The sequence below is a fragment of the Eretmochelys imbricata genome, chromosome 10 (genome assembly GCF_965152235.1).
Source record: "Eretmochelys imbricata isolate rEreImb1 chromosome 10, rEreImb1.hap1, whole genome shotgun sequence".
Lineage (NCBI taxonomy): Eukaryota > Metazoa > Chordata > Testudines > Cheloniidae > Eretmochelys > Eretmochelys imbricata.
In genome coordinates this window covers 30,422,656-30,705,701 of record NC_135581.1, presented here as the reverse complement: position 1 = coordinate 30,705,701, position 283,046 = coordinate 30,422,656, and the positions used below count along the sequence as shown (strand labels likewise).

The window sequence follows — 283,046 nt, the reverse complement described above, 5'->3', positions numbered from 1 at the left end:
TTAATAATTGGGCCCTACCGTTTGCAGCGCATACACTCAGCTTCACCCTTTTCTCCTGGTTTTGTTTTTTTAAAACTGTTGAATACTCCTTTGTGTTGCGAAACATATTCAGAGAGAGAGTTTCATTTTCTTCCCATTTTAGCATGTCAGATCTTTACACTGTTATCTGCGAACAGCTTGAAATGCGTACATGGTGGGAGTGAGATTCATCAGAGCTTGCATGCGTCCCTGTTTGTTTATTGTGTGTATCTTAATTTAGACTAATACATAGCCTTGCTTCAACAGGAAGCTTTGCATACACACACAGGCTCATGTATTATCATAATCCATATATCTCATGTAATAGATTGTATTTTCCTAATAAAACAAGTTTTTGTCTATATATACTTGAATGATACAAAAGTTGGGTGAAAATTGGGAAAAAAATGAATACTACTTTTTGTAAGCCTGGGATTTTTTTGGTAGAAATCGGTTTAAATTGCAAACGAAGGGGATTAGTAATAGGAGACACAGGCCCTTTCAATAGTCTAGCAGGATTAAACCACTGGCTTCCAGATCAGGAGCTAGCCAAGCTGTGGGGGGCACAGGGAGATCAGAAAAGTAATGAAATTGAAGTAAAGCAGCCTCCCTCCATCACCTCCTCTCTGCAGACCCGCTTTTCCTGGGCGCCTGCTAGCAATCAACCAGTACAGGAAGACCAGGCTGAGGGGATGTCTGGGGAGAGTCACTATATCTATTATGATGTTTATTACAGTAGTGCTTAGAGACCCCAGCCAAGATCAGGGCTCTGTTGGGCTAGGTGCTGCATGTGGACGTAGACCCAAACCATCCATGCCCCCCTGAAGAAGACAAGAGGGACAGAGGGCAGGAGGAAAGCAGGATTATGCCCCTTTGACAGCTGGGGAGATGAAGCGACTCACCCCAAAACCCGTGACAGAGTTGGGAACTGACCCTAGGACTCCCAGGTCCCAGGCAAGCGCCTTGACCACAAGATCAACTAATATAGCCAGTGTATATTAAACAGGTATCCAACTGGCTGGCTCACACCTCTCTCGCCCCACCACCCTTTGAATGTCATTTGGCTTCTGAGACTGCGTCTACTTCTGTGTACTGCAACCGACGTAATGAGCCCTGCGACCGTGCTCAAGGCCTCCAGGTGCTACTTAACTGACACAACCTAAACGTAGCAGTGACATTAAGCCCCAGTGGAATGCAGCCATCATTGGGGTGGCACACACAATCTTTGGCACAGCAGTTTAGGCCAGGAAGAGGAGAGGAGCCCTGCAGCTAGCTGAAACCACAGGGCAGTTTCCTAGGCAGAATGGACTGACCCAAGTTAGCATTTGGCCAGAACCCCCCAATTAACCCCCCAGCACTCACACAAAGTACCAGAGGAGCTCTAATGACTGCAAATGGGCAGGGCCTTGATCCTACTTCTCATGCAAAAAGCTTTCCACTATGCTGCGGTCTGGGCTTTCACACCAACTCAGGGGACAGCACCCCCTAGCAAATCACCATTACCACCCTCCCCGCAGCACAACGCCCCCTAGCACCAGGCAGGGGCCATCTGCTTCTGAACTCTTTCCCCTATACAGCATCACCAATGCTTCCAGCAGCTCTGGCATGTTCCTTGCCTTTCAGATACTGGCAAATCAGCCCGCCAGTCTGGAGCCGGTTTAGAAGGGAAACGGACGAATCTCACAGCATCCCAATGAGCGCCCGTCTGTAGCTGGGCCCCAGCACAGCCAGCTCGATGCACACGGAACCCGAGGAACCCTCATTAGGGTGATCGGTCTCCCCCCACATCAAGCTCAGATGGGCCCTGGCAAAAGCATGTTGCCTGGGGGTGATTCAGTTTCCCTCGGCAGCCCTGCCCCATGCCGTGCGCTCCTGCTGACCCTGCAGAGGCAGAAATAGCTGAGGCAAGAGCAGCACGAGGGAAAAAACAGAGCCAAAGGGAGAAAAGCGGAGAGAAGTCGGGGAGGGAGGGAGCTGGAGGGCTACTCAGAGGAAACAGAGTGATGGGTGGTGAGGAAGAGGGGCAGGAAGCAGAGGGGTAGGGCAGCATGTACCTTTAGCCACAGAAAATTATGTGCAACTGCAAAGGTTTAGTGCTGAGCAACAAAACCACCCCTGCTTACAGCTCCCTGTGACCACAGCCCCATTCAGCAGGACGCTCAAACGGGCTGGACTTTAAGCACAGGTGCAGCCCCACTGGCATCTCTTACACCCTTAAAGCTAAGCTTAAGTACCTAGCTGACTGGGGGCCTCCAGGCCTGCTGAGCCCCCGCCACACCTATTGGCTTCTTCAGCCACTGTATTTATTTTTCAGGTTCCTTCCACATGAGGTTCTTTAAAGAGCTTGCTTCATGTTTAGCCTTAGCATGCCCCTGCTCAGGAAACCGCCCTGCCCCACACACTCCATTGGTAGCCTCTCAAACTCATCTGCTAAGCAGTCTGTGCAGGGTGTGAAGCTGTAGGGACATTCAGGGAAACATTTCCCCTAGGGCATGCACCCCACCCCCTGCCCATCAGCACCCCAGGGGTGGGGGGAGAGTGTGTGGGGTAACCAGAACCAAACCCTGCTCCGCCTCACTGCAGGGTGGGAAGGCAGGCAGAAGGGGTCTGGGCAGCACTGTGGGTTTAATATCCATTGTCTCCGCCCACGGGCTCTCCATGGCTCTGTTTCTGGGTGGTGGCAGAGGCATGGCACACCGAGGCGGATGGTGCACCCTTTCGTCTGCTGGAAGGCCCACATCAGATGAGTTTCCGTTCAGCTGAGCTGGTGGAGCTTGCTGGCTAAAGGCACATGCTCACGGAGCTGGGCTGACAGTCCCCTGCCGGCTGTACCTGCTGAGCTAAGAACTAGGGGGTCATTCCTGAGCACGTTTGCTGCTTCAGTACCAACAGGATGGCTGGATGCCTCTATGAGTTCAGGCGAGCCGCTGTCAGCTTTTCCCACCCAGGCTGATTGAAGTAGCTGGCCTGTTCTCCTAAGACCAGCAGCCCCATGATCTTCCTTGCACCAGCACTGGATGCCGTTACACCAGGCTTAGCCAAATCATGCCATGGCCACTCTGGGAGCGGGGGCCGGATGAAAAGAGCGTGAACAATCCCATTCGTCCTTAGACAGACTGGGTGTCAGTGGGGCTGTACGGGGAGAACACCTGGATTTCATAAACCTTGCAAGAGAACGGTGTGTCTGTCCCATCCCGACACGGCCTGGCACTGCTGCTGGAAGGCAGGGTGTAAGAGCTCTGTTAACAGCGAGCCTCCTCTCTCTCCTGCTGCATTCCCCAGCTCTGGCTGCTGCATTTTTCCTAGGCCTTTGTCATGTGACAGGAGTAAAACAGCCAGCTTTATTCCTGTGGTTTATGGAGTGCAGCAGCTGGCAGATCCTGTGCAAGGATTGCTGTGGCGCAGCGAGATCCTGGGCCAGGGAACCGCCTCAGGCTGCCATGTGGACCCACATCTGCTTGTCAGAAACTAGGGGAGCTGGAAATGCTGAGGTGTGAGGCCTACAGCACTGCCCACAGCTCTCTGATACCCCTAAGATTTCACAGCTGTCACTGTGCTGCACCCCCACAGCCACTCAGAACTTCACAGCTAGCACCGAGGCTACGTTCAGACCCTCCTTCTCCTCCAGTCACTGACAGCTGAGTCAAAGAAGAATCTCCATTTGGCATTAGCAGTGGAGGGCCGATGACACGCAGCTGAGCAGTTCTGATCCTATCCAATAGAGGGCAGTGGTGCACACGCAGTATTCCAAATGACATTGGAAGGCTACTGCCACCGCCGTATCTGAGCACCTCCCCTACGTCAGGGACTTTAAACTCATTTTGTGGTTACAGAAGCAGAGGCTTGGCGACCCTAAGGGACTCACCCAAGGTCACCCAGGCAGTCTGTGGCAGAGCAGGGAACTGACCCAGGTCACTGGAGCCCCAGCCCAGTGCACTAGCCGCTAAACCAGCCCGCCTCCACAGCTGCAGCTCCCACGCTTTCCAACCTGACTTTCTGGAAGGGACTTTAATTGCTCTTCCCATGTATTTCCCACCTCCAGCCTACTGCTCTGCCCAGCCCTGGCTGCTCTGCTCCACAGCGATGGTTGGTGGGGCAGCGCATCACGCCTCACCCTTTTGGCTGGAAGCCCTTCTGGCCCCTGGCATTGCCTCAGGGCATGGCCCTTGCTCCATCAGTCCTGCAGAGCCCACTGAGCGTGCTCTGCTTGCGGGGCCGCAGGGCTGGAAAGGAGGCCTGAGTGGCTGGGCTGAGGAGTAGGCTGGAGGTGGAGCTTGTACCAGCTGTGGCCAGGGCATGTAACTGGAATGGAGGACTGCTTGGGAGGGGGCCAGCAGCCCAGGTGCCCCCAGGGTAAGGGTGCCTCTGGTGCCATCGCAGTGGGAGCTGGGAGGATGTAACGGACTCTTCCCGGAGCTGTATTTGTTCTTGGGGTGGCAGCAGTGATGACAGGAGAGGAGCAGGGCTGCCGTCGGGGGCAGATCTCAGTGTCACCTGCATAACCCGGGCAGTAAGACAGGGGGCGATACACACATCAGCTAGTCCCTCCTATGGTCACACACAGCACACAGCCCAGACCCGCTCCCCCCGGCTGAGTGCATGTGTGACACCGACAGACCCGGGTCCTGCTCAGACGCGATCAAACCTGGGACCTCTGAAACTAAATGCATGAGCCGCTACCGCATGAGCGAATCTCTAAGTCGGGGTGGCCAACCTGCGGCTCCTTGGACAGGCACCGACTCCAGGGCTGGAGCTACAGGTGCCAACTTTCCCATGTGCCGGGGGGTGCTCACTGCTCAACCCCTGGCTCTGCCCCAGGCCCTGCCCCCACTCCACCCTTCCCGCCCCCTCCTGAGCCTGCCGTGTCCGTGCTCCTCCCCAGAGCCTCCTGCACACCAAGAAGCAGCTGATCGGGGAGGGAGGGGGAGGTGCTGATTGGCAGGGCTGCCCGTGGGCAGGAGGCGCTGGGGGGGGGGAGGGCGCTGCTGGTGACGTATTACTGTGGCTCTTTGGCAATGTACATTGGTAAATTCTGGCTCCTTCTCAGGCTCAGGTTGGCCACCCCTGCTCTGAGTGGTCTCAGTGCCACTAGGGGGGACAGAGCACCACACCCAGGAGGTGTGTGGGTTACACATGCACACACTGCAGGCAAACCCCCCCCTTGCTCAGTGCATGCACCCTCCCTCTCCCTGCTGCGCTCATGCACACACTGTACACGAAACCTCAATCCCAGATTGCCCTAATCTCACTGTTTTGCTGGGGAGGGAGGGGGAGGAAGAAGGATTCTCTCAGCTGCTCTGCTGGAAGTCCAGGGGGAAAACACATTGATGGTCAGGTGCCTTGCAATCCCTTCAAGCCCCTTACCGGAGAGAGGGGGAGGCCGCAGTGACCATCTTTCTCATGGCTGTGGATTCCTCCCGTCCAGATTGGACACCCAGAACAGATTCTGGGCAAGGGCTCCTGAAATGTGTCTCCAAGGCCCTAGCCAGGTTTCCAGAGATCAGATCTGAGCACATCATACTGAGTCCCTGGCAGCCCTGTGCTGAACACACACCCTGTCCAAACAGCAGCACACACACAGGACAAAGCCCCAGGGGGCTATAGGGCAAAGTCCCTGCCTCAGGCTGCTCAGACCCCGAGAGCTGAGGAGCAACCAGCCATGACAGCAGATCTGAGGGCTCTGCTGTCGGCACCACGGCAGGCTGCTTCAGCGCCCCTGAGGAAGGAAGATGATCATTCGCGCCTGGCAGCTGTTCCCATGCAGGCAGGTGCTGACCTCTGGGAGGGATGGAAACACACTCCTGGCCAATGCCTGGGCTCTCAGGGCACCAGAGCATCCCAGGACCCTGCCGGCGACACAATGGCCCCGCAAGAACCCAGGCGAGCAGGTGCGGCTCAGGGTCACAGGTACCAGCATGGTGCTTCCTACCCTGGCATCTCTAAGGTAATCCACCAGAGCAGCCGGGCTCTGCAAACCCAGCCCCCCCCCACACCATCTGATCATTCTCCGCATTCAGGAAACTTGGGCTAGCAGGTCTGATGTGCATAGCTCGAGGTGCAGCATCAGATTGAATGGCAGCCATTGGGGGGAAGTCAGCATCTGCCCCATAAACCAGGTGGGGCAAGCCAATTAGCCTCATCTTACACAAGGGGAAACTGAGGCATGGCGAGATTAAATGACTTGCCCAAGATGTCACTGCACATCACTGGTAGAGCTGACTCCCCCCGCCGAGTCCAGTCCTGTGCTGACCACTAGCCCACATTCTCACCAAACTGAGAGCACCCTTTTGACGCCGCATACCAGCTGCAACAGAACTGGCAGTTCCCCTTAATGTACCCACGCCTGATCTTGCCAGGCTTAATTGCTTGCATGGCAGCTGTAAATATTCACATAGTAATTAGCCCTATTGACTGTAAGAAGTGGCCAGCAACGCCAAGGTCAGTCAAGTGTCTGAAGCTGAAGCCAGACTAATTCAAGTGAGAACTAAGGCCTGGGTTTTACAGGGAGGGTGATTAACCCCGGGAACAAACTACCAAGGAGCGAGATGGCTTCAAAGCAGGAGTGGAGGCCTGACTGGGAACCATGCAGCCATGTCCCAGGGCTCAAGACAAAGGTCACTGGGAGAAAGTGAACACCGCAGCTCAGAATAGGGGGATCTCTTTGGCCTTCAGCTCTAGGACTGTTGAACATTGAGCAACACAAACTCATGCGGCACAGTCACGAGCTACCTTGAGACAACCATCCAGTGACAGCCCGCTGTCAAATGGAGTGTGCACGTCACCAGTGGGTCGCACCATTCCTAGTGGGGCTGAATGGTCAATGACATCCCACTGCCTTCTCGACTGACAGCTCCCTCCGGGGAGGCTCCCAGCGCTACTCGCCCACCAGCTGCTTTCTGCGTGCGCTCTCAGCAAGGGAAAGGGATTCTTCTCACTTCATTCCCTCTGTCATCTCGCCCTCTTCAGCATTGCAAGGCCTCCACCCTAACTCACACCCACCGACCCTCTAGATCCTTTCCCCATCCAGATCGCTGCCCTGGTCCGGACACCAAGCGTCCAGCTGAGGGACATATCTGTCACCGTCGCTGTAACATCTGGGCACCTCACAGCCTCTGGTGTATTTATCCTCACAGCGCCCTTGGGGGGCGGGGCAGGGCTGTTATCCCTATTGGACAGATGGGGAAACTGAGGCCCAGAGAGGCAAGTCCTAGAGTTTCAGACCAGAAGGGACCGCTAAGTCATCCAGTCTGAGGCCCTGCATAGCACAGGCCACCCACACCCAGCCCCAGCCTGCCATCCCAGCAACAGAAACGAGATCCACAGGAGACTAGACTATTATAGGCCACAGGCAGAGAACAGCCACTTGCCCAAGGTCACCCAGCAAGGCTCTGGCAGAGCAGGGAACTAACCCCGCTTCTCCAGAGTCCCAGGTTAGCATCCTACCCCCTGGCCCCCGCTTCCTGTCCTCCTTCTCCTCAGTCCAGGGCCCATCCTACTGGGCGTTAGGAACGTAGCAGCATGTCCTCTTTGCAAAGGGTGGCGTGGACCCTGGCTGCACTGACTGCACCCGGGGAAAGAGAACACTGGGGCTAGCTCCTTGAGCAGCACTGTAGACTAGAGGACAAGCGAGGCCCATGTCCCCTGAGAAACGTTGCCTGGTGTGGCAGTCCAGTGGATCCCTATCTAATCCAGGGATGGACTCAACCCAGTAAGGGAACCAAGAGCCAGGAAGAGAGAGAAACCAACAGGCAGAGGAGAGTGGAAGGGGAGAGAGGGGAAAGCCTTAGGGAGACCCAGAGGCTGGAGCTGGGAGGGACAAGGAGTCACTGGATGGGGAAGAGAGGAGACAATCCGAGAAGCCCTGTTACCCTGCACCACGGTGCATGATGGGCCCAGAGCAAGTTGCTGGTAAGTCCATTTCAGGTGCACAGAGCACTACCTGTGAGTCCTGGGGCTGGAAGGTGGCCCTCCATCCCACACCGCCCTGCACAGTCTGGGGTGCTGTTTTTACCCGTTCACCTTCGCTTTGCTCCAATGGATGTGTCAATGGTTCTGCCCTGCGTGAGACTCGGCCCACAAGGGAGCTTGTAAGCAGTGCAGAGCCTGGGGGCATGTTGCAGCGGCAGTGCAAACTTCTGTGCTCTGCTGGCCAGTGCTTGGGGGGCGGGAGAGGGAGACAGAGAGGGAGCAACCCACCTGCAGCAGCATCACGCTGCCCCGGGCTATGACACACCCGTGCCAGCACCCCGAGCCAAGATCCATGCAGGCAGCGAGCCAGCAGGAGAGTTCCGGCTCCGTTTACTCCCCTCTGACTGGCTGAGGAGACACCGCCGATAGCTCAGCACATCATGCAATGGTCTGCCTGGGCCGGGCCTGGAGAGCATCGTCCCATGAGACCAGCTGCCCCAGGAGAGTGTGGCCCAGATACAGCACCTGCCTCCTCCGCCGGGGCAGCCTGCCACAGAGGAGAGAGACGCAATGGGAATGGCAGCGTTTCCCCCTGTGGCCAGCACGTTGAGGTCCAGAGGAAGCGTCCCTTTTCTTCCCCTCTGCAGGCCCTCCCCAAGGCAGCAACCGGAGAGATCGCGAGTGGGGGGGGTGGGGAAGATGCAGGATCCATCTCGATGGAAACGTCCTAGAATAGGAAATGGAATTGAGAGTCAAGACCAAGGGATACTGGCAGAGCTGGAGAGGGAGCCCAGCACTGGAACAGCAGGGGGGCTGGGGCACTGGCAGACCCGTGGGGTGGGGAGCCCAGCACAGGAACAGCAGGGGGGCTGGGGCACGGGCAGGACGGGGGTGGAGCCCAGCTCTGGAACAGCAGGGAACTGCCCATCAGTTTTGACATGTGCAGGACACTTGCCAGGGGCCCCTGTACCCTGGCTCCAGCCACTCAGCAGCCCCTGCCTGGCTTAAGTCCCCTCTGCTCTCTGAAGTGCTCAGATCCGATCAAGCTGTGAGGAAACCCCTGCTCTACAGTCAGCCTCTGCCTGCTCATCCCCCACTCTCATTGTTTATTCCAGAGGCAAAAGCTGTTTTCCATGTTGCAGGCAGCTCCCAGCTACGTTCCCGCAGGGGGCTGGGCCGCCTGATGCTACAAAGAGGCAGGTGCAGATTCCTCCTGAACCTGATCCTTTCCCCCCATCCCCCGCTCTGCGCTATGGTCTCCCCTTGCCTGAGGGATCCCAGCCTCACATGGTGCTGCAAACAGCCAGGCCAATTGGGAGCACATGGGCTAGAATCATCCCCACGCTACAGGCTACCACCCCATGGCATTGGCTGCGTATCAGCCCTAGATCTCAAAGCACTTTGCAACAGAGCCACAATGTCACTATATATCTATGCTCATTTTACAGATGGGGAAACAACTTACCCCAGGTCACACGGCACGGGGATGGCGGAGGCAGGAATGGAACTGAGGAGCCCGGATGCCCAGCCTGTCCCATCTGCCACACTGCTTCACCTGCAGAGAAACCCTTCACACAAAACAGCCACAGCCGTGATCTTAACGGTCTGGCTTCTGCTCTCTCCAAAGCGATTGCTCCTCCTTCACACAGACCTGTCCCGTTCTGTACTCATCGTGTGCTCCTGGGGGTAACCAAGCATCGGCCCCGTTCAGCCTATATCCTGCAAACCCAGAGTGCTCTAGAAAGATCAAACTCCTTCCTTCCTCAGTGGCGCTCCTTTAAGCTCCCCTTCCCACTGTCGCCAACTTCCCTGTTGCTTGGTGTGTTTCCTAATGTGCCAGCTCCTGGAATCATGTGATCGCGAGGGGCTCAGCTTTAGTTTTAAAGTAAGTTTCTAGCTCTCGTGGCTGCAGAGGAAAGCTTGAAAATGTGACCCACTAAACATCCTAACGGCAACCAAAAATAAACAGGTTTCAGAGTAACAGCCGTGTTAGTCTGTATTCGCAAAAAGAAAAGGAGTACTGAAGTGAGCTGTAGCTCACGAAAGCTCATGCTCAAATAAATTGGTTAGTCTCTAAGGTGCCACAAGTACTCCTTTTCTTTTTGCAAAAATAAACAGTGATTTAACATTGGCTACATCACCTCACTTTTACGGCAGTCTCAGGATTTTTAGAGCTTGGGGCTGGACAGCCTGCCTTCCCCTGCCCTCCAGAGATCTGCAGGGCCATGCTAATCCCCTTTACTTTCCAGGCCCTCTGGGGCATAGAATGTTGATCTTGTCCAGCTCTTCCCTGCAGCAGCTGCAGTGACTCAGGTGCAAAGAGGTGTGAACTTTCCTGCTGCCCATTGGCACACACAGTCATGGTGGCTCTTTCTTTCCCCATGCTGCGGTGGTAGCTATTTTCTAAGCTCCCAGCAGCCTCATTCGGTGCCTCAGGCTTGGGTTGAGCAGAGGAGAGGCTGTGTCCAGGAATGGGTGAGATTCCTACCTATGGGATTTGCCACCTTTGCCTTTTCCTCTAACACTGGCTGGGATCTTCCCCCAGCACCTGAAATAACCTTTAGTATTTGCCAAGCTGCTAACATAGGAAAGAAGGGCCCTTTGGCTGGGGAACAGCATGTAACCATATCCCAGACACTTACTACCAAGACACACGACCAGGTACGCTCCTGGCTGATACACCAAGCAGAAGATGAAGGTGGTTTCATCTGCATGAAACACTTCATAGGACGACTCACCCTCTCCCACCCCGCCAATAAGAAAAGCAGACAAGGAATTTGCAGCCAGAAGGTGCATAAAAATGTATTTTTTTTACAGAATTTATCTGATAAAATCATATGGCTTTATAGGATCCGGACTGTCACTGGAACAATGTCAAGAGCAGACAGCCTTCCGGCCTCTGCACTTCATTACAGTGTTTTTCATATAGAAGATGCCACATTTGGGTCTTGGCTGTGACAGCAGGGCACCACAGACTTAACAGACTCAAACCAGGACTGGGGAACAGCCAGTGAAATGGGAAACTTGAAGTGGACCCGGCCCCCCCAGCACAGCCAACATGGCTTCTGGGGGCCCAAAAAATACTTCAGCCAGAAGATTGTGCAGATTCCACTGTATGATGGAATCAACATTACTCCCACCAGCAATGAGAGGTGGGCAAGGGAAAAAGGGGGGGAAAAGACACAGAACTGTGCCCTCCATTTCAACCAGGAGGGCAGCTGTCATGAGAGTGACTCCTAGAGAAAGCTCAATCCCAGGCCACCGGTGGGCTGTCGGCATCTCACACAGACACTCACAAAGAGCCAGCTCCTCTCAGCCACAGCAAGCCCCAAGGACAGAGACAGCTGGGCACTGCTAGCTGAATTCTGCTCCCTGCTGTTGTGGGGCAGCCTGGAGCATGACAGGAGGGCCCTCTGGCAAAGGCTGTGCACCATGTGAACACTCAAAGTTCACTGAAAAAGGGGAATGTGGCTCGGTTAAAAACAGAAATGCTCTGGAGCCCTTTGCCTTGATTTAGCCAATGCCCCATGGCCCGAGGGAGGGCACTCACTGCCAGTCAGCTCTGTGCTGCAGAGCCATGCAAGCATGGCGACTCACTGATCTGTGCAACAGCACCCAGCACAGGTGTGTCTGTCAGCTTCTGGCAGCCGGTAGGTGCTCTTCCTCCACCCCCTGGCGAGGAGACTTAGACCCACAGCCACAGGCTCCACACCGCAAAGCCAATGCCACAAGTTCAAAATCTCGCCACCCCACCCTTCTCTGCCTCAGCTCGGAGAGACAGGCTCCGCAGCGGGAGCCACTCTGACAAGCACACATGTTACCCACCACCAAGAACCAGAGAGGATGAGGGCCCTGCTGAGCTCCTTCAGAAGGCCACTGGAGCAGGCCCAGCCTGAGAAGTCTGAGATGCATTGCCCCCAGACTGGGGAGCCAGCCCAATCCCCACCCCAGCATGCCAGTTAAGGAGGAACACGTTGTACTCAGTCACCAGAGGACCCCCTACACAAAAGGATTTAAACACATGCTCCTGCTACGAGCCCTGCCTTCAGCCCGAAACTAGTTTAAACTATAGACAAGCATACAGGAAACAGGTACATCTTCCATCAGGTCATCCCACAAGGATACTGTACACAAGCCTGCCCTGAGTGTGCGCCAAAGGTGCTCGCGACATTTCCCGAATCAACACTTTGTTTTTCTCCAGCTCTCCAGCAAAAGCCATAAACAGAGCGGAAACTTTATGTAGACGGGAGGTGAGGAAAGCAGAGACAGGCCTGGATTGGCTGGTGGAGAAGACGGTCCTTACTCCTGGGATGGTCTTCAGCTAGTCCCACTGGGGCTTTGTGCTGGGCCAATGAAATGGGAGCTGGTGTCTGTACCAGAGAAGGAGCAGCAAGGGGCTGGCAGCCCCTGCGTCTGCCAGTTAACCACTTTGGATCAGAAAAAGCCAGGGTGTCAGAGAAAGCAAAACTTCCAGTTCAAGGAAATTCTAGGAGACTCAACAGTGAAAGCTACGTATACAAAGTATTGTGTGCCGCTGGAGAGCCCGGCTCAGACCATGGCCATGCAGTACGGACATTGGCTACTTAGCTGCACAATACCCGTCACTGAGCATCCGCATCAACGGCACAAATTCCATCAGGGACTGTGGCTGACACAGGAACATTACAGTATTGGTTTGACACTGTGCAGGTAGTATACCAACCCCACATTTCTAACGGCGAATTCAGGCACATCAGTCCTTTGCTTAAGCAGCCGGTATACCACGCTGCCAAACACGCCATCCTTGCCCAGGTTAACACACCTCCCATGATGCCTATTAATACTGGTGACCCAAGCGAGATGGGGTAGGAAAGGGGGAAACGGTCTTGTGAAGGGCGGCATGGGACAAGCGGATGACGGATCGGGCAGGCAGCAATCCCCCATACCTGTGCATGGTGGGACTGGCTGGAATAGATACAACAAAACCAGCTGCTAGGAAGCTTGGCTGAGCAGGCAGGCGGTGAGCACCTGGAAATCATTTTCTAGTGACTGCCTCTGGCTGACACTGGAGTGATGTCACAATGCAGGGTCTTTTACAGGGACACCGGTAGGTTAGACCCAAATGGAAATTAAAAAAAACATCTGAAAAAGCCCACTATTAAAAAGTCATTTCATGACATTGAATGTAAAAGTCACAGAAAACAGGCAGGCAGAGTCCAATCCAAACCGCTCTACCCCTGCAGTGTTTGCAACCCCAAAATGGCAGCCTTGAGCTAGTGCAGGAAAGCCAGAAAGGGAAAGTAACTAAACAATTTCCATTGCCCAAAGCCAAGTGAAGTATAGGAATATTTAAGTAGTAGATGAGGTTTTCAAAGGCTCCCTTTCACTAATCTAAGGGAGTTGTTGGTGACCATTGTAAAGGCTTCTAATATTAACTTGAACCGGATGGCATCCCTGGACATGTGGAAAGGGCAGAAGGGTCCCTGGAATACCTTGTAAGTCACAATGCTTCCAGAAGTGTAGCTTTGCTAAACTCCGGCAGCTTGGAGAGTCACAATGCCTCTAAGGTAAGGAGGTATTCAGGACAACTGCTCATAGTAGGGTTTGGCCAGCAGTCAACTCAAGGATATGCCAATAAATACCAGGAGACATTAGATGGCTACTAGACAGCAAGGAGCACGATGGGTAAATCCCCCTCTGTGTGGCACCTTTTACAATACATTCTTTTAGGTAGCCTAGGCTTCCTAAGTCCCAGTTTGTCCATTGTTTCCTGATAGACCTTGTGCTATAGGGACAGGGCCGCGAGCTCATAGCACATCTCCACCCCAGAGGAGAGAAAACACAAGTTAGCACCAACTCTGGTGCTTGCAGAGTCCCCGCGGGCTCCAGGAAGTCCCCGTGAACCACACTATGATATAAAATGATACCTTCCCTGGGAATAAAAGACTGGACAGGCGTGATCGCTGCCGCCCCGGTCTGAAAGATATGTACAGCTTTCCCAGGGCACGTCGTTTGTTTCAAGTCTGAGATGGTGTTAAAAACAATATTAAAAGAGACACAGGTGACCCCCTCAATGCTCCCGGGAGACTGGACTCCAGGCTCTGCAGATGCTCAGACATGGCAAGTGGAGACCATGACATTCCCACAGCAGAGTGGACTGAGGGTAACGTTGAGCAATGGGGCGTTCAGAGTCAAACCCCTAGTGATGGGTACGTTAGAAGTGAAGAGAACGACATTCTTGATCATGCTGGTTGGTGTCATTAGGTCTGGAGGATCCTGTTTGTGGGTCTGCTTTGCTGGTGCTGTAATCAGGTTTGGGGGAGGAAGGAATTTCCTTGTGAGGGTCCAGGCAGGGCCAGTTTGATCCTGCCTACCTGGGTGCATTATAGTAGGAGAAGGAAGCTGGTGTCTGTCTTAGGTAAGCATTGGGAAGGGAAGGGGGGGAAAGGTCAGTTCTCTTCTTCCTTATTTGCTCTTTGCCAGTGCTTTGTAAAGTGCAAATCCTACCACAGCCGTGATACTGGCTCCCAAGGCTACCCTGAGCCAGAAGGAAGCAGCTCCCAGGTCGGTGTCGTTCAGGTGACTGCAAAGAAACAGACAAGAAGCCATTCAGCGAACTGCACAGACGAGGTCATACAACCACACAGACACACACAGAGAAACTGTCAGCCCAAGAGGACAGGATGCACTTGGCCATGGGATAGATTCCTGTGGCCAGCTCTCAGCTTACAGAGCAGTAGTGCTGGAATAAGCGCTCTGCACTGGCATGGCAATGCCATACCTGCGAAAAGTGCACGTACAGAGAGCCCCAGACCTAGCTCCTTTCAGTCCGCAGCTGACAACAAAGGGCCAGCACTTCCCCAGAGGACGGTGGAGCTAGCCTCACCCCTTGAGTAGAGCAGAGAACCTGTAAAGCAGCAGCAGAACGGGGGTGGGTGTGGAGGACAATTCCCCCCCCCCCTTTTTTTTTCTTAATTTGGAAAATTCAAAATTTAAAGAAAAAAAATGTGCCCAGCTCTATAGCTGGCTCCAAAAGGGGAACCCGAGAATTGTCTCGAAATTTTGCAATCTGGAAATCTTTCACTGTCTCTAGGGAGAAAAGAGGAGAAGGGATATGGAGGACCAAAGGAGGCATTGTAAGGTTGGTCCTCGCCATCATCTGTGCACTGATCCCTTGGTAGCTCATCAGATCATCCTTTGCCCTTCTGAGTGTAGTTATGAATGGGTGGGATGGAAACAGGCTTTACCAACATGCTTTCTTCTTAGCAAGGGTATAAATAGCACATCATCATCAAAATAACTGGTACAAACCAGGAGTTCTACCTCTTCCTTTCTAGGCCAAGCTGCATTTACACCTTTCAACGCTGAGATCAAAATACATCAAACCCACTAAGGGCTGCTGAGACGTGGCAGTTACTGGCAAGCCCTAGAACAGCGTTTCTCAAACTGGGGGTCCCAACCCAAAAGACAACTGTAGGGGGGTTGTGACATCACAGAAAACATTACAATAATCTTTAGATCCTTTGCATTTCATTCCAAATGCTTAAACAGTTAACCCTTAATTTAGGGTTACTATACATTGGGATTTTCCCATGCATGACCTCTGTTTTGGTCCGAAGGGTGGCATGGTATAGTATTGCTACCTTACTTCTCCTGTGTTGCTCACGGCCTGAGCATGGCAGCTGCTGTACCCGCCTTCCCCGTGGCCTCTATTTGGGAACTTGAAATATGGTAAGCCTATATGTACAGTAATTTGCTAACCCCTTTTAATTTTTTTAGGGGGGGGGGATCCTCTCAGACTGAAATATTTTCAAAGCGGGGGACTCCATGCCCTGGAGGATCAAGGCCAGTAGTTGCCCACAGGACAGGTCGGTGGAGCCTGCCTGTCTGGAGTGCATTACAGTGCAGTTGCGAGGATGTTAAGCAGAACTGGACCAAGCCTCCCCATGCGAGTCAGCTTCCTGAGCAAGCCTGCATCATCCAATTCTATATAATCCAGGCACATCCCCAAGAAGGAGAGAAAAATCCATTATTCATACACTGCTGAATCAAAGAACAGCCAATCCCAGGGCCTCCATGATGCATGTTATTTACTTATACTGAATTTCCTAGATATATTAGGAATATTTAAATTTTAATATTGTGGAGAAAAAAGCAGCAGCGCTAAAAGAAAAAATGTTTACTGAATGGAGACCAACGAAAACATCTCATATCTGCTTATTGTTCTTCTAGTATCAACAATCTAATTTACTCCCAGTATGAGCTTTCTCCCTGCACCTAACTAGACAGGTCAGCTTCATTTTCTAGCTTCCCTCTACTAAAACAATGCTCTTACTGCAGGCAGTGGTCTATCCAGGAACTTTTCTAGTTACTTTCTTTTGCCAAACCTAAATATTGAGCCTAAATCTGCTTGACTGGGCGACCCATTTCTACTCCAGAAAGCAACTCTGTACAAATGGCCTCATGGGGCTCCATTTTACTGATCTCGGTATAAATCTGATCAGTTTAGGGGGAAAAATACAAGACCGATTCGCCTAGGTCTAGAAATTCTCGCTGGGCTCTTTCCAACTCATGCATCAACAATAAAGATCCTGCAATGGGACCATAGTTGACAATTCTGTTGGCGGTGCATGGGCTGGAATGGAATCCAGCTCTCTCCCCCAGAGCTGAGTTGGCTGTGCAGGGCTACACACTTATTTCAGTTTTTAAAAATAAACTTTGCTCCCAGGCCAGTGGGAACGAAGGTGCTGTTTTTACAGACTCGTTCTGCAGACCCTACTCACACTAAAGGACAGGAAGGCTGATCCTATGGCTAAGGCAGATCCGGGATCTTTTCTGGGCTCTGCCACTGACTTCCTGAAAGTGCTCTCAGGCATACCACGCTATGCCTCAGTAAGATGAGGACAGAAATACTTCCTTACCTCCCAGGCATGCTAGGAATGGGTGAGGAGCTCAGATCTGACAGCAATAAGCCATAAAATAAAAATAAACGGATGTATTTAAAGTGCTTTTTGGCTTAAAAGGGATCCTGTTCACCATCATCTAAGTGCCATAACATGGGCCTGAGCTGGTAACATTTGCAGGCTGTGTTAACATACACCCCTCAGTCTCACATGCATTCTGCCTGCCCACGGTCAGGCCATATGCCTAGAAGAGTGCACTCTAGTGGTTCAGAAAGAGTACTGACGGGAAGGCAGCTGCCGTGGCCAGTTTGGTATAGATGGTGGTGCTGGGCAGGCCAGGGCTGTTGCAGGTGAAGTAGAATGGTGGCGGCAGGCGATGCTTGTAACAGAACTCAGCAGGCGAGAGTCCATGCTGCTGAGTTGTTTCTGGCAGGTCTGACTTGGAGGCGACGAAGATGCAGGGAATTTGTCCATCCATGTAGTGTTGCTGTGTAGGAGACACAAAGGTCACGAGAGGGAGATAAAGGGAAGTGGTCATCACCCACTAAACATCGAGGGGAAAGGGAGCAGCAGAATCCAAAGCTGGGATGTGGCAGGGGTGGCCCCTGTGACGGGAAGGTCACCTTGCAGAACAGCAAGTGAGTTCTGTTGTGAGGGGGGCTCACCTGCAGGATCCCTGGTGGAACTGGTAGCTGTCACGGTGCCAGCACTAACAGATGGGACAGAGCAAGCAGGAATCCTCAGTATGGTACAGCCTGCCCCTCCCATTAGGATGCGGATTTCCTTCCAAGGGACTGGGGCTGCTGCTCAGGGGAGGACGTGATGCTTACCTTATAAATACAGGCGCAATAGTTGAAAGATTTGGGATCATTCACGTTGTACATTAAGCAGGCGACATCGCACGCCGCGTCCGAGGCCTTCATGAACTCCGTGTCCACATCAATCTCATACAACTGGAGCAGAGGAAAGAAAAGGAAAGTGGCCCAAGAGAAGATAGCCAAGACACGAAGCCAGAAGATCACATGGCGTCTGGAGACTGTGGCACTTCTCCCACCAACGCACAGGTCATGCCAACCCAAGGCTGTCGCAGGAACAGCATGTCAGGGCAGCCGCTGAAGCAGAAGCCCCAAAGGCTGCTGTGATCTAGTTGCTACAGCAGAGGGCTGGGAGTCAGGACTGCAGCGACCTGCTCTATGACCCATGATGAGTCACTACCTTCTCCATGCCTTTGTAGGTGGTGCATATGCCACTCTCTAGAGAGCACCCAAAAGTGGTTGCCTAGCAGAAAATAATCTTTAACTACAGGACAAAGCAAACAGCACTGGAAACCATGAGGATACTTCAGAATGGACTCTTAAGACCAGGGGTTGCATATTGGAGAGGTCTTAAATGCTGCTTGCATCCTCCTCATGATCATTTCCATTGAGACATCTCTAAGATCCCCATGAAGCCTTTCTGCTCTCCGCATGGCCGAGGAAGTGGCTAGTCCATCCTTGAGAGCTTCCCCAGTCTCCTGCTCCATGGGACTTACTATTAAATACTTTTCCTGGCCACTGACTTGGACAGTGTTGATTGCATAGAAGGACAGCTCTCCCGGGGACTCCCTGTGTGCCTGCAAAGAAGGGGACAACAGCAGTACAGCCATGAGGAAGAGAGAACGTTTACCATGGATTGGTGCCTGTGAACATTGTCCCAAGAGTCCCCAAGTGCTACAGCAACCTGTTACTGGAGGCAAAACTATTACAGGGGAGCGGCTCCAGCGCACTGTGCTTCTGGCACATGAACAAAGCCATTCACAGCAAGCTGCTCTCTGAACCAGAGAGGATACAGACTTATTGAGTAAGCAACTATGAAGACTAGATGCTTCTTCATCCATTCATCCCAGGGAACGGGCGATTCCCCCAAAACCCCAGAGCAAAGAGGGCCTCCTAGTGCGGGAAGCAGTGTGAGGAAGGACCCTGCTGCTTTGCTCCAGGAAACGAAGGAAAACTTAGGCTGAATATCAGGGGAAAACACCGTCAGTGAGATCTACCAGATCTCAGGTGGAACAGTCTGCCCACAAGAACTGGTGGGAGCCTCACTGTTTGGGACATTCAAACTAGTCGGAATAAAGTATGAGGGAACGTGCTGTAGGGAACAATCCTGCACTGGGCCAGAGGGATGAAGTAGATGAATTAATAGGTCTCCTCACTGATACTCCAGACATTGGGCTCCCAGCCCTTAGTCAGTACGTGCCCGGGACTGCTTTACATATGCACAGCGACACAGAAGGAGTTTGAAGGCCTCATCTTTTTAAGCTTCCAGGTGAGAGATAAGGGGTTTTGGGGGCAGGAAAGCATGCATACTCACAGCCAGGTTCCTCCCGAGGAAGGCCTGCAGAAACGCAGATTTGCCCGTGCCCCTGGGGCCAATCACTTTACAGAGGAACACATTCCTCTGGGTCTGACCCTTCTCCAGGTCAATTCTCTTCTCCCGGGTAACTGGAGTAGGGGATGCAGAGAACCCTGTGTTAGCACTAGGAAGGTGGGCACCAAGGGTCCAAGGATAGCAGAGGCAATGCTGGAGACACTGGAGGGATGACGTACCTGTGATTGCCTGTGTCTGAGAGTTGTGCTCAGAGAAGACAGGGTAGCCCAAGTAACCCAAGTACTCTAGGCAGTGATGGACATCCAGATAGGATACCAGCCTGGGGGATCCAAGCAAAGAGAACCCTGCCAGTTACAGAGAACCCTGACGGAGCCAGGGATGTGCTAAGTGAACTGGAGTAAGGGGGATGGAGAGGGACTGCGCTTACGTCCATTGGCAGAGGAATCCATGCAGTGAAAGCAGGCCTTTATCAGTGGTGCATACCGTGTTGTAGAGTTCAGGTCCCCAGGGCACATAGGGGAAGACACTGAAGAAGCTCTGTAGTTCTACAGGTGAGAGGGCTCCATCTCTGTCCTGGGAACACAAAGGGAGAGTTGATGCTTGAAGCGGGAGCCACCTGGAGACCCAGAGCATTATGGATACACTCTTGTGCACAGCTATACATGCCCACATGCTGGCTAATTATGCTGAAGTGATGTATTTATCCGGGCACAGCCAGAGCCCCATAGACTCTGCGATTCGGTAACAGCACACCCGGGTGAAGAAATCACTTGCTGCTGCAGAATTTTGCTCCCGATCAGCTTTCGTTGAAAAAAATATTTCTAATCCTTAGAGCTGCAGAGAGCCCCTCCACAACGGGAGCCACCTGTAAACAATGCAAGGTTGTCTTCTTGAGTCTGCAGAAAGCCTGAATCCGCCTGAAACTGACATCTATCCAGTGTGAAACGGACATCATTCTTCAGGAGAGTGCAAACCCTGAAGCCTAGAGATGGTAACTTCACTGTCAACAGCTGTTTCACTGCTGATTGTTTTAACAGAAACACCCAGCCCATGTGCTTACCCTACAATCCCCAACTTCCTTCCACACTTTCTCAGGGGCCAAAAGCTCTAACTGCCCATCACTCAGCTGCCAGCTTTGCCCCAGACAGCTTCTATGATGCAGTAACACACTGAGAATGGAAAATGCAGGAGCAGTGTAACACAGAATTGAATAACCAAATAAAGGGGGAGACGAGCGACTGGGCTGTTTGCCTTCAGGCTGAACTCAAGAAAACCCTCCTTTTTAAAACACGTAAAGAAAGCTGCCACAGAGTTATCAGTTCGCCACACTGGAGTGCTGCAGATTTGAGGCTTGGCCTGCTTCAGAGCACACAGGGGCTTGGGTATTTATGCAGCGCACATCACTGCGGAACTGAAGCATCACGCCCCAGATGAGTGAGTTGCACAGAGGTGGCACGCTCTTCTCTCACTCTTCAAAGAGCCAGAAAAGAGCAAAAACTGCTTTCTTCCTTCTCCCTTCTTTGGGCCTTGTGCTCTCCCCTGATGGCTGTCTGGTATGTGGTCATTTATAATTGTTCCACTGCTGTGGGCCAGCTGCCAAGGTGGCTTTGTCTCCAATTCCTAGGAGCCTCCCCTTTGTCACTAAGACTTCCACTGTTCGAGGATGGGCACTATCATAGGTTATGGTTGTGTGCTCTCAACAAGCTGTGTTGGTCAGACAGCTGGCTGCCATGCTCTGCACCAGCTGGAGTTTCCAGAGAGTCTGGTTTAACTTCTAGCTACGATGCATTGCAAAATATCCTCTGTATCCAGAGGTCACATGCATGCGACGAAGATGCTTTCTCTGTGCGAAAGAGGACAGCCCTGGGCTGCCTTACCCCAATCCCCCCAAGGAAGGAGAATGCAAGGACAACAGAATAAGCAGATGGGACTGCGTGAAGAGCAACTGCAAAGATGCCCCTGTGAGCAAGAGCGCAGAGTCAGCTAAGCATGTCTGCGAAATTGTGAGGGTACTCGCAGTGGGATTGGACAGCCTGACAGCCACCTGCCTCCCCACTCCCTGCAAAGCCCAGTTCACCTTATCGTGCTTCTCAAACATCCGCTGCAGAAATTGGTATCCAAAGTGATTGAGCTCCGTGGAGCAGCCCTGGGGCACGCGGAACCTGCAGGGAGGGAGAGAGAACAAGTCAGTGCAACCTGTTAACCAGGCACTCAGGGACACACTAACTCCCCCACTGGGGACGTCCACTCAGACTTCTCTTCATTAAACCTGGTGACTAGCACAGGAATCGCTATGGCTGCCCAACGCCATCCAACAGCCCATGGCGGGGGGACAACACAAAACAATTCCACGAGAAGGGAGGATCTGGCCCATGGTCTGGATCCTCTGAACAGAGCCTGTTGCAGTAGTTCTCACTGGCAGCATGTACCCTCAGAGTCAAACAGGCCAACCACCTGCACACAGCTCCAATGGGCAGGCAGAGGAGACCTGGGTCAGTGGAGTCCAAACAGCCAACTTCCCAAACACCAACAACAGGCGAGGCCAGAGTGCATCCCCTGGCGCCCTACTATGGTTTTAAGAGACTAGCTCCCAGCTGACTATGCCTCATCTTGATCCCAGTGGCCTGGCTGCAATCTGCTCCATTTCAAAGCAACTGGGCGCAGTCTGTGGGCAAGTTGCTAATGCAGCCCTCAGCTGGTTACGTTTGGGTGCCCCTGATTTACAGAAAAAAGAACAGGAGTACTTGTGACACCTTAGAGACTAACAAATTTATTTGAGCGTAAGCTTTCGTGGGCTACAATGAGGTGGGCTGTAGCCCATGGAAGCTTATGCTCAAATAAATTTGTTAGTCTCTAAGGTGCCACAAGTACTCCTGTTCTTTTTGCAGATACAGACTAACACAGCAGCTACTCTGAAACCTGACTTACAGGAATACAGGATTCTTCCCTGGGCCTGGGATGCTTATCTAAGTTGGGGGGCGGGGGGAAATGCTGCTGCAGCCCTTTCTGTGTTGATTTTGCTCTGTCATAAGCTCCACGTGCAGTATTCAGCAAGAGACAGAGTGGCCGTGACAGAATACACCCATCTTCACACCCTACACGCTAGTGCAATAATTTTTGTGCAAGGCATGTCTTGTGAGGTATCATTTGAAAACTCAGTTTGCTGGTCAATATTGTCCTGTTAAAAAAAGTGTAGCAACACTATGTGACGTTACAAGAGTTCCCTGTATGAAGTTCTTAACACATGTTCCAAACCCCACAGCCCCACCCAAAATGAGGCTGGTAAACAGGTCTGTCCTCAACAAAGGAATGTGTGCTCTGCTTCATTTGCATTTAAGCAGGGAACAGAGTTATCACGCAGGACGGAAAACGAACAAAGCTCCAACAGGTGAGAAAAAGCCAGTGAGGAACATCCTTCCACACAGACAGTCTCCTAGTGCCCCGCTGGAAATGTTTTTCAAGAGACGGACTGAAACTAGAGAAAGGAGGGACAAACACCCCCACAAGAGACCCTTCTTCTCTCTCCCTGCACCTGGAGCGACAAAGGAAGCATTCGTTGGACTCTGCGGGATGGGTCCTGCCCTACAGGGTTTGGTCAGTAAGACTGCAGAGGGCATGTTGTGAGAAACTTTGCTTGAATCTGGTATCATTTGTTAAATCTGGTATTAAGAAATGTCTTATCTTGATTTTTCTTGTAACCATTTCTGACTTTTATGCCTCATTACCTGTACTCACTTAAATCTCGACCTGTAGTTAATAAACTTGATTTACTGTTTTATCTAATCCAATGTGTTTAAACTGACGTGTCTGAGTAACTATTTGAGACAATCAATCAGCTGGCATATGATACCCTTTAAAAAATAACGGACTGAAAATATTGTGTACTGTCCAGGAGAGGGCTGTACATACATTTCCTGGAGAAATCTGGGACTGGGGGTGTGCTGGGGTCACCCTGCAGTATAACCCAGGCTGGTGAGAGCCGGAGTGTAACCCACGTGTGGCTGGCATGCTGAAGCTATACACAGACACTCAGGGCATGGCTTGCATGCTGGAGACTGTCTGGGAGCAGCCCAGTTGGGAGCTGCTTCAGCAAAACATTGTAAGGCACCAAAAGTTGCAGGGCAGGGATGACACAGTCTCCCACTAGCCTGAATTATACCCTGGTATGTCACAATGGTGCTTAAGTCACAGTAGCTCCCCTTCCAATGGTGAGAGCCCTGTTATACCCCCCACGAGCCCTGCTGCTTTGGCTATAGGATTCTCTAGCTCACAGTACAAACCCTTTCGTTAGTTTGGGGGCATGACAGGGATCAGAGAAGAGGAGGCAGCTGCAAAATCCAGCTGAATACTGAGCTGACAGTTTACTGCTCCAATCAGTTTTGCCGAGAGAGAACAGACTTCAAAATCCCCTTAGTGATTTCACTTGGAAGTCACAGTCCAGGTCCCATTTGTTCCCCTCTGTGGGCACCAGTGGAATCAACAGTGCCACTGGGGTTAGTGGTCTGTCAGCCCCACATCCTGACTTCCTAGACAGGCCAGTGCAGGGGCACTGAGCGTGACTCTGCCCTTGCGAGAGAACTGGACTGGGTGCTGTGCGCTGTCATCCGGTTTGATTTCAGCTCCTGCCGCGCCAGACCCACTGGGAGTAAAGGAGAACCTCACTGCTCAGAGACCACACATCGTTGCAGACGGTCAGTTAGGACAGAAGGGAGACCCCAAGCCTCCTCAGAAAGGAATATGGTGGTTGAAAAGGAAGGCTCATCGAGATGGCTCTGAGCCGTCTCCCTGGGGGACCCCATCCCCAGCCTGCCAATCCCTCCCCAGCATCAGAGACGATGAGCCCTGTACGCACAGTGGGTAGAGATAGTCATCCGTCAGCTCCAGCTCATCAGCATAGCCAAAGCGGCGCAGGATGGTCCAGGTGGTCTCGTGCCGCCCCCTCTGGATGAAGAGGGTATTGAGGAAGAGGAAGCCTGTGAGCAGAGAGGCAGGGTCTCACCATGCAGACAGCGCTATGGTGCAATGGAGCAGCAAGCTCCGCTCAGCCCAGCCAGCAAGGTGCTTCAGCACAAAGTCAGAACAGGACGTTCCCCAAAGAAGCCTTCCTTCCTCTGGGAAAGCGGGGCCTTGAATCAGGCGGCTCTGGGGCTCTAGGCCAAGCACCAGCTCATCCAAGAAGATGCCCAATGAGCTTTTTCATTATGGTGTGTGGGCCGGGGTACAAAACCATGGCCCATGCTCCTGAAGATCTATTGCCGTCCTTCTCTGCCCAGCAAAACGCTTGTCTCCCAGCTGCCAGAGGGGAGAGTGGCCAGGAACGGAGCAAGGAGACAGTGACACCAACACAAAAGCTGCCCGCTTCAGTTACCGTTTAACGTCAGGCCATTGTCCTGCACCCCATCTGTGGTGTTCTTCCATACAACTGTCTTCACGTCTTCCAGGGCCTGGGGGGCCAGGGGATTCCCGAAGCAAGACTTCTACCTCCGAGAGAAACAAGGGCAAGGTCAGGAAAGCCCCTTGCCAGCAGAGAGCCTCCCTGTCTCTTTCCAGCTCTCCAGAAGGAAGGGAAGGAATTGAAACCCACTCCAGAGCCCTCCCCTGTTAATTACTTCACTTCTCTACTCCAACTAGAAGGCCGCTTCCCAAGAGCTGCCAGACTCTTGCTATACCAGTACCTATACACACCCTGGGACTCCAAGCAAAACCTGCCACTGAATCACAGGGAGACAAACTCCACTCACCTCATGGATTGCCAGCTCTGCCTTATTCCTGTTACATGAGTCCCTACTCCTCAGTCAATGCAGCAGAACTCCTTGCTATTCTCTAGGGGTATCCTGCTTCACACATCACAGAGCAATCCCTTCCACAGCTCTGCTTGGCCCTGCTCACAGTGCGTGGGCATGAAACCCTTCTCTAGACAGATGATCAGATACACAGATCTCTGTGTGCCAGAACACTAGCTGCTGGCATTCCCCTTTGGCATCAAGGACCAGGAGTCCAAAAAGGTCTCAATGTGCCATGCAAGGGACTCTCTCTTTACCCTGGAGTTAGAAGAAAGTAGGAATCAGAGAGGCTTTCCAGAGAACAGGCAGGACGGGATGTGTGCAGCTGCTGTAGGTAATACTGCTGGTGAAACAGTAGCAGTGGTCATGGTGATATCACAGCCCAGGGACAGGGACCCCCTGGAAATCCAAGCGCCAAGGAGTCTGTACCTGGAAGTAGTTGAGCTCATCATCACTTAGGATCTGGTTGTTATCCTGGTCTGAGATGTTGAAAATCCGTGTAAGTGCTCGTGCACACGTTGGTCTCAGCTGTGGGTATAATGAGTCATAGTGAAAAGCACACAAAGAGGTTGTCTTCAGCTCAGTGCTCCCTCCCACAAACCCACCTTCCGAGGCTTCCTGTACTGGCTCAGGGCAACGGTCCACCTAAACCAGTACTCTGGCTCTGACAATAGCCAGTACGAGCTGCTGCAGAGGTAGGGGTAAGTTGTGAACAATAGTCAGCCCACATGGGAATTTTCTTCCTCACCCCTGTCAGTCAGAGGCTGCTTGTGCCCTGAACTATGAAGGTATGCCTCCCTTCCGTGTGACCCCTAACATAACCGTGGATGATCTTGTTATCCATGTAAAAGTCCAGTCCTTTTCAGAGTCCTCCTATGCTCATGGCCTCAATGACATCTAGTGGCAGAGAGTTCCACTGGCTAGCCATATGTTGCACAAAAAAGTATTGCCTTTTCTAAACATTAAGATGATTTGCCACCTTTCAGTGTCACTGAACATCCCTTTGTTCTTGTACCATTGGAACCAGGTGGACAGAGGTGGCGGGTTTCCCTTCTCCACACCAGTCATTCGTCTGGATACCTCCATCAAACCCCTCACTATACAGTCCCATGCTTTCCACACACTCTTCCCTGGGGAAGCCTTCTCAGGGCTCCGAATCACTCTGTCCCCTGCTGGGGCTGGTGATGGATCTATTGTATCAGTGCAGCATGGCTCAATGTGTACAAGAGGCACTTCTGGGTGAGAGACTCCCAGGGTATGCTTCAGCTTCCCTACAACAGCTGTCTAGCACCCCATGAACTGCACCTGCGGAGGAGGGCAGAGCGCACACAGCGAGTTTAGCAGAGAGGGGGAAGACTTAATTCTCTAACTCTGCTGAGAGGAGTGGCGCCTGTCGGCTGGCAGAGCACAAGGAGAATCAGGCAGCAGTTAAGAACAAGAGGCTTCACAATTATGCCAGAGGACTGAGGGTGTACAGGCAGGATATGGAAGGTTACTGGGAAGTGCGTGGATGCCTGGGAGGGAGAAGAGCAAGGCTGACTGGGGTTCAGGGATGGCTTCGATTACCTGTTTCTCCTCTGGATCGTACAAGGGGGCTGTCGGGTGCAGAACCGCTTTCTGGGCATAGTAGAACAATTCAGAGATATTCTTTAAGTTCTTGGCCGAACACTAGTGCAACGACAGAGAAAGGGACCATGAGTGGACATGGCTTGGGGCCAGACGGAAGATGGAGCTGAGGGCACAAGAGAGGTGTGAGTCTCAGCTCCAGGCAGGTATCAGATCAAGGCATGGACGGAAGTCAGTGACAGTTACCAGGAAACAAACCAAAAAGGGAAATTCCCCATTTACATGTTGGTTTCACTTGGCCCATTTCATGCTCCCAGAAGCCAATGAGAATTCTGTCGTGTTCCCCCGTGGGCTCAGGAGACTGGGATCCCACCAGGGCTGGGCTAAGGCTCTTTCAGGGATCAGTGTTGAGAAGGCAGATCCAAATCAGGATGGAGAATGTTCCTCCTACTCACTGTGGTGACAGCCCATAGAACCAGGGACAAGGCCTCTCATTAGTAATAAACATTAGAAATTCACAGGGACGGACAACCCCCTTTCACTAATCAAAGTACAGTGCTCTGGTTTCCCACCTCCACGCAGGTCTCTATCTCAGAGAACTGGTTCATGATGGGCAGGATGATCTCCATGGAGCTCCCAGACTGTAGGTCAGACTTGTTTCCCACTAGGATGATTGGGATTCTAGGAGGGAGAAGAGATGAAGTGTCATGGAGTGGAAAGACAGAGGCCAACGCAATTCCCATCTGGGCTCCCACATTGCACATGTGCTCTTAGGGCGGCTGATCAGAAGAGCACTCAAAGGAACAGAACTGCCAGCCCCCTGACTGCTCTTCCACCTCCAGCTGCTGGAACCAGGCACCGGATCAGCCAGAACAACCTAGGCTGATGAATACATCAGCAGGACTAACCAGACTATTGGGCACGTGTGACGACCTTACGTCCAAGCAACCCACGGTTAGCTTAGGCCTCTGTGGTCCTGCGCTGACTCAGCAACTCACTTGCTCCCCTACATCGGGAATCATCTCACCAGCAGATCCTCTTGCCTCGGTGGCAGCAAGACCCTGAGAGGAGGAAAAGCCTCCAGAGTCTCCCCACCTCTATCAGATGTGGGGCCCATGAGCTGGCCGACCGTTCCCTAATACCGTGTACTGCTGTTCGCAGGAAGCTCCCAGGCAGCACCAAGCTATTTTCCCTGCAGGATCCCCCAGTTCCCAAGCCCATGTCAAACAGCCAGCAATCATCAGGCTGTACTCAAGTGCTTGTGTGCCCAGCCAACACACTGAGCTATATGGGAGCAGGACCCAGAGCCGGTCCATTGTGCCACTGGCAGGCCCTCTTCCCTACCGGACTCCAGAAAAGCTGTGTTTGGTACAGTACCTGGAACCCTTTTCAACTCCCCCATTCACCAAGGGAATCCACTTTGTCCGAATCTGAAAGGCAACCAGGAGAAAGCCCTGTTAGAACAGACTAGCCACTGCTGTGAGTGACAGAGAAGGTGGGGATGTGGCGTGTGCACTAATTGGAAGCCAGCGGGGGGCTGAGGCAATACAACAATCTCGTCATCACAGCCCATCTGCTCCACGTAACCCACAGATAATCAGAGTGCACGTGACAATAAACAGGATGCAGGCTGCAGCCCAGAGGGTCCGAGGCCAATTCCTGGGGTGGTGGGCTGGCCGTGATCCAGTGTGGGTTGCACCTGGAGTGGGCAGGAATTGCTCTGTCTGATGTGATGGAGTCCCATCCTGTCTGAAGAAATCCCCAGCACTCCATGCCCTGAATCACTTTAGGAACTGCCTGTGGCTGATAATGACGAGGCGCTAAGTGATGGCTCTGAGCAAAAGTGGCCTGGCTAATGACCAACTCTTGGCAGTACATTCCCTTTGCACACAGAGCTGGGGAGATGGGGCTGGGGTGGCATGTCTTGGAGACTACAACCAGCTAGCAGCTTCAGCAAGAAGCAAGAGCAATCAAATTACCCCCGGAAGCCCCAGCTTGCATCTGAGAAGCGTGTAGTGCTCCATGGAGAACATGGAACAGGGCAGTGTTGGGGGCATGGTCTGTGGCAGATCCCTTGGGGACAGGAGGAGGCAGCAGAGCAGAGCGAGGCCAAACACGACTCTGCAGGTCAGAAGCACACAAGCCTGGAGTCAGCCCATTACCTTCTCAATTGTGGCCTCCACGGTGACATCGTACACCACGCAGACCACGTTGGCCTGCAGAGAGAGCAGCAGGGTGAGCCGTGGGTAGCACTCCAGAATGCCCATCGCTCAGGCATGGCAGAGGTTGTTCTACCCGAAGGCCAGCATGTGCCACAGACAATGCTCCTCTCCCAGTGTGGAGAAGACAGGGCCCGGCCCGGGCATGGTACAGCTCTGTTACCAAGCAGACAGGCCTCCCACAAACAGCCAGGCAGGCTCACCACTGCCCTGGACTTTGTACCAACGCCCGCCTGCCCCTCCCTGCACACCCCGCCACACCCATACCAAGAGAGGCTGCCCCGCAGGCCGTTCGTAAGCTCTTGAGAAGCCAGATGATCTTAACTGAACAGATGCTGCCTGTAATTCCAGCTGCCAAAATCCACCCTCGGCACCAGGCCGGAGCTCCGATTTCATTACGTGTTGATCTTCAGTGAACCGGCTGCTGCTGAAAGGCAACAGCCCAGCAGCCTGACACGGTGTCACTCACAGTCCAGCCCAGAACGTGGCCCTGGCAGCTTCCCCGCCCCCGCATCCTCATAATGGGACTCAATTCCTCTCTGGGAAAAGCTCCTTCGAGGAGGCGGGAGAGGAGATCAGCTGCAATGCTGGGCAGCCGTACGAACCCCTCAGCCAGCCCTCTCTGCTCAGACTGCCAAATCGGCCAGCTAACGCCAATAATGAGGGTGGATTTTACAGCGTGGAAACTTGCTCTCTGGGAACTTCGGTGACACCCTGATCCACAGCCTAGCAAACAGCCGCAGATGGCACTGCCTTGCTTGCCGCTAGCCTGGGTTGGCTCTGAACTGGGGAGAGACTCCATAACCAGCACCTTCCCCACCTGGGGCAGAACCCCTAATCCTCACCACCACCATGTGATATACCCCACATAGCTCCCAGCCACTGCACTGAGCCACTAACAGCTTTTCCACCTACTTGTTATGTTTTGCCTGGGTCCCCGCCCTTCCCCTCCAATCCCACCATGACCCCCGCTTCAGATGGCTTTTAAATGAGCAGATGGGCAGATCATTGCCCCTTTTGGGAGAGAGTTTATTCCTAACCCCAGAAAGACGCAAGGGTTTAAGGCAGGGTTTAATGTAACCCACTTTAAGCCTCTTGTATATACCCTTGCTCTGGTGGGGTTGAGGGAGCAGGTTCACACAGCCACTCCAGCCTAGTTCCTTCCCCATGGGATCTCCGGGCTGGAGAGGGCAGAAGGCTGAGCTCAAACAAGGATTAGAAAAGACGTCCAGCTGTATTAGACATAACAATGGGACTTCCCCCTCCTGCCCTCACTCAATCTGCCAGACCTGCCAAGACCTGCTAACAGCTGGGTCCTGTCCACTCTTCTGGGGATCATCACAGATTGCTCACCAGAAGGTTGCTCTGATGATCAAACCATGCCACCTTGCCCACGCCCGCAATGCTCCGTCTTCTGCCTCTCCTGAGAACCCCCCTCCCTGCCCGGGCAATCACTTCAGAAAGCAAGAGCACTGACCTTGAGCTAGCTCAGTGAGAAGAGAGAAGAGGTTACGCAAACTGTTAACAAAACACTACTCTTGAGATGGCCTATTGCAGAGCTCGGCGAAGCTGATGGACAGGCTGCCCAGGCAAAGAATCAGACACCCTGACTTGCCATCTCAAACCCAGCTGCCCCAACCTCCTTTCCTCACTCACCTTGGCGATCTCCTCCTGCAGCTCATCCTCTGTTTGCTCCGATTCTGAAAGGGAAAAAGGCAGAGTCACCCGGCTGCCGCCACCTGCTTCATGACAGCCCACGTGAACTGGCAGCATGGCACAGCTGGGAAGGGGCTTGTGCACAGTGTGGGTTTTGGTGAGGACGGAAGGAGTAGGAAGAGCTAGAGGTGGAGCAGTGAAGGTGCAATGGCGTGCAGGAGGAAGGGGGCCCTACCTGAGTAGTCCACAATGTGGGTGGGGACTTTCTCAGGTGTGACGTCGGCTGGGATTGTGATCTCCTCTGCACGAGGGGGCACCTTCAAAACAGACAGACACAGTCAGCGGGGCAGCATGAGGAGGAGCAAGCCCCAGGGGCAGAGCATGCAGGGTTTGAGGGAGGAGACAGGCAGATCTATGCTGAATACAACAAAGAGGAGACACACAAGACTTCTGTCACCCTAAAGACGCAAAAGAGGAGGGGTCAGGGACTACATGAGCTTTTGAGGCTCAGCACTATCCCCTCTGAGGCCACAGCATATGCCTCAAAACAGCCACAGCTCAGGAGTGGGAGACACGGGATCAGCCTTGCTCTCCTCCAGGAGGCGCTCCCTCCTGGGCAGATCTGGGCCCATCAGCACAGAGAGGCTCAGGAGGAAGCTAGCCCAGGAGTGAATGGACATGGAGAGTGGGCGTTACTTCCCAGCCTGTTGATCAGCTAGCAGGAGTAATGCCTGACTTCTTACTCAGGGCTACTCCAGTGCTCGCATCTCAGCCCAAGTTCTGCTGTGGCTCCAGGGCAGGGGCCAGTCGATGTTCTGGCACAACTCACTATCAGCCTGCACTGTGCACCCCACTGGCTCTGCCTTAAAATAATCTCCAGCTTTGGTGGTGTAACGTGGAGGGAGAGGCTGAAATGGCATTACACTTAATGCCCAGGGGAGCCCCAAACGGGGCAATTCTACCTTCTCTTGCCCAGGAGACGAGGGGACATGGAAGGGCAAACCTCCCCCTTCCTGGCCTGCAGATAAACCCCTAAGCACTTCCATCACCCCTTAAACCTTACACAAACATTGACTTGAAGCACTGACCTTCCAGCAGCCAGGGAAGAGCATTAAGCCGATTAGCTGGGCTTTGCTGTGGAAATGGGGCAGGCATTTAGATCTATCCCACTGAGCTGCAGCAGTGCAAGTGTCACTGAAGGCCAGCAAGGGGCTGAGGGACTTACACCATCTGTTCCACGACAGGGGGAGACGCTGGCCATTTGGGCTAATTGTGTTTTCCCTTTCTAAAACAGCCCACGCCCTGGAGCTGGAAAGGGCTCTACAGTGCATGAGGGCAGGCTGGCTACTCTGCATTTCACACAGATGGCTGCAGCTCAGGGATCTCTGCATGTAGACAGAAGAGCAGAGAACACTGACCATTTCAAGGGACTTTCCCAGCTGGGCCAGAGACAGCAGCCTGAACTGCCTTGCTAGAGAGGACACATTGCAGCTAGGAGGTGGAGGCGGGGACAGGGACACTGCTTTGTGCTGACTAGGGAAGCATCTTCTAGTGGCCAATGTATGGAACAGAGCAGACAGCTGTTCAGGTGGGCTGCTCATTCCAAAGGCCCAACAGCAGCAGGCTACAGAGAAAGGCCCAGGCACCCTAGAGCACAAGGGCAGGCTGCTCTCCAAAGCAGGACTGCGGTAAGAAAACCAAGTGGAGAAGCCTGCCTTTCAAACGCAGTCACACCCCCAGAAAGGCAATGAAGATTTTGCTGCTCCAAGATCATTCTGCCCTGGATAGTAGAAATGAGCCTGTTAACGCTGGTCTCACATCTAGAGGCTCTGCTGGTCTTTGGCCCATGACAGACAGGCAGACAGACATTCACCCTCCCAGGAAGACCAGGACCCATTAAAAACACAGGAAAGGCAAACCACTCCTCGCTCACCTCCTCAGGGAACTCCTCGCCCACCAGAGCCATAATCAGCGATGTCTTCCCCACCCGGGCTGTGAGAGAAAGAAAGGCAAGAGGTTCAGGCTGGACCTTTGCAGGCCTGGCATTTGGGAATGGAGGTGGCAGAGCCATCAGATACTAGGGACTGAAATCTGTCCAGGTGGCAAAGCAAAGGGGTGGGAGGTTGGGGCAAAGAGATGAAGGCAAATTCATTCCAAGCCCAGAGGCTAAAGGGTGAAATTTCCTACAACCACTGAAGGTCACAGGCTCCCTTTAACATTCATACCCATCCTTAAACCTGAAGTCCTAACTGTTTTGTGAAGCAGAGAGGGAAATCAGTGCCACATTACCACCAGGGCCCCCCACCAGTAAATACCATAGCTTCCTATCAGTAAACGGTTCAGAAGCTAACCTCGCTTTCACACACTCCTAACTTCCCAGAGCATTTGCTCTTTGGGGTGCAATTTTCTCTGCTCAAGCTCAGTCTACGGGGAATCTGTTTGGAAAGCTTGAGGACAATCCCACCAGCTATTTTTTGAGTTCTGAGAGCATGACAAAGGTAGTTCCTTCATCATCATCATCATATTCCTATTACACATCTGGCGGTTAGGGCAGGGATGAAGCTTCTCTACTCCTCACTGTTTCTAGCAAGTCTTTCAATGGTTCCCCAGCTGTGCCCCAGGTTTTTCAGCTCGGCTTCCACAGCTCTTCGCCATGTTGTTTTTGGGCGGCCATTGCCTTCAGATGTCCATCTTATTGCTACTCTGGTGATGGAATCAGTTTCCATTCAAAGCACATGACCAATCCAGCTCCAATGCCTCCTGGCAATGACGGTGCTCAGATCCTCTTGGCTGCACTGTGTCAATAGATCTTGGTTTGAGATTGTTCTGGGCCAAAAGATATAGAGGATTTTTCTGAGGCAGGCTGTATGGAATGAAGACAGTTTGGACATGTCCTACTTTCTCATTCCCCAGCATTCTGCACTATAAAGTAGTGTTGAAAGTACGCAGCTCTGATAAATCTTGAGTTTGGTTTCGGTGGTGTATTTTGATGATTTCCAGACTGTATTTAAGCTCCTGAAGGTGTTCCTGGCTTTACTGATTTTGTTCCAGATGTCCTGGCTTGTTCCACCGTCCTGCCCAAGTATGTGAATGTTTCTACACTGGTGAGAAAATAATAATCCTCTATCTGTACTGGTGATGGTGAGGCAATATTAACGGTCATGATACCTGTCTTATTGCAGTTGATTTTCAGTACAATTTACTGACTGAATGCGTTGAGTCGAGTTGTTTTTTCTTGTATATATGGGGTTGGGTATGTGATAAGAGAGTGACATCATCTGTGAAGTCCAGGTCTTCAAGGAATGAGAAGGGTGTCCATTTAATGCCTCTTGGCATGTCTTCTATTGTATGCCGCATTACCCAGTTGATGGCAATGTTGAAGAGGATTGCAGACATGACATACTCCTGTTTTGACTTCAAAACTGAGCTCACCGTGATAATACACAGATAAAAGTGTGATAACATGCCAGTTATTACAATCACTGAGAATTCCTTTCTTTGGTATCTTCACTATAACCCCATTGGTCCACTTATATGGCACTTTTCCCCTTTCCCAGACTGATGTAAATAGAGGGGCCAGGATAGATGATGCTAATTTAGGATTTACCTTGAACAATTCTGCATTCAAGTTATCCTTGCCAGGAGCTTTCCCATTTTTTAAGGATTTGATGGCTTGAATGATCTCTTCGTTAGGGGTGTCTGTGTTGATATCAAGATCTTCTGCCTCCTGGATGTTTGCTCCCTCTTTAGGTGGCTCCCTGTTCAGCAATTCTTTGAAATGCTCTGTCCAGCACATTTCTTGTTCTTTTTCGGTTGTTCGTACATATCCTTGTTTGTTCCTGATGAGAGTGTTTGTTGGTGTCTGCCGTTTACCACTGATAAGTCGTGTCATTTTGTAGACAGTTCCTAGTTCACCACAAGCAGCTGCATCCTCTGCTTGTGTTGCCAGATTATCAATATAATGCCGTTGGTCCGCTCTCACAAGGCGTTTGACTTCCCAGTGTGCCTTGCTATACTTCTTGTGGTATTTGTCCTTTAGCTTCTGGGATTTTGTGTCTAAAACTTTTTTCTTCAGGGCTCGTCCGGTTTCTATGACATTCCATGTGCTGGGCGTGATCCTCTCCTTCCTTCTCTTCTGCCTGTAGCCTAGCCAGGCTTCACTGCTCTGTTTATAAATTGCTGTTACTTTGTCCCACTTCTTGTTCATCTCCTTAATAAGGAGGGGAATTTATATGGATGGAAAGAACTAGATGGGAGAGAGCTTTACAAAGGTGGGGGATTACAAATGGGGTCACCAAGAAACAAAAAGGTCAAGGGACTTGCCTGACATTACACTGCAAGCTGGGGCAGTCAGGAATCAAACCTAGATTTCCTGATAGTTAGCTTTGTGCCACTAGACCACTAGAACGCAATCGCCTCCTGAACAGGCCGCACTTTTTTAAAAAGAAGCTCCGAACAAACAATAAAAACCGAACCAGAGTGCTGCACCTTGCAAGATTGAAGAGCTAAGTGTGGAAAAAAGGAATAAAGTTATTCATATTGGAAAAAGCTGCATGGAGCCGGAACAGTGAGGAATGTCTACATTGTAATTGCACACGTCCCAGCTGAGATGCCTGTGTGCACACAGCTCTGGGGGCTGGTCCGCATGGGGAATTTACCAGCAGACCTAGAGTTATACTGATTATACTAGAGTTATACCTAGAGTTATCCAGTTATACTGATCTGACTTCCCACGTGGACCCACTTATTCTGAAGAAGACAGTGTCTTTCTCCAGATTAATTTACAACACTTTCAGAGTGACATAAAATAAACTGGAAAAGCACTCTTTCTGGAATAAGAGTCTCCTCATGGGGAGTTAGACGGGTAGAACTACAGCTGACTAGCAGTACAATTGTATTACCAGTACAATTATACCAGGGAATGCCCCCATGTAGACAAGCCCTGAGGCGCATCTCTGAAACCAAGGTTAAAAGACATCTCTTGGCTCGAGCCTTCTCCTGGCCTTCATATCCGGCCAGGCCCTCAAAGCCCTCTTGCCTCCCCACACCTAAGGTCATATTTTTAAAACAAGGGACTTTTGATCATTTTAAGTCTCCTATGTGGTAGGAGTCTACATCCTAGAACACGCTGGCTCAAGGATTATGGGCAAGGATTGAATCCTTCTGCCATTCCTTTCCCTAACCCACTCCCCGGCTGGCACTGGGTCCCATGGCTGAAGCCCTATAAGCAAGAACCATTCTTGTTAATACTGCCTCTGTGAAGAGCACATGTACAAGCAGAATGCTGAGGTGCTGCGATTATTTCCCCTGCTCCCTGCCCCTCTTTCTAAAAAAGGGAAATGCAATGCCAAAACCCAATGGAACCCCACTGACGTACATTTCAAACAGGGAACGTAAGGTTCTTAAAGTCATGTCCATCCACCCCACTTCACACATTAGAGATCTTTCTTTTCTTTGGATCAGTATAACAATAAAAAGGGGGCACCTGTCCAGGGCTCTAAGTGCTGTTGTCCCACATGACAAAAGTAAATACAAACTGCCAGTGGCGCAAAACCTGCCCCGTCCTGGTGGGCAATCTAACAACTCCATCCAAAGCCACCCTCCACAACACCGCATAAAGAAATGTGCCTTGCAGAGCATGTTCTACCACCAACCTCCCATCTTTAAAAGCGTGGGGGGATCCCTGCTCAAGCACCTCTGCTGAACACAAACATGCCACACTTTATGATAGGGAAGGGACATATTAAGTAATCTAAGCATTAATGGAAAATCCAGTGTATGTGGTGTCAGTTACTGTTAAAAGCAAAAACAGGGCCAGATCCCTAGTCAGTGTAAGTCTGTGTCACACCACCAATTTCAATGAAATGAGGCCAGTTTACACTAACTCAGGATCTGGTCCCCCAACTTTTCCGGTTACCAAATTTGTACACTGTAAGTGTTTTCCCACTGAATTCAGCAATGCAGACCAGCACAGCAGCAGCCCCCTCCTTGGGGTTGGTCAATGGGACATCCCAGACACCCTGGCAGTCATGGAGGGAACAGGAGGGACTTTGGATGTTGCTATGTTTCATAACTGGGGCTAATTTTACAGAAAATTCTGCTCCTGGCAGGCTGGGCTCCTCTGCCCTAATTCACAAGGCAATGGTAAGTTAATTTCTATCAGCTAATTCCTTCCAGATATAGGCCAAAGTAGGCAGAATGGTCTAGTGGTTACAACACAGGCCTGGGGTGCAGGAGAGCCAAGCTCCACTCCCAGCTCTGTGGCTGATGAGCAGCATGACCTTGGGTGAGCCCCTCCCCTACCTCTGCCTCAGTTTCCCCAACAGGTCAACAGGGATGACAACTCCCACATCCCACTCTCAGGGGAAGTGTTCATCAGTGTGTGGAGTGTGGTACAGGGGCAGAAGGGCTCGCTAGGAACAGCCCTGAGCCCAATCACTCAATTCCTCCCCCCCGTCCAAGGAGAGAGGGTCTCTTTCCTCCCTGCCAGTCCACCGTTTCTTCAATTCCAGCCTCCTGCCCGGCAGGAAGCAGGAGGAGGGAGAGGAGATTGCCTGCACCCAGTATGACCTGCAGGGATTTGATCTCTCTGCGGGAGGGGGGAAGGGTTCACTCTCCATTACCCAATCTCTCTGCAGGGAGTTCTGCCCCCATTACCCAGAGTGCCCCGGGGGGGGGGGGGGGCTGATCTCTCTGCAGGCAGGGGGTCTGCCCCCATTACCCAGGGTGCCCCGGGGGGGGCTGATCTCTTTGCAGGCAGGGGGTCTGCCCCCATTACCCAGCGTGCCCCGGGGGGGGCTGGGCTCTCTGCAGGCAGGGGGTCTGCCCCCATTACCCAGCGTGCCCCGGGGGGGGGGCTGATCTCTCTGCAGGCAGGGGGTCTGCCCCCATTACCCAGCGTGCCCCGGGGGGGGCTGGGCTCTCTGCAGGCAGGGGGTCTGCCCCCATTACCCAGCGTGCCCCGGGGGGGGCTGATCTCTCTGCAGGCAGGGGGTCTGCCCCCATTACCCAGCGTGCCCCGGGGGGGGCTGAGCTCTCTGCGTGGGGGGGGGGGTCTGCCCCCATTACCCAGCGTGCCCCGGGGGGGCTGATCTCTCTGTGGGGGGTCTGTCCCCCTTACCCAAGCTGACCCTGCAGGGGGAGCCGAGGCCCCTCCCACTCCCCTCAGTTGCCCTCCTTTACCCAGCGTACCCCGGGATCCCCTCCCCCCCGGCCGCCAGGGCCCGGCTCTTACCCTCCCCCACCAGGAGGATGCGCACGTCTCGCTTCATCGCCGCCGCCTCCTCCTCCTCTCCCGCGCCGGGGGTGCCAGGCCGCGGCGCTGCCCCCTCCCCCTCAGCCTGCCGCCCGCCCGAGTCCCGCCCCCACTTCCGGCCTCCCCGCCTCGGCACAGAGCACGCGGGCCGGGGACGTGGGGCACGAGCGTCGCTGGCGGAGCCACGGTGCGGGCTGGGGCCGGCAGCGCCGCCGTGCGGCGAGTCGGGGCACGGCCGCACCTACCCGCCCAGCGCACAGCGAGGGACCGACTTGGGGAGGCTGCCCCGCCCTCCTGGGGTGGGGGCGAGATCGGGGCTTGGCTGTGCTTATATAGCGCCCGACCCCGGCTGCCAGTGACGTTAGCCTGGGCGGTGGGAGAAGGGTACCATGGGGCAGGGCTCCCTGTGCCCCAGCCCTCGCTTCTCGGGGAGGGGGTGACACCCAAGTCAACACCCAGGGGCCCTTGGGGGGAATGGCCCCCTGGTCAATTACAACTAGCCCTAGCCTGGGTTGGTGTATTTAGGGCACAACAGGTCTGGCTGCCCTGCAAGGAAAGGCCAGGTAGGAGAACTCCAGTTGGCAGACCCTGGCTTGAGCGTCTACACAGAACCCCAGGTTAGGAAGTGTTGAACCTGGCTCCCACCCTGGGCCCGATTCCAGCCACCTGATCCCAGACTTCGTAGCACCCCCTCAAAATTTGGGCACTCTAGCCCCTTGTTCAGGATGCACTGTCAGAAAATTTGACTGCCACCTAACTTGGCTGTCCAGAGTACAAAGAAAGTCAGCCTGTGGGATGCTAGGGGTGGATTCCCAGAGCACAAGTCCACTGGGGCTGCATTTACACTACCAAACAGTAGGACCTGAACTTGAACCCTGCGGTTGACTCAGACCCAGACCCTCCACCCTCTGGGACCTTGGGTCTGAGCCCTGGGTTAGCAAGATTTGTGTGGAGATGGAAGGAGGGTTAGGCTTGAGCCTGAGTTCAAACCCTGGGCAATACAACCACCTCTTTCATACACAACCTGGTCCACAATGACGAGAGGGCCAGCATGCTTCTGTCGTAGGCCCTAGATACAGCTCTCAGTAGACAGTGCTCTGTTCTGAACCAAAACACATGGGTGCATATAATAGGAATCTCAGGTTCCTGCATGCAGATAGGGATGGCACATTGCAAGCTAAAACATCCTGATACTGCAGTCAAGCACTCAGTGCATAATGGGACCAATGCAAATTAAGGGCAACTCTCAGAACCCTGGGAAGTTGCCAATGCAATCCTCTCAGTGTTGCACAGTTGCTAAAATTTGAGCTCGTTTTGCAGTCACAATCTGATGAACTTCACCATCCCATACACACCACCCTATTACTACCTACTTGTCCCACCCTATTACTACCTACTTGTCCCACCCTATTACTACCTACTTGTTTTGTAGTGTTTGCAGTCTAACCTAATGGAAAACTGCAGAAAGGAGTACACACCCACAATTTGTTTAACTACTTTAGAATTTCTGCTGTTAAAACATGCAGCACCTACACACATAGACCAGAGTGGTACTCTCTCAAAGAGATAACGCAGGTTTTCCTGGTAGGGCAGCTTGGCCCCTTAGAATAGCTGCTTGATTTTAACACCATATTTCCTTTGCCAGTACACATACTCCTGATCCATCAGCTCATGATGGTGTCAGAAGATTGTCCCTTCTTGTTGCCAGGTTATGGCAAAGCTATGGTTGCCACTTGTTCAGGTACTTAAGGTTTGCCATGCTGCAGCAAACCAGCAGTTCTTCTGTTCGAACATCCCATCTCTGACAGCATCCAGTATTGGGTGCGAACTCCACATTCACCCACTAAATACACTTACCTGTGTACTTACTTAAATCTGGTAGGTGGCAGGGGTGCTCTTGATCACAGCTGTTGATCAACATGTAGCCTGAAACATTAAGCTTGATTGATTAAAATTAGATGCCAAGACATACATGCCATGTTGTGCAGTCAGAAGACAGCCTTCTAGTTTCCACCCCGATATCCCAAAGCCGGACAGTAGCTCCGCCCCGAAACCAAGCAGGTTCATCATATAACTGGAGTTTCAGACAGGCACCATTTGTCTTAGATGTGTTTAAGTGCCAAAGCAGTCCCTTGATGTGCTCATCATGCCACTTTCTACCTCCTAGCTGGTGCTCCCACTGCCTCTCTAAAACTCCCCGTTTCCAGAATTATACTGCAGAAGTTTGAAGCTGGTACTATTTTTTGTCCTGCATGTATGGTTTGTAGCAGCAAGATGATCTCCTCAGACACTGCAAGACCAGTATCACTGATCCAATAATGATCCAGGAGGTCCAATTCTGGAGCTGCATTGCAGAATCTGGCCCAAGTGAGTAAGTGCAGAGAAGAGCACAGTGGACCACTAAAGAGGAACACTTCCAAAGCAGAGTATTACTGTCTAGTGTTCTCAACGCTCCTCAGTCACCACTTGTATGATTTAAAAACAGCTCAGCCAGCTAAACACGCCTTGCACCAAAGCAGGAGACTTTAGGCCAGATTCTGATCTCAGTTACACCAGTGTAAATCCAGAGACAATAAAGTTACTCTCTATTAACTCCAGTGAAACAGAGCAGCATTGTAATGCAAAATTATAGCTCATTCAACTAATTTCTTCAGGTAAGTAACACACTTATGCCTCCTGTCAATACACAGAGCAACAGAATTTAGACTTAATATCCAAGACTGCAGCTGCAAAGGAGCAGCAAGAGAGAATGACAGAGGCTCTACTTCATTAGATTTGAATCTGGGAAAGGGTCCTTCCTATTTCAGTTCCTTGCTGTGGTGTGAAAGACGTATCTGCAGGCAGACTGAATGGGCACCCTTTTTGAAACAAGCTCTACATTGTCACATACAGATCCCACTAGAAATGCTACTGACAATTAAAGAAACTAGGGTGAACCAACCAGACAGAAAATCAACCCAACACCTTTATTTAAGAACTATACAGCTTATAAAAACCAATACAAAACTCTTCCCAATAAAAATCGATGCTATGTTACATACAAAATGACACCCGGAGCCATTGGGTCCTAATAATTTACAAATAAAAATGCCACATGTCTGCATCAGGTGGGCAGGCCAGACTCTTCCCCATGGAGAGCCTAGGAATGAAAACCCTAAAGGAGCATGAAAACAGAAAGAGGTCAAGGTACAGCCATGTCTTTCACGAGCGTGTGGGGTGTTTTCTTTTGCAAGAGATGTTGGTGTGAGTGAAAGACCCTGGCTTGACAGCCCTGGAGATTGTCCTCTGTTTAACCACAGAACACAGCACAGGCAGTGGCAGGAAAAACTTCCCTCCCTGACACTACAGTGTTCCTTAGTCCTGACCTGGTGGACCACTTCTAGTGGGGGAGAGGGGAATCCAGTCTTCTTGCCCCCATTCAATTGTCAGCCTCTGCTTAGACTGCCAAGAAGGTACCAACTGTGGGGGTGCCTTTTCTGATTTGGATACTGCCCACTAAGACCCCAAATTCCTTTCACATCCTGTAAGTCAGGTTGCGTGTTAAACCAGAATTAGATTTATGATTAAATACCGTCCAACCCCAATTTCTGGTTAGTTTGGGCGCTGTGCCCTGTGAACTGGAACACAATGGCTGGTAGAGACTCTGAAAGGAGATTACTACCCAGCAGTGACTGAGGATTGAAAGGGTCTGGATCAGATTTATTCAGTTGCTAACAGCCTGAGACAGATAGAAACGTTTCTCTTCTCACATTATCTTCCTCAATTCATGCTGGAGTAAAACAGCTGTTTAGAAAACCTCTCTCAACTCTGATAGGAGCCAAGCTAGCTCAGTTCATGTGCTCGTTATCTCCCACACCAGGATTTCATTGTAGGAAGCCGTGAAGAGGCGTTTGCCCGAAGGGGTGAATTTGCAGAGGTGAATGGAGTCATCGTGCCCCACAAAGTCTTGTTCTGTTCTTGTCGTGCAGTCAATCAGCCTCAGTATACGCTCTGTGGAGCAAATACAGCCACATACCAGACTCAGAAACCGACCCACTCCTTTTGCCACATAGAAAGGCCAGCACTTCTGGGATGCTACTTGGTATATCAGAGTCCCCTTGCAGCCCTCTCCAGTTTTAGAAGTAAAGTACATTCCATTTTGTGAAGGGCATAACAGCAATGGAGATCAAATATCTCTATCCACAGAACAGGGACAACCTCTCTTACAACAATCCCCTGCTTCTGGTCACGTCTCGTCTAAGAGTGAGAGGGGCCACCTGTAAGGATAATTCAGTCTCCATGTTTATTCATTAGAGACTGGCATCCTCGCTGGCAACTACAGCCAACTCTATAACAAAGATCTGTCCTTGCCTCCGTGGGTCCCGTGTTTCCTGGCAGATTTCGTTAGCCTCAGAGGCTCACTGTGACCCTCCACGTAACCCTTCTTTCTCTAGAGACAAAGGTCACAGTCTACTGAGCCATTTTCATCATAAGCCAGCAAGGGAGGTGAGGAGAAGTTATCCTTCCTTGCACAGTCTCTGTTGTCTCCCAGTCTCAGTGATTAATCAGGGGGCAAAGGTGGGGGGGGGAGCCCAGGCCCACCCTCTACTCCCGGCTCCAGCCCAGGGACCCTAATAGTATCAGCTATGGTAGCTGACCTTTTAGAAACATGACATGTAGAATTCCCTGGGCTACTTCCCCCACAGCAGCCCTCACTTCCTCAAGCTCCACTTCACTCTTACCTCAGGGCCTCCTTCCTTGTGCGTGATATGGTGTGTACTACTCAGCCTCTCCAACAGCGCAACTTCCTCCCACAGCTCCTGACATGCACACCCACCTGACTGACTGGGAGGCATTTAACTAGTTTCAGCCAGCCCCTGATTGGCTTCAGGTATCCCAATCAACCTAGCATTCTCCCTGCCTTCTGGAAAGTTCTTAATTGGCCCCAGGTGTCTTAATTGACCTGGAGCAGCTTCCATTTAACTTATCCTGGTACCAGGGATTTGTTTAGCCTGGAGCTAATATATTTATCTCCCACTACTTTTCTATAGCCATCTGGCCTTTCCCCGTCACACCTCAACTGCAGTTTTTGTGCTGTGTGCTCCTGTCTGAGAGGAACTGACAGGACACAGTTTTTCTCTCCCATAAGCCACCCAGTTCCTTTCACTGGGGTCAAACATACATCAGATGATAACGACTTTAGGTCACTGCTGATCTGGCCAGGATTAGAATCAATCACCTTGATGGGAAAGGGAAAGAGATTCTTTCACAGTTCCGTGGACAAATCTCCCCCCTTGTGATACCCCTGGATATCTGGCTGGTGAATCTTGCCCATATGTGCAGGGTTTGGCTGATCACCATATTTGGGGTCGGGAAGGAATTTTCCTCCAGGGCAGATTGGAAGAGGCCCTGGAGGTTTTTTGCCTTCCTCTGTAGCATGGGGTACGGGTCAATTGCTGGAGGATTCTCTGCTCCTTGAAGTCTTTAAACCACAGTTTGAGGACTTCAATAGCTCAGACATAGGTGAGAGGTTTTTCACAGGAGTGGTGGGTGAAATTCTGTGGCCAGCATTGTGCAGGAGGTCAGACTAGATGATCATAATGGTCCCTTCTGACCTTAGTATCTATGAATCTATGACTCAGGGTTCAAGAACTGCAGAGATGAGTCACTTTCCTTGCACCCATGGACGTGCATAAAGACACACGGGTGCCTCTTGTTCCCTAGCTCTGCACTAGAAACAACAATGCTGGTGGGATGGGGGAGCCAGCGGGATTAAGAGTTGAAGGCAGTTTCTTTGTGCCCGAAGCCCCCTGATAAAGCAAAAGCTCCCACCTTCATCCGTTTTATTCTGTTTAGCTGTTTACTGATAATTACCATCTTGCCCTGAGTTTGTAGGAAACCTTCCCCCACACACTGAAACTGCTCCTTGATTAGCTGAGAGATGTGGAAGAGTTGCTAACAGAAGCAAGCAGGCAATTAGTGGCTGGTAATCAGTATGAGGGGGTGTGACAATGGCAGTGCCATGCTGTGTGTCAGACTGTCATGCCACAGAACATACGCTGCAGAACATGCACGTAGAGATACTGCGTCATTTAGAGCTTTCCTGGCAAACCTATAGACAAGGAGACAATTTAATGAAATGTTCTCAAAAAGGAGGAGGACATAGCTGCATAAATTTTAAAGCCAGAAGGAACCAATATGCTCATCTAGCCCAACTTCCTGCATAATACAGGGCAGAAAACCTCAGCCAGTGATTCCTGCATCTAGCTTATAACTTCTGTTTGTGCTAGAGCAGCCGTTCTCAAACTGTGGGTCGGGACCCCAAAGTGGGTCACGGCCTCATTTTAATGGGGTTGCCAGGACTGGCTTAGACTTGCTTGAGCCCAGGGCTGAAACCCAAGTCCCACCACCAGGTACCAAAGTCGAAGCCTGAGAGCTTCAGCCCTGGGCATCGGGGCTTAGGTTACAGGCTCCCTGGCTGGGGATGGAGCGTTTTGGCTTTGGGCGGTAGGGCTCGTGCTTGGGCTTTGGCCCCCGTCCTGGGGCAATGGGGGTCAGGCTTGGGTCCTGCCTCCTGGGGTCATGTAGTAATTTTTGTTGTCAGAAGGGGGTTGCAGTGCAATGAAGTTTGAGAACCAGAGCTAGAGCATCTGTTTCACAAAGACACCCAGTCTTGATTTAGAGAGATGGAGAATTCACCACATCCCTCGGTAAGTTGTTCCAGTGGTTAATTACCTGCACTGAAAACAAAATTGTGCTTTATTTCTAGTCTGAATTTGTCTAACTTCAGCTTTTAACCATGAGATCTCATGCTTTTTTCTACCTGATTAAAGCACATCCTGCTCATGGAGCTGGAGGAAACTCCCTGCACCCCACAGGCAGTACCTCCACATAAAGAAGGGGTTTTTTTTTGGTTGCTAACAAAGAAAGAAAGACTTGGCTGTTCATGCAGAGATGGGGAATGGAAGACACCCCCAGAATCACAGGTGAACTGTTGTTCCTGGTGCAGCCACCGCTAACAGTATGCCAGGAAGGAGGGGATCCATGTGTGGCAGTGTTTGACTTGAGCATGTCCTCTGGACACTTACCATTGAAGCCTACAGCCAGGAAGTGTGCTGCTGGAGACAGGCTCAAAGATGTGGCAAAGTGTGACAAGGGGATCTTCTCAACTACCTGCATGAAAGCAAGAGAAACCCTGACACCAGCGCCTCAAAATGAATGTGCAGCAGAATAGAGCCGTTAACTGATACTCTGCTGGAGGCCAGCTGACAGACGGTCACCAGCATTGACAGCTGCACATTTATCCTTCAGCCCCTCTGAGCTCAGGAAGTTGCCAAGCTCTTCATTTCCAGAGCAGTCTTAAGGGTTTCAAGCTTGTCTCTTTCACCAACAGAAGCTGGTCCAATAAAAGATGTTACTTCTGAGAATATTAATGTTCATGAAAGCAAAAAGCAGAGCAATGGCAGCAGTTAGGTGCTTTGCAAGCTTCATGCATGCAGCTCTACCTTGAGCCTCAGCACTCCCAGCTATTCACTGGTGGTGACCCATGTCAGACTTAAAGAGGTTTGTGGGAGTGAAAAGCTGTACCATTAGCTGTCTGTTAGCAGAATCTACCATCCCCAACCCCACCACACACATGCACCATGTTTCATTCTATTTCAACTGCTAGACTGCTGGCCCACATCAGTTACACTGGGTGCTGCTCTGTATATTGGGGTGCCACAGAGAATACTGACACTCAAGCATCATGGCTATCTTTCACTGCAGCATTCCCATGCTACATCTGTTTGGCCTTTAGGTTTCCAAAGCCATGGCAGAGGAGCACCACATTATCCTCTATATTATTTTTGTTGTGTGTCACTCGCCATGAGCTAAAGCTGGACTCAGTGACCAGGATGAATGACACAGTTTTCCAATATCAGCACAGAGGAGTTTGTAGCAACTTGTAACTCCTCTCGTGAACTTGCCCCATTGATGATGGCAGATTGGAGAGGGAAGACACAGTGTACCTGTTTCTGGCGCAAGCTGTAAAAGAGGATCTCCTTCTGCATCCCAAAGCCTACGTACACCAAAACACCATTGTCCCATGGACAGAAAGCCGCCAGGCTAGGAGGGAGACTGCTAGGGGCCTAGGAAGGGAAACAAAAAAGGAGCAGAATTAGCACTAACTTCTCCCCACTTATTTCAGCAAGGCCAGGCATGCTGGGAAAAAGAAAGGAGAGTGGTTAGGTGTGTCAGCATTTCCTCTTTGGATCTGTCAGTAGCAGAAGCTTGTGACCCACTACACTATGCAGCTAATATTATGGAGGAACTTTCCCCTGTTCTTATGCTGCACTCCAACACAGATGTGCTCACTGCTAACGAATGAAGAACAAATGTATATCGACCTGGGCACGTAACATGAGTCTCCACTGTATACTGTAGTAGGATCATATGACATAAGCAGGATTTAACATACTAAATACCACTCAGCATCATTTACACTGTTAGGAGAAAATACTAGAGTAAGTCATGGATATTGATGGGGTGGTTAATTTCTCAGGGAGTGAAAATAGTTTCAAAAAGTTCAAATCCCTGGTAGTGGATGCCAATCTAGTTGAAACAGTAAAACTCATTCCAATTCATTGTGGTGAGAACTCAGCTGGACAGCCCATTGCCTGCACAGTGAGTACAACTACCTCTTTAACATTTGAGGACAAACAGAAAAAACTTGAAGTGGCGTCACCAGACTTACTGCTGAATCTGCCAATGCGGTATCTAAGACTGATGAAGCTTAAACTTGATAATCTGATGAGCCGCTGCTTCACATCAGAAGAGTTACCTACCACTTACATTCTTCCACATACCACTCCACTTCCTGTGCAGTAAGGATCCTCCTCTTCCCCCAAACCCACTTCTTTCCCAAAGCCTTCTTACATCAATCTCCTCACTGTCTCATGTCTCAACTGTTGTTCTAGGTCTTGTATCTAATTTGGGGCAGAAGTTCTGGTCAGGGACCCTGCCTAAGTGTTCTGTGAAGTGCCATACACTTAGGATGTTCCGTGCGTAAGACAGATTTGGAATGGATATACCTGGACTGTAGTAACCTATGTAACCATGAGGCTACTCGATCAGAACATTAATGCTATTTCTGAGCAGCCAAGTTAGTTCTCTCTTTGTATACCGACCTTGCTGACTCCTGGTTCATATACTCAGAAAAATCCTGTCCCTGTGTTTTATATAGCACAGAGGTACCAACTATTTGCAAATTTAATGTTTTGACTTGAAATGCTTACAAAGCAAATACCCTCTCAGGAATTATGCAGTGCTGCATTCACATTGAAAATCTACATCTTAAAGGAAGATTCAAAACCCCACACTGTTCTGTTTATATACACACACCTTGATTGTTAACGGTTCCTAGGTAAACCTTTCGCAAGTAGAAACAGGTAATAGTGCACATGTGTTGGATGGATCTGCTCTACTCCTGGCTTTGGCTGTAATGCTGAATGTACATATTATATAGTCAGTAAGGTTTAATCTTACCTCCAGGCTTGCAGGAGCTGGGAAGCTTAGCCAATCGATGAGCTCACATTTATCCTTCAGCCAGGCAGAGACCCAGACACTGACACGTCGATCTGAACTTGCAGCCAACCAGAGTTCACCACCTTCAACGCCAAAGTCATGGTACTACAGAATATAAAAGCACAGTTATAATTGTACAGACATAAAGCAATAACACAGCAGAGCTTTCAAATAAAACTGAACACTAAGGCCTGGTCTACACTGGGGGGCGGGGCGGATCGATCTAAGATATGCAACTTCAGCTACGAGAATAGCGTAGCTGAAGCTGACGTATCTTAGATCGACTTAGAATCACTTACTCCACGTCCTCGCGGCGCGGGATCGACAGCCGCCGCTCCCCCATCGACTCCGCTTCCGCCTCTCGCCCTGGTGGAGTTCCGGAGTCGACAGCAGAGCGATCGGGGATCAATTTATCGAGTCTACACTAGACGCAATAAATCAATCCCCGATAGATCTATCACTACCCACCAATCTGGCGGGTAGTGTAGACGTGGCCTAATAGACTATCACAGGGCAAAAGCTTATCTGCACTAAAATCTTAGAGAGTGGGAGATTAATGACAGAGGATTAATGCGCAAGCTTTTCCCATCTGGAGAATAGTGCTTAAGTCTATTTTATCACAGGTGAAACAGGCTTGGTGCCTCAGACTGGCACTCGGTAGATGTCTGTACACATCAAAACAACTCAGCAGTTTGTGGCATAATTTTCTCTAAGCTCAGGGTTGAAGGAACAGGGTTGCTTCAGACTGTTCACTGGCAGAGAGTATGTGGCAAGAGACTGTAGTGTCTAAATTCACTGTGCTGGCTCTAGCCAGCGCTGTCATGGTCTCCTTTATATAAAAGTCCCAAATTCCCTCTCCCACTCCATCGGCACAGTTAGTGGTGGATACTTCCTTGTCTTGCAGCAGAACTCCTCAAGTTCTTTGGAGCTTCAAGTGCTACTTTTGGTAGCAAGGGAACAGCAGCAGGTGATTAGACGTTTAGCTCCCCTGGGTGCTGGGAAGCTGAGGACCCACCCACTCTGCGTACATCATGCTACTACTGCACCCTGTCATACTTGACTTTACTCTGTTGAAGATACTCCTAAACAAACCAAACAAGATTCAGTGGAGGTGGCATAGGCTAGAGAAGGAAATCATGTAGAGGGACAGTAAACGAAGCAGCTCAGTAATTCATCTGTCCCCGTATCTGCAGCTTTCTATTGCTGTGGAGTAACAGTACAATGGACACCTTGCTCTAGCATAAGAGTGCTACAGCAGCTGGACTCAGGCCTCACCTGTTTCCTTGTGCACTGGATGACAGTGATGGGGGATCCTTTGTGGTCAATGAGCACACGAATGGTCATTCCAGTCCGAGGGCTGCTGACAGCCATTAGCCCATCCTTGCCTCCAGACAAGATGATTTCTCCTGCAGATAGGGGAGAGGAGAGAGCTAATCAACTTCCTGCAGATGGAGAAAAGGCAAAAAGGGGAAGCCTGCAGGAATGCCTGACTCAAGCTTTCTGAGCGCATGCCGGAGCTGGAACAATCTGGTCCTGGGGGTGAGAGAGGAGAAGTGAGATGAAAGGACACAGGAACATTTACTTCAGTTTAAAACACTGCTTCAGAAAAACAGCTAGCATGAGTTTTGAGCAGAAGCAAGCTTCATTATGTGCCAAGTCCCTGAGCTGTACCAAAGCTACTGTACCATGGCATGGTGCCAGATATATAGCTGGTGAGAACTGGCATAGTTTCATTGACTTCTGTTCTCCATCTTAGAATCTGGCCCGGGGTCTTGGGAGGGTCACCAGTATTTGGAGTGGCTGGAGGTTAGAGCTGTCTCCTCCAAGCACAGAGAAACGGAGCTGCAAGGCCAAACTATGCTCCTTGAAGCAGCACCAATGGATTGGTTATGAAAAGCAGCATGTGATCTCACCATCTGCAGAGTAGGCAATTGCAGTCAGCGCAACCGAGTGTGGGTGCATTTTCAGTTCCATCTCTGTCCTTGAAATGCTGAACACACGGATGGTGCCATCGCTGTACCCTGCCACAACATGCTGACCCTCAGCCCCACCACGGGAGATGGGGATAGGGCTCCAGGCCAGACACTGGCAGCTCTGCAAAGGAACAAGATTAGAGACATGGGAAGAAGGAGCAGTATGTTCGAAGGAGGTGCGTGTGGGTTACTTCTCCACTCCCACACAATGAAGACATGAGAATGCTGCTAATCTACATAGATTTCATACCTAAAGCCTTCAGTTACAAATATTTCTCCCAACTCTAGTTCATTCAGTGAAGACAAAGAGATCTCATCCACAACAGGTAGTGGCTGCTATCAAGACAACATAGGACATTGACACACTCTAAATGATTACCTGATTCAGCACTTGAAACTGTACCACCAGCTCCATGCTAGCCAGAGACCAAACCCTCACACTGCCATCCTCCCCACATGTGGCACAGTGAGACTCACCAGGGCTGAAGGTCACTTCATTCACCTGCAGCAACAAAGGGGACTGACACTCCACAAATGCCAAAGCAAGTTGCACATCTGCCCCTATTCCTTACCCATAGCTTCCCCTGCCCCCATCAAGTTCTCCTCTGGTAGGAGACAGCACACAAGAAAGGAAAGGAAGATTTTTTTAAAGGATGCCGGGGGATGGTGGTAATTAAAATTAGTGAGGGCTATAATGGAAATTTAGAACCATAATAGCAAAGTTCTGACTGCTTGTTCCATAATGAAGGTCTCAGAAGGGAAGTCTCCATATCCCGTTACCAATCTAGTTACCCTCTCTTCCAGCCCTTTTTAGTGGCACAAATGTAGTGCAATGTAGCATCAAGACTGACACCTGTCAGACACATTTTCCAGTATTCTGGACAGAAGACCACTTTATCCATTTGAGAAGTCTAGCTAATAAGTAACACTGCACTTCTAGAGTGCCTTTTATCCAAGGTCCCAATGTTGTACATAAATTAAGCCCCAATGGTTCTGTGAGATGCCTCAGGATTTCCCCCTTTTTACTACAAGAGATAGACACAGAGCAGTTAACTGACTTGACCAAGGCCATAAAGGAGGTCTGTGGCAAAACAGAAAAGAGAACCCAGATTTCCTGGCTTTCAAGTCCTCTGCTTTAGCCACAAGACCATCTTTCTCTCTTGGAGGAGATAATATTACCTAGCTCTTCTATAGCACTTTTCATCCATAGATCTCACAGTGCTTTACAAAGGAGGTCAGTATCACCACCCACATTTTACAGATGGGGAAACTGAGGCACAGAAGTGAAGTGACTTGCTCAACAGGCCAGTGGCAGAGCCTGGAATAGTCTCTCAAGTCACAGTGCAGTGCTCTATTCATTAGGCAACACTGCCTAGATTACAGTGACAGCTCTTTCACCAGTGCCCTATCAGTATTAGTCAAGGTTCGAGCAGTGCAATTTCTCTCAGGAGGGCCAACCAGCCCGTCTGCGATGTAAGCATCCTCAAAGTGCGTTGGACCTCAGGCTCAGGTGGCACTTGGAACACGTGCTTCCTTATAGTACAGGAACACCCCTTCCAATCCCTCTCACCTTGTTCTTATGTCCGCTGATTAGTCGGATGCTGGTGCTCTCTGCCCAGTTTATGTACCACAGTGTTCCTGCAGTGGTGCCCACAATTCCCATATCCAGAGAGTCATCAAAGGTTGCACCAACTATTGTCCCATCCAGGGTCATCTCGTGTTCCAAAAGGACTGAGCTAGACCTGGGGGAAAGTGGAGTCCAGAGTGGAATATACAAAATAACTAGCTACATCCTCAAGCTGGTAGAAGACAACCATTATCCCACCTTCATGGGAAAATTGTCTGGGAGTGTCGTAAGGACAATATGGTTATCTTTAACTACATAGATACTACAGTGATGGGCTCATTAGAACTGCAGCTAGTGACTACCTTAACCATACAGTGTAACCATCTTTCTGGGGGAATTAGGAAAGAAGCTCTAAAAGGATTATTTTGATCACGCACTATGCCTCCTTAATTTGATCCAATATATTCCACAGGTAAAAGAAAAAAAAAGTTAGAAAAAGAGAAGAGTTGACATGTACAAAGATATTTATCAAATACTTGTGCTGTAAAAGGCTTAGCTGTCTAAATAGTTTAGTTTAACAAGACAACTAAGGCTGACTTAGCTTTCCAACAAGACAAAAGCACATGCAAGGGTTCTGAATTGTAGAGCAGACACATTACCTCAGTATTGCCTTGTTCAACGTAACATGTAAGTGGAACAGTAAAATAAGCAGCTTTATGTAAGGCTGGGACAAATGACTACATGGCAAAAGACTGACTGAATAGCAGGTCTTCCTGTAGTGAGCTGGAATCATTCTGCAGGAATTACAATTCTTGACAGGAAATCTGGGGAAAGGAATTCGGGGAAGATTTCCTTGTCCTTGGAATTTCAGAGTTAGAGTGGGGCATCAAAGCTTGGCTCAGCTAAGGGATACATTAGCAGTTCACAGTGCATTCGAAGACCACACTTAACTTGAACACAATATAGCATATTGCAAGCTGAGCTTGCCTTTAGGATGCTTAGATACCATGGTGACAGGTGCCTTATAAAAACTTAAGACAAAGCAGAAGTACATCCCAAGGAGACCAGAAGGCTGCTCAGATCAGGATGGCGTATTGCATGCTAAGATCTGTAGTCTCCACAGGCTGAACTCCTGTAGTAAAGATGATGGTGGCCCCACATTGTGCTGGGGTAGACTTTGCTGAGAAGAGAGGGAGTCACAGTTGTTAAAGGGGAAGCAAGGGATGCAATTTTCCAAGACAGAATAAGCAAATTGAGTTCTCTTTCCTGCTAAAAGAGGTTTTACAAATCACCAAGACAGAGATCAGGTGAGGTAAACCCAAATATTTTTAGTACCAAGAATGTCTACCACTAGTGACATGATCAGTAAGGAGATGGAACATTCTTTAAGCCTGCCCAGGATTAAATACCTATCTGGACATGCTAAAATACGCCAATGAAGAAAATGCAAATTGTGTCTGGTTCAAAAAATGTGATACTTGGGCTTGTCACAGACATACACAAAAAGAATTGTAGGTGTTCTAAACCCCAACTCCTTCGGACAAGGATAAGAAAGGAACAGCCAGAAATTTCCACCTTGAATTCCAAGAGAATCCAGACCCAATGAACCAAGAGTCACATGAATTTAGAGGAGGAGCTAAGAATTAAAGGACAAGGGAAACAATTGCATAGGCTAGTCAAAAGCCTACCTCTGCCAATGAAAAGATACCACCTACTGTGTTCAGGGAGTACAAGAGGAAAGAGAAAGTATGTCCAGAGAGTGGACTGAGTAGCTATGTATCTCAGCACAAACCTCTCTCTTCAGGTTTGTGCAAACATGAGTTAGACACTGCATACACAAGCCACCTCACCTGGCATCGGAACCTTTCAGCCTCAGCTCCTGCACCGCTGCCACTGACCACAGTCGAATTCTCTTTGTGTTGCTGCCACTGACCAGCCTGTTGCCACAACACAGAAGCACACCTAGGACAACAGAAAGGAAATGCTTTAATGCAACGTTAATACCCGTACTTGTTGATCATTATAAAGGGATTGATAGACTCTACCAACTAAATTCACTGGTAAATGTTTGGGAGGAGGAGGAGTGGCTATACTAGCAGGGTCTGAACCCAAGGCCTCTGGTTTGCTATCCAGAGGTTTCTAGAATTTGGAGGCTGAACCCAGGCCTCTTAGCAATTGCACAGGAAGTATGCATGCATACTTGCACCAGATATGGCATGAATCTAGCTCCAATCCATTCTAGCATCTGCCAGTGACTTAGCATTAAGCACTGAGAAACAGCTTGAATCAGGGTCCAGCAGGGCCAAGATTCTTCTTTCCTCTCAAGTCTCTGTGGAATTTAAGACGCAATCCCGTCAGAAGCCAGCAGCATCTGTACTTACCAATCTCACCCTCATCAGCCTCCCAAGTCATGAAACAGCGATTGGTCTGTGTGTCCCACACACAGATCTGTCCTGTGTTGGTCCCACTATAAAGAAGGTAGTTGGTGCTGTAGCAGAGAGATGTCAGTTCCACCAGTCCTACCGTGTCAGGGATTGCAGCTCTATGAACCTGCCACATAACAAAAAGCAGCAGGGTCAGAGAGATCATGATAGTTTATTTTTAAAAACCACCCCCAAATTAAGTTAATTCACCCAATACTTTAGCATTAACTGAAAACCAGTCACCGTCAGTAGGTGTTGCATCACTGAGGCTATGTGTACACTACCATGGTAAGTCGACCTAAGTTATGCAACTCCAGCTACGTGAAAAACGTAGCTGGAGTCAACATATCTTAGGTCAACCTACTGCAGTGTCTAACCGCGCTGGATCGACAGGAGACACTCTCCTGTCGACTTACCTTACTCTTCTCATTCTGGGTGGAGTACAGGGGTCAACTGGAGAGTGATCTGCCATCGATAAAGCGGGTCTTCACTCGACCCATTAAATCGACCCCTGGTGCATCGATCGCCAGAGCCTTGATCCCATGGTAGTGTAGACATAGCCTAAGAGAAACCAATCGCCCCCACCCGCTGGCACAGACTAGAAATGGCAGAGCCTTTCATATCAATTACTGTGTGGGCTTTAAAAGGAGACAAGGCAAAGTCTGACAAATAGAAAGGAGAAGTTCAGATGTTCAATCTGCAAACACCTAGAAGATAATAGGGTGATAAGTAACAGTCAGTATGGATTTGTCAAGAACAAATCATGTCAAACCAACCTAATAGCTTTCTTTGACAGGGTAACAAGCCTTGTGGTAATAGCTTTCTTTGACAGGGTAACAAGCCTTGTGGATGGGAGGAAGCAGAAGATGTGGTATATTTTGACTTTAGTAAGGCTTTTGATACTGTCTCGCATGACCCTCTCATAAATAAACTAGGGAAATACAAGCCTAGATGGAGCTACTATAAGGTGGGGGCATAACCGGCTGGAAAACCGTTCCCAGAGAGTAGTTATCAGTGGTTCACAGTCAAAATTGAGGTCCTGCAGGGATCAGTTCTGGCTCCAGTTCTCTTCAATATCTTCATCAATGATTTAGATAATGGCGTAGAGAGTACACTTATAAAGTCTGCGAACGATACCAAGCTGGGAGGGGTTGCAAGTGCTTTGGAGGATAAGATCAAAATTCAAAATGATCTGAACAAACTGGAGAAATGATCTGAAGTAAATAGGATGAAATTCAATAAGGATAAATGCAAAGTACTCCATTTAGGAAGGAACAACCAGTGGTACACATACAAAATGGGAAATGACTACTTAGGAAGGACTACTGGGGGTTACAGTGAGTCACAACCTAAATATGAGTCAACAGCGTAACACTGTTGCAAAAAAAGCAAACATAATTCTTGGATTTATTAGCAGGAGTGTTGTAAGCAAGACACTAGAAGTAATTCTTTCGCTCTACTCTGTGCTAATTAGGCCTCAGCTGGAGTATTGTGTCCTGTTCTGGGGATAAGACAAGAAGCAATGGGATTAAACTGCAGCAAGAGAGTTTTAGGATGGACATTGGGAAAAACTTCCTATCAGGGTGGTTAAGCACTGGAACAAATAGCCTAGGGAGGCTGTGGAATCTCCATCATTGGAGATTTTTAAGAGCAGGTTGGACAAACACCTGTCAGAGATGGTCTAGATAATACTTAGTCCTGCCTTGAGTGCAGGGGACTGGACTAGATGACCTCTTGAGGTCCCTTCCAGTCCTACACTTCTATGATTCTATGTACCTTGAGGCTGATGTCAGCTCCCCGCTGCTCAATTAGCCAGAAAGCCACTGCTCCCCTGCCTACACAGGCAAGTTCACCATCAAAAAGAGGGTTAAAGGCCACCTCGTGAACTGGTTCCAAGAAATGGGTGGACGACATTAGGTCATAAGTATGGGTGTTCCACAGGGCGAGGGTCCGGTCACTGTAGTCCCCTATATATGACATGAAAGACAGTAAGAACTTTAGGATATCACTTTAATTTCATATACATGTTGTACATTTCCATATTAAATTAATCAGAATTCCCCCCAGTTTAACGTAGACACAACTTAAACTTCAACTCCCTTTGCTTAAACATGTACTACCAGCTTCCCTTATGTCAAGTCCTATACCAACCTAGTGATCTTATACAGAAGAGACACCAAAAATGACCCTATCACATCGTGTGTGCATTCTGTAGACATCCAGTGACCCAGGTGACTGTGTAACAGCAACTTGACATCCTAACTCTATGCCCCAAGTGACCTCATTACACCTAAATACCCTGTGGATACCATACCCTCAGTGACCTCTTTATACCAGCTGGCTGTCCTGGAGACATCCTACACAAGCTCATAGCTTACAGGTTCAGATGACTAACCTAGTGTAACAAGGAGCCTATCGTCACGAGAGTATGCCATGGCCTGTACTTGGGTCTCGTGATGGAAAATAACTTTTTGGCAAGTCCCATCCTGTACGTTCCAGATCCGGATCTGACAGCGTGAGTCTCCATTCCCCTGGCCAGAGGCAGAGGCGAGAACCTGGCAAAACAGTAATATATCACCATTGGGAACTCAATAAAAAATGATATGGGTGTTCTAGGAGAGTCAACAAGCCCTACGTATTAAACCAGAAGTGAACTCATACAGATGGCAAGAGGAAAGCTCTACAGATTCATAAGGATGGAGGCACCTGATGAAAAAACACACAAGAGAAGAGTGAAAGCTTCATGGCCACATACACACAGCATTAAGTGCCAGAGCTAGTTGCAGATGTGGCATGAGGATTAGCACATGCATGCTTTAACTCCAAAAACCAGAGTCTCTATGCAGTGGGCTAGAGAAGCAGCTCAGGCAGAAGAGGAAACAGATACACATAGGAGCTCATTCAGCAAAGTCCATCCAGTCAAGGGCAAATAGTACATATAGCCAAACCAAAGCTTCTCCAGGAGGACAGGAGACATTCATACCTGGGCATCATGGCTGACTGCTAAAGTAGAGATCTCTTCAGGGTGGCCAATCCAATGCTGCTGCGATCCTGAGTGCAGGTCTTCAACCACAATCACGCACCCACAGGTATAGGCAAAAAAACCTAGGTGCAGTGTGAAGACGAGAGATATGACATCAGGAGAGGTCTGCACGGAGGCCTTGTGTACAGGCCCATACACTGTTGCATCTAACCTACACAGCATAATTACAGAAGTGAAACTAACTCTTCTGTCTAGAGTGCTTTAGAGTTAACTGCCTTTTCATTACAGGCCATAGGGTGTCCTTCCAATCAGGGAATGGGCAGAGGTAGAAATCTCTGTTCCTCCCACTTTGATAAAGAAAAGCTCTTCTGCATCTTCAGCGCTGACACAAAGAGGTGAGACGGCCTATAAAACAACAAGCTCTCTTCCCTGCCATCATGTGAGATGAACAACTAAAAGCTGGAAATTACTTTGCTAATAGGATTCTCCAACATGCCTGTATCACTGATGTATCGCTCCAACATAAAAAGGGTCCCCTATGGTACAAAATAAACTCACTGCAGCAGAGTGAAGCTCTCATGTGGATGGCAACAAGACTATTTAACTCAGTAGTTCTCAAACTTTTGTACTGGTGACCCCTTTCACATAGCAAGCCTCTGAGTGCGACCCCCTTATATATTAAAAACACTTTTTAATATATGTAACATTATAAATGCCGGAGGCAAAGCGGGGTTTGTGGTGGAGGCTGACAGCTCGCGATCCCCCAGGTAATAACCTTGCGACCCCCTGAGGGGTCCCAACCCCCAGTTTGAGAACCCCTGATTTAACTCGTCTAACTGTGCAACGTTTGCACATTTAATGTACCATTACAGAAGTGCTGGGATACACACACACACACTTCCCTGAAGACTAAGCCCTAGAGTACCTGTGTCTGGGTTCCAGACCATATTCCCCCTTCCATTCCCATTGTAGCCAATGACTGCCTTTAATTTCAGGCCCTCGTTACCAGCTGGGGGATACAAGACACTCTGCAAGGAAAACAGACACTGGTTCAAGACCACGTTTGTCAGGATGCTCCATGTCAGTTCAATTCTAAATAGTCGCACAGGAACTACCACACACACACACACACACAAAGTTGAACAGTCAAACACATGCCCACCCATTTCTGTAGTTACACATACAAAAAGTGAAACCCAGACTAGATATATATGCTCTTCCAGATACATATATACACCAGCATCCTGTAACAGGTTGGCAGGGTTTCCCCGAACACCCCACCTGGGGAGTAGGTGGTAGTGCTGTTGGGAAAGGGTTAAATGGATGCTGCTGACTCACTGACAGGGATGCTTATTTACCCCACTTGGAGATAAGGGAGGTGGGAGTAGCTCTCTGCAGAACAGGGGATCTAGAGTGTGAGTGAGCAGTCCCGAGGGAGGAAGTCTAGGAGCTGCGAAACCAGAGAAGAAGGATTGAGCTGAAATTTATGTTCTCATTGATTTGTTTGCCAATAAAGCTGAATCCCAGGAAGGGGTAAGTTTGGACTTTCTACACGGTGTGAATTGTGTTGGTACAGCAGACTGGGAAAGGCATCTGCTCTCAAACACGTGCCTACAGACTCTCTGAAGCACTCTAAGTACTTCTCTTGCACTCTCAGTATCTTTTGAACAAAGAATATACAGATGTGCACAGAAAAATAAGTGACCCAAAACCACTTATGGAAAGATCATAGTCAACTCATCTGTGGTCATAACAGAAAGTGAGACTAATGCTAAGGGTTTCTAAAACTTGGGAGTGCATTTCACAAAATCCTTTGCACTGCCGGAGGTATAAAAAGGAAGCTACATTAGGAAAGAACCAAACCAAAACCAACCTTTCCTGCTCTTTATCTGGCCAGACTCTTAGCACTGCAGCAATTCTTACCTTGGGGAGCACAGATGCTTTGAAGCGAGGAGTAAAGTGCCTGTAGGAATCTGGGCGGATATAGTGCTGGGGTTCAGGACCCTTGGTCTCCTTTCTAGGTTCTAGCACAAAACATAAAATAAGCCTAACTTTGCTCATGGTAATGGTGAATCTTGAGCAACTAGGCCAGTTAATGTTTTGGTTTATTAGCCTTCTGGATGTTGAAGAGGTGTGTACACATGGACACACACACAGGCTGGATTCTCCACTGTCCTGCACCTTGTGTAGTCATTTATACCAGTACAAGGGGGTGTAAAATGACCCAATCAGAATATAACATTCACACCCACTCTGCCCAGGTGCAAATGGCTGCACCAGGTGCAGGGTCATATACGTATTTTCCTACACAATCTCCTCTCTGGTTGGAAAATGCCAGCATACCAGGTGTAAAAACAGACTATAATTCAATAACCTATTTCTGTCATTTTGTCAGGGTGACAGATACTCCACAAACTCAAAGTACTACCACACTGTGCACTATGGGTCTCAGTACCTGAGGAGACAAGCCAAGCAAACAGAAAGCCACGACTTAATAGTGAGACAAGCCTTACTTTTAAACGGAAGCTCTCTCACAGATCTTGCCTGAGGCTTTGTGCACTGGCAGCTTCATGCCTCTGGCAGCTAGCCATGAGGTGCTGTAATGTTGAGGTTGTATTTCTATTAATAGACACATTGAGAGCCTTAACAGAAAGCACAACTTCAAAGCAGAGACAGGTTACATGGTGGAAAGGACTCCTGTGTGCTTAGAAGCAGCAGCAGCAGAGATGGAGATGGACCAGGGAGGGAGACAGAGAAACAACAAATGGTCACAGAGACCAAAACAAATTTCCCTTACTCTATTCTTTTTGGCAAATGATATCCAAAAGAAGAAAAATATCACCTGGGAATTCTAGGAACGCATACTGCATTTGATCTTGTGGCTTAAATCACATCCCTCCCAGAAACCCATGGCAGGCCATTAGTATTTCTACAGACACCATATGGAATGCAACATACACTTTCCACTTGTGTCTATATTTTCACGGATTTTCCCTCATTTATTTTATTACTAGAAGCACACTGCCTTGCAGATGAATGCTCTATTTGTTCCCCAAAGGAGCGAAGCTCTTCAAAGGCCCAGAATACCCCTTGATTTACCATTTCCTGAGTGACTGGGAGACCTCGAACACTCCTGACTCACTTTGGGCCTCACAACAAGAGTTTCCTCATTCTCGACTGGTTCCTCCATGACAAGGGTCGAGTGGTCTTTGTTTCCATCTGAAGCCTCTCTGCTGCTACCTTTCAGACCTGCTTCCTCCCCTTCATCTGACTCAGAGAAAATATCTGCAGAGGAACATTGGTAGAAATGAGGGGAGAGTTATTCTGTGCTTCTCAGGGTTTATTTTATGAGTGGCTGACCCTTCAATTACAGAGAGGTTATAAAACAAAGTAGGATTTTCCTGTCGCCTGTGGGGAGGATCTGGGCATTCACCAAAGGTCAGAGATCAGAGATATTCACAGAACCCCTGGAAATGCTTGGCCAGCAGTTCAGTAGATGGAACCAGGGGGCAAGGGAAAAAGTGGCACCAAAAATTACCAGACAGTACTAGGCTGAGAAGGAAAGGTGCAGAGCTGCTCATCTCAACCTACAGGAAGAAGTGGAGGTGAAGGGAAGAGGTGCCAGGGCAACTGTTGAATTATAGAGGGAGTTTTCCCCAACGAAACTTTAATTCCCCTTCTCTACAGGTGATTCCTCTTCTCACCATCACGTCCTGCTTGGTGGATAGAACTGATGTCCAGACATGGTGGTGAGGCCAGAGATGGAAGAGGAGCTGACTGGCGGGGTATCTCATTGGCACTGGATGTAAAATCCTTTAGCTTCTCAGAGCTAGTTTCTGTGAACAGAAAAGGGGACTGGGTAATTCCCTCTGATGTCCTCTGAAGACAGGCTGAGGCAATGGCAATACAGTACCAATATGCTCAGCTCTCCAGCTTCCTCATACCCAGATGAAGTCATTTACAGATGCCTTATCCTTTTGTCCTCAGGAGGAGAGAAAAGGGAGACAGGGAGAGGTGAGAAGCAAGAGACAGCGGAGAGAGAGAAACGCAGGAGAAATTAAGGTAACAGAGCAGAGGAGGAAGAAGAGTAAGAGATAGAAGAGATGAGGAAGAAGTTTATCAGCTAGCCCATGGCTGACACACTTTGCCCTTGCCCTCCCCAGCAGTGGTCTCTGTGACAAGGGGAAACACTAATCAGTTGGAGATTTCAAACTGAAGATTAATCCCTAGCACTAACAGGAAATTAGCTCTTAGCGCCCTGGCATCCTTGGCCAAAGAGTAAAAACCCATTTATAACCAATTCAAGGCTCTCCTGTGTCCTGAAAACAGATTTGGAAAAATGTGTCTGAATGTGCAACAAAATGAAAGAGGCAAACTCACCAGCTCTCGGAGGCACAAGGGACTCAACATAGGGATGAATGCTGGAAAGGTAATGAGACAAGAATTACAACAATGGGGGTGAGAACAGGAGAGAGAGGGGAACCATGGAAAGCGTTCCCAAGCCAATGAGATTTGATGAAGGATTGTAGTGCTCTTACTCAGCCTTGGGTGACTCTGCTCTGGACACAGCTAGGAAGTCCCAAAGGAAGATGGCATCTCCAATGCTGATGACGTGCTGTTGGTCAGGGGTGAAGGCCACCTGTCGCACTGGCTCCGAGTGGCCAATATATACCTGGGAGAAAGTAAGAGCGGAGGGGCATGTCTTGTACTTCCAATGCTCAACTGCTACACCTTTGCATGTTCTCAGGACCATTCATGGTTCCCCTCAGCACAGAAAAGGTGGTAAAGGGCCTTCCCAGAAAAGGCTCTTTAGTATTTTTCTATATAGTTATCGTATCATATTGGATATACAGTATGGGGGCATTCTGTCCAAAACTACCTAACAGAGGTTCTCTTATGTACCTCCTGAGGGTGCATACACCAGGCCTGCACTGCTGAGTTCTGGGGTCATTCTTTAATGAGGTTGCAATGGTCTGGAGGAATGAACATGGGATTGGAAACTGGAAGAACCTGAGTCCTCATCCTGACTCTGCCAAACTCCTGTGTGACCTTGAACAAGCCACTTCACTGCTCTCTGTTGTTCCATCTGTAAAAGGCGTAACGCCTACCTATCTATGTCCTGGATAGTGGTGTGATTAGGATTACTTAATGATGGTAAAGTGCTATAGAAATACTAAGTATTATTATTAAGTGAAATGAGTTTGGTGTTCTCCATCCATGCCCCATTGGACAAAACTATCACAGTTATGACGGGGAACCATGGATCAGTACTGGACAAATCAAGGTTGAGGGCCATTGGCAAACCCACGTGGAGGAGGTTAGTTGCACTATTGCTTTCTGCTCAGAACAGCTAAGTGGCATTCATAGTGGAAAAATGTAAGGTGCCACTGATTTTTCCCTTGTGTCCAGTACCTGAAAGTTGATGTCGAACCTCATCTGATAGTCCCACACTTTGACAACCCTGTCACCGGCCGTCAGCAGGTACCTGGCATCCTCACTCAGTGCCAATGAAGAACAGGACAGCTTGTGCACACGAGACACCTGTGAATAAGACAAGCCATCATCATTGCTAGCTGAAACGGCTGTTTCCAGCTTGATCAGAGAGAGAAACATAAGGACAGATTGTATAAGGTGTCCAATTGGAAATGGGAGGAAAAGGGGTTTATGCAAGGGAATACTTTTGCCCTCTTCTGATAAAAAAAGTTTCAAACAGTAGGACAGAGGGGGCAAAGATGCCCAGCTGTTCCAGACATGGAAGGTCTGTGATTGCTTCCAATTCTACATCACTCTGTAACTATGCATAGACTGCAAAGTTTGTTAGACACACCAAATCTGGATAAACGTGGTACTCTTCAGCCGGATGACAGAAGTGTGAGGGAGCAAAGCAGGAGAGAACAGATTTAACCTCATCTGGGGAATAACCATATTAGCTACGTACATCAGGTGACTCAGTTTTTCTTAGAAGCCTGTGACTGCCAGGACTTCATCACGGAGTCCCATGTCCACATGTGTTCACTGTCAAGAGGTGTGGAAGCTGAGGGATATCATACAGAGAAGATCTGGATGACCTTGTAAACTGGAGTAATAGTAATAGGATAAAATTTAATAGTGAAAGGTGCAAGGTCATGCATTTAGGGATTAATAACAAGAATTTCTCTTATAAACTGGGGACGCATTACTTGGAAATAACAGAGGAGGAGAAGTACCTCAGAGTATTGGTTGATCACAGGATGACTATGAGCCGCCAATGTGATATGGCTGTGAAAAAAGCTAATGTGGTCTTGGGATGCATCAGGTCAGGTATTTCCAGTTGAGATAAGGAGGTGTTAGTACCGTTATACAAGGCACTGGTGAGACCTCATCTGGAATACTGTGTGCAGTTCTGGTCTCCCATGTTTAAGAAGGATGAATTCAAACTGGAACAGGTAAAGAGAAGGGCTACTAGGATGATCCGAGGAATGGAAAACCTGCCTTATGAAAGGAGACTCAAGGAGCTTGGCTTGTTTAGCCTAACTAAAAGAAGGCTGAGAGGAGATATGATTGCTATCTATAAATATATCAGAGGGATAAATACCATGGAGGGAGAAGAATTATTTAAGCTCAGTACCAATATGGACACAAGAACGAATGGATATAAACTCGCCATCAGGAAGTTTAGACTTTATATTAGACAAGGTTTCTAATCATCAGAGGAGTGAAGTTCTGGAACAGCCTTCCAAGGGAAGCAGTGGGGGCAAAAGACATATCTGGCTTTAAGACAAAGCTTGATAAGTTTATGGAGGAGATAATATGATGGGATAGCCTAATTTTGGCGATTAATTGATCTTTGACTATTAGCGGTAGATATGGCCTGTGATGGGATGTTAGATAGGGTGGGATCCGAGTTACTGCAGAGAATGCTTTCCTTGGTATCTGGCTGGTGAGTCTTGCCCACATGCTCAGGGTTTAGCTGAATGCCATATTTGGGGTCGGGAAGTAATTTTCCCCCAGGGCAGATTGGCAGAGGCCCTGGGGGTTTTTCGCCTACCTCTGAAGCGTGGGGCACAGGTCACTTGCTGGAGGATTCTCTGCACCTTGAAGTCTTTAAACCACAATTTGAGGACTTCAATAGCTCAGACATAAGTTAGGGGTTTGTTACAGGAGTTAGTGGGTGATATTCCGTGGCCTGCGTTGTGCAGGAGGTCAGACTAGATGATCATAATGGTCCCTTCTGACCTTAAAGTCTATGATTCTATGATATCCCAGAGACCACAGAGCATTTGCTTCACAAATTCCTTACCTCTCGGACCAACCGGCCAGTTTTGGCATCAAGAACAAGGACCTTGTTGGAGGAAGTGGACACCAAGAGATGACCAACAGGCATGGGAGCGAAGCAGATTCTCAGAGCAGAGTCCAAGTTGGTGCTGTCCAAGTCCAGGATGCTGACGTCTATCCTCAGTAGCTGTGAAACAAGACGCTATTGAACACTAGCTTCCTGAAGTGAACAGTTCCACATGAAATCATCCAGATGGCAGGGAATCCTAAGAAACTTCTACACAATCTGAGGATATTTTTAGACCATTTTCCCCACTGCTTTATTGTCTGAGGCTGCTAGAGGAGGAGGAAAATGTACCTCACTCTCTTTCCCCTTTAATCTTCTCAAGCTACCTGATTAAGTGGTGGCTCTGGGCAGGCATTGTAAGAGTGCATTACTCAAGAAGACATTTCCTCAAAAAGGTACAGATGCTGTAAGATTCCCTATTGCTTTTCAGCAACTTCACCTCTCGCTCCATAAGGGCTGCATGTGATTGTGGAAGGAAGACAGCCTGATTTGGTGTTTCCATCCCACAGCAGCATCAAAAAGGAGGAAATCAAAACCACATCCCAGGACCATCAAGTGTTTTCCACATGGCGAACGACACGTAAAGGGGCTATGTCAGATCCTATTTGGTAGAGTCTATGGAGTTCTCTAACCATCTGGGAAGAAATCTCTTTTCCTTTTCCTGTAAAGCATTCTGCAGTGTGTGACGCTAGGAATGCCCTCCCTCCTACTCTATTCTCCCTTTAGATCAAGGCAACTTCCTTCTGGTTACCTCATCTAGAGAATGGGCGTCCATAACGGTCACAGTGTACTTAGAGGGGCCCACAAAGGCGAGGAAACGTCCATCCCCGCTAACGGCCAAACTGTTGGGACCATGCTCAGCATCTTGAGACACCACATTGGCTGGATATGACAAAACACAGGGTAAATGAGATAAATGGGAAGGAGAGAAAGCTTAACGGGAGAATGACTGATTATATACTGCAGCTGAGATAAAATTCATGCTATTAAGTTTTAGGGGGTGCTCCTCTCTCAGAATCAGCACTGAACCAGTGCCCCAGCATGGTGCTAAGGATCAATCTGTGCTGTGGAAGGTGCCAGACTTGAACAGATATTATACACACATTAAAGACAGATCTGAATCAGAACATTCACACCAAGATCTGGAACAGCCCCAAATTTGGGGAGGCCTGGAAATGGGGTTGCAATTTGAGCAAATGGATTATATTTGAGGCACACAGTACCACAGTGCAATATCAGTGGAAGAAGTTGGATTTTATTGTAGTTTTTTTTTTTTTAGCATAGGCAGGGGATTGTGACAAGCAGTTACTGCACATGGATCTCAGCGAGAGTTTAAACAGCTTAAATCCATAGAGATAAATGGCTGCAAAAAACTGCAGTACAGTGAAGTAATTTTTAGCTAGTAGATGAACTCAAAGAACGTCTTTTATCATAAAAATCAAGATGACTGCTCTATATTTAGCCTATTGCTGAAAAAGGCAAGTCTAGATTTAAGACCATGTGTTATTTCTGGGAGTGGGCAGGAAAAAAAGGGAGGCAATATGGCTAAGGCATTGGCTTCAGATCAGAGTCAAGAAGCTGTGGGTGCTATCCCCAGTTCTCACACTGGCATGTTGTGTGACCCTGGACAAGTCCCATCCTCTCTCTGTGCCTCCGCTTTCCCTCCCACCTTTTGTCTGTCTTGCCTGTTTAGATTGGAGGCTCTTTGGGGCAGGTGCCATCTCTCACTGTTTGTATGGTGCCTAAGAGAATGGGGCCCCCTACCTCAGATGAGGCCTCTATGTGCTACTGTAATTCTATCATCACTCTTTTTTTAAAAAATAAGTGTGCATTAAATCTGAAAGAGGATATACATGCAATCTGAGCCTATCTGCAATGTTAAAATACATCAATCCAGTTACAAACCTTTGGAAACCAGAGTTACAATGGAAGTGTTAACAGACCCTCAGTGAGAGCAGTGTTAACAGGCATGAGAGAAATACAGCTAACTTGTCTCAAAAGGTTTCAGAGTAGCAGCCGTGTTAATCTGTATTCGCAAAAAGAAAAGGAGTACTTGTGGCACCTTAGAGACTAACCAATTTATCTGAGAATAAGCTTTCGTGAGCTACAGCTCACTTCATCGGATGTTTATCACTTCAAAAGGTTTTCTAACACCCATTTTTTCATGGTCTGTGTGTATAAAAACATCCTCACTGTGTTTTCCACTTTGTGCATCCAATGAAGTGAGCTGTAGCTCACGAAAGCTTATGCTCAGATAAATTGGTTAGTCTCTAAGGTGCCACAAATACTCCTTTTCTTTTTGTCTCAAAAGGATCATAGGATGCCCTCTGAAAATTACTTCATGGAATTTTGAGCCTGTTAGCCCTGGAGAAAATACCAGAAAGAGGGATGCAGAACCCTTACCCAGAACTCTGAGGACATGACTCTTCTGGGCTGCACAGTTATAAAGAGCCAGAGTCCCATGGGAGCAGGAACTGAACATCAAATTGCCATCTGGGGAGAAGGTCAGACCAGTGACTGCACCACGGTGCTGCCTACATAACACAGAAAACACGGGAGACAGTGGGGCAAAAAAGCAGAGCGGACTGATGTGAAGTGCAGTGAGGGGTCCCTGAATCAGGAAGGAGATCAGAAACAGTGTCAGGAACAGTGAGAAGCCCACCCTATTTTTCCCCTACCGTAGTATAGGACGGTTGATTGTCTTTATTCCCAAGGGTGCTGGGGGAGACTAATCAACAAGTGCAGTGCTCTTGCTGCCAACAGCTTCCAGGATGGCATATCCACACACTGACATGCACTTTTGATCATCCTCCACTCCCCAACAAAAATGTTCTCAAGTGCGTCCTGTCTGGTTGACCCCCAACAAGCTTGATCTGCCTCCCCTATTCTTGGCCACCTCCCTCCATGATGGAGAGTCCCAGTCAAGCCTGACTCTTAAAACAAACCCAAAACGACACACCCCACAGCTATGACCCCACTAGGCTTTTCCTCTCTGAAAACCAGCTCATTGTAACTCACTTGATGAGGGGCTAAGTTCTAAGGAATGTCTCTTCCATTATGACCCAATACTAATGTTAGCTCCTGATATGTCTCTCACGAGGATGGACATCTTACTTACACCACTGCCATGACTCCCACCATTTAGATTTGTACATGTGAATATACAATATCCATTTGTCAAACGTACTTGTGTTCCATTAGTAGATCAGAGGCAGCCAGGCTGAAGGTTCTCACCACTCCACTGCTGAACCCACATGCAAAGATCTGTTGTGCAGGATGAAAGGCCACAGTACTTGGCATCTCATCAGAGGCAGTGAAGTCATATAGCTGTGGGAAAGGGACACACAGAAGCACCACTTGGGGATATGCAAAACCTGGCAGCAGTATGTGGCAGAATGAGATAACCCCATATCCCAATTCCCTGTCACAAGCCTATCATTACAGTGAAGCAGTGTAACCCCTTGGGGCCTGATCCAAAGCTCAGTGAAATCAGTAGGAGTCTTTCTATGGACTTCAAAGGGCTTTTGGGCTGCGGAGCTATAAAACTGCATTGTAGACATTCGGGCTTGGGCTGAAGCCCAGGCAAGGGGACCTTCCCCCCTTGCTGGGTCTCAGAGCCTGGGCTCCAGTCTGAGCCTGAACGTTTACACTGCAATTTTACAGTCCCACAGCCTGAGCCTAGGTCAGCTGACATGGGCCAGCCATGAGTGCTTTATTGCAGCGTACACATACCCACAGAGACCTCACCATTATGGCCTAACATTAACCTACAATATTTAGTAGATGGAAGAAAAGCAAGTGGTATTTTAAATATCTGACTTTTGGAGCTAAAGCCAAACTACACAGAAAAATCTTGAACTTCATGCAGTAGTTCTGGAGGGATCTGTTGTTGTTGGAGGTAGATTTAAGTGATTTTAAAGTGAGATATGTTGTTAGCACCAGCTGCAGTCAGTTGGAATAAACAAAGATTGTGCAGACTTCCTTTTACAGCTCTGCCAGCAAAGCTGAGTTTTGACTTCTACTACCTCTATCTTGATCAAGAAAGTGAGCTTACGCTACCTGCTGCATGGACACAAGGTCCCAGATCCGGATGGTGTTATCCTGGGACACCGTAGCCATCTGCTTCCGGAGCCCATCCACAGAGAATGCCAGAACAGAATCAGTGTGAGAGCGCATGAGGGTATTGTAGCCCCGGGACTGTATATCCAGGTAACCCAGGTTCCCAGTGGAGGTGGTGCACAGAACTTTGAGACTATCTGGACTGATGCTGACAGAACTCACTGCACCTTCATGCTCTGGGGAAACAGATGTACCAGTTAATAAATTATCCCAGGATGCAAAAAAGTGGTACATCTAGACTATAGCTAAGTGACCACCCTTTTATTTCTGCACTTTCATTTCTATGTCCTGTACTTTCCTGAGTGCTATGAGACTAACTGTTCTCAGGTTTTAGTCTAGCCACATAATTAAGCCAGTGTCATTTCTAAAAAGTCTTTATTTTTCAGTATCACTGCATTTCATTCCAGGATGGATGAAGAATTCCTGTGCTTCTCCCATAGATTTTCATTGGACAGATATGCAATAAGCATTAAGGACTAATGTTTACCTTACTCAGAAGACTCCTGTCTTTCTCTAGAATTCCAGAAAAACAAGGAACACTCTTGAAGAGATAAAACCCAAGATTCATTCTGTATAGACTTGTCTAACTTTTCACTGCAGGAGGTGGCAGTTACTCCACACCAAGGTCTAGCCCACTGAGAGAGCACCACAAGAGAAGCCTAAGAATGAATTTCTGTTGCTCTTCACAAGAGCTCAGGTTTGGGAATGGATCAGAAGAGCAGTGTAGTGGAACCATAGGCTGCATTCCCTTTTTGCTCCAGGAAAGCTTTGGCCCCATAGGGCTAGGTTGATATGAATGCAGAACTGAGTGAGGAATGAGTGAGAGTGATCCAAGGTTTACTCACCAGCCTCCAAGAAGATTGCTGAGAAATCCAGAGGCCACAGCCGCACGTAGCCATCCTCTGAGGCTGTGGCACAGAAGGTAGAGGAGACGCTAATACTGTTTATAGCAATCCCAGGGCCTGAAAGGACAAACATTACCAATTGGCACAATGTAAGGAACCAAAAAATTACCAGATTGGATCAGAGCAATGATCCATCTAGTCCAATGCTGAGCAATTCAGAGGAAGGTGCAAGAAACCCTGCAGTATCAGTTATGGGATAAGTTGTCCCCAGGGAAAATAAGAACATCCATACTGGGTCAGACCAAAGGTCTATCTTCCCCAGTATCCCGTCTTCCGACTGTGGCCAATGCCAGGTACCCCAGAGGGAATGAACAGAACAGGCAATCACCAAGTGATCCATCCCCTGCTGTCCACTCCCAGCCTCTAGCAAAGAGAGGCTAGGGACACCATCCCTGCCCATCATGGCTAATAGCCATTGATGGACCTATCCTCCATGAATTTATCTAGTTCTTTTTTGAACACCTCCTCCTAACTCCAATTGCTAGATGACGGATCATGCCCCAAATCAGAAGGGTTTTTATTACAACCAGAACTCTTGTTCATATTTAATATTAATATTATAACTATGGGTATCCTTAAAAGCGGCAAAGAGTCCTGTGGCACCTTATAGACTAATAGATGTATTGGAGCATAAGCTTTCGTAGGTGAATACCTACTTCGTCAGATGCATGTAGTGGATAATTATGCTCCAATACGTCTGTTAGTCTATAAGGTGCCACAGGATTCTGCCGCTTTTACAAATCCAGACTAACACGGCTACCCTTCTGATATGGGTATTCTTGTTATCCATAGAAACGACCAATCACTTTTCAAAGACTGCCATGCTCTTGACCTTAACAATACATTGTGGCAATGAGAGTCACAGGCTAATGGTGTGAAAAAGTGTTTCCTTTATCTTTTCAAATTGGTTCATCTATGGAGAGAAAAACAAGAGAGAGTAAAGAGAAAGAGGAGAGAGAGAAAGGGGATGGGAATGTAGCAAAGGAGACTGTGTGCATTAAGAAATGGCTAAGACATCTAATGCTTACAACTATATCAATGAAGTCTAGTCTAATCAAAAGCACTGGGAGCCAGAAACTCTGACCCTAATACCACTTGTGACCATGGTCAAGTCTTAAATTCTATGCCTCAGTTTCCCCATATATAAAATGAGAATGATATCTACGCTCCTCAAAAAGGGGTTTGGAAGCTTAATTAATATACATTATATTAAAGCCTTATAAAGTGAAAATGGCAGGGATCATGGTAGTGGTGGGGTCTATTAGAGATCATCAAATCAGAAAAAGAAGGTGGATGAGGCATTTCTAGGACAGACAACAGAAATATCTAAATCACAAGACCCCTGGAATTAATGTGGGACTTTAACTACCCAGACATCTGTTGGAAAAGTAATACATCAAAACACAATTTCCAGTGAGTTCATGGAATGTACTCGGGACAACTTCTTGTTTCAGAAAGTGGAGGAAGTAAACAGGGTGACAGCCATTTTAGACTTGATTCTGACCAAGAGGGAGGAACTGATTGCAAATCAGAAGGCGGAATGCAATTTGGATGAAAGTGACCATGAAATGATAGCTTTCATTATTCTAAATACAGGAAGGAGTGAGAGCAGCAGGATAAGGATAATGGTGTGATGTTGCACTCCATATGTTTTATGGAAATATGTCCATGAGTGTAAATATAATGTAACTGGAATATGCTTTATGCAAAAGGTCTCTTGTAAGGTATCATTACAAAGCTTATAATCTACTGAGTGTGTTCAACCTATTTGTATGAATGTATCATTCTTGTACCTGAAGCTAGGAATATGAAGTATTACTAGTCCTATTGTACTTATGCAAAGTGTGGGCCATTAATGGTGGTTTGGAATCTTGATGGCTCCCACTGACTAGGACAATTGGTTGTGAATTGCTATGTTTACTTGCAGACATTCCTGTGTAGGTGTGGACCAGCCGTGGAAGAATGAAGGCTGGGGTCTCACAGGACATGTGACCATGTCACATGATACTGGAATCCATCTTAAACCTGGTGCTTTTCCATTTAGAAGGAGGGGTAGGGAGCAAGAGAGACAAAAGATTCCCACCTTGGGCCAAAGCTATAAAAGGGGGTGGAACAGAACAAAGGGCGCTGCCAGTCATGAGAAACCCCTGGTTACCACCTGAGCTGGAACTAACAAGGAAAGGATTGGGCCCAGACTAGGAAGGAGTCTAGTCTGTGAAAGAAGCTTATTGGAACATCTCAGAGTGAGATTTACCTGTATTCAGTTTCTTAATGTATTAGGCTTAGACTTGCGTGTTTTGTTTTATTTTGCTTGGTAACTTACTTTGTTCTGTCTGCTACTACTTGAAACCACTTAAATCCTATTTTTTATACTTAATAAAATCACTTTTGTTTATTAATGAACCCAGAGTAAGTGAGTAATACCTGGGGAGCAAACAGCTGTGCATATCTCTCTTTCAGTGTTATAGAGGGCAGACAATTTATGAGTTTACCCTGTATAAGCTTTATATAGAGTAAAACGAATTTATTTGGGGTTTGGATCCCATTGGGAACTAGGTGTCTGGGTGCTGGAGATAGGTAACCTGTTGAGTGGTTTTCAGTTAAAGCCTGCAGCTTTCGGGGTGTGGTTCAGACCTGGGTCTGTGTTGCAGCAGGCTAACATGTCTGGCTCAACAAGGCAGGGTTCTGGAGTCCCAAGATGGCAGGGAAAATGGGCTCAGGGGTAATTTCAGCACATCAGGTGACAGTCCCAACAGGGTCTCTGTGACCGAACCCATCACAAATGGATTTCAAAAAAGCAGACTTTAACAGACTCAGAGAAGTGGTAGGTAAAGTTCCATGGGAAGAAAATCTAAGGGATAAAGGAGTTCACAAGTGCTGGCAGTTTCTCAAGGAAACAGTATTAAAGGCACAACCGCAAAGTATCCCAAACTGAAGGAGAGATAGGAACAATAGTAGGAGGCCTATCTGGCTGCATCAGGGGCTATTTAATAAACTAAAAATTAAAAAGGAATCCTACAAAAAGTGGAAACATGAGTACAAAAGAACAGCACTAGCATGTAGGGACTAAACAGAAAGGCTAAGGCACACATTGAGTTACACTTAGCAAGGGACATAAAAGGAAAAAAGAAGAGGTTCTATAAATATGTTAGGAGCAAGAGAAAGATGAAGGAAAGTGCAGGTCCTCTGCTTAGCGGGGAAGGAGAGCTAATAATTGACGACAAGAAGTAGGCTGAGGTGTTTAATGCCTATTTTGCTTCAGTCTTCACTGCTGAATTGGAATTAATTTGCAAACTGGATACACTTAGGCTTGAATAGAGACTAGGAGTGGATGGGTCATTACACAGAGTAAAACTATTTCCCCATGTTTATTCCCCCCCTCCACTCCCCACTGTTCCTCAGATGTTCTTGTCAACTGCTGGAAATGGCCCACCTTGATTATCACTACAAAAGGTTTTCCCCCCTCCTCTCCTGCTGGTAATAGCTCACCTTAAGAAATCACTCTCGTTACAGTGTGTATGGTAACACCCATTGTTTCATGTTCTCTATATATATAAATCTCCCCACTGTATTTTCCACTGAATGCATCCGATGAAGTGAGCTGTAGCTCACAAAAGCTTATGCTCAAATAAATTTGTTAGTCTCTAAGATGCCACAAGTACTCCTTTTCTTTTTGCGAATACAGACTAACACGGCTGCTACTCTGAAACCTAAAAAGGTTAATCATTACCAGATACTCGACATGATTAAAATTAACTAGGGAAAGAACAGGTTAAAGAACATTTAGCTAAGTTAGGTGTACTCAAGTCAGCAGAGCCTGATGAAATACCTAGGCCGGGTATTAAAGGAATTAGTTGAAGCAATCTCAAAGTCTCTTCAAACACTCCTGGAGGATGGATGAGGTCCCAGAGGACTGGAGAAGGAACAATGAGTACTTATCTTTAAAAAGGGGAACAAAGTCAAAATGCACCTGGGGAATTATATACCAGTCAATCTAACTTTGATACATGGAAAGATACTGGAACAAATTATAAAACCATCAATTTATAAGCACCTAGAGCATAACAGTGTTATGGAATAACAACATGGATTTGTCAAGAACAAATCATGCTAAATCAACCTAATTTCCTTCTTTGACAGGGTTACTAGCCTAGTAAATAGAGGGGAAACAATAGATGTGATATATCTTTATTTTCTTAAGGCTTTTGACACAGTTCTACAGGACATTCTCGTAAGCAAACTAGGCAAATGTGGTCTAGATGAAATTATTATCAAGGTGGGTGCACAGCTGGTTGAAAGACTGTACTCAGAGTAGGTATCAATTGTTCACTGTCAAACTGGGAGGGCACATCTAGTGAGATCCTCAAGGGGCCAGTCCTGGGTCGGGTATTGTTCAATATTTTCATTAACAGCTTGGATAACGGAGTGGAGAGTATGCTTATAACATATGCGGATGACAACAAGCTGGGAGGCTTATGGAGGGTCAGGATTAGAATTCAAAATGACCTTGACAAATTAGAGAATTGGTCTGAAATCAACAAGATGAAAGTCCATAAAGACAAGTGGGAAGGGAAAATCAAATGCATTAATACAAAATGGGGAATAACTGGCTAGGTGGTAGTACTGCTGTAAAGGATCTGGAGACTATATTGAATCACAAACTGAATTTGAGTCAACAATGTGATGCAGTTACAAAAGAGTCAAATATCATTCTGAGATATATTAACAGGATATTAGCCTTTTTTGCAACTGCGTCACAGAAGTGTCGTATGTAAGACATGGTAGGTAACTGTCCTGCTCTACTTGGGACTGATGAGGCCTTACCTCAAGTACTTTATCCAATTCTGGATGCCACACTTTAGGAAAGATGTGGATAAAGTGAAGAGAGCCAGAGGACAGCAACAAAAATGATAAAAGGTTTAGAAAACCTCACCAGTGCGGAAAGGTTAAAAAAACTGGGCATATTTAGTTTTGAGAAAAGAAGACTGAGGGGGGACCTGGTAACAGTCTTTAAATAAGCTCAGGGCTGTTATAAAGAGAATGGTGATCAACTGTCCTCTATGTGCACTGAAGGTAGGACAAAAAGAAATGGGTTTAATCTGCAGCAAGGGAGATTTAGGTTAGATATTAGGAAGAACTTTCTAACTATAAGGGTAGTTAAGTTGTGGACAAAGCTTCTAAGGGAGGTTGTGGAATTACCATTTTTGGAGGATTTTAAGACCAGGCTAGATAAACACCTGTAAGGGATGGCCTAGGTTTACTTGGCCCTGCCTCAGTGCAAGGGGCTGGACTTGATGACCTCTTGAAGTCCCTTCTGGCCCTACATGTCTATAATTCTATAAAATAAAGCGATATGTGCTGTCTTACAATACGAGTAGCAGTAGCACTTGAAAACAAATTCTAACTGATGTCATATCAGCAATACAAGACTTGCTGAAAGTCATAATACTTTGACTTCTGTAGCATTAAAGAGTTCTAAATACTGTTGAGATCTTTCAAAGAACAGGCCAGTTGTTTCATTTTGTATGTTTAGCTTTTTACATGCTACTGGGCACAGGATTCCTTTTGGCTGATTAAAACATTGCTTTATGTTACTAAAAAGGGTGTTTATTCTAAACATTCATCAATCAAAATACTAAAATTCTTCTTAAAATGGTACTTAGCCATTTTTTTTGGTAGGAAGTTTTTTTTTGGTAGGATTATTTTTGGTAGGAAGTTTGTCACCACTTATCTGATCGAAACCAGTCATCTGTGTTAGGCAGAGCATTGCTTTATTTTCAAAGAATTTGCTTTATTTATTTCAACTTCAATCCCTCTAATAGATTTTACCTTAATTATTTAATGAGGCCACTCCATTCTTATTGTCTTCACAAGCAAAACTTTTCCCTCCCAGCTGAATTTATTTACACTCTGTTTTTAATTCAGCCCCTAGGGACAAAGTTTCAAAGGCCTCCATCTGCCCTCCAAATCTGCACACCTATACTTCTGCATATATACTTTCTGGAGCATGATGTTTTACATGAGCAAAACCTCAGATGTGAATGTGAATGAAAAATCGTATAGATACTCAACTGCTCGGTTTGCATACATAAGTACAGCTTGTGTATCTACATGAGATTTTGCATATGCAAAAATCTTTAGGACTCAAAAAATATATGTGCAAAAACTAACGCTCACACATTTAAAGACTGCTTCTGAAAATGTGACCCTATTGTCCAGTAAAAAGAGCATTTCCCAATATATTATAATCTTTAAATAGTTATACACAGTTACAATCCTTTCTCCCAAATTCAGATTCATAGATTAAGGCCAGGGGGGACTATCAGATCACTTAGTCTGACCTGCTGTACAACACAGCCAGAGAATTACATCCCGTTACTCCAGCACTGAGCCCAATAGTTGGGATTATGTAAATTAATGGGTAATGGGTATATGGGTAATAGAATCATAGGGTTAGAAGCGACTGCAAGGGTCATCTAATCTAACCCCAAAATAGGGTACATTTGGGTTACGTATAGTCTCGCTTTCTCCCCCTTCAATGCATAGGAGATTTCACTGAAGAAGAAACTGACTGAAGCCCCACCTGTGCTCCCCAAAACCTTACTTCTAGTGTGATGTCAGATTATCTCAGCCTACAGAGGATCCCCTGCAATTCTGCCTATTTTGCACCTAGTCTTATGAAACTTGGGTCCTCGGTTTGCTTCTGTCTGGTGTTCCCTCACAGGGCTCTTCCTTCAAACTTAGCAAAATTTCAGCAAAAACTTTTCTAGTGAAAGTTCATAATGTAGCATGTCCTACTTCCTCTTGGTCATCTATCCATCCCCCACCAAAGCCCATACCCGAGTTGAAGGTTTGCTTCTCCCGCCGGTGAGAGTGCTGAATCTGAGAAGGCAGGAGGCGCCGGGCATTTCTGATAGTGACATTCTTGTAGTCAATTTCCAAGATGTGGCCGCTCCTGCTGCAAACAAAGCTGAAAGGGAAAGGACACCACCATTAGACACTAATGACCACAATAGGAACTTCAGAGACATTATTTAGCAGAAGAACTGTATTCTGCATTTTGTTTCAATGTTAACTTTACACCACACTTTTGTAAACAAGCTTGAAATAACTTTAAATATGCTGTTCGTCTAAACACTTTAGCAATTCTAGTTTGTAATGGAATGATAGCTTGACTGGATGACAGGATTCAAACATTTGATTTTCAGCAGGAGCTAACTTGGGAATCTATAACTGGTAGATGGAGTTAGACCTCTCCATCCTTCTTTTCCTTTCCCCTTTGAAAGAGCAATTTAGAGAAAAATCTCAAGAGTTAATTCAGCCAATATAAAAGATAAGGGAAAAAAGCAAAACTAGTGAGCTTTGAGTCTGTAAGTGCCTAGTCAGTCTCAAAAATGATCTTCAGTTATCCTGTATGTCTATATAAACTATAGACTTCAGATTCGGAAGTCTGAAAACAACTGAAAATTTTAATCAGGATGTTGCTACTTCTTACTAAGAGATCATATTTTTTCCTTTGTGAAGGAATAAAAAGAAGTAAACTCTACCAGCCTGTTATGGAGGAATCATTAGAAAGATTTTTTCCCCCATCTTTTCTAATTTAGGAGGAAAAAATAGAAGTAAAGAGGCAGAGACCTGCTTCCCAAAGTGTAGCAAAACTTAAAAGAAAATATACAAATGCTGGATTATTATTATTTCTATTATTGTACGACACAGACCCCTCCATCAAGAATCAATAAGGAGGACTGCTGACTCTCAGGTATCCATCCCAAAACCAGCTGGAGACTAAAGATGGAAGTATTACTAACCTGTATCAGAAGGAGATTAGGATCAGTTCACAGAAACAAGATCTCTGGCAACTTTTGCCCAATACTCTTTCACTAGCTCAGACTGAGAAATGAATGTAACCATAAGTCATGACCCTATGGGAAATAACGGGGTTCCAGGCAAGTTTGGCACAATTGCTATCCTGAACTGAATTGAAATAAATGGAGCCAGAGAGGCTTCACAGAAATGACCCCTGGAAATCAAAGCCACATTTGCTTATGTTTAATGGAAGTGACTGTTAAACTTTTGGAGGGGAATAAATTGCAGTATTTCAGGAAAATTATTATTGCTTCAGATAAATTGTTCTGGAAAGGCAAAGATTTTCCCCATATAGGAGATCTGGATGTAAAATGTACAAATAAGATGAATGCATGATTTTGGGGAAGGCTTTTTCACTTCTGAGTTTTGAACTTTTTGTTCACAATATTAGTAGATAGTTTAGTTTGTGATTAAATGCATTACATTTTATTTATGTATACAGTGCCTTTGATCGAAAGCACTGAATAAAACATTAGGGGAAAGTGATTTTTCCCACAGCACACCCATGAACCAGAAATGAAGCAATACTGGGCAATTCTACACCCACAGGGCTCAGACCACAGAGGGAAGGTGAAAATGAACAGACCTGGCAATTCTTTGTTTTTGTAATATCCCTCTGGTAGCAGCAGTCTTGGTTGAGTGATTAAGCTGAAGTATAAAAAAGTCACGGGGAATGTTACTACACCACGCCCCTCCCACTGCCAAATGAACATTAACAGCAAATCCATGGGCAGATTTCTTGTGCAACTCTACAAGGTATTTTAAGCTTCTTTTAGGATCTGAAATCTTAGAAAGGAGGAGACTAAAGTGTAGGCTGGCTTTGTATGACACCTTTGTTTCTGCAGAGAGAATGCAGGCAAAGGACTGTAGAATGCTCAAGTTAAGGACAGGGATGAGCAAGTCAAAACAATGACTGTTCAACCTTTTTCTTATGCTTACTAATCGAAAGCTCAGCATGCTAGTGTAGACAGCTCCCAGGAACAGAGGCAGACTGAATCACAGTGTCCCTAAAAAATTAACTTAAGGAAAGTGATTTAAGGAAAGAAAAAGTGGCTCCATCCTTACAGTGTCCGGTCCTCAGGTTCCCGCTCAGCGGAATGCCCTTTCTCGAAGGCCAGGTCGGTGAACTCCAAGGAATGGTACTCCCCCAAATTCACTGGGCACGAGCGCAGCGCTCCACTCCGCACTCGCCACAGCCTCACATTATCTCTGCCGCACGACACCATCCTGTTACACGAGAGGCTGAGTAAGGAACCCGGGAAGACTCATTCTATACTGACAAAAGGCCTACTCCCTGAAAGCAGCTGAAATGGACACACTGACACCAGGGGAGAGAAGAGGAAGGCTAACAGCAGCTTCCTTCCAAAAGTACCTTTTGTCTGCAAGCTGGAATTCCAGCAATGCAGTGAGCTTCCTCCCAGCAATGCCTTAATACCTGGGTAGTCAATTATTTTTTGTCAAGGCTCAAATTTCTTGATCAAGATATAGTCAAGTCCAGACTCCAGAGAAAATAATCAAAAAATAACAACAATAATGATAAGTAAATAAAAAGATTTTGGGGTCCGTTCAAGTGTCTGGCATCTGGATTTCGCCCACGGTCCACCTGTTGACTACCACTGCCTTTATCTAGGCCGGGGGGGCAAACTTTTTGGCCTGAGGGCCACATGGGGATATAAAAATTGTTTGGTGGGCCATGAATGCTCACAAAATTGGGGTTGGGGTGCGGGAGGGGGTGCGGACTCTGGGGTGGGGCTGGGGATGAGAGGTTTGGGGTGCAGGAGTGTGCTCTGGGCTGAGAGCTAGGGGTTTGGAGCCTGGGTGGGGTAGGGGCATGGGGAGAGGCTCAGGGGGTGCAGGCTCCGAGTGCCATTTACCTCAAGGCTCCTGGAAGCAGTGGCATGTCCTTTCGCCGGCTCCTACTCGGAGGCGCGGCCAGGCAGCTCTGCACGCTGCCCCATTCACTGGCACTGCCCCCTGAGCTCCCACTGGAGCACGCAGGAGTCGGAGCAGGGCCATGCTGTGGCTTCCAGGAGCCGTGTGGTGTGGCCCCCGACCCAGTGCCCCAGCCGGAGCACCAGGGCGGGGCCGAGTCACGTGGTGCGGCCCCTGACCCAGCACCCCGGCCGGAGCACTGGAGTGGGGCTGAGCCGCGTGGTGTGGCTCGCAGGCCGGCTTAAAACAGCTTGCGGGCCAGATCCGGCCCGCGAGCCGTAGTTTGCCCACCCCGATCTAGGTTATTTTACCTTATTCTCACATTCACCGATTCGCACATTACCTGGTGTCATCAAAAAAAGCAATCTTCAAGGTTTGGATGTCCACATCTGTGTGAGCTTTGGCCAGCACAACCACCTCTCCACCCTGGTTCACCTGAGCAGTATTCCACACCACCACCATCTGCAGAGATAGGACAGCAAGAGTAGAACTGCTGGAAACATAACACCTTAGGCCTTAGACCATAGAAGCAATGGAGAAGATTGCTAGCCTTCTCACAACAGGTGAAACTGCAGATACTGCTCCCAATTGCCAGGATGCTAGTACTGTGCACTGGGGCTTTTACCCACATTGCTGTGAACAGAGTGGAGAAAAATCTCTCACAGAAAGGAGGATTCAGGACAACCCCAGAGAGCCTGGTGATTTTCATTTTAATAGGCTAGCCTGTCTGATAATCAGTTTCCCTACCTGCAGCGTTGCCTGGAGAGGGCTTGAATGTGGGACTAAGTTACAGTACTTGCAAACTGAGAAAGAATGGAAACCAGTGTGTAACTAATTACAAGGAGTGCTAGAGCAGCAAAGGTGTGTAAGAGTAGGAGCTAGGAGAACTGTAGAGGAATGTGCTCAGCACCTTCAGAAGGAAATGCCTTGTGTCACTTGTAGTGACCCCAGTAGGATGTAAGTGGAACCAAAAAGGATCTAAAGGCAGTCCCACCCATTCATTAACTGTGAAGTTAGTTAATAAACGATGTGAAGCAGGGAAGTTCTTGAGATTCAGCATGAACAGGCTTCCACACCAACAAAAAGTCGTGACTAGCTACAAGAACCAGGATTTACTCAGTAGAATTTGTGATTCACAAAGATGTGTCTTCACAGATGTATACATATCAAGTAAGAAAGTAAATATTCAAATATTTTCTAACCAGTTTGGTGATAAGACGATTTTACGTGATTTACAATGAATGGTATTGCCTAAGGACATTTAAGGAAACTAGCATTTAGCCACTGTGTCTTGGAAAGGACATATGATTGGTTCTATGTGCAGAAGAAAAACAAACAATTATTTCACTTCTTTTTGTCCAAAGTCATGCATGTTGTTGGGAAAGTGGAACCCAAATAGCCCAAGAGCTTTATTACTCACTGTTTTGCCATGTCCATCTTTCCCAATGCCACAGAGAACAGCTCCACTGTAGGAAAGGCTACAAGAGGAGAAAACCCATGGTGAAATGAAGTATCCTACACTCTGCCTGGATCTCAATGGGAAAAATTAAAAGCCCACTCTCAACTCCTCCCCAATACACACTGCCCAGAACATGCCTGCAATGTACCTGAGGGATGAGACTGAATGGACATGGGTTTTAAACATGGATAGGCATTTCCCCTTCTGAAAATCCCAAAGCCGCACCATGCTCAGGTGACCCATCTGTGCAGAAGCCAGCAATGCGCTGTTTCCATTAAATGTCAATGCGGATACCTGCAGGAAACATCATGTTAGCAAAAATAACCCCCAGCTGCTGGGAGAGGCTAGCACTGGAGTAGCTGAAACTCCCGTTGTCGTCGATCCAATATCATTCCTTAGAATGACTCTTGCTAGGAGCTGGAGTTCTTGTAACTCCCCCCCAGCCAGTGAGCTGATACAATTCCCTAGAATGAACCATGCTTGCGATAGGAGTAGTTTTGTATTCTCTCACACATCAAATATTTACAGTTGTTGCATATTCTCTGGGGGGTTGTCATATCTGTTCATGCAAAGAAATCCACTTTTACCTTATCTGTATGTCCAATGAAGAACCTTTGCTCTCCAGTTTCAATCTGCATGGTTATTATAATAGCATGACAGGGGTAAACCACTGCGGAGCTGTTCTTAGTCCACAGAGCCTGCAGGTCAAAGGCAAGAATCAGAGCAGGGCAGAAGAGAGGATACTACAGATGTGACCCAGTCTACAAACTGAGAGGAGAGCCCTCTTGTGCTTACACAGATGGACGTGCATAGAATTAAGGCACTTGGAAATATTTGGATATCTGGTGCAAATATGCAGGTGTATGTTATCTAGATGATTGCTGTTTCACACAAACACAGATGCAAATTTATAACTATCAAAGGAAAACTGAGTGGTCAGCTTATAGTACATCCCAATTAATTCAGCTGATCTTCCATCCCAGTCATGTTTAACATCATATATGCAATATATAAGAAGGGGACAATCCTTTGTTCACAGGAAATGGACTAGATGACCCAACAGGATTTTTTTTTTTTAAACTGTAACATGGATCATTAAGAGGACGGTTGGAAGGATCCGAAGGCAATACCACAGGAGGACAACCTGACACACCAGCCTAACGCACCAATGCATTTTTGGATTCCAAAGAAATTCTAGATGTGTGATACATTAATCAGTCTGGAATCTGTAAGAAGATCTGGCAAAGGGCACACAATTTCAGAATTTTACTGGGGCAAATTCCATGTCGGGAAATGAACTTTTCACCCCAAAAAATTTGTAGTCGAAAGAAACCGGGTAGTGTGGGGTGATTTCCAAAGGCAAAGGGAGTTAAGCATGAAAGTCAATGGGAGTTAGGCACCTAACTGCCCCTGGTGCCTTTGAAAATCTCCCCCTATTGCAACTACATTCTGAAAAGCTTCTTCGTTACTGACCCATTTAGTGCTGCAACCCCCAAAGCCAATAATTGTCCTCAGCTTCAGGATTGGATCTGGTAAGAGTCTCTGAAAGAAGAAGATATTGTCAAAAGTACCAGCGTGAATAAAGCATGTGAGCCCTAAACTGTATCAGCACTAACTGCAACTTACATCCCAGTGATCTACCAAGTTCCCTCTGCCCCACATTAATCTGTGTCCCTCTGGACCGGTTTCATGTTTCTCCCTGAAGTGAGAGGGCTGTCTCTCTACCTCAACTTCTTCACATTAAGGGAGGAGTTTATTCAGTAGGAAATTATCATTAAAGCAAACCCAAAAGGAAGTAAGAGCAGGAATCAACTGAAATCTTGTTTTCAGGAGTTCCATCTCCTCCAGGACCAAAGCACACAGTGGATAGTGCTAAATGGAATAATCTCAGCAATGGAATGACTCGGTTAACCTGAATCACCTTTCCAAGAGGGCAGCCAAGTCTTCCCCATGGTTACATACAAATGCCATGAAAATTCAAGGGAGCATCTGTAAAGTTGGAGAGGGGGGAATCTTTCTTCTTACCCTGCAGGGAGATGCTTTCTTGCTGGAGAGCACTTCTGGTCCAGTAATCTTTGTGTACACAGTCTGGGCAAATCAATACATAGGTGTTATTTGTGAAATGCTAATAGCATGATCATCTCTATAAAAAACACATTAGCTCTGCCTGGATAAGCTTAATGTATACGTGAAATAAAGAAACAAGATCAAGAGAGAATTCCAGGTAAGATGGCTCACAACTGCTCTTAGTATAAAATAATCATCTCTGCCAGCTCCAACCAGGAGGGGGTATTCCTGTTGCTCTTTCTGCCAAGTTATTGAGCACCAGCAACAAGCATTCCAGACCCATCCTATAGGAACAAACTTGCAGTTTAACTTGTTTGTTCCTAATACATTGGAGTCCCTTACCTCTATATATCTTCTCCTATGGTCAGTAAGAGTTTGAGCAAGAAGTCTGGGTTCAGGAGCTCTGTTTCCATATGAAGTCTTGGCCTAATGCTCTCTAACCCACCAGTCAAGCCCCAAGAATTGGGATAATCATGTTTCCGCATCCCAGTGCACAGGGCAGTAGCATGTGGGTCTGAAAGGCAACTGATCTGTTCTATCTGAATTCTTCCTTGAGAAGGTATTTACAGATGGAGGCTGGTGTAAATTGACATTGTTACACTGAAGTCAACAGAGCGACAACAATTTACACCAGCTGAGGATCTGGTGTGAGGAACTTATGGGAGTAGTGGAAAAGGAAGCCTGAGCCATTAGGCTGTAGAGTTCAGCGCAAGGCACACTTTTCTTCTAATGACAGCATCATGCGTTCTCAGAGCCATCACAGGGGCAGACTTGGGGGAAGAGTTAAGAAGATTCTGTACAAGTTAGAGAGGGGATGTGGAGCTACACAGAGGATAGCCAATAAGATCAGGTTGTCAGAGTCCAGCGATGCTCTCTCACTTACCTCATCTGAGCTAATGCCAACAGCATGGATGGCGACATTATCCATTCTGTGAGCATACACATGAATACCACCATCAGTTGTTGCATGTAACGGTACAGTGGAATCCCCGGCAGCTTGTAGTCCTTCTACCCTGCTGAACTCCTGATCCCCAGAGTACACTTCTTCCAGAGGCCCAGAGGTTGCTAAGTGAACCTCAGGGATGCTCTTTGTAACTAAGGGAGACCAGCGAGGCATCTGAGAAAGAGTAAACAAATGACAACAGATCAGGCCTGCCCCACAGCTCCCTATGATTGCTGTGATTGGAGAGAAAGGGAGAAATTAATTTTACGTTTTGACTGACTCTTACTCAGTCACCTAATACTCAAGACATCCAACATGTCAAAAACATTCAGGCATGCCAAGTGATGCAGGAGAATAAAATAGAGTGCTCTATGTGACTTTCTGATTTGGAATGGCAGAATCACTGCTTTTACTAGGTTTACAATGCAACTTCTCTCTCTTCACTGTATGATAGCCAACAAAAATATCTAAAACACAGACTCTCCCTCCCCCATCCTACCCCACCAGAAACAGATCCATCATGTCCCTGAGAACTTCACTATTCTTCAGTGCCTCAGTTCCCCATCTGTAAAATGCAGACAATAACACTTCCCTATCTCCCAGGGGTGTCAGGAGCAAAATTACATTAAAAGACTGTGAGGTGTTCATATATTACGGTAATGGGGGCCAGATAAGCATCTTGGATAGACTGACAGACTGACCCCCAAAAGTCATTAAACTGCAGAGTTTATTGACTGTAGGACGGGGCACAGCCCAGGCCATAGAACACAAAAAGTAGCCACTACAAAACCCCAAAACATTCCAAACACAAAGCAGGACATGTGGAAACCCTCTGGCTAGAGGTGGTACAGGAAGCTACACTTACAGCCTAAGGCCATACTCACATCCTTGGGACTGGTTATCTGTTGGATGAGTGACACTCGGTCCCGGACAGCTTTGGTAAGCGTCACTGGCCGTGGAAGATGACGGATTGGGTCTTCTAGCACTTGAACACCTAGATTATAACAGCAAAGTGTTTGGCTCTTTCCTACAATCTGCTTCCCCTCCTGCTGATCACACAGCTGCAGATGATGTAGCTGAACAGCTCTTCATTCTACTACTTATTCCTTCCTTAAAGGACTCAAGGAACAATTTGGAAACACAGGCCATGTCACAACAGAGGAAAACAAAGGACACATTATCTATTGGGCACACACTGCACAAAACCCAAAGGGGCTGGCCTGATGCTAGTCACATGGGAGATCAAGTTCAAATCCTGTTCCTTTTGCCCCTGTGTCAACAGGGATCGGATGTGCTGCCAAGGCAGCATGCTGTGCTCAGGGAGAAAGAAGTGCTTTGTGACACTCAACAGCAACCATTCTACCCTTGAAGAAGTGGTGTTAATGGACTCCAGTGGGAGCTCCATCAGATCCCTTGACTAGGGTAATGGCTGCAACAAGATGTCATAACAGATAAGCAACAGACGGGGAATCCTCATGGCTCTGACAAAGATGTAGATGAAGCAGGGCAGAAGAGGAGAGTTCCCAGAAGGATCACTACAGGTCTGCTTGCTATACCATTGTGCTATACAAGGGCTCTGTGGAGCAGCTTCCTGAAGATGCCGATTGAAGTTTACTTGCCAACTAAGGTATTTACTACAATTACCTTCTAAAAATTCAGCAGCACTTTAGAGATCCTGCATTTGTTTCTCAGCAGCCCATGCACACTGATTTTCCCCTTGCAAAACTATCCAGTTCATTTGGGTAGCCCATAGCCTGCAGAAAGCCAATTAGCCTGAGCTGGGAGAGCTACCACCCACAAAATAACCGGAGAACTTTCACAAGTTCTTCCTAATCCTTGGTAGATGCTCCACACTCCTTGGGCTGAGTGTTTCTAATGAGGGCAGGAGGGGAATATCAAAAAGGGGACCTTCATCACCCAATCCCCTATTGCTGCAAGAGTGATCTCTAACAGGACACAGCAACAGATTGATGGCATATGCTAGGAGCAGAACACTGATGTAGGGAAGACTAGTCAACAGTCGCTAACTTATCATATTGATCATATGAGTGAACGGATGGATCTTCTACACCACGCTGTACCGAAGTTGTACTTTGAGTTTTATTTGGTTAACAGCAGCAGTAAATGGTGCAGGTGGCTTTGTACCATGTCATACTTTGTTTTAAGTAGGACAATGACCTAGATAATCTGGAAGCCAGCTTGGCACATTGCTCAGTCAGACACCAAATGGGTACCACAGCCTATGGTCATTTACTTCAGACTCCCTACCTTCTGCAGGATTGGAACAGCCTTTTTGAATTGAGTCATATGGCAGCTTGGATCCATCAGAGGGAAACCTGAACAACAAGATCAGAGGAAAGTCACCTCATAAACGGGTGGCAGGTTCTAGGACCCTTCACAGGTATGCAGGGCTCTATTTTGCTGACTTACTGTTGGTGCTAAAAGGCTTCATTCACACAGAAACAGAATTATTTGGCTGACTCAACCTGACATCTGGATAGGTGGGTCCTATAAGCTCCAACTCAGGATAAGGGTTGGAGTCTCTCTCTGGTCTGATTTATACTATGACATTTTTCTGTGTCTGAACATTCATTAACTGACGTAATGCTGACCACAAACTAGCAGTCAATGTAAACCAAGCCTCTAAGGCAAAGAGAACTAAGGGCAGGGCCACAGCACTCCCTAGGAATAACCAAGCTTGGGAGAAAGGTTCATGTGCGGTTAAGTTAGCAATACAAGCAAACCCCACAGAGGAGGGAAATTTGGATCATTTCCAGGGCATGGCGGTGATATTAGAAGTATGGTGTGAACTGTATGTTCTTACTGACCTGTTGATTAGGAACTGGCAGTTTCTATGGTTGATACCTTAAACAGCCCTTTACCTACCCAAAATATTAGTTGCCAACAATTAAGTGCTGAAGATGCGAGTTGTGCCTTGGTCCCCATCATTACAACTACAGCATTAAAGTGGCCACAGTGTTTCCGCTATAATCCCAGTTTTATGCAAACTATTGCATTTCCTTTATTTTGCATGCTTAATTCTGCAGCCTTCATATTCTTAGACAGAAGTGTTTTGACGAAGTATGTTACGTACACAAAATAATCAGACTAAGGAAGATCAAAAAGCACTCCAGGTTTCCTCCTTGAAAAGCAGCAATTCGTAAACATACCTGATATAGTCATAGCGGTCATGCCAGTTCTCTCCCTTTGGCACAGGAAATGCCATTTCTCGTGGCATGGGGGAAATGCCATGAAATGCCAGCTTAGATTGTCGGGCCTCAGAGAACATCACCCCTAAAAGCACAAAAGTAGACAGATAAGGACATAAAGCACTCCTAGAACATCTGAAGATGTTTACAGAGGTGGCTGGAACCATGCACTCTTAGCAGACCACGTGCAAACAAATACTTTAAGAACAGAGTTTTCTGTAAGTCTGAAAAAGAAAGGCTACAACATGAAAAAAGAACAAAGATTATTGTAGCAAGTGCATAAGCCTTTCCGTGGGAATATCCTTGAAACTCTCAGCTTCCAATAAGACCTGGAAGTTTAGAGCTTTGTTATGAAAGATTATCTTTTTCTTCCTTAAAATGTAGCTTAAACGCTCTACAAGAGGATTTGGAACTTAATATTGATGATCATATCAGGTTGCTAAGTGGATCAGCTGGTGATTCTTTTTGAAGTTCTATGTGATCTAAGTTTTTCTGTTTTCTTTTTTCATTTGATGCATATGCAACTTTATGGAACTAAAGTGCTTTTCATGTGCAACAGCACATTTGAGACCTGTTTAGTGGTCCACTACGATGTCTGTAAGATTCCTTTCTTGTGATGTGCTGTAGTTGGGCAGATTTCAAACAAAGGATAATGTGTTAGTAAAAGGTCTTGACTGAAGTTTCTCTGCTGCACTGAACAGTTGGATAAAGAAACACTGGAGGAAATCTGGATTTCAGAGTGACAAGGAAAAGAAGCTTTTCGGAAAGGATGGTCTAGTGATAGGACTGAGAGACAGAAAATTTGGGGTCCATTCTCTCGTCTGCCACTGATTTGATGTGTGATGTTGGGCAAGTCACCTAATCTTTCTCTGTCCCTCAGTTTTTCCAGCTACAGAATGGGAGAAGTTATGAGGCCCTTTGACATCCTCAGATTGAAGGCACCAAACAAGGGAAAATTACTGTCATTATTATTAGTGTTGTTTTTAAGGTAAGGGTTTTGTTGACAGTGCCTTGTTATTATTGGCTGAAAACAGTGTCAGACAGCAATAGACATGGCCAAATGGTCCTGGTGGAATTATTTCTTGAAATGCAGCAGTAAGAATGGATTAGGCCTAGCGCATCCTAGCAGCCAGCTCTGATTTAAATATCATACAAAGCTTCAGCTCCTTACCTGGCTCAAACAGTAAGTCACTGGTATAGAGGTTTTTCACCAACAAGTTGGAGCAGAGTTTGATGCTCTTCAGATGGCTGTAACGTCTATTCAGGTACATGGAGAGGATGTAGTGGAGGTCAAGCATCAGGCAGGTCCAGCGCACATTGGCAGGGGCCACACCCACCAAATCTGAGGATCAGAAAAACCAGTGTCAAAACCAGCATTAAACACTGACATGTTACTTTAAAAATATCAGAAACCCAGCTTTACACATGTACTGAAATCCTTACAGAAAGGGAGGCATGAGGTTGATGTGTGTGTGCACACTTGTGCACATGCACATTTAGAGACAATTGCCACACTAGGAAAATGGATAGCTAGATTTCTAGTGATCATTTGAGTCCGTATGTTGATTTGCAGCACAAACCATGGTAGCTGCATGTGAATAAAGACAATTAATTGCACAAATATTTTTATGCATGGATCCCATGGCCTTCATTCCTGAACATTTAGACTCTAGTTACGATTCCTCACATTTTAACATCTTCCAAAACAGGTCAATTTTTTTGTCCAAACTGACCATCCTTTTAGGAACATAATTTCCATCACAAACTAAAAGCCCATCTAATCCGGTATCTTGTGTCCAATGCCAGCCAATGCCTGAGACTTCTGAGTTGTGTGTCAAATAACCACAATGCATCACTATTTCTTACTATACATTGAGGGAATTTCTTCCTGATGCCAACTGGTGGTTGACTGAGATGTTTATGTGGCTTGATCATCCTAGTAATTTTTATTCTAGCTAGCGCAGTTGCTGATGATACTGTTATTCACATAACGTGTGTAATCCTTTTTTAATTCAGTCTCCTGAGCCAGTGAGTTCCACAGGTTAATTCTACATTGTGTAAAATGAAAAAACCCTGTAAAGTCTAGTGTTAAAAATACTTAATGAAACATGGATTTAATAATCCACCCCTCATTGTCCTCTAAAATTAACTGATTAAATCCATGACTTCAAAGCTCAGGTCACATGTGACTATAGTAATACTGGTGTACGATACATTATTTTCTCTTTACTATAGCGCTAATTCCCACACTGAGGGACCAGCCACACTATTCACACTATTTCTTTACCTTGCTTTGAAGTTCTGGCTGTGCACTCATATACCGACCCTTTGGCTGCTCCACAGATGAAGGGAAATTGAAGCCAAGTGGCTGTGGACTTGAACTCCTTAAAAAGGTTGGAGAAAGAGATGCGGACAACCTGGCTATCCTGAGAACAAAGACACACACAATGTTATCCACCTGGTAGACCACTAGGGAAATGCTGCAGATAACGGAGGATATAGTTTCTTGGTTGACACTACTCTGTCGAGCTTGGATACCCACCAAGGCTAAGGGACTACTGCCAGCTTGCCTTCTATATGGTCTACCCCACACAATGTGGCCCTAAACAGGGAAGAGTGAAGTGAGAAGAAAACACACAGTAAGGTCGTGGAAGAGTGGGTTTGAGATTTTTACCTCGAGTCCACAGATGTTAGATCAAAATGCGAATCATATGAGGTTCAGGGCAATCACCACTGATAATGAGGCAAGCCTTCTAGTAAGTAAATTAAGAGCCAAGGGAGAAATGACTGGAGCTCTCAAACTCTAAGAAGTGAGGCACAAAGGTGATCAAGAAAGGCAGCAATCCTCTCTTTTAACTTCATTTAACAGCTGCTATAGCAGTCTATGGGACTTCAGCATGGGACACTTATGGCAGATGATTATCTTGCTCTAGAACACTCAGGCGACACAGTTCAGTTCTCTATGTTCAAGCTCTATGTTCAAGCTATGTTCAGAGTAGTATTTCAATCCCTACTCCTCTACTCATATTAGAAAACCAGTTACACCAAGGGCCATGCAACAGACTCTCTCACATACCTCCGTGGTAACATCCAGGTGCACCACAAAACATTTGCCAGGCATGGGCTTGAAGAGCAGGTAGAGGTAATGACCAGTGAGCCCCAATGACTGTGTGCTGGTTTTGGGAAGCTGGATGTAGTTACTGGCAGGAATGGAGCCACGGATGCGATATACTGTTCCCTTCAATGTCTTGTCCTAAAAAAAGAGAACATGCATTGATGCAAAGTTCTGCCCTACAGTAAAGTAAGAGAGGAGATCCAGTTGTGGAAGTCTTACTGCTTGTTCACTCGACTCATGCAATTACACATTCCATCACTGGCTCCAAGTCAAGTGTATGACAAGATTAGTCTAATAAAGCTCTGGAGAATGAGGGGTAGAAAGTTCTGGTGCCATACATCGAGGTTCTCAAACATTTTCTGGGTGGACCACATCTTAACAGAGACATTACCCCATGACCACCTGTCTTCCCATTTGTGATTACATTACATCCCCTGTGGCAACTACAGTGATTGCCTAAATGGAAAGGTAACATTAGGGATGTAATGTATTTTTTAGTTGTCTTGAATGTGATGTAGAAGTGAGAAATGACAGCCAGCACCATTTGACCAATTGTTCTCTGGGGACCACCAGCAAGTGCTCTCTGGACCTCTTTAGGCACCTCTGTTGCAACAAGCAGGAGGCAGGATGGAAAGATTTCATTGTTTTCTCTTTTGATGACACAGAGCAAGGGAATCTGAAATCTTCCTCTTTTTTTGACATCACAAAGCAGGGGGACTGGGAAATCCCTCTCTCTCTCAGCATCACAGAGTGCCTGTCTCTCTGCAGTACAGCTGGTCCAATCAGGAAACATTAGGAATACAATGTGTTACCATAAATGTTGTCACATCTCCCTCCTTAGTTGATCTTTTCCACTCCTCCACTTTGAAGTGCTTGAAGACATTCAGATATGGATGCTGCCACACTGCAGAGAATCAGAAGAGAGTGAAGATGCTAGGATATCGATGACCATCAATGTGTCCAGTTATACTGATTCATCAGCACACAGCAGGGAGTTAAAGCAATCCATCGGCACACTTGCCAGACTGTACTGGCCTCTGAGCCTGTTTTATTGGCACATGCACTATTTGTTCCATGAGGCCAGGACAGAAATTATTCTGAAATGCAGAAGCTGGTACCTCACAGCACAAAACAATGCCAAGCAGTCCTTTAAGAAGACCAGTGTAATACCCTGGGGGCAGGTAAATCCCAGACCTCCAGCCAGGGGTCTTTCCACTAGTGATGCTGCTGGTGTGACTTTTGCCCCTTCCTCCAGTGGAACATGGAGAGCAGACTAGTCAGTTTCACTGTGTTTATAACCAGCTCCCAAGGCCTGTCAGGCGCTCATGCTCTAGCACAAGGCTGCGATGGAGGGCGGGCCTGTGTCAGAGAGATCCCTGCCCACCAGCAGGTGCCCCCAGCCGCATGGCTCCACAGAGCCCCCTCCTCCAGGTCCTACCCCTCAGCTCCGCCCCACTGGGCCCCAGTCAGACTCCCCCCAGGGATCCCTCCGACACCCCACCCGGAGGCCTGGCCTCTCAGCCCCGCCTCCCCCCACAGGAACCCCCCAGCTCCCTCGGACTCCCCGCCCGGGGGCCTGGCCCCTCAGCCCCGCCTCCCCCCACAGGAACCCCCCAGCTCCCTCGGACTCCCCGCCCGGGGGCCTGGCCCCTCAGCCCCGCCTCCCCCCACAGGAACCCCCCAGCTCCCTCGGACTCCCCGCCCGGGGGCCTGCCGTCAGTCCCGCCTCCCCCCACCGGGAGTCCATTACCCCTCGGCCCGCCACCGGGTCCCACTCCCCAGCCCCGCCCGGCGAAGCCCCGGGTACCTTTGGCCATTGCTCCCCCGCTCTCTCCTGCCGCTACAGCCCGCGGCTCAACCGCCCCGCTGCTGCCAACCCGCGCCAGCCGGCCCGCCGGTAACCATAGAGCTCACTCGGCTAGCGCGGCACGCACCCATGAGCCACGTGACCGATGTGCCGCGAGCCTGCAGGCGAGCGCGCACGGAGCGCCCCTTAGGAGGCGAGTGGGTCCCTACAAGGCCACTGTTGCGCTTCTGCCACGGTAAGTGTCATGGCCGCCTTGGGGCGCTCCAGGTGGGGATGCCTATGCTCTGGCTGGCGGTGTGACCGCCTCCCTGCCTGGGTCCAACCCCCCCCCAAGCTGGCAGCCTGGCGGCACAGAGTCCCTGTGTCACCCCTCACTGGGCAGTCCGGGTCCCACCTTGTCCCCCAGCTCCCTGTACCCGCCCACCTTTGCAAGGCTCGCCACCTTCATAAGGATCCTTGTACACTTGGCTGCGGGCATCGTGCCTAGGATGGTCTGACAGCACATCAGCCTGTGGCAACAACAGGGTGGCATTGGTGGGCCCGGGCTGGTCACCTCAGGGTGGGCCTGGGAATGTCACCAAGCAATTGGGGGTGTAGCACAGAATGCTATCTGCATGTGGGCTTAAAAATGTCAGTGGGTACTGGGGTATGTCCCAAGTCCCACACTCAGGAACCATCCCATTACATCAGAGCCAAGGGAACACCTGCAAACCCTGAAAAACTCGTGGGACAGGTGGAATATTATGTAGGGATTTTCTACCAGAACACCACTATAACAATAAAACAACATACCTTCCATCCAAGGATCTCAAAGCACTTAGTGAATTAAGCTTCACTACACCACTCACAAGAGGAAGCTGAGTTTAAGGGCTTGCCCAGAGACACACACCAGCATCAACATAGCGGACATGAGACCTATTCGTCAAGACACTTTTTAGCTACTCACAGAAGATTTAATAGTCCTGAAGCGCAGATCACTCTGCTCTTACACAGAAGTGCTACTGCCTTCTACTTTGAAGTGTATTTAATCAGAGAATGAGACAAAAGCAAAAGTGCTCAATCAAGAATCTGCAAAATATAGATTCTTGGAGAAAAAAGCCCATGTATATCCCTCTCATCAGAGAACACATGTACACAGGATCGCTCTTGTAGTGCAGCTGGCCTGTTAAGTGATCATCAGTAATACATAGGGCCCTACCAAATTCAAGGTCCACTTTGGTCAATTTCACGGTCACAGGCTTTTAAAAATTGTAAATTTCATGATTTCAGCTATTTAAATCTGAAATTTCATGGTGTTGTAATTGTAGGGATCCTGACCCAAAAAGGTATTGTGGTGGGGAGGAGTTGCAAGGTTATTGTGGGGGGGGGGATTGCGGTATTGCCACCTTTACTTCTGCGCTTCTGCTGGTGGTGGCACTGCCTTCAGAGTTGGGCAGCAGTGGCTGCTGGCGGGGAGCCCAGCTCTCAAGGCAGAGCTGCCACCAGCAGCAGCACAAAAGTAAGGATGACATGGTATGGTATTGCCACCTTTACTTTTGTGCTGCTGTCTGCAGAGTTAGGCCTTCAGCAGCTGCCACTCTCCAGCCACCCAGTTCTGAAGGCAGCAATAAGGGTGGTATAGTATGGTATTGCCAAGCTTATTTCTGTGCTGCTGCTGGCGGGTTGCTGCCTTCAGAGCTGGGCATCTGGACAATAGCCGCTGCTCTCCCGCCACCCAGCTCTGAAGGCAGTGCAGAAATAATGGTGGCAATACTGCAACCCCCCCTAAAATAACCTTGCAATCCCGCTGCAACTTCCTTTTGGGTCAGGACCCCCAATATGAGAAACAATGGTCTCCCCTGTGAAATCTGCATAGTATAGGGTAAAAGGACACACAAGACCAGATTTCACCAGGGAAGACCAGATTTCACGGTCTCTGATGTGTTTTTCAGGGCCATGAATTTGGTAGGGACCTAGCAATACAGTTCTGTTCTCAATGTGTTACAATTTCCCAACATGATTCACTCCTCCATTATTTAAACAGGCAATTCTGCCTATTCACTGCAGATTAAAACAATCCTCCTCCAAAATAGGGTTAATGTTGGAAACAGGAAGTAAATCTTTAGTCCAATAGCTAATACTGCTGTGTGGGGAAGGTTGTATGCTCTTCTGGGAAACAGACTGCTGATGTTTCACTGACAATTAGTGGCACAAAAGGATTCAGAGAACTAACAGATCACTTGCTTATACCACATCCTATCTTTCACTCCTCCCTTTCCTTCTGTCCTAAGAGCCAGCTTCTTGCCAAACCTCTCACACTAACATTTCTAAAATCTGCTTTTTCCTTTCTATCCCTGCTGCCAAAATCTTGGTTCACACCGTTGTTGCATCTTGCCTGGATAACTAATCTCCTCCTTTCCAGTGTCCCTGATTTTCTCCCCATCAAACTATCCACCATTCAGTAGCTCAAATATACTTGCTTTCCCACCTCTCTGGTAATGTCACCCCCAGAGTACCTTCATCGAGTTCCTGTCTCTTTTTGTGTCAAGATCAAAATCATCTTCACTTATGGTTCTGCACAGCTCTGCGCCCTGCCCATGTTTCATCTCTTGCCTGCTATTGTTTCCCGCCTTGCCCCATACAGTATCCGTCTTCCTGTGTATCAAGCATCTTTGCCATCCTCCCTCCTCAAAACACATAGCATTTGCCTTACTTTTTACCAGAGACCTCTACTCCTGTACTCTCTACTCTTCTCTTTCTTCTGTCTCACTCAGTCTCTACTTAAAAGCATCAGAAGTTATGAGATTCACTTGCTGTATAATAATTTCAGAGTGGTAGCCATGTTAGTCTGTATCAGCAAAATGAATGAGGAGTACTTGTGGCACCGTAGAGACTAACAAATGTATTTGTGCATAAGCTTTCATGGGCTAAAGCCCACTTCATCAGATGCATGCAGTGGAAAATACAGTAGGCTTCGAGCCCCTCGGTTCCTTTCAGCACGCTTTCGGGAGGCAGGGCGCTGCCCCAGAATGACAACTGATTGGGGATCAGATATATATATATATATATAGATGTAGATTAGATTATATACACACACACACACACATATCTACCAGTGTGATATATGCCATCATGTGCCAGCATTGCCCCTCTGCCATGTACATTGGCCAAACCGAACAGTCTCTATGCAAAAGAATAAATGGACACAAATCAGATATCAAGAATTATAACATTCAAAAACCAGTCGGAGAACGCTTCAACCTCCCTGGACACTCAATTACAGACCTAAAAGTCACAATTATTCAACAGAAAAACTTTAGAAACAGACTCCAATGAGAAACTGCAGAACTGGAATTAGTTTGCAAACTGGACACCATTAAATTAGGCTTGAATAAAGACTGGGAGTGGATGAGTCATTACACAGACTAAAAACTATTTACTCATGCTAATCTCCCCCCTACTGTTACTCACACCTTCTTGTCAACTGTTTGAAATGGGCCATCCTGATTATCACTACAAAAAAAAGTTTTTTTTCTTCCTGCCGATAATAGCCCACCTTAATCGACTAGTCTCATTAGAGTTGGAATGGCAACCCCCATTTTTTCATGTTCTCTGTATATCTATCTATCTATCTTTCTACTGTATTTTCCACTGCATGCATCTGATGAAGTGGGTTTTAACCCACGAAAGCTTAATCTCAAATAAATTTGTTAGTCTCTAAGGTGCCACAAGTACTCCTCGTTCTTTTTGTATAATAATTAACCCTCATCTCTCCTTTCTTTAACCCCCTTTCCACTATCTAACTTCATGGTCTATACTTGCTAATTTAGATGGAAAATTCTTTGTGGCAGAATTATGGCACTACATAAATGTTTATTAATCATAACAATGCAGGAGGACAAACCTCCAGCAGTTTCAATCACTGTTGCATCTGTTGTAGTTTGCAAAGCCCTCTTCAGCTTGATAGGTGAACTACACCACCCAACCAGCTGACTTACAAAGCATCTCTGTTTTTTGTGTTGATTTTGTATCTTTCTTTGGTAATTTTCTAGGTGAGGTGGACTCTTCTTCAATACACATTGGTCTGTGTTTTTATGGTGCTGGTACCATAAGCAGTTCTCATAATTACTGAACTGTTTTAAAAATCAAACAAAAATAAGTGGGAAAAAGAAACACACATACGTCTCTTTTGAGAAGTATCAATCTGACTAAAGGATGGAAAATCATCATTTTAGACATTAAATAGTATAAAAGTCCTGCCTATCTTAGGATAGCAAGAATTCAAATAATTTTAAAAAAATCAGTAATTGTAAGCTTTGTGGGCAGGGACTGTCTTTTTTGTTCTGTGTTTTGTACAGTGCCTAGCACAATGGGGTCCTGGTCCATGACTTGGCCCCCAACCATTACAACGATACAAATAATAATAATGTTTGTTTATGAAGTGCCATCTCAACCTCTAGGTTGTAAAACATACCAGTAAGTGGTGTACAACATAGTACAAAGAAATTAATCAAAAACAGCCCTCTTAAAAGTCAAACCCAAGCAAGAGAGTAGATTTTTTTATAAGGGGATGGGAGGGAAAGATAATACATACGGGGCTTGTGTCCTTTTGTTTTTTGAACACCCACATAAACTCTTTGGGGAAAAGGTTTTTGGTGTTTTTAGATGCATAAAAAATGGACTAAGATTAATTTCAGGTGCAAATAGAATCCCACCCTTGGGGAGGCCCTAAAACAAAAGCACAGCCTCTTGCTGATTTAAGACCTGCTGGTGATATATCAGTAAAGGCAGGTAGCATATGAGCACAGAAGCCCATCAGGACAAAGCTGGAGGCTTTACAAACAAGAAGCATACAAAGATTTTTATTAGGAATAAAATTAACACAGCATTATAATCTCTCCTACCCTCCCTTCCATATGGCTGCCAAAACTGCTACAATAAGAACAAGACTCCAAATAAGGAAAAGATGTATAATAATTTTTAAAGGTATAATCCTGATGAAACCAGGCTTCAGTTCTGAATGATGGAAATATCAGTGGTTAACTGCTGGTTTAGGAGTAGTTTTCTTTTACCAACCCCACCCTAACAGAAAACGATGGTGGTTGGCTATCTAATGGTCAGGTGTCAGTGTATTATAATAAAACCACTCACTTACTTACTTTTTGACTATAATCACTTCCTAAGATACCTTTCTGATAATGGCCCTTAAAATATGGTTCTACTCTGAAAAGTGACTGTAAAAATGGTACCTTCTTACTCAATAAATCTGCTCACTGTAATTATTTCAAGTCATATCTGCTTACCGACAATAAGAAGTTTTTACTATTTTATACATTTTCTGCCACTGCTTACACAACACAACTATGGGAGAGAGAGCTGGAATCCATTCTGGCTCATGCATTATCAACCAAACTGTTAACTACATGTCAACTGCAGAAGCTTTAATACTGGTGAAGATGAGTAACCCTGAAAGAACTCAGTTTGACTTTCGGATCTCAGATGGAGTTTATAGAACTGGCAGTTAGGAGGAAAATATTTTTACTTCTAAACTAAGAGAATGGGATCTGAGAAATTAACAACAAACTATCCACTTGTAACCTCATGATACCATTTTTAGAGTTAATTTTCCGAGTCTCACCCCATGTTAATTGCTTCTAAGCTATTTTATTTCTTATTTTATACATGAGAGTTATTTTTCATAAAGCATGTGAACTGGGCTGATGAATGTATTAAGGAACTGAACATAACCAATACATCATAAAAGGGGAATTAATTCCCATGGTCTTCTATCTAGGGGTACCCCCTTTCCCCCAACACCATTGAGGGGTTTAATTTCTCCAGACCACCTGATGATCCACTATAGCAGCAGGAGTTTGGAAGTTTGGAATGTTTCATTACTGAATGAGAGCCAAGACCATGATGTTCACCCATCCCCTGACTGAACAGAAGAGACTGTAGATCAGAGAACAGGAAGTGCTCAGAATGATGGATTACCAAAGCCAACCATTCGCTGTACCTCATGGATTTCCTGGAGCAATTCCTCATTCTTCAGCTCTAACTGTATGGAAAAGAAGAGGCTCAAACAGGGACACATGAACAAGTCTTAAAGCACCTAAGATACATCTTCCTAGAATACTCTGGGCCATGAAGGAGGATTCAACCAATTAATCCCACTTAGAGACTATAAAGGAAATAGAAATAGCCTCTTTGTGATCGTACCAAATATTTTCCTACTGCTGATATCAGAAGTGATATCACATGCCAGCAAGATGATAGCAGCTGACAGGAGAGGCCTCAGTCACCTTTAATTATCTTGTTTTCAAATATAATTCACACCTGAAAAATGGCAAGTACGTCTCACCATAGGAATATTCAGAACCCTCTGATGAGAAAAATAGATGTCTTCCTTTTTAATTGACGACAGACCATGAGCTGACCTCTGCATCCTGCTTTTTTTCCCCAAACTAGAAGGGATGAGAAAAATACAAACCTTCAATGCATATTTGTAAGACTGCTCTGCCTCCAACTGCCTTCCTCCCTGAAAAACACCAGTAGTCAGTGAGAAGCTTGTTTGACAGGACAAAATCAGGTGTTTCAGCTACTGTCAAGAGACACATTTTAACAAGGCTGGGTGACAGGAATACCTCAGCTCTGCAGTATTCAGTAGGAGAAAGGGTAATGAGAAACAAAGGGGAAGATTGTTTCTTTTGGCATTTAAATGCTTCCACATTTTGTTTTTCCAGAAAACAAACCCCAAACCTATCTATATTTACCAATGGAATCTATGAGGCACCTTGTAGACATATAGACAGATGTTGATTTAGATAAAGCAGAACATGTTTCCTCACATTTGATCTTGAGATAGGACACTCACTTGCATGCAGACTAGCGCTAGATATGCCCACACTTCGGCCTTGTTGTTATTCAGCGCATTGGCCTCAGAGAGGGCATCTTCTGCCTCCGCCATTTCTTTCAGCTTTACAGAGAGAGGGAGAGATGAGAGCAAAAACCAAACAGCAGGTGAAATATTGCCCAGAGTTTAACACGCACCTGGTATACAACAGCTAAAGAAATCAGTGTGACAAAAACCTTCAGAAGTGATCCTCACTCTGGGCTCCTTTGAATTATACAGTAATAATGACACAGTGTAACAAATTTAGAGCAGAGGGAGTGAGACAACTGCAATGTCGGACTCTCCAGCTCTCCTGACTGGAGGGCAAGCCCCTCATTACTGATTTAGCCAGCCAGTAATGGAGCCCTGTCCTCTTACAAATTACCCATGGACTATTCTCACCGAAGAAAGCAACAATCACTCTTCCACCTCCATGTGTCTAGAGTTTGGAAACTACTGGGGAACCTTTACGATGGTTGAGGAGGAAAGTAGAGTCACCCTGACCCTCCCATTCACTTTCTTCAGATGAGGGAACCTTGCAAAGCAGCCCCTTGGGAGATGCTACACTCTTTATGTCTGCAGGAATCTCAGGCCTGTGTCTCTGTCTTTATTAAACTATTCTGAAAATCCTCACATCTTTAATAAAGAAAGGAATATTCTTGGTAGCCCTTCCAATCTGCTGACTTCCGTACATTCCTTCCAAGGGAGAAAGCAAGGTGAGCCAAAAGAAAAAGGATCCTTCCTGTTGACACTTAGGTTGCATACAGGTAGGTGCTCATTTAGAATGAAGTCCAGCACAGTGATTGCATGCCTATGTGACAACGTACTGAGTGTGACTCTGGGAGCCCTCAATACCAACTGGTAGAGGGCATGTCATACTGTAATTCACAGCAGGCCTGACACACTCAGTGCCCCGAAACATTGTTGTCATAACCTGTATCTAATAGGTGTTACGTAAGGTATCTTATGCAAACTGGTAACATGCTGGTCCCCAAAATCATTGCATAGTTGTGTATGTATGTATGTATGTATACAAAAAGTTATAGATGTGTGCTGGAAATATGTTAAGATATGTTTGGGAGGCAGCACGTAAGCCCAGCCTTCCCTAGACTCACCAGCTTGATCACAAGCAGAGGACAATGCAAATATATATATATTTAAACTAAATAAAGCCATCAAGCTAACAAGAAGGGGAGGAAACTGCTTAACAATCATGATGGGGGATGGAATCCGCACCCCAGGAAGCTTTCCTGGCTCCAGAGACAATGAACTTTAGGGGATATAAAGACAAGCAAAATCCCATTTTGGTTATCCATCACTGAGGGGACTTAGTGTTCAGCATCTTCCGAGCCTATGAAAGCTGGATTTGTTTGGCCTGAAAGGCAAGAGTCACTGGAAACTAACTACAGGTGTCTAACTTGCTTAGACAAAGATAGTAACTTGTGAAATTAAGTTTTAGTCACTTGAAAGTGTGCTGTGTTTGGTTTCAATTGTAATCATACCTGTTTCTTTTATTCTTATTTATTAACACTTATGTCTTCTCCTTGTTAATAAACTTATTCTTGTTTTATTTCAAAGCCATCTCAGTATGCTGTGTATTACAGTAAAGTGTAAATCTTGAGGTGACCTAACAGGCTGGTGTGTGTTCTGTCTCTTTAGAGGCAGCAAACTTAACTTCTGTGAGTGTCCAGTGAGAAGGATTGGACATCTCAGAGAGATGTTTCTGGGGAACTCGGGAATTGGGGTTCATTGACTGTTACCTGCAAGGCAAAGGTTGGACTGGCAGAATCCTGGAGAGTTTGCTGGGAAGGCAGATGAGCTAGTGTCAGAGACCAAAGCTCTCAGTTGCTGAGGCTGAGGGATAAGACAGTGTCTCCCAGATCTCGGTACCCCAAGCAGGACGTCACACCGGGAAAAGAGACTTTAGCCCCAGAAGGAGTTAATTGCTATACAGTGATTGTCTGTTGTACAGCTGGTTAGAGTAATTTTTCTCTCACACACTTTCCATTCTAGCATCAGTGAGTCTCATGCTTGTAACCATGATGGCACTCACTGCAATGTGGTCTTTACCCTAAGAACAGCTGTAGAGAACTCTGGTCCCCCAGATAGTTTGGGTGAAAAGCTTTTACCTAAGGAAAGGGGAACAGTGGAAAGTCAAGTCATAGTCTCATCTTCCCAAGATCCATGCAATTATCTAAAGACTGGACAAGCACGGATGCTTTTCACTCTCTTACCCTGTAGCAAGCGATTCCTACTCCCAGCCAGGTCAGGCAGGATGAGGACTTCTTACAGGCCAGCATATAGGTGCGCTTTGCCTTATCATACTGCCAGGAGAAGAGATCAGTAAGTTGCTCTCTCTAAGGTAACGATTCACTCTGCACCCTGGCTGCTCTTCCTCCACAGGCACTCTAAAACCACCATATTTCCAACAGGGCTCATATGGGAGGGGACACTACCATCCAACTGCTGTTGGTTGTGTCCAAGAACCTACTCACATTTCCCATAGCAGGCAGTTCTGCCTGTATAGCCCCTGAGAGCCTCAGATTAACAAGCTAATAAGAAATGTTTATCTAGCACTAGAAAAATTATTGGGGTTATTATTACAGCAGCACCTGGAGATCCTGATCAGGATTGGCGCTAGGCACGTACACACAAAGAATCATAGAATATCAGGGTTGGAAGGGACCTCAGGAGATCATCTAGTCCAACCCCCTGCTCAAAGCAGGACCAATCCCCAATTTTTGCCCCAGATCCCTAAATGGCCCCCTCAAGGATTGAACTGACAGCCCTGGGTTTAGCAGGCCAATGGTCAAACCACTGAGCTATCCCTCCCCCCCATGAGAAGTAAAACAGATCTCTGCTCCAAAGAGTTGAGTTCATTAAAAGACTTAATTGTATTGTCTGATCTGCAGCTAGGAAAATAAAAGTTGTAATTCACCTTATTCACCCAGAATAGTTACTTTCCCTGCATTGGTTTATCTCCCATTCTTAGATCCCATGTTCAGCTCCTCACCTCTTTCTCTTTCAGATAGATGGACCCCAATCGCAGGTAAACAAAATGCATCTCAGAAGCATCTGTTACAAAGCTGATGGTTCGCTCATAGCATTCCTTTGCCTCACTAAGATTTCCACTCAGGTAGCACAGGTGCCCTTTCTGTGCCCAAACATTTGGATTCTGTGTAAACAAACCCAGTAGTTAGACAAAGTGAGACAGATAGGGCAAAGTGGGCAAGAGATTAATTGGCTAGCATCTAAGCCCAGAAGTAAGGGAGATGATGAAGGCTATTTGCTTACAGATACGTATTTTACATACAAGCAAGTTTGAGTTTGTAGCAAGGAGTACTTGCACAACAACTACTGCACCTAGCACAATGGGGGCCTACTCCGTGACAAGTACAAATATTAAAAAACATGTAGCGATATTAGTTCTGCTGCTGTCTGCGTGCTCCATTCAACCTGACATTCACAAAAGATCCATCTCCCTTTCATCCGAATATCTGCAGTTCTCTACTTCATTCATATATATAATGAATGAAATAGAGAAGTGCACGTGTTCACACAGGGAGAAAGAGACATATTACTCCTGGGGACATGCACCAAAAAATTAAAAATTCTGCACACAATATTTTAAATTCTGCAAAATTCTGCAAATTTTATTTGTGAAAATAACACTGCATAATCACGCCAGTTTCAATTATTTTTGTAATTTATTTCAAAATGCCTGTCAGCAAGTATGTCTGTAACAATACAGACACACACAAAAATTCCCCCCAGGGTAGAGAGTTAAAGAAAGCCCTATGACAACCCAACTTCTGTTTCTCTGTCCCCTTCCCCCTCTCCCCCCACCCCATAGAGCTCAGCCACCCACAACCCCTCCCTTCCACAGCCCAGCTGGGGAGGGGGCCTCAGCCAATACACCTGAACCCCCTCTCCACCCAGCCCAGACACGGGTTCCCCCTAGCCCAGATATCTGCCCCCCTCCCCACCAGAGCCCAGCTGTGGTCCGTCCCCCCCACCCGGCCTAGATACCTGGCCCCCAGAGTACAGGGATCCAGAGGCACAAACAGCCTGATGCTCAATCCCAGGCTTGCATGGCGTTTGCTGTGTGCTGCCCTTTCCTTCCCACAGGGCATGCTGGGAACTGCGGCTGTCAGGAACCCTTTAGCTCCCCCGCTTCCCTCCCCCCCACCTTCAACGTGCAAGCTGGGCTCTGCGGCCAGCAGCACTGCAGCCCATTTCTGTGGGGGAGAGGAAATTCTGCATGCACAATGTTAATTTCTGCAAAATTCTGCATTGCACAGTGGCGCAGAATTCCCCCAAGAGTAACATACACCGAGGGGAAAGAAAGACAGAGATATGCGTCTTCACCCTGCTTTGGTGCCTCTAGAAGATCAACTAGAATGCAAAATAATGAACTAAATAAAGGGGGAGAGAAGTGAAACAGGCCAAATCCTGATGTTCTTAATCAACTTTTATGGTGCATCTGAAGAAGTGGGTTTTTTACCCACAAAAGCTTATGCCCAAATAAATCTGTTAGTCTTTAAGGTGCCACCGGACTCCTTGTTGTTTTGGGGGATACAGACTAACACGGCTACCCCCTGATACTTGACTCAACTTTTATGTAATCCTTGCTTAGGCAAACTCCTACTGACTGTAATGGGAATTTGATTGAATAAAGATTGAGTCAAGACCTCAGGATCTGACCCATTGGAACGAACATAGCAGGGGATAGACTGTATTGTTCTGCAAAGCTCATTGTGTTCTGAGAGAGCATGGTGACTGCTCAGGGCAGCACAGCGCTACAAAACATAGTTACCAGGTAGTCAGTCTGGATAGCCTCTCGCAGACATTCTTCAGCCTTAGAGAAGTCCTTCCTGAGCAAGTGTGTTTGTGCCAGCACTAGGTAATACTCACAGCTGGGTCCTTCCTGCTGGCAGAGTAGCTCATGTGCTAGCGCCCTGTGAACAAACTGAAAGAGAAAGCCACACACAGGCATTGTAATGAAACTAACCCCAGCCATGGACATCCCAACCACTGTTCTGCTCCCAGCATGGAGCAAAGGGATAACGGGCAGCTTCCTCTGTGACAGACAATCTGAATGCTCACCATGCACTATACATTTCGGAACACACAGGTGATGTTTCAAGATGACTTTACATGTTCCCTCAAGGCATCCTCTGATTTAATGATAGGGTGTCTCATTAGCAGTTCAAACCCTGGACAGATACATTTTTTCCTTTGAAATTTTAGTGTCAGTTGCTTTTAGTTTTCTTTGTTTGCTGTTAACACTCAGAAGATTTTTCTATCCCTTCTCTGTCAGGTTAACGTCATACAGCACAATGTGGAAGTCACGGCATTCGAGGAGGTCCCTGTCAATACAGGCTAGGAGATAGTGGGGACAGAACTGAAAGACAAGTTGCCAGACAAAAGGAGCTTGGAGTGCTGTTATGACTGGTTCCTCTGACAAACCCCCAGTGGTTGCTCAGAGTGTCTCTGGTCTAATGGACAAGGGTTGTCCAATAGACTGATACTGGTGCTGCTGGTTTTAACTTGAAGGGAGGATGAATGTGTAAGAGACAGAATGTGGATTAGGGGATGTGGGGCACATACAAGTTGGCACTGGGACTGAGGAGGAGGTCTGGGCAGTGAGTCTCCCAGGTACCTCCATGGCCTCCCACTGCACACCCTTTCCTAGAGCTGCTGTTTTTATTGTATATTGGTTTGGAAAGTGTTTTTTGCTCCTTTGGGATATTAAAATTGCATGGTTTTAATGCATGAGGCAATATGATAAGAAAGCATTGAATTGGGTGCCTGAGAGAGGAAAGCGAAAATGAGGAAGGCAAAGGAAGAACGGCAGAAGACAGTGTCAGAAGATAGTGAATGCGCTGGCATCACCTGGGAAGAAATACTACAAGTAGTGAGTGACCGTAATCAAAGGAGGAACTAGACTGCCCAGAGCATCAGTGATAGAGGAGCACTAAGGTCAAAAGTGTATGCTTATACATCAGAATGATGTGGACAGGTGAAAGTCTATGGAACAATATATGTGCCAGGAGTCCTCTTCACAACTCTTTTAGTTATTCTGTACTGCTACGATTAAATGCAACATATGTTGGCTATTGTGAAATCCAAGGTCACAGGGGGAGTTCCAGCTGATGAAACCCACAGGGAGCCATTGTTTTGGAAGGGCCTACTCCACATGCATGTGAAAGGTTACTCAGATGCACACAGAAGTGCCTGGATGGCTATTCTGATCCAAGAAGTGACCACCTGGTCTGTAGGATGCATCAAAATAATAGGTGTTTCCTTTCAAAACTATCCTTGAAAGAAGCCGTGTTATGGACAAAAATTGGATTACTTGTTCTTCCTGCAACAAGCCAGTGGTGGGTTTGAACACTCCTATTACTTTGCCTAGCTAAGGTTATTTTGATGCATCTTAGGATCATTTCAGTTCTGAATTCTCTAAACAGCCATATCTTATCAGCACTTGACAGTAATGTTGACTTGACTGATATTCGATGAGTTGAGTCTGCATAGCCCACTCTTTAAACCCATAAGAACATCCAACTGGAAGCTGCCATGATCTCACTATTTTAATACCACAGGGAAGTAAATGTCACCCATTGAAATGAGTTCAAAATCCTAATGCCACCTTCCTTCCCCAGTTCATGCTGCACAGACCTGTAGAGCATTGACCTCCATCAAGAAGTGTATGGTCTCCATGAAGATTGTGTGGGAGGGCTGTGAAAGTCCAGAAATGGGGACAGGAGCCACCGCATGTGATGGATCAAGTGCTCCTCCACTAGGTTTCTTCATTACTGAAATAACAGCAAGAGAGAGAGGCTCATGGGTGCTGTAAAGACCAGAGGTTCAGAATAACAGTGATAATCCAAAACCAAATCAAGTATTTGTTTATTATGTGAGCCAGATAGGCCTCAGCTGACCTTAACTAGTCATTTCTTTGATTTTTTAAGTGCTTAAGTTTTGATAAATGATGCAAAAGGAAGCTACACCATTGTCACAAAGGGTACGTCTATAGTACAATTAAAAACCCAGGGCTGGCCCGTGACAGTTCACTCAGGCTTGCGGGGCTTGGTTCAGGCGCTGTTTAATTGCGGGGCTCTGGCTGGACCGTTTACAAGATAATCCACTTTGCTGAAGATTCCTAACATGGGTTGGAGAGCAAACCCTGCTGCTTTGTACCCTATCTGGATGAACTGAATGGCAAGTAAATTAGCTTTTACTGACTATCTCCAATATTATCTGTACTTAATCTCACCACATCTTTGCCACTGGTTGCTGTGAAGTCCCAACCCTCTGCCCTGGTACTCTAAGCCACAGACCCCACTTTCTAACCTTTCTGGGACGTCTCCCTGTTCTTATTGAGAGTGGGAGAAAGCTTCTTGGTCAGTTTAACTGCAGGGTCATCTTCTGGCAGGTGGATAGTTACAACAGGCTCTACAGAATCTGGCTGTACTTTCAGGGAGCCATCTGGAGCCTCATCTGGAACTAAACCCCACAATGGATTAAGTGCAATGAAAAGTTCTCCATAAACTGGTCACTTCTTAGCAAGACGCTGTACCCGAGAGAACTCAGAAAATTGCAGAACTAGCACAGTTCCAGGTCTGCTGGGAAAATACTGCCCTGGATGCAAATCACTGGGAATGGATTTTTCGTTACATTAATACCTTGCAAAGTTAGAATGAAGTATCAGTAAGGCCCTGTCTACACTGACAAGTTTCTGCACAGTAAAGCAGCTTTCTGCATTGTTACTCCGAAGTTGTGTACACACGGCCAAGCCACTTAGTGTGCAGAAACTGCTCAGTTGCAGCGCTGTAAAAAAACCACCCCAACAAGAGGCGTTGAGTTTTCTGCGCTGGGACTACAGCACTGCAGTGCCAGCATAGACACCCTGGTCGATTACAGTGCTGTGATCGGCCTCCGGGAGGTGTCCCACAATGCCTCTTCTCACTTCTCTTGTCATCGGTTTGAACTCTACTGCCCTGCCCTTAGGTGACCAACCGTCATCCCCCACCCCATAAAGTCCTTTGGAATTTTGAAAGTCCCCTTCCTGTTTTCTTGGTGATACGTGCAGTGGTCTCAGCGCGTCTTTCCAGGTGGCCATGCTTGCTCCACGCATCAGGTGATCCCCGGCTTGGAGCAATGCCGAGCTGCTGGACCTCTGCAGCGTTTGGGGAGAGGAGGCTGTCCAGTCCCAGCTGCACTCCAGCCATAGGAAATATGATACCTACAGACAGATTTCACAATGCATGACAGAAAGGGGCCGTGACCAGGACACACTGCAGTGCAGGGTCAAAGTGAAGGAGTTGCGGAACGCCTACCACAAGGCATGGGAGGCAAACCGCCGCTCCAGTGCTGTGCCCACGAGCTGCCGGTTCTACAAAGAGCTGGTCGCGATACTCGGCGGTGACCCCACCTCCACTGCAAAGACCACTGCAGATACTTTGGTGGCTCGCGGGTCAGTCAAGGGTGGACCGACCCAGGAGGAGGAAATCTTGGACAAGGATATGGACGGGGAGGGGGACCCAGAGGCAGAGGAAGACTTGGAGGCCAGAGATGCATGCAGCCAGGAGCTCTTTTCTACCCCAGAGGAGGCTAGCCAGTCACAGCTGTTGGATGTTGGCGAAACGCAAACAAGAGAGGAGGCCCCTGGTGAGTGGATTTGATTTTGGGACTCACTAAAGTGAGTTGTTGGGGGCAAGAGGGTTGCAGAAAGCAGGTTTGTCTTCCACTGCATGCCTAGTCTGAGCTGCAGAACAGGCTGTTGATTGACTCCCTCACCTCACAGGAATCTGTCTCAGAGATCTCCAGGAAACTCTCATGGAGATACTGGACAATCCGCTGCCGCAGGTTCTTCGGCAGAGTTGCTTTGTTTCTTGCCCCATTAACAGTAACTTTCCCGCGCCATTGTGCCATCACCAGAGGGGGATGGGGGACACCATTGCTGCACACAGGCAAGCTGCATAAGTGCCAGGGCAGAAGCCACAGTCTTGGAGAAGACCCTCCCTTGATTCCCTGCTCACCCTCTGCAGTGAGATATCTTCCATAACGATCACATCCTGTGGAAAATGTGGGGACAGAAATGATTATCAGGCTCCCCTACAGTACCGGCTCTCCCCAAGAGACACGTGCCCAGTGTACAGCAGGGTCCGGGAAGAGTGATTTACCCTGCCCCTGTGGCTACTCACCATTTTGGGGGGCTTGTGGCTCATGTGTGCTTGCCTGGGGTCAGCCAGTTAGTGACAGGTGTGAGTACTGGCTGTGTTTTAAATCCCTGAATCACTGTTGTCTGTGTGTTGCAAACAATACTGCTTCTGTAAAATGTTGCATTTTACCTTGGGAGCCCAGCCTCCCTCTTTGTTATCGGCGGCTGAATGGCTACGCAGAATTAGAAAGTGGCCACAAAGAACTGAGGACTTTCTGCATGATGTTATGATGCATTCCACCGCTGAGAAACAGGAATTGAAGGAGTGGCAGGACAGCGAGAAGGGGACTGAAAGGAGAAGCCAGAAGGAAGCCACGGAGCGGCTCATTCTCCAGGCGATACTAGCACTGCAAACCGAGCAGCTCCGCGCCCGCCCTCTCCTAAAGCCACTGTTACAAAACTCTTTCCCATGCTCCCTGCAGACACTGCCAACACGCTCTTATCTACCTCCTGGCTCCAGTCTATACCCGCGGCATTCCACTCCTCTCCCGTCGCAGTCCACTCCGGACTCCCACTACCCACTGCATTCAACACCCATCCCTCTGCAGTTTGGCCCTGCTGAAGTACAGTACCCGCTGCATTGTACTCCAAAGGAGAAGACTGGATATGATCCCTGGACATATAGAAATCTTTAGCCATTCCGGGATCCTGCCTCCTCCTGTGACCTTTCCTTCCCTCATCCCCCTCACTGCTGATGGTTTCTTTGTTTGACTCTGTCCTCTGGTTGTTATTTTTTAATAAAAGAATTGTGTTGGTTTGAAAGCAATCTTTATTCTATTAATTGAAAGCAAACACAGCCCTGCAAAGCAACAGACAATTATGTTAAACCTTCATATTGCATTGTCTGTACCAATCACAATCACCTCCTAGCATTACAAGCACTGCACTCCTGTGCATAGCAACAAATATTAGTGGCTTTCAGCTTCAAATTGCTGCCTCAAGGCATCCCTGATCCTTATGGCCCCGCAGTGCACCCCTCTAATAGCCCTGGTCTCTGGCTATCCAAACTCAGCCTCCAGGCGCTGATCTCAGCGGTCCAGCCCTGAGTGAAACTTTCACCCTTCCCTTCACAAATATTATGAAGTGTACAGCATGCAGCTATAAGCATAGGAATATTGTCATCGGCCAGGTCCAGCTTCCCATCAAGGCAGCGTCAGTGGGCTTTTAAACGGCCAAATGCACACTCCATTCTGCACTTGCTCAGCCTGTTGTTGAACTACTCCTTGCTGCTGTCAAATTGCCCCGTGTATGGCTTCATGAGCCATGGCATTAAGGGGTAGGCGGGGTCTCCCAGAATCACAATGGGCTTTCGACTTCCCCTACGGTGACCTTCTGGTCCGGGAAGAAAGTCCCTGCTTGCAGCTTCTTGAACAGGCCAGTGTTCCGAAAGATGCGTGCGTCATGCACCTTTCTGGACCAGCCTGCGTTAGTGTCTGTAATGATTCACAAGCGCCTGGAGAACCATTGAGAAATACCCCTTGCAATTAATGTACTCGGTGGCTAGGTGGTCTGGTGCCAGAACTGGAATGTGTGTGCCACAATTAGGGAAGCCTATTTGTGCAAAGCCATCCACGTCACCCACGTTGCCCAGAGTCACAGTCTTTCGGAGCAGGATGCGATTAATGGTCCTGCACACTTCTATCAACACGACTCCAATGGTCGACTTTCCCACTCCAAACTACTTAGCGACTGATCGGTAGCAGTCTGGAGTAGCTAGCTTCCACAGTGCTATCGCCACATACTTCTCCAGTGACAGGGCAGCTCTCATTCTCGTGTCCTTGCGCTGCAGGGCTGGAGCGAGCTCATCACACAGTCCCATGAATGTGGCTTTTCTTCTGCGAAAGTTCTGCAGCCACTGCTCGTTATCCCAGATGCATCAGAATTTGATCCCACCACTCAGTGCTTGTTTCCCGAGCCCAAAAGCGACATTCCACTGTGGTCGGCACCTCTGTGAATGCCAGAAGCAATCTTGTGTCGTAGCTACTACATGTGGCGAAATCCATGTTAAACTACAAAGGCAAGAGGAGTGTAAGGAATAACTCCACTACCATCCATGACATGTTGGTCAGAGCGAGCAGCATACTGGTCAGCAGTTCGGGATCCATTCATGCAGCCTGAAAGAGGCAGGGCGCGCAGTACACAAACGGTTGAAAGATGGCGCCAAATGCAGACGGAAGCACAGGGATTGATGGAATGCAAAGCAATGAATCACGGGGCATTGGGACTGGACCCAGGATGCTCTGTGACCCCCTCCGCCTTCCCACAAGTCTTAGCGGCAGAAGAGAAAGAGGTGCTCTGTGGGATACCTGCCCAGAGTGCACCACTCTGAATAGTGCTGCAAGTGTGAACACGCTATTGCTTAGGCAGCTGTCAGTGTGAACACACAACAGCGGTTTCCCTTCTGCGCTCTCTGAGTGGTGCTGTAACTTTGCAAGTGTAGATATGCCCTTAAAAGAGAAAGCTAGAACTTTCAGATCTGGCGCTGGTAGACTTGGGGGTGGTAAGCTAAGAAGCTGCTCCTTTTGTTCTTGGTTCCTTCTGCAGTCAGAGAAACAGGACTTTGCATATTCTTTTTAAATAAACAAGATTACAATAAAGAATATACCAGACTCCATCAATTTCTTCTTCCAATTGGAACATCCCCAGTGCCCCCACTTTGATTGACTGCTTGGGTCAAAAGAGCCAACACTAATTTTCCTCTCATGTGTTTCACTGGACACCATCCCTCCACATTAAATCTGAGTGCCCTTCTCGCTAGTCTCTGATTGGCTGCTGGCTACACTGCTGACTTACCTGGTAGGGTGTCTTCCTGGGGAGAAGTGTCAGGTCTTAGAACTGTGGCAGAAAGAGAGTGTAGCTTTTTTCCTCCTTCTTCAGCAGCTTCAGCAATATTTTTCTCTTTGGCCAGTTGTGCCTTCAGTAGTTTGTTAGCCTCATGGAAGGCCATCTCCACCCGAATATCATTTTCCTGTATTTCATAGAACAAACCTGAGAGGAGACAAAAAAATTGCACAATGAGGAGTTGTTGCAGCTATTTCCCTCTGTTCTGCTGGGTTCCATACTCCTGCTCTTACAGCACCAGAGCTAGCAATGGGGATCAGGACCAAAATAAGGAGCAAAACATAAGGTCTACAGAGTTTATCAAAAGTACATATTCAGTTGATCTCATACCTAAGAGAGTCCAGGACACGATGCTGGATGGCTCCAAGCAGGTGGCATCCTCAAAGAAGATTTCTGCCTCTTCATAGTGCTCCATCATGACAGCTATGATACCACACAGCAGCAAGCTAGAGACAGTGTCAAACAGGTTATCCATAAAGATCCACAACTGATTAAATCAGTGACATTAAACAGACCCCTCTCCCTGCCATCCCTCCTAGCCGGAACCAGCAGTACCTGTGCAGGTGACTTGGGTTCAGAGAAAGAGCTTCACGAAAACACTCCTGGGCTTTGATATTTTCCTCCATCAGGAGGCAGAATGCCCCATAATCTAGCCAGTGCTGGACAATCTGGCGGTCACGAGCCAGCCTCTAGGTATAAGATATCATTGCTACAGTTAGGATTCCTGGAGTTTTAGCTGATGCAGAAGAAGTTTAGAATGAGGGGTTCCAGTTTTATGCTAATTTCCCTTTCTGTACCTTCACCCCAACATTTGGTTGCCAACTGTCAGCCTTTATTTGCTATGAGCTAGAGTTTCTCCTAAGCAGGGATCATGACCAGTATCAATTTTCAGTCTACCCACTTTCAGTCTTTTTGCCTCCTTAACCTGGCAGTAAGGAGCAGAGACTTCTCCATCTTTAGCCAGTCTTGTTGCTTTTCCTTCTAGCTCTCCTTCCCCTCTTGTTAGATGACATAATCTTCCAGTTCTCACTCTAGCTGCCTTTTGTGACAGCTCATCAGATCCTTTCTTTTCCCCTCCCCATCAGGATGAAAGCCCACAATGACATGGTCAGCCTCTGTTATGGTTCAGCCTGAGATAAACGTTATCCTGACAAACAACTCACAATGCTAAGTGCTAAGCCTACTGAGCAGCATCTTTCTTCCTTCACTGTGCCCAGCCTACAGTGGATTTACAGTAAGAAACTTGAGGTCTTCATTGATTTCAGCCCCACTGTCATCCCTATAACACACTGTGTGCCAAACAATATGCCTGGAGAGAAGGAAGGGAAGGGAGAAGCTCCCTTACTTCATGGTAGTAGACAGATGCCAGAGCATAGTCCTCATTGACTTCGGCTTCATGAGCAAAGAGTCGGAGCTGCTCACAGCTTGTGAAGGTGGGTGAGGCAACGACAGTACTCTCTTGTGACAGTATCTGTTAAGAGACAAGGACACAGGAGATAAAATGAAGTCAAATCAGCACACAGAAGTTTGGCAAGGATGAACTAGGTCACTCTGTGGCATCACTGTACAAATCCAGTGTGATACAAAATGCAATACATTACAGGCGGGGCGACAAATTATAAATCATTCCGACTTTTGATGGCAAATGGGACTCACTCCTGCATCTCTCTCATCTGTACCTCACTATCAGGTATGTAAAATCATGTCGGACTTCAAGCTATCTTCACCACATAAGCCAGGTGTCTTCCCCATTATTTACACCTGTGGTCTAGTGGTATCAGAAGGTCACAATCTTAAAAACCGAAGAAACATCTAAGGACTTCCATATGGACCAAGAATATTGCAAGCTTCCTACTTTAGTAATTTGTGTAATGTCACCAGTGTGGGTCTTTGATACACAATGAAAGATCTGTATCATATATAGGAGTCTGCTAGCTGACATCTCCTCATCCACCCCTAAAATACATCAACCCAAAGACACCTCATATGCATACATACTCTATGGCTATGGGACTGAAGGGCCGAAATCCATATGCTGTTTATGTAAAAATCTGATATAGGCTGTGTCAGTTCTTTTTACAGGCCCAAAGTCCAGAGTTTGGTCAAGAGGCCAGAGGCCTAGCAAATAGTGGACAATATGAGCTAAGAGAGCAGAACAAACAAAAGACAACCATGCTTTTTGCTAAAATAAGCTTGGTCAGCAAAAGCCAGGTGGGAGCTGTAAATTGGTGGCTTTATCTAAAAGCTGCAAACAGACCAAAGGAATGAAAGAGGCCCTATGTCTGGATCTGTGTGTATACTCCTCTGCAAAGAGGTAACCATGCTCTCCCCACATACCAACCTTGAATTTATGGAAAAGGTTCAAACATGTCAGTATGAGATATGGCATCCTCTTCCCCACCCCAGATACCAGTCCCTGCCTTAGAAGCACAAATGAGCAACTTGAAAGACAATTTCTATTGCCATATACTTTTCAATGTTTCTTTGCTTTAACCCCTAGGTATGTACCTGTTGGACAATCAGAGGAGCTACTTCATTCCTATGGACCCCAAATCAGAATTCAACATATATATTATACTAACACACTCTATACATTGTTTAAAGGAAAACACCTGTGTACTAATTATGTGTCATGTGTTAACCTGAAACCATGTGGGGAGACATCATGTAATCTTTGACTATTGGCTACTGTGCTTATCTTGTCTTGCTGCTAGACCTATCCAGGGATTTGGGACTGCCTACCCCGTCATTTCCCTCTGCCCATGGAAAATCCATATAATCCATTGTAATCAATTGTTTGCAGTGTCTCTGAGCCTAATAAGCAAGGTGACACTCCGCCAGCGCTGTGCGTAATAAACCCACGTGCTTGATTCTACACGGTGTCCATATTTTGTTCCTTCAGGGACCATAGAAGTACCTAGATAATGTAGATTAAAAATGTCCCAGGGTCTGCATGTTAGGCTAATTGTAGTAATTGCATATTCAGGGCTTGATCCTGCCCCCACTGATTTCTAAGAAAGCCATGTCAGGCCTCAGCTCCATAGTGAAATAAATACATTCCAAGTCACACTTGACAATGTTCTTACTATGTGACTGGGTGTCTTCCTACCTGGTTTAGAGCAATGTGCATCTGATCCACCAGGTACACATACAGCTCACTCAGGAAAGCTTGTAGCTGCTCCAAGTTGTTGAATGCTGTTGTCCTCAAGTACTTCTCTCTCACAATCTTCACCACTGCATGCTGCAGAGAACATAAAACAACTACTTGACAATAGGGCCCCACCCTTCAACCTACCACTTTCCCCTGTGGCAGCAGCAGAGAGCCAAAAAACACCAGCTTCATTTAGCGTGAACCCATAACACATATTTAATGAAAGAAGGCCATGTATAGCACTGATTAAGGGGATGCAGCTGAATTCCACTTTCAGCCTACCAGACTATGGTCCCTCTTGGACAGACCCAAGTCCACTGGTGGAGCAGTCCATGGTGGAGCATTGCATAAATACACATGGAGACTGAATTCTGCTCTTACCCCAAGAAAGGGCAGTTCCTCCAACAGCTGGGGTCAATTGGCAGAGCGGTACAAGCATAGGCCAGGACTAACTAAATCAAAGAAGTGAACTCTTTTTTTCATCTTAGTAGGATGGTTCAGGTCCAGAATTGTACACAGAGGATTACTGCATGTGGAAAGCTGATTTTCCATTCCTTTCTTTTGCTCAAAACTAAACTAAACCTGCCTAGAAATGTGGTGCAAACACATGCCCTTTGTGAGTCCAGGCTTGGAGCTGTACCCCACTGACAGAAAAGATTCTCCTGACATGCAGCCAAAGTTTGGACAACTGCCTGCCCCATTAGAACAGAAACCTAAGAATTTATGCTCCTGCTGGAACAGGTACTGACTATTTGAAAGGGATTCCTCAGTTGCAGTAAGGTGGCACCTGTCATTTAAAGTTCCTATTGAAGTACAGAAGCTCTCTGCTGAAGAGAAAGAGTCAGGAAGGAAATGACAAGGCAATCAAAGAGATACAAATGGAGGATTTGCCTTCAGCTGTTCCTTAAAAGCAAAGTATTTTCCTGAGCTGTTGAGCTCATAGTTCAGTTGACATTTCTGTTCCTCCAGGGTGTGATGATCTATTACACCACCATCAACCATCTGCTTCCCAAACAGCTCATGGTACTCATCCAGGATGGCTCCAGCAATACTAGTGATCTGATTGTGGTAATCTTCCACGGCCTAGAAAACAGAGAAGCTGGAGCTGAAACAGGAATCCGGCCTTGGGATTCAGACTTTAAAGGTAACTTCTAGTACAAAGCTTGAACTTGACTTATGTTACAGAGACCACTCCTCCTGCTAAGTACGACTGACTCAGACTCAATTAACCTGTCGTATCCTTCCCATCAGTGATTGATAACTACTAAGGTGTCTGTGTATAAATAGAAGCTTTCTCCTTTATAATTAGATATTACTCCTGTTTTATTTTTCCAGCATAATCTAGTATATCAGACATTATCATCTCTTCCATGGTAGTATAATAGGCTTTACATAAAATATATTTTGTTTGTCAGGACCACTTTGAAGTTATGGACTCTGCAGCATAGTCTGTAATCTCTAGCATATAAAAGGCAGAAGCTTCCAACTACTGCTGTTATCAAAACATATCATTCTGTCTACACCAGACACAATAGTACAAGTCGATTCAATAGCAGCACTTGGCATCAGTTATCTTCCATCTTTCATTTCTAGGGCATACGTTCAAACTCAATCCTAGCTAACCGTGATCAAAAGCCATTTTTTCTGAAGGTTGTTTGGTGACATATGGGAAATGAGTCAGTGGTCTCAGTCCAGTTTCCAGAAAACAAGTGGCCATATCTCACACAAAACCCCACAAAACTTGGACTCGTTGGCAATCTCAGAGAGGCCATGGATTGAGTGGGTTTAGTGAAACTGAACTCAGTTCTTGTTGGTAGAAGTGGGACCCTCCAGGTCTGAGCTGAGGCACACTGGTTTGTCGGAAAGGTGAAGCTGGCCCTGCCTCTCCCAGGCTGTGATTGTTCTGGGGATAAACAGAAGGTGTCAGTATCTAGAGCTGTCAATTTGACACCTTTCACCAGCATTAAATTCACTTAAAACCCAACTACTGCTGTTTCCTCCCTCTCTGATTTTCCATGAGTCTAGCTAACACAGATTAGGGGAGGAGCTCCTTAAAGGTGTGATGCAAGTACCATATACAAAATACATCCCTAAACGCTTTCTTCATTCTGTTTCTCCTCTAGAAAGGAACGTGTTCCCTGCAAATCTTAGGGCATGACTACACGTACAGTGCTGCTGCAGCAGCACATCTGGTGAAGACACTCTATGCCAACAGGAGAGAGCTCTCCCGTCAGCATAATAAAACCACCTCTGTGAACAGCCGAAGCTATGTCGGATAGCGCTGTGCACAAAAGCGCTTATGTCGGTGTAACCTATGTCACTCAGAGGGGTGGTTTATTCATTATGTTGACACAGGCTGTAGTATAGACATAGCCCTATTAGCTCATTCTACTACTGACTTCTTGGTAGTGTTGATCTGAAAACGAGGATCGTGGAGGGTTACTAGACACCTGTGGAGTGGAAAACAGTCACAGAAAGGACCTACCTTCTTAGCTCCTGCACTCCGGCGTGGTAGCTGAGGGCGTGGAGGAATCATCTCCTTAACTCTGTGTGAGAGAGAGCAGAAGGAAGCTATTCAATGTGCAGAAAGCAGCCCCAATCTGTCCTGGACCCAAGTATTTCTAGGGTTATCGGCCTGTTACAGTTATGGGGATAAGGCACAGAAACAATCAGATCATGGGAGAAATTATGAAGCCTCACAGGAAATGTCCAGACAGCAGCTGGAAGGGCAATTCCCAACTCAGCCAGACACACATGCACTTGAGCTATCATGCTAAAAGCAGTAGTGTGTCCGTGATGGCACGGGTGGTGGCTTGGGCTAATTGCCCAAGTACAATCCTGCCTGACCTCCTGGGTAAATTCTTGGACAGCTAGTCTGAGCTGCTGCCGTGCCATCACAGCCACATTGCTATTTTCAGTGTGCCAGCTCAAGTAGAATTGGAAATTACCCTGTCAGCTGCCGGGTAGACATACCATAGACCAAGAACAACTTGCTGCAGACAAAAATCTCTACATTCAGTGTGTGTGGCTCATGATGACTTCTTGGCTAACTAGTTCTTGTCTCACACCTCACTAAAGGCCCAAGGCCTGATTTTCATTTACATTAAAGGGTGTAGAGGGGGCTTAGTATGAATGCCAATAAAGTCCCTAGGCTCTTTTCACAAACCTGACTGTCCTGTACTATCTAGTCTAGTGTCTAGTTCTTGGCCCTTTCTATTCCTGCAATGGGTTAACTGATCTCTAGCACCCACCTCTGTGCATTGCCATGGGCTGGTCTCTGAAAATGCTCAGCATCAATACAAATATTCAAAGTACATCCCCTACCTCACTTACCTACCCACCTGCTGCCCTATGAAACCCCCACATGTCAGATCTTGTATGTTTGTCAATACCAGTCTCATGGAATCCATGACTACTGACAGGAATGAAAACTGTACAGCATTATCTACTTTATTATTAGAGAACATTGTGAAAATATTGTTAAGGGTCAATGATCAGGCAAATAAAGCTGGAAATACGAGTTTAGACTGATAGAGAATCTTTAACTCAGCCCACAGAAGCTGACTGTGGAATTCACAGTATTTTAAACATGAGTCCAGAAAGGATTCAGTATTGACATACACAGGAATAACATTTGCAATTAGATGAGCATGCTTCTGGGTGTAACCTGATTACCATCTAGGGCCAGAATAGATTCAGATTTCAAACCCAAAATCCAGATTCCCAGATCCCAAGGCCACTGTGGTCACCTAGTCTGACCTCCTGTATAACACAGGCCAGAAGCCCTCCTGCCCAACATTCAGCATTATACAACTGGCTGCGCTTCCTCAGCCCAATTCCAATCTCTCTTACCCCAGTATAAATCAGGACCAATTACACCAAATTCAGCAAATTGCCCAGAAGTAGAACTGGTGTAAACAAAGTGACACTGAAGACTATTAAAAAGGGGTTTCAACTTCCTCTTATTCACCAGACATAGACCATTGCTACAGCATACCAGTTTATGTAGGCCAATGACCTACTGAATTGTGGCAATTCCTGTGTTGTTCCAGGGGCAGTGGGGCGTAGTGCCCCTGCAAAGGAATTATTGCATGGGCTCTGCCCCCATGTAACCTTGTGCATGGGGATGGGGGAGCAAGGGGGCATGGGGTGGTGGAAGTGACAGCGGTGGAAGCAACAGTGGGACCCAGAGGCCTGGAGAGCAGGTAGGAACTGCTGGGACCACCCTTCCCAGCCTGAAGTGAGTTGCCACCCCCTCAGCCAAGTCTAAGTGGCTCCTCTCACACCCTCTCCTATCTCTCTGCCCCCCGTGCTGTTCCCTTAGGTCTGTTGATTCAGTTGTGCAACGAGAGAGTTTGTGAGACTCTTCTTCCACACATGTTGGATTTTATCTGTTTTCAGTATTCTCTCTTTCCTATTCAATAAATTATACATTAAAAAGAACCATACGCGGCTGGGTGAAATGTGAATCTATCTTCCTGACTTCCAAGCCTACACCAGTTCCGTGTTCTTAATGAGCCTGATCCAAAGCCCAATGAAGTCAAGGCAATTCTTTCTGTTGATTTCAGTGGACTTTGGATCAGGCCCATTATTATTTACACAGCACCACAAGTGTGCGTGACATTTAACAGATACAATACAAAACAGTCCCTGGCCTGAGGAGCTTACAGTCAAACCACTGACTCCAGTGTTACAGTCACGCCTTTACGTACCGGCTGGCGAGCTCCTCCGGCAATCGTTTTGGTACCAAGGCCTTGGCCAGCTCTATTTCCATCACCAGGAATGTCCCTGCATCTACATATTGCTGTGAAGACAAACATTGCTCTCTCAGTGTCACATTTTTCAGTGTCACTGCTGCCATGACTAAACCCTTAGCTCAATGTCAGATGTTTACCAAGGACCCTGCTGGAATCATAGAGTAACAGCTCGTTTTCTTATCTGCCCTCAAGATTTTATATCACAGCAAAATCCAGTTAGAGAAATGCACAGGCCTGGAGAAAATCTCCTCTGAGATTTAGTGTGTGCAACCAGTTTATTTATTTATTTATAGAAGGAAGCCAAAATATGAAAGCTATTGAAGAACCCTCCTAAATTCAGTCCCCGATATTTTTGACCCACTTGAACGATAATGTGTGCACAGATGTCACTGGAGAGATCTCACTGTGGTAGCTGCAAAAGAGATGAAAGTCCCCAGTCCTAGCAGAAGTCAATTATGTAGATGATGTTGGAATCTGGGCTGTGGGAACTTACACAATGACAGTCTACAGATTCTTTCCATCTGTTTAAAGCACACACTTACCTGTCCTTCCAGGTTCTGACACACTGTTGCTTCAGTTTCTATAGCACTCTCTGACGTCTGAGATTTTAGCGTAGTGGACATCTAGCAAGAGAAAGAAGGCCTACATTGTTCAGTATTCAAAGATCCTCACACTTCCCAAAATTAATCCAGTCCCTGTGACACCAAGAGAGCAGTAAAACAGAGGTTTATTACCTGCTTACCATGCTACAGTTTTGAAAGCCATAAATATTAAATAGCCATGCCATTCTCAATGTTAGATTTGGTTCATGCATCATGTATTAGGAAATTCAAAGTGATGACAATTTTTCATTCAGGAAGAAGGAATACTAGCTGGCCCCCTGCCTCCCTTCTGTCCTATAACATGCAACGTTTCCAAGTTTCTGAGCTCCGCAAACCTGCTTTCTCTTATACAAACTGTGACGCAGCATCTAATATGTGGGACGCTTTGTGATATCATAGAATCATAGAATATCAGGGTTGGAAGGAACCTCAGGTCATCTAGTCCAACCCCCTGCTCAAAGCAGGACCAATCCCCAACTAAATCAAATTTTTTTGTTTGGGGTTTTTTTTATTTGTTAGTCAAACATTGTGTTTATAGATGGACAAGCAAGAGACCCCAAATGGACATTTTTGACAACAAACACTGTATTTGTGGCCTGAGATGAAAGAGAAATTTGCTTTAACTTCATTGCCCAGCGGTGGAGACAACAGCCTGCAAGACAAGTGTCCCTGCGATATGCTAGGCTCAATACATGAAAAAAAAATCATATTCTTTACATATTTTGAGATTTTAGTTCTCTGGAGACTAGCACAAAAGCATACAAAATGCCTGCAGAGACCTAGAGGATGGCTTATGTCAGGGTGTCCCCCTCCCACCTTGACCCCTTTAATCAGTGGTCTGCTGTGCCAGACAGCCTAGATTCAGCAGCACCCAGCACAGCAGACCATACGGTTTGCAGCATCTTTTTAATGGGAAAAACCATTAAACTGACTTTACACAATGTGCTACCAAATGCACAAAAATGATTAGCCTGTAACAGTCATCATAGGGTTTACTTTTAGCACAGAATATAAAAACAATGAACAAAGATGTGATTTAAAAGTGGTAATATTTTGCCGCAGATTTATCTGCTGCATACACTGGAAATGACAAAGCATCTTGAATCTAATAATTCTCAAATGTGTAGTGCTCAAGATTAATGTATTACTGATTATTACTGATACCATATTATAAAATTGCAAGGAATCTGACCAGATATGCAATGTAAAGTATCTGTGAAAATACTATAATTTGCCAAGTAGATAATCTTGTTTATATGTTTGCATCACCTTTGTTTGGAGAGTTATAGATATGTAGGGTATATCTGTTATTTCCAAACTTGTGCTGTGTTTCTGGGTAACACCTCCAGACAGATTGGCATCAGCACTGCCCAGCTTGTTCAATGGCCCATCAAGGTTCATCAGCTATACAACTGACTCATTGAGAGAAGGCAAGGGATACACCTTATGAGATAGCAAGGCATGTAGGGGCACGCCGGTAGACAGAAAACTGAGGCTTTTCCATGCCATGTGCTGTGAAGCTTGTGTTTGGGACACAAGAAGTACAAGCCACATGGCAAAAGAATATAAAAGGCAGCTGCATCTTCTCCATTTTGTCTTCATTCCTGCTTCTTACCCTCGAGTAACTTTTCTACAAATGAAGCTCTGAACAAAGGACTGAACGACCCATCCAGCTGTGGATGTGTTCCAGAGGGACTTTCAAGCCAGCAATCTCATCAATATTGCTAAGAACCTGATATATGGACTTTGAAGTCTCTGTATGTATCTGAGTGCTTTACCATTTAACAACTCTCTTCTTGTTCTTTTTTTTTTCTTTATGATAAACTTTTAGTTTTAGACACTAAAGGATTGGCTGGCAGCGTAGTATTTCGGTTAAGAACCAAACCTATACTGACCTGGTAACGTGGCTGACCCTTTGGGGTCAGAAGAACATTTTATATCGTGAGTGGAGTTTTTTAAATAACTTCTCACTATACTGGACTTAGGTGCTGATTGGGAGCCAGAGAACTGGAATGCAGTAAAGGGGCTGTGTGATTTCTTTTTTAGCTTCTTGATAACCAGTGTCGGGGGATCAGAAGCACAGTTTGTGACTGGTTGATGAGCTTAACTTCAGTGTTAACCACCAGCTTTGGGTGTATTTGCTCTCCCTTTTGCAGCTTGCCCTGACCTTGGCATTTTCAGTGAGGTCTGAACTTACACTTACCTTTCTTAGAACATCCTTCTCTTTGGTCATTTTATCCTCTTTCTGGTTCCTACTGGGAATAGCTTTTGAATGAGGGGAGCTGGCTGCTGCGATCACTGGCCCTAATTTGTTCAGATTGGCTTGATGCCCAAGATCACGTAAAATGCTGAATAGACACTTAGTCTGAAAAAGAAGGAAATTATAAAATTGAGGCAAAAAAAGAAATGCAGATTGATGGACTGGACATCACCTTTCTTGCCTCAACCCTTCACATGCTAGAGCACAGCAATGAATCATTAAATTATCACTAAACATTTTTCAGAGGTTGCCTTTTCAAATAACACTTTATCTCTGCATAGGAGGGTTACATCACGTGCAATTTAGCACCTATTTAAAAGCTATGGTTAGTGCAATAACTTAGGTTGGTTTGAATTAGCTACATCATCTGGACAACAGCTCTCATCAAGCATAAGGTCCAGCCCATGGCATTAAGGAGACCAGGAAATGAGAATGTGAGAGACAGAGAGAGCATGTGTTGTTTTATTTGCAAGTTACAATGTATTTTTATAATTGTGACCCGGGGAGGAGTACCATATGGGAAAGAAGACATCACCAAAGCACTGCTGGGATATTGTGGAGAGCAGAGACTAAAGGAAAGCTGTCTGCCTGGACCTGCTTTTCAATAATACATCTCCTAGAAGGACAAAGTTTGTATGACTCACACAGGAAAGGGCCGGTGTTTTCATCCAGGTCCAGCTACTAGACTGCACCTGGGATATTTGTGATCCTCAGTCAACAGTTAAGGTGAATGAGGGGACCAGTAAAACCAAATTACTTTCCTGTGTGTGTGCGTCTCTCCTGCTTTGGGACAAAGATGGAAACAAGTTCAACATTCTATTGTTACTGTGGGAAACATGAATGTTAATATTTGCCTAAATAACATGGTTGGGGTGAAGGGGAGAAGAGAAACTAAAACAGAAAAAACTGTATGAATTACAACCTCAATGTGGTCCTTTTATTTAAATTAAAACCTTTTGAGCATCCCTATTGGTAACTACACTGATCCAGTAACCACTATATTTTCCTAGGGAGGACCTGCCTCACTAGGAAGTGGTGGGAAAACACCTACCATAAGGGGGAAGGAGGATTTTTACAACACTGATTAGCTGCTGCCAGAGAAAGGAGCGCAGAAAAGTCATGTCCTAAGGGTCCCTTCAATCCCCAAAACCCATTGCTCAGGATGTCTGCCTCATACTATGGCTTAGGAAATAAATCTGCTCTTTTAGGAAACTGCTCCAATAGGCTTGTCTTATTACTTCTCCCTGGAGCACTTGGAAATCCAGTGAAGTCTCAGAGCCAGCTTTATTGTAAAGGCAAACCTAAAGTACCATTCTGATAGCCCTGACTGCTGCCAAACATGTGACGCATGAACATAGATGGACGAGGAGATTGTACTGCAGTGTACAGTACAAGCCCATTCTCACCTTCCCAAACACCTCACTGTCTTGATATGCAAATACACGGAAAGCTCCTCGTATGCGCTTCACACCAGGGTACAGCAAAGGCACCATGTTGACGTATGCCACGCCATGGAAGAAAATCTGTCCATCATCATCTCCCTGGAAAGGCAAACAAGACCAGGCATGAATTAGCTAAATGACTTATCAGGACTGTTCTTTGCAAGGTTTTTAGGCCATCACTGCAGGCTTCTGCGTACTGCACCAATTCCTAATAAAATAAAGTTATATCAATGGTGTCCTGTCTATGAAGTTTCCCCAGCTGGCATAAAGCTATGTCAGCTTGAAAGAATATGCTGTAGTCCTTCCATACCCAATATTATTCCAATCTCTGCAGGTCAAGGACACATTTTCTTAGTGAAGCCAAGTGCTCTGTTCCTGGTGGGCTGTACCGTGGCACTCAAAAATATAAGCCTCTAAAGGCACTCACCATCTGATTAGGAAACAGAATGTCTTGCTAGAGTTATGAGGAGCTTAGTGTCCTGTATGGGGCAAGGAGAACATAGTCATTGCTGCAAAATCATATGGCCAGTTTAGGATCCTGAACATCTGAGAGGTGCTCAAGGAACATCTTGGCCAAAGGAAAGATCAGCTAATCACTTTCCCAAGCAGTTACTTTCTCAAGTAATCCCTCTTCAGTTGCCATGGTACTAAAAAAAGAAAAGGAGGACGTCTGCGTTCTTGTCAACTGCTGGAAATGGCCCATCTTGATTACCACTACGAAAGGTTACATCCCCCTCCCCACCCCCACCCCCGCTCTCCTGCTGGTAAAATAGCTCATCTTACCTGTTTCAGAGTAACAGCCGTGTTAGTCTGTATTCGCAGAAAGAAAAGGAGTACTTGTGGCACCTTAGAGACTAACGAATTTATTTGAGCATGAGCTTTCGTAATGCATCTGATGAAGTGAGCTGTAGCTCACGAAAGCTCATGCTCAAATAAATTCGTTAGTCTCTAAGGTGCCACAAGTACTCCTTTTCTTTCATCTTACCTGATCACTCTCGTTACAGTGTGTATGGTAACACCCATTGTTTCATGTTCTCTATGTATATAAATCTCCCCACTGTATTTTCCAGTGAATGCATCTGATGAAGTGAGCTGTAGCTCATGAAAGCTTATGCTCAATTAAATTTGTTAGTCTCTAAGGTGCCACAAGTTCTCCTTTTCTTTTTGTGGATACAGACTAACACGCTGCTACTCTGAAACCTGTCACTAAAGAGCACTAACAAGATAGTTCTGTGTTGTAACTTGAAACCTTGCTATTTGTTTGACAGCTCTGTAAGGCTTATTACTCCATTACCAAAGCCTCTAGCCCTCCCTAACTCACCTCTGCCATTTGGAAACTGTTCTTAGCTTAGCAGAACCTCTGATGGAAAATAGCACCAAAATACAATCATACGCACATACACAAATCTCTAGGCATATTTACCTTGTCTAATTTGCTAGATTTCCCTTTGGTGGAAGTAACCATAGGGACCCTGGTAATCTCCACTGGCCAGTACCGGCATTCTGCAATGCGCTTCTGTAAGCTGCCACACCAAAGGAGACAATTGAGACACAGAAAAACAGTCCAGAGATTAGCTTGTGCCACTTAGGGAAAGTGAGGCTACACATTTACAGTAAGCTCTATGGAAAGAAAAACTGGTAGAATACTTTTCTTTAAAAAAAAAAATCTACCAATGCCCCCAGTGAAATGTTCTATACTAACTTTCAGTTTTTATTAGCAGGGACAGCTGCATGAAAACAGGAATGTTATTCCTTAAGAGTTCATCAGCTCTTATGGCTCATTCTCCATCGTAAATCGCAGTGCTTTGGCTGTGATATCACAGCATTCAGCTGTAAAAATCACAAAGAATAGAATCACAGGATAGAATCGCAGAAATGTAGGGCTGGAAGGGACCTTGAGAGGTCGCCTAGTCCATCATCCCGAGCTGAGGCAGGACCAAGTATACCTAAGCCATCCCTGAAAGGTGTTTGTCTAACTTCTAGGGATTCCACAAACTCTCTTGGTAGCCTATTCCTGTACTTAACTATCCTTATAGTTGAAAGTTTTTGCTAATATCTAATCTAAATCTCCTTTGTTGCAGATTAAGCCCATTACTTCTTGTCCTACCTTCAAATGGATATGGAGAACAATTGCTCACTGGCCTCTTTACACCAGTCCTTAATATACCTGAAGACTGTTATCAGGCTCCCTCTCAGTCTTCTTTTCTTAAGACTAAACATGCCCAGGTTTTTTTAAACTGTTCCTCACAGGTCAGGTTTTCTAAACCTTTTATCATTTTTGTTACTGTCCTCTGGACCTTCTCCAACTTGTCCATGTCCTTCTTAAAGTGTGGCACCCAGAATTGGCCACAGTACTCCAGGAGAGGCCTCACCAGCATTGAGTAGAATAGAACAGTTACTTCCCAGGTCATACTTATGACACTCTGGTTAATACAGCCCAGCATGATATTAAGTTTTTTTACAACTGCATCTATAGTTGGCTCACAGTCAACGTGACCCAAGTATAACCCCCAGATCCTTTTCAGCAGCACTACTGCCTAGCCAGCTATTCCCCATTTTGTAGTTGTGTGTAAGTGTAGCACCTTGCACTTGTTTTTACTGAATTTCATCTTGTTGATTCTGAACAATTCTCAAGACTGTTTTTAAGTCTAATCCTGTCCTCCAAAGTGCTTGCAACCCCGGCCAGCCTAGTGTCATCCACAAATTCTAGGTGCTTACAAATGGATTATTTAATAATTTGTTCCAGTATCTTTCCTGGTATCAAAGTTAGGCTGACTGGTTTATAATTCCCTGGGTCCTTTTTCTTCCTCTTTTTAAAGATCGGTACTTTGTTTGTTCTTCTCTACTCCTCTGGGATCTCACACATTCTCCATGAGTTCTTGAGGATAATTGTTAATGGTTCCGAGACTGCTTCATCCATAGGCGCCGACTCCATGGGTGCTGTGGGGCTGCAGCACCCATGGGGAAAAATTAGCAGGGGCTCCGTACCCACCGGCAGCCAAGCTCTCCCCGCCTCCACCCTCTCCTCGCCTCTTCCTCCCCCAAGCGCGCCGCATCCCCACCCTTCCCCCTTCCCCTCCCAGCGCTTCCCGCCCACCACTTAACAGTTGTTTGGCGGTGCTTAGGACTTTCCAGGAGGGAGGAGGAGGAGTGGGGATGTGGCATGCTCAGGGGAGGAAGTGGTAAAGAGGTGGGGCAGGGGTGGGGACTTGGGGGAAGGGAGTGGAATTGGGGCGGGGCAAGGGTGGTGCAGGGGCGGCAGGGATGGGGCTGGGGCGAGGGGGGTGTCAAGCACTCACGGGGCAGAGGGGAAGTTGGTGCCTATGGCTCCACCTAGTTCCTTGAGTACCCTAGGGGTGCATTTTGTCAGGCCCTGATGATTTGAATAGATCTAATTTACCTAAATATTCTTTAACCTGTTCTTTCCCTATTCTGTCTTGTGTTCCTTCCACCTTGTTGTTAATATTAACTGTGTTAAGCATCTGGTCATAATTAATGTTTTAGGGAAGACTGAAGCAAAAAAACATTAAACACCTCAGCTTTTTTTGTGTTGTCCATTAGCTCTCCTTCCCCACCAAGTAGTGGACCTACACTTTCGTTCACCTTTCTCTTGCCTCTAATGTATTATAGAACCTCTTCTTGCCTTTTATGACCTTTGCTAGGCATAACTCAATTTGTGCCTTAGCCTTTCTGATTTTGTCCCTACATGCTTCTGCTATTCTTTTACACTCATCTTTAGCAATTGGTCCAGGTTTCCACTTTTTAGGATTCCTTTTTGATTTTCAGGTCATTAAAGAACTCCCAATGCAGCCATGATGGCCTCTTACTATTCCTCCTATCTTTGCATCAGGATAGTTTTCTGTTGATAAGCTAGGATGATCACTTAGGGCAGGGAGAGAGCTAGTCAGGTTTAAAGAGGAAAGTTCATTATAACAGATCATATCTTATGTCTTCTTTAATGCTATTTGTTATGCCTGGAATAGCCTTCCATTTAATGTGAGCCAAGTCCTCCCTCTCTTTCAAAACACTCCTGAATATAACCACCTTCCCCCTCCTGAAAAGCATCCAACTATAAAGACCAAACTCCACTCTGTTTGTTCGGGACCCTTTGCACTGGACAGAACAAACCATTTTGTGACTTTAGAAAATAAGCATTTTGGGGCTGTGACTCTCATTTGTTTGGCACATTTTATTCACTGTACAGTGCCATCTGCATCTATGGCACATTTGATATAGATCTATTATTAACTGTCAAATCAGTCTGAAACATGTTGGAGTTTTTCTTTCTTTTCTCCCCTTTACTTTAGAAAAGAGATTAATAAGAGCAGACATGACAAAAGTTTAAAATAATGAATTATAGAGAAGGTAGAGTAAGCATGTCCATTCTTCCTGTCTTATAGCTCAGAAACAAAGGGAACATTCAATGAAATTGAAAAGTAGCAAATTCAAAACAGATACAAGAAAATACTTCTACACATAATGTATAACTGGACTATGGAACTCATTGTGACAGTATGACACTGAGGTCAAAAACTTAGCAAGATTCAGTGGGACTGGATATTTATATGGATAAACAGAAATATCCAGACTTTTAATTTTTTTAGCATTCACTATTATAAGTACTGAAAGGGATATAAAACCTCATGCTTCAGGATTTAAAACAAGCTCTATGAGGGATTAGGCAGATTACCCCACATCTATAGTGGGGTCTATTGTGCCTTCCTCAAAAGCACTTGGTGCTGGTCACTGCCAGAGACAGATACTGAAATAGATGAATCATAGTCTGGAAATTCATATGTTCTTCCCCATCCCCATCACTTTTTGCCCAGGGAATTTTCCTTTGATTTCTTACCTGAGTACTGCTGGAGGGTCCAGGTAACAGCGTCTTTCCAAGTCCCAAACAATTCTCTTTTTTATGCTCTCTGCCTGAATCCTAAATTCCCTGTCCTAGGAGAAAGAGTCAGATGTTCAGATCACACCCTGACAGAGTACACTGTGTTCCAACGGATGGGCAGTGCCTAGCCTAGCAGTGAAATGCTTATCTCCTCCAAGGGGAGAACTTATTGCAGAATTCGACTCCACTCAGAAACAATCAGCGGGTGAACAAAATGAGTTAGTAACGGTTACTACAGTTCTGGGGCCAATTAAAGTTAGATTTATTTGTGTCACCAGCAGCCTGGCTTGTGATGGTGCTTGGACAAGCACCAGGTCTCCTCCTCCAGACCTTGCTTCCCATTTCTCCTGTTTTGTATCTTTTAAAGTAGGTCTTCAGTCATTAGTTTTGCTACGCACTCCGGCTCTCTCCCGGCTGCTTCAAGGTCATTTCTTCCTCACCTCTGTTTTGTTGAGCTCTCCATCCTCCTCCTCATAGGGGCCACCAACAATAAAAGAGCCTGGAATGTTTTGAGCTCCTGGTGCCAGGATGTTGCTAATGGGCCATTTTTTTGGCCGGGGTATTGGCTCTTTTTCCCCACCAAGCTTCAGGATACCGTTCTTGAACATCAAGGGGTACTCTTTCTAGAGAGATAGAGAGGAAGAGGATTTTCATTCAGAGGTCTGAGCAAAAGCAAGTAAACACTATAGTGAAGTGTGACCAACAAGTAAAAAGCAGCATTATAGCAACACAGCTGGGAAAACATGCTCCAGCCCACACAGGTATAGAAGCTACAAAGTACAAGCATCAAACTGCATGAACTGACAGAGACAGGAAAATCCCACCCATTTCAACACACATGCACATGGGAGTTGCCATGGAGACGCATAGACCAGGCAGCAATGGGCTTGATCTAAGTCACAGAAATATACATACACAAACAGCTGAAAAATCATTGACAAATATCAATATAGTTATGTGGCCACAGAAACGGTTGGACATACTCACATAATAGGCATAGGCATTCATTACTCATGCAGATTAACATCTTAGAAACCACAACCACAGAAGCAAAGATCTATCTGGGACATGTACAAAGAGTTCATTGACAGTTCCCCACCTCTCCAACAGTTGGTACTTGCAAGCAAACCATGTAGTTTTGCTGGGGTCCTGTGGGAACAAACACTTCAGGGACAGAATAAGCAGCCTCCAATGTAACCCTGAGGAGGTTGCCACCTGAAAGTTTCGATACAGAAAGCAGGGGCTCTTGGATGGACACTGACACTTCAAGGCTACACTGCAAAACAAGAGCAAACTGAAATGACATTCCACTGGAAACAGCGAAGTTATTAAACAGTTACATGCATCTGTCTTTGCAGAGGAAATGAGTAGAGGTCTGCCTAAGCTAGAAATCTATAATATTATTTTATTAATTGATTCAAATGAAGAAAAAATGGGCATTACTGTGTGCTAAATGAATCTTATGGCAATTAAATGATTTGTGTCCAAATTGTAATGTTTCTCTATTTAGAATGTAAGCTTCTCAGGACAGGGACCATGTCTCTCACAGTCACTGCTTAATAAACAAATGAAAAGTTAAATAAAACTTAGCTGTGTTGAAAGATCATTAAGGATGCAAAATTAATCACTCAATATTCAGGAGATGCCACAGTTAACACAAGCAACCTCAACTGAGCCCTTTATCTATATACATTATTACACAGTATTTAATCACAAGATCACATATAGGATGGATGGCATTCAGTGAATGAAGTAACTTTTGAATATTTGTTATCTTCACTGTTCAGTGTGATTGGCACTTGCCTCATTTATTACATACCAATTGACCTGTCTACTGATGGCAGAAATATGTTTTTAGATACACCAGTGTAAATTTAAAGTCCATTGATTTCAATGAATTTACACTGGTAATTGTAAACAGAATTTGGATTAAAATTAGACACACTTCCTAATTCACTATGTATCATTGCTTCATTCACTGAACACTGTTCAACTAGTGTGCTGAATAAGGCAGGGATCCTGTAGTAAAAATAGTATACGATAAAATAATAAAAGACCATGTAATATTTTGTTTGCACAAAGGGACAGAGTTAAGGTTATGCAGGCATCTTAAATGAGGCCATTTTCTGATTTGTCAGTGCTTCACTTTGCAACATTAATGCTCTTTCAGTGTAGTTTTTTGTACAGCATATATTAGGGTTTATGGACCCAATCCTGCTCCTATTGTAATCAATGGGAGAAGGACAGGGCCCCAAATTTTTATATGTATTGCCATAATGTATACATAATTTGCAATATGGCTGAGTCATAGTTCCAGAAATATTCATAGCTTTTGATTTAAATTGCACCATATAGCTGCATAGTTGAATTATTGAGTGAATGGCCCTGGGAAATTCCAAATACCTTGGCATCTGGGTGAAAGCTCTCTAGTGGAGAGCCAGGAATTGGATGCAGTGGAACGGTTGCTCTAAATGAACACTGTCCTGTGAAGAAACAAAGACAGAATCAGCATAAAGTCTGAAGCCTTCCTGTAGTGAAATCACTCCCTGAATGGAAAAACTGTGCTATCTGCCCCCCATATAATCCAACTTTCTAAAGACAGCACTAGATATTATTTGTCAACAGAAGTGAAGCTACAATGAAGAAGCTTTGTGAGAGCAAGAGGTGGATGTGGACACAGTATGAATTCTACATTGCACCTTCCAGCAGAGGTAGAAGGTCCACAACAGCCTGACCAAGAGCCACAGTCTTTTCCTCCTTCTGCTTCTTCTCCTTTGGTAAAACTTCAATCACAGTCACTGGGGGGGGAAAAAACATAGAATCTGGAGATGTTTCTCAATCACCCTTAAAACAGCAGCTGGAAACAGTGAGATCATTCAGGATGCTTAAAAAGTGTATTAGCTCTTAACCAGAACTCCTACTTGATTCCCCAGTGACTGACGGGGATAGAGTAGCTGAGCATTTCCCACAGCCAGTGCTCAGATTTCATTCTCAAGCAAGTCCTGCTGGACGAGGATGAGAATAGAGTACTGTCGCTGAGAGTTCCCCACAGCAATGCTTCTACTCCATTCTCTAATGAGTGACTCCTGCTAGGAGCAGATGGGATGGAATAGTGAGAGCTCCCCACGGCCAAAGCTCCTTTCAATTCTCTAGTGATTCATTCTGGGAAAATATGAATGGATAGTTAGAGTGACAGTTACTTACAGAATAAGGGTTTGTGTGCGATGTCATCTAGAGAGTTTGGCCCATCAGAGTTGTATTCAAAGCTAGTGGTGAAGTTATATTTCACTGTCCCATCTGAAGAAACATCAATTTTCAGGGAGTCACCCAGGATAATACCGTTATACTCTGCACGCACATAGGTCACTGGAGTGTCTCCTTTGACACCTTTCTGTCAAACACAAACCAACAATAGGTTAATTATTTTATTCTAAAGCAAAAGGCAGATTTCAAACTGCTCACAACCAGAGCTGTCCACAGAAGGTGGTTGAGCTAAGGAATGCTTGTTTGGGAAAGAAAGGTTTTTTTTCAGTTACTCCACATACAAGAATGGGTTTATGAGGAAAAGTTCTAATCTCACTGAGATTTCACCCTCTTTTCTCCATTCTATCCCTCTGCAGCGCCCCAGAGGTTACTAGCACCCAGCTGTGGAAGGGGCATTTAGAAGTAATAGTCTTCATCAACATGGATGAAGAGAGATAAGCATAACTACACTGACTTTCATCCAAAGGGGCAACATAATAATAATAATTTCAAGAAAGGTTCTGATTTTTGTAAACAACTGAAAAGGTAGCTCACAAATGGCATGACTGTGTTAATATGAAATTCTAGAATACTGTATAGCTAAAGAACTCCTTGAAATCTAGTGAGAATTTTAGCAAGCTTTTTGGAAATATTTGGATTCTATGGATTCATTAACTCTACCTTAGTAGCTTTCAAGAAGGGTACAGTTTTTAGCATGTGTTTACCAGTGTTCTTAAACACAGGAATATAGGAAATTCTAAAGTATATCAGACCAATAGTCCACCTACCTTGCTAGCCTTTCTCTGACAGTGGCCAGGAGCAGATGCCTCCAAAGACAGTGCAAGAAATGATGAGGTGGGCAATTATGACATAACCTCAACACAGGGGGAAAAAATTTCCTAACCCTCTCAAGACAGAGGTTGGCTTATGCCCTAAAACACAAAAGTTGATATCCTCGCCAAACTTTTTTTTAATGCTTATCCATATAAGCCAAATCTTTATTTGAATCCTGCTAAGCAATTTTGCCTAATGATACCTCGTGGTAATGAGTTCAATGATTTTATTGTGTATTGTGTAATCAATATATCATTTTATCAGTTTTAAATTTCCTGTTTTTCAGTTTCATTAAATGTCTCCCTATTAATCCATTAAGAGAAAGCCTAAATAGAAGTTACCTTTTCTATACCATTCATTATTCTGTATTCCTTTCTCATGTCCTCTCTTATTCATCTCCTCTCTAATTACACATTCCCAAATTTCTTCTATGTACTTTCATCTGGAAGTTTTTACATATCTCTTAACATTTTGGGTTTTTTTGTCCATCTCTTAGCCCTCTCTGTACTTGCTATTTTCTTTTTGAGAGGGGGTGACCAGAACTGAAATATTCCAGTTCAGGTTGTACCACTGATTTATAAAATAACATTATAATATTTTCAGTATTATTTCCCATCTCATTCCTTTTTATACTTCCCTACTGCACAAAGACTTAGCAAGGATAAATCAATGAATGCGTGAGAGGTATTTTGATACTATGGTATAAATGCCTAGACAGATAGCTAGATGCATTCCAACATTTTATTTGCTTTTCTAACTGCTGCTACATAATGAGCAGAGATTTTCATTGTTCTGTTCACTGTGGCACCCAGGTCTTTTTCTTGAGTTGTTACAATTACTCAGACCACTGTTTCTCAACTGTGGCCACCATGGCCTCATGTGGCCACCAGGGGGGGTTTCCCTGTGGCAATGGCAGTTTCGGGGGAGAGGGGGAGAGCATCAGCCCCATCCCCTTCCTCCCTGTTGCTCCTGCATGCACCGCATCTCTAGAGACACAGGTGGGACACACAAGGCTTAAGGAGCTAGCAGAGGAGGCAAGGGGTGGGGGTGAGAAGGTGAGCGGTGAGCCAGCAGCAGGGTGAGGAGGTGGGCAGCGGAGGGGGGAAGAGGGGGCTGGCTGTGAGTGGGGGAAATGAGGAGGCAAGAGGCAGGCGGCCGAGGGCGGGGGGGGGGGGAAGGAGGTGAGCTGCGGGCCTGCGGAGAGCCTGGCAGAGGAGTAAAGAGGCGAGTGGCAAGCCAGCAGCAGGGTGAGGAGGCAGGTGTGTGTGTGGGGGGGGAATCTGGCTGCGAGCGGTGGAGGGAGGAGGTGAGCAATGAGCCATGAGTGAGTGGGGTATTCTCACGGCGGGCAGAGGGGTGTCTGTGGCAGGGGAGTAAGGAGGTGAGTGGCGGGTGTGGGGGTGAGAGGAGGTGAGTGGCGGGTGGGGGACTGAGGAGGGACACAGGAGGCAAGCGGCAAGCGGGGGGTGAGGAGGAAAGCGGTGGGTGCATGGGCAGCGGGTGGAGCCCCCCCTTTGTGGAGGCTAGCTGCCGACTGCACCCCTTCCACCGCGCCCCCACCCCACGGCAGCCAGAACCCCAAGACTCCCTGCGCCCCCTGCAGCTGGAGCCACAAGCCCCCACCCGGAGAAGCCCTGAGTGTCTTCCCCCCCGCCCCCCCTGCCCAGAGCACCCCTCATCCAGAGGCACTCCAGGCTGGCCAAAGCCCCGAGTCCCCCCACCTGCCCAGAGGAGCCCCGGCCAGCCGCAGCCATGCCTTCCCTCCCTTTCTCAGACCCAAGCCACGCAAATATGTTTTTCATTATTATTTGGACTTCTATTATGTCAAAGCATTTTTAAATTCACTTCAGAATTGTTATACAGACAACCACTTTTACCAAAAAAGCAAAAGAAACAATAATAAAAAGACAAGAAGGTGCAAAGCACCTTATTTATGTTTCTATTCTGTTAGGTCCAATAAAGAATAGAGATAACTGCATTATTTTTATTATTGCGTCTGAAAACAAAACCCCAAAACCTTACATAAATAAATTACAAAGATTTGGATGTATATATGTGCATATTACTTCATTAACTTTAGGAAAAATAAATAATGTTAGGAAAAGGTGTCAGTGCTGCCACCAGCAAGAGTTGGTGGCTGCACTCTGAGGCCACCAAAAAATACGCTGTGAGAACCCGAGAGTAAGGACAGCCAGGAATGTAATGTGACACAGAGTTCACTAATGGTCAGATTTTGATTTTAGTAAACTGGCACAAATTTCAATTGAGTTATTTGAGATTTACATTACTGTAACTGAGATCAGAATCTTCCCAGATATCAGGAAACAATGGAGGGGATTTAAAAAAAATTTTTTATAAGTATTTGTCTCTGTATTTTGTTGGTGATGGTGTGGAATTCAAAAAAGGGTGTGGAACTCAAAAAAGAAAAGAACATGTTAGCAAAACAGGAGTATAACCTATATCGTGCATTGCTTAGAAAACTCGGTTGTAAAGATACTGATAGTAATACAGGAGGAGGCATGGCAGACCACATTTCAAATTAATGTTCACGCAATGCAATATTCCTGGATGGGCTGTCCATGGGGATTGAACCCAAGATTTTTGGACCAAAAAACAAGCTCCTTTACTCTACATATGGACTAGCCACTACAGGGGAACAGAGAGGTATGCTGTGTAACTATGGGTTATGCTGAGGTCCTGGTGTCATTACAGATTGCTCAGTGTTGTGTTCTCATACCAAGTTTTTGAAGGGTTTACAGTATAAAAATTCATGCCTGCCCCATTTACTAAATCAGATATATTTAATGACAAACAAGCTGAGACATTTCAAAAACCTTTACCAGGTCACATCCCTCGAACACTGTGATCTGTACCGGTTTGATTGGGGACAGAGATGCCTCAGTGGCAAAAGGTGGAGCCAGTATAAGGGATCCTCTTTTACTAGCCTGTCCAGAAAGAAGAGCCATGTCTCTGCAGAAATAAGGAATGAAAAAAATTAAACATACCAATACTCTTTCTTCTGGGCTTTGTTTTTCAGTAATTCAGCACAGCCTCTTGCTATGCTCTCAGAGGCACTATTCCTTGTGTTGTGAGCTCTTCTACTTTCTCTAAAAGTACCCCCTCTCCCAGCTAATCAAATTCAAAATAATGTAAATGATACACAGAAGCAACAAGTTCGAACAAGATTCAAGACCTGGATGTTGAAACATCACAAAATGCACAGAGTTTTACTGATCACACAAACACTTTTTACAGTTCAGTTTCCTTCAGAGTGAAGCTCAAAGTGAAAAACATCTTATGGAAAGCATAAACCCAGTATGGTACTGGACGGGGAGCATGTCAAACGTTTGTGTGATGGATCTAGCTATGGAGGGAGAGTGGGATGAAGGGATCCCCAAGAAGGGCAGGTCCCAGAGAAAGGGATACCCAGAGCAGGGGCAGTTCCCCGGGAAAGGGATACCCAGAGTGTGTTGGAGGGTAAGTTCCTGCGGCAGGGGATAGCCAGTGAGGCAGGGAGGGACGGGGTACCCAGAGGCAGTTCCCAGGGCCTGGGGTGGGGGGGAGAGGGGACAGCCGCGGAGGGAGGGGGGGAAGAAGGCGGCAGTTCCCAGGGATGGGGATAGCCGGGGGGGGGGGGGAGTTCCCGGAGGAAGGGGAGGAGCGGAGTGGATACCTGGTGGGGGCCGCAGTTCCCAGGGCAGGGGATAGAGGGGTGAGGATACCCAGAGAGGGCAGTTCCCAGGAGGAGAGGGGTGGGGGACAGCTGCGGGGGGGGAGCAGTTCCCAGGTCAGGGGATACCCAGAGGCGGCAGTTCCCGGGAGGAGGGGGCAGGGGACAGCTGGGGCGGGGCAGTTCCCAGGGCAGGGGATAGGCGGGGTGGGGGTGGGGATACCCAGTAGAGGCCAGTTCCCAGGGCAGGGGGATACCCAGAGGGGGCAGTTCCCGGGAGGAGGGGGCGGGGGACAGCTACGGGGGGGGGGCAGTTCCCAGGGCAGGGGATAGGCGGGGTGGAGGTGGGGATACCCGGTGGAGGCCGGTTCCCGGGGCAGGGGGATACCCAGAGGGGGCAGTTCCCGGGAGGAGGGGGGCGGGGTCAGCTACGGGGGGGGCAGTTCCCAGGGCAGGGGATAGGCGGGGTGGAGGTGGGGATACCCGGTGGAGGCCGGTTCCCGGGGCAGGGGTATACCCAGAGGGGGCAGTTCCTGGGAGGAGGGGGGCGGGGGACAGCTGGGGCGGGGCAGTTCCCAGGGCAGGGGATAGGCGGGGTGGGGGCGGGGATACCCGGTGGAGGCCGGTTCCCGGCGCAGGGGGATACCTAGAGGGGGCAGTTCCCGGGGGGTCCCCGCCGGGTGCACATGAAGGAGGCAGACCCCAGGGCAGGGTAAGGGGCCACCCCTGGTCCCGGGTGTACGGGGACGTGAGCGGGGGGTGCTCACCGCGTACGGCTGGGACGGGGAGGAGCGAGTCAGTGACACGATGCTTTTCAGAGGCGCGTCCTCCGTAACCGTAGCAACCGTCCCTACTCCCGCGCTTGCTTCGCCTCTTTCCCGACCCGTAGGGCACGTGACGGTGTTCTCTCGTCAACTCTCCAGCCGCCACGCTTGTTGTGGGCAGCAGGGGGCGGGGAGCCTCTCTCCTGAGCTGGGGCTGAGGCCCAGGCGGCCATTTTGGTTACTGGCGCAGGCGGGCACCAGAGCCCTGGACTGACTGGCCAGTGCTTTCATTGGCGCAGAACAGGACCTTGGTTCCAGCTGCGTGGGGCCCCGAGGGGTATAACCTCATGCAGCCTAGGGTGCCAGGGACATAACCCCTCTGACATGCCTGTGTCCTCACCTGGCAGTGCCATGGGAACATGCTGTGACCTCACACAGTGACAGTGTGGGAACAGGTATGAGGTCGCATGGCTGTGCCGTGGGAATGCCCTGGGACCTTGCTTGGCACGCAGCCTCGCCTATCAACACATGGGTCTGCAATGCTCCCAGTCAATCTGGGGCTCTTTCACTGCCATGGACCCTATTGTTTAAGGACTTATAATGCTGAAGTTGTGAGTTTGTGCCTCACTTGGAGCACATGTTCTTTTGGACGATTTTGTTGGGGATTGGTCCTGCTTTGGATGGGGGGTGGACTCGATGACCTCCTGAGGTCCCTTCCAACCCTGATATTCTATGATTCTAAGGAATTCCCTTACGTTGGGTCCAATGCGCTGTATCCCATATCAAGTCACCATTGAGAGTGTTATAACCTGCCCCAGGCATTCAAACCTCATTCGGCCCTGAAAATCATGAGATTGCCTTAAAAGTCACAAGATTTTAAAAAATAATACATTTAGGATTCTTTTTATTTGATCTTTAGGGTCACACTTTCAAGCTTTTCTCTTCAACCATGAGGGTTTAAAGCTTAATTGAAAGAAAGAAAGAAAGAAAGAAAGAAAGAAAGAAAGAAAGCTGAGATGCTCACATAATGAAATGACCCCATGAGTTGCAGCTTAAGAAAAATATCAACTATTGCAAGACTCATGAGAGTTTGTAACACAGTTGTCAGGGTTCCCCGACACACACACACACTCTGAACTCTGGAGTACAGGTGTGGGGACCCGCATGAAAGACCCTCTAAGCTTATTGTCTACCAGCTTAGGTTAAAACTTCCCCAAGGCACAAATTCCTTTCCTTGTCCTTGGGCTGTATTGCTGCCACCACCAAGTGATTTACTCAAAAATTCAGGGAAAGGTCACTTGGAATCCCTACCCCCCCAAGCCCCTTCACGCCCTTTCCTGGGGAGGCTTGAGAATAATATACCAACTAATTGCCTGAGCAATGTGAGCACAGACCAGACCCTTTGTCTTCAGGACACTGAAATCAATCAGGTTCTTAAAAGAATTACTTTTTTCTTTATAATAAAGTTCAAGAATCACACCTAATGAAAAGATCTAAAACACAGAGGATCCCCCTCTGGGCTCAGCTTCACAGTTACAAAAATAGGAATAAAACTACCTCTGTAGCATAGAAAAATTCACGAGCCAAAACAAAAGATAACCTAATGCATTTCCTTACCCTACTTACAATTTCTGTGGTTTTAGAGGGATTATTCCAGGTATATTTTCAGGAGATGTTCACAGATCACCAGGGTTGGAAGGGACCTCAAGAGATCATCTAGTCCAACCCCTGCTCAAAGCAGGGCCAATCCCCAATTTTTGCCCCAGATCCCTAAATGGCCTCCTCAAGGATTGAACTTACAACCCTGGGTTTAGCAGGCCAATGTTCAAACCACTGAGCTATCCCTTGTACCTGGTTGACTTCTCCCTCTGTCCAGAGAGGGAACAACAAAAGAGCAAAAACCAAATCCTTCCCTCCCTCCCCCAATTTGAAAGTATCTTCTTTCCTCATTGGTCCTTCTGGTCAGGTACCAACTAGGTTATTTGAACTGCCTAACCCCTTACAGGTAAGGTGATTCAGTATGTCTGCCAAGCAGGGATTTTATGCTATCCTTCCCTCTATATTTATTACAACAGTAGAATGCATTTTGTTCCCCATTTCAGCAACAATTACATGAAGTATCAAACAGTGCCATACAAGTGTAGGGCTTTGGTCCAGGAATGGAACTATTGGCATTTAGATTGATAGATAGATGATAATCTTTTATTTCCATGACACATAGGTGATCACCCTACCTGACTTGTAGGACATGTGACACAGCTGTGAGAAACAAGAATCCTTAAAAGCAGAGTGGATAGTATCTTATAAGGGCAGTATCCCAAAGCAGGGGAGAAGGAAATCCATGGCTCTGAATGTCCTCCTCATCTACAATATTTTTAGTGTCCATATTGCACTGGAAACACAGTAACAAATTAACAGGCACACGCAGTTCCTGAGCCACAGGTGCCCTACAGGTCTCATCCTCAACATGGAGGGATGTGGGGGTGCGAGTGATGCACAGTATCCTTGGCCATGGGGAAAGGGTGGGATGGGATATATGATATGCGCTATCCTCTTCCAGAGAGGTGAGGTGGGAGACACATACTCCAGGCACGGGGAAGTGATGGGATCAGATAGGTGATACTATCATCCAGCATAGGGGGGAAGTGGGTGATTCACAGTATCGCCTGGCATGGGGTTAGTGGATACCACCATATTTTCCAGCAGGTGGCAGGTGAGACATAGGATCCTGGAGCTCCTGTAGTCAGGACCTGATAAGAGTTTTGCACGTGTGCCTCCTAGGAGCCAAGCCCCAGCCTCTCAGTCACTCTACCCAATGAGAAGTAATTCCTCACAGGGTCTGAGTGGGCAGGATATTCTTAGACCACAAAGTTCTGCCTAACATTTCTGCAGTTAGAAGCAGAAAACGATCCAGGAGAAGGCAGGCAGCTGCAGCACTGAGACAAATCCACAGCAAAGAAGAGAGCAACAGAGGGGGAAAGAAAGAAAGAAAGAAAGAAAGAAAGAAAGAAAGAAAGAAAGAAAGAAAGAAAGAAAGAAAGAAAGAAAGAACACCTAGAAGGTTAGTCTGTCTTGTAAACGGTTATCGTTTCAGGGAATGGATGGTTTAACTTCTCAAAGTTTACTCTGGTCCTTAGATTCCCTCCCTGCACTGTTTTCTTCCTCCCCTGTCATCATCTCCATTTAGTATTCTCTTACATTCCCCATGCTGAAGCAGTTTTTAGACACATTAAATCTCTCCCTGTTTGTCCCTTCTGACAAATGGAGCTACAGATGTATCAAGAAACAGGCTAAGAGGATTCAAACGGCAGGGGAAATAACCTTCTCTGGTCCCTATATTCAGGGGCTGAGCACAATTTTTTCTCTGCTTGGACACCTCAAACTCCTGGCTGGCATGGGGCTGAGGACCAGGTGAGGAGGGTTTCAGTGAAATAAACATTTTTAACCATTTCGTTGATCTGGGTTGGAAGAGTGCTTTGAGTATTAATGTACCTACTGGTTTCCTGGGGGGAACAGGATCTTGGGACCAGCTGTGGCTAGCTTGAGGAGCTATGTTTGGATGGTTGGGGAGCAGAATAGGGACTGAAATGATCTGAAAAGTTCCAGGGCAAACAGTTAATGGAAATCACTCATGCCATTATAATTGCTTTTGGCTTGATTCCTAGGAGGTCTCTAGCCTGTGCTATAGACAACTGGCTGGCTCCACATGGTGACCCAGGACCAGAATAGCACTGCTATCAGATTTGTGTTGGTAGTGGTTGTTTTTTCTCCTGGGTCTATCTTCTTGCCCCATGATATTTGAGCATGTCTGCCTTTGCTTTTCCTCCTTTATTCCTCATCAACCTATCTCCATAGCTCCAGCAGTGCCTTTTCTTACTCGGGCTTGGAAAAGGAATCATACTGGGACAAGAATAGATCAAGCTTCTGACAGGTGGTGTGGAAGGCAGTCAGAGTGATCCAGCTGGCAAAATCCTTCTGCCCCCCCGCACCTAGCTCTCACATAGAATCCATGCCCTGCTGCCTTGGGTGAGTGATTTTTACCATTCCACAGCCACTGGCTTCTGTTGAGCCTGGGTTATTATATGCCACAAGGTTCAGGTCCCTGGAGCTGGCACAGAAAACTATTATTTTAAAAACCCTGGCAACTTGCGCGTTGGTACACACACACATGCAGGAGGAATTCTGTCTGTGGAGCACACAGGTAGAGAGAATGTCACTGCTCGTATATGTATGTACGTGGGCGGGGGGGAGAGCATGCTCAGAGGCAGCAGCTAGACCTCCTTTTTGCAGGTTCAACATATGCTCCCTCATGGGCTAGCTGCCGCTAGTGTGGAAAAGGGGTGAGACCATGCCCATCACCAACACCCTTCCCTTCGCAGTGTCTAGCACCACCAACACCCATGTGCCCATGGAGTTCAAGTATGATCTGTCCCTTCCGGAGACAAACCAAACATGGACTCGCTGATGGTGGCATCAATGTTTTCCCTTTGCATTTCCTAATTAGGCGATTGACTTTGTAAGAGCAACGTGGTAGGTGCTCAGAGGCCATGGTTAGGGGTAGAGCATAAAGCCGGAATAACAATAGGCTAGAATTTAATACTCATCAAATGGAGACCAGGGGGTACCAGACTTGTCCACAGCCAGAGAAGGAACCATGATCAGGCCCTTGTAAGGCTGACAGCAGGGCTCAGCTCTTTGCCAACCAGGTCAGCTGGCTGGGCTGAAAGCGTTTTCCTGGGTTTCAACCAGCTTTGCAAGCGAGGCAGGCACTGTCCACCTGTTAGCAGTTATTCCCCTAGGCCAGACCTCCTCATGCGTCTCCAGGCCCTGCTGAGAAACAGCAATGAACTTGCTTATCATAAAGAGAAACCAGCCCGCTGTACAGATCACCTTTTCTTAGTCTATGCAAGTTCAGTGCTGGGAAAATGTGCCGGATTGCCAGCCCTGGAGCTGGAGTCCTCTCTCTACTAACAGAGGAGGTACAACACAGGCAGGGAGAGTGGAGGCTCACTTCCCAGTGTTGCTCTGCAGGGACCTGTTCCAACAAGGAGAGCTCACTCTATCCATTCAATCTTTGTCTTCTCTGCTGGGACTGCACAGAAGGGGGCAAATACTGTAAGAGCCAATTATGGTGGTGTCTTGGGTGCTAGGAGCACCTTTCCACGGACACTACCATCTGATGAGTGGTCTGTATGAAACTGGTGGTAACTTTTGTACTACTGAGCTGTGCCAAATTTGAACCTTTGATCTAGAAGTAAAAACACACCACCGTCTGTCAAGGGGGCAAGAGAATAGACGGGCAACATGGCAAAGGAGGGAGGACAGCAGCTCCCTTCACAAACGAGAACGTGACTGAGTCATTGTTGGAGAGGTAGGTAGCGATACTAGTGTATAATGCCAGTCAGGGCAAACGCCTGAGGGAGTGGATGGACTCAAAAAGCCTGTGGTCTGAGAATATGCACAGAGCAGAGCACCAACACGCCCCCTTGTGGAGGTCTCATGCATCTGCAAGCCAGCAAAACCAGCCTCCCTCACCTATCTGCAACACACCTAGGGGTGAAAGACCCAATACACAATATTACTTAGCCCACTGGGGTGTTTTTACCTGTGAACGAAGCCACATTCTCTGATGCCCGGTGCCTCCCAGAGAGACCCCCCCTAACGTGCTACATAATCAAATGATTCCTCTGATCAGGTACACAAGCCAAGAGGGCAGGGAAAGTCCATTTGCAGGCGGAGAACAATGGGGTTGTGGCCAGTCTTGGACATTCCTGCTGTGCCATGGGAACGTTCCAGACTCAGCCAGGATAACAGAAACAAACTGGATCCAAATCACTAGTGGGAAGGGGAGCTGATGGAAGTCAGAGGTGGGCAGGGGGAGAGAGAGGGGAGGTAGACAGCTATTGTAGAGAGGAGTGTTGAAAACCACCCAGTAGAAGCGTCTTCTAATATTATGCACATTCCATTTAGACATGGGTGTGAGTCAGAGCCTCCCATATTCAGCATCCAGATCTATATTTTGCATCTCAGGTTTCTCCAAACTTCCATACCAGGTGGGATCTAAAACGACTTTGCGTACGTGAATTAATTCAGCCTCAACTTGCTGGGGAAGTGAGGAGATATTAGTACTTCTCCATTTTAGTCAGGGAAACGGAGGAACAGAGACGTGAAGTGACTTGCCCCAGTTCACACAGAGCAGAGCAGGCACTGGATCCCAGATTACTAGGCTCCCAGCCATGTGCATGCTAGACCCTGCTACTTTCCCTGCAGGTTGTTAGTGGGGAGGACGTTTCCAGCATACTAAGAGAAGGCGTCTCAGGCCTGGGATAGATGGGGGGGAGCCTGTTCAAGACCGCCGCAGTTATTCTCCTTTATTCGTTTTCCTTATTTCCAGCCTGCCTAATTTCCAGCACTGACAGAGATGGCCCACAGAAACAAGGGCATGACTTCCAAGTCCAGCCACTCCAAGAAGAAGCCTGCAGAGGAGTCAGTAATTACAAGCCCCAACATGGACTCCCTGGGCTTCCAGGCTGTGGATAGCAACGTCCCTGGTCTGTCGCAGGTCATCCTGAAGAAGCTCAACATGAAGAGCTATGATGAATACAAGTGAGTAATGCCAGAGTGCCCAGTGGCTTCTGCACAAGATGCGTGCTGCCATCTGAACACCTGCATGGCACACGACCTCAGACACCTCTAGGACTCTGTCTCCACTAGTCACTGGGAGCATTAGACTTCTGGATGGCCTGGGGGAAAAGAGCAAAACAAACGCTATGTCCCCCTGGGCTAGAAGTGAGCTTGGTGGACTGATAGGGCCACTTCCAGTGAAAAGAAAGTTAAACTCCCTTGTTCTGAAAGGATCAGAACATCATGCCCTGTTGGTTCAGACCCTAGTAGGGATAAAGTTCTCTCTCCTAAGGGGTCCTCAGATGAGGCCTGGCCCTGCCATTTCACATCAACATGTGGCTATAACTTCCCTTCAGTTCAGAACAGTCCCTGATTATAACAAGCATGCACAAAGGCATCCGCTCAGGACAGTCTTTGTTAGCTGCCATCAGGGTATTGATAACATTCGGGCTGGCACCTACAGAATCCCTCATCAAAGCGGTGGTAATGAATTCATACTGCAGCAGTGAGGAAGCAGCACACAGTACCCCTGTGCAAGCTAAGCTGATGCTAACATCTCCCATTACACAGCATCTTTGGGCCCTTCTTGTGGCTATGAAAGGAGGGCAAGTTTGGGTTGTGCCCTGCTCGCCTCTCATCAACTTTGCTACTTTGGCTGTTTTCCTTCAGGTCTGCGATGGACGGAAAGAAGCTGGGGATAGATTTCGGGATCCGGACTTATTTCGACATGTTTCAAAAAATGGAGGACACCTTCAAATTCTGTGCTGAGTGCAAGAAACTCCCTGATGCTCTCCCTGACCCCAGAAGCCTCCGGCGATGCAAAAGGTACTCAATAGCGCCTAGTGTGTGGCTGAGGACAGCTATAAAGGACTGAGCCATAGCACAAGGCAAGATCCTTCCCTTGTTCCCAGTGGAAACATTCCCAGAATGTCTATGGAACAGGAGGACAATTCCCTCTAACATACAGAGGCTCAGCTAGGCTTCTGAATGGGGCCCCATAATAGAGGTTACTCTTCTGAATAGCGGCGGTGTGCATCTGTTTTCTTGTAATTCCTCAGAACCTGATCCAAAGTCAATGGGAGTCATTCCATTAACTTCAGTGAGAACAGGCCCTCAGTGTCTAAACCTCTGCGCTCTCTGGCTATCATGAATGGAGGATGACATGTTGCAGGGGGTATAACTGAGGACAGGGGCATAGCTGCCCCTTGGTGAGTAGCTTGTACATCCCAACAATGCTGCCTGGCTGCCTTCTGCATGAAGGCGGCAGTACCAACGCAGTGGGTGACACCTGCTAAGTGAGGAGCTCTCTGTTCTGACCAGCCCCTTTGATAGACACTGCAACAGCACCAAGGCCAAACTAATCCCTGGTGTAATCCCAATGGATCAGTGAAGTTACCCCAGGAACGAATTCATGTGTTTATGTCTCATGTTCACATGCAGGGATAGGTGAGGGCAAGAATGCCGTGCAGTCCAAAGGGGGCCCATCAACTGATGCACTGAGTTTGGTTTCCTTGGGGCAGCTCTCTCAAGCTCACTCCTGATGGTCCTGTCCCATCAGGTGCTAGGATGTATCTTGAATTTGCTGCCTGGTGGAGCACCATATTCTTTCTCCTCTGTCCTGCTCCCTCTAGGTGCCAGAATGTGTATTACTGCAACTCAGAGTGCCAACGGGCCAACTGGCCTATGCACAAGAAGTTGTGTAAGAAGCTGAAGTTGGTAGCTCTTGACCGGCTGGTAGAATGGCTCATCTTCACAGGTAGGTTTGCAGCCTACATCCAACAGAAGGGGACAAGGGCTCCTCTTTGACTGGGTCAAAGCTGGCTGGGCCATCTGCAGCCAGAGGCCATTTGGCTGCCTTCGTGTAGATTCATCTGTCTGCTGCCTCATGCAGGAAGCAAGGCTCCAAGCAGACAGTAAGAAGATTGTACCAAGAAGGGAATTGGGCAGGGGTCTCATGGTGGATCCTATCCAGACCTGCTCACGTTCCCTCCCCAGCTCCCAGACCTTCGTGGCCTGCCTGGGTTTCCATGATATCAGTGACAAGCACTGAGGGCTGTCTTTGAAGCCTGACAGAGCCCTCTCATGCTGTGAAGCCAAACAAGGCGGTGTCTGGATACCACTGAGTGTTAGCTAGGGGGAATCCAGGAATTGCGCGTACGCACACACACATGCACACGCACACACCCCACCCCCCGCCCCTGCAAGGGCTTCCAGTTTCCTCATTAGGCCTCATACACTCAACTGTTCAGGGGATTTGTGGAGTCATGGATACCTGCAGCTGCTCTCCTAGTTTGGCTTGCAGACTCCTGGGGTATCTGGGGTTCCAACGTCCTTCACAGAGTTAATGGCTCAGACTTCTGTTATATAGTCAGCTCCTCCATCTCCCTATTGTTTCCCCTTCATTACCACACAACATATCCTTGTTCACTGGCAGGGCTGCTCTGGGCTCAGCATCTCCCGTTGAGCTGAATGGCAGAGCTCCTTATCCAGGGAAAAGATCAGCACAGTATGAGCTGAGAATTCTGGGGTTCTCCTTCTAGGTGACATCCCATTCCCCACGGCGACCTGGACAAAGCGTATACAGGAGGTGAAAAGCTGGGAAGACTGGTTCTCCATGCAGGAGCTCCTGGAAGAAAAGCTGAGCTCTATACTGACTGGGCGTTATATGAACATCCTCTGGGCCAACGTGCGGAAGCCAAAGCCAGAGGAGGGAGAGCTGCTGGAGTCTGTCAAACGGCTGACCACAGACTTCCAGTCCAGGCCAATCACCATCGCCATGGCACTGCATGCTTTCGCCATTGATCTCTATACCAAGCCTGTCACAGTGCATATCGTAGGGGCTTCCCATATCGAGACCCTCAACACCCGGGTGACCGATTATGATGAGCTGACGCGGGTGTTTCCTAGGCACCAGGGCATTGAGGTAGTAATGGTGGGAGTCAATGTGGTAGATGGACCCATCATGAGGCCTCCGCTGACAGCATTCGGGCCCAGAGGAAGAGTCTATCTCAGCAGCTACAAGGCCCTGTATCCTGACTTCTGGGAATCCCAGGTGGAGACTCATCAGGCTGCCCGCCCAGACCTTGTGGTGGGCTTTCATCCAGGTGAGTGCACAGACAGAGGCTAACCACTGTCTCAAATGGTGCTGCCCTCCCCTCTGATACTGCCCATCTGGGGCAGTGCTCCTCGGGTCCCTCCTTCCAGGCCCAACCAATGGTACCCTTCAGATTTCCTGCTCCTCCCTGACAGCCCTCCCCCCTCAATCTCCTCTCCTGAGGCTTGTTTCTGCACCCTCTGTTATCACCCAACCCCGCAGTTGGGTTTCCTCCTGCTGTACCTTCTTCACTTCCGGAGGGCAGGGGACACTCAGGGTGACAAGGACTGGAGACAACATAAAGCAAAAAGAAGGGAGAGGCACCGAGACAACATCTTATCAATGGTAATACCAAGGAGGCTCTGGGAGTTAAAGGCCAGAATGGCTGTGGTAGCCTATATCCTGGGAAAGGAGGAGTCAAACCCAGGTACTTTGTTAGCTCCTAATCAGATTGCTTTTCAACCTTGTTGCCATATGCTGTTAGGGACTGGCTGCCAGAGGAAGTGCTACATAGCCAGGATCCCATAGGCCTAATATCACAGCTCAGACAGGCTGTCAAGATTTCAGTCCGGGTGTCTGCTGCCCCCTAGCAAGCACAGCCAAAAATGGTGTGTGCTTTCCCCCACTGTGTATGCCAGACCCACTGTGTGCTTTTTAGATACCTTGGGAAGTCACCAAGAGCCCCGTCTATTGGGAAGCGGAGACAGACCTGAATCAGATCATCAGATTGGGACTCTTCTCCTGCCTGGCGCATCCCGCTCTGAATCCTGTGGATCAGCCCAGCCTCTGAACTGAGAACGCAGCCCAAGGGGGAAGTTTGCAAGTGGTTAGGAAGTTTGTAGGTGTAGTTACCCTGGCCCGAGCACTAGCTCCTGCTGCAATTGGGCATAGCGTTAGAGCCTGCTGCCACTGCGATGCAGCAGCACAGAATGCTGTCCTGGGTGGGGAAAGAGACCCCCGGAGAGAGGGCAGCTCGAGCTGTGGAGCGGGCTCGGATTCCGCCAGAGAAGAGGCCGTTGGAAGGTGATTAAAGAAGGCAGCAGCACTGGGGTAAAAAGGAGATTTGCCAAGGAAACTGGATATGAAGGGCCGGGCGGGGCACAGACCGTGTGACTGATGAGATTGACCACTGGGACACTGAAAGAGGGAATACAGTATAGGCTCCTGGGGAACGGGCATGGCTCTCTGGGTGAGGCACTATCACTTGTGGGCGAACCTGCTGGAAAGTGGTACGGTCGTAGCAGATCAAAGGAGATCGCAAGTGGTACGGTCGTAGCAGATCAAAGGAGCATCGCAAGCCAGAGGGAGAGGAGAAGTCAGGACAGCCGGGGTGAAACTAGACTTTGCAGCTCGAGGGAGGAAGAGTTGAGTCCTTACTGGGGGTGACACAGCATGTTGGCAAAGTTTCTTTCCTTGCAATGATTATTTACAGTTTATTACTTTCCTAACCAAGTATTTGATGTTACTTCATAGTATTTATGTTCTTGCCTAATTTCAGGGGTTTCCTTTTCAAAGTTTAAGGTTCTCTCCTCACAGTAGGCAAAGCCTAGCTGAGGCCTGCATCACTGCACTGGCCCATCGCAGCTGGAAAGGGCAAGAAATACTTGCAGCAAGCATGTAGAAATGGCCAGAGAATTACAAGGGTTTGTAACATATCAGCACTTTTTTTTAAAAGAAAGAGAAAGCTACTGAATAGTCACTACTGTAGTGCCACTAACCCAGTGGCTGGAAGGGGAACCCAGGCCCACCATCTACTGTGGGTTCCAGCCCAGAGACCCTCAGCTCAGCAGTCTGGGCTTTCTCTTCCTGGCCTCACTGCTCTGTCCTGGGCTGCTTCCAACTACTGGTTCCCCTTTTATTCCTGGGCCTACCAGTTCCCAAAGCCACCTCCTCCCCTTTTCCCAGGGAGTGACTGCAGCCTGCCCACCACACTGGCTTCTCCCATTCTTCTGGCAGTGTCTCTGCCTTTTCCCAGCAGCCTCTTCTCCTTCCAGCTCCTGGGCTTTATAGGTCCCGCCTATTCCTGCCTAGTTGAACCTCCTTAATTAACTGCCTAATTGGTTAATTGGCCCATCTGGGCTGCATTAAACCCTGCAGGGTGAGTGTGGGGTAGATGCCCCATCACACCAGACCTAAACAACTCTCTTACATGTTCCACCAAAGAACTGTGTTGCTCAGTTGGATCTATCACCAACCCAACCAAAACAAGCCAGGGAAACTTTAGTGAAGTCCTCGCTCTGCTTTTGCCATCTACAACCATGTCCACCAGCCAGAAACCTCTTCTCTGTACCTCAGCCCAAAACATGCAACCGTAACCATCTAGTTATGCAGCCCCTATTGCCATGGTATCTGGATGGCTTTATGTGCCCCACACCCTGTGAGGCAGGGAAGTGCTATTATCCCCATTTTATAGAGGGGAACTGAGGCACAGAGAGAATGAGGCCAGGTCTAGACTAGAAATTTAGCTGGTATAATAATGTTGGTTAGGGGTGCGATTTTATTTATGGTCTTCCTAGGGTGGCAAAAACCCTAGTGCAAACATAGTTGTAGCTTATTTCATTTGTCAGTGGAAGCTGTGTCTTTCACTAGAAGGATTGACTGGTATAGCTGTATTGACAAAGCCTTTTTAGTATAGACTAAGCAAGGTGTCCCAAGGTCACACAGGGAGTATGTGGAAGAGCAGGGAACTGAATTCAGATCTTCCAAGTCCCAGACTAGCGCCCTAACCACTGAACCATCCTTAACTCAAACATCAACTGCTGGAAGAACAAAAACACAATCTCGGAGCTCCCCCGTTACCACACTTAAATAACAAGACTGTGATCGATAACTGTCCAGAATGATCAACACTGCTCTAGATTGCTAAGAAAACAAAGAGTGTCCAGTGTTACCCATTCAACCCATCCACTAAAGAACCCGCACTGCACAAGCACGCTCTTCTTCAACATGGCACTGGGTCAACACTCAGAACAATCCAAATCAGCCATTTCTGACTGGGGCGTGCTTTGTGGAGGGCAGAGACGTGTGTTATGGGAGGTGGGTGTGGCTGTCGTAAGGTGGAGGAAGGGGAAAATCCTAGATGTAGGTTACAAAGGTTGGGTGAGAATGTAACTGGTGTGCTTCTGGGTTTCGGGGTTGTGTTTATAGGCTGTGGATTTAGGCAACCTCTGGTGGCTTTTACCAAAGATTCTGGTTTGGTGGCGTGTGCGTGCGCTCCCACACATGCACGTTATTCTGTTGTAGCCCTTGGTTTCTCAGTATTAAGGCCCAGAGCCTCAAAGGTATTTAAGCACCTGACTGAAATCAAAGGTGCCTAAGTACCTTTGAGGATCTGGGCCTATGGCCCTCTGTTCATGGTCATCCCTTGCTGGTATGTCTACACTACAGAGACGATAGCTATGTTGGCCTAGCCTCCTGGTGTAGATGCAGCCTCCACTGACAGAAGGCGATTCTGTCAATCTAGGAATACCACCTCCCCAGATGAAGTCAGCTCTGTCAACAGAAGCCCTCTATGGTCGACACAGCTGCATCTCCACTGGGGGTTTTGTCAGCATAGCTATGTCACACCCCTGACCGATGGAGTTATGCCAATATAATGTTTCAGGGTGGACTGAGCCTCATGCCTGAGCTAGACTGTAAACTCCATGGAGCAGCGAACTGCCATATTCTACCTGTCCGCAAAGCATCAAGCAGGCACCTAGTGTTGTTAATAAACAGACTCAACAATAATACCAAAACACAAAAGCATCAGTTGCAAGCAATGAAAAATACCTGTGGTTTTCTCTGTTTTCATTTATGTAGATCATTGCTATTGGCTGGAACAGAGAACTGGGAGTCAAGAGCCCAGGCTTTTAGTCTTGGCTCTGGGCAAGGTCCATGGCTCTGTGCCTCAGCTTCCCCAGCTGTAAAATGGGGATAATGCTACTTGCCTACCTCACAGGTGTTGTTTAACATTTGTAATGTGCTTTGGGGCCCTGCAAGGAAAAGTATATCAGTGCAAAGGCTTTTTAGCTCTTTGCCAGCAGTTTGCGGGTACTGTGGATTGACTGACCCACCGTGTCTTCCAGGACCAACTTGTTGGGATCCAGTGTTCCTAGAGGAGGAAGACAGTCAGCATGCCGGTGTGCCATGACGGCATTTTGCTGGACATATGCTAGCACTAGGACAATAACATTGCAAGCAGAGGGCTGGCCTGGTAGAGCCAGAGGGAGCCCGTGAAATCCCCAGTGGCTCGCAAGCTGGGAATGCTTCTCAAGCCCCCACTCCCAAAACACTACACGCGCCAGTCAGCTCATTCCATCCAGGGTGCCCTAGCTGGGGGCAGGCGAGGCAGCTGCATAAACAGCATTCCTTGTCACCCCTCCCTTCTGGGAAAACTCCAGGGGCTTGTTGCGCCTGCCCCTCCTCATGGGAGACATTGAAGTCATGCGAGCTACTTGTTTGCAAGGCAGGGAGAATAGGGCCTCCTGGAAACATGATGCTATGCAGGGCATGGGACGATGGGGTGGCAGTGCGTGTGTGCCTGCCTGTTAGTGCACATGCAGCTTCGGCGCCTACCACAGCAAGGGCCTCAACTTGCTCCCGGTGACACCAGAGGCAGGACTGCTGTTGGCCTCACTGGGCAGGGGATCAGGCTCCAAAGCTTTCTGGTGTCCTTCCCTCTGCAGGATTACATGCCTGCCTGGATGTGATGGATGGGTGGCTCCCCACACTGCTGCTGCTGCGGGACTACAAGATCCCCACCCTCTTCACCATCTACAGGTAAGAAAGGCCCTTCCCCCTGCCCCGTGCTTTCCCTTGCGGGGCTGAGTACGTGTGGGGCTCCGCTGTCCTGTGCCCCAGAGTCTGCCAGCCAGTCATTTGTATGAGACGGCTGCTCTCTGAACCAGTCACCTTGTAACCACAGGGTGTATTTGGCTATTAGCGCCTGACTGCCAAGGGAGCGTTTTGGCAGCGGCCACTATCAGAGCACTGCAGTGAAGGTGGTGCTGCTGGAGCCCTGGCGCGCAGCATCAGGGCACCGCTGTGGGGGCGCTCACGGTGCTGGAGTCCCAGCTGGCACGGACATGGCACCGCTGTGGGGGCGCTCACGGTGCTGGAGTCCCAGCTGGCACGGACGTGGCACCGCTGTGGGGAAGCTCACGCTGCAAGTCTCCTGGAGCAGTGTCAGGGCCCTGGTGTTTTACTCTGGCAGGGGTCAAGTCCCAGGCGGTGTCTGGAGGTGCAGGGGTGGGGTGAGGTTGGCAGTGTGGTAACCATGCCCCATCCCCTCCCAACAGCGAGCAGGAGCTGAAGTACTCCCTGAAAATCCTGATGGAGCTGGAGACTCAGATCACAGGCTACGGAGCCAATCCCTTCTCCTCCCTCAAGCCGGAGCAGGTCTATTCCAACCCCAACAAGTCACCCGTCTACTGCAATGCCTACTACATCATGTGCCACGGGCTGGCTGGCACCCCGGATGAGCCAGACATGGGGGGGCTAGACGGGGCTGAGGACAGAGGGGAGTAGAGAGGAGACACCGTCGCTATATGCGTTGTCAGCTACTGCCACCTCCCCAGCCAGAGTGCAGGGCTCCTCCTGAGCTCCTCCTCCCCAGGCTCCCAGCCTGAGCTGGACAGGGACTCTCCATGCCTAGTGGCTCTTCCTCGAGCCCAGGCGGGAGAGCTGCTTGCTTGGGCTGTGCAGTGCTGGGGACCTGGGAGGTGGGTGGGCCTTTTCTGGGGGGCTGTAAAGCATACTTCAGCTAGTGCCCTCTGCTGGGCAGGCCTGTGTGTTACAGTGACACATCAGCATCATGGAAGAGGATCTTTACAGTTAATAAATATCACCAAGGCCTTGCTCTCCTATAGCGCTAGCTAGTAGCAGGTCTCAGAGGAGGCCAGGATCATAAAGTATATAGTTACTAGGGCAGCATCCAGGGTGGCTGCTCCAGACTGCAGGTGCCAGCGTTTGGGGGTCTACGTGCCTGGTGTCAGCTCCCCAGCGGCTACCTTAGCCCACAGGTGAGAACGCCCATCTCAGCTCAGCGGGGGGCTCTGGGGAAAGGTTCCCAACCTGCCCCGGCAACGTGCGAACAGGCACTTGCTCCCACTCAACCAAGGGCAGGGCAACCAGCCAAGAGCCACCGTCTCCGGGACCCGGGCCCAGGTTACAGCCCCACCATGTTTATTCTACCCATTCATTTCCAGGGCTACAGCAGCTCCACTTGATGCATGGGGAAGGTGTTGTCCCCTTAGGCCAGAAGAACATCTGGAGTGTGGAAGGGCAGGCAGTTATCGCCCCCGGGCTGGGGTACTGAGTACAACTGGAATGAGACCGGAGATGGTATTGCCATGCAGTGAACACATCTGGATTGGGAGTTTGCGGGGAGGGAAACCCTGGAGTGATATTTGTGACCCTGGCTTGTGCATCACTGAAAGGCAGGCTTTTCATTAGACCCAGCCTGCAATCCTCCTTGAGCACAGTTAGATCCACCCCCAGTGAGCCTGCTACTCTTATGTTGCCCTCTGCCTTGGTGACCCCGGAGGGCCACAGCCATGGGAGATGCTGGTGACCTCAATACACAGACAGGCTCTCGTCACGGCGGTGCCTGCCTCAGCGAATGCAGCTCACTCTCTCGCATGGGCCCAATTGCTGTTGCAGCTAGGTGCTGTGTGCAGCACTGGAGAAGTATCATTTCTGTCCACTAAAGAGCCGTTTGCCTTCCTCTGTGGTGGTCGCCTTCCAGGGCCAGTGATGGCCACGCTCCTGAGCTAATGGTGCATCGTGGAGAAAGGGCGGGGGCTGCACCCAGGAGCAGGCTCATGGCCAGACACCCCTCTCTGCCGCCCCTTTCCCTGCAGGTGACTCACACACCCAGGAGGGGCACAGAGAGGGACGGGAGAAGCAGCAGAGATTAAAGAACACCTGAGAGAAGCCAGGAGCAACAGCTTTATTTCTGAAAAGGGCTTCATTGTAAGAAAGGAAGCCAGCCCCTGCCCCCTCTTTAGCTGGCCTACACCGAAATAGCCTCTCACATGCCAGGAGCACGGAGCCGCAGGAACAAATTCAAAAGAGAAAAACGTTTCACTTTGCCTGCCTGGAATAGACAGAAGGGGGTGCTGGTGTCACCAGGACAACCCTGCTTCCCTCGGCCCAGGCTGAGCCCCCTGTGTATCCAAGGGGTGTCCCTGGCGCCCTGAAGGGAATGCAGGGTTGGGGTGTCCCCATCCTTCAGGAGCTGATCTAAACCTCTCAGCAGGGAAGGTCTATGCTCCCCTTTCCCCTGTCCCCCCAGGATCTGCTGAAAGGGAGCGCCCACAGCTACCAGCTCAGTGCACATCTGGCAACCTGCACCCAGGGCCTCCCTGGCTGCCTGTGAGGGGAGCGGGGTGGAAGAGAAATAAAGAAATTATTGAGGGTGTGAGAGGAGGACAGAGCACAGGACAGGGAGGGAAGGGGGTGAGAGCAATTGGGAGCTGAGCAGGGAGGGCTACATCATGACACCTGCATGTGAGATACATTCCCACCGATCCTCCAGATCCCACTGTGATGCAGACCCTCCCGTCTCACATTTGGGTTTTGTCTTCAGCAAATCCCTATTTACAGGCTGGCAGCGGCAGCCCTGGCCCCATTCAAAGCACGGGGGACACGGGCTCTGCACAGACACACCCATGGACTCGGAATGGGAATGGGGTGGAGGAAGAGGGGAGTGGCTCTTGGACACACACGTATGGCCAGGTGCTATTTATAAGAGAATGGTCCTTCAGTTCCAGAACTTGCCTCCAACCGCTATACATGGTGGTCGGCACTCACTCACAGGGCATAAATCAAGAGCCAGTCTCCTGTGTGCTCCCTGCAGAGTCCCTGCCATTGCCAGCTACTGCACACTCACCCAGGTGGCACCTCAGGAAGCCAAGGCCCGGGACACCCACGAGAGACAGAACCCCAGTTCAGGGCCTCTGGGGACCAAAACTGAAGCAACCCAAACACCTCCACGTTGGCTGCAGCGGGAACACATGCTCCTGGCCACGTGAGGCTAGTGGTCTGCACACCCACATGCTCACACACACATTTTCCACGGGCACAAAGCGCGAACCCGTGAGGGCTCACAATTAAAGACACAAAGCAGAGAAGTCCAGACTGGAATGTTGCATCCGGGCAGAACACAGACCAAATCCCAGCCGCGCAAGGCCCTGAGACCCAGGAAGCACCAGACACATTAAAAAGCTTAGTCCATGCTGCCCAAAATTTAAGTGAGGTACATAAAACTCAGTGACACCAGAGGGGGCTTTGTAAAATTCATCCAACCAGGGACAATGATCTACCCCAGAGATAGGCTCAGATCCTCCGGGGCAAGGCTCTGACTTGGAATTCTGGTCTTCAGTGTAAATCCGAGGGTGCAAAATCTTGCCATGTGGCTTTGTGAGATTTCAGCTGTATCCTGGAAGCAGAAAATAGATCCCTCCCAATTCTGGATTTGATCCAGAACCTGAACCACGCTCGGAGGATTCAAATCCAACTCCTCACTCTTGGGAAGGGTTTGAATTGGAGTCTCTGGGTCTAGCCAATCTCTAATATCCAACCTTCTATAGCACATATAAAAACACTTCCTTCCATTGCACATTCAGCACTGCCAGGGAGTGAATGGATTTTCTACACAACTGCATCAGCCCTTTGCACTGGCCCTGGGGCAGACAAACCAGCCTAGATCAAATTAAAAATAAACCCAAACCTTCAGCTAAAACTCAACTTGTCCAAAACACTTGGTTAATGTTCCCCATTTTCACGTGGCCTCCAGGGGTGACAAAATGCCACGAGAGCCTGTCTCATCAAATCCCAGTCCAGCTTTGCAGATTCAAGGGTTTGGGATAGTTTGTAAAAGGTTGGGAAAAACATCCAAATCTGGGTGCATCTCCAAACCCAGCCTCCTCCCATCACGCCCCAGTGCTTCTCAGCTGGCAGCTACGAATCCCAAGCAGGGGCCAATCTACTCTTCCAGTGGCCTCATGTAACACACGACAAGCTTGACCCTGCTCGCTGCTGAGGCCCCTAAACCTCAAGGGAAGGCACACAGAGCTACGGAAGAGGTTCTCGGCTCCTCACAGGATCAGGGCCTTGTTCCTCAGGTTCACCTTGGCTTAGACCAGGGGTCCCCAACGCGGTGCCCATGAGCGCCATGGCATTTTTCTGCACCCGCAGGACATCCCGCCGCCAAAATGCGTTGCCGTTTCTTGGCGGCATTTCTGCGGCGGCACTTACTGCCGCTTCTCGGTGGCGGGGTGTCTGGCGCCCGCCACAGTCTTCTGCATATTGCTATTCCCACAAGGTTGGGGACCACTGGCTTAGACCATCCCTATTCCTGCAGCAGGCCCATGCACTTTCCTGAAGCAAACGCTGACTATTTCATTTCTGCTGGTCTGGGACACAATCTGTAACATGGATAATTACAACCCAGACAAACAGAGCCCAGCCAGGAGGCCCTAGCAGAGGGGAGTTGGGGAGATTCCTGTTTAGGAATAAGTGCAATTCAACTTGTGCTTAGTATGGGCGGTTCAAAACCAGCGTTATGGCTGTTACGGATGGTGGTTGACACCCCTGGTCCCAGAGTCTGCACATTTCCAGCATCCCCTCTGCAGGGGCTGGGGTCCTGCTGGCAATAAGACCCCGCTGCAGCGGGGAACTGGATTAGCAAGAGGCAGTTTCAAGGCTGCTGAAGTCCGAGGCGCAGTTGGAACAGGTGGTAACAAGGTGCATGGGAGGAGAGGGAGCAGTGCAGGCCAGCCTCACCAAGGGCCCACAAGGGCACTAGGAAGCATGCGTGGCGATAGTCCTGCTCCTGAAGGCACCAATGGAGAGAGCGCTGGTTGGCTGAAGGGCGGGGTGGTCAGGCGTGATGGGCTCCATTCTTGCCAGTGTCACCAGAGGGGACTGGTGAAACAAAAGGGCACCAGGCAGGGCCCTCCCACACCTTCCCCTGGCAGGGCTCATGGACACGGGGCAGCTCAGCTGGGACAGCAGCAGCAGCAATTCAGGCTTCAGGGACCTGTCTACACTAGAGACAATGGCTGAAGCTGCCGCCCCCTCCCCCATTCCTAACACTGAGACATACCCACCGCTTAGCAACACTGGGGTCTGGCAAATCCGTCTTGCTGTCTGCCAGCGCCAATACACACCTCAGCTGCTTTGCGCTACTGGCAGGGCAGGACGGGGCCCTGAGTGTAAATGACAATCAGGCCCGTGTCGCATAACCCCCTACTCAGAGCGAGTGTACAATCTGGTGGGGCCTTTTCTACACTGGGGCTCCTAACACAGCTAGTGCCAGAGAACCAGGGCTACTGACGGGTAGTAAACTGTCCCTAGCATAGATAAGGCCCCGGCCTGGCTTTTCACCAGTGCCCTGAGGAATCTCATCTGGCCACAGGGGATTGTCTCCAAAGCAGTCTGGACAGGGCTGTCGGCAGTGCCTCCCTTCAATCTAATACCTGGCTCTCCTATTAGCATGGGAAGGAAGCAGGCGACCTCACTGTTGCTTTGCAGCTGGGAGGAGACTACAGTGAGGTTAGGTGGATGGTCGGGGCCACTGTTTTATATGGAAGCCAGGCATGCAGCCAGAAATCACAGGAGGAGGCAGGGACATCAGCTAACAGTCCTGGCAGGCTCCCGTGGGGACGAGGGGCAGCCAATGCCTGGCAGTTTTTATGGATATCGTAGATTCCACTTACGAGTAATCCTGATGCTAACAACTTCTGGTTAATAGTAGTGTTTGGCCAGCTGATCCTGCCCCCTTGACTGTAATGTTAATGGCATTCGCACACTGCCAGTGGCCTGCTGCTTACTGACAGCTTGGCCACGGCTGCAGGGAGGTTTGCAGGGCTGCACAGGAAGGAAGCGCTGGGGTTGCAAGGTACCTTTCCCTGCACTCTCCAGGCTGTGTCCTGCCCTGGCACCAAGGACCCCGCCAAGCATATCCCAACACTTCTTTCCCTAGCAGCAGCCCCATGCACCTGCCTCCCGCTCACTGGTAACTTGAGATAATGGCAACCAAGAGGTTGCTAATCAGCAGAATCCACTGTCATTTCTAAGGTGCTTCTGACTTCCGTAGGGAGAGGTTGGCATGTCGGCCTCCTTCCCCAGCCTGGCTCCAGTGGAGGGTGCTTGGAGGAGCATCACCCACCAGGACAGATGAGGGGTGGCTGAGCAGCGCCGCCAACGCAGTCTGGTGCAGCACATCTCCCCCAGGAAGCGGCACCCATGTGCTGGCTGGACCAGGAGCCCTCCCTGAGTTGATGGCTGGAAAAGCAGAGCCCGTGCTGGAATGCTGAGAAGAGAGAGACGACCACAGGGTAATAGGGAGACGGCAGTCTCAGGCCGTCTGTGGCAGCAGGGAAGTCTGCAACCTCACAACGGGGCTTCCACCGTCCAGCTCTCGAACCGATCTCGGGTCTCTTTTATTGGGGAGGGAGGGACCAACATTCTGAAGGACAACGGTAGAGTTCAGGTGTCTCAAGGCAGGTTGGGTGGGTTGCGTTGTCCCCAAGTCGTGGGGGAAGGAATTGGGGCTCTGCGTCCATCCGATGGGATTGGCCCAAGGGTAGCTATTACTCAGCATTGGCGCGCTCCCTCAGTGCTGGCAGCGTCAGCATTTCCGGAGCGGATTTCTTCCGGGCCCTGTCCTTGGGGGCGCTGAGGAATTCTGGGGGGTCGCCGCTCAGTGGCGTGGAGGGGGCACTGGCAGGAGCGCTGTGAGTGGCCGAGGGCTGCCCCACCTCACTGATGGAAATGGAGGGCGTTACCCTGCCGATGATCTCGTTGGTGGCTTCCTGAGTTTCCCTCTCATACTGGCGCACTTCGTCCATCGTCATCTCTGACAAGAACAAAGAGAAAGAGAGTTCACAGGCCTGTCCCGGAGAGAGCAGAGTGGGTGGCCCCTGCACCCTTCGCTCTCCGAGTGCCAGGCAAAAACCAGCTTCTGCCTCCACAGCCAGAGTAACTAAGGGTGGCCTCTTCCTCTTAAGCCTCTGTCAAGTTGAGGGCCAGCTGTCCCATAAACCTGGGTTTGCTGAGGATAAGGCTGCCCAAAGTAATTTCTGCCATCTGTGGAACAATCCTGCTCCCTCTATCTCAGAGGTCCCCAAACTGTGGGGCGCGCCCCCTAACATTTGGGGGCACAGCTGGGGCCCAGGCCAGCCCCCACAGGGGGCAGGGAGGGAGCGCCAGCCAGTTCTGCTCCTGGCCCTGGCTGCCAGCCCCATGCCCGCCCCCAGTTGTGGCCCCAGCCTCGGCCCCCTTACCTCTGTCCTGGGGGAGCACAGATGGGGGGGGCATGAGGTAAAGTTGGGGACCACTGTTCTATCTATCTATAACCCGACCTAAGCCCATCCCATCCCTCTGCATGTTTACATAGGGCCCATCACTGCTGTGGCTAAAACAGAGACTGGACGACGCCAGGCAGAGCAAACTATGGCCCAAAAGGGCTGTAAAAGGGAGCCACAGCCAAGATATGGTGCTTGAAGCCCCCTGCTATTCCCCACAGGAGCGTGCCAGAGGGGCGCACTTTTCCAACCTAAGCAACAATCGTTTCCCTGAGGTCTCTGACTCGTCCCTAGTACGGCCCTCACCTTAAGAGAAGTTGCCCCACCGACACCTCCCCTCCCATGAAGCCGAGGGATGTGGGAGTGAGTCGACTCAGCTGTGACCACCACAGGGCAGCTCCTGTACATGGCTGGATCGACAGAGCCAGCAGGTGAACTGACTTGCTTCTTGCCTCTTGGGCAAGCCAGCTGCGTCAGGTCCAGCAACAGCCTGGGGACTGCCTGCGTACCTCTGCCATGGGCCAGGGCCCAGGTTTCCATTCTGGGCTGTTATCTTGTGGAACAGCAGGGGATGTAGGTGAGGGGTGAGGTGTACTGGGGAAGCTGGCACAGCCTCTGCTCTGCCCACCCTGCTGTCAGCCTCTGCCTCTTCCGTGAGTACTCACTAAATACTCACCTGACGGACACAAGTTAAGGGCTGGGCTGATCCAGACTCTCAGGAGACGCGCAAGGCACCTGTCTGGTACTGGGAAATCCATCTCGTTCACCAAGAGCTCCCAGTGCTCATTGGTCACATTTCTCTGGCTACATCCACCCAGCCCAGAAAAGCGAAGGGCAAGGGGACCCAAGCAAGCAGCTCTGAAAAAGCAGGTGGTCGTGCTGCATGCTCAGGATCCAGGACACCGGGGGCAGATGCCAATGGAAGAGACTGCATGAGCTGTGAATGGGAAACAGGACTCTGGTGCAGTTGTGAATGTGTCCCTCTGAAACCACTGTGCTGCCCTAGCTTCGGGGGGGGGGGGGGACACCGTGTGTGTGTGTAATCTCAGGGGGACTGGGGTGTAGGTGTCTGCGTGCAATCTGCCTGGAGGTGAATATGTGTGTGTCTCCGATCTCCATGGGGCTGGGATGTGGGAGGGGAACTCTGTGCCTAGTTTGCCAGCAGAGCGGAAGGAAAGCCCTGGCCTGACGAAGACATGGCAGCGTAACCAAACAACACAGGAAAGGAGGACAGTCTCACAGCCCCAAGCACCTGCTGCTCCCCTCCCCACGGCTGCTAGGTCTGAGCACTCCCTGCTCGCACATTTCTACGCCAACTTCCTGACGATCAGATCTAAAGAGCGCTGGCACAGGAGAGGGCCTGCCAGGCCACCTGGCTCCAACTCCTCACCCCACTTTAGCAGTGGGGGGCCCACAACAACGCGCACGCTCTCCAGACTGGCTGTGCTGCTGCCCGACAGCTGATTTCAGACTGACAATCGGGGAAGGAGCTGCTTCCATGCCATGCCCTACCACACGGGGTGAGGCTGGGAGGAAACCTGAACAACAAAGGCTGCAAGAACTGGAGAAAGAGAGAAACCAAAAAGGAACATACATACAAAAGAAAGTCCTGAGCGGGGTGGGTGGGAAGCTAGGGGTCCTGGCTTCCGAACTTTTGGTTTGTGGCCACTTGCATCTGAGTCTCGAAGGCGCGAACCTCTTCCAGGGACATGTCTGTAACAGGCAGAGACCCTCTCACTGCTCCGTTAGCAAGAAGAGCGCCTCCGGGGAGCTCCTCACACATCCAGCCCAGGGAGCCGCAATGGGGCCAGCTGGCTCAACAGCCAAGGCACTTCTCAGGAAGGGAACCCCCAGACAGTCACAAATGCATCCAGCTGGCTATCGCTTGGGTCTCTATGCTGGATGTATGTACACACGCACACGCACCCCCCCATCACTTTCGACTCCATTCTGGATGTGCATGCACAGATGCACATCCACCCCCGTACCCATCCCTTGTGCCTGCAGTCTGGATGTACGCCCCACACACAATGCACGTCTCCCTTCTGAGCGCGCACGCGCAAACCCCCACCACTTGAGTATCCTCTGTCTCTGCATGCACACACACCCAAACACCCCCCCGTACCCATCCCTTGTGTACCCATTCCGGATGTACACATACACATGTACCCATTCCGGATGTACACATACACATGTACCCATTCCGGATGTACACATACACATGTACCTATTCCAGATGTACACATACACATGTACCCATTCCGGATGTACACATACACATGTACCCATCACTTTTTCTCCACTCTGGATACACGCACACACACAAACACAAAAGGCATGTCTCCATTCTGAGTGTGCACGCACACACCACTTGAGTCTCCAGTCTGTCTTTGCAGGCACCCCCTCCTCCCCCCCACGTACCCATCACTTGTGTCTCCATACTGGCTGCCCCTTCGCCCATCCTATACAGAAACCGCTGCACACTGCCCCTCCAGAAGATGCATGCATGCTTTCCCCAGTGCAATATCCCCTATATGAACACACACACACAGTGCATTCAGGCCAGGGTCTGTCTGAAACAGACATAGTCAGACACCCTCTGCTATGTGCCCTGCACCTGTGCTCTGTGCACACAGCTTATAAAGTTTTGCTTGTAACGGCTGGGACCAAGGTGATGGTGGGAATGATGAGACTGTCTCCATCCCATGCATCTGTCACACTGGAATTCCAAGGGAGGCCATGTCACTGTTCCTCTTACGAGCATCTCCATCAGGCTGGCCAATGTGCTCAGGCCAGGCTCCTCCTTAGCCAATGCCTCCCTCCTTCTCCACGAGGAACTCAGGACACACACACACACACAGTCTCTCTCTCTCTATGCACGAACACACACACACAGTCTCTCTCTCTCTGCTTGCCGCACGCTCAGGCATTCTCAGCCACGTGCTCATGAAGAGCATAACACAGAGAACCCAGCACAAAGAAAGTCACAGAAACAATCATGCACAGGACAGAGACATTTGGACAGACTGCAACAGGCTACCACCAGGAAAGTGAGGAGAAGAAAGACCCTTCCCTTTCAAGGCACCTGCTTCACAAGAGGACACCCCTGTGCCCCCAAAGACCAGCCAATCCCATCCACATGATGGGAGGCAGCTCCACTCCACATCGCCCGGCAGCCAAGCTAAACTTCCTTTGCCAAACCTCAGGCTGACCCCAAGAGCTGCCGAAGAGCCCCCAGCCTCAGGGAGCCCCAGGAGCCAGATGGATGGCAGCCCTGGTGCCTTGCCTCTGCTGTGATCACCCAGGCTGTGAGCTGGAGAGATGGTGCCCTGTGTGGTCAGCGCAGTTGAGACCCAGCAAGAGCAGCAGACAGGGTCCGAGTTGTTAGTACTGTTACCCAGGAGACAGATCGGTAACCCAGCCCAGGAAGACTGAAGGGGAAGGAAAAGAAAGCACTAGCAAATTGCACAGCCATCGTTTCTCAGACTACACCTCTCTGCTGGGCAGAGACCTTGAACCACCAGCTCTGGCCAGTTAAAGCATCACCTTCCAAGCCCAGTGCAAACACTAGCAACCTCCGAGGGGCCCAACACACGCCCCTCCCTCCCTTCAACTCGCAGTGGTTGAAGCGTTTCTCCAGTCCCAGCAGGAAGCACTGTAGGGAATGGTGTGGGAGTACTGGCTATGGCGGAGCTCCCATGTCCTCCAATCCCAGCCACTCCCAGCAAGAGCAGCTGTACAGAACGGATAGGAGCTCTGAGAGTGGGGTGATTTCCTTCTGCCGGGACTTACGTAGGAACGCCAGCTGCGGGGCACTCCCAGGTCCTCTCCTAGCAGCAGTCGCCATAGGCAATGGCCTAGCAGCGCTGGCTGGGTGAGCTCACAGCTAGATCAGCCGCACTCTCTCCAAGTGGAAGTTCCTGTAGGGAACGGGGTAGAAGCTCTGGATAGAGATTTCCCACCTACTCCAGTCCTAATGTCTCTTCTACTGGTGTCACAGCCACTGCTCCCTTCCTGCTTTGTGTTTGCCTGGGTCATTGGGATGCAGCTCATTCCGCTCCTGGGCTAGCCCTCCCCATCTCCTTACTGCAGGGGGTCTGCCCTCCCCTTCCCCACAGAGATCCCCTTGCACCAGCCTTGACCCCTGCCCCGACGGTGACACAATTCATCCAGCAACGTCCCCCATCTGCTCACCGAAGAGAACGCCCTGCAGAGGGGCCTTTCTGGGGCCCTGATGCTGGCCAACTTGGAGGAGGCCAGGGAGTGACTGTCCGCAGGGCAGATACCCCAAAGACGCAGTGACAGGAATAGCTTCTTCTGCCAATTCCAAGAAGAGAGGGGTGCCGGCAGGCCCAGAGGGGAGGGAAGATCTAACTGGCTCTGGCTGCATGTGCTGGCTGTGGGACCCTCACTGGCAGGATTCCCTGGGAGTTTCCAAGAGAACTGGGGAGACGGGCTGGCTCAACTAACTCAGAACCACTGGGTTGCTCCCCTTCTCAATACCTCTTCCCCTGCTGAGCACCAGGGGGCAGTACAGCCCAGCACACAGCAGCCCAGCGCTAGCTCTGAGTTATGCTCCCTCCGTGCCCTGTCTGTCTGTCCAGACACAGCCTTCCCCTCGCTCCATTCCCGCCGCCGGGCGTCAAAGCCCACAAGCTTTCAGCACTGGGGGTGGAACACAGCTGTGTCTCTGCCAGCCCCGCCGAAGAGCAACCCTCAGGTGTCAACCCACAGCTCCATCCCTGAGGTAGCCAGAGCCCGAAACGCAGAGTGGCTTGCAGGCTGGCGGAGGAAGCAGACCGGGGGGCTCCAGAGTCTTCTGGCTGGGAGCAGAGGTTATTCCTGATCCTACCTGGGCACGTCTCCTGCTGTCCCACCCCAGTACCCCGAACATAACGCCAACCCCAGGTTAGCCCCCCAGCACCACGTGGCTGTCGCCAGCTGGACATGCAGTGAAGGACTCTGGGGGCGGGGGATGTAAGAGGGGGGAGAGCAGTGCAGCTGTGCCAGCCAGAAGGGAAAGGGCTCGTGTGGAACTGGAGGGGAGGTGCAGGTGTGGGGGGCTCAGAAGTTGAGTCAGCTCAGAAGTTGAGTCAGCGAAATGAAAAGCCGCAGCAGCAATGAGACTCAGAGGAAAAGCCAGGAAACGGTGGCATCAGCTGGAGTGTGGGGGGGAGGAGAAATTAGTGGGGTTAGCAAAGGGGACAGGACTCTGCCCCTTTGAGATGATCTCTAAAGCATTTTTGTGTTCAACAGTCACTGACACCCTGAAAGGGACAGCACCCCCTTGAGGGGGTTGGAGGAGCCCCCTGTCTCTGCTGCCTTATGCACCACAAATACGGCTTCCCAGCCCACAGCAGTGACGCTTCACAATCTACGGGGCCAAGTTCAGCCCTGGAGGAAGCGCCAACCTTCCCTGGGGCATGAGACGGGTCACATGCCTTTATCAGTGGGAGGGACTGACCCCCAGTCCAGCACTGGCAGTGACCCTGCCATGGGCAGCTCTGCTCCCAGCACCGGGAGAGTGCTCACACCGGTGCTTTGCCTGCATTAGATGGAGCCAGGAGCAGAGAGAGAGAGGGCACCTGGAAGGGCAGGTCTGGGGAGAGTGGGTTTGCCTTGGGAAGGGACAAACATTCTGATGGCTGGGCCCCATGTTCCAATGTGAACGGCCCCTTTCACTGTGGCAGGGAGGGGCTGCTGGGAAACCCTGGCATTGTAGTCCAGCCCAGACACAGGGCAAGGACCAGGGCTGGGGGGGCGGAAGGGACCAGGGCAGGAAGCTCCTGCATTCCGCTGCACCGTGGGTTTCATCTACTGCTCACTCACCGCACCACTCGTCTATCCAGGCGAAGGCTTGCCGGTGTCCTATCAACAGGATGTCCCGGATCACCTGCAACCACAGCACAGTTATACCCCAGCAGGCACTACCAGGGCTCCCCCACCTCAGATCCCTCTGCTCTGAGCCCTGAGTCCCCCCCGCTCTGCCAGAGGTGGGCAGAGTCCTGGAACTGACGGCTTTGAATTAGCCCCGAAAGCTCCTCATGGCAGAGAGCAGGTGGCCCCTCCAGAGAGAAGAAGTATGGTCTGTCATGCTGAGCTCCTGCATGCAGCAACAAGAGCCTGTGCCCTCTCTCAGTGCGCAGGGCTGGGGCAAGAGCCAGCATCCAGATACAATATGATACATGGTAAGAAATCTGTGGCCATGCAGGACTTCACAGCTGTCACTGTGCTGCGCAGCCCATGTCCACCTGGACCATAACTGCAACAGTGGCAACAAGACTCCCGCTCTCCTGCACCAAAAGCACAGGTCACTTGAGCTCAAGGATAATCTCCATTAAGGGTTAGCAGTATAGGGGCGATGACACACAATTGAGAGGTTTAGGTTCCATCTAGTAGCGGGCAGTGGTACCTCTGTATGTATGCTTGTGTACACACACACACACACACACACACACAGAGGTACGCACACTCATTCTTTAACCAGCTCATTAAAACATAGCCACAGCCAGCACGGTCTACTAATAATCCCAGATCAGGTGCTAATGACTGCAGGGTTCTCAAGTCTTCACATGGGTTGGGCATGTGCTCATCTAGGTCTGGAGCTGCGGTGCTCTGGGGGTCTCTTCTGCCACCAGGCAATGAGCTGTGTGGGCCTGACCTCCCCTTGTCAGACAGGGACCCTGGCTGGAACATGGGAACGTTGGGATCTTGCTGCCTCTCTCCCCACAGCGCCTGGGGACCCAGAGGTCTTGTCTCATGGGAGAGGCAGAAGCACCCCGCCCACAATGCCAGACCACCATGCACGCACCTTGTGGACAAACTGCTCCACTCGTGTCTGCAGCCCCCACACCTCAAACTTGACGGTGACCAGTTTGTAGGAGCACATGATGGGCTTGGTGTGCTCCTGCCAACCTTCTCTCAGGGGTCCCCGGCCCGTCTTCACTGAGCTGAAGTATCTTGGGTCCTGCCGTGGAGAGGGACAGAGGGGGGCAGCTCAGCATGCCAAGTCTGGATGCCAATCACAACTAGAAAGGAACTAGCCCAACCCCATGGCCTGTGGGTGTTTCAATGCTCTATTTCATTCCAGCCCCAGAGTTGGTCTCCTCCCCACTTAGAATAGCTCATGGTTAATAGTGGTGGTCAAGAACATCTGGCCCAGGCCTCACTGATACCGGACCTCCCAGCTGAGGATGGGTGGATTTGAATGTATGAATGGGCAGGAATGTGGATAGGCAGGGGCAGGCAGACCGGGTAGGAGGGCCAAGGAGGCCACAGCAGGCCAGGTGGGAGAGCCGAGGAGCAGGTTTGTAGAGGATCAGGTCCGTAGCTGTCTGGTTGGGCAGGCGGGTGTGGGTACAGGGGTAGGCTGGCGGGTTGGTGTGAGGCCCTGTAAGTGTGTGTTCGGAGCAGTGACAAGGGTGGGTGGAAGCGTAAGGATGTGCTGGCAACATCTATGTGCATCCTGCCCACTCCCTGTTCTCCTCATGGGCTGGCATTACCTCTGGGCTCTGGTAATAGCGCTCAGGAATCTCATCAAAGGCGATATCCAGGAAGGTGACCTCATGATTGCCCAGGATTTTGTCACTGAGGAAGATCTGGGGGTGGAAGGGACAGGGTAAGAAACACATCCTCTTCAGCTGGCCCTGAGCACCCATCCACACCCACCCAGTGCCAACACAAGTTAGCAGGGAAATGGGCCCTAGAACTAGCTCTGTGATGGGCAAGAGCCATTGCCAGCTGGGAGGGCTCCTGAAAGCTCCTTGAAGATGACTGGAGGATAATTAACATGACTCCAATTTTTAGAAAAGGCTCCAGGGAATTACAGGCCAATAAGCCTAACTTCAGTACCAGGAAAGTGCCTGAAACTATGGTAAAGAACAGAATTATCAGACACATAAATGAACACAATTTGTTGGGGAAAAGTCAACATGGCTTGTGTAAAAGGAAATCATGCCTCACCAGTCTATTAGAATTTTTGTGGAAGTCAACAAACATGTGGACAAGGACCCTCAACAAAGGCTCTTAAGCAAAGTAAACAGCCATGGGATAAGAGGGAAGGTCCTCTCATGGATCAGTAACTGGTTAACAGATAGGACACAAAGTATAGGAATATATGGTCAGTTTTCAGAACGGAGAGAGGTAAACAGCGGTTCTTCCCAGGGAGCTGTACTGGGATCAGTGCTGTTCAACATATTCATAAATGGTTTGGAAAAAGGGGTAACCAGTGTGGTGGCAAAATTTGCAGATGATACAAAATTACTCAAGATAGTTAAGTCCAAAGCAGACTGCGAAGAGTTACAAAGGGATCTCACAAAACTGAGTGACTGGGCAACTAAATGGCAGATGAAATTCAATGTTGACAAATGCAAAGTAATGCGCATTGGCTAACATAATCCCAACTATACATACAAAATGATGAGGTCTAAATTAACTATTATCACTCAAGACAGAGATCTTGGCGTCATTGTGGATAGTTCTCTGAAAACATCCACTCAATGTGCAGCAGCAGTCAAAAAAGCGAACAGAATGTTAGGAACCATTAGGAAAGGGATACGTAATAAGAGAGAAAATATCATAATGCCACTGTAGAAATCTATGGTACGTCCACATCTTGAATACTGTGGGCAGTTCTGGTTACCCCCATCTCAAAAAAAAAAAAAATCTTAGAATTGGAAAAGGTACAGACAGAGAAGGAAAACAAAAAGGATCAAGGGCATGGAACAGCTTCTGTATGAGGCAAAATTAAAAAGACTGTGAAAAGAGATGACTAAGGGGGGATGTGCTAGAGGTCTATAAAATCATGACTGGGGTGGAGAAAGTGAACAAGGAAGTGTTATTTACGCCTTCTCATAACACAAGAACCAGGGGTCACCCAATGAAATTAATGGGCAGCAGTGTAAAACAAACAAAAAGGAAGCACTTCTTCGCACAACGCACAGTCAGCCTGTGGAACTTGTTGCCGGGGGATATTGTGAAGGTCAAAACTATAACGGGGTTTGACGAAGAACTAGATACGTTCCTGGAGGACAGGTCCATCAATGGCTACTAGCCAAGACAGTCAGGGATGCAACCTCATGCTCTGAGTGTCCCCAGCCTCTGATTGCGAGAAGCTGGGACTGGATGACAGGGGATGGATCACTTGATGATTACCTGTTCTCTGAAGCACCTGCATTGGCCACTGTCGGAGGACAGGAGCCTGGGGGGCTACATGGACCATTAGTCTGACCCAGCATGGCCATTTTTAATGTTCAGGCTCACTCAGAAGAGATGCTGCCAACAGAGTGATGCCTGGGGTCTGAGCGATGTCCTCAGTCATGTGTGGCATGCCCACACTGGCCCCAGGGAGCCTGCTGCCTAGGCAATTGGACTGGAGGCTCTGGCCTCCTCTGGGAGAAGCCACATGCCCCCCGGGCATACACAGGAGCCTAAACACACCTAGTGGAAGGTCACTGGAGTGGTGCGGGGCTGCATACCACTGCCCCATGCAATAGGGGAAAGAAGCCTGAGGGCCTCACCCCAAAGCGTCCCCTTCAGCACCCCAGCCAGAGGCACTGGGCAGGTCTGGGCTAGGGATTGCTGGTTCCAATGGAGTTCAGTAAATATGGTAGAGGAGTGGCAGAGTGTGTGGAGTGCGTGTTGGAGCCACTTACATTCGTGTTGTCTCCGCAGTTGTCCTCGTACTTGGTCTCAATGTAAATGGAGAACTTTGGCAGGAAGGAGCACTGCAGAGAGAGGGACAGGCCGTTACAAGCCAGCCTGGAGAACGGCACCCGACGCTAGCTAGGCCAGCCCAGGGTCGAGTTCTCCTCTCCGTTGATGGCCCCCAGTGAACCCCATGTCAGACCCACTTATCATCAGAGGCTCTCATCAGATTGCTTGTCGGGACAATTCAGTGCTGGTGCCAGATTGCTAGCCCAGGCCACTAAAGCCCCCTATCTACCCAGGCACAGCATGGGCAGTGCCGCCTCCCTACCAGCTCATTGGCCTGCTTGTGTCTGCCCTGGAGGGAACCGATGTAGGGAGGAGAGGGTTAGTGCAGCCTCATCGCAGTCTCCCTGCGCCCTGGGAGTGAATGATGCTGGAGGCAGAACCACCCTGAGTTGCCCTCAGGTCAGGGACTGGCCATATGGTGGGGCGGGGCCAGCCGTGGGGCCATCTACCCCAGGCGCACTGTAAGCATGATAGATGGAGAAAGGGAGCGGAGGGGACTGAGTCTAGCTGTACAAGAGGGGCTGGTGCTTTAGCCTCTGAACTACCAGTCAGGAAAATAATGGGGCTGCTCTGAATTCACTCTCCTGCACATCCCCCGCCCCCCAGCCATGCCTAGCAGTGCAGCAGGGCCATGCCAACCAGCAGCTCCAGTGGCGAGCCCCGTAGGGGTGCTGGGATCTGTATAATGTCAAGTCACTGTTCTTACCGTGTACTCTGTGCCGACAGCACGGCGATCACAGGGTCCGGCAGTGCAGGAGAGCAGGGCGCCAGGGAGAAAGACGAGAGAGATGAGACCGATGAACGGCTGCCGGGTCTTCATGCAACCAAGTGTCACTTTGTGACTCAGTCCAGCCAAACAATGAGACAGCTCCCCAAGCGGGGGAGTAAGGCACCCCTGCTGCCACTCCCCATGCCAGCAGAGTTACTGCAGGGAGGATCTGTGCGGGATCTGCCCAAGCAGACAGACCGACTGTACCAGAGCTGGGATTCGAACATGGGGCTCCTGGCTCCCAGCACCACGCTCAGACCACTAGGAAACTCTGCCTTGCTTAGTGACACAAGGTGTGATGAGCTGATCCTCCCTAGAGGGGAGTTTGGCTCCATCAGAATTGCACAATGCAGGGGAAGGGAAGGGGGGAGCAGCTTTTCTCTTCAGGCCTAGAAACAAACCCCACTCCCCAAGGGGAGACCCCCAGTCCTACTGGAAAGATCCCTGCTCCCCAGGGGGAAGGACCCCCTAACTCCACCAGCGAGACCCTCCTACTCCTGGAGCAAAGAACCCTTAATCCAGCTAGAGAGCCCCCTGCTCCCTGGGCAAAGGACCTCCACCCCACCAGAGAGACCCCCTGCTTCCGGGGCGGAGTCCCCACTGCCAATGCAAAAATCAAGGATAATATGCTGGCGATGATGAATGGGGCTGGGTTTCAGCATGTCCCTTTTTGCCTCACCCTTGCGTGGGAACCACTCCCACCCATTTGTGAGATCACCGCTGGGTGAAAATACCGCCTCAGATGCACACTCAGCGTGCTGCTGGGAGGGGAAGCAGCTTGCTCTGTGTGGAGCGGGGAATTCAGACCCAATGTCTGTGGGCAGAGGACACAGACGCTGCTGGCACTCAGCACTGCTAGGGGCCTGACTGGTTGGATTCCCCTCCATGCTGTTCTAGAGCAGATTATTGTCCAGCATTTCCAGTAAACAACAAGCCTGGATTTTGCTGAGGGAGGTATCTGAGGTGCAGCTGGCTGGGCTATGCGGGAGGCTCTGGATGAGGACCTGGCACTGTCATACTGTGCAGAATCCTACAGGTTGGGCATGGGTCACTGGGAATCCCTGGGCATACAGCTGGATGCTGGAACGGCCCCATCCAAAGGCGGCAAGGACTGCTGTGCAGGATCCGGTCTGGCATGACAACCCTCGTCCCTTTCAGCAGGAGAAGAGCGCCCCGTATGGAGGGCTCAGGCAGCTGCTGGCAAGCCAGGGCAGCGAGGACCCTGCGGGAGGTTCCACATTCATCTGCTCTGGCTGAGGACTCGCTCCCTGCACTCCTAGCTCTGCAGTGGCCCAGCAGGACTCTTTGTGCTCGGCTTTCTCTGCTGGCAGCATGTGGGGGGGAGCCGCCAGCAGCCCAGCCATGGGATGACTCAAGCAAGGCTTAGTCCTGCAGTGGAGATGGGACCAGGGACAGCTAACACATGGTCTAGGCCAGTCCACACTGCAACACAAAGCCCTGTGTGTGTGTTTGGGGGGGGGAGGACAGACGACTGGGTCCCCCAACCTGGTATGAAGGACCTTGAATCCCTGCCTCAGGAGGCCAGAGGGCACAGGGAGAATTGCTTTGTATTTATTGATGTGCCCAACAATGGGAGGATCTGGGCCTGGGCCTGCTGTCCCCTATGCCGGTGTGAGTCGGGAGTCACTCCCCTGTCAGACCGGTGCCGGTGGGAGAAGCAGCTGGAGGACGGGGAGGAGGAGAACAATGGGGTCTCTCAGCATGCCCAGAGAGCAGTGGCTGAGTGGGGGGCAGGGTTGGGGGCCTCTTACCTGTAATGGTGTAGGGATAATAGTTCCAGGCCTTCTCTGTGATGTAGAATATCCGGGGTGTCACTGCGCGGGCCCAGCTGGGCAGCTTGCTGCAGGGGAAGAGAAGAGCAGAGCAGACCGGGGGGCTCTCGTTAGCACACAGAGCTTGGCTGGTTTTCAGCCCTCTAGACCGACAGCCCTGGGCCTGAACTCCTCTGCTCACCCCCACAGCAGGTTCAGCACAATCCCTGCCAAATGCACCTCAGTGCTGACCTGCAGGGGCCACCCCTGGGGGAGAGAGGGGCTGCACCCACCTTGTGGGACCCAGCTAGCCCTCACTGCCCTGAGCCCAGGCTTGAGCTCCTCACACCTTTCCAGTCCTGCAGCCCCTGAACCAGCCAGCGGCTTCCCAGCTCCATACGCACCAAGCTAGGAGACACTGTGCTTCCCAGCTGTCGTCCCCCCACAGTATTACACTCCCCAGTGGGTCCACTGCCATGCTCCCCAGCCAGCCTGCACCCCTCCAACGCCATCCAGCCCCCCACAGCCCCATGCCCTCCCAGCTCACCCACCTGGGCCCAGCCTCTCATGCATTCCTCCCCCTCCAGGGAACACAGTTTCGGCTCCTGCTCCCACCAAAGCAAAGGCAGCTGGGCCCTTGATTTCAAGGGGAGCCAGCTCAGGCCCCTGCTCCCAACGACTGCTTTTGCCAAGTGTTCCCCCCAGGCACTGGAAGCACAGGCCCCGCAGTGTCGGGGCAAGGGACCCAGTGTATGTGTGCCCTGGGGGGGAGATGACTGTCGCTGGGCTGGGCAAGGAGCCTCCGCTCACAGGCAGAGCTGCAGCAGCCGGGGCTGGAAATGAAGAGTCAGCTCACGCCAGCTCGCCGTGACACCTCATCTCTCCCTCCCCACTGGAGGAGAGCTGGAGGGGGGGGGAGGGAGAGATGAGGTGTGGTTTGATTAATTTTCAGCCTCTATAAATAGCATCCCCAAGAGGGGAATCGTGAGCACCTCGGCTAAAAATACCCTGTCTAGCACCGGCAGCTCCCTCTGTGAGTAAGCAGCTGATCAATGCGCTGCGAGGAGATGGAGCAGCCCAGCCAGGGCTGTCTCACATAGCCAAGCTGTCCATCGCCTCCCTCCGTCTATGGAGGGGGCCAGGGCACAAGGCCAGTTCACAGGCATCGGCGCTCTTCTCCAATCTATTCGCAATTGCTGACGGATCAGCAAGGGGAAAGCCAGAGGGTTTTGCCGCAGCAAATGGAAGAGAAAACCAAGGATGGGAAAGAGACAAAAGCCAGGGGAAGGGGCAGTGAGAGTGAGCGTCAGTGAAACACAGAGACAAAGGCCCACTCAGCTAACCCAGGCCAAGCACCCCGGTATCAGACAACTAAGCACTATAGTGTAGGCAGAACCCATCTGAGTCCTTGTAACGGGGCTAAAGCCACGGACAGCCCTGGGTCTCAGCTTGTTTAAAGAGTCCTGTCTACACTACAGTTTGCAGTGGTCATGTAATTGGGTTCTCCAACTCAGCTGTAGGGATGCCCTGAGAAAGACAGAGAATCCTGGACCAACCCTAGGACTCTGTGCCCATAAAATACTTTGGTGACTCTGCTGGAGTCCCTGCAGTCCCTCTATGGGTCTGGCATGGCCCCTGGAGTCAATGCGAGCTCTGTATGTGGCAAGATCAGGCTGTGGGGCTGTAACGAGCCGGACACACAGATCTTTAGTGTTGCACTGCCACTGGGTGGGAGGACAGGCTCTGCCTTCCTCGGCTGCCTCAGTAGTGCCCATTTTTCTCTCCTGCTTCATCCAACGCCAAAAGGCTTGGGCCAACGTTTTCAGAGCTGGGCACCTCAAACTCAGCTTCTCAATCCATGTTCAGGCACCTAAACAAGTGCCGCCTGCACAGAGGTTCCCAGCCACTGCACCCTCCATTTCCCTGCAAGAGCTCAGCACCTCTGTAAATCAGATCACTGATCTTGGCACCTACAGTCCCCGTTCTGCAAATGCCGATGAGGAGTCCCACTGCTTTCCAAGGGACTGGAGGTAAGCCTAAGGGTGTGGACGGGTGGGTCCCTTTTGCGGAATCGAGGCCTGTATATGGGAACGTTAGTCACCCAACTTTGGAAATTGGGCATAACTGACTAGCCCAAACAGTGACACCGTTGCAAGAAAACTCAGCTCTCCTGTACTCCCAGTTCCAAGTGTTGTGGGTTGGCTTAACCCTTTACATTGTCAGGTGTGAGCATGAGCCTCCACCACCCCTCATTGAAGACAGCTGTAAGAGACAGCTGAGCAGACTCACCTAAGACAAAGGGGGTACGAGAGCCCACCCTAACAATTTGAACTACGAAGGCACAGGGGTCCACAGGGTGTTGCCTTGGGAGCGGGGTGTGTGTGTGAGAGAAAGAGACTAATAAGAAGGGGCAAAAGACACACACAGCCTGGAGGCATGGGGCTGTAAGCAAAGATACGATCTTCTGTTCTTTTGGCTCCTCCTGCATTCAGGGAAACAGGACTTCGTATGTTTCTTGGAAACAAACAAAATTGCTTAACACTACCAGACTCCATCATCAATTTTTCCCCCCAACTGGAAAAGACTACAAGACTCGAATTCTGGCTAGCCCTCGGGTCAAAAAAGGGAACACAAGCTTGAAGCAGATTATCTCTTCCCCCCTTAGCTGAATGAGAACCTCAAAGTGAAACTGACCAAAACTGACTAACCCAGTTTTCCAGCTCCTGAGGAGTGCTATGCAAAAAGGGAACAGCCAGTGACAGTGATGACAGGCACATGAGGTTTCTAAAGCTCTTTCCATTCTAATCACAATTGTTAATACTTCAATAAGGAGCTACTTTAAAATATAAGAGCTGGCCCTTAAAACCTTGCCATTGTTACCTTAGCTAAATAGTGGCTGAGTTATTTCCTTGTAGTTCCCTATATGAGTCATAGGGAATAGCTTGAATACTGCAAATATTGAGCTGATCTATTGGCAAATACTTATTTAGCTTTCCAAGGCAATTGGCAAAGCTCAGTGCAGCAGCATGGTAGGGTTTTTAACCTGCTGGTGTGCTTTTAATAACAGGTATTTTGCAGCGCGGCTGGACTAGGTGGCAGCACTGAGCTCGCTAGCAAGCTGTCTGCATTTTTCATTCTGGAGCGGCCCCCCAGAGTCATCTCCTGTCTCAGCAATAAGGGCTCAGAGAGAGAGATTGCAACTCTCTCCGGAGTCATGGGCAGACTGACACCTTACGAGAACAGGGAAGACATGTTCAGCCCCAGGGAGGCTCGTGACTAAATACAAACTGAAAGGAGCGCTAGGTGTGAGCAGGCCAGATGCAAATTGCTCCATTTGGCAGGTATCAAGGAGTAAGCTGATCACTGTGCTGCTAGACAGCATGCAACCAGCGTGGGGGTTGGCTGAAACATCAACTACTGGCTACTGCCAGAAGTCAGACACCAGGCGAGATGGACCAACAGTCTGATCAGGTATATGGCCCCAGCGTCTGGCCAGGCTTTGAAAAGGATTTCTAACCAGAAAGCATTTAGAATGTGGGGGGCAGGGAACTTGCCTCCTGACAGCTCTAAGGAGTGCCCTGCACATGGCTGGTGCACTCAGCACATTATCATCACTTAGCTTGCGTGAACAGGACAGAACCCATCACGCTGGGGCGATCCCTGCACAAGCCCCGCCTCACAACCAACACTCTCCCCACAGGGCTGTAGTCTGACTTCCAAACTCTGAGCCAGCCTGGGGCGTTCTCCCTAGAGCTCTCTATGGTGCATCAGTTGACTGACACCGTTTTCCTTCTTGAGCAGGGCTGCTAGACAGAGCCTTTGCTCCTTCCAGACTCACTGGATCTTTGGGGCAAAAGGTTACGGTGTGTGAGGAGGGAAAGGGGGTCAGAAAACAGCCTGACCGCCTTCTCTGCCATATGGGGTGTGACACAAACCTACCCAGGCAGGTATATTACCCCATCTTCTCTGTGTTTCACCGAAGGAGATGAAAGCTAAGAACTAGCTGATTGTCATGGTTACTGCAAGGGGGTTGAACAGGACTAATAGGTTAAGAGATATGCAAAATATAGACTATTAGGTTGCAAAGTGAGTCTTGTCTCCTGAGCTGAGGTGGGGTCTTGGGGCAGACGTAATGGAGATCCCTCCAAGAAGACAGCAATGTGTTTACTGTGGCCCAGGTGGAGACTTGGGCATTTACAAAAACAAAGGAACTGCAGGAGGGTGCTCTGAAGACGTAGGGCCCTGGGCTAAGAGACAATAGCATGTGAGTATAGAGGAGCAGAAGAATTGGTGGTGGGGTGAGCTGGGGTATCCTTTACAGAGGAGAAATTCTGCCAGAGGGGCTGTCTCATGAAAGGTGGATTCCAACTTTCTGAACTGGACAAGCATTGCAAAGACTAACCATTGGGTGAAAAATACCTTAGATGGGAAAGTAACCTGGGAATAAGTACAGGCTATCGAGTGGGGTTCATGTTTCTCCTTTACTGGTAACCTTTTGTTTCCAAACCCTTTGACTTGCTTTTATTTGAATCTCTGTCTCCAGCTCTGTTTGGTTTTACTGCAGACTGGCGAGGGGCCTTGTGCAAACTTTGCGAAGGTGAAACCCATAAATGGGGGGACCCTGCTTCCCGGAGGCAGTGGTTCGGTGCACACTGTGGGTGTCCAGAAGACCAGAGACTGGGCACTTATGTGTAACCCAGCGGGGTGTGTCCATTACTAGCGAGCAGAATGGGAGAGCGCAGCTCCTGGAGCCCAGAGTGGAGCGCTGGTGTTGCCAGCAGCCGGTGGCTGAGGATGGGGTGTTTCCCCCCAGTGGGGAGAGACAGGGCTCCCTCCCTGGGAGCAGATGGTCGTTATTCACTCTGGACCCCTTGGGAAATGTGCTCTCAACTGCAGCCATTGGCCCCGCCACCACTAACTATGGGGCTGACTTCTGCCTCCTGACCACCCCCTGCTTGAGGACACACTGCAGTTGGGAAGGCAGTAACCTACCTGGGGACTCGTTAAAGAAGGAAGATGGGGCAAGCAGCCACCCAGCACCCCAGAGGGCCTTGGAGAGGAGGGCTGGGAGCAGCGGGGTTCCAGACATCACCCCGGGTGACTCAGAGAGTCTGGGGATGAGATCAGCTGGAACAGATTGACTGGGGTTAGGAATTGACATGACCATGGTGGGGAGCAGGGGGTTCTTAGATGGCTGAGTTCTCTGAATGTGCAAGGATGGCCCACTGCCAAGCCCCATGAAGAGAGCCTAGTAATCCTCAGGGACGAGCCCCTGCACTATCCGTCCTGCCCTGCTCATGGTGCCCATTTACCAGCAGGTTCTGTAAACCGGCAGCAGACACTCTGGGAAGATTTATACAATAGCGCAATCTAGGGCTGGGAGCTCGGACTCCTGGGGTCTATTGCTAGCGCTGCCTTTGACCCGCTTGGTAGCTTTGGACACGTCACTTCCCCTCTCTCTCCATATGTGGGGTGGGGACAAGGAGACTGACCCACCGCGAGATTCTGCTCACGTTAGCAAAGCACCTAGATGCTCAGATGAGAGCTCTCCAAGAGCAAAGCACGCCTGACCCGCAGCATCCACAGCCCCTAATGCAGGGATCGGCAACCTTTGGCATACGGCCCGTCAGGGAAATCCGCTGGCGGGCCGGGAGGGTTTGTTTACCTGCAGCGTCTGCAGGTTCGGCCGATCGCAGCTCCCACGGGCCGCGGTTTGCCGTTCCAGGCCAATGGGGTCTGCGGGAAGCGGCAGCCAGCACATCCCTCGGCCTGCGCCGCTTCCCGCAGCCCCCATTGGCCTGGAACGGTGAACCGCGGCCCGTGGGAGCTGCGATCAGCCGAACCTGCAGACGCTGCAGGTAAACAAACCCTCCCGGCCCGCCAGCGGATTCTCTGACGGGCCACGTGCCAAAGGTTGCCGATCCCTGCACTAGTGGCTTCCCTGAGCCACCTGGGTGCCCAGCACAGCTCTCCTCGTGCTGCTCCAATGCAGCCGCCGTTCGCCTTAAGGAACTCATTGGGATTCAGACACCTGGAGGCCGCTACCAAACGCCAATAAATTAGGGAGAGGTGCTAATTGGCCCGGCTGCTGCTTCTCAAGATGCAGAGCTGAAGTGGCCTTTTCTCGGATCGGGGAAGCTATTAATCCATCGTGCTCAAGGATCACTCAAGAGGAGGCTCCGAAGGGGACATGCCAGCTGGAGTAGGAATCAAAGCTGAGCCGGAGTAAAGGGGATACTGATGTACATGCTCCTCCTGCTGGCAGGTGGGAACATTAATCTGTGGCAGCTAGTGTGAGACAATGCTGGGACGTGGTGCCTGGATGGGCCCCAAGAGTTATTTCTGCAACCGTTGATTTCCTGTGAGCTACATTTGCAGGGAGCGGGATTCCCTATCAGGACCATCTGGGACTTAACACAAGAGGAGAGCTTTGCCTGGAGGATATAACACCATCTTGAAATGCAAGAGGAAAAGACACAAAGCGGCTGGGGATAGGGACCAGATCAGCAAGAACCTCAGGAGCTCTTGCTACTAAGAAGTCCATGTCACTGTAGCGGATGTGTCACATACTTCTTGGGATTCTGCTCCCCGGGGTGGGTGAAAGCAACCTTTCAAATGCAAATGATTGGCTGAGTTGTAGGTGAGTTAGTGCTTTGGGTGAGGGGTGAGTCAGAGAAAGAAACGGTGGGGGGACGGTGCTGGAGAGAGCCCAAGGGATTTCAAAGAGAAACCAACACAGAGAACAAGTACGATCCAGTGACCAGGTCTTTGGAGAGCCCGGAACAAAGGCTAGATGCAAAAAGCATGGAGAGAGAAGCGAGCTGGCACATAGGGGACAGGAGAACCAGACTGCAGGTTCTAATCCCATCCTTGCTGTTTGGTGGCCCTGTGTGAAATCCGCTGGGGATCTCAGTCTTGTGGAGAAGTGTCCACATCACAAGCCCTCTATCAGCGCTGGCTCTAACTGGACCGGTCTCAGCAGAGAGGCCAAAGACTGACTGGGTCCCAGAGGCTGCACTGTCCTCTTGCCCGTAGAGGTGAGGGCTCTCACGTGGCAACATGTAGGGGGAGCGTGCACTGCTGCTGCTTGTACTGTAGCCATTCTAGAGCCACAGCACTACATTATTATTTATGATTAGCAGTGTGGTAGCACCTAGGAGCCCACTTTGAACTGTGCAAGGTGCTGTACAAACAGAACAAAAAGAGAGGTGCAGCCCCACCACTGTCAAATGGGGTTTAATAAAACACCCTCCAAGATGTCAGGGTTGCGATCGGGGCCCCTCACTCAGGAAAGACGGTGTTCATTAGGGAAGCCTTAACCCAGCGCTCAGCCCCCAGGGACAACGGCAGAAGTAGCCTGTGCTTTGTGGATGACCACCCGGGGATAGCTCAGAGGAGAACTCTCACCTGGACAGGTGCACACGTTTTTCGGTGAACTGGCCAGGCCCGTGGACAGGGTCTTCGTGCGGCTCATTTTTCACCACCTCCACACCCTCGCCTTTTTCGCTCTCCTGGTGACTGTGCTTACTGATCATGTAGAGCTGTCCAATGCGGTACTGCAACAAGAAGGGACATGAGCAGGGATTCCACGCTGCTGTAAGGTGCAGGGCGAGAGAGGCCCCTCTTCAGCCAATGCAGGATTGTTCCCAACTCTACAGCGAGTAGCATTCTGCCCGGCAGAGCTTGACGTTTCCAAGGGCTGCTAACCCTTCCTTGGGAAACTGGCCACAGACCTCTCCTTTCCATCAGGCTTCTTTCTCCTGGGGTCCTGCCCACCTTTTCCCTTTTATCACCTGCTCCCATCACTCCCGCTTGCAGCCCACCCCAAACAATTCCTCTCCTGCCTTGGCATTTACACCCTTCGCAGACTTGCCGCAGTCTCCTCACTCTTCGCTTAGCTTTCCCCACCGTTCAGTCTCTCCCAATTGGTATTTTGCTCCTCCTCTCTGAAAAGCTCCCATTAGTCAATCCCTCTCTAGTAAGGCAGAGCCCAGAAATGAACACAATGGGCCCAGTTCTCCACCTGGGGTCGCTTACACCAGTACAAAAAGAGCATAAAATGCTGCCGCTGCCTGGGGGAGCATTGCACTCTCACTGGGGTAAATGACTGGAGAATTCAGCACAGCGCAGCACCCCAGAGCTGGCCAGAGAACCTAGCACCTCCGCACTCTGAGACACTACTGCATATGCCACCCTACAGTGTATGAGCCTTTGTTTTCCCTGCCATATCACACGGCAAACTCCAGTGCACGGTACACACTACCCTGGGGCTACCCGGGCTGTCTAGGCTCCCCCACCCCCCCATAGAATGGTTTGTTTTTCTCCCTCCCCGTGTTATTTGTGTGCATTTTGCAAGCTGATCCTTGGTTTTCCTTTTCTCTTCATGTTTCCTTTGGATGAATACTCTGCCCTGGCTCTTATTTGCCGCTCCTCCCAATTTAGAATCATCGGGGAATTTCATTAACTTGCTGTTTACTCTCCCTGCCAGGTCATTAATGAGGATATTAAATGGGACTGGCCCCAACGCAGCTGGCACCCTGTTCACAACTCCCCCGTTGCTGCACACTGCTGGCTGGCACTCCCCTTCGTCAAGGGATGCAAACACTAGGTGGATGAGGCACGTGCATGTCTTGTAGGTAGCTTCATGGAATGGAAGGCTCCACCATGCTTTCCCACCCCACCCCTCGCCCCCGGCTCACGCTGAGGGCAAAAAGGGGAACGGAGACCGCCTGTTCTTGCATTAGGCCATGCTCCCGAGCAGCAGGTCCGTACCCCCACACTGCAGGGCTCCTCCCTTTCTAGGGGAGAGAGCAGTTCACGCTCCACCTCCACTGGGGCTGCTCCCACCTCTCCAACTCCCGCCTGCACACTGCTTTAGCCCCACACCACCCGATTCCCCAACCTTGTCATCACCCTTCTCTCGGTCCACAGGAAACCTAGGGCCTGAACCTGCAATGTGCTGAGAGCCCTCAACTCCAGGTGAAGTCAATGGGATTTGAGGGCTCTCAGCACCACACAGCATCGGAGCCAACATGCATTCAACCCTAGGCTTTCCCACCCTGCTCCAGCCTTGGCCTAAAGGGGTCGCTGTTACCAGGGGCGACAGAGGGATTCCAAAGTCTACATCCAGCCCTAGGCATCTGCACCCTCCCGCTCTGCACCCCCCGCAACAGCAGCTCATGGCACAGTGCTTTGTGCAGACCATTGTTTTGAGAGGGAAAACACCTCCTAGCAGGGGAAGGCTAGACATGGGCACTGTGCCCTGCACTTACCAGCAGGGGGTGCTGCGGAGAAGAGCAAGAGGCTCCCTCCTGGTGGGTGGGAATATGGCTGCACACCTAGCCCAGGGAAGCCTGACCCGAGACAGCTCTGGGGGAGCATAGAGCGACATACGAGCGATAACCACGGCCTCTGCTTCTGCACTACAGGGCTGCTTCTTAGATCCTCTGTGGTTTCCTCACTCATGTCATTCACCCCCAGAGCCACCAGGGTTCGCACCCCCGGTCGCCCGAACGCCACCCTTCCAGGGCCCCGTGCGTGAACCAGCACCACAGCGAGAGGAAACGGGTTCAGACCCAGCCCGTATCCCGACCTTCGCTGTGGCTCAGCAGGGGCCAGTCACCCCTCATTATTGCCCCACCCCACTCATTCACCAGTTAGAGGGCAGCATATGGTGTGGAGCAGCCACTATGCACACCACTCAGGGGATGCAATCAGCACCCAGCTCCCCTCCACTGCCACAGTCTGGGGGTCAGGGTGTGGGGAGAGTGCAGCCCTGGGTTGCCATGGCAGCACCAGCCAGCTGGTAGAGGAGGCTCTGGAGTGGGGGACTGTGAGCACAGCATCATGTGGCTGACTCTGCCCTCGGCCTCCCCACCCCACCGTGAGCCCCAGCTGGCATGGCTGAGCAAAAGGCCTGGCCGCTCCATGCAAGCTGAGGGCCTAGCAGAGCTGAAGGCCTCTCTAGAGCAGGTGGGTCCCAGACCTTCCTGTCACCCCACTGAGCGTGCTCCAGCCCCAAGCAAAAGGAGGCTGCGCCAAATCATGCAGGGTGCCACCGTGTGGGAGCCTGGCCCATGTTGAGGATGGTAGCACCCAGAGTTGCATGGGGGGGCAGAGGTGGACAACGGGGCCCAGCACCCAGGCTGAATACCCTCATTCAGCAAGGCAAGGAGAAACGGGGCGTGGCTGTCTGCAGGAGAAGAAAGGGGTGACAGCACCTCATGTTACTCAGTGGCACCCCATGTGACCTCTCAGTGGCGAGGAGGGGGGTGCATTGTGGTACATCCACCAGCCCTGCCCACTGACACATCCTGCAGACAGAGGGGGGTACAGCCCCTGGACTCCCCTACCCCCATACCTCCACAGGGGATGGCTGTGGTCCTGCAGCTGGCAAAGACCTCTGTGCCCCCAGGGACCGGGGGAGAGGAGGTATTTACCCCTATTCTCACTTTCCAAGCAGCTCTTCAAACTCCACCACAAAACCCCCAGCCCTCCTGGGGGGAAGGAGGAGGGCTGGGGGAGGGGCCAAGTGGGACCTTTCAGAGGAACTCAATCAGCCCTCATTAGAGGCCTCTGGATTTTTTATTGTTTCCTGAGGCTGAAAAGGGTGGGGCTGAAGCTCAGCCCCCCAACTGACTTCCCTGTCCCCTCCATGCTGCCTCAGGAATAACTGCCTGGTCTTTGTTCATATCACAGACCCCAGTGGATCCCTGCCTTGGCCCCAAACCTGTCCCAGCTGGGCACAGATAAAGAGCAGGAAGAGGGGAAGATCCTGTGTTATCCTCCCACAGCAGGAGTTGTTGCAGCCACTCATAGCCACTGAAGTCCTGGCCTCTCCTGGCAGGGGGTGCTGAAGGGAGCAGGACAGGAGCACTGGATGTAGGGGAGCTCCCAGCTGCTCCTGTCCAAGCCTCTCCCAGCGGAGGACCCTGGTAGCACAGGCTGGGGAGCAGAGCCCAGCTGTTAGTTCCCCCTACTAGGCCATGGGGCTGTACTAAGGTTCTAGCTGCCGTCTCCCCGCGGCTGGCTGAGTCAGCCTCCATTGTCAGCAGCAGCTCGGCCTTCCCATCCATTACCCAGCACTGCTGCCTGTGTAAATATTAATAATGAGCACGGCACATGGAAACAGAGCTGAGCAGATAAGCTATCAGCTGAGAGCATGTCCGTTCACACCTGCCTGCCACTGCAGGAGCCTCGGCGGCACCAGGCCGGGGCTCGCTTCCCCCCGCCCCCTCCCCGAGCGGGGGAGTATAGAGTTGTTCCCTCCTGGCGGGGATCTCCCTGGAGACGCAGTCTGAGGGCGCCCTGCCAGGGTCTCAGTCAGGCTGAGGAAAAGGTACTATAGGCAGACCTGGTGAGACACCTGAGTGTTGCAAATCTAAGCCACGGTGCAGTCGTCTCTCCCATCGAGTGGGTAGGGCCTTAAAGAAACTACACTCCCTTTGAACAGAGGGACTTGGGGCTTAATAGAGGCACTGGACTGGGGCTCAAGAGACCTGGGTTCTATTCTCAGCTCTGCTGCTGAACTGCAGCACGACCTTGAGCAAGTAATTTCACCTCCCGGTGCCTCAGTTTCCCCTCCAGCCCTTCGTTTGTTTAGCCTGTCAGGTCTCAGGCTCACAGCCCCTAGCATGAGGGGACTCTGGCCTTGCTCAGGGACTCTAGCTGCTGCTACAATACAAATAACAGTGAGTAATGAAAGCTCTACATCCACACAATGACCTTTGGGCCTGGGCTTCCTGGCTAACTCTCCAGCTCATCCAGAGAGCAACCCCTGCACTGCTGCTGTCATAGACAAACAACCAGGGCTGACTGAGAGCTCAGAGCTGGGGGATCTGTGGCTGGAACACTCCATTGTTTTCTGTTCTGACAGTCCTCTCGGCTGAGCAGGGAGTGCTGGCATTACCCATGACATGGGGCTAAGGCCCATTTCTTTTTGTAACTGGAGTCTATGCCTCTCCCCGCAATGATCTCATTTCATGCCTCAGTCGATTGCCTGCAGCCAGTGAAGAGAACACACGTTCCCTGCCCCATGCCTCGGGATCGGAGGAGGCTGTGTGGCCTACTGGGAAGAGCACGGCGCAGAAGCTGGGATAATCCTGGGTTCCTGCGGATAATGCAACTGACTCACTTGGAGGACAAGTGCGCAAACTGATGTCTCTGGAGCTGACCCTAGGAAACCTCCCTGTGGCCCCAGACCCGTACAAGGATGATCCCAGCTCCTAGTCCAAGCTCGTCCCAGTAGGCCACACAGCCGCCTCCAATCCTGAGGCCTAGAGCAGGGAGAGCATGTTCTGTTTCTAAAGGCACGTATGGTAAGTCACTCCATCCAGCAGCCGGGGTACAGGGGAGGAGAGGAGGTTAGCACACTCAGACTCTTTCAGGCACATCCTCAGGCCTCCAGCCAGGCTAGATGGAGTCAAGGAAGCTGATAATTCTGTCCCCTCAGACTGAGTCTCAGTGTCTTAGCAGAGCCTCCCGCTCACATGGGATATTGCAAACAGTCTGGCTGGTGAAGCTCAAACAGCACCACAAAAAGGGCTAGTTTCTACTGTGCAAACATGAACCACTCCAAGCGGGTCAGCTTCCAAGTGCTCTTCCACTGGCTGCCTGGGCTGTTTGCTCAGCCCCATGTCAGACTTAACCTCATTTTAACCAGGATATTCTCAGGGTGTCCAGGGAGGGACGCTGCTTGCTTGGAATGCCATGGCTCCAGGCCACAATCATCCTTTATAAACAACTGTAGTACAGTAGTGCCTATAGACTCCAGCTGAGATTTAGGGCTCCATTGTGCTAGGCACTGTACATACATCATGCAAGACAGTCCCTGACCCAATGAGTTTACAATCTAAACAGATAAGGGCTCAAAGGGGAAACTGAGGCACACATGTGGGAAGTGAGCTGCTCAAAGTCATACAGAAAGCCAGATCTCCCAAATCCCAGTCCAGGGCTCTAGCCACTGAACTGTACTACCAGATCCCTCCCAACTGAAACCAGGGAATGGCAGGAGTGACAGCTCCAGTCACAGCAACTGGGAGCCATCTTTAGCCTATCTGTCGTTTCCCTTTATAAAGTGGAGCCGGGAGATAGTTCGCCACTTTTCAAGCACAATAAACACTTCTGGAGGCATCTGCTGAAAAGAACACTGACTTTTTGTTCAACAAATAACATGGGAGCAGAAGAAAAATATTTGCTGATGCTTCTGCATAATAATGATTTTATTGTTCCACTGAAGATCCTATTCATCATTCTAATGGCCAGAGAGATCTTATCTCCACTTCACCTAACTGTAGATGTTCTCCAGATGCTAACATGAAATCTTCGCTCTCTTAGCACGCTAGAAATAGACAACCCTGCAGGCCCCAGAGTACATTTGGAGAAAGCCATGCTAGTGGGCATCCTGAATAAATTGCTGATGGGCCCTTTCTAATCGAGGCTACAAAGTAACCTTTGTATAGGGATGCTGTGGACCTACTGTAATTACTGGGGCTCGCCGATGGGAATTTATGCCTCTACATAAACATTAACACTCTAGTTTACTGTTGAGAGACTAGGGTGTAGCTCAGAGGACCCCGAAGCACCAGTGTTGTAAGCAGATTAGCCATGGCTCTCCATAGACATGGTTTGATATTACATCAATGCTAAGACGGATACTTGGGAGGTCTCAGCAAGCGTGGATATTTGAGATTACTATCAATATACTCAGTTTTAAAGCATGCCACTGCTGCTCCCTATATGTTACTAAGCTTATCAACAGTCTCGGTAGTTATGGGCACAGTAGCTTACTACAGATAAACTCACAGCTTTGTACCTCAGACAGTGTAACTTACTATGGGTCTCCTCACAGCTCTCTGCAAGCATGGGCAGTGTGCTGTATGCTACTGCTGCTAGCCTCATGGGGAATCACTACTAGCACACGCCTACAGCAGTTAGCATGAATAAGGTCAAGATCTGCTTCTAAAAGTAGCTGCCTGTAACTATATTGTAGGTTACTAGGGGTAAATACTCGTAGCCCTTCTGGAGCTCGTATTATGCTACTGGCATAGGTACAGCTAGCTGTAAGCAATGACAATGCACAGCATTAGTCATGGAATAATTATTGACAACACTTCAGAGCTTGGATCTCCTCATCCTACAATACTGCGTGCTAAAGGAGACTAATTGCTTGAGGAGCGCATGCTGTCTTGAATTATATCCCATCAGCACATGCATTGCCGCAGACAGCTTCCCCAGATCACCCCAGGGCTCTTGTGCCACAGCTAGGAACCCTCAATCTGTTGTATTTAATCAATCACAGGCCAATTGTTGTTAGCACTAGGGAAAAGTCATAGGTTCACCTTGCAGGCTACTAAAGGCTTTTTGCCATAGCTCTAATAGCGAATTCAGATCCGGGGCTTAGGCCCTAGGTGTCTGTACAGCACCTAGCACAGCCTGGATCTCGGTTGTGGCCTGTAGGCGCTACAGCAGTACAAATAATATATGGATGTATGCACAGGCAGCTTTGTGCTTCTGCTGCAGTGACCCTGGCTGGCCCAAGAGAAAGCCTTGCAACCCCTGTGCTCGAAAACATGGATTTCAGTTTGGAGTGTCAATAACCAGACACAACGGAGGCAGCCTCTGATGCTGCACAGGGCCCCATTCTTCCAGAGCACCCAGAACACATGCATCCAGCCACCAGGAGGTTCCCCCTTTCACTGGTGCCAGCTGACCAGGGCAGAGATTGCATCACTCTCCCTGCCTCACTCCTGCGGAGTGGGTGGGTGCTCAGAGGCCAGGCAGTCCCACCCAAAGGAGGCTGCCCCGGCCTGAGGATGCGACCCACGGGAAAGCTGGGGGAAGCTCCACACAAGTCCCATCCACCTGAACCTGGATGTCAGAGGTGCCAAGTTCCGACAGCTGAGTGTCCACGGCTCCAGCCAAAGTCAGTGGGAACGGCAGGTGCTCACCTCAGAAAATCATGCCCAAAGGGGCCAGGCTTAGGGAGGACTTGCACTGGGCAGAGGAGCTAAACAAGTGAACACTATAAAGGCAGTCAAATCTCAGGCTTCTGGGAATAAGCTGTATGTGAATGTGTGTGTGGGGAAATGGGCCAACGCAAGCCCCCCTCTCCCCCTGCACACACACCCCTTCATGGCAATAGCATTGTCCCATCCCCTGAAAAGTAGGGGAGATGCTGGCCTAAGTAGGTTTGCTGGGATGCGTCCATCTGCCATGGCAAATCCAACATGCCTATCCCTTCCCACAGCTCCAAAAACCAGCACAACCCCATAAGGACAGGAAGTGTCACCCAATAGTTACAGGAGGGGCCTGGGGAGTCAGGACTTCTGGGTTCTGTTCCAAGCTCTGCCACTCATTGAGTGAGCTTGAGCAAGCCACTGCCTGGCTCCGTGCCTCAGCTTCCCCATACATAACACAAAGGCAATGCTCTCGCGTGCCCAGGTCCCCCGAGCATTGATCAATGAGTGTTTGCAGAGCGCTTGGAGCGCCTCAGACAGGAGGGGTGACAGCAGGGCCACTATTACCGTGGGCGCTATGCAGGGCTGCTGCCCAGGGCTCTCCGCACTCAGCATCTTAACATACCTTCGGTTCAGTTTCTCAGAAGACCTGTTGATGAGGAAGTTTCCATGACGCACACTGCCACGGTAACGAAGGCCTTTTGCAGGAGGCAGGAAGCTGCCTGCCTGACACTTCCCGTGCAGGGGGAGGCCTTACATGTAGCTGACCCTGGGCTCCCATGCTGAGCTCCGTGCCTGCTATCAAACCACAGCCTCCCCTCCGGCCGTCTTTCATACACACCAGGGCCCCTCCTGCCCACAAACTGTAGCCCTGCACGGCAGCTTGAAGCCTTTGCCCCCCCCACCCCCCTACAGCTGCTGTCGCTTTGTCCTGTTGAACAGCAGGCCGACGCAGACCACGACCGCATTGCAGAGCCTGCCCGAGCTCCCCTCCTCACAACGCACTTTCTGGCCAGTTTGGAAACTAGAGATCAGCTCCTGTGGGAGAACGCAGGTCTGGATGTGGAACTGGCTAGAGATTGGGGCCAGGCGCAGCTGTGCTAGAAGCTAAGTCTACCTGCATGGGGCCCACTCCAGTCACTGCCCCACTAACTCACTGCTCTCCTCTTCAACCCCCCACCCGCACCAACCCCTTCTACCTCCAGGTCACTTCTCCCAGCAAATGCAGTTCTCTGCGTCCATCAACCATATGCTCCCAGCACATGCGTGCGCCTGCACTCATGCCATACAGGTCAGCCCTCAATCTGCTTGGTGAGATAGAGCCTAAGGATTGACCCAAGCAGCTGCCTTCCACTTGCATGCGCCTCTCAATCTGCTACTGGCACCAAGTCCCTTTTCCCACAGCGACTCCAGCTGCCCTCAGTAAACCTGTGCCAAATAGGTGGCACGACACCAAGGTCGTGAATGGGGCCATGGGCAGATATGATGTGCCCATTTCTTGTACAGGAGAGCAGCATGTCTGGCTAGCACCCAGCCATGGAACATATGGGGCCAGGGAAGTTGGGATTGTTGCAGGTCTGTGGCACGAGACAGAGATGGGCCCTGTGGACAGAGTGATCTTACAATTACCCCACACAGCATATTTCATCCAAATCCATCCCAAAGCGCTTTACAACACACACATACAGGAAGAACTTCCCCTGCCACTAACATGCAGCCACCTCTGAAGTGGAACAGAGCAGCTGTTTTAACAGTGCATCGCAACCCTGCGCAAGAGTTAAAGACAGGGAGTGGGGATGAATACTGTATCCAACTGAAACTGCCGGGGGAATTTATGATTGGTAGAGTGCAATGACCCCTCGCTGGAATAGGGCCAGGGCTATGTCTCTCTCAGAGCATGCTATGGCAGAGTTTTGATGCTCACAAGTGCTCAGAACCTGAGTTTCATGTTTCTTCCAAACAGCAATGAGCCAAATTCTGCTCTCAGTTACAAGACTGTAAAACCAGAGTCACTCCATTTGACTTCATAGGCGCTACTCCAGATTTACAGTGGCATAAACAAGGGTAGATTTGGGTCCAGCAGCCCAGTGGCCCTTAACATGTACCTATCTGCATGGGTATCTCTAGCACATCCATCACTGCAGCTTCCAGGGGTCATGCTAGGGAACAGCCAGGAGCACCGGTTACTGAATCAGCAGTGCTGCTTCCCACTGCACCCTGCGGTTTTCCATCCAAGTCATGCGCCTGCCCCACTCTGCTTAGCTTTTTCCCACAGTGAAAATAACCCTACAGCAGGCTTTCGGAAATGCCGCCCGCTGGTCACTGGCCTTTTTACCTGGTGGCGCACACTTGCCACCGCACATGGAAGCCATCACACTTAGCCCCCACCGGCTCCTGCCTAGCGCTTTCGCTTCGCACACACTAGCAGCCCCGAGTGTCAGGTCCCCTGAGAAGAGACAGTTCTACAGTCAGCATCCCGCAGGCTATGGCTTACACCAGTGCTCTTAGCACAGAACAGAGGGCTCCCAAACTTCTGCATGGTGTGGGTCACATTTTAACCCTGTGCTTGTCCCCTCTCACCACCAGACCCCCTCTCCCTATCGCTCAATACCTCTGTGACAACTCAGGATTGCTGAGCCCATTTTACAGATGGGGAAACTCAGGCAGGTGCCCACAGCCACACGGTGACTCAGTCGCAGTGCTAGGCAGATCATCTACTCCCAGCTCCATGCCTGCTAGATCCCGCAGCACTTGACCCCTCCAGCAAAGTGGGGAAAGAGCCCAGACCTCAGCAACTGCTCACTAAATGCGCACCAAGAACTGCTCGATGGCACTGCTAACAGAACTGGGATCAGAAATCCACTCTTATAGCCTAGTCCCCAGCTCAGCCCCTGGAAGCACGGGACAAATTCCCCAGGACGAGCCACACAGCAGCAGTGCAGGGAGCTCCCGAGTCTGCTGGTGTCACTGTGGAGGTTGGAACCCCACTGCCAATGGGCTGGGTTTGAGAACACTGCCCTGATACTGGAGCAGGACTAGAGTGCGTGACTGGCTTGCGGCTGTGGGCCCGCTGGATGCTGACATGCCCAGGAGGTCCCACCCCAGGCACAGAAGGCTGCACACTCCTACCTGGCTCCCTCCTCCCCCACGTGATGCTGGAAGCCCAGAGCTCTCCCCGTTCTGCTGTGCAGACAGTTCCCACTCCCTCTGCTCCTCTCTCTGTGGACCCCCCATCCCGAGGCTGGGGAGTCTGAGACTGGCAGGGAGAAGGAGAGACACAGAGAGGGGAGGTGGGTGGGGCACTAGCGCCAGCTCTCCACCCACGCAGGGCTCCCCGCCTGGCGCCCTGGGGATCTTCCCTCCTCTACTGTCAGTTCTTGCAGCCCCAGAGCCCTGCTGTCCAGCTCATTCGCCCTCGTTCATGGCATTTTCTCCATGGCCAGACACACATCACAGGGAGGAAGCTTTGCCCCTCAGCTGGATCTGGTCAGCCCTGGCTCTAGGATGGCCCCCAGCCACCCCCACTCCTCCCCTTCCCCCGTGCTCCGAGCTGGATCCTCCCATTTGGTATAGGGGGACGAGATCCAAGCTCCTGCACCTCACAGCCCCGACTCCTTACTGTTACCCCCCGCTGCCACCCTGCCCCATCGTACCTCTCACCCCCGGCTCCCCACCTCACCCCCCGCTGCCACCCTGCCCCATTATACCCCTCACCCCCGGCTCCCCACTTCACCCCCCGCTGCCACCCTGCCCCATTATACCCCTCACCCCCGGCTCCCCACTTCACCCCCCGCTGCCACCCTGCCCCATTATACCCCCTCACCCCCGGCTCCCCACCTCACCCCCCGCTGCCACCCTGCCCCATTATACCCCTCACCCCAGCTCCCCACCTCACCCCCCACTGCCACCCTGCCCCATTATACCCCTCACCCCCGGCTCCCCACCTCACCCCCCGCTGCCACCCTGCCCCATTATACCCCTCACCCCCGGCTCCCCACCTCACCCCCCGCTGCCACCCTGCCCCATTATACCCCTCACCCCCGGCTCCCCACCTCACCCCCTGCTGCCACCCTGCCCCATTATACCCCCTCACCCCCGGCTCCCCACCTCACCCCCCGCTGCCACCCTGCCCCATTATACCCCTCACCCCAGCTCCCCACCTCACCCCCCACTGCCACCCTGCCCCATTATACCCCTCACCCCCGGCTCCCCACCTCACCCCCCGCTGCCACCCTGCCCCATTATACCCCTCACCCCCGGCTCCCCACCTCACCCCCCGCTGCCACCCTGCCCCATTATACCCCTCACCCCCGGCTCCCCACCTCACCCCCTGCTGCCACCCTGCCCCATTATACCCCTCACCCCCGGCTCCCCACCTCACCCCCCACTGCCACCCTGCCCCATTATACCCCTCACCCCCGGCTCCCCACCTCACCCCCTGCTGCCACCCTGCCCCATTATACCCCCTCACCCCCGGCTCCCCACCTCACCCCCCGCTGCCACCCTGCCCCATTATACCCCCTCACCCCCGGCTCCCCACCTCACCCCCCGCTGCCACCCTGCCCCATCGTACCCCCTCACCCCCAGCTCCCCACCTCACCCCCCACTGCCACCCTGCCCCATTATACCCCCTCACCCCCGGCTCCCCACCTCACCCCCCGCTGCCACCCTGCCCCATCGTACCTCTCACCCCCAGCTCCCCACCTCACCCCCCACTGCCACCCTGCCCCATTATACCCCTCACCCCCGGCTCCCCACCTCACCCCCCGCTGCCACCCTGCCCCATTATACCCCTCACCCCCGGCTCCCCACCTCACCCCCCGCTGCCACCCTGCCCCATTATACCCCTCACCCCCGGCTCCCCACCTCACCCCCTGCTGCCACCCTGCCCCATTATACCCCTCACCCCCGGCTCCCCACCTCACCCCCTGCTGCCACCCTGCCCCATCGTACCTCTCACCCCCAGCTCCCCACCTCACCCCCCACTGCCACCCTGCCCCATTATACCCCTCACCCCCGGCTCCCCACCTCACCCCCCGCTGCCACCCTGCCCCATTATACCCCTCACCCCCGGCTCCCCACCTCACCCCGCGCTGCCACCCTGCCCCATCATACCCCCTCACCCCCGGCTCCCCACCTCACCCCCTGCTGCCACCCTGCCCCATCATACCTCTCACCCCCGGCTCCCCACCTCACCCCCCGCTGCCACCCTGCCCCATCATACCCCTCACCCCCGGCTCCCCACCTCACCCCCCGCTGCCACCCTGCCCCATCATACCTCTCACCCCCGGCTCCCCACTCACCCCCCTGCTGCCACCCTGCCCCATTATACCCCTCACCCCCGGCTCCCCACCTCACCCCCCTGCTGCCACCCTGCCCCATCATACCCCTCACCCCCGGCTCCCCACTCACCCCCCTGCTGCCACCCTGCCCCATCATACCCCTCACCCCCGGCTCCCCACCTCACCCCCCTGCTGCCACCCTGCCCCATCATACCCCTCACCCCCGGCTCCCCACTCACCCCCCTGCTGCCACCCTGCCTCATCGCATCCCTCACCCCATCACAGCCCCAGCTCCCCAACTCACCTCCCGCTGCCTCCTGCCCCATCGTACCCCTCACCCTCAGCTCCTCACCTCATCCCCCGCTGACTCCTGCTCCATCGTACCCCTCACCCCATCCCAGATCCCCCCACATCTCCCACACACCTGCTGCAATCCTATTCTCTATTATACCCCATTACACTCCAATTCCCCACCTTTACTGCCTGCTGCTATCCTACCCCATCATTCCTCTCTTCTCCCATTAGACCCCGTATGTCCTTTGTCCTTCCCCAACCTATTCTGCCATCACACCCCTCCTCCCGCGTCAGACCCTCATCCCCCCTCCCCATCTCTGTCCCCCCTACCTGCTCTGCCCCATCACACCCCTCCTCCCCATCAGACCCTGCTCCCCTCTCCCCACCTGCTGCTATCCCCCCCCGTACAGTGTCTCTTCCCGACCCTGATCCGCTCCTCTGCCCCTTGCTGCTATCTGCCCCTCTATCTGCCCCACAGCAGCGCTCTGGAATGCACGGGGACAGCTATGTTGCACCCCCTCGTGCTGAGCAGTGTCGCCTGGCTCACAGGAAGGGCAGACTCCCTCGTGACTGGTGTATCTGGAGCCCCAACGTCCCTCGCAGCAAATGGAGAGTGTTCCATCGAATCCTTTAGCCGCCTGGGGTCCAGCCCACACCGCCCCTTCCACCCGCAAGTGCCCCCCAGGACAGCAGCCGAGCGCTTACCTCTTCAGTGGTGAGTGGCATGCAGATCCGATACTCCTTTATCAGCATGGTGGCCCCCTCGTGCTGCTGGGCTCAAGGTGCACAGGCAGCCCCTCTGGAAGGAAGCCGAGAGCGGGGGGCAGACGGGAGTGCTGGATCAAGTGGAAATGTCGGTGTGGAGAAAGCAGAGTGGCACCCAAGCCTCTTTCGGAGAAGGACTCATTCTGCAGGGAGACAGAACCGCCCGCCCATGGGGAGAGGAGAGATCAGAGCAGAGCAACAGCTGGGCTCTAGTCCGTACACCCGGGAACTCTCCGATCCCTTCTTAGTCAGAGCAAAGGCTCCTCTCTCCTTCCTCCCCTGCTACCGGCACAGCTCTGCTTGTGACTTCATAAGCCGTTGCCATGGCAGTGGTTGTGAGGTCACCAAACCAGAGTGTAACAAGCTGGTATGTACCAAGGGAAGGAGCTGGAGGATCCAGGAGTTGGGCAAGGAGGGGAGGCCAGCACCCCCAGCTGCATCAGCGCCACACATCAGCCATTCGGGGCAAGAAACAGCCACACAGGGGAGGGAGGGAGGGATCTAAACTGGGATTTAACCCCTTCCCTGCTGAGGGAAGGTCTGCACCTCTCAGCAGCTGCTGGTGCAGGGACAGGTGCAGCCCGAGGGGAGCAGGTGCCTCTCCCTTGGGAGTCCCTGGGCCAGTACAGCTGTGCTGTTCACAGGGGTGCAGGTTACACAAGTGGCTCCAAAAACAGGATGAAGTGGCACCGCAGGGTGTAGCTAACCCCTTGGTGGGATTTAACAAGTGTGTAAACACCCAGGTGACCCACACCCTGGGGGAGGGAGAGGAGGCCACAAGGAGAGGTTGGTGTAAGTGGCTGCCTCCTCACACTCCTTGTTTTACACTCATGCTAGCTGCTGGTGCCCCTGCTCCCTCGGCCTGTGAGTGACAATGATTCACACCTTCCAGGTGCAGCCCTGGGCCTCTCTGCAGCCAATGGGAATATTGCTTTTGACTCCAATGGTACATGCAGTCAGTCCCCACTGAACAGCCGGTCAGTGTAGGCTGCACTGCGGTGCCACTCCTTCCCCTGGTGTCTGACCAACACTCCTGAAGTAGCTGCTGAGTTCTGAATCCACTGGGGCCATTGGGCTTCCCGCAATGTCCCCGGCCTTGCCCTGGGACCAGGCAGCCTCAGAGGCACTTAGTATTAACTGGGTATTACACACCATCACAGTGCGCAGTACTGTACAGTACACACCTAATGTCAATTACACCAGGCCAGTCCCACAGTCTTGACCTCAAGGAGTTTACAGTCCCAGAGAGATAGACCCAGTCCAAACACATGATCCCTGAGCTGCCAGGGGAGGTAGATTTCTTTAAAGGATTCTCTCCAGTATCCAACTCCCTTTTCCTTCCTCTCTTCCGCTTCCATGTAAACTTACACAGCTACTGTAACAGGTTGGCAGTGTTTGCCTAAAACAGCCTGCCCTATAAGCTTATGCTGAGCCAGCTGGCAAGGGGTTAAGTGGGCTCTGCTGACTTGTTATCCCAGGTGGCTAAAAAGGAGGTGGGAGTGGTTCTACAGGGACAGAGAACCATGAATGCAGGCTGAGCACCCCTTAGGGAGGAACTCCAGGAGCAGCCAAGCCTATGGAGAAGGACTGATCTGAACTTTGTGCTGTTGTATGGTTAGTACCTTGGCTAACAATGCCAGGGCCCAGGATGGGGGTGAGGTTGGGCTCTACAGGGTATGTGGAATGCATCTGGGAAAGGCACTTGCTCAGTTATTTACTGGCAATTATTTGTATGCAGAATAAGTGAGTGCTATCAGCACTGAACAGCTTCCAGGGAGGTATTTAAGAGGGCTGAAGTGAGGATGGTTAACCAGCCCACGAGAAGCAGGAGACTCTTCCCACACTTAAGAGCCCCATGGAGGAAGGTGCAAAGAGAATGGGAGTAGAGAGCAGAAGGGGCTTTGAGGAGGGCAAGCTGAGACTGTTGCAGGCAGCAGGTGAGGGAGAAGGAGAGCAGAGATACAGCCAGGAGCAGGGAGAGTCTGATGGTGCCTTGACTGAGAGGCTCAGACCTGAGGCAGCCACAGCTGATGGAGAAGCGTTTTCTGGGTGCTGCTCATACATGGGGCTGCCCGGGGAGGAGTGATCCCCATATGCACCTTGCAGGCTGTTCAGCGCACTAGCAGCCTGGGCAGCAAGGCTTGTGTGGTTTCTCGCCATTCCTCTCAACCCCACACCTGAGCAAGGGCTTGAGCTCCAACCACACCCTGTGCTGCAGATATGGGAGTTGCTGTCTCCAGTGTCCGGGAGGGCATGGTTCCAGGCGTAAATCCATGCTGCTTACTGGGCTTCCTCTGGATCGGGTTCCACTGCCCTTGCCCCCTCGGCACTCCCATGGAGAATGGGCTGGGGGGAATCCATTCTACCACTCAGTACTGAGCTGTCCCACCTTTCCGAGGCCAATCACCCCCTTCACATAACATCCTCCCTGCGAAGCCCTCTCCCTGCTCAGCCGCCTGCTCAGCTTTCTTTTCAAGCAGTAAGAGTCACATGTCTCCTCTTGAGATGCAAAGCTGGGAAGCGGGAGCAAGACCTCTCCCCTGGTTCCCTGTAAACCCTTCTCCATTAAGACTGGGGGGGGATGAAAACGTAGGGAGAAATGCAGGTGGCTAGGGAAGGAGCTCTGCTAGGAGAGGGAGCAGAGCTAGAACAAACCGGGGGGGAAGAAGCTGAGGAGGGAAAGGGCTGGAGGAAAATCCAGGGGCATGCTCCATGCTGCAAAAGCTGCACTTCTCCTGAGATCCCAACTGGAAGTGGAGCAGAGGACAATGAGAAGACAGGCCTCGCCGCACAGGCTTGGGCTGGATAGGGAGCTAGCCCAGATCCAGCTGCAGAGAAGTGGGCAGATGTAACTCCTACCCGAGGATGGATGGGCAGGCAGAGAGACCAGCCAGGTGGCCAGACAGACATCCTGTGTCCATTGGACTGAGAGTAGAGAAAGAGTGTATGAGCCCATATCCAGCAGACAGAATGCCCCTGTGTCCCTATGCTGGTGGCAAGACAGAGAGCCCATACACCCGGGATGGCTGGGCAGACCGACTGCTTAGGGTGACGAGGAAATCAGAGCCAGAGAAGCCCTGTCAGGTGCTCTAATGCATATTCTGCTCTCAGGGCACTATGTGCCAGCTCACTGCAGAATTAAAGAGGGCAGGTGGCGGGATGGAAGAAACAGATGCAGCATTCACCCAAGGAGGGATGCTACAGCCAGGCTGGTAAGCTCAGGGGCCTGATCTGTGAGCCTCCAGCCCGTTCACCACAATCTCAGCACAGGGACTTGGAGAGAGCACAGGGCGGGAGGGGGACACCAAGCAGGAGGAGATCAGGTCCCTTCAGCTTATGATTTGGATTGTGGTAGAGGGCCCAGGCGCAGTGAGCTAAGCACTATACACACTTCTAGCAAAGACCTGGCCCCTGCCCTACGGAGACAACAGGGGGACACCACAAACAGATGGGGGAAGCAGAAGGGACCAGTGAGACAAAACCAGGCAAGAGTGAGACAAAACATGTTTTCATGCTATGGCAGTGCTATGTCCCCAAGAGAGGCTGAGGAGGCCAATTGTTTCACCTCCAGTAAACACTTATTGATTGGTGAGCTGCTTTCAGTGGAGATGCTGATCTCAGCTCCTCTGAGGAAACTGACTCCTGTGGAGTGGCTCTGGATTTCCTCCAGTGTAAATGGGAGCTGAACCTGACCCTTTGAAAGAGCTGTGGATTTGTCCCAGCACCACATGCACTGGACTGATACGGCAGCATTTGTTCACGTGACAGCCCCATCGGCTTTGGTAGGACCTCTGACGTGGGCATGGTGAGCAGCATTGGGACCCCAGTTTGGAAAATCAATTAGTATATTACACCGGGACGCTTATTAAGCATTCACAGACTTGTAATAATAACCTTATCAGCCATGCCATAATAATCTTATCAGATCCACGGTAAATTTTATTAGATGTGCACTATCTAGCTAATGGAAACATTTAAATGCCATGCCCCAGCCATGCAACAACACATCTGGAGGTGGAGGGGGGGACAGAGGGAGTACATTGTGGATTACGGAAATAATTAGTTGGGAAGAGATAGACCAGAACCAAACCCAAATGGGGTATTGGGATCTGCTGGAGCCAACCCACAAGGCTTGTTTGGGGGACGGGAACTGAGTAAGGCAGACCCATCCCATGTTCCTTTGCCCAGCCCTTAGTACCATAGGAATAGAGTGAGTGGGGACTCCATTCTGTTTCGGTTCTCGCTCCCTGTCCATCATTGTGGCCTTTGATCAGCAGTGTGAGAGATGTCAATTCTATGGCGATTCATTCTGTTGTTTGTGAAACACCCTGTCTGGTGCCCCCTGAGTAATAAAACCATCTGGCTGAGCCCAGCTCCCTGGGACAGGACAGAGCCTCTCCCATCTGATAAATTGACACTACACTTTGTCTTCACCCAAAGGCCAATTTATTTATAACGCAGCTGCTAATCCCCAGCAAATACTGGTTTTGTAGTAAATGTGTCACTAAGGTAACCTCCAAGCTGCCCAGTTAAACCTACCGCAAACAGGGATTCTCCTTGTCGGGCTCCAGGCCCGCCCTGTGCCGGGGGAAGGTGCCAGGTCCTCAGGCGCCGAGAGCCCTGAGCTCTGCTTTGCCTTTTCTTTGTTTGCCAGCCCCCCTGGCCAGGAGAACAGCTCCCGGGCCCGGCACACGGAGCTCGCAGACAAAGAAATCCCCCGACCCCGGGCCCTAGGGCTCGGCCAGCCATCACATGCCCGGGACCCGGAGATCAGGTGCTGCGGGCGGATAGGTTACCTATTAATGACGCCGTTTTCACTGAGGCTTGACCTGGGGGTGGCTGCCCTGCCCAGCGGCTAGCGCCGGAGGCCGAAACTCACCAGAGAAAGCGGAGTCCCGCGGCGCCTCGCCCCACCCGCTCCCGCCCAGGTCCGCACTTGCCCGGGCCCAGCACTGACGCGGGGGCCCGAGGCGATGGGATGGGCGCCCGAAGAGGGAATCCGCGCTCGCGGCCCCGCACGGCAGGGCAGAAACTTTACAGAGCCACAGCTCGGCTGGCAAGGAGATGTCTGCCTCCTCCCCTCCCTCCCGTGCCCCCAGCGCCCCCTTCCTGCCCCCTCCTCCCTCCCTCCCGTGCCCCCAGCGCCCCCTCCCTGACCCTCCTCCCTCCCTCCCGTGCCCCCAGCGCCCCCTCCCTGACCCATGCTCCCTTCCGTGCCCCCTCCTCCTCCCTTCCGTGCCCCCAACGCCCCCTCCTTGCCCCATGCTCCCTTCCCTGCCCCCAGCGCCCCCTCCCTGCCCCTTCCTCCCTCCCTCCAGTGCCCCCAGCATCTCCTCCCTGCCCCCTCCTCCCTCCCTCTAGTGCCCCCAGCACCCCCTCCCTGCCCCCCTCCTCCTCCCTTCCGTGCCCCCAGCGCCCCCTCCTTGCCCCATGCTCCCTTCCCTGCCCCCAGCGCCCCCTCCCTGCCCCCTCCTCCCTCCCTCCAGTGCCCCCAGCATCTCCTCCCTGCCCCCTCCTCCCTCCCTCTAGTGCCCCCAGCACTCCCTCCTTGCCCCATCCTCCCTCCCGTAACCCCAGAGCCCCCTCGCCCTTCCCCATCCTCCCACACGTGGTTCCTCTGCCCCCCCGCGCGTTCTCCATCCTCCCCCCGCCCTCAGCTCACCCGGACCCGGAGCGGCGGGATTCTCCTTCACATCTGTCCGCCCCCGCGGCGGCCGCTCACGGGAGTTTGCCTCCAACTCCCGAGCCCCGCTAGGCCGAGGGACCCGCCGCCTCGTCCCCCGCCAGCAGCCGGGCTGCCTGCGCCCCAGGAGGGCCGGGAGCCAGCGATCCGCGCTGCCCACGCCGCTGCCCCTGGGCTGCGAGTGCGGCTCCCTCACTCCGGTGCCGCCGCTCGCCGCATCCTGCTGCCGAGCCCTGGCTCACGCCGACCCCTAGGGGAAAGCATCTGTCAGCGCAGGCAGCCCGGCCGGCCCTGCCCCGGGGGGGGCGTGCGGAGCGTGGAAATACCTGCCCGCCGCCAGGGAGCCAGCCGGGGCAGCGCAGCGAGAGAAACCTTACCCGCAACCACCGCGAGCGGAGCCAGCCGGAGCCCATCCGCCGCTGTGACTGGCTCGGCCAGGGGGCGGGGTGCCTGGCTCCGGCTGGCTGTGGGACTTGGAGAGAGAGAAGGGAGGTTCCCGCCTGTTTGCCCAGGAGAGGGGCATCGCCAGGTTAAACTCGGACCCTGACATTTGCAAAGCAGCCTGCCGAGCTTGCTCAAGCCTTGGGTCCTGCAGCCAGATTAAAGCCCGCGGCACCGTCAGGGGCGCTGCTTGGTACCTCTGCAAATATTTAGGCCTTTTTGAGGTGCCTAAATATGGGTTTGGGAGGCTAACTTTAGGCACCTTTGCAAATGTTATCCCAAATCTTTAAACACTGCCCCCCCCACACACGCACTCAACCCACCTCAATTCAGCAAAACCTTACAGGCAGTCTCTTCCCTTTTCTTAGCCCGCTGAAGTCATTGTCCTGTTTGCACAGCCTAAAGCTAAGCCCATGAGTAAGGCCTTGCAGGATCTGGGCCTGGCAGCTGGGTTACCAACACTATTATAGATTAACCAATTTATCTGAGCATAAGCTTTCCTGAGCTACAGCTCACTTCATCGGATGCTGTAGCTCACGAAAGCTTATGCTCAAATAAATTGGTTAGTCTCTAAGTTGCCACAAGTACTCCTTTTCTTTTTGTGAATACAGACTAACATGGCTGTTACTCTGAAACCTATTATAGATTAGTCAGTCTGAAATCCTGCCTTATACAGCTCCCCACCGCTGGAGCAAGGCTGCTGCTCCAAGAAGCATGCCCACTAGATAAGACCTAAACATGGCCCTTCTTGACAGAACAAGAAGCAATGGTCTCAAGTTGCAGTGGGGCAGGTCTAGATTGGATATTAGGAAACACTGTTTCACTAGGAGGGTGGTGAAGCACTGGAATGGGTTACCTAGGGAGGTGGTGGAATCTCCATCCTTAGTGGTTTTTAAGGCCCAGCTTGACAAAGCCCTGGCTGGGATGATTTAGTGGGTGTTGGTCCTGCTTTGAGTAGGGGATTGGACTAGATGACATCCTGAGGTCTCTTCCAACCCTAATCTTCTATTATTCTAAAGCACAAATGGACCAGGAAGTTTTACAAATGCAATTTACTTCCCCCTGCTCATGCTCACCTCATTTAAGACCCACTTAAAACTCTGACCCTTTGGAGTGGAATCTCACTAATACCCTAAACAACCCCGTCTCTGTTTGTCCTTGCATGTTTTTCCTTCCAAGTGTCTCTGGCCTATGGGTCCAGTTCTGCAGTCAGACCTAGGTATGCACATTCTAACACCCATGCAAAGTCCCACAGACTTCAGTGAAGCTGCTGGTACGGATCCAGTTACAGCATCAGGGTCTTAGATTGTAATGAACAGGGGCTGTCTTTATGTATGTTTTACACAGATTATCAGCACAAAGCAAGAATAATGATCATTAATAAACAAGTAAGATTTAATGTGCCTGTTTTCCCAATGCACTTTCAGGTCAACCTGGTCATTAAACATAGATCAGTTCCTTTTACTTTTTTTCCAGTTAGTTTTTGGTGAGTTTCACTTGATGGCTTTCATGCACTAACATGCCCTTGAAATATTTAGCTTGCAAACACTTTTGTTCATTTGATTTCTTGTAACATTTATTTTTTTTAATAGAAACATCTGTAATAGTTTTAAGTTTTACACAGCATTAATGAACCCTCACTTTGGGGCCACATTTAACCCAACAGTCCGTGCTCCTGCTGACCTCAAAAGGAGTTGAGAGCATTCACAACCTCACAGGATTGGGCCCAAGTTTTCCAAACAGTATAAAGTATAAGCCAGACCTTCCCTGGAGACAGCACATACCACAGTCTGTTTGCAAACACACAAGCGCTGCCTAGTATCACTCTCCCTCACCTGATTCTGACTGATCCCTTTGGAATAGGGTGCGTGCCAGGAGGGCGGAGGGTCTGGAATGGATGAACTCTAATGGAACTCAGCAGGAAAACCTACAAACAACCAGACCCAGGGAACAGTAACTCATGACCAGCTGCACCTGCAAGGGCAAACCTTCTGCCATCACCACGTGAAGCAAGAGCTGTGTTTGTTTTTGGAAACAGATGACTTGACAGTTCCAGGACCCCTCTAATGACACCCATGCTGAGACCAGATGAAAGACCAGGGCCACTAGAATGGCTCAGCATTGTCAATTCAAACCCTGCTTCACACAGGGGTGGACGTGGGGTGGCCTATGGGTTGAATGCCATCCCCCAGGTTCTAGAATGTAGCCTTCAGCTGACCTGGTCTTTAATACACAAAGCATGGCCCTTGAAACTTTACATGCAGTGCTCCATCTTGATGCATAAGAAAGGGTTGCTTAGATCAAAGTAGCACATTGCATGCCAGGATGTGTAGTCTCCAGGGATCACACGATTTTATACAAATTGATCCTTTGGGTTTCTGGAAGTTGCTAATGCGTGGCTCCCAGCTAGGCAAAGTTTGGGCATGCCCAACATGAGATGATGAGCTGGCTTTAGTCTCATGGGACAGAAAGTTTGTTTGTAGGAACCTTTCCAAGCCAGTTGGAAGAGGTGGCTGCTGGGACTTCTGTAAGGTTTCAGGAATGGCCTTTTCCTCTATTGCTGTCATGACCTGACCCTGTCTTGATGCATCCAGGCAGGGAGGAAGAAAGGAGAGTATTTAACCACAGGCCCTGATTTTGATCTGTTAAAACAAGAAAACATCCATCTACTTTTGCCATGGAGAAAATTCAGCAGCAGACCTACACCACCTAGTGGTGATGGGAGCCGTTGAATGTGAAATCCTTGGGAAAGGACTTTGTGCACCGTAGCGTTCAGCCTAATATCCCAGATTTCTTTGGAAATCTGGGGCTAACAGCCATCCATTTCTGAACCTGCCACATAGGGAGGCAGGGAGGGGGGAAGATGGAAGCATCAGGCCTGTTATGGCCATGAGACAGACTGATGTCAATTCAGGGGAGTTCCTGTCAACACTCAGCGTGGTATCGTTTATCTGCCTCTGAGGCATTTTTAGTGGGTCCATCACCATTGTGTCTTGGCACAGGCTTCACAAATTTTAAAGCATTAATGAAGTCAGGAAGAGCTGAGAACCCCATGGGCCCGACAGGTTGCGGTGTGAACTAGCCCAAATCCACAGAAGCCAATGAAGTTGTACCAGTTTGCACCAGCAGGGAATTTAGCCCCAGATCTGATTCACTCAAGATGCACTGATCAGAGTGATGGAGGGCATGTGGATCAGGCGGGTATGTGTTTTGTACACGTGGTGGTGTTTGCATCCTGGAGTCTGTGTCCCCTAGGTAATAGGGCTGTGTGAGGGTTGGTCTACACTAGGTTAGATCGATCCAGTTACAGCTCTCAGGCATGTGAAAAATCCATACCCCTGAGCGATGTAGTTAAGCCAACCTAAGTCTCCCTGTAGACAATGCTAGGTCAACAGAAGAAATCTTCCCTCCTATTGGCATAGGTAACATCTATACTAGCTGTGCCACTGTAGCATTCAAGTGTAGCTAAGCCCTGAAGCTGGTCTGTGAACTGCTATCTGTGTAAGTGGATTTGGCCCCAGGCTTGTGTTTGTGGTTGTTGGACATGCGAGATCCCCTGGACCACCAACGTCAGTGTGTGTGACCGGGCTGGGGCGGGGAGCATTTCTCTCGCCTCGCTTGGCTGATGAGGAGGGGGATAAATTTAGCCTTTGTCTTTCCAGGGAAGCAACACTGATGAATGGACAAGATGGATATCAGCTTTCCTTGCGGCAAACACATGCTGTTAAAAATAGTGCCAAGGACACCGGGAGCAGGCGCTGATGTAGCAAAACAGGCCTAGGAAGGTGAGAGCTCAGCATCACATTGGCCTGTCAGCTAGGGAGGAACTTGAGTAGCCCCTGGGGTGGTAGGGTGCCTGCCAGCGGAGGAAGAAGAGCTCAGCAATATCTTATGCTCAAGTATGATTCTGCTCAGCAACCCTCCTCACAGCACACACACCTCATGCCAGCAAGCCAGTGCCCCCATCTCTCATGCAAACACTCCTATAATCCCCTCCCTGTGGCTGGAAACCCTTACCCCATTTCCCCACCCCGGTGCACAAACACTCCTATAATGCCCTCCCCTTGGCCCGAATGCCCCACCCCACAACCTGCTGAGCCCCAGCGCTAAATAAACACACCTGCACTTCCCTTTGTAGGAAAGTGGAGATTGAAGAGCAGATCAGACAAGTTATCGGCCCTCCACCCCCATTGATTCCAACTGGAGAAAAAGGACATTTAGTTGGCCACATGCAGAAATCTCAGGATGACTGGAGAAGGGATGAATACTGACATTTCTCCTAAAATATTCCATGGAGATTTTCAGAGGCCGAAAGCACGTAAGTTCTCTGGCCTGCACTATGCAGGACATCAGACCAGATGATCAGAACGATCCCTTCTGACCTGAAAAATCTCTGGGTGAAAACCTGGCCCCCATTGAATCAATGGAAAAACTCCCATTGACTTCAACCGGGCCAGGATTTTGCCCTAGGAATCCATGAAATAGCACTGATCCAGATAAACGGCACCAAGCAACATCTGTGTGGGAGTTGGTATTGGAACCAGTATTTAACAAGGAGCATAACATAATCACAGAGGCCAGGCTCTGTACCCCTCTAGCCCACCTTCCCGTTTTGCGGCTTCTCCAGCCCCTGTTCATCTTGATGGACATATTGGAGCACCACTGATGAAGACCCTACAATTGATCTACACTCGATGGAGTGGGGAATCCTCACTTGCCAAAGCCTCTCTGCACTAGGCCAGGGTAAATGGGGTGACCTTTCCTGCCATCCTCCGGGCAGAGCTTCTTCATTAACCCCATTCATTTTGTCCCACATACCGTGTGCCAGAACTTTATGTCCCCATACTGACCTTTACCTGCTACTGGGTCCCGTGTCTGGACTAGAGCCCCGGCCCAGAACCCAGCTGCGACAAGGGAAGCTGACATTTTTAGAGGGAGATCACCAAACCAGACATGCTGACCCCAAGCTGCCCAGATGCAAGCGTCCCACTCCTCAGGGCAGGGAGTGATCTCTTTTCTCTCTGTACTATTACAGCAGTGTGGGCCAAGGGCAGTCGCGCAAGATTAATTTCAGCAGGGAGGGAAGCACTGTCCCTTAAAGTCATAGACCTGATTCAGCAAGGTATGTGAGCACATGAGCAGTCCCAGTGACTTCAGTAGGGTTACAGTCTGGGTGACAATGGGAGCACTCATGTGCTTAGCCACTTACATGCTTCCTGTGTTTGCACCAGAAGCAGCAAGTGCCTGGTGCAGGAAAGTGTTGAGTTTAAGATGAATATTCTCCAACCTCCCATAGAATGCCATGGACTGGGTTTGGGGAAGGAGCACAGAGGTTAGAAAACCCCAGGTGGGCTGCATGCCCCTTGAACTTAGCACTCAGTCCCCTACCCCAGTGGGTTCGAGCAATCAGGCACCCTCTTGATGCAGCCTCCGGTTCCGCACCAGGGAATAATTAGTCCCTAGGCAAAGGCTGCATGGAATGTGCATCCATACATTGCTATGGAGATGCAATGTGTAAGTCTCTTACGTTTCTGCAACACCTTCCTGAAATGCTCTGAAATCACACGTGTTAGCCCCTGGTGCTAGTCGGAACTGACACCCCCTGTGACCATCAATCCATCCCAACGTGTCTCGTCTGCACTATCTGTGAGCTTGCCTTTCAGCAGAGTACATGAGGCCGTGGTCTTTTCCCACCTCCCCAGCCACCTCTCCTGTAACACTCTGCACTCATTTCATGCTGGGTATTCCACTTAGGGCCTGATTTTCAGAGGCACTGAGCACCCACACCTGGTTGTCCCAAGCTGGGAACCCAAAAACGGCAGTGCCCAGAATCAGAGGACCTTTGTGAGAATTTAGGCCTAAATCTCCCTGAGGCCAACTCCAGCTCCTCTCTCTCCTGCTGAACTCAGACCTGCCCTTGGCCCTCATTGTCTGACCCTGGCACCACACCCTAACCTTGAACCCTCCTTCTCCTCCCAATTCTCCACCTGCCTATCTCTACCACTGTCCCATTGCCCCAAAATGTAGGTTGCATTATTCTCTCCATTCCTTTCCCTTGAGTTAGGATTTAACTCCAGGGTTGGTTGTTGCATGGGAAGAACTAACCCCCGCTTTCCGCCCAAAGGTTGCCCTCTCTTCTCTATCACCACTGGCAATTCCACTACACCCTGTCCAGAAGACTCACAACCTTGGTGTCATTTTTGACTCATCTCCCCACTGCACTGATGTTTATCACTAAACCATGCTGCTGTTTCCTTTGTAACATCTGCCTGTTCCTCTCCATTCCCACTGCCAATAACCCCCCTCCGGCCTTGACTATTTCTCATCTCAACCCCTGCAGCTCCCTTCTCTGAGGTCTCCTGCACTCTCACCTCCATCCCCTCTTCAACCAGTCCAGAATGCTGCTGCAGAAGTTGTCCACTGGGCATGCTGCTCTGACTGTGTCCAGACCTTCTTCAGATCTTTTCATTGGCTTTGCCTTCCTGCCTGCATCAAACTGAATGTAAGGGGACTGTTGCCCCCTTACTAACATTCAGTGAGGGTGTTTTTGGTTGGCTAGCTCCCAGCACTAAAAAGGGGGAAGGGTCGATGGCGAATCAGGACCCTGAGACTGACAGCCCCCAGGTACAATGGGGAGAGGCCAATGCTCCAGGTCAGCCTGAATGACAGGGCGGGCAGGCTAATCAGGGAGTCGGGAGGCCCCATCCTCCGTGTGAGCTGGAATTGCCTGGGTCAGACAGAGTGGGGCCGAGCTAAGGAGAAAGCAGGGGCCCAAGCTAAGCTGGGAGCAGAACTGTGCCAGATCCAGAGGGACCAGAAAAACAGTCCAGAGAGAGCAGCCCCTGTCCTGGGAGCAGAGCTGCAGCCCCAAAGCCAGAGGCACAGCCCAGAGAGAGCAGACTTGCCCTGGGAGCAGAGCTGCAGCAACCAGAGCCAGAGGGGCCAGAAAAGCAGCCCACGAAGCAGGTCAGTGCTGGGAGCAGAGTCACAGAAGCAGCCTGCAGAGCAGACCCTGTCCTGGGAGCAGAGCTGTAGCAACCAGAGGCAGAGGGGCCGAAGAAGCAGCCCAGGGAGCTAGAGTCAGAGCAGCAGAGACAGAGGGATGGAGCTGGAGCTGGAGCAGTCCGGAGCTGGGTGTGGTGAGCAGCTGGGGAGAGCGAGGGGGACCCTGGGCAGCGGCCCAGCACAGGGAGATGCCTCAGCCAAGAGGCTCTGCAGGCCAGGCTTGGATCCTAACCCCGACAGGGCGGGGGTGACACTGGGAAGAAGGGTCCTACCACCTAGAGCCTGAGAGCGTGTGGCCACCACCAGAGCAAGTGTCCAACCCACAGCATCCCTGCAGCACAGCCAGAGAAGAAGGCCTGGGACTTACAAGGAACAGACTGTGAACTGCCATGATGTTCCAGAGACACTGTTTGTGATGTTCCCTGCCACAGAGCGGGGTGATGTGTTTCCTTTAACCTTTCCCATTTTTCCTTATTCTTTTTAAAATTAATTGTTGATTAAATAACTTGCATTTGCTTTAACTTGTATGTAATGGTCAGTGGGTCAGAGAAGTGCCCAGTGCAGAGAGAGTACCCTGGAATGGGGACACCCTAGCCACTGACCTACGTGACCACAGCAGGGTTGGGGGTCGAGCCCCCCAGGAATCCTGGGCCCAGCCTTGTTGGGGTTACGAGGACTCGGCCAGTCCTCAAAGGCAGACAGGCCACTGGGTAAAGGAAGTGGGAGCGAGGACTCGGATCCTTTCGCTAGCCCACTTCACCGAGGTAGTGCAGAAGCCAGGAAAGTTCCCCACAAGAGCAGGACTATTCCCCCACTTACATGAAGCTTCATGACTTCTAAACCTACCTTCTATCTGCTTTCTTCTTGACTCATCTCACCTACCAATCTATGGTCACCCCTTTCCCCACACACACATCTTGGTCTGTGAGATGGTGGAAGGTTTCTATACTTGACTTCTGCTATAGCCCCAAGGTGCTAAAGAATCCCACAGAGCATTTCATTGGTGTGCTGCAGCCACTGGGATCTGCTCACTTCCTTATGTGTGGCTCTCCCAATTCCCTTGGAAAACCTTCTCCACCTTGGCGTTTGCTGAACATCTGTGCCCTGTGGTCTCATTCCTCAGGTACGGTCTGTGCCCACCGATGTCAGTGAGTTGTGCCACCGACTCCCCTAGGAGCAGGGTCAGTTCCATGGAGCGCTGCCCTCCTCTCTGCTGCTTGGGAAGTCACCTCTGACCATTTCTATGCAGCTCTGCGAAGACACCTACAAACGCTATGATGCCATCCACTGAGCTGCCCCTTCCCCCACATAGCTCAGTGGCTGATTCCCACCCACTGAGCCCCCCATCCCTCAGGTCTCTCTATGCCTGAACCTGGCGATTCCTACCCAATGAGCCTCCTCTCTCCCTGCAGATTCGGACACAGAAAGGCAGAGCCTCACCCATGTTGGCATGGCATGGCACACACAGGGGGAGAATCGGACATTGGCCAAGAAACACACACACACAGATGCCCCCTGGCACTGCGGTGCACTCACAACTCATGCCCAGTGAGCGGGATGGCAGAAGCTCACGGATCCACCTTTGCGCTGGGACCCTACCCAAGCAGGGACTCACAGGCGAGACACACACAAAAGCAACGTCACACGGAGATACAACACAAACTGAAGCAGAAAGTCACGTGCCCACCCACCCCCCTGACCTCCCCCCAGCAAAGCAGATTACACAGGCCGAGTGAGTCATATCCACACACCATCACACCGTCCCAGCTGAGCAGCATGGACACACTTGTGTGCTGACACACACATCCTGAAGCTCTGCTGGATGAAGAGTCTGCGAGCGTGCGACTTGGTACACGGAGCCCAGAACAGAGCAAGCTGAAGGATTGCAGGTTGCTTTTTATAGCAACGTATCAATCCTGGGAGACAGAGGTTCTACGGAGCGCGGCTCCTCGTAGACACAATCAGAGCAGCTCACTGCAGTGCTTGCGTCAAGGGCCGGCGTGCGTCCCCTGGAGGCATCCTCACGCCTGCGGCCTCGGCACCATTCTTGGAGTCCCAGCCCCGAGCCGTCGCAGTGTGAAGGGCAGAGCCGAGCCCTGCATCTCTGAGTGTGCTGGGCTTTTCAGCCAGTCGCTTGGTCACGCCTCTAGTTTGGGCTGGCTGGTGAATGAAAGGGCATCCCACCCTGCCAGGCTTTGATGCAGGGCCTTGTGCAGGGAGGGGCGGGGGGGGCATGACGACACCTCTTCATAGGTTTCTTAGCTAAGCATGTGAAATGCCTATAACAGGTGTAAACTGGCTCAGCCACCCCCAATCTACCTACCAGCTCCCTGGCCAGCAGCCAAAGCCTGTGCTGTGCCCATGCTGTGGTGACACTTAGGCGGGTCTCCTGTTAGCGCTGCCGGAGTGCTTCAAGGCGTGGTGCCAGAGCCTGAAATCCAGGACGGAGCGATGCTCGGGCATGTCAGAAATAGAGCCCAGCGTGCGAGGCAGGAGTGGGGAGGGGCAGGGGACGTGGGGCGGGGCCCACAGCAGTGTCCAAGCACGCCCTGTACGAGTCTCCCTACCCCCCGTTTCCCCAGCCAAGAAGAGGCCAGGAACGGAGGGGCCCGCGCCAGAGGAGGAGGAGAGCGAGAGCTGCAGGGGCGCTGAGTGGCACCGGGGGTGGCACCTAGGCGGCCCCCAGCTGGACGCAGAGCAGGAGGCTGGTTCTCTGGAGGAGGAAAAGGCGGCAGTGGAGGCCATGATGCAGCAGGCGGGGGAGCCCAGGGGGCAGAGCCCCCACTGAGGTTCACAGCTTGTATCCAGACGGGTGCTGGCCTCCTGCGCTTCGCCCTGGTGGCCTGGCCTCCGAACAGGGCCCCCTCCAGCAGGATGTCTCCCACTTCCTGCAGCGGTGCCTGTCCTGCTGCTTTTTTGGCAGGGGCTGCCTGTGTGCCTGGCGGGAGTGCGGGGGGGCTGCCCTGCTGGACATGGGCGTGTTGTCCAGCTGCATCCCTGTGCCTCCCAGTTTCCTTCCGCTGGCTGCAGGGGGCAGGATCCCCCTGGGATACAGATATGTCTCCCATCTCCCCACCTGGCCCGGGACCGTGTACGTCACTGCATGAAACTGCAGCTTTTGGTCCTCTCTGGTACCCCGCACGCGGGAGTCACTGTGTGCTGGCTCCGGTACCGGGGTTCCTTTGGTGCACGCGCCCGACCCCTAGCTGTTAAGGTATTCAGAATCCCCTGCCTATGCCAGGAGATCTGTGGGCACGTGGCTGGCATTGCAGGCTGAGCCCCAGCTCGTGGGGGTGGTGGCTCCCTGTGGCCCATCCCTCCACCCCAGCTTGACTAGGCTACAAATGCAACCCCACTGGGGAACCAGCTCGAAGCAGTTCCAGTCTGGAGCAGGGATGCAGTCTCAGGCCAGATCCAGAACCAGCCTGGAGTCTTGCTCTGAGACACAGATACGTTCTGGATTGTGCTACAGGTGGGGCCAGGTTAGCCCACGGTGAGAGCAGGGTCCCTGCCAGGGCTGCATTTGTAGCGTGGGCACTGGGCAGATCCCTGGCAGAGGCCCTGTCTGTACTGCTGTCCCCACAAACGCTGGTACCTGACTTCCACTCGCCTGTGGCCACGCAGGGCTCTAAGAGTGGAGCAGAGGGCGTGGCTGGGGCCTGCCAGAGGTTGTGACACCCAGAACACAGCCAGCCAGCGCTCCCCGGGACAAATGTGGCGCTGCTCTGACAGGATTTACTCCTGTCCATTGGCCTGCCTTTGAGCTGGTGTTTTCTGTCTGGATATCTGTGTACGTGCCTCTCACACAGTGTAGAAGAGGAACTCACCATGGGCGTGCACCTTCCTGGCTGAGTGTGGCATAACAGGGTCTTCTCTATGGGTGCCCCCGGCCAATGGCTGCTCCAGCCCTGCAGTCATTCATTGCTTCTTACGACTTGGCCAGCGAGTCCCACCTCTCTGGGCGTAAACTGAGTCCAGCTCAACAGCAGCCTCCTGGCTTCTTGCTGGGCCTTCAGCCTCACCTCAAAATTTATTGGCTCTCCAGCCCTTGTCACTGGGGACCTTCATGCTCCCATCCCCTGGGAGCCAACAGGGAACCCAGGACCCTGTAGCAAGCAGCTAAACTCTGTCTATTCAGCCCCACTGCTGCCTCCCTTGGCTACCTCCTAGCTCAGCCTGTCTCTAGGCCTCCCTCCCAGCCCCTTCCAATGCTCACTCCTCCACAGATCCCCAAAGGAGGGTGGATTAATCACAGGGGACAAAGCCTATGCCAGGAGGCTCTGGCATCCAGCAGTCTCAGGCTTGCCCTGGGCTTTTCCTCTTTGAACTCCTCTCTCCAGACTTGGCACCGCTCACAGGTGTAACGGGGCATGGCTGATTGAGCCCGCAAGCTCTCCCGAACCCCTTCCTGGTCAGAGGGGGGCTGCAGACGCCATCACACTGGGGGCTGTCTGGGGTTGGTCGGAGATGCACGATGGCCAGCAGGCAGCTTCCCCTTCATAGGCCTTAAGGGAAGTGCTGGGACGGTTAGAACATAAGAACATAAGAATGGCCATACTGGGTCAGACCAAAGGTCCATCCAGCCCAGTATCCTGTCTGCCAACAGTGGCCAATGCCAGGTGCCCCAGAGGGAGTGAACCTAACAGGTAATGATCAAGTGATCTCTCTCCTGCCATCCATCTTCACCCTCTGACAAACAGAGGCTAGGGATACCATTCCTTACCTGTCCCGGCTAAGAGCCATTCATGGACTTAACCTCCATGAATTTATCTAATGCTCTTTTAAACCCTGTTATAGTCCTAGCCTTCACAACCTCCTCAGGCAAGGAGTTCTGACACCTCTGGCTGGGTTGTCTGCGGAGTCCAAACCCCCATCGGCCCTGCAGGGTGACACGCAGGTGGTAGCAAAGGCTCCTGCTCTCAGAGGGTTGCCTGAGCCCCGTCGAGGGGCAGGGGGCCTGACCCCGGAGGGGTGCATTCCCAGGCTGGAGAGGGGCAAGGGGCCTGATGCAGGAGGAGTGAGTGCCCAAGCTGGAGAGGGGCAGGGGACCTGATGCCCAAGGGATGCTTCCCAGGCCGGTGAGGGGCAAGGGGCCTTACGCCGGAGGGGTGCGTTCCCAGCCCGGTGAGGGGCAGGGGGCCTGACCCCCGAGGGCTGCATTCCCAGCCCAGAGAGGGGAAGGGGGCCTGACACTGGAGGGGTGCGTGCTCAGGCTGAAGAGGGGCAGAGGGCCTGATGCCCAAGGGGTGCATTCCCAGCCCAGAAAGGGGCAGGGGGCCTGACGCCTGAGGGGTGCATTCCCAAGCCGGAGAGGGGGAGGGGGCCTGACGCCAGAGGGGTGTGTGCCTAGGCCAGAGAGGGGCAGCGGGCCTGATGCCAGAGGGGTGCGTGCCCAGGCTGGAGAGGGGGAGGGGGCCTGATGCCTGAGGGTGCGTTTGTGACCCAAACACCTTCAGGGTGTGGTGTTCTGTCCCATCTCGTGGCACCGAGACCACTTAGAGAGAGAGATTAATGAGTCTGCTCTACAGCCTTAGCTAACAGGCTTTTAATTCTTGCGGTAGAGGCTCATGCACCAAGCTCCAAAGACTCCAGGCTCCAGAGACCCCAGGTTCAATCCTGCCCACTGACAACTGGGGTCTGTCGCTGTTACAAACACGTTCCCAGCCCGGAGAGGGGCAGGGGGCCTGAGCCCGGAAAGGGGCCAAAGGTGCAGCTGGCCCTGTAACTCTGACAGAGTGGGGGCACTTGGGGCACCTGCATTTCTTCCCTATGGGAACCTGTGACCAGGAATACGGTGCTTTTTGCAAACAGCAGATTGTCTAACAGCAGGGACAAAGAACTAGAGGGAGCAGGATTTTCGAACAACTAGTGTACGTGCACATGTCTGACCTAGAGCCCTACTGTAACTGTCCCCAGCAGGAGCTAGAGAGTCCAGCTTCTCCAGCCAGCCCTCCCCCAGGCTCCTGTGTCTGCATGTCTTTTCCATCTGCTTCCCCCTCCCACTGCGCTGTCCCGAGAGCAGCTTTTAAATCCTGCCCCGTTCTTTGTTAGTCTCAGCAGGCTTTGTCCTGCCTGGTCAAACCAGTTTTGTAGGCTCAGCAAGTGATGGAGCAAGAGTCCCCAGAACTAAGTGCTGGCAGCACTATCCCCATACCACCGCGTGAGCCACCTCCATCCTGCCCCACAGCTCCCCTAGGGAGAGGCACTGAGCTACAGAAAACACCAGGCCAACATATGGTGCAAACAGATTATCACCGAGCAGCTCTCTATTCCTCACGCTGGTCTTCCTTTTCCAGAGAACAGGGCCCAGGCAGGCCCCTCTGCCCAGAGAGGGGTTTCACCCCTTGTGCTGCTGAGAGGCACGGGGCACACAGCCCTGGAGAGCAAATCGCAGTGTTTATACACAGGACAGGCCCAGTGCAGGCAGGGCAGACTTCCTCACATGACCCTAGGGGAGCCCTCTGCAAACCCAACCAGGCCACGGGTCAGCTGTGATTGGCCAGTGTGGACACTTCTGCATTAGGGACTGGGCTGACACCTCCCGGTACATAACACAACACACACACACACTTTCTGCAGACCAGCCGGCAGGTCACAATGACCCACGTTGGATCTGATCTGGTGTTCACAATGTAAGTGCCCCCCCGTTCCATCTTCCATGATGTACCACCACAACTCCCAGAACAGGCAGGGCTGGAACAGGCTGGCATTATAAATCAGACACTTGCAGGGTCAAGCCAGGACACATTTTTGGACTGGTCTGTACTGATATCCCCAAGTTTTACCACTAGATGGCAGCTCAAGAGCAATTATTTGTACTGTATTACTAGATGCCACCCATAAATCAGGACCCTGCTGTGCTAGGCGCTGTACGTACAGACTCCCTGCCCCAAAGCTCTTACCATTTAAGTCCAAATGAGGGGCTGGCCAAACTGCAGCTGACAGACTTCTGCAATGTACCCTGCAAGGGCGTGGAGCACATGTAGCATTGCATTCTGGGACTTGTAGTCTTCACAGGCTGCAGCTTCATTGTAAGGCTGACGCTCACACATCCTTAAACAACATCCTCTATTTCATGCGAACTAGGTGGGAACTTGGGAAGCTGCCAACGCACACGGTGACTCAGCATTCCCTTTCTCTCACACTGCAATGGAGAGATCTTCAAGACACTCCAGTCCTGACCCATTCCTGGCTCCTCCTTCCTTTGATCTGTACCTCTTTGCACTTTGCCACCTGCCGCCCTTCCAGTGCATTGGCAGCACTTTGCTTTGCTTCCCACACACTGATAAAGAAAGTTCTGCAAAGCCTGCCTGGGGCTTTTATTACTGGTGTTTGTATCTATTGGCTAGAGCAGGGGTTCTCAGACTTCATTGCACCAAGACCTCCTTCTGACAACAATTACTAGAGGAGGGAGAGAGAAGCCTGAGCCACCTACTTAAACCCTGCTGCCCTTGGGGGGTGGGGGGGGGAGCCTAAGCCCCACCACTCTGGACAGGGGTGCCAAAGCTGAAGCCCAAGGGCTTCAGCCCCAGGCAGGGGGGCTGTAACCTGAATTCTGCCACCCAGGACTGAAGACCTCGGGCTTGGGCTTGGGCCCCGAGCGGTGCAGCTTGGGCTTCAGCCCTGGGCCCCAGCAAGTCTAAGCCAGCCCTGGTGACCCCATTAAAATTGGGTCCTGACCCACAGTTTGAGAACCGCTGGGCTAAAGCAAGGACTGCTGAACTCTGATCCCAACTTTCCTACTAGCTCCCACCTTCAGCTTGGGCAGGTCATGTCATTCATCTGTGCCTCGGTTTCCCCATCTGATGAATGGGAATTATGCCTCATGAGGGTCTGAAAGTAAAGTGCAAAGCCAGATTGGTTAGTCCAGTAAAAGCTCCCTACCATTTCAAGGGCACCATTACGGAGCCCCTGTGCCTTCCAGAGACACCTACCCGACCTACGCCCTGCTGGACTCTCCCAACCAGACCTCTAGGGAGCTCCCATTCCCAGCATACACAGTATCTCTCCATTAGCATGCCATGTGCTCTGGGGACCTGACAGTATCTGCCGTGATCTGCAATTTGGAGCCTCTTCCTGGCCCATTGCTGCAGCTCCCAATCCCAGCTGTCGCTGGAGAAGTCCCACTCCATACTACTCCCAAGGTCTTGCTCCACCCCCAGGACATTCTGCTTTGCTGCCCCACACACAAGGGTTGGCTGGGGGCAGGTGACTCCTTGGGACTAGACTACCCTGGGCAGGCATTGCCCCACACTGGAGTCCAGGTCACGGGGTAATTCAAGGCAGAGCCCCAGTATCTCTCCTAATGGGAAAGCCAATGGATGAGCGACATCTCCCCTGAAGTGGTGAATGCAGGGTCCTCTCTGATTCTGGCCACTGAATTCCAACTCATAGTCATAGAGCGTAAGGCCAGAAGGTACCCCCAGATCATCCCATGAGATCTATCACAGGCCACCAACACCCACCCACTAAACCCAGCAGCCGATGGGAAATGAGGGGAACTTGTGACAGCAGCGGCGGGGACAGGGTCTGCAGTTCAGCAGCAAGACCCGATGTCCCTGTTTCCCTGAATCGGTCTCCTTTGGGAACAAACACAGAAATCCCTGCATGCTGGGACTCATCGCCATAGATAATTTACAGTTCAGACATCACTAAACCCACCACTCTGCTCAGCCAGACTGAAATGGGAGAATGCCCGTTAGTTGTGATGGCATTAGAGAAACAGGAAGTTTCAGTCTTAGAGCCATTGTTCTGGACACACTAAGAAGGCAACAATTATAAATTGGCAGTAGCACCTGGAGGCCTCAGCCAAGAGCAGGATATCTTTGTGCTAAGCACTCTGTGTACTCATAGTGAAAGACAAACGCTGCCCCACAGACCTTACAATGGGAATAAATAGTCAAACAGAGGGTGGGAGAAATCTGGTATTATCCCCATTTTACAGCTGGTGAATTGAGGCACTGAGAGGTTACATGACTTGCCCAACATCTTCCAGGACGTCTGTAGCAGAGCCAGGAATTGAACTCAGCCCACTTGAGTACCGTAAGCACAATGTCCTCTTTAAAGTGCTGTGGGCCCAGGGATTCCGTAACAGCTTGGGCTGAAACACATGCTCAGATAAAAAACAAAGCAAGACATTAAAACTGTCAGTCCGTGCTAGTAAACTTTATTTACAGTGTGCACCTGACCCCAGAAACAATCAACACACGCCTGTGATGTGCACGGTCTGGGCCGTAACCAGGGTGGGCCAAGTAGGGCAGCTGCCCAGGGTGCAAAGCCGGGGTGGGGGCGGAAAAATGTGTCAGAAAAATGACAAAACAAAACGATATAGGGCACAAATAGGCTTGCTCGTCCCAGGCCTAGTTATGGCTCCATACATGGTAAGGATCCCACTGCGACTGAGCCCTTCCTGCGTGCTGCCTGGGATTGCTGGCTTAGTCCAAGGCTCGGGACTGTGTTAGCACCTTGACAATGCTGCAGGCAGGGAAGGGTTTTCCATCCATGGGTTTGCAGTCTTCATGATCTCACTCCACTTGGCTTGGACAGAGTTTAATCAGTTTAATCACTAGAGGTGGGATACTCTTTCCTGGGGAAACTTCTGTAACCCTTTCCTCATCACGTTGACTCAATTTTTCTTGGACGGGCTGATACTAGCCAAAGGAGAAACCATGAACTGAGCCTTCCCCAGCCTCTCTCCAGGTCACAGCCCAAAGGTGACCTGGCAAAGTGTACAATACATTAACCTTGTGTTCTTTTACTGCTTCTTTATGATGGAGAAAGACGGTCTGAAAGGGTTTGTCCTTGAAAAAAAAAATTCTGCTTTTCACAATTCAATTCAAGTCCTGTCTAGCTTGGAAAGATTCGATGGTGACAGGAGAACTTGCGAAATGATGCGATCGCAAAAGCCAAGAGAGCGAAAGCTGAGTACCTGAGCGGGTGAGACGAAGGAATGTCTAATCAGACTGTTTTGGGGGGTTTTGATGGGAGGATGGGGGTGGTTTTCAGGCATATTTAACTCCAATGACAAATTAACATTCTGAAGAAAGGCTGCCTTTGCCGCTAAAGATCAACACACCCAGCCCTTCGCTTCTGCTGTGAGAGCTCACACTATATATCCCTGAGGCCCCCCGCACCCGTCAACAAAACCAGGGAGACCAGACATGACCGTCCTGAGATTTCTAAAGTACAAAACAAGCAGGAAAACTCGCTCTCTCGCTCTCCCTTTTTGCAATCATAAAGCAGCCAAAAAAGAGCAAAAGCTCCATTTAAAAAACTTCCTTTGCGCGTCATCTGTAAACGTCTGTCCGGGGGAACGAGGACAGCTCGCTCAGCTTTCAGGAAGACTATAAAGCTGGAACGTGAAGCTGCCCCTGGAGACAATGCACTGCTTTGGCAGGGGGCACTCACACTGCGTGCACGCTGATGCACTTTTTGCTGACTGAAAAAGAATGGGAAGAAACACGTGGGTGGATTCACATATAGCTGTGCATAGACGTGCACACACAGAGCTTAAAGCCAGGCCCGGTGCCAGCCCCCCTGGTTTGACGGCAAGCCTTGCAATGTTCTGTATACACATGTACGGGTTTGCACCAATTTTGTTTCATTTTTGCCTTCCAGTTTAGCCCTGTTCTAAATGGCGGCCATCTCCCATCACTGTCAGCAGGGCCAAAGCCACAGGCTGCCCTCAGCAAGGTGGCTGCCATGTCCCTTTGACACTGCAGGTGAACAAACGCCTTCAGTTCCCCCAGCAGGAATGGCCACCACCTCCCATTGCTCCCAGCGGGGAAGAAGCCAAGCTGCCCGCAGGAGCGGGAGTGGCCATGTGAGGGTCAGGCTGGAGAATGTGGCGACCCGGGAATGGGGCTGCCAAAGGGGACAGGGAGGGAACGGTGCGGTGCCAGACTGAGGTGGGGTGTGGCTCAGGCGAATGTGGGGAAGTAGAGGGGAGCACGAATGCGGAAGCTGCCCATTAGGTAGGGAGGAGGATAGAATGGCAGCTCCCATGCCCCAGGGATCGGGAGGGAAAACGGAGGCCCGGCTGAGCAGTGAGGGTGTCTTATGGGGTCATGTGTTGCAGGTTGGATTTTAGCCCTAATGGGGCCGGTGAGGGGGGAGCTTTCCCGGAAAGGTGAGACCCTCAGATAGTAGGTCTATAAACACTAGCCTGACTGATCATAAAATAGCTCCACACCCTTGGGGCTGGCCATGCCGATGTCACCCCTCTGCAGTCAGCCATTCCTACCTGCCACACCCTGTTTGCTGCAGACCCTGACATGCTCCCCTCCCCAGCCCGGTACCCAGCCCTCTAAGCACACACACCTCTGTTTGCATAGCCACAGCCTTTGAAAGTTCATTTCCTGGAGGGAGGGTGGGAGCCCTGGGCGCTGTTTACCTGCCTTCAGACCAGAGTTTGAGGCACAGGAAAGTTTCTCTGAGTCGCAGCATCATAACACACTAACTAGCCAGGACTCAGTAACCCAGCCTCAGCCCCAGCCCCCGATGCTCCTTGGGCTTCCAGGGCCCAATCCAACACAGGCTGAAATCAATGCAAAGTCTCCCATTCGCTTCAGTGGGCTTTGGATTGGGATCCCCCCATTCCTGACCTCCCCGCCCTTCTGCGGCTCACTCACAGGTTGCTGTACACCCGGGCAACAGGCAGCACCTTCTGTCCCTTCCCCTCCCGACATGTCCTGCAAGGAACGCCCTGATTCCCTGCAGCAGCACCTGGGCCCCAGCGGTAGCCACCTGCAGCTCCTGGAGCAGCAGCCAAATCAAATACACACAGAACCCCCTGGTGCATGGACTTGCCAAGAAGGCTAGGATGTGGGGGAAGAAATGCAAAACAGCTGAGGCCAAAGCAGCTCCCCCTGCGCGACGGGCAGCCCCGGTCCCTTCCCACTACTTCAGTGCTGATGGTTCCCACCGTACCCCCCCAGGTGCGTGTGGCTGATAACGCTCTGTTAGGCCGTACTGGTCACGAAGACCATCTTGGAGGAGTACACCAGGTCGACAATGTAGGCGATGAGGTTGAAGAAGGTGAGGAAGGTCACGCCCAGCCGTCTGTTCCAAAAGTGAAGGCTGTCACCTGAACTGGGTCTGGGGTTCCCTCTGAAGTTGAAGACGGGCCAGATGATGGCAGCCGTCAGGTACAGGAGTACAGCCAAGGCGTTGTAACCCACCAGGACTTTCTCCAAAGGGAAGGGAATGTAGGTGAGACACCGGCCGATGGTGAGGATGATGATGAACAACGTGACAATGAAGCAGATGCTGTAGACAGCTATGCACCACAGCTGGCCGGGTTCGGTTTTATATGTCGTGGGTTCACTCACCAAGGAGAAGATAAGACAAGCCACGTAGGCTTCAAACACCTTCAGGAGGCCAGGGACAGTGGTGAGGAAGCTGCTCCTGTCTCCAGGCCTGGCTCGGGTCAGTCCAACCTCGATGGTGTAGGCAATGAAACAGATGCAGGACATGGCTGTAGTTGCTGCCTGATAAGCACATTTGTTGTCAGAGCAAATGTCGGTGATGAAGGTGGAAGGGTATATGATGGAAGAGGTGAAGATCATGAGCACCGCCAGCATGGCGAAGGCGCTGGTGAAGTCATCCCAGGACAGCGGCAGCTTCTCAGAAAAGCCAAACAGCTCCAGCACCACGATCAGCATGGACACCAAGAAGCAGAAGCACCAGGTGAACATGCACCAGGTCCCATAGGTTCCTTGGAACTGGCCGGAAGCAGCCGCCAGACTGAAGGCCGTGCAGGACAGGAAGATCTCAAAGAACCGGACAATCCCCACAGGGGTGATCAAGGAGCGAAAATTCAGCTCGACGACTGGCATGATGCTCTGGGCGTGAGAGAACCCCAGCAACCTGTGCCAACTGCAGCAGCCTCTGCCTCTCAAACTGCAGAGCCAGGTGGGAAAGCAAGAAATTCAGGCACCCTCGCCCACAAAGCTTGGCCCAGGCTGGCATGCACTGGGCGTGAAGGGCTGGAGCGGGTCTGGAAGGCTGTATTGTTAGAACAGAGTGTGAGGTGCCAATCTTGGGCACAGCCTGCACCTGCCCAGCTTGCAGCACCGCCCAAGTGGAGCACCAGGGAGAGTGGATGCAATTGGAGTTTGCTCTTATCTGGGCAAAGGGGGTGGGACCCTGGTCCAGGGAGATGGAGCTAGGGAAGAAACACTTAATAAAATGGCCGATTATCTGACGCTCTGCCTGAGCCCAGCCTGGAGTGAGCAGGAGGGTCCCACTCACAGCACTGCTCCCTGGCTCTCTGCCTTGCACTGTGCTGGCTGGTGAAGGGCTTCTTCGGCATCGCGGGGAATGGCTGCCTGGCTTGCTCCTGGAGCTGAATTCCAGGAGGTGCCCCCGTGCTCCCTCTCGGCTCAGGGCAGGGCAGCAGCAGAGTAGATCATTCACAGGGGAGCTGGTTAAAGAGCAACTCGTGGTGTCGGTGCAGCTGGCTGGTTCCTGGGAATTCTGTGTAACTAGATCACCTGCCCCCTCCACTCACACGGTCATGCTCCAAAGCTTCTGTCCACACAGACTCACACCTCCCTGAGCCTGCTGCCCTCCCCCAGCCCCATGGGGTCCTTCACACCTGGGCGAGGTGCGCGTGTATGTGTGCGGGGCTCACAGGGCTGATTCAGATTTCACCCACGCTGGTGTAAATGAGGAGGCACTGCAATGAAGTCAACAGGGCTACACCACTGCACAGCTGGGGCCAGGGAGAATCAGGCCCTAGTACCTGGTAGCAAGTGTCAGTGGTACAAGGTGCCATGCGTTCACAATGGCTGCTCACCTCAGTGCTTCCCCCGCAAGCCGGTTCCCCTGAGCTGGGCTAGCAGCTGGCAGCCCACGTGCTTACCTTCTCTCTGTAAAGCAAAGGGGGGGTGCATGCCAGGAGGTTCCCACCTGCGCTGAAGGGAGGTGGAGACAGCGTGAGGCTGCGTTAAAGCCTGTGGCCCTCCAGAGAACGGGAGGTGCCATCCAGGAATGTGAAGATAGCTGGTGTTCTTTGCAGCTGGATGTGCTTGAGGCTAGAGGTGCTACCAAGCCAGGTCCTGAGCCTGCAGCTGGCTCCATGTAGGTGCCAGGGGTTGTGGGTGCAGGAGCGAGGCCCTGGGGTGCGTGTGGCAGGAGGCTGGATGATGCAGTAGCTGTTCCAGGTGAGACTGAGGAGGTTCGGGTGGAGTAGTGGTCCCAGGGGATTCAGCCCTGGAGCGATCCAGGCTGAGTTGGTGCTGACTGGCCCCCCTTTATCACCCTTGGGAGATCTCCTTGGCTCTCTTCCTCCTGCACTTTCATTGTAGGGCTAGGCCTAGGGCTGCTGGGGTATTGCACATCAGGAACTATTAACCCCTTCTCCCCCACAACTTGTAATCCCATGTAGTAAGAACTAGCAGGATGAGGCCTATTGCCTCAGCTACTGGGCAGAGGCTGTGAGTTGGGCGAGGACCTCATTCATCCTTCAGCAACAGCTTTGGCAGGTGACGTGAAAGGAAACCTGGCCCGAGCTGAGCTGGTGGGAACGGCTCTTTGCATAACCTAGTGCTTCACGCTCCTTTGGACGCTGGCCTGAGAACCTGACATGCCAGCCCCTTGTGGGGGAAACAGCCTTTACTGTAGGAGGCTGCCCTTTGGCACACTCTGTCTGTGGGTTTGGTTTGCTCTGTGCTACTTGATGAATTTTGTTCCTCACAGCAGAGCAGGGTCCTCCTGGCTACTCCCTGCGTCCCAGTGGAGAAGGGACTAGCTCTTGAGATTGAAGCACAAGCCTGGGTGCAGAACTCCTGGGTTCCACCTACCTGCCTGCCTGCCTGCCCTCCACCCCATCCACATCCTGGGAGTTCCCAGCTGGTGCATTATAACATTGCTGGGCTCTGTCAAACACCTGTTGCATTCTACCCCCAGAGGTGGCGGCATTTCACTGCTGGATGACGGGATTCAGGTGGTGTTTGCACATGCCTTGGTGGGGGCAGGGCTCCAGAATGTGCGAGGTTATTGCATCTGGGTTCCTGAGGGGTGGAGGGTGGTGAAAGGAGGAGAGCAGCATGCTCCTGGCGCAGGCAGTTGCATGTAAAATGGCCCCGATCCTGGGAACTCAGCGCTTGGGTAACCAGCTTGGGCACCTGGGGCCTGATTTCCAGAGGCGGGGCCGTGTGGCTGTGGCTCACCTTGCTATCAAGCTGCAGGTAAGGTACTCAGCCCCACTGAAAACCAGGCACAGGGGGTCACAGGTTGGCCTCCCCAAATCGGTGGCCGTAGCATTCCTGGGTGGGAGCTCTCTCTGGCTAGGGGAGATGGAGACACCCAGTGAGCGGAGGGGCCCACTGGCTCATAGAACCTCTCCTTGCCCGCAGAGCTAGGGCAGATGTGGTAAGCAGTGCTCGTCCCCGCTGGCACACTGCTGGGAATGAGGAGCAAGCCAGGTGGGGGCGCAGGCTGGGGCAGGGCCAGACTCCTTCTCTGCTGTTTGCGAATGATTAACAGGGCCTGCCAGCGGGACAGTGCAGTGATTGGAGAGAAGAGGCCGGTGCTACCCCCCGAGCTGGGAATGTGGAGGAATGCAGCTCTGTAAAGGGCCCCACCGCTCTGGATGAAGGGAATGGCAGGACTAGGCCTGGCTTGTCCCTGTCCCCGTATTACCTCCCGCTTGCTAGTGGATTCAGCCTCTGGGAAGAGGTAGCCCCATTTTCCAGATAGACAACCTAGGTCCAAGGAGGGGACGAAGCCCCTTGGTAAGGTCGCCAAGCCAGGGACCGTTGCTTGGTGCCAGACCCCTGGGGTTTCCTCTCCGCAGTGAGCAAACAAGCTTTGCAGGGGCAGACTTCGCACCGTCCGCGCATTAACTGACCTACCAGAATTGCGGGCCAACCCCACGTTGGGACCCAGCCTAGAGCAGGGATTCACCCGAGAATAGTGGTGCAGGGTCTTACGCCCTCCTTCCTGGGGATCTCCTCTAGCCTGGAGGCCTAGCCTGTTCCCCAGGGCAGGCAGTGCAGTGGCTGGGGCTGGAGAGCTCCTAGCATGCTCCTGGTAACCCTGTGCAGCCCTTGTACTCCGGGGGAGCGGCAGGGGCTGGGCTGGTGGGAGCTGGTGTTTTTATGCCCTGGCGACCAGTCTGCAGTATTTTATACTCTCTTTAGCAACCAGTGATGGGCAGTGAAATGGGCCTGCAGCAGGCTGGCAAAGGAGTGGTGGGACCATTTGGGGAGCTCCCAGCAGCACCATTCAGCCCCAGCTCCTGGCCAGCCCTAAATGGGCAGGGGGGTTGGGGTTGGAGGCAGGCTCTGCAGAGCCCCATGGGAGCGTATTAAGAGCTGCCAGGCAATGCAGGGAGCTGCCCTCCTTCCCACTCCTAGACAAACAGGTCCTGTGTGGAGCTCTGTATTGGTGGCTTGCACATATAGCTGGGGCCAGCCGTGCCAGCTGGACAGTACCCACCACAAGGCTCTTCTCTCAGCTGGGGACTCTAGGGCAATTATCCCAGACCCAATACTTTCTGCCAGCTGCCCTTACAGGTGCATTGGCCCCTGCTGGCAAGAGGTGGGGAGCAGAGCCTTGCAGCCCGAGGGGCCAGCCTGCAAGGGTTGGGTTCGGATTGGGTCTGCTCACTCCTCCTGCCCGGGGGGTCAGGGAGGCAGCAGCCATGTGTCCCGCTCCTGCCAGCTGCCACCAACTCACTGTGCCGATGCCATGCGGAGTGAGTGTGCTGAGGAGCCCACAGCACCCACAGTGCAGCGGGGGGTTGGGGCTGGCAGGAATGGGGCATGCAGCAGCCTGCTGTGTTGACCCCACGGGCACGGCAGCTGGAGACGGTTCATGGGTATGCGGTGTGGGGAGCCCCCTCAGGGCTGAGGCCCAAGGACAAGGGGGCAGGGACAGGGGCAGGGGTGAAAAGGACTCGACTCACTCTTGGGCTGGGTGGGGTCAGCTGTGCCCGAGCAGACCTCTAGGAAGGTGGGGCTAGGGAGCAGGGTGGGGGAATGGCCCAGGGGAGCTGGCTGGAGGGCCCTGTGGAGAAGGCGTCTGGCAGCGTGGGCCGCTCCAGGCTGGCCAGGGCATAGCCCCAGCTGACCACTGCTGATTCCTCTGACCCTGTGAGGGGTTGGCTGCAGCCTTCCCTGTCGGGCTCGAGGCACTTGGCCTGTCGGGGAGCTTAGTCTGGCTGATGCCCCAGGCAGAGCACAGCTGGGTCGGGATGGGGGGAGAGGGGACTCTCTGACTGGAAGGAGTCTCAAGAGCCCCACTGCTCATTCCCTCTCAGTGGCAACAGCTCAGGGCCCCCAGGCCTTTTTAGCCTCTAGCTCCCCTCTGGGAAAAGGCCAAGGGTCCCTGCGGGGAAGGGGGTCCAAACAGGGATGGGTTAGGCATAGACGCACAGGCGGCAGGAAGGGGACCCTGGCTGAAGCACTCTACATGGGGCCGGGGTGGGAACAACTCTGCATGGCTCCCTTCCCTGTGGGGGGATGAACAGGGGGGGACACCAGGCCAAGGTTGCAGGGGGATCTTTAATGTGTGACCAGAGCCTGCAGCGAGAGAACGAGCCCCAGCCCCAGCTTTTCAGAGGAGAGTAAATGGCCAAGCACCGCCCGCCCTGCGGGCTGGGGGGATTCCCCTGTGATACCCCTCGCTCCTCCTGCTGCCTGGAGCTCAGCCCCAGCCCTGGCCCTCCCACCAATACCTCTCCCCCTGGCTGGGACAGCCTGCATCCATCTCCCCACCCCCCCGGGCTTTTCCCAGCCCATGTGTGTTTTGAACACACAGTGCTGGTGACTCTGCCCAGTGGGCAGTCGGTTGGGCCTCCGTCCCTCTCTGCTATTCCCCAAACCTTAGCACTGCCCACCCCACCTTTTCCCTAACCCTGTGGGACAGCTACAGGCTCTAGCCCTCTGTAGGATGGGTCAGAACCCCGAGAGCGATTCCACGAGGCTGTCCCCTGAGGGCATAGGAGAGGCTGGCTGGCTGGGTACCTCCATCTCCCAGAGCTTTGCTCGCCCCCAGCAGGAAGGGCTGGCTCTGCCTCCCCAGCCCCAGAGCTCCCTCTACCCCACAGCAGGAAGGACTAGCTCTGCCCCTCTCACCCCAGGCCCCCTCTGCCCCACAGCATGCGGGGCAGTGTTCTACTCCAGTCCCCCCTCGTTGGGGGATGCAGGCTCAGGGACTCCCAAAGGAGCTGGAGGCTCAGGGCAGCAGCCGACATGGGGAAGATCAGGAGGGGAGGCTGTTCTCAGCAGCGCAGGCCTGAGGCTGCCCCAGTCCTGGGGACAACGGCATGAGGTGGGAAAGGCCCTGTGCCAACACACCTTCCTGTGGGTGCGTCGCGGGGGGTCAGGCCCACTGGCTCCAGACTGTGCCTCTTTGATAGGGCAGGGCTCCCTCCAGAACTGGGGCATGCTTGTCGGGGCAGAGGTGCACGGGGTGCGTGTGCCAGGAACCTACGAGCTCCATGCAAAGTCGCCAAGGGGGACGGGCGTGGGGGAAGCAGGAGGAACAGATGGGGAGCAGTGGGGCCCTTGAGGCCGCGCCTGGCACAGCCCCCCAGGAGTCGCTCCTTGCTTAAGGCTGTTGCATGGCTGGAAGGTGTTGGTGCATCGGCAGAGTCAGTGTCTGGCCCAGCATTAGGGCACTTGGGCAGGGCAGTGAGAACAGAGGAGCTCTGTCCACGGGGTGGGGATCTCAGCTCCTCCCCCCTTCAGCCAGTCTGTGGGCGCTGTCTGGGAGGAGGACGCCCTGCTCTCACTGCTCAGAGGTTGCTCTCCACCTCGTCCTTCCCCAGCAGCCTGTTGACGGGGCTCAGCGCCAGCTGGTTGCTCTCGTTGAGCCGCTGCACGCGGTAGCTCTCATAATGCACATTGTGGGTGATGTCCTTGAGATCCTGCAGGTGGGAACTGGGGTGGGTGGAAAGTGAGAGTTAGGGGGGTAAAGGGGCAGGAAGAACAGCTCCAGCCAGGCCCTAGGCCCTGCAGCCAGAGGCCCCCAAATAGGCTAAGCTTGTGCTTTAAAAGCCATCCCACTATGAGGGGCTCCAGCCCCCTCCCTCTCCCTCCAGTAGCACCACCCCCTCTGCCAGTCCCCCAAGGGCTGCCCTCACTGTCCCATGGCTTCCCCTCCAGGACCCCAGCCCAATCCTGCACTCCCTGCTGAGTGACCCAACCCCAACAGCTTTCCCTGGCAGTGGAGGGTGCTGAGCCCCGCACAGGGATGGGCTCCCAGCTGGGGCCAGGCCCTCCCCAACCCTACCCTGCGTGCCTGGGGCTGTACCCCTCTCCCTGTGCGTTAGGGGGGTGGGCCGAGCCGGGCATCTCACCGGATGAGCAGGTCTCGGAGCAGGGGGAATTCACAGTGCGCTGGGTTCTCCACTGAAAAACAAGACACAGACTAGCTGTAGACCCTACCACCCTGGTGGAGAACGGGAGTGACTCAGATGCCCAAGGAATGCATTCAAAGCCACCCTGGTCAGAGCAGCACCCCATGTCCTGCCACCATCCCATCCCCCGCCTTGTCTTTTAGCTGCATCTTGTCCACTCTGTCCCTTACTGGGAGACTAGATCCTGCCCTGCTGGGGAACTGCAAGGAGGCAGGTGGTCACTAGGGGGCAGCAGGCTCCTATGTATGTGCACTGGGTAAATGGCAAGGGGTGGGGGAGGGTGGGAAGGCAGGGGCGACATCCAGGCAGCTGCAATCTCAACAGAACAGCGGCATCCCTGTGTTCAAAAGAGCAGCCCAACTCCAGGGTGCTACGTCTAGGCAGCAGCCAAAGCATGGTGCTCCACGAGGCCTGCCCGGATGGACGGGGCACAGCAACGGGACCCCAACAAGCACTGCAGGGGGACCCAGGAACAGCCCCGGTTTGCACGTCTCTGTTGGGGATCTAGTCATGTCTGAGGGTTGCACGTGTGTTCATACGTGGAGGCGTGTGTCTGTGGGGCTGCTCCTGGGGGTAGCTATGTGTCCAGTGGTGTTCAGAGACTTTGCATGTGCAGTGAGAGTCTGGGTATGTGAGTGACAGGGAGCACTCACGGTGCGTGCACGTACAGGGGTTGTGAACACGGGGGGAGGTGGGGGAGCCCTGCGATAATACAAATAAATACACAGTAGCACACGTATGATGGCTACACATGGGTATACAGGCTTGGACTACCCGCTGACAAACACCTGTCGGGGAGGGTCTAGGTTTACTTGGTCCTGCCTCAGCGCAGGGGGCTGGACTAATCGGCCGCTCAAGGTCCCTTCCAGCCCATGTCTTTCATATTACGTGTGTCCCCCGGCGCAGTTCCACACACACAGCGCGTGCTTAGGGGCTCATGTGTGTCAGCCTGGCTTTGCATGGGTGTGGGAGCGCCAGGCCAGCTCCCCCCTGCAGCCGTGCCAGTCCCCTCCACGCACGGCGAGACGCTGGCGAGCTCTCCCTCTGGCACGGAGCAGCAGCTGGGAGCCTTCAGCCAGCGTTCTGACGGGTTACCTGGCAGCGCCGTGGCCGCACGGTTCCAGCTGCCTTTGATAAATGAAGAGGCCCTTGGTAACGCGCTCCAGAGAAGCTCTTCCCAGGCCCCAGCTGACCCCCAGCACCAGCCAGGCGCAGGTGCAAGGGCCCACAAGGGGAAAGGGCTTGAGGCTACAGCAACTGCTTGGGATGAGGGGGGAGGACGGGTGGTCCCGTTGCTCAGACTGCAGGAGCGCAGGCATGGCAGAGCACCACAGCGTCCCTGCCTGCGGATGAGGCCCATGGAGCCCAGCACACCCTACACACACGGTGCTGGAGGGTGGCGGAAAGCTCAGGGCCGTCTGGCAGATATAACGGGCCACGTTCCCGCTGGCGTCATTGTGACCAGCTCAGAAGGCTGCCCCCAGGGTGACCCGAGGACAGCGTATGTCCTGTCTGTGCTGGCTGCGAGGGATGGGCTTGGTGCTGCACACGCTTCACCCCAGCTCTGCCAACAGGCTCTCAGCAGAGACTGCGGATCCCTGGCGCCAGGGAGCAGCACAGCTCCAGAGTGGAGTGGGCAGGGCCCAGACAGGCTCCAGCTGCCCCAGCTCCCCACTGGGCCCCTCTGCACCCCATGGGTCTCTTGGGGCGGAGCTCCCCGCTGCACTGGCTGCATCAGTGCTCAGGAGGATACCTGCTTGCTGCACTTCCCTGGGTGCGGGCAGAGGCCCTGCGTGTCAGGTTTATTGCAGCCCAGGTGTGATGCTGGGAGGGGCGCTTGCTGCAGGTGCCAGGTATCACAGCAGCCTGGCAGATCGCTGGGAGCGAGAGGTGAAGGCAGTGGTGCGATCACAGCTGCATCCCACAGATGCTGGGCAGCGTTACAGGAGCGGAAGGGGGCTCAGCACAGGAGAGTTCCTAGAGCAAGCGCGGCGTGTCGGAGCTCTGGGGAGGGTCCCAGCCGCTTGGCAGTCTGCCCACTGCCCCAACACTCACGCACACAGGCCCCAGGACGGGGGCTGAAGGGCCTGACTAGGGATGTACGGGCAGGATGGGCCAGTCCGAAACTTTGCCCCACTCTAAGAAGTTTGGGCCCCTTTCCTTAACCCTCATCCACTCCTTCCGCCCCAATGCCAGCCCAGGGGTCAGGGCAGGACCAGAAACCCTCAATACCAAGAGCCAGGCTTGTTGCTGCTGAGTGCCCTCTACCTGAGCCCTTGCTCACTGCTGGGTCACAGCCTACTCTCAGGGCCAAAGGAAACCTTCTGGCCTGGAGGAGGAGCTGGCCTGGAAAGGCGGCCCATTCAGTGGGCCTGGGAAGGAGCTGGGAGGACAGCTGGAGCTGGCTTTGGACGCAAGGGCACCATTGGGCACAGGGCTCCAGAAGCCTGCCGAAAACAGCAGGGGCTGGGAGTGCAGATGCAAGAGGAGCGATATGCCGGAGAACCCAACTTCACCAGGGTGTAACCAGGCCCCTGGCTGGGTCGCATCTGCGAGGGACAGTGGATCTACCAGCCCAAGGCTCAGGAGCCCTCCAAACCCTCCGTCCACAGACCAGCCACGACAGGGGGACAGAGCCAGTGTTAGCGGGGGTCCACTGGGAGCTGGGGGACCGGATCCATCTCAGTGCTAGGAGCTGTGCCCCACCCACGTTCGAGGGAGCCGTTACCTTCAATGATCCCCCACTTGGTCTTGCGGCCCAGGACCCTCTTCCCGTTCACCTGATGCTCCTTGTCCGCTCCAACCACTGCGAAGGGGATTTTGTCCTGGACAGGAAGAGGGGGCAGAGTCACTGTAGAACTGGGACAGGCCCACCTCTCCGATCCGTGGGCCCTGGCACTGCAACTCAGGGGCAGGTTCCCTCCTCAGCGCTGCTGTCACTGCCCAGCACAGCTGCCCGTCCGCCTGTCCCAGCCAGAGAGGGACACAGAGTACCCCACCACAGCCAATCACCGCCCAGCTCAGCTCTTCGCCCCCCCCACCCCCACGCAGCCTCCCAGCACTCACACGAATTTTATTATTCAATATCCTGTCGTCTGGGTTGTCATCAAAATCCTCCTGGGGATAGACGCTGATGCCGTGGGCCTTCAAGTCCTTCTGGATCTGCAGGAGACAGCGCCTGTGAAATTGCTCTGTGCTAGCAATGGAGTTGGCTACCATTCATCCTAATGCCCTCATGAGAGCATATAATCTCTCCTACCACTGAAATGTGGCCACCTCTGGGGTGGAGTGGGAACTTGTTAAACAGCACGCAGCAACACTACCTATGTGCTTAGAACCCTGTATCCAGTTGACTCGCATGGGGGGGATTTCAGGTGGGCAGGGTGTCATTGCAGGAGCTGATATTTGGCTGGGACACTCAGGTTAACCCCTTTACTCGGGTGTCAGATGCCGTGACCATGAGCTGCGGCCTCCTCCTGCTTTCCTCTCTGTCCCTGATGTGCCTCTGCTCAGATGGGGGGAGAAGAGACACACAGACGCCTCTGTCTTACCGCAAGAGACCCGTGGGCTTTTGGGTTGCCCTGGCCCTATTGGAGACCACCCAGCTGTTTGAGGCAATCTTACCCAGGCCGGCCCTCGGTGCTGTGGTCCTGGCCAGTCCCTTTAACGTCGCTCAGCCCCCAACCCACCCTGAGAGGCACCTCAAGCCATGCTGCCTATGCCCAGCCTTGCCCCAAGGGCTCTGGGGTTCCCGTGCACAGCTGTGCTGGCCTGCCCTCCTCCCAGGTGAGGTAAAAGCTCCACCTCTCCCTTACAAGGCCCCTCACCCTTTGCTTGAACTCGGCCCGTTCCTCCAGGGTCAGGGTATCCGCCTTGGCGATCACTGGCACCATGTTGACGATCTTACTCAGCCGCCTCATGAACTCCAGATCCAAGGGACGCAGCCTGGGAGGGAAAGCCCTGGCTGTTCAGCGTGGCCAGAGGGGGGCGCTGGCGCAACAAGATTGGAGACGCTCCATGCTCAGGCTGCTTTCCCCGCCTCCCCCCAGACATGGGCCCCACCCTGGCGGACTGGGGCAGAGACGGCCAGCCACTGTCCTCAGATCAGTGGCACCACCAGGTATCCAGAGCAGAGAGGCCAATGGGAATGGAGAGCCAAGGCCTCCAGTGACTGACAGCAGCAGCAGCGAGGTGAGTTCAACCACACAGGCCTAGCAGTGGGGCTGACCCAGAGGGCCCCGCTGAGATGGGCAGCAGGAGGCCAGCCAGGACATGGACTCTCCTTTGCTAGGAACTGGCCAAAGACAGAGTCACACGTTGCACACCGGCCCACAGCCAGCTGAGCTGGTTATTGCCCCGGCCGGAGGCAAGCCGGCTTCCTCATCCTACTAGCAGCTCCATGAGCCAGCCAATCCCTTGCAAAGGGCTCAGGCTGCCCCCCTAGGGAGAGGTAAGCCCAGCAGGGCATTTGGTTAGCCAGGCAAGGCACTGGGCACTCAGGAGCAGGCAGAGACTGATCACGGCTCACCAGTGGCCAGTAGGTGGCACGAAGTACACACAGCTGTGGACCCTGGTGTCTGGGATCTTCTGTTTGCGGCTGATGAGGATCTCCTCTCTCAGGTACTTCTCGTACTGCTCGTTGATGTACTTGATGATGGGGTCCCAGCTGGGCAATGGGAAAGGAGGCAAGAGATTGATCACCCGCAACCCCTAGGCACTGTGTGCACTGCACACACAGGAACTGTCCCACCCACCACTGAAAGGCAGCCACCTCTGGGGCAGAGAGCAGCACCGGCACACAGCAGAAGGTGCTCAGATCTGACAGTGTGGCACAAAGCCTTTGGCGAGGTGGGGCTGGAGGAAGGGGGTGGTGTTTTAACCAAATCCCTAACTCTTACAGAAGTGTCCCAAGAACTTTGGTGTCCCTGCAGAGCAGAGTAGAGCTGGATTTTAGGGTCTCCTCTGAAACCCCCCATAGTAACTGCCTGGAGCTCAATGGATCTAGTTCACACAGCTCAAAGGCAGAGTCCACAGTGCCAGCGTATGACCCTTTGGTGCCAGGGTGTCATGTTATTACCAACCAGCTGCTCAGACTAAGCCTTTCCTGGTGCCCCTCCTTCTATGGCCCACCCCTGGCCAGCAATGCTGGGCTCCCTCCCGCCCTTGGGGTCCCCAGAACCGGGTGGAACCTACCAGTTTTCATTGTTGATCTGGTCGCCGAACCCCGGTGTGTCTGTCACAGTCAGCTTCATCTTCACGCCCTTCTCTTCGATAACTAGCGGGGGCAGAGGGTGCAAGGTCACGGGGTGGCTCTAGGAGTCCCCTGACCCCCCACTGGGTATCCCTTGCACAGAGCCCCTCCCCAGCTCCCGCTGGCTTCCCACTGCTCTCTGGGCACACTCCGCTCGGGCATTTCCCCGGACACATGCAGCAAAGCCATCCAGGCCTGGAACTAGCAGCTGTGGGGGCTGGAGAGGGACCTTGGTGACTGTCTAGCACCTGGGCACAGTGTGGCGAATCCCATCCACTAGGCTTGACCAGGCCAGGGGGCAGCAGCAACGGCCCTGGGGGCACCCTGGCAGGCCGGGCTGGGAGGACGGGGACTGTGGGGCCAGATCCTGCCCCAGTGAAGTCAATGGGAGCTCTGCCGTGGCCAGGGAAGTGCCCCCATGCCTGCTGAGCTCTCACTCCCCTGCCTGGAGCAGAGAGGCAGGAGCCAGGGGCAGGCAGGCCTTCCCCTGGGGGGGTCGCTCTCAGGACAGGGAGCGGCCAAGCCAGAGACTCGCAAAGGAGCCTATGTTTCCCAGGGCAGCAAGCGCTTCTGAAATTGTCGGGAAGAGACTAGCGAGCGCCAGCCGGCTGGGGATGGCAGGGTGGGCTGGGGCCCATGGGGCAAGGGTGAGGCCTTGCTGGGCCCAAAGACTCCACTCTGCCACTCATGGGGGGAAGGGTCCAAGGCTATGCCAGAACTGCCAGAGGGATGGGGGAGGGGGTCAGGGTGGGGCATCTGGCAGGAGGGGGGGCTGCATGAGAGACAGATGTCATGGGGGCTCCCAGAGGAAAAGACATGGTGGGAGAGGAAGGGGTCCTTCCCGCGGCTCCTGGAGGGCTGAGGAGCAGGGGACCTTACCGTGGGTGACGGACTGCAGCTGCACTGTCTTTGGGACGTGCTCCTCATAGCCGGGGCCTGTAGGTTTCCGACTCACCTTCGACTTGAAGAGGGTGTTCACCATTGTCGACTTCCCCAGACCGCTCTGCCCTGCATGGGGAGAGAGAGAGAGGGCCGTGTGAGCTGCGCTCCCACCATGCCCAGAGGCAGCAGATGGGCATGTGGGATCCAGGACACACTCCCCTGTCTCGCCAAACTGGCCACTCCTTCTTCCCCACCCCATCTCTCTGCTGAGCTCCTGGACAGGGCCGGCAGAGCATTGCTGAGCCGCAGAGGAAGCAATGGACAGCAGGCAGGGGAGATGGCGGGGCCTCTGGTCCCCAGACATGGGGGTGCAGGATCGGCAGGGCACAAGCTTGGTTCACTCACGAATGGGAGGACACCACAACCAGCCTGCCCCCATCCCCTCCCCAGGTCCCGGTTCGGAAAGCACGGGCCACTGCTCACTTCCCCTCCTCTCTTCCCCTGCTTGGCTTTCTGCTGCAGTCCTTCAGCCATTAGCTTAGCAGAACCCCTGATAGTCCCATACACCCCAAGATGCCCTGGTGTCTAAGCTAGCCTAGCTCCCACCTCCCTCGACAGCCCCACATGCCCCCAGGCATCCAAAAATCTGGATACCCCACATGTCCCAGCACTCCCACCTGGGCATGGGACTAGGGATTTTACTGCTGTCTTCTTAGACTCCCCATGTGTTAGCAAATGCAGATGGCAGGTGTGCCACTCCCCCTTCCACCATCACTGCGGTCTAGGATCTCTTCCCTGCTGGAGACTCTCATGGGGTGACTGGTGACCCCCGCTGGGCCCTTATGTCACCTCAGGCGGGAAACCTAACCCGGGGAGATGGCTAGCGGACAGTCCCTGCTGCACTGGGAGGCTAGGCTGGCACAGCCCCAGTGCCCGGATCCTGCCACTCTCGGAGTCACGGGTGGTTTAAAGAACATTCTTCCCCGGAGCCTCAGTAACACAGAGCAGGAGGGAGCAGGCCTGGGGATTCTGCACTGGAGGGAGGAGCTGGCAGCCAGACCCCTGGGAATGAGAAGTGAAAGTGACCAGCGTACAGAAGGGGAGTCATTGCAAGAGTCCGTCTAGCCCCGAACACTGTATCCACCTCCCACTCTTCTGCTTCTGTGGTTGGGGTCCTGAGAATGGCAGGAGCTGGTGTTCCCAGTGCCCTGGCTGGCCACCCACCCACCTGCCCTCTCGACTCTTGGGCCCTCTGTATGTTCCTCCCAGGGCTTAGGACAGCCCAGCAGGTGTCCAGTCCCCATCCTAGACCTCCCCATTGCCTCCCCATGCAGGACCCTTCGAGCAGCCCTGCACTCCCCTCTTTCCCGGGCTACAGCTTTCCCCAGAGGCTCCAGGTCTCATCTTTGTGACCCTTCCAGGGTGTGGGCCAAGGAGGGGGCTGGAGTCAGTCATGTGTCCAGAGAAGGAGGCGGTGCTGGGGCAGCTGTTGGATTGCAGGTGCAGGGGGAATTAGCCTGAAGGGACTGAAGCCCACATGAGCGGTGGGGCTGCTTCTTCCAGGGCTGCTTGTTCACCATAAACAAACGCTAGTGGCACAGGAAATCAGCGTGCCAGCACCAGTTCTCTCTTAGCCCCCGGCACCACCCGAACCCGCGGCCAACCCGGCCGGGCCCCTGTCCCAGCTGGCTCAGCCCTTACGCAGGGGAAACACTGCCGCCAGAGGGCATGGTGGGGAACACTGCGCTGCCATCACATCTCACCCCCAGGATGCAACTGCAGGGGTTCCTCCCCCGCCCCCCCCCCAGCTGTGTGCAGATGGGAGGGGGATTCCAACACTGATGTGCTTTGCTAGGGGCACTTGACACAAGGAGGAGAGCAGGGATGAGCCTGCACATGGGTGGGGTTTGTACAGACAGGGGAGGGCTGTGCACGAGTTGGGACTGGCACACACGGGGGCAGGCATGCACACAAGGTGGGATTTGTATGCATGGGACATGTATGCACATACAGGGGAGGCTTTGCACAGGATGGGGTTTGCACGCATGGGCCAGCAGATGGTATTCGCCCATGGTGGAGTTTGCACACAGGAAGGGGTGGGGCTGTGTACAGGTGGGGTCTGCAGATGGAGGAGGGGGTGGGTGTGCATGCAGGGTGGGCATTTGCACAAGGAGGAAGGGGTGGGTTTCGTATACAGTGGGGTCTGCAGATGGAGAGGGCATGGGTATGCATGCAGGGCAGGCATTTATTTGCACAGGGAGGAAGGGGTGGGGGTGTGTACAGGGTGGCAGGTGGAGGAGTGGGAGGGTGTGCACACAGAGCGGGCGTTTGCACGGGGAGGAAGGGGCGAGAGGGTGTACAGGGTGGGGTCTGCAGATGGAGCAGAGGGTGGCTGTACATGCAGGACACGTGTTTGCACACGGAGGAAGGGGGTGTGTGTGTACAGGGTGGCAGATGGAGGAGGGGCGGGTGTGCACGCAGGGCGGGCGTTTGCACAGGGAGGAAGGGGCGAGAGGGTGTACAGGTGGGGTCTGCAGATGGAGGAGTGGGTGGGTGTGCACACAGAGCGGACGTTTGCACGGGGAGGAAGGGGTGGGAGGGTGTACAGGTGGGGTCTGCAGATGGAGGAGGGGCGGGTGTGCACACAAGGCGGGCATTTGCACAGGGAGGAAGGGGCGGGAGGGTGTACAGGTGGGGTCTGCAGATGGAGGAGAGGGTAGGTGTGCACGCAAGGCGGGCGTTTGCACACGGAGGAAGGGGCGGGAGGGTGTACAGGTGGGGTCTGCAGATGGAGGAGTGGGTGGGTGTGCACACAGAGCGGACGTTTGCATGGGGAGGAAGGGGTGGGAGGGTGTACAGGTGGGGTCTGCAGATGGAGGAGGGGCGGGTGTGCACACAAGGCGGGCGTTTGCACAGGGAGGAAGGGGCGGGAGGGTGTACACGTGGGGTCTGCAGATGGAGGAAGGGCGGGTGTGCACACAAGGCGGGCGTTTGCACACGGAGGAAGGGGCGGGAGGGTGTACAGGTGGGGTCTGCAGATGGAGGAGAGGGTGGGTGTGCACGCAGGGCGGGTGTTTGCACAGGGAGGAAGGGGCAGAAGGGTGTACACGTGGGGTCTGCAGATGGAGGAGAGGGTGGGTGTGCACGCAGGGCGGGTGTTTGCACAGGGAGGAAGGGGCAGAAGGGTGTACACGTGGGGTCTGCAGATGGAGGAGAGGGTGGGTGTGCACGCAGGGCGGGCGTTTGCACAGGGACGAAGGGGCGGGGGTGTGTACAGGGTGGCAGATGGAGGAGGGGTGGGTGTGCACTCAGGGCGGGCGTTTGCACAGGGAGGAATGGGGGAGGGTGTACAGGTGGGGTCTGCAGATGGAGGAGAGGATGGGTTTGCACGCAGGGCGGGTGTTTGCACTCAGCTGAGTGGGCAGATTTAAAGCTGCTCTCAGACAGCACAATGCGGGTGGGAGGCCGAACGGCGCTCAGAGAGCTGTGATGTGATGGGCCCCCCAGGCCCGGACACACATGCTACACAGTGGTAGCTAACTAGAGCACCCGCCTCTCTGACTGGTCTCCATTTCGAGCTCTGGAGGGGTGTGGGACGCCAGCCCTTAAAATGCAGGCCCTGCAGGGCTATTGCGCGCTGGCCCAGGACTTGACACAGCCCGACTGACCAGGATCACTTCCACCCCTGCTTTGTCAAAGGAAACCAGGGCACAGGGGACGAGTCGCAGACTCCCAGGCCAGATGGGCCCATCGTGATTGCCCAGGCCAAGCTCCTGTCTCCCCCAGGCCCATAATAAGCCCCTGGCTCCCTGACACTCCCAGGCCCCTGCCAGGACAGCAGGAACGTTGCCTTTCTAGATTTTCCTGCCTTTCTAGACCTTCCTGGCATGAGACGGCTTTGCCCTGCCCAGCTCCCTTCAGCGAGGAAAGCAGCCTCACACCTGCTGAACGCAACCCCCAGCCTGCTGCACGGAGCTGGGGAGCGCAGAAGTTCCTCAGCATGATTTACCTTCCCTTGTCAAGACACACTGGCTCCAGCTGAGACAGCCCTGCCGGCAAGGAAGCTGCTAATGGATCCGGATGGTGGTGTCTGAGACAAGGGCTCTGCGTGGAGTGAACAAGCTTCCTCCACATGCCTCTGCCAAAGCCCCTCAAGCCTGATCTGCAGCCCCACCTGCTAGCCCAGCCCTGCGACTCCCCCAGCTTGGCCAATGCACCTCCATCTTGTCCAGCAGCCCCCTGCCATCCCAGCTCTGCGATTCTCCCAGCTCGGCCAAGGAACAGAGACCTGCAACTCCCCCCACTAGTCCAGTCTTGAGTCACTCTGTCCTGTACAAAAAGAAAAGGAGAACTTGTGGCACCTTAGAGACTAACAAATTTATTTGAGCATAAGCTTTCGTGAGCTACAGCTCACTTCATTGGATGCATTCAGTGAAAAATACAGTGGGGAGATTTATATACATAGAGAACATGAAACAATGGGTGTTACCATACACACTGTAACAAAAGCGATCACTTAAGATGAGCTATTACCAGCAGGAGAGTGTGGGGTACGGGGGAACTCCTTTTGTAGTGATAATCAAGGTGAGCCATTTCCAGCAGTTGACAAGAACATCTGAGGAACAGCGGGGTGGTGGGGGGGAATAAACAAGGGGAAATAGTTTTACTTTGTGTAATGACCCATCCACTCCCAGTCTCTATTCAAGCCTAAGTTAATTGTATCCAGTTTGCAAATTAATTCCAATTCAGGAGTCTCTCGTTGGAGTCTGTTTTTGAAGTTTTTTTGTTGAAGAATTGCAACTTTTAGGTCTGTAATCGAGTGACCAGAGAGATTGAAGTGTTCTCCGACTGGTTTTTGAATGTTATAATTCTTGACGTCTGATTTGTGTCCATTTATTCTTTTACGTAGAGACTGTCCAGTTTGACCAATGTACATGGCAGAGGGGCATTGCTAGCACATGATGGCATATATCACATTGGTAGATGTGCAGGTGAACGAGCCAACTGTGTCCACATATCTATTCAGGGGACACCATCATAGGGCCTAATCACATCAGCCACACTATCAGAGGCTCGTTCACTTGCAAACTGGACAGTCTCTACGTAAAAGAATAAATGGACACAAATCAGACATCAAGAATTATAACATTCAAAAACCAGTTGGAGAATACTTCAATCTCTTTGGTCACTCGATTACAGACCTAAAAGTTGCAATTCTTCAACAAAAAAACTTCCAAAACGGACTCCAACGAGAGACTGATGAATTGGAATTAATTTGCAAACTGGATAAAATTAACTTAGGCTTGAATAGAGACTGGGAGTGGATGGGTCATTACACAAAGTAAAACTATTTCCCCTTTTTTATTCCCCCACCACCACCCCGCTGTTCCTCAGATGTTCTTGTCAACTGCTGGAAATGGCCCACCTTGATTATCACTACAAAAGGTGCCCCCCCTGCCAGCTCTCCTGCTGGTAATAGCTCACCTTAAGTGATCACTTTCGTTACAGTGTGTATGGTAACACCCACTGTTTCATGTTCTCTATGTATATAAATCTCCCCACTGTATTTTCCACTGAATGCATCCAATGAAGTGAGCTGTAGCTCACGAAAGCTTATGCTCAAATAAATTTGTTAGTCTCTAAGGTGCCACAAGTACTCCTTTTCTTTTTGTGAATACAGACTAACACGGTTGCTACTCTGAAATCTGTCCTGTACAGAGTGCGCTGCTGATTGGTCTCCAAGCCAGGGTCAGGCTGGTACCATATCAAGTTGACCAGGGCTTGACTAGATTAGTTGACAGCTAGTAGCCAAAAGACAAAGCCTAGTAGCCGGCGTGAAACAGTGGCACCCTCCCCTCTGCCCAAACCACACCCATCCCATGCTGAGCTGTGCTGATAGTGGGCTGCAGATAGCTGAAGTGGTAATCCTTCCTCCCCATGCCGGTAACACACCTAGTGTCCGTACACACGTGCTCTCCCAAGGTGCTGGTCAGGCACAGCACGGGCTCGGTTAGATGTGCTTCAAACCAGGCTAAATCCCAGGCCTTCAGCAGTGCCGAGGACCCCCGGAGCGCGGGCAGGAAGCACTGGTGCAATAGCCCCCATGGCGCAAATACTCCTCAGGTCACCACGGACGGGGCCAGCTTAGTCGACTATTGTGCTGCACAAGGGGCAAGGTTGGCAGCTGCCACTGACTGTTCTACGTAGCCCCGGGGAGCCCAGGTGGGGGCTGTTTCGCCAAAGTGTGTTCTGAGGCGCTTGGCCTCTTCTCCCACAGCTCCCCATGCTCCCCCACCCCCCACGAAGCTCTGCCAAATCACCTGCGAGCCATCCCTTCGGGGGGCTGGGCTGGGAGCTCTGGGACAGTACCTAGAGAGAGGGCAACTGCAACGGAGCAGTGCAGCACAAATGCAGGGCAAAGCTCCCTGGAGAGCTCGGGCAGCCCTGGGGACACTTACGCCAGGGCCAGCCATCATTCAGTTTGCAGCAGCTCCTGTTGCTAATGCAGATGCACTCTGGTCCCTCTGCTGCTACCTAACCCAGGCCTGCAGGGAGTTTAGCTATTTCACCCTGAGGATCAGACCTCCAGGCCCTCCCCTCTCCTGCCTAAGCTATTGCATTAGCCTGCCTCCATCCCAAGCAGGCTCAAGCTAGCATTACGTGGACTTGTGAGTCTCCTGCCAGCAAGCGCTGCTTCTGAGAGCAAAGGAAACGCTCTCCTCGAGAGGAACTGGAGGGGAAGGCAGTATTAACACTCCTGATGGGGTCTGGGCTGGACCCTAGGCATGCCACACACTCCACTGGGATAAAGCTACTGCAGCACAATGCAAGGGGAAAGGTCCACAGGTTCGGTTTGCTCCTATCTGCCACACAGTGCCCCCTATGGGCCATCAGCAAGTAAATCATGTGGGATGCACAACCAGGCTTGGCCAACATTGCAGGAGCAGCCTTAACACAGGGGAGTTCTGGAGATTTGAGGGTCCTGATTTGCACTGACATGGAGTTTTTTTTGCAAAGACACCATCTCTGGCCATGCAGCTGGCCAGTCCCCTGAACTGGCCGTGCCTGGTCTGTGGTGCTCACAGCAGCAGTTCAGATTGGGAACACTGTGGGAACACTTCATTTCCATGTGAATAACTCAAAGCCAGTTGAGCCATGCAGGGAAATGGCGAGATCTTGAAGACGGATATACAGTGCTGGGTCATCTACCTAGGCAAGGAACTCAGACTCCGTGAGGACATTGAACTCCCCACCCAGCCACAAAAGTGGGGCAGTTTTGGAGGAGGGTGAAATAGCCGCCCCATTTTGTAAGGTGCTACATGGCTGGGTTCGACAGCGATCCAAGGTCTCTCAGCACTAAAGTGGCTCCATCGCCGAGTGCAAACAGGGCAAGTTTGCAATGAAACCCCCGTGTCCACGCTGGTATTCTGAGGCACTCCTGGCTCGAGAATGCTTTGAGCTCCGCTTCCCAGCCCCAGATCTGTGCTAGGAGGAGATCACCTTCCTCCGGGCAGGTCACCTCTTGACCTCTGCCCGCAGTGAGGTCGTGGCAGCACCACTTGGGGGGGGGGGGTCGGTGCCGCTCGAGGGTGGGGATCAAAGCTCACAAAGCTGGGGGCGGGGGCCAGTTTTACATTACCACAAGCCACGGGGAATTTCAGCCTCCAGCTCTGAGAGCGAGATGGGTGTCCCCTTCCCTCTGCAGGAGGCAGTGCACTGGTCAGCCCGATGCAGGATTCCCAGATCCAGAACAAAGCAGCCTTTCTTTTCCCACCCCCAGCTTCCTCTCAGTGGGCGGCTGGCCTCTCCACTCGCTCCCTCTGGGGGTCGCCAGCAGGCGCGGCCCCTGCAGACGAGCAGCGGACGGCGGCACCGAAGACTGAAGCGTGTGGCCATACCGCGCCCGGGTGCAATGCCACTGGCAAAGGCAGCGCCTGCCCACCAAAGAGGGCCCCGCTAGCAATGTGCCTATCACTGGCACCCGAGTCACTAATGCCTACTCCACGGCTGAAAGAGCATGTGCTCATCTGTCAAGGCTCCTCAGCTCCCTGCCTGAGCTAGCCAGGCATGGGCCGAGGTGCCACGCTAAACCCGGCTCTGGGAGAAAGCGAATGCAGACGGGTGTCACGTGAGGGAGGGGCGAGAGGAATAACCCCGCCTAAGTCCAGCCTCGGAGGCATTACAGCCCTGCAGCAAGCACCAGGGACAGTCAATGGGCGTTATTGGGAGTTATTCCCCAGCAGTCTGACTGCGCCCGGGCCCCTCCCAGCAGCGTGGCAGACAAGCAGCAGCACCGGTCGCCCTGCTGCTGCGGCGGGGCCTGCAGTGAAATTGCTTTGGTGCGCGCTGGCAGCACCAGAGCACACGGGCCTCAGCTTCCCCCGCTGTGCTGAGCCTCCCAGCAATGAAAGGGCAGCAGCAGCAGAGCTGGGCAGGGAGAAGGCTAGTGTGGCCCTGACATGGGGAGGGCGGATTGGCAGGCAGGAGGGGCAGCTGCGATATAGGGCTCTCCCTTGGCTTCTGTGGAGAGAGGGAGCCAGAGACGGGAGAGGGATGGCAGAGCCCTTCCAGGTGGAGAGGCAAGCCACTGAGAGGGGCAGGGCCTGGAGCCTGCTCCCCACACAGCTGTTGATTTTATGCCAGAACAGCCACTGGTGTGCATGCAGTGAGAAGAGGAGCCTTATACCTGTAGAGCTTATTCCCTCCCTGGTGGGGAACAGCCACACTGGTGTAAGCACCTTTATCCAATAACTGCACCCACACAGGCAGGTGACACCACTTGAACGAAACCAGTGTAGCCACAGAGCCCAAGGCCAGAAGGGGCCACCAGATCACCTTGCTTCACCTCCTGGCTACCACAGGCCACCACCAACCTCCAGCACCCACCCGCAAAACCCAACTACTGGAATCAGGCCAAGGCACTCTGACCCTCGGGAGGCTAAACGACGGTGTGTCACAGGCAGAGAACAAGAGGGACTGAGGCGCAGTGCCTGAGGCCCCTGAGGCAATGGCAGGGAATTGATTGAGTGAGCTAGACCCAGATACTCCTGGCAAGTAACCTGTCTCCTGTCTTTTGCAGGGGAAGGCAAAAATCCCCCAAGGTCACTGCCAATCTGACTGCCAAACTCACCACACCACCTGTAGCCATCTCTGATGTTTCAGAGGAAGGAGTTAGAAACAACCAACAAAAAACAGATACAATGAGGAGGAGAGAGTGGAACAGCCCCTTGGGAGCATCCCAGAAAGCTTGGGGCTGACAGGAGGCCCCCAGTCAGATGCAAAGAGGCAGAGAGGGAACCCACCCATGCTCTCCGGCTCTGGGCATCATCAAAAGTGTTTTAATTAAAGAGTCCCGCACTCTGCAGTGCCCAGGAACTTGGAGGGCTGGAAGCTGGCCAGCTGCAGTTCACTTGAAAATGCCCCTTCCTTTGAGAGGGGGAGGCAGCAGTCACAGGCAACTGAGCAAGGAGAAGCAGGCATGGAGTCAGCCTTGCTATGCAGTAGCTCTATGGTCATGGGACAGCCATGGGGCCTGGTGATAGAGATCTTCCCCCTCGCCCCCCGGCCGCCTGCTAGTTCAGCACATGCTCTCTCGTGGTAGGGTTTATCTGGCAGGAGGGGGTTTCCTCTCCCTGTCCCAGGCAGCTCCAATCTCCCTCCCTCTCCCTTTTAAATCAAAATGTCAAATTTGTCCATATGAAAAATTCCCTGGGCTGATGAGAAGCAGATGTGCAGAGCCCCGGCACACAGCTGGAAGTCCTTAGCTTGAATGTTCCCATTTGCCATTGGCTAGCTTGGCCTGGCCTCCTGGGTCCCTCTACATGCCCTGCTGGGCCCTGATGCTGCTGCCTTCCTGGGCAAGCCAGGGCATGCTAGCAGATGCACACTGGCTCGCCATTCAGCTGCGGGCCACAGAGCCCTTGTGGTTAGAGGCGGGGGTGGCTCTCTCGCTGGGAGAGAGGGCAGATTGCTCCCTCTTCTGGCACCTCCAATAGCCCTGGGGCCCCTCAGACCGGGGGCGGGGAGCTAAGAGCGGGGGCTGTTTGATGTGGGGGAGAGTGCAAACCTGCCTCTCTTCTGGCAAGGAGCCCCACCCCCTTTCCATTCACTGCTCCGATTTCACTCTCCAGCCACTTCGGGATCTGCCCTCTGCATCTGCTTCCGCCCTCCCCTCCCCGCTGAGGGGAACATGGCCCAGGCCTGCAGAGGGGGGTCTGTGGGATGCATGGGATTCGATGCCGAGATGGGCTCGGTGGGCCCCCTTCCCCTCCCCCTCCAGAGTATCAGATGAAGCCCAGCAATATTATCCCCTCCAGTGACTGGGATGCAGAGATCCTATGGCAGCAGGTCTCTCTCTCACTCTTCCGGCCCAGCCCGGCAGCCTCTCCTCTGCCCGGCCGAGGTCACCGCGTAAGGGCCCAGCTCTTTTGCTAAAAAGTAAATTGCCTGTTAAATTCTCCTGAAGCTATCACGGTCTCCTTCACCTGCCTCTTGGCTCCTCCAGTGCGTGGAGGAATCCTTAGTGATTTATCTGACTCCCTTGGGTTTGGTTCTCTTTGCTTTTCTTATCATTGCTTAGCTCTTTTAAAACCATTATCCCGTAATCTTCCCCGTCCTCCTCTCTAGCTGATAGTTTATGCTCCACAGAGCCATCTTTCTTCCCCTGGATTACTTTCTGACATCTCCATGTTGGCTTGTTTCTCTTGATCTGGGAGTATTTATTGCTGGACAGAGCACATACCCAAGGCTTTAGAAAAAGCTCCATAAAGATTTGGTGAGGTACAGTGCCAAGCTGGGGCCAAAGAGAAAAGATTCTAAGTATGTTGTGGGAATGGAAATGAAGCACTGCAAAGGGTTGGCAGCAAAGTGGGCAAAGCAAGACTCCAGATCCAAATGCCTCAGAGCTTTGGGGAAGTTTGGATCTGGAGGCTGGAGCTCGTCCAAAACTGTGCCATTGGAGGAAAACAATCAGTGAAATATGGTGCAGAGATGAAAGAACCAAGAGGACTGATGGTAAATTTAAAGTTAGATGAATTTGACTAACTGTAGCCCACCAATAGAGGTTGTTTTAAATTAAAAGAACAGATTTTCAAAACTCTAACTCCAAAGAAAGTAGATATTTCAGGCCAGCTAAGCAGATGATTTAAGCTAATGTGGCTTCACTAAAGTCAACGGAGCTCTGCTGATTTACACCGGCTGGGGATCTGGTCCTGTTAATTTAAGGGCCACTTAGGTCAACGTTTAGGTTTTGTAAACACAAGGTGATATAAAACTGAACTGCTTCGTGGTTGTTGCATTTTCATTAAACGCTAGGGGTGGATTTAAACATGCCTTATAGAGATACTGCAGCATCCCGTTGCATTCCCCACTGCCTGAGAGTGAAAGGGATTCGTTCAATTGCCAGAGGTGAGTAGAATGCAAGAAGGAAACTACATGAAGAATAAATAGGGGTTTGTCAATTGCTGCCCTTAGAATCATCTAAGGTGTTAATAGTAACAGAGTGAAGAGGTTTAGTTTTTAAAGTATGGTCATGTTAATGTTCTTTCCCCTTTAAATACAGATTTCACAAGCTGTCAAACAACTGTTCTATGTGCCGAACTCTAGAAGCTTAAAGCAGTTCCATACCACGAACTGACAGAATGTATCTGAACACAATTCTCTGGCCTCATCTCCGTCCTCCCTATTCTGCTGCTTTAGCTAGTTGGATTTTACCCTGCATTTCCCCACATTCATCCAAAACCAGCTCTGCTGAATCCTAATGATCAGGCCCTTGACTGGTCTCACTCGGGTGCTGAGTACACACATCTGTGGATTACGGTCACTGCCTCTGCCTCCTCCCAGGTCTCAAAAATCAATAGCCATGGCCCTGTGTTGCCAACACACATGATTTTATCACAAGTCTCATTTTTCTTAAAGCTCCAGCTCCTGGAGCCATGGGATCACATGGGAATCCCAGCTGTCATTAAACACTAAGTTCCTAGACCTCAGAGCGGCAGAGAGAAGCTTGCAAAAGTGACCCCTAAAGACTCAAAAGCCAGACGGCAAATACCCTCCCTAAATGTATTATTTTGAAATCTCATGATTTTCGAGGCCTGACTTGTGATTTTGGCACGTAGGGCTGACCTGTTTCTACTCTGCCTCTCCCTGTTATAGGTCATGCAGAGAAAAGCCAGAGTGTCCCTATCCCAAGTCCTCAAATCTAGCGCCAAGCACAACAGAGCCAATCTGGGCCCTCGGAGTGCTAGCACAATACAGATATTATTAATAGTCTATCGTCTGGGCCCGACATTACCACAGCCATGTGCCGGATGCTCTCGCTGATGGTAGGGGAAGGAAGGATGCTCAGCGCCTGGCAGGAGGAAGCCTTTTAGTCCTTCCACCTAAAGTCAGAGTCAACCTTCGGCCAGCTGAGGGGCAAACTGACACCTTGCAGGGAGCGTGAGGGCTGCGCCTCATTCCCATGACAGCATGTTGCAGTCACCTCATCTTTACTCCAGAGGCGTGGCCTGCCCAGACTCCCGATTAGCATACAGTGCGTCTAGGTGGGTTGAGGAAGCAATGCCCGCTCAGACCAGTTCTCTCTATAGACCTCAGCTTTGGATTAAAGACAAGCAGTGTTGGCTGCAGTTAGCCTGTAGCTGGACTTTCTACAGCCATCCTTGATGCAGTGTCCCAGGGCCCATCCTGGGATCTGACTCTCCCATTCCTTGCTCTGTTCATAGCCCTTCCTTCTCATTTCCAGCCTCACTATCTCTCTAGCCAGATGGTCACACTCCCCCGGTTATTAGCATCCATTGCAGAGCTGTAACACTCCCTCCGCCCCACTCAGAGAGAGCTGTTCTGGCTCCCAGCCTGCTCATCCAGATGCCTCCTTGGAAAGTGCAGCCCGCTGACCTTGGTTTAAGCCCATGATATGTGAATGCTTCTGGCTTCCCCTCTGGCCCCTGGCAGTCTCTCTCCGAGTATGCAGGCACCACAGGAATTCCATACAAGTGCCCTTCTCTCCCGGAGAAGAAATCCGCATGGAATTTCGTAGCTTTGAGAACTCTTTGAACTGTTTTTTGGGTTCCCAGTGGTAGCTCAGGTTCCCGGCCCTTCTCCCCCACCCCGCTGTGCGCACACACTTTTGTTATCTAACCAATCCCAGCCCTTCCCCCGGCTGATTCTTTCTTGACATGTTTTTGCCAGCTGCAGAGCACACCCAGGGTTCTCTTCATAGAGGGCAAGATCCTCAGCTGGAGTAAAGCGACAGTGACTCACTGTCTCCACTGAAATCAATGGAGCTACAGTAAGTTAAGTCAAAGCTAGGCTGAAATCATTGTAGTGCAGAAGCTCTGGGCCAGAAGCTCCCAAAAGCTATTAATTTGTACTGCACTCAGACCCAAAGGTCCCAGGCCAGATCAGGGCCTTCTGGGCTAGGTATTGCACAACCCCCCAGAGTTCATAATCCAGGAAATGGGACAGATCCAATCAAACCACCCCTCTGCCATCTTCCCCACACTGTGTATTTGCTTTCACTCTGCCCACTCTCGCTTCCCTTTTTCATGGCCTGTCATAGGCAGAGAGCAAACCCTGAAATACCAGAGCCAGCCAGGCCAAGCCGTCGGTGCTCGCGCTGGGTTTGAATTTAGGCAGCAGGATTTCAGCTACGTCTTTCATTCTGACACCACCACATTACTGGCCCTAAGTTCATTGGCCTCCCTGCACACTGCGCCATTGCCAGAGGGCTGGGCAGTTCCCCGGACCGGTCTGAACAGGCCTCGCCGTGCATGCAAAACGGCGGGTCTCCCTGGAGCTCCACGTGCACATTCGTGACTATCCGAGCTGGGACAGTAACTCGGCAATCCCAGCTTGTTTCCTCTCGGTTCTCTGTCTGCGAGCCGGGCTTTAAGGAAGCAGGGGGCAGGCTGAGTGAAAGCGAGCATTTCACATTGGGGTTTTCCTCTCGAGATAGATATCTTCCCATGGGCACCTTACCCAAGCCCTCCCTCTCTCCCCTCCCCCACTCCTGCCCAGCACCCCCACCCCACCTCAGTATTAAGGAAACAAGTTGCAAATACAACTTGCTGTCCTGGGAAGGCTGCTGCAACCTGGTTACCACGACCCCAGGGCCGTGTCTAGGTTCCTCTCCCCTCCCAGCCCCCTGAGCTCCAATTTCTCTGCATCTCTGAAGAAACTGATCATTCCTCTCCTACGCCTTTGCTCCCCTTCCAATATTGATGCAAGCTGAAATAAGACCACATGAACATGGCTCAGCTGACAATGAGACAACAGCTGAGCAGGGCCTGGCACAGTGCTGGGTGTTTTTATCAGCCTAGTGAGTCCAGAAAAGGCTCTGGGAACCCTGAAGTCCTGGACTGGGGTAGGAACTAGTAGGAAGCGTCCCTGCTAGGTGGAAAGGGACAGAGGATGTCATGCTGTGATGGATGCAGAGAGAGAGGGTAACTAGCACACAACATCCCAGCAGCTGAAAGAGGGAGAGAGCAGAGAGGAGACCCTCGAGAGAATGACCCCCACAGACAGCGGGCGCGAGGGACATACACATCTCCCAGCAGAGAGAGAAGAATGCATGCCCCACCACACGCAAAGCTGCAGCCTTCACTCCAGGAGGAAGCACCTGAGCTGGGACAGGGCCCTTTATTTACCAAGAAGGTGTTAACACCACATCCCAGGCATCCTCTCTGCCCTTTGCCAGCTTTGCAGGATCATCAGAACTGCTGCCCTAAGCTGGGGGCTGCATGGCACCATGTGACACAGGCCAGGAATGCCTGTCAGCTGCCTGTGCCTCCCTCCCTCCGCCAGGCGCCTGCTGTGACCAAGGTGAGAACAGAGCCATGGTTCATGTTCACAGAGCACAGCAATGGTGTTAGATCCTGGCCAGGTGACAGGACCAGCTGGGACTCCAGCAGTGCGGGTTTCCCCACCACAGCGCCCCCATCAGCATCCCTCTGCAAAGCCCAGGGAGAGGGGGAGCAGTCCACCATGGGAGTTAAACCCAGCGCTCACCTACAACCATGAGGTTGAATTCGAAGCCTGTTTTCATGGTCTTGATCCTCATCTGATCCAGCACCGCCTCGATGCCCACGTAGCCAAAGAGCTCCAGCCCCACGTTGGCCGGGTTAGCATTGCGGGGTGTCTCCTCGGGCACTGGCTGGACGGGCTGCCCCTCCATGCTGATACACCCTGGCTCCAGGCTACTCCCTGGTAAGGGAAGGAGATTCCTGAGTTAGATACTTGGCGGCTTCACCAAGTGATACAAACAAAAACACACAAATGCGTTGAGGTTAGGAATAATCTAAAAATCATTAGAGCCAACCTCTGTGCCCAAAAATAAATTTGTTAATAAGGATTCTAGAGCACTGCTTCTCACCTAGGGGCACACGTATCCCTGGGGTTAGGCAGGTCTTCCGGGGGACTCAACTCATCTAGATCAGTGTTTCTCAACCTGGGGGAGGGTCATAGGATGGGTTTAGGGGGTTGCAAGTGCAGGGCTGGCATTAGGGGGTGGCATGCAGGGCAATTGCCCTGGGCCCCACACGATGAGGGGCCCCGCAAAGCTAAGTTACATGCTTTAGCCCTGGGCTCGGGCTTCAGGGGTACAGTAGTCTGGAAAGGTTGAGAACCACTGTTCTAGAGCATGCTCAGCTGCAAATATATTTCAGTTCCCTAAATAAAGAAAGCCATCAGGCTTCCAGACTGTATGGGGAGCTCAAAGTCACAGCCATTCTCCTGGCCTGGGTTGTGAAATTCACCCTGGTCTAGCACCACTGGAGAAGAGAATTCCATGGGCACCTCTCTTGATGAGCTCATGACCTGGACCACCCTGCAGCTTTGCAGCTAGTTTCCCAGTCTGTCCTCCAGGAGCTGTACAGCTGGCCCCCATCTACCATGCTTCCAAGAGCAAAGGAGAGGATGGCAGAGCAGGGGGCTGTGCTGCACCATCTGGGATTCTAGAGGACAGCAAAGAGGCCTCTGAAGAGAAGGCCAAAACTGCAGAAGGCTTCCAGGAGATACCCACCCTGAAGGGAGCACAGGTCTGACTGCAGCCTGTGTGTTTGCTCTGTCAGTCTCTCGCCTGCTCGGAATCCACCTGAGCTCAGCCCCAGCCAGAGAAACAGGAAGGGCAGCAGTGTCTGGCAGGATCCTCCCCATTCCACACACCGTGCCCTGCCACTGGCACACTAGAACCAACAGGGCATCACAAAGCGCCCTGTAAGTGCAGAGGCTCAGAGACTGCCCCGGGTCAGGCCTTGCTCCAGCTTGCAGCTCAGGAGTCTGAAAACATTCATTTTGCAAAAATGGCTGAGGAAGTGAAACTCCCCCAGTCCCGTTTACGCTTTCTGCAGGGCCTGGCTGGTTGGAGACAGTCTCTGGAGGCCAGCATGTATTTACATATCTGGAGCTAACAGCAGGGGGTTAGCAGGTAAATCTAGAGGTTGGGGGCTGAGGCTTGGAGTGAGAACTGCCTTAAATCACGAGGCTCTGTTTCTGTCACCACCCCCACAAAGGGGCCCAAAATACGCGCTGCCGTAAACCCTTTCTGTTGTGCGCAGCACCTCGACCATCCTCCCCGCTGTGACGTACTAGGGCTGTGCTCAGTCTAGTTCCAACGGTCCCACCACAGGCTGCACCCCAAAGCGCCTGGGCGCATGGTACCCGATTGTTCCAACCCGTGGGCAGGGCTGGGATTTGGTGCGATTACCCTGACAGGCCTCCACAGTACGTGCAAGCAGCCCAGCCCACTGTGTGCAGCAGCAGTTTCTCAAGGGCAGATTCTCCAGGGGGTGCAAAAGCCACAGGAACCCACTTTGCAACTCGGCGATAACGGGGTATCAGCAGTAGAACCCGACTGGCTACTGCGCGGGGAGCAGACTGGGTTAACGGGTGGAAGGGGGCTGAGGATCCCAGCACAGAATGCCCCGACATCAACATGGGAGACTGGTATTCTCACCGGGGCATGGCCGTTGCTAGCAGGTAGCAAGCACAACCTGACTCATTTATTACATGCCTTATGGTAGCATGTAGGGGCTGCCAACCAAGCTTGGAGCCCTGCTGCGCTTGGTGCTGTACAAACACAAGGAGGTCAGGGTCTGAATGAGTTCGCCCTGCCAGGGCACATGGCCAGCTGGCCACACAACCACAGCTGGGTTTGCAGATTGAGGATTCCAGCCACATGAAGGATAATGGAGAGTCCCATGGAAGTGCCATGGTGACGCACACAAAGCGGGAGGGCGAATATCCCAGACACTACCGTCAAGTCCAAGCAGAAACATAGGCAGCATCTAGTTCCTCTGGTGCCAGACGACGGACTAGAGAGCACACTTCCCCCACCCTGGCTCAATCTCAGACCCCTATGGCTCTGTGACCAGCAGAAGGGCGGTGATGGTTGGTGGCAGGACCAATAAAGGTTTCCCATCAATGGCACACAGGAATGTGCCTAGCAAAGCAAATTAACCTTTACAACGTGTCACCATTGGATTGAGGAGGAGCTTATATTACTCGTATTACAGTAGTACTGAGAAGCCTCCAATACACTCACATTTTGCTTGGTGCTGTGTCTGACTACCAAAGGCACTAATATGCCCCCCTCACCATAGTATCTGAGCCCCACACAATCGTTAATGTATTACCCTGTGTAGATAATAGGGCACTGCTATTATCCCTATTCGACAGATGGGGAAACTTTCACAGAGAGGCCAAGGGACTTGACCGAGGTCACACAGGGAGCCTGTGTCAGAACACAAAATTGAATCCCGTCTGCCAACTGCTGGGCTAGCACCCTAACCCTGAGCCCATTCTTCCCCTCCCCACTTCGCACACTAAAAGAGACAGTCCCTGCTTTTGCTGAATTAGAAGACACCCCCCAGCTTTAATTTATACCCAGGATGCCAGGCCATAGCAAGTGAACATTTTATTCTACAAACACTGCCTGGCAGAGAGAGAGAGCACAACAGGACCCAGATCCCGCCCATACGCCAAGAAACCCTCGTGCTGCAGCCTCTTCCTGTAGGTGGCAGGTGAGGTCACAAGGTACCCTGGGGACAGGATGCCTGAGCACTCAAGTCTCCAGCTCTGGACCTGAGATTTTTACAAGTCACTAGAGACAGGCATGAGGCAAGACTGCTGAATGCCTTCTGGGCCAGCCTCTGCCTGACCAATAAGCAGATCGCTTTGGCAGGATATTTCCTTGTTGGTGCACAGCACAGATGACTGACACTCACGCCCAGAGCCACTAGGAGGGTCTCAAGGATAATCACTGGGACACATAATATCTGGGTGCTCTCCTGCCCCCTGGGGCCCTGTGCCTCCTGTTTTGGACTATCTTCTTGGTGGCCCTTAGATGCAGCTTGTGCTTCTCACTCCCTTCTATCTACAATGATGCATGGGTCAGATACAGAATAGTGTGAGAGAGTAGCAGCCATCGCACAAATGTGGCATGATCACTGACCATGCAGCAAAGGGATCATGACACAGGACAGCAGTGGCCCCAGTTACTTTGCACAGTTTTTGCTGTTTGCTGCAGCAGAGGGGGAAAGGGATGGGGCTGACCAAGCAGCGTTTGCAGTTTTACTCCTGAGCCTTTGCACTGTTATCCAGATGTAGCGTGGGATCTGGCTCCCTCCCAGATGATGGGTTGTACACACTGGGAGAAAGAGGGGATGTGGAGAGAGAAGCGCCTCTTTCCAGCTGCCCTGGCAACCTCTCAGACACAGCCAAGGCTGGGACAATGGCTCAGAGTTCATCAACACATGCTTCTTGAGTAGTGACAAGCTCACAAGATCTGGCTAGGGGCTTGGGGCGCGCCGAGAAGCTTGCAAATTTAGCCCAGGCGCTCTAGTGCAGGAGTCAGGAGAGATTTCACACTGAGGCAGGGTCAGGACTTTTAAACAGCTCGGTTCAGGCTCAGATGCAAATGCTGCGTGAAAAGCTCTTTGCACTGGATTTCAGAGTCATACTGAAACCAGATGGCTGGCATGTGGGGAAGGGAAACATATGCACAGGAGTCACCAAACTTCTAAGAAGTTGGCATGGAGCATTGGGAGCTCCATGGAACAGGCTAAATTAACAGCTCTGAACCTGTCTATAACCTTCATAAAAGGCATAGCGTGGGCAAAAGCAGTGCACGCTTCCCCCGCACCATCTCATTGATGGGCCTCAACTCTGGGCCAGTCAGGCCCTGTGCCAACAAGAGCACTTAACCCAGCATCATGGATGGCACTTTGTGCTGGGAACACTCACCTGCCAGAGAATTAAGACCTTTGAATCTCAGCTTACATTCTGGGTGCCTACCACAAGTCAAGCCGCACAGTACAAGTGCTGGCCAGACATATGCAGCCATGAAGCCTCTCCAAACCTCAGCCCACGCCCTCCCAAAACAAAGATGGGCTTGCTCTGGCAGATCGAAGGAGCGGATTCCAAACCTGAGGACACCTCTTGGAAAACATACTGTTGGTAGCTCCCTCGTTTATACTGGCAGTGTTCAAGCACCACAGCAGATCTCAACTGTGGCAGTACATCATGGCGTGGTTTCCAGGTCCGAGACCATATAGCGCTTCCGAGGTTAAACCCAATGCCTTGAATCCCACCTGGAAGCCGGTACACCTCCCAGAGCACTGATTTAATGAAAGTACGGAGCAGGCTGTGGGATTCTGCACTAACTTCAGGTTCTGGATGGTCTTGGGGTGCAGCCCAATGCAGAGCACATTACAACAGTCTAGCCTCAAGGTGACAAGGGTGTGGATACTAGTGGCAAGGACCCTGCTTCAGAGACAAGAGGTCGCATTCACTTCGCCAGGTGCAGAGGAAAATACCAGAACTGTTGGCCAAAGACACATCCAGGAGGGGCCCAGGATCTAACACCGCGCGAAACTCAGGCACCTGTTTGACAGACACGGTCCCTCACTCAAGCCAGCCTTTTCTTCTCTGGACTGCATCACAGCCGGTAAGCCCTCATCAAAGGCCTGGCCTACAGAAGGGTTGCTTTGGTTTAACTACTAGGCACTACTTTCAATGGGTACCTTATTGTGTGTGGACACTCATGTTAGTCTACACCTGGTTTACATTGGGTTAGCTTGCACCTGTACATTTAACTAACTCAGTGTATCATCACAACTTTAGTTTAAGTCAGAACAATTTCTGTATTTAGAAAAGCTCTAAGGAAAGCTCATCTAGCCATTGGGTATTTCATTCTTCTGCTCTGCTCAGGTCAGAGGTGAGAGATGCAGAGCGAGGGGTCAACAGCAATCCAAGGCCTGTTCATTAACTCTCCCAGCAGCCTCATATACACATGGAGCAGAAGCAGTGACAATGTTGGTCACCGGGATCCCTCACAAGAGAACGCCTTGGGCAGAGGAATGACTTCCCACTGCTATTCTGAAAGGTAATGATGGATCCTCTCCCCCAGGTCTGCAAGTATGTCAGCAAAAACCTCATTATGAATGGCATCAAAGGCTGACAACAAGTCTGAGAGAACTGGCACAATCAACTTGTTTTCCTCCATCGTTAGGAGGAGATCATCAATGAATTCAGCTGGTGCAGTTCCAATCCCATACCTTGATTAACTGAAGCTAGCAAGTCTGAGATACCAAGAAGCCACCAGAGTTGCCCCAGCGCACACATCTCCTTGTCTAAACATAGGAGACGTGCCATAGGTCAGTAGTCAGCCAGATTGTCAGTGTCAAAAATTGGTTTCTTGAGCATGGCCCTCATCGTCGATTCCTTAAGAGCTATGGGCACTGGTTGACAGCCTTGACCCACAGTGGATCCCGTACTTCCCCGCGAGCCTTCACCGGCAGGAAGGACAAGGCTCCAGCTCACGACTTGTAATGCTGGCACTTTCGCCACCTCAGTGAGCGACACCCGCGGCAGAAGACGATGCACTTTTACTTCCCTCAACACACAGCGCTGTTTCCACGGCGTAGACAGCTGGACTCAAACACATTTCTCTGCAAAATTTTTCTTGGTGGGAAAAGTCGGTCGGAAAACCCAGTGGACGCAGCGAGGATTCGCCAAGCTATCTGCCACTCGGGACAGTTGTGTGGCTGCTATGATGGAAGTGAAGAAGCCATTGCTTCCTGTACAGCCATAGGGCACATGTTCCATTGGATTTAGCACAGGACCGCTGCCACCAGCGTGCTAGCTGTCTCCCCTCTTACAGGTCATCAGTAAACCATGGTGACTGTGAGGGCAAGGCCAGCACAGAGGGTATTTCAGGGCCACTGGAGCAATGAGGGGAGGGATGAAAGACAGATGATGAAATCCTAAACCATCAACAGAGTGGCCTGATTGAACAGCCTTATCTGTGGTGTCAATGGTGTCCTCAATGGTGTCCTCAACCTCTCAAGGTGGGCCATCAAAACAGGCCATTGGCTTTGTAAGGAGTGGTGTGCCCCAACCTCAAAACTAAGAGACCACGGATGGTCCATGCCGGAGGGTAGCATCAATGCCTCTTCCAACATGCGCTCCCAATTCAAAACCAGACCCAACACAGACAGTCTTTCAAGGGAGCTGACAGCCACTCAAAGCAGTCCAATTGCTGTTCTGGCAGTCACGGAAATCTGAACCATGCCCGGATTGTCATCTACCTGGACATTACAATTATCTAGCACTGCTAGCCCTTGGCTATTTAATCACTACCGTCCCAACGAGGCGTCTGCAGGGTCATCTTGATTATGCCCACAAAGACGGGGCCTCATCCTTTATCAAATCCAGGATGGCATTAACTGTGCTAGCCAGCAACTCAGCATTCAACAGCCCGAACAGCGAACCAGAGCCTTGCTCGCTAGCACCTTGCACTCCTGGGAATTGATACCCCAAAGGAATTGAGTCCAAATGTCTTGCCTTTGATTTACACCTTTTGCACTGACAAGTGTGATGGTTTCTTCCTGTCTCCCCTCCCCTGCACGCCACAGCAGTGAGGGGCACAAGCCATCACACCAACTATTCCCTTGGGTCCTCCATATGCCAGTGCACAGCAGCCTTGTTCAGCCTTCTCCGCTGCCCAAAGGTGCTCACTGGGGGGTGGCAGCTAGGGGCCTGAATAAGAACCCCCAGGGCAGGTAACAATGTCCATCATAAGCAACCACCAGTCCCACAACTGTCCTGCCCAACCCTCTCCATGTAGGCCAGCGCCCAGCACGGCCCCTCACTCACCATCATGGATAAGAAGCAGAAATAACGAAATAATCCATCCATCCCAACCCGCACCCAGGCAACCTGCTGGTCTCTCACCCCATGAGTGCCCAGCTCCCTTTCTGGGGGTCTCACGCCAGCCCCAGCCGCCACTCACCCAATACTCTGATCTCAGCCAAACAGTGCTGCTAGAGGGGCTACCTAAAGGGTTGCTGAGTTTTGGGTTAAGGACAATAAGGACCAGGCCAGCCCACAATGCCTGGTGACTCCATAGTACCAGTATGGCAGACCAGCACAGGTCATCAGTCCAGGTGGGAATTCCAGCCCAGGGTCTGGGTTTCTTGCTCTACCTAAACATGTTGCCCCTGTCCTCATCTTAAGACCCATACACCAAAATTCAAAGCACCCATCTCAATGCATAGTCTCCAGGGGCAGGCTAGATTACTAGGATGCCAGGTGGCTGTAGGGAGGCTACAGGATGCTCCTGCTCACCTGCTCGCACCTGCAGATCAGGCGGGACTTGTTCTGCCTCCCCCCCCACCCCATGGATCTTCAGGCAGTAGAAGGACAGATGGGCATTCAGAGCAATAAGGACCAAGGTGTGGAGCCATCTTAAATGAGCATCTCCAAAGGGAGAGAGGCCAGTGTCCCAGGTCCTGGGGGAGGCTGGGAACCATGCTGCAGCAGGAGTGAGCAGACACGTTCACTGTACCCTGACACCAACCACGGGATTCAGAGACCTGACAGCCCCGAGAGGACACTGGGGACACCAGAGGCAGGCAGCATGGGGCAAAGAAGAGCAGTGCCCCTGCTAGGCTGCTCTACGGTTCCAAGGCCTGCCAGGGGAGCATCCCCAGCCTGTAATCAGCCACCTGTGCACAATGCACACCCCGCATAGGCACCTGGCACGCACACAGGGGCACACAGATTTCCACAAGGTAATCCCCTCTACAAGCTGAGCTTCAGGACCCCCTCCCACCCCCCCGCCACCGGACCCATCTCCCAGCTGTGACTCCAAGGGTAGCAGCATGTGGGAGATCACGGCTCCAGAGCTATTCAAGGGCTGCCCATTAAAGCCCATCACCCCATGGAGCAGGGCTGCCCCTCATCCCCAGCAGGGATGGGCCCAGGACCCCTGCTTGCTTGGAGGCAGAGACAAAGGGGCTGGTGAGCAGCGCGGAGAGAAGATTCAGCATCTTTCCTCCTCCCTGAGCTCTTTGTCTACCACCTCCATAGTTCCTCCCCCAACATTTCCACTGTCTGAGTCCTACCTGTCTGTGAGGTGCCGAGATCCCCAGCCCAGGGCTACAAGGCAGCCAGTGCAGGGTGCTCTCCACTCCCCAGCTCCATGGGCAGTGCGCGGAGCATGGACAGTCCCTCTCCTGCGGGTTTGGGAGTGCAGCGAGGCTCCCAATCTGGTCTGTCAGTACACAGAACAGTCCCCTCCCCTCTGCCAGCTCCCCCACAGGGATCAAGGCTGTCACACATGACCCGCATGGTAATAATCCTCCCCTCCTCCCCCCGCCACCCGGGATTCCCTCCTTCAGCAACAAACCCATTCAAGAAGTTTGCCCAACTGCCCAGGCATGCTCAGTGTCGCGAGCCAGCCTGGCTGGGAGCAGCAGCGCGGCTGGGCTTAGAGAAGAGCTGACCAGTATTGTTGGTCACAGCCACTCCAGCGAGGGCCTGCTCCTGGCATGACTGCTCACAGGGAGGCAAGCCTGGTCTGTCCATGCAGAGCACAAGTTTCCAGCCACCTCCTTCCTCCCAAGGGGAAATGCAGTCTCCGTGGCCTCCAATGCTCTCTGATACAGGATGTCGACAGGTGAGCTTTGGACTAGAAAACAGCCCCTGTGCTGCCTTGTAGTTTTGGTGCCACAACAAAGAAGCCCGTGGACCACATCGGTCTCCTACTGCGGAGCTCAGGCTGCAGGGCACTTTGACGGCTGACTAGCTGAGGCTCAGCTCCTCACCTGCTTCAAATGCTTTGGCTCCAGGGTCCCACGTGGGGCCGCTGGGGAAAGTCAGAGTCCTGCTCTGCCCCTTCCCTGCTGCAGCAGCTCCCCCTGCACCAGCCCAAGTTCTCTGATCCCTTTTAATAAGGGTGCACGACTCTGGTGGCTCACTGTTAGCATCCCCGGAGCAGCCGGCAGCCAGCAGCACTTCTCCCACCCCCAAACACCCAGCAAGCTGCCTTTATCCCAGCCTCCCCCAGTGCTGGTAGGGCTGGTGGTGGCATGGGGGAGGGGAGCATGTGCCCAGCACCTGATGTTAAGGACCTCTATTTGCAGTTGGTTCCAACAGCATGAACCTTCTGTGCAACCAACCACTCCCCAATCCCAGCTACATCCCAGAAATACAGGGCATGAGCAGGACATGCGACTGACGAGGACACACCAGAGAAGTGACACTGTGAAAGGGGTAAGAACAAGGAAATCACACCTGAGAGTCCCCCAGCCCCGCCAGAGAACAGCACACAGCTGGGCTGGCCCGGCTGCGGGAACTTGGAGAATCAAAGGCTGAGCTGCTCTCTAGTGACTTGAGGAAACAGGAAACCCCAACAAGTGCCACCTTCACCCCAAAGCGGCACTTGTTTAACCCATCACCGCTGGTCCTCCACCACCCCAACTACCTCCAGACAGTTCTAGAATGCCACTTGCCCTGTTGCTCTGCCAATGGCTGCCACGTTTCACTGGAGTGAATGCAATGTTAGGACACACCTGCTTCATCCAGGAGCACATTGCACCTGGGTGTGTGGGGTATGGTAGGACAGACCGCGTGATGGGTGTGCCGCATCTCTATGCACCTGGCAGTGCAGCAGGCAAACTGCACCTGGGTACACCGTCTCCCTCAGCTGCGTGGCAGGCTCATTGCACCTGGACATTGCATGTGCCAAGAAGTACCACGCCAGGTAAGATGCACCTGTGCAGACCCAGTAAGGCATAACTGGCTGCACGACCACAGTGGAGAGCAGATGGAGCTGGTAACTACCCAGACCCCAGAGGAGAACGAAGGGCACGGGTTCACCGCTAGGTAACAACAGGCCTGGATTACCTATACAGTCCTACAGGGATCTCAGACCACACTGAAATCACACTGTACACGTCAGCCAGGGCTGCAGGCAGCGAGCAGCAACCTGCAGTCAAAGGGTCTCTTCGCTGACTGGCTTCATGCCTCAGAGCCTTCTTGGCTGGGGTGACCTAGACCACATTTTCAGCTTGCCACCGCACGAGGGAGAAATGCCACAAACAGAGATGGGCCAAACCCCCAGAGCCCCGCAGAGGCCTCGGGGGGAACCCAATGCACTTATTCGTAAGCCCAGTTTCACGTGGTCCACAACTGCCTCCACCCCGACCCCCCCCGAGGCAGCGGGGTTAAAAAGAGGGAGAGGACAGTTACCTCCTAGGCAGAGCAGGGACGTCTCTCCAGCCCCCTATGCACGCGTGGGCTGCTCCAGGGGCAGAGCCGTCCGCTTCTCGTGCGTGTGACGCTCAGGCCAGAGCGGGTGGTGGCAAAACCGATGCTGCGCTTCCTGCTTGGTGGTTTCGGCTTCCTATCAAGAGTGCTGAGCTGTACTGAGCTCGTTGTCATGGGAACGAGAGCCGAGGGTGGAGGGGAACGTCACTGGCACCAGGAGGGGTTCCAACGTGGGCTGGAGAACGGTGGAAGCAGCAGGGCAGCAAGGGGTGCAAGGATAGGGCTAGGCAGGGCAGGGCGAGAGACCAGCACCAAGCCTGCGTCCAACCGAGGTGCTTCCGAGATCATCCCACCAGGAGCCTCTTCTCCAGCCCAAAGAGCCTGACTTGGAGCTTGGCACGCCAACGTGGCATGGCAGCTGCGTTTGAAAACAGGCTGCTGAGCTCTTCAGGATCAGCTCCCGGGGGAAGATGGCACACTCTGCAGATGGAAAGTCCTCTCCTAGGCGGACACTAGGCCTCTCCCAGCTGCTCTGTCAGACTTCTGAGGCCCTTTCCTTCCCACCACAACAGCAGGGAGAGCCCGGGTTTGGTCTCTGCGCAGGAAGCTTTCTGCAGAATGTGTTTATAGCTTGACATTTGCCTGGCTGGGCTCGGACGCGGTGACTTTTTCAGCCAACGATAAGCCACTAACCCTCCCCCCCCTCAGAAACCCTGCAGCTGCAACCCACACCATCCTGCCTCTGAACCTCTAAACCTCAGCTCACCCCACATTGTCCCTGCCACACATCTTCGTGAGCAGCGGCAAAGGGAGGGAGCGTGCAGAAGGGCCTTATGGGAGGGGCAAGGAAAGAAAAGAGCAAGGAAAACGTTTAAAGAAAGAGAGGCAGCGCTGGGGATGGGGAGCTGGCGAACAAGTGGCAGGCAAGTTCAGCCACCCTCTGGCGTCTCCTGGCATGGAAGGCGCAACAGAGGAACGGACTACATTCCTGCCATTGTGCCATGGGTGCTGAGAGACCCGGCCATGAGGAGCGGAATTCCACTCCGCCAAGGGCCTGTTTGCTCAGGGCTTCCAGTTCTCCACTTTCTCACAGCTCCAAGCAAACATTACAGCCCTGGGACACAAAGCAGGTGAAGCTCATTGCAGAGCACTTCAGACAGGCATCATGCTGATGGGTATTTACCCTGGGTTGCAGGTGCCCCAATCTCCCAGTCCTCACCCACCCCCCTCCTGTAGATTCAGGCGCTTTTTCCCTCATTAGACTTGGAAAAGCAGTAGGAGCAGACGTACAGTGCAAGACACTGGTCTCTGACTGGTTACAGGGACAGCCATGTATGCAGTATGATAGCAAACAAGCCAAAGGTAGCAGGCTGTAGAGCACGGCCAGTGGGTAGCCTCAGCGTGTGTGCACGGAGTAGTGTTGTGCAAGAAGTTCCATCTCTGCACTGCCAGAGGCTGTGTCACTGTTCACATAATGACCACGAACAGGAGGGAGGGAAGGGGATTTTGCACCAACACGTGCAAAGACACCGTATTTTGATGCAGATGGCAATCTTTGGGCAAGTGTGATTTCTAATGCTGACATTCAAAGATGAAGCCAAGGCAATGGTTGAGTGGGGGAAACTTTTCCCACTGTCACTCAGAGAAAGAGGGATTTCCCTCAAAATTAGGACTGGGTTACTGATCATCTGGCCATTTTCACAAACTGGAAGCCAAATGGAATGCTGTTGTGAATATTTCACACACATCCATGTGCATGCAGGATACATCCAGCAAGCCTGTGCCCTCTGTCTTCTTGATAGGATAAGGTGGCCTTTCCAGGAAGGAAGTTTCAACACCAGTGCCTTCAGGCAGTAACTGCTACCAGCTGTGACAACACTGAAGGAGACCGGGACTGTCTAAACCGCACTCCCCTACCCACTCCTGCTCCATCAACACAGCAGCCAGAGTCAACCACCCCAGGAGCCAGATGGGGAAGGAATGAGGGCAGAGGAGTAGTGACCCTGTTGGTACAAGGACGGTGGAACCTGGAAGGAACACCAAGGGGAGTCTTTATACTAGGGCTATCGATTAATAGCAGTTAACTCACACGATTAACTAAAAAAAATTAATCGCAATTAAAAAAATTAATCACGATTAATTTCAGTTTTAATTGCATTGTTCAACAAGACTACCAGTTGAAATTTATTAAATATTTTGGATTTTTTCTACATTTTCATATATATCTTGTATGCTGTGTTGTAATTGAAATAAAAAATGTATATTTTGATTACAAATATTTGCCCTGTAAAAACGATACACAGAAGAAATAGTATTTTTCAATTCACCTCATACAAGTATTGTAGTGCAATCTCTTTGTCCTGAAAGTGCAACTTACAAATGTAGATTTTTTTTGTTATATAACTGCACTCAAAAACACAACAAAGTAAAACTTCAGAGGCTACAAATCCACTCAGTCCTACTTCTTGTTCAGCCAATCGCCAAGACAAACAAGTTTGTTTACATTTACAGGAGATAATTCTGCCCTCTTCTTATTTACAATGTCACCAGAAAGTGAGAATAGGCGTTCACATGGCACTGTTGTAGCCGGCATTGCAAGGTATTTACGTGTCAGATATGCTAAACATTGGTGTGCCTCTTTATGCTTTGGCCACCATTCCAGAGGACATGCTTCCATGGTGACGTTAAAAAAAATAATGTGTTAATTAAATTTGTGACTGAACTCCTTGGCGGAGAATTGTATGTCCCTTGCTCTGTTTTCCTGCATTTTGCCATATATTTCATGTTATAGCACTCTCGGATGATGATCCAGCACATGTTGTTCATTTCAATCACTGCAGATTTCACAAAACGCAAAGAAGGTACCAGTGTGAGATTTCTAAAGACAGCTACAGCACTCTACCCAAGATTTAAGAATCTGAAGTGCCTTTCAAAATCTGAGAGGGACAAGGTAGGGAGCATGCTTTCTGAAGTCTTAAAAGAGCAACACTCTGATGTGGAAATTACAGAACCCAAATCACCAACAGATACCTCTGTTGGTGGCATCTGACTCAGATAATGAAAACAAATGTGCATCAGTCCTCACTGCTTTGGATGGTTTTCGAGCAGAACCCGTCATCAACATGGACGCATGTCCCCTGGAATGGTGGCTGAAGCATGCACATCTGGCACATAAATATCTTGCAAGGCCAGCTACAACAGTGCCATGAGAACACCTGTTCTCACTTTCTGGTGACATTGTAAACAAGAAGCAGGCAGCAGTATCTCCCATAAATGTAAACAAACTTGTTTGTCTGAGTGATTGGCTGAACAAGAAGTAGGACTGAGTGGACTTGCAAGCTCTAAAATTTTACATTGTTTTATTTTTGAATGCAGTATTTTTGTACCTAATCCTATATTTGGAAGTTCAACTTTCATGATAAAGAGATTGTATTTGTCTTTTTACAGTGCAAACACTTGTAATCAAAAATAAATATAAAGTGAGCACTGTACACTTTGTATTCTGTATTGTAATTGAAATCAATATATTTGAAAATGTAGAAAACATAAAAAATATTTAAATAAATGGTATTCTATTATTGTTTAACAGTGCGATTAATCGGAATTACTTTTTTTAATCGCTTGACAGCCCTACTTTATACCCTGGGTGGTTCTCCTAGCCTTCCCACCTATTCCACTGCCCAGCACCACCGCACATATTTCCGAGTCCTGGGATGGACTAAACGGTCACAAGGAGAGAAAGTCTGGGAGGGGGGTGACAAGAGAAGGGCAGAGAAATCAGAGGTGGGGAAAAGACTGGGAGAGGGCAAAGGATGGCGGGGGGGATGATGAAGAGGGAAAGACACTGAGCCCAACCGCTCCCACTCGCTCATGCCCATGGAGCAGCTCACCCAAGGAGCTCGCAGATTGCAGCTCCTATGCATGCCACAACACCCTTTGCCCTCAACAGCTGATCACTGCCGGCAACAAAACAACCCAGCCCCAAACTCTTACAGGTGTCAGCAATAAGGGAGGGAGGGGGAGAATCCAGGCAAAGAGCAGCTCCCAGTCTCGCCTAGAGCATGGGGAGGAAGGGATGGCAGAGCTAAAGGTCACGGATCCTTTCTGAATGCACCACCCCTGTAAGGGGCTTAATTAGCCCCTTCGGTCTGCTGGGGTCCCGGGTGCGGGACACAACTCCTCCGCTGCAGTGAGTCAGTAGGGAGACACCTGAGCCCATCAGCAGGGGAGAGCAGCACACTCCTCTGGGCTGTGACCTTAGAGGAGGCGGGCGTGGGGATGGGAAAACCCCCACCCTTTGCTCAGTCCCAAAGGTGGTTAATCACTGTTCAAATGGAGTATTGGGGCGAGGCCGGCTCCAAACACCAGCAGCTGAATGGGAACCCCTGCAGGGCCCCACGGGGAGGGGACGGGTAGTCTCTGGGGTCCCCTCGTCCCAGCCTGGGGAGGGGCAACTCGTCTCTAATCCCCTGAGAACCCCTCAATCACACCAGGGCAGATTATCCTTCAGAGCGCCCCTCTATCCTACCTGGGGGAATTGTCTCCCTGCCTGTCTGTCCCCCTGAGCCCCTCTCTCCCCCTGAGCCCCTCTGCCCCCAGCTGGGAGGGGTGCCCATGCCCCCTCTCACTCCCCTCTCCCCCACAGGGATGTGTGTCCCTGCCCCTGTCTCCCCCAAGCCCGCCTTCCCCACATTCGCTCCCAGGACCAGACGGCTGCTCCCCACCCCCCGCTCTCTTACGTTATGTCACAAGCCAAGCGTGGCACTCTTTCCTTGCCCAAACAGCCATGGAACCTCGGGCCCAGCTGGTACTAACTGAACTCAGGGAGACTGGAGATGGTGCCGGGGCGGGACCAGAGCACAGGTGATGCAACGGTTGCTAAGAAGCAGTGAAGTCACATTGGCCTCTCTTAAAGGGATACTGCCAAGTCCCAAGAAGCTGCAAGCACAACAGTCCCACCCAGGGCCCACGTGCAACGCTTTGTACGGCAAGTGCCACAGGGGACTCCTCTCTCTCCCTCTCCAGTACCTCTGCTGCATCCAAGCACCCGCCACCACCAATGTGACAAAACAACCACGCACAGGGGAAGGGAGACACCACCTTGCAAACGTGTAAGGGTGTTCAAAAACTTGCGGGACTGACTGAGAAGTAAAAATGCAAGAGTCCTGCAGCTGCAGCAATGGGATCATTAAAAGCACGCACGCATGTGTGGGTGTGGGTGCGAGAAAGGAATAGCCACCTTCCTTTTTCTGCCATTGTACTGATGACTCTTTTAGTTGCCATTTCAGTTTCCAAATGCCTTGACCGGGCCCACTGGCTGCAAGGGGGCTGCGATCAGGGTTAAAGTCAGGTATGTGCCAGTGTAACTGACACTGCCCAGAACTGTGTGACTGTTAGAGGTTCTTGCTTCTTGGGTCTGGTGCAAAGGCAGGATTTGGTGGGCACGGGGTACCATGTTGGCATCAGGAATTTGGTGCCCCACTTGCTGTTTGGTCCTCATCGGCTAAGTGTTGATTGCAGGTAGTGGAGGGTTGCTCTGCATGCAGGACGTGCTCTGGCAAGCCTCTTTATCTGAGCCAGGGCTGAGTAAACAGCAATTCTCTCTCTCAAGCTGGTTAGTCTCTTTCTATTCCAATCTGTTTAGAAAGGGGAAACACTGGCTACCTGCCCCGCCCTCTCCCTGACAAAAGCAGTGGCTATGCCTACTCGGGGTAGCATGACTCTGTGGTTAATAATACACGAACACAGGGGTGGGAAGTACGAGATGTGGGTTCTCAGCCCAGCCGCTTGCTTTGTGACCATAGGCAAGTCAGATGTGGCTGTTAATTTTGGGTGCCCAACTTGAGACAACCGTAAATCTTTACATACGCCTCTTTGCTTATCTTCTAGACCAGAGGTGGGCAAACTATGGCCCGCGGGACCGTCCTGCCCGGCCCTTGAGCTCCCGGCCGGGGAGGCTAGACCCTGGCCCCTCCCCCGCTGCCCCCCTCTCCCATAGCCTCACCTCGCCATGTTGCCAGCGCTCTGGACGGTGGGGTTGGGAGCTCCTGCCGGGTGGCGCGGCTGCCAGTCCTGCTACTCTGAGCGGCATGGTAAGGGGGTGAGGAGCAGGGGGGTTGGATAAGGGGCAGGGGATCCTGGGGGGCAGTCAGGGGACAAGGAGTAGGGGGCGGTTGGATAGGTGTGGGACTCCCGGGGGGGCTGTCAAGGGGCTGGGGTGTGGATAGGGGTTGGGGCAGTCAGGGGACAGGGAGCAGGGGGGTTGGATAGGAGGTGGGGTCCTGGGGGGGGCAGTTAGGGGTGGAGGGTCATGGGAGAGGGTGGTCAGGGGACAAGGAGCAGAGGGGGTTGGATGGGTTGGAGATTCTGAGGGGTGCAGTCAGGGGGTGGGAAGTGGGAGAAGGGGGCAGATAGGGGGTGGGGAGGCTGTTTGGGGAGGCACAGCCATCCCTACCCAGCCCTCCATACAGTTTCAGAACCCTGATGTGGCCCTCAGGCCAAAAAGTTTGCTCACCCCTGCTCTAGACCAATGGTTCTCAACCCTTCTGGGCTCCGGACCCATTTGTAAATTGTTATGGCCTGTCGTGACCCCGTAAATAGTCAGGGGGGTGGGGCGGTTTCGGTCGGGTCCTGCCCAGCACTCACCCCACAGTGGCAGCTCCTATGCTGTGGGGCTGGCTGGACTTGGCTCTCCACTCTGGATAGTGCAACTCTGGGGTTGCAGCACTGCTCAGGTTTGGCCCAGCCCCCCCGACTGGACCAAATTTGTGGGAGTGGAGTTGTGTCCTGGCTCTCAGGGTTGCAGTGCCATTCACTCCGATTTGGCCTACTTGGACTCCTGTTGTCATGACGACTGGGCCAAACCTGCGTGGTGCTGGGAACCCGGAGGCTGCAGTGCGTGGAGCAGGGAGGCGAGCCCAGTCAGCCCTGTGGGACAGGAGCCTCAGGAGCTGGCATGCGACCCTTTGAAGCATTCTGGGGACCCAATTTTGGATCCCGGCCCATGGGTTGGGGCCGTATGTGGGAATATAGCAATTACCATATCAGCTCAGCCCAGCTACCGAGTGCTGTAACCTGTCTTCAGCAATGGTCAATGGCAGAAACCTGAGAGGAAGCAGTTTCTGAGCTTCTAGAGATTGACCCATTGTGAGTATCCAGCACATGGCAGACACAGGCAGCTCCACTGTGCAGGGAAGCTCGGTCTGAAGGGTGAGGTGAGAAATGGGAGCAAAGGCAGGAAGGTTATTATAGGTAACAAAATCTTCTGGTCAGCCCCGTAAGTGTCACCCGGTCCTGCGAGACCTGCGTGGAAAATCCCGCTTTCATTCACTATGTTCCACAAAGAAAGTACCCTGCTTCGGTCAGTTTTGTGTAGAGGAGAGAGGATCTGGGCATGCTCTGAACACAGACAGATGATAGTGACCCTTCGCATCTAATGGCGCTTCACATCTAAGCACTCTGCAGACATGGCTCAGGGGAAAGTCCTGAAAGTGCCCAATTTGGCCAGGAAATAAGGTGTGTGCCGCGTGTGTGTGTTGTGTGCGTAACTGTGTGCATGTGTGTAACTGTGTGTATGTTGGGTGCGTTTGTGCAGCTTTGTGTGCTTGTTGTGTGTGTGTCTGTAGCTGTGTGTGTGTGTAGCTCTGTGTGTGTTGGGGGATCTTCAAACTGGTGCAATTCAGGAGTGACTCCATTGCAGACCATGGAATGAGACAGGTGTAAAAGTGGTGTGAGAAGCTGGCATTTCGCGCAGGCCTCTCACATTACCCCTCTAGGGAGAGCACCCCTGGGGTGGATCTTCTCTGCCTCACCTTGCTCCCCTAGTGGGAAGGGTGCCCATTCGGGACCACTGGAAATTGGGCGCTGGGCTCTGAAGCTGGCATAGGGAGGTGTTTTAGGGCAGGGTCTCAGGCAATGGAAGGAGCCAGACAGGGCCTGCGTAGGTCTGTGCTCGGCACAAGTGTGCCCAGGTCTACATTCCAGGCCTCGGACTCACTCGCCCCGCCTCACTGGGCTGTGCTGAATTCTCATTCGATGCTACTCATAGCTCTAAATTCTCCAACCCAACTTCCCCTGGTCAGGTAAATCCCAGCACAGAAACAGCCTCCTCCTGCTGACAAGTCAGAGGTGACGAGAACTAGCCAGAGGGGCTGGCGGAGCAGGGAGTTCCCTGCTGCGCTGGTGAATTCCATCATGACCTTCTTCCACTTCTCAGAGCGTGGGAGGGGAATTTGAGGCCCTTTCCATCCACTCTGCCCTGGGTTTCCCCATATTGCCCAGCAGCCTTCGAGCCTGGCCCATAGGGACCACTTTGTGTTGGGGTGAGAGGGGGAGTCAGTGTTCATAGCCCACTCACCCGATTGTCATTGGCCATCCAGACCACCACATCCCCTACAGGCCAAGGTCAGCTTTTTTTACACCCCCCCCCCGCCCCCCCGCGTGTTATTCGAACACAACAGTGCAGTCTGCTGGGGGCTGTAATACTCTGGTCTATGTCTGGTTGCTGGGCTTGCGTGTGGGGTTCAGAGGGCTGTGATGGACAGACGGTCAGATTAGATGACGGCCTTAAACTCTGTGCCTATAACTTTACCAAGCAGGGGGATCCAGACAGCCTTTTGGCATCCTCCCCTGAAGACTGGCCCTTGCCAAAAGGCTGTCTGGATCCCCCCGAAACCAGGTCACTTGGGAAAAAAACTCCCAGGACTGGCCAGGTGGCAACCTGGGCCAATCACACGGGAGTCTGGGAAATGAGAAGAGCATCCCCTTTGTTGGCGTGCCAGGTGGGAAGCCACAGCCATGCGAGGTGGCACCATAGGGGGCTTCGCCCCTTACTGCAGGCGGGGCCTGTCGGGAAGGCTGAGCCATGGCAAAAAAGCAACGTTAGTTCGTATAACGGTGCATGTCTGAGACCAGATGGACCATGGGGTGACCCTTCAGGAGCAGCGGCGCTCCGGCGATGCCGTCTTAAAGGCAGTGGAGCTCAGAACGAAGGGAGCCATGGGGCTAAGGAGGGTGCTGCATGTTCTCCTTTGTCCCCTGCCCCACTAGGCTGGAGAGTGGCTGTTTTAAGCAAGCTGATGTGCAAGCTGCCGGGTTGGGGCAAGGAGCAGCCGCGGCTCAGAGGGGAACCTGGGATGCCAGAGCTGATCACAGCGTCAGCCCCCTGTCACCCTGCTGCTGGGGGGTGAATTAGCTCTCCACGGGTGTTGTAAATCAGCGGAAGAACTCCTGCTGACTAATAGGGGAGCAAAATTGAGGCCATCACTGGTGACTCTCTTTCCCTGGTTGCAGCTAGTGCCACGTACTGCTTCTGCGCAGCCCACCCCGGCTCTAAACACATGGCTAGTTATTCCACCACAGCCGACCTCTCCACTCGCTCTCCCAGCTCGCCATGAGAGTCGCTGCTCAGAAAACCAAGCCCCAATGGATTAGTGCAAGCACCGCGACTAAGGAGTAACAGCTGTGGAACCCACATAAATCCATCCAAAAGCTGCTCATTAAGAGCTAATGTCGCAAAATAATGGTTCCCTATGGACAGACCCGTTCAGGGACTAATTCGAGCTGTTTTATTTTCCAGGCAGGAGGTGAGTAATCCCAGGGCCACATTCTATTACAATGATTTAATCACTGATGAAGGTTTAATCAGCGTGTGATCTACAGAAGCCCTAAGATTATAGGAACACAAATGGGTGTTTAGCCCAGCCATCCTTATCACTGTTCCATATCCAGTGTCCTAGCACTGTCTAGTGGTCAGAGCACAGGACAGGGAGCCAGGAGATCTGGCTCACCTTGGGTGACCTTCCCCAAGGGCCTGCTCCTCAAAAGTGCTAAGCATCCATGGCACCAATTAAAGTCAATATGTGCTGCAGAAACTCAGCTCCTCTGCCAGTCAGCCCCTCAGCACTGGGACATCAGTTTCATTCTCTGTAAAACGAGAAGACGACTCCTTCCCCAGCAGCGCCACAGAGCCTGACTGCTCCACAAGTGTGTCCAAAGCACCTCAAGGAGCTCCCCGTAAGCCTCCACAGAGCTCTCTCGTTTGGCCTCCTGCAAATCCCTCCTTAAAACTCTCCTTTGCCATGATGCCAACACAAAACTGGCCAGTGCTTAGGCGCCAATACCCCTGCCTGTCATGCTGACCTGTGTTGTCTCATTGTTTCCTTGTGCTCCCCTAACTGTATCCATCAGTTGTCGCTGTGAGGTCTTTGGGGCAAGGAACTGTTTGTACAGCACCTAGCACAACGGTGTCCAGGACGGGCTAGGTGGTACTGCAATACTACTAATTAATAACAATGGCTGAGATGATCACAGCAATCAAGCTGCTTTCCAGTTAGCTGAAGTCTCTTTTCTTCTCATTGTAACTTTTATCACGTGCTGTTTGTAAAGCACTTTGAGAAGGTGAGATGCTTTGTACGTTATTTATATAGGATCAATAAGTCAGAAACCAGTCACTCTGCACGGCCTGGCACAGATGCCAGTCGTCCAATGTGGCCTGGCACAGAATCCACCCATCCCACATGGCCTGGTTCAGAATCCAGGAGGCAGAGGCCAGCATTTTCAGAAGGGCTCACCCAGCTCCATAAGTGAGGCCAGTGGAAGGTTAGAGGTAGAAAGGCAGAGCAGAGAGGCAAGGAAGAGAAAGAAGAAACACCAAAATAGCTAAGTACACTTCTCCTCTGAGGGTCCACTTCCTCTCGGTGCCTCTAAGGAGCAGAAAGCATTCCTAAACCGTTTCAGTCAAGCTTAAGTAAATCGAGAGGAGGGGTCCCCTTTACACACCCCACCGGGCGTGATCTGTGCCAACAGCCACCTCCCTTCTATCATCCCACTCGCACTGGGGCAGGGCCTGCTCCATGCCTGCTGGTCACTTCTAGTCTGTTCTCACTCTGATGGCGGTGTCAGTTTATGCATATGAGGAGCTGGACAAAGCAGCCCACATCAGCCCAGGAATATTTGGGCCTTTCCTGGTTTTGTAACCTGAGCCAGAGGAAAGCGGCTGACAACTCCCGTATATTTAGAAGGAAAATGGTGACCAGCTCAGCAGTTTGGCAAGAGAGGAAGATTTTTTTGGTAGTGCAGGGACAATGCAGGGTAATAGATGCTCCAAGCACTGGTATACACAGAGGTATTAGACCCATGGCTCTCTGCATGCAGCGGGAGAAATGGAGAACTCTTGGGAGGTTTGATAAAGTTTTTAGCTCACACTCCCTCGCTTCCCCACCACCCATTTTCACAGCTGAGCAACTCTGCTCTTTGCAGGACTGGATGGGAGCAGAAGCGAAAACTGCCAAGAAAACTGCCACACTTGAAGCAGTGCTGGCCTGGCAGGAACATGAGAAAACTCACGGAAGTCAAGTACCAGGCTCCTGTACCGTCCCCTTTCTTGCCCGGAGATTTCCCGCCTTTCAATGGGATAGCTACCTCAGACGGCCAGGAGAGACTTCAGCTTAATGAGATGCAAGCCATTAGCAATCCAATTCCAGACCCTGCTATAGGTGGGGGGTAGACTGAAGATCCGAGGTTTGAATCGGTACTGGAGAACCGAGGAACGACATACAAATAACCCTTTGGTCCCATCATCATTTTATCGCCCCCTTCCAAGAACACAGACCTGCCCCCACTGCTCAGCATAGCCCCACTTCACTGCAGAAGCAGGCATCGTCCTCTACCTCAGACAGCCCATGAGCTCCCATCTCAGCAGTTAGGGCTTTCATGTCAACTGGGTAAAATGGGGGCTTTGGCCAACAAGATGTTTTGCCAAGAGGGGAGCGGAAATTCCAGCCCTGAGCCACTTGTCCTCTTCCCCCGCTATCGCGGGAGCCCCAGGATCTTTGTGGGCGACCCTGACACAAGAAGTGGAAGCGAAACATGGCCTGCTGCCCCATTGCTCGGTGTGCTAGCTTCCCGGGGAGATGAGCAGGCCCAAGCCTGCATCCTGAGCAGCTTTCTTGTGCCTAGAACTTGGCTACTGGAAAACGAAATTCCTTTGTCTGTCTCAGGGGAACTGAAAGGCCCAGGAAACCTGAGTGGCCTGGAGGATCAGAATGGACTGGAGAGTCTCTCTCCTCTAGGACGCTAGCTTGGCCTGGATGGGATCCAGATGGGAGAGTCACTGATAGTTGCTTTCATGTGGTGGCTGTCTGGTGGCCTGGATGACATAAGCTTGTTTGCTTCCTTCCAATTCTCAGCAGACATGTGTCCATATGACAAAAACCATCCTCATTGTCACTAATTGGGGGGAGGCTAAGGGTGGAATGGGCCATGGAGACTGCACTATTCTCTCTCTCGTAGAGGAGGGCCCTCTGGGGTAGGTCTGAGGCACCTTGGAAAGGAAGTGTGAGGAGCTTGCAATGCTGGCTTCCCCTGCTTGGAGGACCAAGAGGGGACAGAAGATAATTGTTATTCATCAACAACTGATCAAAGAAACCCAGGAGCAACCCTGAGATGTGTTAGCAGCAATGGATGTGTCAATCAGCCATCACAAAGGTCAATGGGCAGCACCAAGGCAGGAAACCCCAAACCTGGCCCAAATGGAGTGGACACACTTCCAGCCCCACACACTCCCAGAAGGACAAATCTTTTTTGGCAAAAAAATAAAAAATTGCAGATTCAGTGACACCAAAACATCTTGCCAAATTCATGGACGTTTTACCAATACCTAAGCTGGACAGCTGGAGGCTCCCCGTGCATGCAAAGAAGGGCTAAGGTTCCTGCTGAAGCTCAAAGCTGGCTTGTTCCAGTCCCAGAGGAATTGGGAGGAGGCAGTCCCAATGTATGCACTGAGCCATGCCTGGAGGCTCTCCCTCTGGAAAGTCCTGTGGGGAGCCCTGTGTTTGGGAGAGGGCAGGAACAGGTATGCTCAGGGACCAGGAGGGCTGGCGAGGGAGGAACAAGCTTATTCCTAATTTGAATTGGACCCAGGCATGCGTCTAAGGAATCTGCTATAGAGCCAATGTGGCCCATCTGTCATTGTGCGGGTTTGTTTATCTCCAGGGTTCAGGCAGCTGGGATTTGCCTTTCTTCAAAATCAGGGGTTGTCCCTTATCAGGAATTTGTTTAAAGAGTTTCACAGCCTCCAGAGGAGCGCAGGGACCAGAGGTGAAAGTAAGCCGATACGCCCCGGTATGGCATACCGGTAAGAGCCAGTGTGCTGTACCAGGACTGGCTTTCCCAGAGGGCAATTTAAAGCCCTGGGGTAGCAGCGGTAGGGCTCTGGCGGGGATTTAAAGAGCCCCAGAGCTCCAGCCGCCGCTACCGCCCCAGGGCCCTTTAAATCACGGCCTGAGCCCTGCTGCCCAAGCCCTGGGGTAGCGGCGGTCGGGCTCCGGAGGGGATTTAAAGGGCCGGGGCGGTAGCGGCGGCTGGAGCCCCAAGCCCTTTAAATCCCCGCCTGAGCCCTGCTGCCCGAGTCCTGGGGTAGGTGTGGGGGGGCTCTGGCGGGGATTTAAAGAGCCCCGGAGCTCCAGCCACCGCTACCGCCCTGGCCCTTTAAATCCCCTCTGGAGCCCTGCTGCCAAAGCCCTGGGGTAGCGGCAGTGGGGCTCTGGTGGGCATTTAAAGGGCCTGGGCGGTAGCGGCGGCTGGAGCCCTGGGGCCCTTTAAATCCCCGATGGAGGCCGCCCACCGCTACCCCAGGGCTCGGGCAGCAGGGCTCAGGCTGGGATTTGAAGGGCTCGGGGCTCCGGCAGCTGCTACCACAGCGGAGCCCCAGGCCCTTTAAAGCTCTGCCAGAGCCCAGAGCCCCGGGGTAGCGGTGGCAGCCGGGAGCCCCCAGGGCTCCTCAGTGATTTAAAGGGCCTGGGGCTCGGCTGCGGTAGTGGCAGCTGGAGCCCTGGGCCATTTAAATCGCCCCCGAGCCCCGGGGCTTCCAGCCGCCTCTGCAGCTGGTAGCTAAGGGGTTATTTAAAGGGCCCTGGGCTCCCAGCTGCCGCTACTGCAGCTGGAGCCCTGGCCCTTTAAATCAAGATTTAAAGGGTCTGGGGATTTAAGGCCCTGCCTCTTCCAGTTGAGGCCACGCCTCTTCCGGTTGAGGCCACGCCCCCTGCTCAAGACTCGGGGTACAAGTAAGTCCTCTAACTTACTTTCACCCCTGCCAGGGACCTGCTGCCTTTGAAATCAGCTGTTCGAAGAACCAGCTTTAATGGAATCTTCAGTACAATAAAGACAGGACAATGGCTACAGGCCCCACTTCAGCAAGGCCCTTACACAAATCACCGGAGTGGTTCTGCTGAACTCAGCAAGGGATCGTGGTGCAGGCAGTGGGGCTGCTCGTGACTTAAGCACCTTGCTGAATCGGGATCTTTTCCCAGGGGCCAAAAAACTGTCCAGAAGGAAATAAACGGAACGGAGAGAACTGGGGTCTGGTATCAAATCTTCCCTTGCCAAAGTGTGGGGTAAAGAACAGGTTTAATATAAAGGCAGCAAGCCAGGACTGCTCATCAGCCTCAGCCAGTTCCCCCATAAACTCCGGCTTTGCTTATACTCAGCACATAGTCCTACTGCCTTCAGTAAGCGACCTGGTGAGTAAGGTCTATGAGTGAGTGAGTGCGGGCTGTGGGATTGTGCCCCAGACACATCTACTGGGCTCAGACTTACAGCGGGACTCTCTGCAAGATAGTCTGTTATGCTGAAAGCCAGCAGAAGGGATGAGTGGAACACCCTGCAAACCTGCTCATTCTGCCCCCTTCTGTGTCCGCTCCTGGGAGATGGGACCCTTCAGCCACATACCCCGGGGGTCTGATCCCCAGTGCTAGCCAGGCCCTTGGCAGTGTGAGCTTCCCACAGGACTGCCCTGCCAGTGCCAGCTCGGACGCCAGCCACGGGAGCTCTGGGATACCCACAGCGATCTTCCTCCACCCCACGGCCTGTCCACCGGAGTTCACACTCAGCGCTGTGCAGCGCCTGTCGCTCCAAACAGCGAGCACGCAGCCTGTGCACGTTCCCCACGCCCCCTGTTCCCAGAGGGAGCTTTCTCAGGGCATGCAGGCTTAGCGATGAGCTCAAACCGCACAGTGTTATCAGCCACTTTCAGGCCTAGTCCGTTCCTTACCTGAGCAAACACTGCGCTCTGCAGACCAAGATCTGGTTACTGCCACAGGGAGGGGAGAGGGCAGGCTCCATCTCCAGTGGGGATGCAGAAGTCCTAGGAACCACTCTGCTTTGCTGGGTCGATTTGCTCAGGATTTGTCCCAGCAGAGCCAAGCTCTCCAGTGGGAACCACAAACCTTCCCAGTCTCTGGCTGATAAGAGTAAGTGGCAGGTTTATGAACAGTGATAAGCAAGGGGGGTGGAAGGCTCCAGGTAATGGAGAACTCTGACCTTGCTGGTGACAAGGGCGTGGGCTGAGATTTGCCAGCTCTTTTAAACCCAGATATGGTGCCCATCACTGGTCTTGCTTGGAACATGTCATGGGGGGCGTGGCTAGAAAGCCACCGTGGGTGTAGGGTTGGCACATTTAAAAGCTTTCCCTGCGGGGGGGATCCTTGTGTTATGCTCTTACTGCTCAGGCCCCATGTCAGGAGGAGACAACAGCCAAGATGAAGAGAGTCTTTGCAGTGAAGGAGCCAGATTCAGGAGACGTAGGTTCAATTCCCGGCTCCACCACACACTCCCTGCATGCCGTTGGGCAAGTCTCTTAGGCGCAAATCCTCAGAGGTATTTAGGTGCCTAACTTCCACTGAAATCCAGAGGAGTTAGGCGCCTAAATGCCTTTGAGGATCTGGGCCTCAGTTTCCCATCTGTAAAATGGGGATATTATCACTGCCCTCTCTTGCAGGTGTGTTGGATACCTTATATGATTGTCAGGCTCTTTGACCCGAGGGGTAATGGTAGCCAGATATTCCCCTAGATGGATAGATAGGACACTACAGGATGGAAAGACAGGACAGATACTTAGTGTCACAGAGGGCCCCAAAACGCTTTTCCAGCAAACTCACTAGCTTGTAAGTGTACAGTGCAGTATAAAGCGGGGGCAAGTGGGATCAGCAGAAGCGGTGAGCAGGTCTACAGAGCCAATGGCACTGCAGAGTAGGGAGTGCCTAGGGATGGCGGGCCTCTGCAGGACGTAGTCTTTACCGAGGGTCCCACTTCAGGGATCTGTTTGAAAGAGACCACTGCCAAGAGAACTGTTCGGCCCCAGCTCCCCGCAACCCTGCCAGCTGCGCCCTGCTTGCTCGGGGAGGTGAAACATGGCAAGGCACTTGGCCAACTGCCACCTTCTCCAGCCTCTGGGCTGAGGAGGAAAATGAGGCAACGATGCTGGAGTTCAGCACCTGTCCTTGTGTCAAGGAAAGGAGGGGGGCTTCCGTGCGAGTTCCCTGTGTTAAATTACAAATATGGCCCTGGCGTGGGTTCTGCCATGTGTCTTGACCTGCCTTCTCAGCAGAAATGGCCCTAGAAGGCCTGCCCATCACCAGGGGCAGAAAGAAGGGAAATGGGGGCCAGCTGGGATATCTGTGACCAGGTCAGCGCAGACCAAACCAACATGGCCCAAACAGAGCTCTCTATCTTCCCCCACCCCTTTCCCCAACACTTATTTGAATCTCAATGGTCTCATGGTCGCCTTGTGCTCCCTGTCTGTCTGTTGTACCCACCGGTTGTCTCTTGTTATATACCCAGGCTGTAAGGTTCTTGGGGCCAGGGCTGTCTTTCGTTTGGGGTGCAGACCACGCCCAGCGAGGTGGGACCCTGACTGGGTTCTCCATGATATGCACCAAGATCTGGGGTGAGCTCCTCAGAACGTTGGAGGATGTGGATCAGAGGGGCTAGTTTGGCTCATCCTGGAGACGGGGCCCAGCTCAGCTCTGACTCCAGATCCAGTTCAGGGATGCCTGTCTAAATTAAGTCTGCTCTGGTTCCCAGGACAGAGTTACTGACAAGAGGCTGGCTATAGTTCAACAGAGCCTGTAGTGTGAAACCTAGGGTCTAATTCCCCCCAGCGTGTGGGATCAGGGGTATATGCAGCAGACACATTCTCCTCTCAGGCCCCCATCACCTCCGGCCCACTGCAGTTTTCTAACCTGTTAGACTTTCACGGGGCTCTCTTCCCAGTCCCAGCAATAAGAGCCATTGGACAATCACCCCTCACAACACCACTTACAGATGCCCTTGGGCTTGCATCCCCTTACCGAGACACAACAGAACCATGCCTCCTTTAGCCTCCCAACTGGCCCCCCTGAGTCTGGGCGAGGCGGAGCCCAGGAGCAGGAGCCCCGAGGCCTGAGATCTTGGAGGCTGAAGGGACTAACCAGGAGGCCAGCATCAGGGTAAAGTGCCCCAGTCACTCTCCCCAGCCTCACGTTCACCAGCTCTTGGTGGCCCAGCAGCCATTTGAACTGATTTTGTGACTCATGATGAGGACCCAGCAGGCAGTGCTGGGAGCTGTCACATCAGAAAAGCCCGATCGGCCAATCAGAACGTGGTTGCGAGCCATCACTGTGTGCAGCCGTACTCTCGGCCATACCTCCTCCTAGTTCTGCGGTGTGTAAGTGCAATGGAACACACCCCTGTATTCACACCCCGCACACTAGTGGAATAATATTTGTGCAAAATATGCCTTGTGAGGCCTCATTGGAAAACGAGTAACTCACTGGCCAGCAATGTCATAGTAAAATGTACGCAGCAACATTTACATGGAAAGTTATGAACAGAAGCTAAAATAATGACTGAAGTGTGTTTACTAGACAAGTCTGGGGCAGGGTACCTGTTTCTCAAAAACAAAGGACAAATTGATGCCTGGCCAGGGGTGGAAGCTGATGGGCAATCACCTATCAAGTGACCATTCTTTGGCCAGGAAGGAACAGATCTGCAGCTTAGCAAACAATTTAGCAAACCTCTCCCCCCACAAGACTACATGTCTCCTTGCTTGCTCTCCGCTGGAAAGAACTTTACCGAGGGGTCACTCTCAGGGAAATGCATTTCAAAGGGCGACTGAACTAAACACCCCAAGTTCTCTCTCCCTGGCCATTTCTCTCTTTTCCACCAAAGAAGACGGCCGGTGGACTCTGACTGCAGATTCTGACCTGAAACTTGGTCAGCAATGATACTGGCAACCTGCGGTAAGACCTTCACCTTCAACCAAGTCTAGTTTGTTAAGTTTAGAAAGTGTTGCATCGTTATTTTCCTAGTAACCATTTCTAACGTTAATGCCCTACGATTTATTCTCACTTTAAACCTCTCTCTTTGTAATAAATAAACATTTTTTGTTCTATAATCAAAATTAATCCAGTGTTGTGAACTGTGTGGGTAACTCTATTTAAGGTCTCAAGTTACTGTATATTGTTCCCTTACAGAGACAATGGACCTTTGTTATCTGAACTGTCCAGGAAAGGGCTGGACAGTGCAGTACAGAACATACATTTTTGGAGGAGAATCCAGGACTGGGAGTATGTTGGGGTCACCCTGCATGTGGTAATCAAGGCTGGTGAAAGCCACAGTGTGGCTGGCAGGTTTCAGCTGCACACAGATGCTCAGGGCATGACTTGAATGCTGGCAGGCTGCTTATAAGCGGCCCCCAGGGGAGCTACCGCAGCAAGGCATTGGGAGGCACCCCAGGATATGGGAGGGGTGACACAGCCTCTTACTGGTCTGGATTGCACTCCGGAATGTGATAGTAAGTTACACCCACTCAGACTCCCACTCATCCATGTGTAACCCCTTCTGCGCTCCTTCATCTGGCCCCACATCTAGCTCTCCCCTGGGACTGGCCCCCAAAGCCAGAGGAACAGCTGATCCAGGGATGCGAGGGCTGGCTCAAAGAGTACGTCAGCCCCAGCATGGCAAATGCCTCGGCAACGTCTCTGGCTGAGGTCCTTCTCATGCCTGCTACCTCCGAACACAGAGGTTCCCATCAGCTGGAGAAAGCGGGAAAAGAGAGAGAGCGACTGTTTGGGACTGGCAAGCCTGGCAGTGCTTCCCAGCTGCAGATCCCAGCTCATGCGGTGTCAGTTTCTTTCACCAACACCAGCAGAGTTAGGAGAAGAGACATCTGACAGGGCAGCCTTGAACACACAGGACAATGCTGTGCCCTGGATGCTCATGCTCAGCTCTCATTGACCTCAAGCAGCGTTGGGCAGAATACAACAGAGAGATAAGAAAGAGAAAAGTCCTACCTTCCTTTGTCTTCTCTCGGCTGTGCATCTCCTCGCTCATAGAAAAGACTCTGGGAGAACCTGTCGGGCCCATGTAAGGGGCTTCCCTTGGGCAGGAACTGGGAGCAGGAGCCCCGAGGCCTGAGACCTCGGAGCTGGAGAAGGAGTTGACTCTTTCAGCCACGGATCTGACATGTTCCCTTGGGTTGGGTGCTGCTGGGCCCCCAAGAAAGGAGGGTTGAGAAGTCACTTGCATTATCTGAGGCCGAGACATGAGCCTGAAAGGAACAGCTTGAGCAGGAGACAGAGACGGTGGCCAAGGGCTCTCATTGACCTGGGCACCTGGGCACTTCCCTGGAGAGGGCACTGCAGAGAGACCACTCACAGCAGCTGCGACTGCATCCTCCTTGGCCCTACCCGGGGGCTGCCGAGACAGGCTGGGGCTGGTGCGGAGGCTGAGCTGGAGCTGCGTCCTTGGCACCAGTCTGGATGCAGAGTCAGCACTCGGCGCTGGATCAGAGCCATCCAGAGGCTTCCCCATCAAACCATCCAGGCTGATGGGGAATTTCTGCAGCTTCGGTGGCCGCCTGGAGGGTGGAGGAGCGGGGCTCAGACTGGGCCGCTGGGCTGCATCGGAGAGTGGGGAGGAGGAAGAAGAGGAGGAAGAGGAAGAGAAGGAAGGCTCCCTACTAATGGGTGTGCTGCTCTTCCCTCGGAGCAAGGCACAGTTCTGGCTATTGCTGCTCCAGGCTCCAGCAGAGTGAAAAGCCAGGGCAGGAGTGAGTGGGATGGGGGAGCCCTGATCTTCGGCAATGTGCAGGTCCAGAGAGGGCAGCGAGCCATGGTTCACTCCGGCCTTGGACACCAGCTGGACAGGCTGTTCCGCCTCGGAATGGAAGACATTACTGTGGGAAGAGAATTTCTTCAGTACCGGGCTGGTGACCGGGGCGGCCTTGAGCCCCCGAGGCTCTGGCTGCCGGGCAGCGCTCTGGGGTGTGCTGGGGGGTGGCGGGCACTCCAAGCTGGAGGAGGAGCTGTGGAGGCTTTCGCTGCCCGGGCCCAAGGAGGAGGAGAAGCCGTTGGGATCGAGGCTGGCTTGGAAAGAGGCAACACGGGTCAGGCTGGAGCTCATGGCACCGTTGGCCCTGGCCAGCTGGATGGTTCCTCTGTTGAAGGAGAAGCTGGTGCTAATCCTGGTCTTCAGCACAGGGCTTTGGGCTGGGCTGGGGCTCGAGCTGAGGCTGATGCGGGATTGATAGGTGGGAGGTGTGAGGCTGGCCAGCTGCCCGCTCTCCCTATTGCCCGCAGCTAGGCTGTCTGCAGGCGTGCTGGGGCTGAACGGGCAGGAAGGAGGAACAGCTGGAGCCTCTTCAGCATCCTCCATATCGAACGACCTCTTCAGCGCTGCAGGGAGAGAGGAGAAGGGTGGGAGAGTTAGAGCAGGACCCCCCAGCCCATACACACCAGGGCGCACACCGCACCATGCAAACCCAGCACGTGGCTCCCACGGGAACCTTCCTCACAGGCCGACTCCTGCCCCCAACGGTGGCCATGCAGCCTCCTCCCGTTCAGTCCCACCTGCCCTTCTAGCAGGGTCTAGAGTTGTGCAAAGAAATCAAAGCAAAAGGCCCACACGACTCCCCTTGGGCTCAAACCCTTGGGGATCAGGTCTGGGACCATCTCTGCGTCCAAACAAGAGCTGGAAGCACAGGAAACTCGCCCGCTGTACAAGCTGGGGCTGCATTCACACAAACGGCCACTGGGTTTTGGAGAAGCCTTGGATCAGCTTTGGGCAGAGCCAAATCCAAGTTTATGGTCTGACCCCCATCTGGTTCTGAGCTGGCACCAGGGGAAATATGGTAGATTTGAAGCCCAGATCCAAAGTGGAACTCCGAGGGTATGAAACCCACCTGGACCCAAATGGGGGAAAGATTGGCACGACCTCCGGTCTGAGAAATCAACCCAGCACTGCTCCCCACAGCATCCATGCTAGCTACATGGTTCATTCCGCTGCGTTGCCTTTCAAATCCTCCGCCCAGCAAGCCCCCCCCATGAGGCAGAGCACAGCCAAAGCTCTCCCCAGCTCTGAACTGAGTGGGGTGGAGGGGCTAGGCCTGGGCTGGGGAGGCAGACGATCGGCCGGGCTCCCTCTTTGCAGCCTGCATGGAACAGAGGGTTTTGTTAGCAGTTCCCCAATGGAAAACTGGAGCTGTGCTCTTGGCTCCCCTCCTGAGGCCTATAATCTCTCACATCTCTCTCTTTGCTGGATTGTACCAGTGTCATGAACCTCGGGAGCAGCACGCTAACTGCTTCTTCACCTCCAACCAGCACATGTAAACGATCCTGCCTGGGGCATCCTGGGTAATCAGATCTGCTCCCTGCGCCGCCCCTGCACCCACCTTTGCTTCAACAGGCTATGTCTGGGCTACGGCATGGAGAATGCAGGACATTGCCCACCCTAACAGAGTCACCCGGCTCAAATCAAATATTGCAAAGGGAGTTCAGGGCTGAATTCGCCACGATTTCCACAGCTGCTGGCACATTCCCTACAGCACCCCCTGCTGGCAGAGCCTGGGACTGGAGTAGAGGGGAGCTCTCCTACCGCCAGCGCTCCTACCCCATTCCTTACAGCACTCCCTGCTGGCAGAGCCTGGGACTGGGGTAGAGGGGAGCTCTCCTACAGCCAGCGCTCCTACCCCATTCCTTACAGCACCCCCTGCTGGCAGAGCCTGGGACTGGGGTAGAGGGGAGCTCTCCTACAGCCAGCGCTCCTACCCCATTCCTTACAGCACCCCCTGCTGGCAGAGCCTGGGACTGGGGTAGAGGGGAGCTCTCCTACAGCCAGCGCTCCTACCCCATTCCTTACAGCACCCCCTGCTGGCAGAGCCTGGGACTGGGGTAGAGGGGAGCTCCCCTACAGCCAGCGCTCCTACCCCATTCCTTACAGCACCCCCTGCTGGCAGAGCCTGGGACTGGAGTAGAGGGGAGCTCTCCTACAGCCAGCGCTCCTACCCCATTCCTTACAGCACCCCCTGCTGGCAGAGCCTGGGACTGGGGTAGAGGGGAGCTCTCCTACAGCCAGCGCTCCTACCCCATTCCTTACAGCACCCCCTGCTGGCAGAGCCTGGGACTGGGGTAGAGGGGAGCTCCCCTACAGCCAGCGCTCCTACCCCATTCCTTACAGCACCCCCTGCTGGCAGAGCCTGGGACTGGAGTAGAGGGGAGCTCTCCTACAGCCAGCGCTCCTACCCCATTCCTTACAGCACCCCCTGCTGGCAGAGCCTGGGACTGGGGTAGAGGGGAGTTCCCCTACAGCCAGTGCTACTACCCCATTCCTTACAGCACCCCTTGCTGGCAGAGCCTGGGACTGGAGCCCCAGACAAGCTGATGCCAGAGTCCTGTAGTGAGCCAGCCATCAGTCACCACCACTGACAGCTTGTGAAATGAGATGGCCTCACTGCTGGGCTGTGTGAAGTCCTAGCAAAAGGAGGAGGTGGTGGGGGGTGGGCTGCAGCTGTTTGAGGCAGGAGGCAGCAATCGCTCTGCCTAACTAATGGCTGAAGAGGACAAAGCTATCCACAGAGCGAAATTAGCCCCTCAGAGTGTGGCAGGGCATCTTCCACAGGGGCTGGGGGGAATGCAGCTCGAACTCTCTCCGCTGGCAGGTACTTCCAACAGATGTAAAAATGTGAAGGAGATGGCTTGGAGTGAGAAAGCCACAATGTTCCGAACTGCGCATGTTTTGGGGGGAGGGGAGGTTGGTCTGGCTCCCTCTCGAAGAAGAGCACACATAAGTCAACAAATACACGGACCACACAGTCACAATGGGCCAGATTCTCTCCTTTCTTTGGCCAGCCCCAGTGAATTCCCACCCGGCAGGAATATAGTCCATTGCACATGCTTTATTCCAGTTCAGTTATGGGGAATGTTTTCAGAAGAAGCATTTGACAAGAAGGGGGAGAGCATGGCTTGTTTGAACACTGCTGTGTAGAATACTGTTCATAGCTCTATTACAGAAACATGCAGCTGCCCCAATCAGAATCTGCTCCCATTGGTCCAGGTGCTGTTACAATCACACAGAAAGACCCAGATAAGCAAGACCCTCTGTATTCTCCAACTCCACAGCGGCACAGACCTCTTCCCTTCCCCCACATCTAAACTTTCATTTAAAAAAATGTTTCCAACCCTCATGGATATGAAGACAAACTTGAAAAGATGACCCGAATGTAACTAATGCAGGGATGTCTGCTTGAGTCTGCAGAGAGCCTGAAACAATAGCTTCGAGAGATGTTGACTGCCCCATTTGTATTACTGGGTTGTTAACTCTGAAACCTAAAGATGACAGTGCAGGGTCAACCTCTTAAACGACTTTGCAGATCATTCTAGCAGAAATCTTATTGTTTGTATTACAATGTCACTGCAGTGGGGACCCATTTGTGCTAGGCACCCTACAAATACATAGTAAGAGACAATCCTTGCCCCAAAGAGCTTGCCATTAATTTAAGAGGAGATACAACAAGCAGGTGTAACAAACAGCTAGATACGAAGATGGCTTCTCAGCAAAGTCCAGGAAAGAGGTGTGGGTGGCATATGTACACAACTGACCTCAGCTCTATGCCCAGCTACCACAGAGGAGAACCACAACTACCACTTCCTTAGTGATGGCCCGGAGCATTTTCTCATGATTTGCACTGCCCATGGGAAGCGACACCCTGCTTGGTTTCCTACTCTGCTTGATGCCCAGGAAGGTGAGCTGTTCTGACCTAATGGACAAAGATCTATATGCACACGGGGACTGTGCTTACTCACGTCCCTAAAAACAGCGTGGTCTGGGAACAACTCAGCAGATGTGGCTAAGATGCCCTGCTCCACCCAGGAGCTATTGGACTGTAACTGACATGAGGGCCACTAAAGGCAGGGGCTTACTATTTCCTCTTGGAGTAGAGTGGAAGTAGGGCATTGAGGGTGCATCATGGCAGAGGACACTGGCTAGGACAGCTGATGGAGGAGATGCTGGAGGCTGTTATGTGAAGAGCAAAGTCAGGAGACATTGCAACCAGAACTGGGCGAAATATTTCCAGAGACAGCGAATTTTGACAAAAAGGGGCATTTCAAAGAATGCAGACTGTTTTGTGAAAACATTACATTTCTTTGCAATTCTCCTTTTCCGCAACAGCAAGAAAAATGGAAACCCCCCACTTGCTCTCACGCCCTTGAAAAATGTAGTTTGTTTTGATTTTTAAAATGTCGACATTTTCCTGTCAACAGGATTAGATCGGAAACACTCAAATTGTTATTGCATGGACAGTGTCCAACTCTTGCCCTTTCATTCTGGTTTGGAATGAAACCAATTGCAAAGATTTCTTTTTTGTGAAATTAACATTCTGCTCTCCAGCCAATTCCAATTGTAACTTACAACTTTTGTATTCTGAAAAAAAACACTATTTGATGTCTATATCTGGTCATCTGTGTTGTTTTTAGACAGTAACTTTTTTGAGGCAGGGACCATCTTCTGCTGTGTGTTTGGACAGTGCCTAGCACAAAGGCGGTGTGATCCTAGCTGAGCGCATTAGGTGCTCGTGAATAGAAAGTAATAATAAGAATAATGGACACATGCTTATATTGAGCCTCCGGAGGCTGCTCTGCTATTGAGAGAGACAGTTATTATCCTAAAGTTAGCTCATTCTTTCACAGGCAAGACATGGATTTATATCCTCTCCGACTGCCCCAGCAAACCTGCTGTTCATTTTTAATTCTTTGAGTGTTGTGAAAATTGGAGAATCGGTTGGCAGGTAAATCCCTTCCCTCCCCAAAGGACATTCTCCCTCGCTGCCAGAGGGCTAGAGAAAACATCCTGATTGTTTAACAGCTGAAGGCACTGAGATGCTGGAGATTTGGGAGGGCTGGAAGATGTCTGCTAGCCGTAAACTTCTTGTTAGAATAGCTGCGAGGGGGAGGTTATTTGCAGTCATTGCACGTCATCAGAAAAACAGGGCAGGGGGCTGAATTCCAATCTCTCGCAGAAGAGGGCGATTCCCTTCAGATCAGAATCAAGGCCCTTCGGGACACTTGCATGGTAAAGAGCGTGATGATCAGCCCAAGGCGCTGGTCACAGGGTTGTCTCCGTCTTGGCAGACAAACTGCTGTGGGCACGCACAGCTGGAACCCCTTCATAAACACATCTGGTCAGGAAACACATTAGCCAAGCCTCAGCCTCCCACGACGCCAAATGGAGCTGCTCCGAGGGGGCCTCCCCGAGATACAGGCTCATCAGCTCTCCCCCCATCCTCCAAAACACACACATGCTCTGCTGAGCACAGATCCATTTGGTGCCCTGATCTCAGCACTCCACAGCATATTGCTTGCCATTTGCTATTTCCCCATTCCCCCCTGCCGCGCCCCACTTCACACACCTCTGGGGTGTTGAGCTGTTTCTGTGATTAGACCAAAGGGCTCTTTGGCTCTCATTTCTCCCTTCCCACAGATCTGCCAATAGCCCCATTCTCAGCCCTGCAGGGATGAGGGAGCACAGGCAGTGACTGACCCTCGGAAGGGCCCAGACGGCTCTGCTTGCTGGTATTGGTCACTATCCGCATTACTGTGTCAAACCACGTGCTGGGTTTAGCGCTATCTGTGCCCACATGGCAAAGCTCCCACTGACTTAAAAGGTTTCAAAGCGCTGGGGCCTGGGCCTCCTTCCTGTGAAGGGCCAAGCTGCAGGAGGCCTGTGTTCAAGCCCAGCAAGGGAAGACTGGGTGGTGGGTGAGCATGGGGCAGTGCTCCTGGCTCCACACTCTGAACTAGTGTCATTGATCTGGAGCAGCACTTTAGAGGATTCACTAGAACTGGGCCTTGCGCTCCTCCCAGGCTCTCCCCCGATGCTCAGCACAAGGCCCAGGCACTGGTATAAGCTGGGCAAGCGTGACCTCCTCCAGTCCTGTAATGGATAATGCAAAGCAGGGAATCATGGGACAGAAGCATGGTGCCATGGGTTACAAAGGAGATCCAACCTCTTCCCCAGCTGGACAGTCTGTGAAGATCTTGGCAAACCATGGACCCATGGGGCTTGGTGAGGTTGTGCCCCAGGATTCCCAGCTGTGCATAGGGTGACCAGACAGCAAGTGTGAAAGATGAGGGTGGGGGGGGGGAGGGGGGAAGGAGCCTATATAAGAAAAAGACCCAAAAATTAGGACCGTCCTTATAAAATCAGGACATTTGGTCACCCTAGCTGGGCAAGAGGGGCAGGTGCACTGCCAGCCCCCATCCTGGCGTCATGCTGTGTACCCACTCGGAGCAAGGGGACAGAGTGCCCTCCCTGAGAACCCTCCAGGTTCAATGCTGTGTGATGGTTCATGCTAGCTGCCAAATAAGGCATAATAATGCCCAGAGATGCAGACAGGTGTGGGAAAGGGGGTTCACCCTTCACCTCCCCAGCCCCTGACTCTCAGAGGGTCCTAGGAAACCAGAGGAGACTAAACTCAGAAGGATGGAAGTGAGAGGGGTTTCCCCTTGAAACCACCCACGCATGAGAAGCTGCCTGACCAAGGCCCCTCCCATTCCAGCTAGGGCAGTTGCAGAACTTGTAAGACAGGGGAAGGAAGGCTCTTCACACGGGGTGAAATCGTGGCCCCGAGGAAGTCAAGGGGAGTTTTGCTGTTGATTTCAGTGGGGCAGGATTTCACCCATGGTACATGGAGCAAGCAGTAGCAGGCAGTCTGTGCTCCTGAAACCGACAGCCCAGTTCTGCAGACTCACACAGCTCAGAGAATCATTTCAATCGGCTTCCAAACCTTCGGTTGTTTCACCTTTCGCCATTCACCCATGCTCAGGCAACTGCTGCTTTATTAGAGGGGCTAGTCCCCCTGCATGAGATTTTACACTGAAGTCTCTTCTGCCTACTCTAGTAGGTATCCAGATGCCAAAACTTGGAGTGACATAGGGCAATCTCCTTCCCCTGACAGTGCCATGCCAATGAGTCTCAAGTCTGATCTGCTGGCAACACTTGCAGGCACAGAGAATGCCCACAAGGGTGCCAGGGTGGTTATCATGATGTGGCCACCTTTGGACAAGGAACCAGCCTGAACCACCAGTTCATTTCACACAGGCCCCTGAAATGTAATTCCCCTTACTGCTAACCTGTGCACAGCTGATCAGTGACTTAGGAGATGAACGGCGCCAGCTCATATTAATGCTTATCAGAGTCAGCCAGCCTCCAATAACACATCTTCTCCCGTCCAATGCTGCATGCCAGCAGGTGCTGAACACAGCGGAGCTGCGACGACTGCCTACATGGCTTCGCCCTCAGCCCCGCTCCCAGGCACGGTGCTAGAAAAACCCCAACAGATGGGATATCTGGAAGGCAAGCGGTGCTAGAGAAACCCAACAGTATTCTAATCAGCTGTTCCCCAGAAGGGGCTGGGAACACAGTGTTGGTTCATTGAGCACCTCAGTGCTTGGACACAGACCATAACCCTGGCTTGAAGGACTATGATCTCCTGGGGGAAGACAGAAATTAGACTCATCTCCTCCCCCTCCTGAGTTCCGCTCTGAACCACTAGGACAGCTGTTCCGCCACCAGAGGTTCTCCAAGACCCGGGTGCTGCTCCCTGAGATGGCTGGAGGCTTGGAAATAATGATTATTGGCGGTATAGAAGGGAGATCTGCCTGGGGGTGATCATGGCTCTGAAGCGCAGAGGCTCTTGCAGCTGTGTGCTCCGTACATGAACCCTGGTTAGAATACTTGCTCTTTCTGCGGAAGAAGAGGGGAGAGGGAC

General features: G+C 51.3%; 8 protein-coding genes and 1 long non-coding RNA gene across 14 annotated transcripts; 2 read left to right on the top strand and 7 right to left on the bottom strand.

Annotated features, from left to right (window-relative positions):
- Positions 1 to 10,712: 10,712 nt before the first annotated feature.
- On the bottom strand, positions 10,713 to 37,741 carry RHOT2 (ras homolog family member T2). 2 transcript variants are annotated; one of them, XM_077827738.1, is made up of 19 exons: positions 37,634 to 37,741; positions 32,333 to 32,391; positions 30,635 to 30,716; positions 30,400 to 30,443; positions 28,687 to 28,740; positions 27,902 to 27,954; positions 27,097 to 27,205; positions 26,525 to 26,626; positions 25,388 to 25,486; positions 24,544 to 24,652; positions 24,028 to 24,148; positions 21,253 to 21,337; positions 19,603 to 19,748; positions 19,394 to 19,494; positions 19,158 to 19,288; positions 18,340 to 18,420; positions 17,639 to 17,761; positions 17,093 to 17,295; positions 10,713 to 14,488 (listed from the first exon to the last, which is right to left on the bottom strand). In XM_077827738.1, the coding sequence occupies exons 1-19, from the start codon at positions 37,668 to 37,670 to the stop codon at positions 14,371 to 14,373; spliced, it is 1,857 nt and encodes a 618-aa protein (XP_077683864.1). In that variant the 5' UTR covers positions 37,671 to 37,741; the 3' UTR covers positions 10,713 to 14,370. The 2 variants fall into 2 exon arrangements, with proteins under 2 accessions (XP_077683864.1, XP_077683865.1); XM_077827739.1 differs by lacking the exons at positions 30,635 to 30,716; positions 37,634 to 37,741.
- Positions 37,742 to 40,601: 2,860 nt separating this feature from the next.
- Positions 40,602 to 90,975, bottom strand: WDR90 (WD repeat domain 90). 3 transcript variants are annotated; one of them, XM_077827700.1, is made up of 43 exons: positions 90,887 to 90,975; positions 89,892 to 89,983; positions 89,041 to 89,217; positions 88,252 to 88,390; positions 87,136 to 87,306; positions 85,926 to 86,049; positions 85,024 to 85,091; positions 83,640 to 83,749; positions 82,696 to 82,929; positions 81,771 to 81,833; positions 81,219 to 81,287; positions 80,333 to 80,443; positions 79,894 to 80,039; positions 79,707 to 79,764; positions 78,630 to 78,748; positions 77,420 to 77,581; positions 75,328 to 75,458; positions 68,429 to 68,545; positions 67,524 to 67,759; positions 66,652 to 66,791; positions 65,868 to 65,998; positions 64,216 to 64,346; positions 63,423 to 63,584; positions 61,556 to 61,684; positions 60,682 to 60,815; positions 60,524 to 60,564; positions 59,848 to 59,979; positions 59,243 to 59,428; positions 58,067 to 58,167; positions 57,069 to 57,171; positions 56,144 to 56,265; positions 55,556 to 55,715; positions 54,937 to 55,127; positions 53,119 to 53,287; positions 52,588 to 52,699; positions 50,741 to 50,912; positions 49,550 to 49,672; positions 49,111 to 49,291; positions 48,473 to 48,603; positions 47,159 to 47,302; positions 45,643 to 45,762; positions 44,722 to 44,806; positions 40,602 to 41,644 (listed from the first exon to the last, which is right to left on the bottom strand). In XM_077827700.1, the coding sequence occupies exons 1-43, from the start codon at positions 90,894 to 90,896 to the stop codon at positions 41,487 to 41,489; spliced, it is 5,595 nt and encodes a 1,864-aa protein (XP_077683826.1). In that variant the 5' UTR covers positions 90,897 to 90,975; the 3' UTR covers positions 40,602 to 41,486. The 3 variants fall into 3 exon arrangements, with proteins under 3 accessions (XP_077683826.1, XP_077683827.1, XP_077683828.1); XM_077827701.1 differs by lacking the exon at positions 44,722 to 44,806 and having other exon boundaries at positions 41,491 to 41,644; XM_077827702.1 differs by lacking the exons at positions 40,602 to 41,644; positions 44,722 to 44,806; positions 45,643 to 45,762; ... (2 more) ...; positions 49,111 to 49,291; positions 49,550 to 49,672 and having other exon boundaries at positions 50,886 to 51,917.
- Positions 90,976 to 91,024: 49 nt separating this feature from the next.
- LOC144271448 (uncharacterized) lies at positions 91,025 to 112,699 on the top strand. The gene is made up of 2 exons (XR_013347351.1): positions 91,025 to 91,121; positions 112,325 to 112,699. It is a non-coding gene; the product is annotated as an uncharacterized LOC144271448 (long non-coding RNA).
- On the bottom strand, positions 95,762 to 128,129 carry CFAP70 (cilia and flagella associated protein 70). Its single transcript, XM_077828805.1, has 22 exons — positions 128,030 to 128,129; positions 127,371 to 127,553; positions 126,889 to 126,983; positions 123,460 to 123,559; positions 122,001 to 122,135; positions 120,538 to 120,699; positions 118,275 to 118,355; positions 117,688 to 117,779; positions 115,461 to 115,521; positions 113,867 to 114,058; positions 112,934 to 113,065; positions 111,170 to 111,295; positions 110,380 to 110,513; positions 110,155 to 110,270; positions 109,777 to 109,971; positions 104,439 to 104,575; positions 102,574 to 102,726; positions 100,771 to 100,932; positions 99,992 to 100,081; positions 97,740 to 97,841; positions 97,356 to 97,403; positions 95,762 to 96,923 (listed from the first exon to the last, which is right to left on the bottom strand). Exons 1-22 carry the CDS (start codon positions 128,060 to 128,062, stop codon positions 96,843 to 96,845), a joined length of 2,610 nt encoding a protein of 869 aa, XP_077684931.1. The 5' UTR covers positions 128,063 to 128,129; the 3' UTR covers positions 95,762 to 96,842.
- A 1,138-nt stretch (positions 128,130 to 129,267) lies between these two features.
- Positions 129,268 to 135,545, bottom strand: LOC144271436 (cilia- and flagella-associated protein 70-like). The gene is made up of 5 exons (XM_077828793.1): positions 135,445 to 135,545; positions 133,848 to 133,977; positions 130,135 to 130,321; positions 129,630 to 129,728; positions 129,268 to 129,413 (listed from the first exon to the last, which is right to left on the bottom strand). Exons 2-5 carry the CDS (start codon positions 133,971 to 133,973, stop codon positions 129,268 to 129,270), a joined length of 558 nt encoding a protein of 185 aa, XP_077684919.1. The 5' UTR covers positions 133,974 to 133,977; positions 135,445 to 135,545.
- A 6,317-nt stretch (positions 135,546 to 141,862) lies between these two features.
- On the top strand, positions 141,863 to 150,667 carry MSS51 (MSS51 mitochondrial translational activator). The gene is made up of 6 exons (XM_077828792.1): positions 141,863 to 142,047; positions 142,735 to 142,890; positions 143,697 to 143,821; positions 144,606 to 145,169; positions 149,827 to 149,920; positions 150,439 to 150,667. The coding sequence occupies exons 1-6, from the start codon at positions 141,863 to 141,865 to the stop codon at positions 150,665 to 150,667; spliced, it is 1,353 nt and encodes a 450-aa protein (XP_077684918.1).
- Positions 150,668 to 156,322: 5,655 nt separating this feature from the next.
- On the bottom strand, positions 156,323 to 191,034 carry LOC144271271 (cytoplasmic phosphatidylinositol transfer protein 1-like). Of its 2 annotated transcripts, none has more exons than XM_077828504.1 (9): positions 190,946 to 191,034; positions 177,115 to 177,263; positions 169,708 to 169,796; positions 167,873 to 167,880; positions 167,106 to 167,177; positions 164,955 to 165,050; positions 164,264 to 164,419; positions 163,282 to 163,345; positions 156,323 to 157,004 (listed from the first exon to the last, which is right to left on the bottom strand). In XM_077828504.1, exons 1-9 carry the CDS (start codon positions 190,991 to 190,993, stop codon positions 156,739 to 156,741), a joined length of 948 nt encoding a protein of 315 aa, XP_077684630.1. In that variant the 5' UTR covers positions 190,994 to 191,034; the 3' UTR covers positions 156,323 to 156,738. The 2 variants fall into 2 exon arrangements, with proteins under 2 accessions (XP_077684630.1, XP_077684631.1); XM_077828505.1 differs by lacking the exon at positions 190,946 to 191,034 and adding an exon at positions 180,018 to 180,065.
- A 22,277-nt stretch (positions 191,035 to 213,311) lies between these two features.
- Positions 213,312 to 219,060, bottom strand: LOC144271614 (myeloid-associated differentiation marker-like). Its single transcript, XM_077829070.1, has one exon. It carries the CDS (start codon positions 216,968 to 216,970, stop codon positions 216,095 to 216,097), a length of 876 nt encoding a protein of 291 aa, XP_077685196.1. The 5' UTR covers positions 216,971 to 219,060; the 3' UTR covers positions 213,312 to 216,094.
- A 2,300-nt stretch (positions 219,061 to 221,360) lies between these two features.
- SEPTIN12 (septin 12) lies at positions 221,361 to 260,009 on the bottom strand. 2 transcript variants are annotated; one of them, XM_077827813.1, is made up of 10 exons: positions 259,924 to 260,009; positions 244,643 to 244,837; positions 229,634 to 229,762; positions 228,697 to 228,778; positions 228,032 to 228,169; positions 227,331 to 227,448; positions 226,570 to 226,665; positions 226,232 to 226,328; positions 223,444 to 223,495; positions 221,361 to 223,024 (listed from the first exon to the last, which is right to left on the bottom strand). In XM_077827813.1, the coding sequence occupies exons 2-10, from the start codon at positions 244,806 to 244,808 to the stop codon at positions 222,880 to 222,882; spliced, it is 1,023 nt and encodes a 340-aa protein (XP_077683939.1). In that variant the 5' UTR covers positions 244,809 to 244,837; positions 259,924 to 260,009; the 3' UTR covers positions 221,361 to 222,879. The 2 variants fall into 2 exon arrangements, with proteins under 2 accessions (XP_077683939.1, XP_077683938.1); XM_077827812.1 differs by lacking the exon at positions 259,924 to 260,009 and adding an exon at positions 255,167 to 255,239.
- Between the last annotated feature and the right edge of the window lie 23,037 nt (positions 260,010 to 283,046).

What these genes read in the sequence shown, in the direction of transcription:
- SEPTIN12 (XM_077827813.1), bottom strand. Translation starts at nt 244,808, where the DNA reads ATGGAGGGGCAGCCCGTCCAGCCAGTGCCCGAGGAGACACCCCGCAAT. An exon ending in GTGCCACCTACTGGCCACTG is followed by an intron (nt 227,449 to 228,031) that starts GTGAGCCGTGAT and finishes TTTCCCTCCCAG; the next exon opens with GCTGCGTCCCTTGGATCTGG. An exon ending in CAAGTGGGGGATCATTGAAG is followed by an intron (nt 223,496 to 226,231) that starts GTAACGGCTCCC and finishes CTTGTTTTTCAG; the next exon opens with TGGAGAACCCAGCGCACTGT.
- MSS51 (XM_077828792.1), top strand. Translation starts at nt 141,863, where the DNA reads ATGGCCCACAGAAACAAGGGCATGACTTCCAAGTCCAGCCACTCCAAG. An exon ending in AGAATGGCTCATCTTCACAG is followed by an intron (nt 143,822 to 144,605) that starts GTAGGTTTGCAG and finishes TTCTCCTTCTAG; the next exon opens with GTGACATCCCATTCCCCACG. An exon ending in TGTGGTGGGCTTTCATCCAG is followed by an intron (nt 145,170 to 149,826) that starts GTGAGTGCACAG and finishes TTCCCTCTGCAG; the next exon opens with GATTACATGCCTGCCTGGAT.
- LOC144271436 (XM_077828793.1), bottom strand. Translation starts at nt 133,973, where the DNA reads ATGGCTCTTCTTTCTGGACAGGCTAGTAAAAGAGGATCCCTTATACTG. An exon ending in CGCACACAAACCCTTATTCT is followed by an intron (nt 129,729 to 130,134) that starts GTAAGTAACTGT and finishes TTCCCCCCCCAG; the next exon opens with TGACTGTGATTGAAGTTTTA. An exon ending in CCTTCTACCTCTGCTGGAAG is followed by an intron (nt 129,414 to 129,629) that starts GTGCAATGTAGA and finishes GTTTCTTCACAG; the next exon opens with GACAGTGTTCATTTAGAGCA.
- CFAP70 (XM_077828805.1), bottom strand. Translation starts at nt 128,062, where the DNA reads ATGGTTTGCTTGCAAGTACCAACTGTTGGAGAG. An exon ending in CTTTTAAGGAACAGCTGAAG is followed by an intron (nt 113,066 to 113,866) that starts GCAAATCCTCCA and finishes TGTTCTCTGCAG; the next exon opens with CATGCAGTGGTGAAGATTGT. An exon ending in TCTATCTGAAAGAGAAAGAG is followed by an intron (nt 100,082 to 100,770) that starts GTGAGGAGCTGA and finishes TTCTCCTGGCAG; the next exon opens with TATGATAAGGCAAAGCGCAC.
- RHOT2 (XM_077827738.1), bottom strand. Translation starts at nt 37,670, where the DNA reads ATGAAGCGAGACGTGCGCATCCTCCTGGTGGGGGAGG. An exon ending in CCACATTGTGGACTACTCAG is followed by an intron (nt 30,444 to 30,634) that starts GTAGGGCCCCCT and finishes TTTCCCTTTCAG; the next exon opens with AATCGGAGCAAACAGAGGAT. An exon ending in CAATGGCCTGACGTTAAACG is followed by an intron (nt 24,149 to 24,543) that starts GTAACTGAAGCG and finishes CTCTGCTCACAG; the next exon opens with GCTTCCTCTTCCTCAATACC.
- LOC144271271 (XM_077828504.1), bottom strand. Translation starts at nt 190,993, where the DNA reads ATGCTGATAAAGGAGTATCGGATCTGCATGCCACTCACCACTGAAGAG. An exon ending in GCTATTACCAGAGCCCAGAG is followed by an intron (nt 164,420 to 164,954) that starts GTAATGCCAGCC and finishes TCTCCACGGCAG; the next exon opens with GACCCAAGATACTTCAGCTC. An exon ending in TGGAGCAGTTTGTCCACAAG is followed by an intron (nt 163,346 to 164,263) that starts GTGCGTGCATGG and finishes CTGTGGTTGCAG; the next exon opens with GTGATCCGGGACATCCTGTT.
- WDR90 (XM_077827700.1), bottom strand. An exon ending in GAAGCAAACCTTCAACTCGG is followed by an intron (nt 68,546 to 75,327) that starts GTATGGGCTTTG and finishes TTGTCCTTTCAG; the next exon opens with GCCCTGGGATTGCTATAAAC. An exon ending in ACCTTGTGTCCATGCAGCAG is followed by an intron (nt 66,792 to 67,523) that starts GTAGCGTAAGCT and finishes CCTTTCCCACAG; the next exon opens with CTATATGACTTCACTGCCTC.
- LOC144271614 (XM_077829070.1), bottom strand. Translation starts at nt 216,970, where the DNA reads ATGCCAGTCGTCGAGCTGAATTTTCGCTCCTTGATCACCCCTGTGGGG.